Source organism: Hippoglossus hippoglossus, chromosome 4 (assembly GCF_009819705.1).
Source record: "Hippoglossus hippoglossus isolate fHipHip1 chromosome 4, fHipHip1.pri, whole genome shotgun sequence".
Lineage (NCBI taxonomy): Eukaryota > Metazoa > Chordata > Actinopteri > Pleuronectiformes > Pleuronectidae > Hippoglossus > Hippoglossus hippoglossus.
This window is the reverse complement of record NC_047154.1, coordinates 19,435,266-19,698,686: the sequence shown is the minus strand read 5'-3', so window position 1 is coordinate 19,698,686 and position 263,421 is coordinate 19,435,266. Positions and strand designations below refer to the sequence as shown.

Genomic DNA, 263,421 nt, shown 5'->3' with positions numbered 1-263,421 from the left:
CTCCTGCTCTGCTTCAGTGGTCAACACCTCTGAGGTCTGACTCACCGATAATGGTGTCAAGTAAAGTGTCTTGGAGGCACTATGTTTATTTTTTCTCAAAAAAACTATACTTCTTTTCTTTGAAGACTGCTCATCTTCTTATTTATGAAAACAATATGTGTAACTGGGAGTACATTTTGACCAGTACACGATGTTCAGTTCATCTTACCTAGAATTCCAGTAGATTCTGGATTTCCATTTAAAGGATGGCATTACCACATGATGCCCACAATGAGAAGATGAGTCAACTTCTCCCTCTCTGTTATATGATTTTTTTTCCATTGTAGCTTTGAAACCCCCATTTCTGAATATGTTAATTAGAAGATAAAATCATCATCCTGTAAAATGAAATAAAATTGGGAAAGCTGTAAAAAACATATATAGGGGAGAAACATCTAAGAAAACGTTGTGAGGACGACGACCAGAGGGCAGGATAACCTTCAGAATTTAATTAAATTCAACATTAAGTCTTTGCCAAAGCAACTGAATTCCCCCGAAGGTTTATTTTAATGGCACTGACATGAAACACGGAGATGGTTTGAACGTGGGGAATATTTTTTCCCCTCCCAGAATGAATGCATGCATAAAATCCAAGATGGCATTTGTGAGGGAGGGAAATAACACTATTTTCCACTCCCTGTGAAGTCAGTGCTCAAAGAGCGTGCTAAATCATATCATCTCATTGCGAGGCTGAATTGTTGACCGTGCTAACAGGCTTGGACTTTGTGTGTGTGTGTGTGTGTGTGTGTGTGTGTGTGTGTGTGTGTGTGTCTGCCTGAATGCTTGTGCAGAGGGTGTTGGGGCTCATCTCAGTTCTAGGTTATTGAGTCCTCCTCCTCTTCTTTTCCGCCTACACATTTCTACCTCACACACACACACACACTGCGCTCGCCAGCCAATCGCTACCTCTTTTCCTTTCTATTGCCTTCACCTGCGTCACTCTGCTTGTGTTGCCATGGTGATCACAGATGCTCCCCCCACACTTTGTCTCCCCCCAGCTCTTCCAGTATGAGGATGATGCTGACTTGTGGCTGGTGATGCAGGCAGGCTGCAGACGTCATCACTTCCCTTGGGAGGGAGGCCTATTTTTACCACTGGGCACAAAGCAGACCGAGCTGCCCAACATATTTATGGAACCTCATCTAATCCCAGCCTGCCAGGAAAACATTTCTCCCGACTCGTTGCATCCCTGTCTCTTCCTCTCCAGTCATCTCAGGGACATGCAGTTCTTTTTCAGGGACATTTTGACCTGAGATGACAGGTTTCAGATCATCTGGTTTTAGTATCTGTTGCGCGGTTTCACTTGTGATATTGTGAAACTGAAAGGGGATTCCTCACTCTTACTCACCCTACACAGGGAGGTCAGAGGTCAGTGGTCACAGTCACCATGGGAACAGCTTTGAGGGCCACTCAGTGTGTAATACCACGTTATCTGTTGTGCCAGGGGAAAAAATAACAGTGAAGGAAGTATGCATTAAATCGCCTACAGGTTTCTGACTGGTCATTTTGAAACTGGCCAATGGAACGTCCTGTTGATGCGATGTCATAATTGTGGAAGCATGTGTGTTTATATGTACACATACACACGTCTATATATATATACATAGACACTCCTTGTTTTTGTGGGGCTAAAAAGAATAAAGTTAAGTTAGACATAATACAGTAACAGACTTGAGGCAGAAAAAGGACAGAATGAGAATTAAGCAAATAAAGACAGTAAAATACAGATGATACATCGAAATGCAGTAACGCTGGAACGTTTTCAGACCCTAAGTTTAGTATTTTGTTGTAACTGTACATCTTTAATAACAAATTGGAGAGTCACAACAGTCTGGATACTTTTGTGAATTAGAGATAAAAGTGTTAATTTCTAATTAGTTAGCAAAAGTTTCCGGAAAGCAAAAAATGGTTTTCACTTTGTCACGATGATTCAAGAGATCTATATTTTCACTGTACAAGTACAATGACATTTTGTGTAGAACAAGCCTGTAGATGCCTAAATGGTAACACAAAAAGAGATATAGAGAAGCGGTCTGAATACTTTCCGAGGCCACACTCTTGGCTTGAAATGAGCAATAATGAATGTTCAAATGCGGGGAAGCGTTCAGGTTTGATGTTGCTCTTTCCAGAAATACATGCGCTAATGTAACAGTATCCTGGTCCGGAAAAAAATATATAAATCAAATGCTTTTGTATGTTTTTCTCCACCAGCTGATGTGTTACGATGAAAAGGTGTGGGCCCGGTTTTAAATTGTCTGAATGTGTTTGTGTGGGAGCAAGTGTGATTTATACAAATCAATATTACACAAAGACACACACACACAAAGACACACAGAATCTGGGCATTCATATTTGTCCTTGATTATTGTGGAACTTCACCTACACTGTGAAACTGTTGGGCTGACACAAATATATGTGAGTGTCCATTAAACATAAATACAAATCCAGTGACCTTTACATTAATCTAGTTGTAAGAAATGATGAGTATTATTGCATATTCCATACACACACACACACACACACACACACACACACACACACACACACACACACACACACACACACACACACACACACACACACACACACACACACACACTAACAGAACCCTTTTGGTTCATCAATTAAGGTGTTTCATGACCTTTATTTTAATCAAAGGCAAAGGTTTTCTACAGCCATTCCGAACAGCACACACTGTCAGTCTTTCCCCGAAAAGGCATTTCTAGTGTAGCACTGGTGTGTAAACAACAAGTAACAACAGGTAACAGAAATAGCTTTGTAAAGAATGACAAGCTACGGAGTGACAGGATCACATCCTTCACATCCAAAGGCCCGGCCAGGGTTGGTTTCAGAAAGTCACGGAGCTGTCAGATAAATGAGACAAAAATATATTCCTGAGAAGCCAGAGTCTTCATCGGTTGGATGAATCAGCGCTAAAGAAAGGAGATGAAAACTAGGGGAACGTTTTGTTTGGTATCTGTTTTTGAGCACACGTGCCCACACAAAGTCACATTCCTGCCATTCAGATACTTTATCACTGAAAACCCGACATTAGTAAACTACTAGGAGAATCGTTACTATTTAAAGGTGCAGTGTGTAAGATATAGGTGAAAGGGATCTATTGGCAGAAATTTAATATAAAATAATCCTAGATGTTTTCACTAGTGTGTTTCATCTAAATTCTTGTTTTCTTTATCCAAGAATAGGCTGTTTATATTTATATACTTTATACTTACATCAGGAGCGGGTCGTCTTCACAGAGGCCGCCATGTTTTTTTTACAGTAGCCCAGACTGGACAAACTAAACACCTTTTGAGTTTTTATGACAACTGAAGGTTTCCACAGGTTCTTTGTCATGTTTGGAAGGGGAGGGTGAGGTGAGGGGTATTCAGCTGCAACATCCAACTTCACCACTAGATGTCACTCAATTCTACACACTGAACCTTTAATAATCACAGCCATGTTCACTTGTCAAACCGTTTGCCAGCAAACATATCACCTAATGTCTTTGTCGGGCTTTAATTAGAATGAAGTTATACTTGGGTATTTACCTTGATATTAATAGAAATGAAGGTGGAAGTCAGCCGACCTTTATGTGTCTGCCAACAGAAGACAGATGCTCATCGTCATTAATAACCTTCAAAGGGCCTTTGTTTTCTTTACTCAGCTCCATCAATCAGTCGTGGTGGTTTCCAGCAACTGCATCAATCACATAAGTTACTCAATACAGTACAGATTGTTGCTAAACTCTCTTATTCCTGACAGCTCATCACTTTGTGCATCATTCCTGGAGGCCAGTGTTTACGCATCAACCGTGTGTAAATCATGTAAAGAATTTAGACCTGTCATAGGATGCACTGTAAAAAGGGCTATGAGCCAAGTGCCTTTATCCAGAACACTTTACAATGTAAATCCTCATTCAAACAACACCTCCGAGCTAAATGACCACAAGGGTCAAACATGTTGGACATTTGTCTCGACCCTTAGATACCAGTGTCAGGTATAACATTGGTGTTCTTTGGTTAGATTTAGGTACAAAACCTTCTTGCTCAGGTTTTATATTGATAATAAACAAGCAGTTAATGTGAAATGGTCAAGATTCAAGACACAAAGCTGACGATTGCTTTTTAATGAGGAAACAAACAGTGACCTCTTGTGTGAGTGTCCTGCATGTTTTGTTGACCCATCCATCTATCCATCCATCCATCCATCCATCCCTCCATCCACCCATCCACCTATCCATCCATCCATCCATCCATCCATCCATCAGTCCATCCATCCATCCATCCATCCATCCATCCATCCCAGCCTCCTCCTAACACATAGTTTGCCACTCTTGATAGAACAGTAGCCTGACTTCCTTCTTTGGTCTCAGCATAATTACTATGGCAACTGGAGGTCACCTAACAATAACATGACTATACCTGTATTTCTTCTATTAATGTTTTAGCCCTTTTACTGATGGTGATAAGATACAAAACTATACAACATGATACGATAAAAAACGAAGGGCTCATGAAGGGCTCATTCTGAAGCAACAAAAAAAGAACAAATTAATCAACCTTTATGGACATTATCATGAGAGTGGGCAAAACGTCAGTGTCCGAAAACTATGATAACTTTTTGTCATGTTAAAGTCTTTGCAAATGTATATTGCTCACGGTTTATGTTTTTTTCTTCTTTTAAATAGATTAAAGGGAAAAGGAAATGAAAGTGAGCATGTGAGAGCGTGAGAGAGTGGTACATCCTTTACCAGTTACTAGAAAAACCTTTGTTTCTCCACTGCAGGCTCAGAACCCCCACTCTCTCTCCGACGATACTCAGCTTTTAGACTAAAATATCTCTCCTCTGTTGGTTTACCACCACCCACTTCCATTTCCGTAACAGCGTAAGGAGATCTGACATCACAGGGTCCATCATGTGATCCACCCGCAGAATGCTTTGCTGTGATGGAGAGGGCCTACCTTTGACGCACTTACCTCCTCTCTGTAACCCTTTACTAGCCAGACGACTGGAAGTAAAGGAAACAAGGGACATTAACACATGGCACAGTGATTCATTATCAGGTTTTTAGGTAAATTAATTGATCGCTGGTTTATTGACTGCTCCGTGCATCTGTGTATTAATGGACGAAACATAAACAACAACAGATGAAGTGGGAGGAAAGAAAACACAGGCTTCACTACTCTGTAATTCACTACAGCTTTATAAAACTGATAGAACATGACTAAAAGATTTCTAAAATAATTTTCTTTGGCTTGAAGTATGCGGGGCATAAAAGTGTGTTGTATTGATTTGAGCTCAAATCAGAGATAGTCTGCTCAATTCACCAACTAACAAACAGAGCTGCCATTCTCTGAAGAGCTCATTAAACTTACAAGGAGGATTTCCTCCTAATTCATCCCTCAGAGACGTGGGGGAACAAATCCACTTAGAAAGAAACCCACTAGAAGGAGATGGTGGCGATATATCATTTCAAAACACTTCCACTTAATCAGCCTGATATAATATCAAAATGGAAAATTTAAATATTGACATTTGATTTTAAAATGAAAAAGTGGCATTGGAAAATCTGCAAAAGAAAATGGAAACTCTCACGTGGAAAAACCCACATTGCATCTATCACATGTTGTGTTGGGTAAAAAACAGATTCAACTCCAGACTGGTAACTGACCACAGGAAGTGTAGAAATCACATCAGTTTCAGATTCAACTTCCTCATATTTCGATGTGTATGAATTAGAGGGACAATATCCTCAGCTGAGGATAAAAAACAGAAAGGAGCTCATCGCCTGCTGAGAAGACATCAGCTCTTGAGCACACAAATGTAAAATAAAAACCACATCAAACCTCAATATACCACCTCACTCTTTGTGGTGTATAATCCCCATGGCAACAGAACTGGCACCAAAGATCTGAAATGCAGTCAAAGAAATCAGCAGTCGACGTGAACATGTCGAGGATCAGAGATTTGTCTCTTGCCTGATGAATTGTTGTAATTTGGACATTTTTCAGTTTTCTCTAAGAAGTTAGTTAAACACAACCTGTTGATCAAGGTCCTTACAAAGAGCATTTTACACCAGTTCTCTGATCACTACACTGGTTGTCAGTGTCAGAGACAATTCTGTACATGGTTCCTAAGTTACTTTCAGCCTCTGTGCTGCTCCCATCTGGAAAAAACTCCATGAAAATATCAGATTCAAGATGATGGGGTTTACGTTTAAACACAAATTGAAGTGTGTTGAATGTGTTTGTCATGAATTTTGATAACATTTGCTGTTCCATTACCTCTGATTGCTTCTTTTAATTCTGTTTAAAGAATTGATAGTCATTACTCCTGTCTGCTCTCATCTGCTTTTACTCATATATATTTTGCAAAGCTGGTTTGTATTTGAATTTGTTTTCATGTCCTTGCTAGTGTTTGTGCGTTGTTTGTTTTGCTTGGATCAAATTGTAAATCGCTTTGTCTTCTGCTTACGCATTTCTACATTTAGCTTTTACTTAATTGATATTTGTTATCTGTTTTAAACATGTAACATGTTATTTGTTCTTATTTGATTTTAGGCTGCCAACTTTACGATTATCCAGGAACCACAGATGGAAAATGACCCTTGATATGTGTTGTTATTAATATGAATAAGAATATCTTATATCTTGGAAATAAAAAGAATATCATCATATTCCTATTATTGATTTATCTCCATCCCATAACTTACTTTGAATGTGACTGTATAAATACATGTACCTTTCCAAAGAAACTGAGAAAACTCATGTAAATACAGACACACGCCATCAGACAACATCCCTCGGACGTGATAGTGTGCCTGCAGAATGAGGCTCAGAGTGAGACCTCCCTCCTGCCTCCTCCTCCTCTCTGATCGCTTTATTCATATAAAAATCTGCAAAACGTAATTTCTGCCCAATGCGCGCGCTCGAACGTGACATAATGGAACGTGCGTGCCTAGAAAAGCTGGAGGCTGTGCGCGCGGCCGAGCACTAGGTTCAGATCCAGCTCCGGAGACTGTCACCGCTTCGTGATATTTAATAATACCTGAGTTCAACAGGAGGTGTTTGACATTTGTTATGGGCAGGACTCCGCTGTGAGAACCACCTCACCCTCATCCCCATCACCCGGAGACAATGATGAAGAAGGACATGGGCCTGAGACTGGCGGAGGACGCGGACCTCAAGCCGCATCTCCGCGACGCCGAGAGCATCCTCAGCTCCCCGGACCTGGGGCTCCTGAAGCTGGCCTCGCCGGAGCTGGAGCGGCTGATCATCCAGTCCAACGGGATGGTCACCACGACGCCCACCAGCCCCCAGTTCCTCTTCCCGAAGACGGTGTCGGACGAGCAGGAGTTCGCCGAGGGCTTCGTGAAGGCGCTGGAGGATCTGCACAAGCAGAACCAGCTGAGCGGCGACGGGCAGAGCCAGAGCAGCAGTCTGGACCTGGGAGCCAACCTGGTCCCGGTCTCCCTCCAGCCGGACCTGCCGGTGTACACGAACCTCAACAGCTACGGCACCGGGCCGCTGGGAACCACCGTCAACTACACCACGGACACGGTCCCCTTCCCGCCGCCTCCGGCACATCACCTGGGGGCAGCGCCGCCGCAGCAGCAGCCGGAGCTGTCGCGGGTCCCGCCGCTGAAGGAGGAGCCTCAGACGGTCCCCGACGTCCAGAGCTTCGGGGAGAGTCCGCCGCTCTCCCCCATCGACATGGACTCACAGGACCACGGTAAAGCCGAGAGGAAGAGGCTCAGGAACCGGATCGCGGCCACCAAGTGCCGGCGGCGCAAACTGGAGCGGATCTCCAGGCTGGAGGACAAGGTGAAGTCTCTGAGGAACCACAACACCGACCTGGCGTCCACGGCGGACCTGCTCCGGGAGCAAGTGGCCCAGCTGAGGCACAAGGTCCTGAGCCACGTGAACAGCGGCTGTCAGCTGCTGCCACACGAGGTTCAGGTTCACTAGTCCGGGGGACGGAGCTGCCAGCGACCAGCACATAAGCTCCATGGACTCTTTGGTCCTCTACGTAGCCCTGATGTGAGCCCCTCAGGTGGGACACGAGCGCCAGGCCACGTAGGCGAACTGTACATTAATAACCGGCTGCTTTAAAACGCACTTAACCGGCTTTAAAACGCGCTAAACACCGGGGGAACATGTGGTAAAACACAATTAAAAGATAATCACAATAACAATGAGACTGTCCTGTTGTATTCGTCTCATTTGGACAAGTTGTATTATCTAAATGAATAACCAGAATCCACATGTTTTATCTGACGCGTCCGCCTGGTGGCGTAAAAGAGTCAACATTGAGCATTGGTTTATTAAATAAAAAATAATATATTGGTTTATTGTACTCAATGCCGAAATAACGAACATGTGCTGTTGACATGTGTTATGTACAAATTGCTGTTTTACCTAATATCTTTTTTTTACTGGGGAAGAAAGCAGCTTTAAATTGAGAGTTTTTTCAATGGAGTATGGCCATGGGGTTAACAGATGGGGGTGGGAAAGAGGCACTTAATGGGGGCTATGTGCTCAACTACAGTAACAGACATTTTTTTTTTCTTGTAAACATTTGTACAGACTGTCTTTTAAAGTCTTTGGACCAAGTAGAGTCACAATATTTCTATGAGAAGAATATGCATTGAGGCCCTTGAGACCTTCATGTGTGAGGAACTGGCTGCGAGAAAGATGCATATGCAAACCCACACTTGTTATATAAGGGATAAATCCTCATATGTGACTTACTTTTTTTCCGAAGGGAAACATTTTTGCATGTCGTTGACAAACTCGAATGTTGCCCACAGCCGGGTGTCGCCGGGCACAGCAAATCAGTGTTTATCATCTTCAACCTTTGCAGACACTTGTAATTATCTATTTTTACTCTTCTGTGTCCTACTTCAGTGTGTTTTCACTTCAGTAACCTTTTTGTTGCACTGACTGTGTCTAGCTCCAACCTACAGTCATTCGACTTCGTGCCCCCTGTGTTCTGAATTCAATGCTGCTCGGCAATAAATATTGTTTCCATGTACTTTGGTGAATCTCTTGTGTTTGTATTCACATTGTTGAAGTATCTGTGTGCAGGAGTAAACCTGATATTAGTTATGCTAGTTAGGGATATGCCCTAATTTGAGCATTATATATTATTATTGTTATTGTTAATATATAAATACTATGTATTAATCAAAATGAGTGGAGTGAAGAATTGGTTTGGTCTGTAATAAGCCTCAAGGATAACATTAGAAATCCGTTTTTCTTTTAAAGTTACAGTATATTAATGTCAAGACAGTAATAAATAATTTAGTGGGTTCATGCTGCGTTTTGCTCATTGAATGGAGCCTGAATGAGGGAAGTCAGTGTTGTGTAATAACAAGGTTTGAGCTGCAGAGTTTCTACAGCGTAGCATCACCCTGGTGTCTCTCTCCCTCTGCTGGTTCATTGAGAAACTTGCAGAAGATTTGAACTCACCAGTGGTTTCAAGGCCATTGTTTTGTGAGAAAAGTGCAGTTTTATGATTTAGCTCCTCTGAAAGTTCTTGGAAATGAAGAATAGTCGCATTCCACGTGATGCATAGAATCCAGCTGAATGAATAAGTGCCACCAATGTAGTTTTATGGATTCTGCAAACAATATAATCGAATGTACTTCCACTACTTATTGAGTCTAATATCTACACGTCTCTGTAGGGATGCTGAAGATCAGGGTTTGATGAGCATATTGATGATTGACCTTTCATTGATATTAGCCAGTGTCATCCACCAATGATGAGCCAGACGTTCATACCAGCAAAATCTAATTTTCATATTAACACATTTTTTGATAATAGTAATGTAGGTATATGTGAGACAGGAGTGTATTTATTTTAATACTCTATCGTTTTCCACCTAAGTAGATCTTTTAAGAGTATTATTTTTCACTTATTGTATTCTATAAGAATGAAAACACTGGAATAGTGATCCCCGATGTATTAAAGAACAATATTGCAGGAAGAAGGCCTCAGTCACAGATCAGAGTACAATTTCAAAAGTGAGAATTTTGTATATTTTTGTCTCGTGATCATTCCCATCATCCTCCTGACACCGGCTGACTATAGGAACTACATTTAATTTGCCTTTTAACACATTTATTATTTAGTACATGTGTTCACAACATATGAGATTTTCTTTAATTTTTCACTTACTCCTCCTGTGAAGAGTGAAACATCTTGAGGTGGTTTGGACGAGAAGCATCTAAACATTTCCCTAAAAAATAAGATGTTTGGCTGCTATACCTTGATGACCCCGATCTTTCATAACTCCACAACAGTTTGTGTTTAAGGTCACTTCAGGATATTAGAAGTGAATGTAACACTGTGGATTCTTATTTCAACAGGAACAAAATCTTGAAAATCCAGAGTCCACTGATTGTTAGCAACTTTTTTTTTTATTGTTTTACCACAAAGTACAGATAAAAACATCCACAGCAGATTCTCTCATCTTAACGGCCCAAACCGAGGAGGATTTGAAGAGGCAGTGATACCAGACCAAATAAAGTTCTATGTTTCTGCGTGCTAGTAGAAGATCTAACGTCGGCAACCTCTACCAAGCTGGGTGGCATTTCTTTTAGTGCAGACACTGTAGAGTGTGTGTATTGCTTCGTAACTGAGTGACACATTCATTCACAAGCAGGCCTATAGAAATGAATGCAGATACAGTACAACATGGCTCTTTTGGGGGCTTCGAGGTTTTTTACTGACTTTTTTTTTACTCTGCTTTTTTTTTGTAGATGTTGCAAGCCTGAGTTGATACAACACAATCCACACATATGACTCAAAGGTACAATATTTACAGATCTGGTGTATATAGAGAGGAAGACATATTAGATAGGAGAAGAGTTGAAAAGTTTGGATTTTACCGGGAAAGAAACAGTCACAACCAGTAAGAAGAAAAATATAAGCAGGGGAAAAAAATTAAAATCTGAAAAATAATTTCCCAGGTTTGTAAATTTCCAAACAATCACATTTGACTATCGAATCATTACTTTGTCTGGGGCCTCATTTCTCACACTTTAATATCCTTCTGTGGTTCCAGGTTTATTTTATGCTCCACTTGACAATTGCACCTCACATCAGTTAGACTTTTCTGATTCAGATTTAAGCTTGACCATAATTATGACTTCCAGAGTATCAGTCCATTGGTATTAATGCCTCATTTATCATCGTTGTTACTGCAAAAAAAAAAAAATTCTAATTCAAAATTGCACTGCACACCAGCAAGCCGCGAGTAACAATAACAGAAAATGATTTCTAAACGAGTTCTTGTATTTCCACCAAACAGCACTTTTGTTGTTTTATTACCATCTAAACGTTTAAACCCGGATCCCGCATCTCATTCTGGTATTCTACTGCAACAACGGTGAGCTGCTTCGACAGGGATCTTTGGTGAAAGGGGAATGCAGGAATACCCTGGGAATCCAGTTTGAACTGTTGGAAACTGTAATAAAACAAGTGTGCAAATTCCTCCTGTTAATTTCTGAGGGCAAGGAGGGAAATCTGCATCCAGAGTGTCGACAGAATATTTTACTCCTGTGAGGACTCAGAACAAAGTGGTAGAAACTCAGCAGCTGTCTGGTCTGTGAACCTGCAGCCTCCAGTGGCGTCCATCATTCGCCTGGAGATAACATTACACACAAACAGACGAGTAAACGCAGGTCCACACAAAGAGGCCGCCAGTATCTAATGTAGCTGCTCTGTAATACTGATCCTGGAGACGTCTGACTATCATTTAGTTTGACAAATTTCTCTAATGTCCAGAGATAATATGATGTCTCTCAATTGCCCTCAAGAACATGTAAGTGAACATGAGCGATACCTGAACTGCACACGTACAACAGGCCTGAATCCATTCGGTGCAAATTAAGATTCAAAATCCAAACAGGTGCCGTGTATGTGAAATCCCGCCTGTCATTCTGGATCTAGACTGATGTTTGTAATTTATGCGACAGTAAGTTTGTGCCGTCAGTTTAATTTTTGCTCTCCGAGATCTTGAGGTCTCAGCATCAGGGGGACAAGTTAACTGCAGTTGTTCATAAAAGTGATTTTGATCTGGTTCTGGTACATTTAGAAAGAAACTGCCATCGTTGTGGCAGATGCAGTGATGTTGACACCAAGCCTGCACATCCCAGTGGCTGAATGGGCTAATATTTGTGGAACAGCCAACTCAGTTCTGGTGACTTTGTTTATCACGTGCCAGCTTATTCTCTCTGGGTGTTTTCTTTCGCTCCCTGGGATCAAACTGTTACATAAAAGGCAAAATACCCTAAATATTACCCAATATAACAACATTGTTTATATCCTCCAAACCCATTTCAGTACGTTTTAGAAAACATTAAAATGTCTGATAATCGTCCCCCTTGCTCCGTTCAAGTGTGAATAATTACTTCCACCAAGAAGGTTATATTTTCATTGGTGTCTGTTTGATTTATTTATTTAGCAGCATTACACAAAATTACAGAACAGATTTCCACGGAACTTAAAGGAAGGATGCAATATGGGTCAGGGAAGAACCCATTTCATTTTTGGTGCTGCTCCGGATCAGATCCAGGATATTTTCTTTCACATATGTAGCAGCATGTAGCATTGTTAGCAAGCACAAGTGAGCTGTGTCCCAGTGAAGGGTGAGGCCCTTAAATCTTTATATTATCTGTGACATCAGGAACAGTCAAATCAAAACATTTGCAACAACACTTGCCTTTGCCAGTTTTTAGGAGACTCACGACTCCTGATGTCACCTTCACCAAGTCTGGCCCATAAATACATTAATGATTGCAACAAAACGTTTCTCCACACGGCTCCCTCCTCTAATATTAGAGCCTTGCTAAGATGTTACTCTTCCTCAGCAGCAGGGCTGAAAATCCCACTGAAGTGGATTTGGAGGATGATAAACATGTTAGTTAATGTGTGACTTGTAATTCACACTCAAAGCGCTGCTCCACTACATTTTGCTCAGAAGGAAGTTTGAATTTCTGACTTTGCAACCTCCCTGGGGAGCAGCATGAGATCAAACCGACAGGGAAAGGACACAATCCACACACATCTTTCAAACAAACCCTACAACATATACCTTTTTTATATTTGATACTATCCTCATTGAAGTTCATTCCTTTTAAAATTCATTTTCAGAAATGCATACCTGTAGATATTATATATTTATATATATATATTGCACAACATTAATATGTACATTTGAAATAAATATAATTAAATAAAATGTGTCTTCATGTTTTACTATTTTGACCTAGCTATATCTTGTTCATATTTTAAAATAATAAACGGGGCATCAGAATACAAAAAAAGTTTGCTGAAGAAATGTAAAAAATAAAATAAAATAAAAGGCCAGATGGAGCTAAACACTACTCTTCCTAATACCTGCAGCATCCATGTTGAGATACAAGGTGAGGAAAAAAGTAACACAGATCCATGTATATATGATTCCATATGCATTCAGAATCATATAAGAAATATAACACGTTGGTATGGAGCAGCTTTCAGCTGAATCATCCCTCTAACATATAGGTAACTCGACTGTGACCTCATTGGTCCCCAAGGCTGACATTTCTCAAAACATTTGACTGACGTGAAACGAAGTACTGTAAACATGGGAAGGATTTAAATGGCACTCTGAGGACGGACGCCGTCAAATCCTTCTTGTTAAACCACACTGAGGAGCAGAGGGACAACGGAAAACAGGTCTGGAAACTGAAAGAACACAGGTTGCAAAGAGTCTGAAACACTTTGGTTTAACTGAACTTGCTTTGGCATCAGCCTGGTTCAGCACTGATCCAAAATAAGCCCCAACACCTTTTAGCTCCTGTATGCGGAGGAACCAGAAGCAAACACACCTCAAGCACTGGTCCACGAGAACCTCAGAGCGTTTCAGACATTTTTCAACCTGATTCTTGTGACTAGGAGCCAACGATCCTTACTGACATACAGAGAGAAGCAGGAAAGTAAGTGAAAAGGGTGATGGAGAATAGACCCGGGGCCTGGGATCCAGTTGAGGGAGAAGTAGAAGAAGGAGGAAGAGGAGGAGGAGGGAGGAGGGAGTAGTCAGCTTTAACATGCACAGTCCTGGTGAGGTGGAGCGGGCTGCTCTGTCAGCTGGGGCCCCTGTTTGGCCCCTGTGACAGCGGGATCTCCGGCGTCCAGGCTCTCAGACATCTTTTCACAGATGATGTCGACCAGGCGCTCGAAGGTCTGCTTCACATTGATGTTGTCCTTGGCACTGGCCTCGAAGAACTCAAAACCTGGAGGGGAAGGAGGGTAGGGGGGGAGGGTCAGAGAGGTTTAAATAGTGTTAGATGGATACACCTGAATCTAATGATCAGATTCCTGTCAGCTGTATTTTGAGATTAAACTCACAGAAACTAATTTCCCTTTATCCTATGTGAGTTCAAGGCTTGAAATGGGCATGAGTGTGAATGTCAAAATACTCTGAGACTTTCCTAAACTTTCCATTCTGACATGGTATGAATACAGCATAACGATAAACAATAGCCCATTTATTAGTTTAATATTTTTTGGGAAATACACGATTCAAGGTTCAAGAAATCAAGATTTGGACAAGAATGTAACTCCTTGTAGCACCACACATTGTCATTCAAAGAATCATGACAACATGAGACGTTCATTCCCTGTTAAGTTTTGAGTCCTTCAGTAAACTCTGGCCAGTGTACACAACTGTGAGTCATGTATTTGTACAGTGTGTGTGTGTGTGTGTGTGTGTGTGTGTGCACTATAAACTCACCGAGGTGTTCCGACAGCTGCCGGCCTCTATCTCCGCCCACCACTCGTTCGTCCTCCATGTCACATTTGTTTCCTACCAGCAACACCTGAGCGTTGTCCCACGAGTACGTCTTAATCTGAGTGGACCTGGGAACCAACACACACACACACACACTCAGAGAGGAAACTCAGAGGCTGTGTCATCTCACTGCAGCTACTTCAAATAACTCTTTAAAAGGCCCAAACAAGTTCTCGTACAATAGGAGAGATTAGAGAAAAATTAAAAGAGATTTACATATAAGAATATTCTCTCCTACTCATCATCTCATGACCCAACAGAATTTATCTTGCAACCCTTTGGGGGGTTACTTTGAGACGGAGAAATTACACTATGATGATCCTTTCCTTTTCTAAGATACAGAAAACAGAAGGTCGACTTGAGCTGAGCCAAAGTCCCGTCAGGAGCCAAAAAGGATAAAAGATAGTGATCACTGCAGCATCCGGTTCTCCGACAGACACAGAGCACTCGGACGCAGCGGACCATCAAAACAATATGTACTGAAACCTGAACTGGATCCTCTTCACTGTTCATCAGTCAGGAGTATCATCTATTTCAAGCCTGGTGCTGATTATCTAGATATAAGTTGATATGCATGCACGTGCACAAACACACAGGTAAATCTCCATGTTATCATTTGTCATGTGACCAAACCCCCCCCACCAAGCCAGTTACGCACCAGTCCTGGACGGCGTTGAAGGACTCCTCGTTGGTGATGTCGTACATGAGGATGAAGCCCATGGCTCCTCGGTAGTAAGCCGTGGTGATGGTGCGGTAACGCTCCTGACCCGCCGTGTCCTGGAAAAGATGCAAGCAGCAGATTGAGGGACAGTTTCATAAACTCTGGTGTCATGTCACAGGATGAACTTTTAGATGTTGAGAGTCTTAAAAAGAGGTGAAGAGTTTCGGATGTATCAATTACAAACACAGAACCATTTAGAGTGACAGTTAAAGTCTAGATAACAATTGCTTCTCTACAATTGATGTCCGACATTGAAATATAAACTGCGATTCAACAGCACTTTCTGTAAGATGATGAAAACAATTAAGCCTGCACTGCCGCTGGAGAGCTGTAGGACCATTGCAGGGTAGAAAGTGATAGAAAACTGCTGGATCAGCAAATGTGTTTGATGAAAACACTGTAAAATCAAAATCCAGCTTGTGTCAAATAAAACAAAAAAAATGTCTGTGCTATGAGTTTCTTTCTGAGGTTTCAGATATACCAGCTAGTGGGACGAATGGCACACCAGTGATTCCCTGTTTTGGTTTGTAAAATGATAAAACACTGCATCTGCAGGGTAGAAAAACTAATGCCAAACCAAAACTGATTGGATGATTTCATTTTATTATTTTTATCACTTTGTTTTGGGGTTTACAGCGCACCCTTAATTCTTAAAACGACTACCCTGAATTAATGTTTATTTTCAGAGTTGTGAAACTAAACAGTAAGTGGACAGTTTAAAGGATATGATCTGAGGTGTTATCAGACCACATAGTTTGCGCATTACTTTGTTGTTCTGATTTATCTATAAGTGCTTTTTCTAGTTATTTAAAGTCTACAAATGTCCCAAGAGACAGGAGTTAGAACAACTTAGTGTCCAGCCATCATTTCAGAAATGTTGAGCCTGTCGATGAGTCATAGACAAACACACACTCTGAGGAACAGACATTATATTCAACATGTCAGACTGACACATTGTGCCCACGTGTTCCAGTAAAGCCACTGTATAAAAACGGTCTCTGTTGGTTGTAAAATCTGCCAGTAGGTGACACTTCATCCGCCCCTGCTCTTGTCTTTATCTCTGTGGTGAGCTTTGCCAAAAGAGCCTCTTCCTCCCTCTCTCCCTCTCTCCCTCTCTCCCTCTCCTTGGCTACAGGCTCTGGTGAGGTTGAATTTCAGCGCTAAACCCTAATGAACGCTCAGGGAATTAAAGCTCAGTGCTTCTGATACCCAACACCCTGCATCTCCCTCCGAGCCGAGCAGCCTCAGGTTAAACAGCATCACTCCTCTGCTGTCAGGCTGGAGATCAGCAGAGGGAAAGAGACTGACACGCACACAAAGAATCTTTTCTTGGACCAATCGATGCATCTATTGACTCAAACACACATGATCGCTCACATCCTTCAGGTCACATATATAGCGTGTGGCATGTATTTTTAGCGTGTTGTAGCTCCGAACTTCACAGTCCATACTGTTGGTTGTAATGTTCTTTTTGACTGTAAGTAGCACCGAGTGGCATTACATAATGAACACATAAGAGCTCGAAAAAGAGTTGAGACCAAAATCTTGGCAGATGTTTAAATGTTTATCTCCCAGCAGGCAATCATTTAAAGTAGTTGTTTTGGGCTATTTTGGGGGAATTTGATGGACTTTTAAACCTCAACCAAGGCCCCTGAGTCCCCTTAAATTCAATCAAGCCACAATAAATTGAATAGATATTAATCCACTAAATAGGCCTGATCTTTTTCATTAAGATCCATGAATTATTTCCTGGGAAATCAGTAGAAATATCCTAATATTAAAGAAGGTAAATTATCCTATAAAAATAACTCAAGATTCATGCCCAAATTTGATGGGTCCTGTCTTGACCCATGTTCCATCCTCCAACCAAGTTTCATGGAAATCTGTTCAGTTGTTTTCACGTAATCCTGCTTACAATCCAAATAAGTCAACAATGGACACGGATGAAAACCTAAAGTAAAAAAATGAATCAGCACATTCATTGATAATGAAAACAAGCGAGAATCTCTCAGATATGAACAACAGCCATCTTGTGCATTTGGAGTCTGCAGTAGTGATCAGGGGATGGTGCCACTGTTTCGCAGTGCCACTAATATTTACGCCCTACCAATCGTGAGTCAGTCTCAACTGTCAATCATAGGAAAAATGAGCAACGACCCAAAATGAGGTGGGATTTATAACCTATACTGCAGCCAGCCACCAGGGGGCAATTGAGATGGTTTGGCTTCACTTTTGTTGTCCATCTTTTGTCCTGTCATGTCGTCCATCTTTATACACACCATATGATCTCCACAGTAGTTCAATTTAAAACAAACACTGTCCGACCTTCAGTATTAGCTGTATGACAAACGGAGTGGGATTCACTATTGGACAAATTACATACACTTATTACATACACACACAAACACCACAGTGTCAAGTGTACATCACACAAATCTACATGAATGAGATTAACTACACATTGTAAGATAAATACACAGTGTATGTTGATTTCTGAGCCCATGACTCAAACCATTTTCATTTTTACTCCAATGGAGTCTCAGCTGAGATGTTGCGAGGTGGGGGATGGGGAATTTGTGTGTGTGTGTGTGTGTTTGTATGAATGTGTGTGTTGGGACTGTGTGTGTGTGTGAGTGTGTACAGGGAGGGGAGGAGAACTCTACTCTGGGAGATGTGTAGTAATGGGGGAGGGGGAGTGCAGCACCCAGCCGTTTGGTTTCCCATGTCCTGATTGGCTGATTGTGTCTTCTGTACCAGAGGCAAGACCTGACGAAGGCTGACAACAGAGGCAGCTGAGCACGCGCACACACACACACACACACACACACACACACACACACACACACACACACACACACACACACACACACACACACACACACACACACACACACACACACACACACACACACACACACACACACACACACACACACACACAGCCCAGCTCGCCATCGCAGCCCGGCCTGCTGCGGAACATGTGGTGAAGGTGGAAATGATGTCACGGACTACGACATGACATGAGTGAAACACGAGGCTCACTTCACTGAGGGGAGCCTCAGCGCACTCGTCTCTACTCTTTGCTCTATGATTGTGTTTACTGTGAAGCCCTCAGGAGCCAAGCCTGGTGTTTACCTCCTGAGGGCAAGTCACTGGAACTATGTTGTGCATCGTGCTCTTGTCATTTCTCATATTCTACTCTGTCAGCTGGAAAAGCAGTTTGTTCACTGGGATCTGAGGACAGGACAGGGGATACCTCTCTCTGGATATTGTATTCGCCAGTATTATGAGAACCCATTCAAATGATTATGCTTATCCATATTGTCAATCGAAAAATAAGGTTTTGTTTTAGAGATTCAAGTAATAATGATAATTAACTTGATTTGTATAGAACCTTTCATACAACATTTACATAGAAACACGAGAATATCTTTACTCAGAGGTGTGGAGCTAACCCTGAAATCATGTTTTTCTATGTTGACACTCCCCTCGGATGAAGAGCTGGTTTGTACAAGTCATCTGACCACACAACATTGGTTGGTTTTTACAACAACAACCATGTATGTGCTCTCTATTATCTGAGAAACACCCAGAGGAAAGAAAAGACAAATGCAGTTGGAAAATGGCAGAAGCTCAGGAAAAAAAAATCAAATGCATAAACCAAATTATGCTATAACGCGGCAGCCGACCAGCTGCAGATTAGAAACACAAGAATGTTTGTCTAACAAGCAGCTTGCAAACAACAGTGCAGTGAACCAGTGGGACAAGTTGCTTCTACAATGGCTCTAAAGCCACAGTATGAAATTTATTTACATTATTTTGTGTCTTACTGCAAACAGACATTGTCAACAGTTGAGGTGACTGGGATGTTATGTGTTGATTTAAGTTAATGTGAGTTAACTGTAGTGAAATCGGAGGTGAAGCTGATTCAATCGTCATATTCATAAAAATGAGTAAAAGGTAATTAAAAGGTTTTTAGTTCACGGCTCAGTTGCAGCACTGTCGAACCTCACAGCCGACCAGGACCTTCTGCACAGAGATCTCATGTTGTCCCTGTGAGTGGTATTGGTTGTTTGTCTCTACACGTCAGCCCTGTGACTGGATGGATGGATATTTAATTAAATACCAAAAATCCAGACGTCTTACCCAGATCTGTAATTTGATCCTCTTGTCGTTCCTGTAGATGGTCTTCACCTTGAAGTCGATGCCCACGGTGCTGACAAAGGCCGGTGTGAAGGAATCATCGGCGTAGCGGAACAAGAAGGATGTTTTGCCCACGCTGCTGTTTCCGATGATGAGGATCTTGAACATATAGTCGAAGTTTTGGTCCGAAGACTCCTTCTGCCCGTAGGTTGCTGTTGCCGAGGCCATCTACAGAGGAAGATTAAAACGTTACTCAAATAACTGCTGTGACCTCTAGATGTGGCAGAGCTCTGTATGGTTAATGATGACCTATCCTGGAAATACCAAATTTGAATTTCCTGTTTGATCCCCTCCCGACACACTCTTTAGAACAAGGTTTCATGGTAATACGATCGGTTTGATATTTGATTAATTATTTCAGTTGATGTGATGCTTTCACCTTTCACCATAGGGTAGTAAACTGAATATCACTGGACTCTGAACTGTTGGTCAATAAAAAGCTATTTGACTGCATCTCATTGGTCGATAGGAAACCACACCAGATGTTTTTCACAACATCTTACAATCAGAATTATTAATTGAGCACATAATCAATGAATAAGGCGTGTAAAGTGGCATGGATGTTGTTATTGGTGGTGAATGGAGCCACAAACTGAGGTCATAGCTCGCAGGACGCAAGGACAGTGAGGACATGAGGACGTAGGGACACATGTAGGCTATACATGCGAAGTGCTGTGAGTGTCTTCACATAAAAAATAATTAATAATACTGAATATAGACAGAAAACGAATGTCTTTCTGTGAACATTTAGCTGATTCCCTCAGTATCACCATATAAAAAATTAACATTTCATCTTTACATGAAATCTGTTTGCATTTATGTTTCTCACAAATTAGTTGTATATAAACATTGTTTCCAGGAGACAGGGTTTCCTGGACGGGTTGCTAGCAAAGGCAGCGCTCGGAATTAATGAGCAAACAACACACGCATTAGTCAAATTAAACCCTGTCTCACACAGGGTTTTTTTTTTTTTTTTTTTTGTCATTCAAGACAAAAAAAAGATGAGATTCTATCAACATCTGTTAAACAAAAGGATAACAAATGACGAGTCAGGCTTGAGCATTGCACATTTGCTTTATGGTAATTAATCAATGCGACGTATTGCGATGTCAGGGGAAAAGCAGAGAACCCATCTGAGTTTCCTCCATTTGGTGAAACGTTGGAGGCAAATGGCTCAATCTGTCACAATCAGCTGGGGATGGGAATAATGTGCAGAGGAGAGCAAGCAGCTGCAGGACAAGCACCAAGCTGAGGCTAGTTTGATCAATTGAAGGAGTTAGATATTCACCAGCTGGACGTGTTTTAAAAGTAAATATCTCTGTGAAGATAACATCAGTTACTGTCTTAACAGGGTTACTGTGTCCAGCTATGTTCTGCTCTGCCAGTGCATCATCTCAGATGTTTCTTTTCCCCATGTTTCTGATCAACAATAGTCAAACTGGTGTTGCCGTTCAGTGGAGGCAGACCAGTCAGTCCACGTCCGGAGTGACGTGGCACCTGGAGTGCTGAGACTCAGGTAGAGCTGCAGGTACTCGATCTCTTGTTCTGCAATCACCTGGTTTAACGTTGTTGGTATATGAATCCCAAGCTAACAGCTAAAGTTACAGCTCAGAGAAGAATGGAGAGAAAGACGTATCCTGACATCTACACCACACTGACACCACTAAGAAGTAAGAATGTGACTCTGGTAACCTACACACTCATGAACAACTGTGTCAGGTGGTTTAATCTAGGTTATAACCAGGACAAGTATCTGTTATTCTCTGCAGTTAGTTTCAATACCATAAACATGGATTAACAGGGGATTAACGATCTGTGTTTACTCTCAGACTCAAACACAAATGTTGTCCATAAAGGATTTTTTTTCATTTTGCTCTGAGTCAATGTTAGCAGGGCTTCCAACACACACAGCATGGAAAGCAGGCCAGTGTGCGCTCCATTGCAAGTCTATCAAGAATTAAACACTCTGCAGAACCCTTCTCCAACACTACCCTGCTCTCCTGATGACTCTCCTTCACCGGGGCAGTGAGATAAAGGGCCAGAAAATGATCACCATCCTCGTGTGTAGGCCAGGTAGCTTTAAACATTTGAGGAATAAGGTGTATGTGGCGTATTGAAAAATAATCTTTTTCCCTTTAAATGTCTGTGTGTGAAAAATAGACTGAAGTGTCTTTCTGAGAGAGACTTCAGTTTCATTGACCTTGTACATTGTGTTAACTCGCACAGGGACAAAATGTACGACTTTCGTTGGATTAACCGACCTGTTGTGTCCTGGATGCTCACACTGAATGTAAACACTAAACTCCAGTCACCTTTGTGCATTGATAATTCCAATACAGTTTATGCAAACAAAATAACTGCATCCTCATCCATGTTGACCACAGGAGAAAAGCAGCTATACTTTGTGCACCTTTATGAACAGAAACAACAACTGCAGATAGATGGGAAAAGGACAATATGGTTTCTGTTTTGCAGTAAAGAGAATCTGAGCTACAGTCAGTTAGTGTCAAATAGTTCATATAATATAATAATAGTAACACCAGCCTGCTACAGTTTGTAAGGGACATGTAGAAAGTCGGAAAAAAGTGTGCACATCCAAACTTGATAAGTGCAAAGTGCAACGAAAACCAAAAGACCAGATGTGTCTGCAGTGAGGTTCCCAGGTAACATTTCAGGCACAGACCCTTCTTCAAACTTAGAACATGCCCAATTTCTGACAATCACTCTGATCATCCAACAGCCACATTGTTAATCATTTGATTCAACCTAATTCTAAAATAAATTGGGTTCATTTAATTTGTGACAAACCATAAGCTGCTTGACTCAAACTCCCAACACTTGCGGTTCTGTAGCCGTACAAGTCATCACTGAGGATACGAGACCTAAAATAATTCAGGAGACCTTGTTGACTCTTAAGAGCAATGACTTGAGCCCACTAGACTTTGACTCCATACACCCTGCTCTATATTTAGACTATTATCTCCACTCGGCAGCGGTGGAACACTAGAACTCTCGGGGAATAAAGCACAAACAAAACAAGCGCACCCTCCTCCTCACAGCTCCGGCCTATCGGTTTACATGAAGAAACGGAGAGATGCTCGCTAAATAATGAAGAAGCTCCGACCCTTCCTCAACACATTCATGCTTTGCTACGGAACGATGCTGAGAAGACTTAAAGCTTCCACAACATGTGTGACAGTTTACAGAACAGCAAAAAACTGTTTGTAAGAAAGCCGGGGAGAGGAAAAATCATGGAGCCAGAAATGACTGAGAATATTGTTTTTATAATTTCTGGTCTAATTTGTGCAACTAGGATTTTTGTTTTCATCTTTTTAATCTTAGAACATCAGAATATGCTGCAGCAGCATGGTTGTCAATCTCCATTTAGTTGATGGTAACTTCAGCTCTGCCTGTGACGTCAAGAATAATCTGCAGCCTGGAGCTGCTGTGTTTACTTCAAGAGACGACATGATTTACAGAGAAGATTTTACACCATTAAATAATTAAATTCCTAAAGAAGAAATACATATCGTCAAAGATGGATGTAAAATGAAATGTTAGATTGGATTCACTGATCATTTTTTACTTTTTATATATTGTGTTTGAAGAAGTTTTTTACATATAGACTATGGATATTTAATGCTATTTATTTTTTAAATGAACACAGACCTCCAGCTTTAAGAGTGTACAGTGATACTGAACAGACTTGTAGCCAAATTTAAGCAGAAACAAGCAGGAAGTGAAGCTGGCTGGAGAACAGGGCTCACAGGACATTATCAGTGTCTGTTGATAAGTTGTATATCGAAGCAGAACAGAGATTTGAAAGGATATAAATGCATTGTTAGTCTTTCATCACCAAAAATTCGAGGACAAGGATCCACAGATGTAAACTAACTCCTATTAAAGCAGGGGATCAGCATTTTAAGGCCAAATTTCATATTCTGTGTTAAACATGACCAATTCGGACACAAGTGCCTTTGTTAATTTCAAGTCGGCACAGTTGTCATTTTCCAATTCAGCATCCATGTTGTCTTGAACAGCAAATACACTTGCCCCTGTGTGAGCGCAGTGTTCTTAAAATGAGTAGAGGTCATTTTTAGCACATTGCTATCTTGAATCAGTGTCGAGCGATGGCTCCATTGACCAAACAACAACCTGGTCTGAAGTCAGTGGTGTCTGCGTACAACAAGTACACAATGTGCAATCACTCTGTCACACACACTGCGAAGCAGTATTGATAAATGAAAGCGGTGGATTATTTGATCAATCGTGGCAGTACACTGCAGCGCTGTTTCCTCTGCTGGGATGTGTGTTCCTTACTACCTGGCAAATCCATTATAACTGAAATACCAATCCACCAAGGTGCAAATGTACGTGGCTTTAAAAGTAACGGGAGCTGGCACTTTGATTGGTTTATGGAACATTACTCCCAAAACCCACCAATGATTAAATAGAAGCGTATACAACCTTTTTAACCGGGCTACTGCTGAAGCAATGCTTTTTTCCCCCCCATTTCCAGCATTTCTGCTCTGGTTTTATGTACAAATTGAAAATGCCCATACTCATTCATCTCCCAGGGTGCTGAGCTGCAGCCGTAATCATGTAGAAACAGTCACACAGTAGGATGCCTCAACGCTCTTCACTTATTATTTATAATTTCATTCATGTCTGATCCAACATTTGATCAAAATGCTATAAAATGCTACATATATATATAATCAGTGTCATGGAAAGATTTAAAAATAACTTAAAAAGAAACAATGACACAAATTACTAATGATATCCATCTATATGTAACCTATATGTAAATTCTTTATTTAGCAGCACGAACCACAACAAATCTAAAAATGCAACACGGACTGTTTCTCTGGCTCTGACTCCAGCAAAAGCCACTGGAAGCGAGATCACACTGATCACAGCCAGTGTCTGGTGTTCGATTTCCACTCTGGCCAGCTTTATTAAAATGTATCTACTTGTGTTACCGCTGCACCAAATTGCCTACTCAGCTCGGCAGCGACTTCTGGCCCGTCGATGATTTTCTTTGGGCTGAGGTCAGCGGTGTTACAGTGAGTCAGACCTGGCTTTAGACTTAGAAACAGTTAAAGCCTTATGGTCTAGATTGTACTCTTCCTGTAAACCCTTTTGATAACATTTGCTTTCTACGTCAGTGCAAATTTAACCTATAACTTTCCTTGAGCTGATTCTGGACCAAAAGTTAGTTTTACCACCTACAAAAAAAGGAAAGCATGCAACAGTTATTTATAGCAGCGATTAGAGGACATGGACAAATTAGCAGCCACTGTTTGGAAGTCTGGATCTTGTCAAACACTTCCACAGGCCTTTGGTTGGCATTCAGAAGAGGGTGTTCAGTGTCGGCTGTACGCGGCGAGATTACTGCCAGCCTTTCCTCTGCGGTCTCAGCGATTAGCTGAGGAGAACAGAGTTGGCTTAACCTTCACTAAACACTAATTTGATACAGAAGCTTACGAACCGAGGCCCCTGTGCTTAATCTCAAAGTAATTAACAAATTCTCATTATGCACATGTCCTCCAGGCCGCAGGATGCTACTGCTGCTGCTTTCATTTGTCCATCCTTCCTTTTTGTTGCTGAATGTGCAGACTCATGATCGTGCTCCTCCGCAGGGATCAATGCAGCCTCATCTTCATCATCATTATGAAGTCAAGATTTACATCCATCTATTATCTAGGGTTATGGGGGGTGGGCTGCTGCCGATCCCAGGTGACATTAGGGGAGGAGGGGTGCAGCTTCAACAAGTCACCAGGGTAAGCATGCACAGACATACAATCATTCGCTCACATTCACACCTACAGTCAATTTACATTGTCCCATTATCCTAACCCCCAATCTGCAGGTCTTTGGACTGTGGGAGGACGCCTGAGTTTGGGGGGAGAAAACCAGGAACCATCATTGTTTACAGTAATCCGTCCAGTAGTTTTTGTGTAATCCTGCCAACTAACAGACAAATGCAAATGAAAACATAATCTCCTTGGTGGAGGTAAATATCTCTAAATATATCTCTAAAATGTAATTTCAGCTAACAGTTTGACACTAAATTACACCGGATTGCCATTCAGGTCATGTCATAATTCCAGTCTATTATTATTTTTGTCTTATGGCCTGAATCCCAGTGTGTTTTACATGTGCCAACGGGATTCTGAAAAAATATCTCAAATATTTAAATCATTTTACTGTCAGTACTTCTCCTGCATTCAAGGAACCATCGAATAAAGACTAAAACACTCGCAAATGGTTTGACAAGCAGTATCAGGGCAGTGAGACGAGGCTGAATGTCAGGTGGGACAAACTGCACAATGGGCACTGCCAGTAGCTGCTGAGGAACATTCATCTCCTCTGTCATGGAGGGGGAAGGGGAGATGGAGGAAGAGGAGGAGGGGCGTTGCCTTTATCAGGACTGGTATATTTGGGGCTTTGAGTTTTACAGTGAAATCCACGTCCCTCATCCAGGTTACTGCTGTTGATTTTAGTTCTGCGTGATGGGACTTGACTCGGTTGTCCAAACGTCTAAGGTCACATTAAGCTGAGTGTTCGTTCGAGCCTTTGTTCTCATGCTGGGGGGATTCTGATGGTGAGATTTCAATACAAGACCAGAAAAACGTGCATTAATACAAATATTTTTACATATAATGATTTCATTAGCAACACTATGGTAGAAAACCTTTGGGGATTCTGCTCTGTTTACAATAATCTTAATCAGTAACATGCAGCTCAGCATCTTTCTGCTTCACTCTGGATCTTCACGAATCATTCTTAGTCCTTCACTTCACTGTCTGGATTTTCAAACCAATCAACAAGAGGGAGAATCTGAATTTCTTAAATCCTGATTTAATCATGACTAAGGGCTGAGACTTTCAGTGCTGGACAATGACATCATCAAGCTCCTCTAAACCTGTCACCTAAAGGAGATTGACGAGCTACAGGAGGCTGAATTGATCCCGAGCTAAGTGCTGCTGCGATCTGCGAGTCGGGCCCATTTAATCAGTGTTGGCTGGCTTCCTGCAGACTCACAGCTAATCTCCAGCTGATCCCAGATCTCCCCAAACACCTTCCCAGCTCAGAGACGGTTACTGAGACACCTGCTGAGGTGACTGACAGAGGCACAACAACAAGCAACACCACCTGATCCCATCGTAGAGAAAAGGGCATATTCAAGTTTCACTTCATGCTGGGACACTGCTTTGGACCTGAGTGCTGGAACACCTGGAATTATCACCCTGTTGCCACAAGAAGATCCAGGGGTTTGAACCAGGCCCAGCGCTCTGGTGTAAAGCTTCACTTCACGTCCAGTTGGAGCATTTTTGTCCGGAATTTGAAAGTCTGTTCGATCTCATTTCAGCTTTTCCTACATTTACTGATGAGTCTTACCAAGCGGACAGTCGGAGACAACAATTACCTGTTATTGGCCATGTGTCTCTCAGAAAACCTCCAAGAAATTCTCTCTCCTCTCTACATATAAAAAAGTGATCTGACCTAAACTGGTAAAACACATTGCAGGGGGAAAGCTACAAGAATGAAATTCAGCATTAGTTTTAAATGAAAATGATAAATCTTCACAATCAAACACTTGTTTCTACAATCTGCTGTACATCTTTGCAGTGTAAGTCAAGTGATAGTGGAGTTTTGGGAAGTGATACCGATACCAATATAAGGGTGTAAACATTTCTGATACCGCTATATAAGCCCCCCCAAAAAAATATGTAAAATAATTGGGTTAGGGTTAGACAAGAAATGGAAATGATCCTTTATTATTACAGTTTTAACCATAATTGTCATGACTATTAGTAAAAACAAACACAAATTAAGCCAAATATAAAGAACTCTAATTAAGAAACTAATTTTAATGTAAAATATAAACATGAATGCATGTTTCTGCATTTTTTTTGTTCTGTAAAATAAAATTCATATCAATGAATATTGGCAAACATAAATGCAGATGCCAATATATCGTTATATTAATTATCAGCCAACCGATAAATCCCTCAGGCTCGAATGTACAGCTATTTTATGATATAGTTTTAAATGTCATGTCCTGCACCAGCGAAGAGGCTGATAAAAGTAAATCAATTTAGTCCTGGAGGGATATCGCTGTTGTTTCCCAGAGTGAAGTCAGCAGGCAGTTGACCTCTGAACCTCACTGACAAACTGCTGCCCTTTGCAGCTTTCCATCTCTGCCAGCTGGCTTGATCTCTTTCTAGGAAAACTAAAGTAGAAGCCTATTCACTGTTTTTGATGCTAAATGTAAAAACAAGTATCGAGTATTATAGACTGGTTCCATTTTTATAAATCTAGACACTTAAACTGGACCACTGAAACCTGGTCAAATGAATTAACAAAAATCTAAAAAATAAACTAAACAACAGAGGAGATGTAGATTGATGTCACTAACACGGCGGGTGATGTTACGCTGCTTCCAGGTTGCCTGAGACGGCAATTTCCCCCCTTTTTGCTCCAATCACGTGTCTCCGTTTCTTGGAAGCGTGGGGATGCAGATGAGGAGGGTACGCTAAAAATAGCATCTCTTCATCTTTCTTTCCTCCAAAGCAAATAGAGAGCAGAGAGGGGAGCAGCCAGGATGAGGAGATGTGTTTAGCGCTGGAGTCTGCAGGTGAATTCAGGACCTTTGTCTGTTCGTAAAGCAGTTTAACATATTTGTCTGCTATTTGATCATTTATATACCAGCTGTATGTGTACGTGTTTCTTCTTAAGAGCCTGCTTCAATTATTAATGCAGTTTTTTCCCAAAAGCTGCTGACAGATAATGTGCTTATAATATCTATTCTTTGAATTTCTCCGGTGAAATCTCTCGATAAACAGTCTGTAATGTAACAAAGGCTTCGACCCATATAGTCTCGGTTGGATCCTGGTTGATACTGTGGCAGTTCGTCACAGGCGACGTGGACATCCACGTGTTTTTTTTAAAGAGAAACAGCAGTTGCGTCACTCCTGCCCTCGGGTCTGACTACCAGTACCTTTCCTGACAGCAGAGGAAGAGCAGATGTGCCCTGCAGACTGTGAGCTCATCACATTCGGACTGTTTGAATACGATGAAACATCTTCACGGACGTGGACAGATTATGGGGAAATTGGCCCCTGGGCACAGACCAATCAAAGGGCCCTCAAATCTTCCCAAACAGGATCCCCTGGTGCACAGTTGCAAAGTGGGGTGTTTCATTTTGTTTTATCTTGCATCTTTTTGTTGTAATTTGGAGTCTCTTTGTAGTTCTCTTGAATCTCTTGAGTTTCTTTGTAATAGTTGTTTGTCTATAAACTGAACCCTGTGGCATTCAAACAATAAATATAGTCACTGCACATAGAGGTTTTTGCCCAGGCCCCCACCCCCACTGGACCCCTTGGGCTCCTGAGCTTTCGCCCAACAAGCCTGTTTTGGACATTTTTGTATATTTTGCAGGTTCAAAGGAAATTAACTGAAGCACCAGAACCTCCACCTCCCACCTATAGCTTAAATATTGGTGATTGAAAGCACACACACACACACACACACACACACACACACACACACACACACACACACACACACACACACACACACACACACACACACCACACACACACACACACACACACACACACACACACACACACACACACACACGTTTCATAATGCACAAATTCGGCACAAAAACAACATCCACTAATGAAGCTAACATTTAATTCAGCAGGAGGTTTAATATGATGAATATGTTTTCCCTTTCAGCTCATCTCTGCGGTATAAATATGTATTTTGGCCACTCCCAACACAAAGGGCGTCAATTTACAGCCGTTTCTCGGGGTTTTTCTTCCCCTGCTCTGAACTGTGCTGTTGCGGTAAAGCGAGCACACACACTCAAGGCAATTCAGTTGAGAGCACAAAGCAAGATTATTTTTTTACCACAGGAAGACCACATATCCTGCATGTGGTGCAAAATAACATGCTACACTGACACAATATTCCTATGATCATCCTAATATTCAGACTGATGGTAAAGCTACAGTATTCAGTGGTGAACTGAGGGTATTTCATTATAATAATCATGAATGAACATTATTAGAAAACGTCTGATAATTTAAGAAATTTATGACAAAAAAAATAACACGATTACTCTCCTCTGGTTTTCTTTATGAATGGATAACAGGGTTTGAATGGTTTTCTGCTGTTCCACGTCCAAACCCGGTTTATTTGTTCCTGGTTTAATTTCAACCATCGGACGGTGTGAAACGCCTTTTCCTGCAGGACAGGCCCCGAGTCCACCCAGAGACTCCACTAAACCAGCAGCAGCCTGCACATGCATCCACACGGAGAACACGATCAAACGTGCACCTTACACATCTGGGACGGTTTCACGGTTTTCACGATGAAAACTGCTGCTCTCAAGCAGAATATTAGAGGTTCTTCCAATCGGAAATCCTTCATTTTGATATTCAGTATCAAGTAAAAGATAATATACAGGATACAATTGACTGTATATATGTAGACGTGTGGTTTTATATCTCTGTGCAATAATGCAATAAATGAATAAGACGAAATTCTCACCTTTATAGATTCTACTGACTGCTATCCACCGCGTCCAGCACCCGCACAAACACCACACAGTCAAGTTAGAAAGCGTTTTAAACTGCGTCCGGATAGGAGTTCCAAAATAAAAGCCGTTTAAAGGAACTGGGGCTACATAACAAATTAAATGTGTCAATATTGTTGTTTTCTTTTGAAAAGGAGATGCATATTTCAAAGTGTCATTGTTAATACGCAGTGTTGTTTTGTAGGTCTTTGTTGGCATTCCCCAAGATTTCTTTAACATCCAGCGGTTAAACCCAATATATCACAGAGATTTACGCTTCATTCACGGACAACTAATTCTGCACAAATCATCGTTCTCTGCATCACTCTCGGTTGGATGGAATTCATTTCAAACGAGAAGAGATAGTCATATCATGTTATTCATCTATAGAACTCTGTTGCTAAAACTTTCCAATTACCTAAGCTCTCTTCTCTCATTTCAAAACCAATACATTACAACACAAGATCCAGTAAATACTTAACTTGAGACATCCCTCATGTTTACGCATTAATATTGGCAGACTGGATTCAGATACTATGCACATGCTAAATGAATGATTTACAAACTTTACAAAATTTAACATAGAATAATCTGAGTCATGTTACACTAGTGTGTTTCATCTAATTGTAAGAATTGTAGTTGTCTTTACCCTAGAATGGGCCCTTTGTATAAAATACTTTATATTTACATTAGGAAGGGTCCTCTCTACGGAGGCTTGCCATGTTTTTTACAGTAGCCCAGACTGGACAAAACTAAACACCTTTTGGTTTTTATGACAACTGAAGGTTTCCACAGGTTCTTATTCATGTTTTGAAGGGGAGGTGAGCTGCAACATGCAACTTCACCACTAGATGTCACTAAATTCCACACAGTGAACCTTTAACTTCCAGTCAAATTCCAAGAAATGCACTTAATATTGTTTAGTGAAATAAGACATTTCATCCAACGATGATGATTTAACAATGAGAAAATAGAACCAGTCGGATAATAATATCTCTACATTCATGGCAACGTGTTTTTTGTAAAACTCTCTGCAATGCTTCAAACTGTATTCAAAACGGATATACAATAAAGTTTGATTGACAGAGTGAAAATTATAAATCAACAACCGTGTCTTCGCTTTTATATTTAGCATTGCACACGTGTACCACTGACTGACATGTATCACTGTAGGAAAAAAAACACTGACCAATGATGCAAAAACTCTTGCTTGTCAAAATGTGCTGCATACATTACCCACAATGCAACACCACCTCCATAAGTGGGTTTCTATCACCACATGTCCATCTTTTTTTCCTCAAACATGGATCTGACCCTGAGATCGGGTCTTGTAGTTTTCTGTTAAGCAACAAAACGCTTTTACACAACTTCTTCAGCACCAGCTAGTAAAACGTAAACCCTGTAAACAGACTGTGGTGAGTAAAATGAGTGAATACCTCTTCAGCTGGTTCCAATTTGACTGGAAGCCACTCGGCAGTTTTATTTTGAAAGGGAGGTCGCCTCCAGTCCTGCGCATGTCCGCCATTTTTACGCAGGTCGACATATAGTGAATGGCAGGTGGGCGGGATCTTTGAAGGGGCCGTTTGGCAGATTGACAGCGCGTCTGACGAATCCGGAGCTTCGGCCCGAGCGATTGTCCTGAAACGCTCCTCCTCAAATAGTCAACCCGTCATGTGTTATTGATGAGCAACTGAATTATTGATCAAGAGGTCAGCGGTAACCACTGCTGACATTTCCCATCCAATAACTGTAAAATATCGCTGCATTAACTTTTCAGTAGTCCTGCATTCATATGGGTATTTAGGTATTTAGCCTGTATAAATATTTCCTTTCTTTAGAACAGATACATTTAGTTTTTAGTTTTTATTATTTATTAACTTTGCATCCTTAGGTATGGATGAACCAGGCTGTGGTAAATGTTTTTTTGTTTGTTTATTTCTTTATTTGTTTGCTTGCAATGGATGAATAATCTTTCCAGAAAATGTCAAACCTGGTTTGGACAAGAAACATCTTCAGCTCCACGACCCCACTGTGCATCAGTGACTGTTTGATTTAAACAGATTTTGAACAGCCACGGATACAACACTTGGTTAAAAAGTAAATCAAAAAGTCACTATATAAACTACATATTGTCTATTAGATCTGCACTAGCTCACTATGAACAATACAAAATTAGCTTTACGGCAGGGATATTTGGTTGGGGGGGTGCACAGTGAATTAGAAGACCTTCATTTAGACAATTGAATAGAACAATAAACATTTACAGAGGTTGGATAACTGGGAGGAGCTGCTCCTATACAAACACACATTTATCAATCAGCAGTGTTCTGTCAGCAAAAACAAACAGGACACGAGAAAACACATGATGTGTATTCTTTCATTAATGTCAGCGTGTCATTAATAAAGAGTCTCTGCTTCTGATGAGCCATCAGCAAAAGTCCAGCCAGGTCTTCACGTGTGAATGTAAATAAGCTGTTTATGAATGGATTTTAGTTCATGTGACCTGCAGCCCTTTTCTCCAAAGAGAAATAAAGTAGAGACAAACTGGGAACAAAGTTAAGACAAGCAAACCCACCTATTGGAGGATTTTACACAACCTGGAAACCCAAAGTTATTATTATTAAGCTTTACAGCTGATCTGTGAAGTAAGATATTTAATAGCCATTATAGATCATTACAACTCAAACTCTTTATGAATGGTGCCTTGTCAGGTGGGATAGGGAAACCACAGACATGAATAAATGTTAATGTTAATGATATGTTAGTCAAAGTTGACTATTTGTTTTTTGTTGTTCAAATCAATCTTTGATAAAAAACAATATTGATCTTCATTGAGGTTCTTCCACTGCGACCTCTGCTCTGACCACTGTTCCTCCACGCCACCAGATGGCGCTCAGATATGTATCATCCTCTCCAAATCGGTTTGGTGTGAAGTTTGTTTCACCTTCAGTCGCTGTTTACCTCGTGAAAACTGTGGTTAGAGTAAACTTCAGATTAGTGGTAATAGAGGTAACTGGTTATGGTTGGGATTAAGGTTGTAATCTAGTTAATCCCTGGTTGAAACGACTGGTTGTTGTTAAGGACAAAGTTAGCCTCATCTTGAAGTGTTTGTTAAACTGACTTCTACCCAGCACCGGTACCCGGAAGTCTCATGGTTGACACTGATCATCGAACAGTTGAATGAGTAAATTTTAAAGTAGAAACCAGTATGAATGGTTGTGTCCGGTAGAAAAACGTGTCATTAACCAGGTAGTTTCCGGCTCCACAGTCTGAGCAGGGCAGCGTTTAAACCCGGGCTCAGTTATCCTGAAGGCTAACTAGCGGCTAACGTTAGCACCGGGAGCAGAAGCTGGTCAGTGAACTCGAGTATTTAATCATTTAAGAGTTGAATGAATGTGAAGTGTGAAATAACGCGTGACGTTTCATTCACGCAGATACATGACGAGAGAGAAATGTTCTAATCAGAATTTAGCTCATAAAAATGAAATTTATTTTTGTTATAACACATAATATTCACTGTGGGTTCGAGTGTTTAAACATTACCAATGACCAGGTTAAACTGTAATGGACATCTTGTACTGATTGTTTGAATTTTAAAGACCTATGGAGTGAATTAAATAAACCATCTAACAAAATAAGCCAAAGTTTGACTGAAGGAAGTTTGAACTCAACAGTGACGTTATTATCTCAAATCAATAAACTGTAACTTTACTAGAAACTTACATCAGACTAATATTCATTGATTGTTTTCTTTCATTGGTGTTGATTAGTTTAATGTGGAACCCAGAGATGGTTCATCTTATTATTCCCATGAATACGGAGACTTCCTGGGTGATGGATCTTAAACCTCGACTCCAGGGTTTGTGAATAAGTCCTTGCACTGATTTCTTTTTTGTGTCGGTGACTGGGTTCTTTAATTTTGAAACCTCTGAACGTGTAGTATCCTTTGGAAGCTGATCATCCATGAATGTCTGTATGAGTCACTGAGTAACTCTTACAGATACAGCCTCCTTGTCGAGTGTGTACTCACCAAACATTTTATTAGGAACACCAGACCAATACTGTTTTTTTCTTTGCAGATGACCGGACTCTCTCCACGGCCCAAACATCATGCTTCCCCGGGCGGGTAAAGAGTTTTTGGTGCGGATACAGTTCTTCTGGCGGCCGTTGTTCCAGGGCCGGTACCTGCTGCTCACCAACACCGTGAGTGGAGGAACCATGCTGGCACTGGGAGACAGTCTGCAGCAGAGCCGGGAGATCCGCAGAGAGCCAAAAACAATCAGAGACTGGAAGAGGACAGGTGATATTTCTCTTTGTGCATGAAATACCTATTTATACCCAACACACACGTGGTGGATCATGCAAATTGCTCTCAGACCAGAGATTGATTCACTCAAGAGTAAAAGAACAGGAAGTCAGTCCTAACACAGAGGAACTCACATCTTATTTGGCCCTTGCTCTTCATCAAATTTGTGAAAATACTTGACACAAGTAAACATGGGCTGTTATTGGTGTTTTGTGTTGGTTCCATCAGTCACTTTCAGCTGCCAAGCAACCAAGAATTCTGCTTTTACAAATCAAATTGAGGGGGAAAGGGTGATTTAGATGAAAGTAAATTTCATTTTTAAAACATATTTATAAGCCCATTCTGAATAACCTGTCTTTGACGAACAGCCTTGCTGCATTGATGCACAGGTCTACGTCAGGACCTTGTGACATCACCTTGTGATGTGGTTAGAGGTACGCCCACCCTGCAGTAATGACACTCACTACAGGGCAGTGAAACACTGCTTTGCACAACCTGCTATTACTCTTTAAATCTGACATTTCTATTTGAAATCTTTAATGCTTAATCTTAATGTATACGTTTTCCTGTGCAAAAAATACAATTAACTAAGATAAAAACTAGATTTACAGCAAAATGTAAACCTTGATATATAAAAGATAGCGTATATAATATATATATTAAAAACCTTATTGTGCAATATCCCTACAATACAACACCCTCGCCATTTGCTCAGTAAACAGTCTAAACTTACTTGTCCTATTTTTACTCAAATACTGTTATATAGAATGAAACATAGTAGTTTGATCATTTTGCTTGACCGACTTGTTGCTATTAATCTATTCCTTGTTATTTCTTTTCTTCCTGAAGGTTCCATGTTTGTGGTGGGCTGCTCATGGGTCCACTGCTGCACTACTGGTACTCCTGGTTGGACAGATTCTATGTGGGCAGAGCCATGCACACGGTTGGCAAGAAGGTTCTAGTGGACCAGCTGATCGCCTCACCAACAATCGGGTTGTGGTATTTCTTAGGTGGGAAGATTTTCAGAGTTTATTGGCACCAAGCAGCTTGTCTATTTTCTCCATTAATGCACATACACACAGCTCAGCATTCAACCGGCAAGCACATGATCAGTTTGTCTATGACACACATACAGACGTAAGACAGAGTGTACAGAGTCAAAGGTTGTTCTTTAAGATGTGGGTGCAGTAAAACAAAAGACAACGTAGGTCAATATCAGAGGTGGAGTTCAAAGGTCGCCGGTGATAACCAGCGTGAATGTGATCGAGGTTTTCTTTCTCTCCTTATCTAAAGTTGGTTTTGATGAAACGTGGCGCTGACGCACATCTGACAGATTACTGTGTTTACTGCAGGTATGGGCCTCACGGAGGGACACACTTTATCCGAAGGATGGGAGGAGTTCAGAGAGAAGTTCTGGGAATTTTATAAGGTAAATATACACCTGTCGGGGCAGACCTGCAGATCGGTGCACATACACTCCTTGTCACTCACAGTGTTCTTTGTTCTTAGAGATGAGACGTTAAATTTGCAATCCGTTGTGTAGTTCATGTAAAAAATAATAAGAAAAAAGCTGAAAGCGAGCATCAGTCCATATTCTGCTCAGCTTCTTCTGCTTGTTCTGCTCAAACATGAGAAACAAATCCCTTTTGTTTTAGGGTCACATCAGTTTGGTTACTTGCCATGACACTGGTGGCATTATCTTTCTAACTTAAATATTCAGAGATCAACAGAAAATCCACAGTAGCAACTCTCTAAAACATAATCTAGGAGGTTTAGGGTTATGTATTTATTATAAAGCAATGTACGAGTAATGATTTAACTGACACCTCACCGCCTCTATTTTCCTCATGTCTCAAAATTGTCACCTCTTGATGCCCTGTTGCCAAGGTCGAATCAGGTCTTTTTAGCCACACTAGCAGCATTAGCTCTAGTGCCACCAGCAGGCTGACACTTGCGGTTATAAGAGAACTTTCTCAATGACTTCTTACATTTTACAGACACTTATATCTCCCTTTCGGGTAAATTGAATGATCTTTAAAGCTCAGAATTTCTGCATTTGTCATCATGTTGAGGAAAATAATTTGTTGAAGGAATCTTACCGATGGTTTTCTCTTAATCAGCCGTTTCTCCTCAGTCAGATTTGTAAAAGCAGAATTCTTGGTTTCTTGGCAGCTGAAAGTGACTGATGGAACAAACACAACCCAATAAGCATTAACAGCCTGTGTTTACCAGTGGTAACGCCCGTGCCTGAGAGAACAGGCTTCTCTCTTCTTCTCACGGTTGTGTGTGCTGGGTGATCTGTTTGTCTTTTTTGCTAATTGTTGCTAATTCCTATTGTTCTGGCTGCCAGATGGACTGGTGTGTTTGGCCTGCCGCTCAGATGATCAACTTCTATTTCCTCTCGCCCAAATACCGTGTCCTGTACATCAACGTGATCACGTTAGGGTGGGACACCTACCTCTCCTACCTCAAACACAGAGTAAGTCAACCACACAGCAGATCAACATGTCATTCTGCTCAGTAACTCCTGGATAGTTTCTGCAAAGTTTCTCGAAAATTAAAACATGAAGGGAAATATAAATGCCTGTAAATGTCTATAAATATGTTGTTAATCAGTTTTAAAATAGAGGTGATATTGGTTATATTGATGTGTCTATTGGTTTCTGTTGTGCTGACAGGATGACAGTCAACACACTCACCTGACATCAGACAGCGGCGCTGTGGATTTACAGCAGGAAGCGTCCAAACCTCTGGAGGAGAAAACTTAGAAACGGCGTTCATGCTCCACTCTAAGGTCGTTCGTTCAAGGCAAAAGAAGGTTTTGGCTGTTTTTGTCCGTTAAAATTTATTTTCCTCCTTTGCAAAATGCTGTGAGCGTTGTGTGCATCACAGTTTGGGAGACTCTGATGGCCTTTTTCCTCCGACACGCCACTTCTCTCTTTAAACCGACCGTGTGTTTGTCTGGATTCAGCGGAGATGTGGATGCTGAAGAGTTTGAACACTTGAACTTGCTGAAGTATTAATGTGTCTCTGCTCAGTTTGTGTGTTTGTGTCCTAATGATGTGCACTCCTATAGGAGCATTCAGGGATGAAATGGCTCTTTCACTGCCCTAAACCATTGCAGTCAAATCTAACTCCCAATTGTTGAGAGTGGTTGTAGTGGGAAGCTCATAAATCCAGCAGATGCTTCCAAAACCAGTATCATCTTTGTTGTGTTGTTACACACAAAGCTTCAAAGTGCCCGAAATCAATTCAAAGCAACTCCTTTTATTATATATTTTTTATTATTATGCTGTTTTTAAGTTTCTGGTTTGACATGAAATAATAATCATTATTTATGTGGAGCAGCTAATGACCAATGACTTTAATTTTAACATGATGTGCTTTACTGTGTATCTCCAACAGCTAATTTATACATGAAGAGTTTTTAGTTTTGGCAGGTCAGATGATAAATCAGTCTGTGTGATGAAATGATGTCGTGGAAGTTTGAGTCTGTGAAGCACTTGTCATACACTCACCCAGAACTTTGATAGGACGACTAGCTCCAGGTTGAGCCTCTCTCTCTCACACAAGCCTCCGTTCAAGCCTCTGTCCTTTGTGCGATTGTTGACATGAATGCCATACGCACATTTGTTTGTTGTACGTTCATGCTGGGAATCTTAAGCATTCTCCCACACCCTGAATGTGTGTACAGGATTCAGATGAGGTGACTGGAGAGGCCTGCACTGAAATACACTTTTCATTAAACCAGTTTGAGCAGCTTAATAAACCTGTTCACTTAGAGAGAGAGGGAGAGAGAGAGAGAGAGTTGAAGACTGGAAAATACAAACCTTGTTTTTTGTTTTCCAGTCTTTAACTCTCCGTGTTGCTGAGCCACTGCTCCCTCAGAATTATTTTCTGAACCCACCATGGTCTTCTGATGCTGTTGCACATCCACCTCAAGGTTTGTGTTTTCTGAGATCTTTTTCTGCTCGTCACAGTAGAACAGAGTTGTTATTGGAGGGACTGTAGCTCTTCAGTCAGCTCCAACCAGTCCGTCCATTCTTTGTGATTTAAGTTCTTTGTCGCTGTGACGAAATTCTATTGGTTAGATCCTATAGAGGTTTTCTATGAGATCAGTGTCGATAAAATATTATTTTAACTTCAGAGAACAAAACCCAGAACTGTCTTGCTACCATGTAATCCATCTCTTTGTTGTAAGCTTATTCGTCTCATATCATATCCTGTCGTACCCGTGTTATGTCAGTGGGCGGCTATAATTAGCTCTAAATTCACTAGAAACTGTAGATGGTGGTTCTGGTCCAGTTTTGACTCGTATCATCTTAGAAGATGGTGTATAATTATAAACTGGAACACAAAACTTACAGAAGAACATTGTAAAGCTGTGTCACTGGTTTCATTGCGTCAGTTTGTTAAATGATGTTAAAGGAAATCTAACACTAACGCCGCTGTTAAATGGGTCTGGTGTATGTGCTGGACCTTTTAGCCAGGAGGCCACTGACACTGGCCAATGTTTTTTTGTATGTAAAGTAAGATTCATACATATTTGAAACATTTATTTGAAATGCTTTGACTTATTGGGTTACATCAACCCAGTGTCAGAGCTTCAAAGTGTCAACAACCATTGCATTCATGCAAAGCACAGAACCCCCCCCCCCCCCCCCCCCCCCCCCCCCCCCCCCCCCCCCCCCCCCCCCCCCCCCCCCCCCCCCCCCCCCCCCACACATATTAATATGGCTTATGATTTTCACTATTTGGAAATAAAGCAGCTGCTGGAAATCTGTGAAATTACTGAGGGGAATTTGTATTGTTGTATTGTTAATCTTTTTTTAATCATACTCGATCTTTGATGGACGGCTCTGGCAGCACATATTCCTGTGAGCAACGGCAGCTAGAAGCAGTAATGATGCTGCACAAGAATTATTATGATGAAGTGTACTCCAAAGGAAGAGAGAAATACAGTGACAGCACAGGTTAAACTTAAAACACACAGAAGATTAACATTATGCCGTGAAGAAAACTGATGAGCTCACTGTGGTTCATGTTTTCGGCACATAATGCATCAGTCTCTTCCTCATCCGTCACCGATTCTCAAACTGAAACACTCAACACGTTGTCAAACACAGAATAGTCATTAAACACACAGAAGCAGTCGAGCTGTCTAAGCTGAAAACTGCAGGTTCAGAGTAAAACCTTCCACAGACTTCTGAATATACTCAGAAACACTCTTGTGCTTGAAAATCCCAGGAGACCAAACAGATCCTTAAACCAGCCCGACTGAGATCATGTTGTTTTTTCCCTCGTGATATTTGATGTGAACATTAACTAAGGTCTCGACTGGCAGCTGCATGGTTTCATGCATCGCGCTGCTGTCACGTGATTGGCTTGTTGCGTGGATGTTCCTGGTAAAGTGCTTGGTGGGTGTATGTTTAATTTTGTTGACATTTATAATGCTGCTACTGTTTTCACGGATTTGCTGTAAATTTGACCTGTTATTCGCCTCCTGTGTCTTTAGCGTACGAATTAAGAATTGTTTGAAAAAATATTTGAGGTGACTTGAAATTGACCAAATCATAATATAAAAGAAATTCAAAAGAAATTCTGTTTTCAAAGTATGTGATGACTTTCTTGTTGCACCTTGTGTCTAACACTACACAGCAGTACTTACAGAGTAGCCTCCAGAATGTGGATGAACATTAAATACATTGTTATGTCCTCTTCATCTTTATGAAAATTACATGAATGTGCTCACATGTAATACAATCTGAGGGGAACAAGGTTAGACCCAAGAACTTCAGGATTTTTTCGTATCATTCCCTTTAATCTGTTAAGTATTTCTGTGACTAAATAAAAAACGAGGGCACAAATTGTAACAGTAGACAAAGCTTGTTTATTTTTCAAATGCAATTCTCTTTGGGTTTCACCTTTGAAGAACATGGGAATTCAATTTTATTGGAATGTACCGGTTGTCTTATACACTGTGAACATACAGCACAAGCAGACATTTAGGATTTCTTCAAAAAGCAAAAATAAGTTGCATGCTAGTTTGTTTCCTAAGGCATTAAACATAGTAAAATACAAAAGAAAGACATAAGAGACAATCGTAAGTAACAGGATGACAGTGCAGTACAAGACTTTTAGTAGCTTTCTATTTTAGTTAATAATATAGAATATATTTTGTTGCTGAAATATTGTTTCCCTTCTCAGACAACCACCCATTAAGCCTCTTTAATCTTAAATGGCTGTATGTCTATGACCTTGTGTTTATATTTTCATCAGACTTTTTTTATTTAAACAGATAGAATAATTAAATTATATTCTTGCCGTTCAGAAACTAAGACATCACAGTAAAACAGTCACGAGTTTTAAGAACCACCAAAGAAAAGGTTTTTACCCTGAAATAACCTGGATCATCGCAGCTGAGCTCACTCGGCAGCAGGAGAGAAAAGTGAAATGTCATACGTCTGAATAATAAGAGCAACAGTGACGGAGCTTTATTCAAACACTGAGTCATCAGCCTGAAGCACTCTGATACGTGCCAGCCTGCGCTCAGGGCACTCCGCCTCAGGCGTTCAGCAACATCCTATGGTCAAGGATGTAGTGTGTGAGTGTGTTTGTTTAAATGTTGTCGTTATGATCGGCAGCCCTTTCTTCTCAACATGCCTGCAGCGATGCACCTCACTGTACTGCTGGTCCTGTTTGCCGTGACCGTCGATGTAGGTAAGTCAATATTTCACATTTTAAACTCTTAAACTGACTAAGCTGATGTGGTGGTTGGTACATTAGCCTGAGCAGAATGCTGAGGTGCTGTAAAGATGCAAAGTTATGCAAACGTGGAGCAGGGAGAGGACATTCAGCAGGTTCTCCTGGGGTTGAGTCATTGTTGGCAGGTTTTTATTCTCAATATGCAGGAAAACTTTATATTTCAGATTATTCAACAGGATTTGAGGACAGAATTCGATCCAAACATTAGTAACTTAACTTAAATATATGTTATATGATAAAAAATGTGTTGATGTTAAATACAAGTCAAAATTTGTTTCTACATTTTGTTCATTACGAATTATTCCAGTGAAATAGTGTATGAGCTGCTATCAGTAAATCATGAGAGAAAGTTAAAGTAAATGGGAAGGTCAGTCTGGGTGGAAACCTGCAAATATTTGATCAGCGAGTGTTTGTTACACTCCCATACACACACACACACACACACACACACACACACACACACACACACACACAATGCAAGCTGACTACTCTCTCTCTCTGCGTCATCAGTCAACCTAAATTGTTTCCTGACAGACTGTTGATTCTGCTTTATTAAACTCTGCAGAGTCAACAGTGTCATGTGAACCTGAACTGTGACTCTGTGGCAGGAGCTTCATTAGCTGATCAAACAAGCTCATCTCCTGGTGCATCTTTAGAGACAGTGATGGAGCTTTAGACCGAACCACACGCTCTCCTGCAGCAGATGGAGCTCGTTTGGTTTTGTCATGGTTTATTTCTTTTCTCTGCAAACTCTTAAGGATTTCTCAGCCCTTTCAGCTTAAAAGATAGAAATGAGACTGGCAATTTCATTATTGACCTGGACAGCTGACATAATCTCACCCCAAGGTCCAGTAAGTACAGTAGCGGTTCTGGAGCTTGATCATATCTCTTTGTAATAGTATATGTGTAAATCTAATGATATTGATACGATTCAAGGCCCCAGCAGCTGCTCTGGGGCCTTGAATCGTATCAATATCATGATACATCACAATAAATGCTAGTAAACTTGATTTGTCAACTGCTGCTTCCAAGTCAAAGAAATTCAAAGTTTCATTAGAGTTTAAAGTCTCAGAGATAGATGCTGTTTCTGAGGCCTCCACCCTGGCAGATAAAACCCTTCTTCAGCTCGAACACTGAATATTTGTGTATTAAGTTGTTGTGGAGATTAGTTTTAAATGTAAATACTGAAATAGAATATCTATAGTGATAAAAAACTAAATCCCAGACGATGACATCTCTCTTCCTCAAGGTCACACACACATCATCAGTTTGAGTTACATCAGACATACAGGTGGCATTCTGCTCAACAGCTGTGGCCTATACTGCCCATGGGGGGCGCTAGAGCACAAGCAATGCTCTGCTACATGCCAAAAGAAGTGAACCACAGTGTGAAGTTTTGTTCTTGAAATAAAGAACAACAATGCAACGCAACAGAAATATATACTTTACATGTAGTTATAACATAGAAATGAAAATGCCGAAACCAATAAATACTTTTTTGACAATACACAATAAAGTATTTAGAGTAATATTAGGATTATCAGAAGATGAAAGACAGAATATTTAACTCCATTTACCTGTCTGCCGTTGCCTTTAAAGTGAGTTAAACGATCTATCAGGTGATCAGGACATTAACAGACAGTGTTGAAAGCAAAACAAACATGCTGGTTCATAAATGAAGTATGTGTTCAGTCACTGGATGGGAGCTAGTGTTGAATTAGCCTGGATGACAAAATACCAAAGTATGTCATCCGGCATATCTTAATTTGACATAAAGTTAAAATAGCACAAAACAAATGAATCATTTCAAAGGTTTAATGATAGCTTATTACGCTTACTGGCTCCTTGTGGCCTGCGTGACGCGGATGTGCAGCCTCTATTTATCCACCCTTGCTGCCTCTGGGTTTTTTCAAAGATTGCCCACTCCAAGAATATTTTTAGGAAAATGCAAGCATCGTGTATTTTTAGGAGGCTTGAACATGGTACATGAGTGGGAAAACCCGGTGTGAATCCAAGTGTATTATTTTGTATCTGGATACTGTGTCATCAACTGAAGCTAATCTGAAGTGGAGGTGGACCGTCAGTCACCTCCTGCACATACGCACATGCAGTAAACCTCTGCACCTCTGCTTTTAGTTCTTTACAAAGCCCACGAACACACGCCACTGGACTTAGCTCCAACAGGTCTGAATGTTGTGTGTCCTCGCTAAATTTTTCATTTTGTGCTTTTGCAGACTCAACCACTTCCCCTACAGAATTTCTGGTACCACCGTTAACCAAAAGTCCTGCAGCCCTCACAAGTTCGACTGTGGGAAAAACACCAAATGTCGTTTCATCACCCACCAACAAACCATCACAGCAGGTCCCCACAAACACGTCATCGTCATCGTCATCCTCAACTTCGACACAAACACCCAGTACGGCTGAGGAAACCACCATCAGAAGTCCTACTGAGAGGCCAATAACCAACCAGATGTCCACCGAGATACCAATAACCAACCAGACGTCCACCGAGATACCAGTAGCCAACCAGATGTCCACCGAGATACCAGTAGCCAACCAGACGTCCACAGGGATACCAATAACCAACCAGACGTCCACCGGGATACCAGTAACAAACCAGACAGTTACCAATGGGTCGACAATCCCACCAACATCAGGATCACCATACGTCACTGCAAACACCACTGTTAACACAACCAGCTCAGGTCAGAGGGCATCAGAGATGAGGGTTTATTATATATATTAATAATATTATTATATATACACGTCTAACACATGACAAAATCAATGACATTTTCCTTAATGTAAGTCAAAATATGAACCAACTTACAGTACAACATAAAGTTCACGTAGCTTTTTTTATTCGCTGTTGTTAACTCTTCTACACGGTCAAATGTAGATTTCTTGTCGTTTCTTGTGCACTTGAAGACAGCAGTTGGCCTTAAACTGTTTTTCGAAAGCTATTGTGAAACCATAAACGCCGTTTTAGATAACTATTGACTATTGACCTGCAGCTGCACTCACCTCTGCCACGTAGCCAGCACCATTAGCATTCCAGCTAATGTGGCAGCATTTAGAACAGGGAGTTTCACAGTGACATGTGATCCCGCACCAACCAAAGTGGAATGTGCAGCACAAGACCCTTGTTTTTCCCTTTATGCTGGGGTAGCAACACATTAACTTTGGCCTGTGAGTTTAGTGGTTCATTTATCAACAAGTCCCCCAATCGGAACGACCACAGTTTGTCTTCATAGGAGTGTGTCTCCGGTAAAAAACTGCTGTTCAGTGGAGGTCTAACCAACCGTCTCTCATGATAAAGCAATAAACGCACGGTTAAGTTTATGGAAATGTCGCAGCAGAAGGTAAACTGTTGTCTGTCTCTCCCTCAGCTCTTTCACACGAGAAGGAAGATGGCTTTGCATCAAACCCCGGCCTCGTCGCCATCATCTGCATCTTCTGTATCGTCCTGGTCCTCGCGCTGGTGGTTGCCGCCGTGAAATGCTCCTCGCGATCAAGAAACAATTTTGAGAGGCTTGAAGATGTGCCCATGGTGAGTTGGAAAATAGGACCTTATATTTTAACAGATTTTTAAATAAAAATGTAAAAACTTTGAAAAACTGACTTTTAACCATTTGAATTTGTATACAATCTACTTTCCTTTCATTCTTTGGATAGTGGGAGATGCGTCGTCCATCTTTATATACAGTCTAGGATCATGACACTCCAATCAGCCACAGTACTTGCTATAGTGTTAATGTTCGCATGCTAACACAGTAATAAAGTTACAAACATGGCAAAAAATGATACCGCTAAACATCAGCGTGTTAACATGGTGAACATTTTAACCACCACCACTGTGCATATGTAAAAAAGTTGCTAGCATGGTGACTTTAAAACTATCAACACTTCCCATGACATTAACCAACTCAGCCGACCACATGGAGATGAAGCATGCACAAATCAACCTCGAATGACGCAGTAAGCTAACAAACAAATTGCATTAAACCAAGTACCGAAAAGAAACCACAGGAAAACAATGATATGACAAAAAATATAGCGAGTTCCTGTGCTACTATCTCTGCATCTATCAGCAGGAGGCGACAGCAGGGTGCTTGAATAAAGGCCGTGTAGCTCCTGCTGCAGCAAAGTGTCTCCACAGGGCTTTGAACTGTGAACCCGAGTCGTGTGTAAGCTTTAACGTTCAACATGTTTCCTCCTGCCATGTGTCATGTCTTCCTTTTCCCCTCAGCAGTGAACACGGTGGTTTGCTCTCTATTCATTTTTTTTTTATTACGCAAACAGGAAGGCTGACGAGAAGTGACACAAACAGGACAGTGCCTGGTGATGCACTTCCTTGAGAAATGAAAGCTTATCATTACCCCTCCATCAGCGTGTCAGCAGGACTTCAGACGCTGCATCCTGTAGTGGGCACGTGTTTTAAGTTAAAGTGTTATTGAGACTGTGTGAAAAACCCCATATCTGATTTTGGAGTACAATGAAAACACTCAATAGAATATGATTACTGTGACCAACTGCCTATAAATCTTTATTACAGTAAGAATCTTTAAAGACGTCGTGTTGGATGAGATCAGAGTAAACAGCGTTCTGACGTACGCTGCAGCTTATTCGTGCAAAATGTGGGTCCAAGCACAAAAACAACTGATTTTGCAAAGTGAACTGGTGATGATAAAAAGATAACTTTCAGGTTTAATGAGTGACAGAGGTGGTGATTTACAAGATGAGAAGGGATTTGGAGCACGGTCTTGACCTGAGTAGAACAGGACTTTTAGGTGGTTGGTTAAAAGAGGGTTGACGCGGGACAACTGCCTGGAATCGTCTTTCTGTCTTTGTGAGCTATTTTAGTAAGAGCAGACTCAATTTAATACATTTTCTACTTTGTATTGTTCCAACAGCATTGCTTTGTTATGATACTGTCATTTTTTTGTTTTCTCTGAGGAAGTAGAAGGATGAAAATACATAGATCCATTTCAGAGGAAAAACAAATATACAAAATAAAGAGTTGTGTCCTAAGAGCTCAAATTTGGGGTTTTAGAGCAATATTTCATTTTGCCTGTGGAGCTCTTGACAAAAGCAAACTCATCCCCACATTTTAATATTCATCCAATTAACATTTGAAAGCCGTCGACACTTAATTTTTAGAGGTGACAGCAGCTTCTCTCAGTCCCTGATATTAATTCATTTTGATTTTGTGTGAAGACTGACAGCCGCGAATTAAACTGTTACACTGAGCTGGAGCAAGATGATACAGATAAAAAAAACAAACATCTTCAAGCTTCACTGAGCCACATTTAAGTTTAGGTCAGTTAATAAGATTATAATGTTACTGCACGTTGGTTGCAGGTTGTATGAATTCTTTGTTTCTTTCTCTCAAACCCATTTGCTGTTTGTTTCATCCCTCCAGGGCAAAGTCAACGAAGGGTCTCCGTTTGCCCACTACTCAAAATGACAGAAGAGACTTCGGACACGATGTCCAGGAGGAGAGTGGTCCGCTGTAGGAGTCTGATGCTACTGAACACAAAGAAACATCCACTCCAGCAGTGACTTTAACTTTAGGCACAAAAGAAAAAGACAGCTTGTGTGGTTTTCGCTCTCAGGCCCTTTTATTTCTTTACAAAGCACTTTTGTCTGTGCTTCTGCCAAAGAGTTCTGACCTCTGACCTGATTGTCTTGCTGCTCATATTTCTGCTGATTCAAGCTTCTGAAGCTTTATCAGCCCTTCTTCAGCCTCAATGGTAAAAGCTTTTGATATATGTCCCTCTAAGCACTTCCAATTCATTATTGCACTCTTACATGTAACAAAGGATGTTATGCTGCAAGTATATGTAGGTTTCACAATGATTTTGGAAACCAAAAGCTTGGTATGCTCACTCTGCAAATTCAAATAACTTTGTTTGTTTAACCGTGACTCATCTGTTAATGTGTAATTCTGGCCATTTATATTATTTCTACCTTTATGTAATAAAGCTTTACGGACTCTAGATAGAACCATTTTCTTCACATACACTGGTAACGTAGATGATCTTCTACCAAATCATATCCAGGTGGCAAAGCTGCTCTTGTTCATTAAATTCAATTTATTTAACCAATACAGTTTGTTCTGTTGACACACAGACTTCCACTAGTCACGAATAAAATGTTCTAATAACTATGTTTATGCTCGGAGACTGCACTAAATCCACTTTTTTTCCTTTTGCCCCAGCATCCTTTGTGTGCATTTATCACTCAGATGTAATGTACATAACTATGATGTTTTCAATGAAACTAAATAAATATTTCCAGAACACAAAGGGGTTGTTTCTTCCCCCAAAATTGTTGTTTTCTGATATAGTGGTTGTTGTGATCTCATGACACATTGAGGTCACTAAGCTCAAGAGAACAACCCAGTAACCGCCCACAAACCTGTTGTCCTCTGTCTCATCGGCTGCACTGTGTCCTAATGTGTCGAGTTTCCCCAGAAAGTTGACCCAGACTCCAGAGATGAAGCCTGTTGACCAGAAAAGGTCAGAGCCACTAAGACGACTGAGTCTCTGGATGTGTCTGAGTTTGATGCTGGACACATAATGGCCACATTAGGAAATATTGTGAACTGCCAAATCCCCAAAATTTGATCAGTGATAAATCAGATTTCAGCACAAAGGCTTGCAGTGTGAACGTGGCCTCACAGACAGACAGACAGACACAGACGAAAACAGATCCATCTCAGCAGAGGTAATAAAAGTACAAGTAAACACAATGTACAACAATATCGATCAGAGGGAACAAGAGTGAAAGCCTGAGGAGCTGATGTGTTTCTGCGATGAAACAGCAGAGGTCAGAGGTCAAATTAGATAATACGACAAACTTATCGCTTTGATTAGAAAGAGCTGAACTGATAACCTTATGGACACACACGCACAGAAGTCTTTTGTGGTCTTATGAGAGACGTGACGTGAGGCGGCAGTTCATTTAAAGATTAATGGCTGAGAGAGACATAAAGACATAAAGACATAAAGAGCGACTTCTACCTGGGCATCAGGGTCTATTCAGAGCAGAGTGTGTGTGTGTGTGCGTTGCCTTCACATGCAAAAGAAAGACAATCATCAGTGACGTGAAGATGGAAAACAAATTGTTTAACTTTTTTGCATCTTGGATGGCTGCAACCATTATTTGCTCACATCACGTGAATACTGACACGGGCTGACTGGATTTTTTTTAAGATTATGAAAAGCCAAGCGTGACTACTTACTTGGTTTTACTGTTGTGTAATCTGTTGATTGGAAAATCAAACAAAATAATATTGTACAAACATATGTTAGTCAATGCTTACATAAGTAAATCCTTGACTTCTTCCCTTGTATTATCACTTCTTCACACTTCACGCTGACGACGACTCCACCTCAATGCAAATGACAACTCACATTCATCTCTGAGTCATGTGTGAACTCTTACACGCACAAAATTACACTGAAATGATTCATCGGTTTCCCAATAAACATTTAGTTTACACTAAGTGTGTCATTGCATATTAACCCTTGCAGTTTGGGCAATATGTGTTATAAGCCTGATATCTCCTGATAAATTCTTTCTACATTGATGTAAAGTAAGTGAAATTCACGGAAGTGTTTTACATTACATTACATTACATTCCAATCTGCTTCCTAAATTAAGATTATTATCTCTGATTACTAATAAAATATTCAAGAGAAAAAAAATCTTCTGTTTCCCAAAATTAACGAGATATCCCACCTAAAAAGAGAAGCTCAATTTTAGCCTAAACTTTGAGACACTTGTAGATGATTGTGTCTTTAAGTAATATAGATGGCATTGTTATTAGTGTGTTGGCTTTACGCAGGCACCTCAGGACTAAGCCTCCTCTTCCAAACATGAACGAGAACCTGTGGTAACCTTCAGTTGTCATAAAAAAAATAAAGGTGTTTAGTTTGTACAGTCTGGGCTACTGTAAAAACATGGCAGCCTCCGTAGAGAGGAGCCGCTCCTGATGTAAATATAAAGTATTAAAATATAAAGGGCCCATTCTCGGGTAAAGAAAACAACAGTTTGTACAGTTTAGATGACGCACACTAGTGGAAACATCACTAGGATTATTTGAAATTCAGGTTCTGCCAACAGGTGCCTTTCACCTAAATCTTACACAATGGACCTTTAAGTCACTGAGTGGGTAAATGGTGGACAAGAAAGATGAGTAATGGTGAAGAACAGGTATGAGTATGAATGGTTTCCATTCATCTCAATGACCTGAATAAAGATAAGCAGCCTGTGTGAGGTGTCAAGTCATTTTCTGGCAGTTGAAGGAGTAAAAAAAACCAAATCAGCTGTTTCAGCAAAACCTCGTGGTTTCTGTTGTGAACAACTCTTTCTGTCACGTGACGCGGCTGCTCGACGTCACGGTGACGCAGGGGGCACGTCGCCGGGCCGCTGCAGAGTTTGAACTCACAAACTCGGAGAAAAGTTGCAGCAATAAAACATGGAGCAGATCGACAGGTGCAGCGGCGGCAGGAGCAGCAGCGTCACCCGGCACCGTGTCCCCCCCTCAGAGGAAGACGTAAGACCCGCGGAGCAGACCCCCGGTCACTGAGGTGAGTGAGACGTGAACCAACACGGGTCCGAAGTGTGGTCACAGATGCTGCTGGTGTTTTTAAACAAGTGCTTCCCTCTGAGGAGTGAGTGAGAAAAGCAGAGAGGCTGAAAGTGTTTAAAAATGTCTTTAGCCTTTAGTTTTCATTTAGGGACGCGACTATAATCTGTGATACACCTCATTCCTTGTGATAAAACCTTTAATACATGTATTTCACCAATCACTATTGAGCACTAACTGTATTTAAGTGTGTCTGTATGTTTTTCTTTAATGTTCCCACAGCCTGCCTGTAAAAACAAGATTAATCTCCTTGGAAGTATTTACACATTGTGTAATACTCCCACAGGGACTTGTCCTCCTGTGATAATTGTGTGATCCTCTATAGGGTTTATGATAAGATCAGTGCAGAGCGTATACTTTCCAGTCGTGGTTGCATTCTATGATATTTACTGTAATATAAGCAGCAGTGTGCTCTCTGTTGCACATAATAATTCAGCTTCATGAGGAAACCGGCGTGGAATGTGATTCCCCAAAATATTTATGCGTTCCCTCCTCCTGTCCCGTCTTTATCTCCTTCCTTCCTCCATATCTGCTTCCTTCACTCCGTCCCTGTAACCCCCACACAGCTGCTCAGAGACCAGTGTCTTCGCAGTCTGACGTATCCGTTTCGTTCTCTTCTGAAAAAACCCGAGCTAAAACTTAATTTCATTTAATCTGTCATCTATTTCTTTTGCTTGGGTTGTGTCATCTTTGTCAGACCAGCCCATATCCATCCAGTCAGTGGGAGTTTACAAGGTTTCTCCAGTGAGATGTATGTAAGAGTGACTCAGTGCTCGGTACCAGTAATAATGTTTTATTTATTTATATAGCACTTTTCAGAAAAAAACTTTTAACAATGTTATTCACTGACAGACAAGACATGCAGGTTAATTGCAAATTAACAGAGCTCCTAGAAGTCTCCTCAGGGTTAAACCTGTTCTGTCAGACCGGTTTCTCTGTCATGGGAAATTGGGAATCCTCCAGTGTCATCCGCTTGACAAGAAACTGAAAAGAAAACATGGCTTCTCCTGTGTGTGTACATTAGATCGCGTCCTGCCGCAGCTCTGAGCCTCCAGCACCTCCTCTGGTTTCTTATCCTCCATCACCATCTGACTCTGTTTGATCTGCAAACATTTGCTGAGCCAATGGCTAAATCTGCCTTTGTCTGTCTGCATGACTAACAGAAAAACAGCATTTGTCTTGTCACCACCTCCTCAGAAATCAGTGGTCGGAAGAAGAGGATGTTTTTGAAAAGAAAGAAAGAAAGAAAGAAAGAAAGAAAGAAAGAAAGAAATACTTTTATTGAAATGTGACTGTGTTTTTCAAGTTTGTCACAGCAGCAGTATTTTTTCTGTTTTGTTAATATTGTTGACTGAGGCTTAATGTTGTCCACTCAACATAAATTATTGAATTCATTATGGCTTTTGCATTTTTTTTTAAGTTTCGGATTGCATGGGGCTGCGTGTCTTTGTGTTGTGAGTGTTTGGAGGCGATGAGGTAACAACAGGACGGACTGGAAGTTTGAGATTTTTACTTGAAAATGCAGAGTGACAGGTCAGAGACTCAAAAGGAGAAGAATGTTCAGACAGAGACGAATCTGTAGTGATGCACTTGAAGAAAGAAGACGACGGCAGAGAGCGACGTAGAACAGAAAACCTAGAATGAGAGTAGAACCACAGCTACATCTAGATCTAGATCAACTTGGACTATTACATTTTACATCAAGTGAACCAAGCAGCCTGCAGATTCTCTAGCAGGGGACAACACGGTCTCATAGGGCGGCTATGGCTCAGGATGTAGAGCGGTCGGTCTCTGCCATTCATGGTGTGATAGAGAAAGGGCTGCACGTGGATGCACTGTAGGAATGTGTGTGTGAATGGGAGTGGTATTACAATGAGAAAAGTAAACAGACCGTTTATATGTTTGATTTGGGGAAATCCTACGCTGTCAGAGTTTACACACTCGGTTAGTGAGTATACTCGTTACACAGTTTACTACATGTGAGTGCGTCTCACTGTTTTCCCTCAGTGACTTGAGCAAGGCACGCCATCCTCTGTTTGCCTGAGTCTGACTTCTCAATGAGTAACACTAAGTGTGTCCTGCAAACCCACATGCAGGTTTATCTAATCTACTTCTTGTAGAATGAGGAATGTAAAATACAGATATTTAATATCAATAAGATATTTGGCCCCAGTGAGGGTGAATCATCTCTCTCTCTGTGGTCTGCTGTAACTAATATGTGCAACACAGCAGGGGAAAAATGTTTTTTTAATTTAAATTGAATGTAGAAAAAAGATTGTTAAGCTAAGAATTTAAGTCAAGAATAAAAGAGATCTGGAAGCCCTGAAATGAGATGATGTGAAATCAGATAAAGTAAAATTTGAACTCAATTAACTAGTTTTGTGTGTGTGTGTTCATATGTGTGTGTCTGTGTGTGTTTTTTAGGGTTATATTGAGACTGTGGGTGTCTGCCACTGCACACCTGTTGTTGTCTGCATTCTCCTTCCTCTCCACTTTTGAAAAACACCCTTTTATTATAGAAAACAACCACCACCTGCTGAGAAATGTTTTGACAGAGATATGGATTCGAGAAATGACTTGGTGATGTTTTCTTTGAGTGGAATTAGTCATTTAAATGGCAGAGCTCACCTCCCCCTGTGCAATGGTTGTGTCACCCTCCCTTTAGCACCTCCACAGACAATTGTGATTGGTTAAACAAGCCAGAGCGTTTAGCAGAACGATAACAGTAGCAGCCAGTCCATTCTCCAGTGCTGACACAGCACTGTGGTCTGGTTATGTGAGTGTAGGGTTACGTGGGGTGTGTCACAGCAGTGAATTATGTCAGTGAATGTGTGTATGTGGAATGTGTGTGTGTGTGTGTGTGTGGCATGTGTAGGGTGTGAATAACGCTTTTCCTCATTTCCCAGTGAATCTCTTGAACGTTGCTCAGACTCGGGCCTTATCAGCTTGGGTTTCAACAAGTCTATCTTCTATCTGCTGTGCGTCACAAACATCACAGGACGCCTTGGGTGTTCACTTTATGATGGCTGATTGTTGAGTGTAAGACAAGAACACCACTGCTGAGATAGTTAATCATTACTGACTCGTGGGTGCCAGGGTGGAGAGGAGGGCTCAGCTCACGCCGCTCACTCACACAGCGTGAGGGGGTTGCACCAGGAAATATAACACGGTGCTGATCACAGCTTTGAAAAGGGTCAAATTAGGAGCATTGTCATTGAAAGTGTATAACTGTAAGAGAGCACTCGGTGTTGATTTGTCTTATGATTGGTGGGAGCTCTGTTTGTGTGTTTTCTGATGAAAGGTTAAGTGGACGACCTTCCCAACCCGATGGTCTGCCTTTAATGAAGCACTCATTAGCATTAGCCGGATAATTAGGCCTCTAAATGATCATCCACACAACAGACAATAATTGTTGTTGCAGAGAAAAGCACATATTTGACTAATAACATTAACAATGGCCTCATTTCATTTAGGCTTGTCCTGGTGCAACTAATTAGAAAGAAATTAATCACACGAGATAAGGCCACATGTTATGGAAGGGCCAGACATAAACAAATGATAATTTTTCATTTCCAAAATAGAGTCGAAATGTCAAAAAAAGGTCGAAATAAATCAGATTTTTTTTTTATTTTGCATGTTGAGAAAGTGAAAATGTCCAGAATAAACTTGACATTTTAGGATTAACGTTGTACTTTTAAGGATACATCAAACTGCTAAGATTAGCGTACATGACTTCCTAGTCACAAGGAAGTAATTTCTCTTTTACCTCAAACACTGTGTGGTGATCAGAGTTAGGACTTCAGAAGGAGAAACGACACAAGCTAGGAAGAGGGGATCACATTTGTACAGACTGAAATAGTTGCTAATGGCCAAATGCAAGGATATGAAGATTACACCTTTACACTCCCAGGATGCAAACCGCCACAGCGTCAGCTGCTCCTCCAACTGGATATGATGGACAAGAGAAGTTGATTTTATTCTCAACAACTCAACTTTATCCTTGACATTTTGGATTCATTCTCGAACTACAAAATGAAAAATTTTAATCTGCCTCCTCTCTTTTATGCCCACCACGAATACTCTTCAGTAGAATATCTTCTTTCATAAATCTTCAGCCAGAAAGATTTCTTCCTTTGGTTGAACACGAGGAAGTCGGCAGTAACACCCTAAACGTCAGCTCTCTACAGAGAGAAAAGAAAGGCTGTCATTATTGTGAGAAGTGCTGGATTGCCTTTAAAAAGAAATTCACCCAAATACAAGAGTATCGTTGCTGCGCCGACACTGTCAAAAAGCATCTTTCAAGCCCGGAAGAGCTGGGATCAAAACTCAAAAGTCTGGCAGCCTGTGGTGAAGCTTGTCAGGAGGCAGGGAGCTCCCAGACACAAAGAAAAACCTGAAAGACCAATGTCTTTTCTTTGAGGCAAAAGACATGAAGAATGCAGGGAGATTTAATGGAGGATTCATACTGTGTAGAAAGTTATTCTTCTGCCAAGGCTGCACAATCCTCTAACTGTGATACGTCAGTAATGGGCCTTTTACAGAGGAGATAGTTTGTCATAAGTAGGAGGAGGTTTTTATGAGTGGGTCTGGATGTAAAAGTCACATTTTTCATTTCTCTCACGAAGTTACATGACTCAGAGTTTGAGCATTTTAACTCAGATCTGCATGAAACTCACCTTTTGTGAGTTGCAGTCAGGGGAGAGAAGCTCGCTGCCTCTCCTCAAGTGGCCATGCACAGAAGATCCTATCACAGAGACTGACATTCTTTCACCGGTGGACACTGAGGATTAAGATTTTGAGAAAACAATGTGCCGCTGCCGCTGTGTGTTGTTCACAAAATGAACAATGAACCAGTGTGAATTCAATGCGACAAGGGTATAATGTCATTTTTACCATCTGCCTCGCTAAAACAATGGGCGAAACATGATTTCTAAAAAAAGAAATAATTAAAACCGGTGTTGATAACCCAAAACTACAGGTTATCTCTTCTTAGTTATCCCTCAAAAACATCCTCTTTTAATTACACAATGATATTCAAATCCCTCTTTAAACTAAGCAGTGCCTATATATTCAAATACTTCACTTACAAGCTACTTCTGTTCCGCAGAGACTTAATGTTGAATACATTTTGTCTGCAATGAGAAAACAGAAAGTGAAAAAGCTTTTCCAGAACCAGTGGATACTTCCAACAGGGACAGCACTGGTAATCGCATTTATAATGGTTCTGTTCTTAAAGGTTCAGTGTGTAGGATTCAGTGATATCTATTGGTGAAGTTGCATGTTGCAGCTCCTCCAAACATGACAGAGAACCTGTGGTAACCTTCAGTTGTCATAAAAACTCAAAAGGTGTTTAGTTTGTCCAGTCTGGGCTACTGTAAAAAACACATATAAAGGGTAAAGAAAACTAAAATTTGTACAATTTAGATGAAACACACTAGTAAAAACATCATAGGATTATTTTATATTCAATATCTACCAATAAATCCCTTTCACCTAAATCTTACACACTGGACCTTTTAAGTGTCCCATGAGATCAACATGAACAATACCACTCTTAAAAAAACTGGAAGCAGCTGAATGGAAGTGAACCACAATATTTTCGTTGTGATAATAAAACGAGTTGTTTGCATTAAACTGCAGTTCCTCGAAGGCAAATAGAAAATACAATATTCTGTAGAACTACTTGAAGAATACCTGGAATCTGCTCCTTTTGCTTCTTTGTTCTTTCAGCACAGAACACACAACACAGCATTTCTTTGGCCTGTAAAGCCCTGAAGCAAAGTGTGTGTTCACCCTTCTTAAATACACATCAAACTATGGATCTTTTCAAGTGACTGTCACGCTCGCATTGGAGAGAACACCAAACTGTGTTACTGTTGTTAATTGGAGTTTCCTGTTTAGATTTATAGAGTATTGTGTATTGTGTGCACTTTCCTTTTGTGAAACCGTCTGTGTTAACACCACATCCCCCGAACATTTAATGTGTCATGTAATCTTCTATATTGTCTCACATGAGGAACCTCAGACGAGCTGTGTAGGATCTGCCCACCCGCATGTGAGCAGCAGCTTCTGTTTACAGTCGGTTCAGTGAGCACAGGCTGCTCCTCCATGGAGACGTACATGTTGAGTTACAGGAGCAGCAGGAGAGTGAGGAGCAGCATGTGTGACGTACAGGACTGCAGGACATGGAAAGAACAGTGGTGATGTTAGACTGTTTTTAATGAAACTGATAAACGTGGGAATATAGTGCCTGGAGACTGAGGTCGTAGCAGCTGGTAGAGACACACGGATTTATCAGTTGACTGGTGAAAATGATTTAATATGAAAACTAATCATAAACAATGCGAAAAAGATTTATCTTTAATATTTTCCCAATTGAGGCTATATATTTATGTTTTCTTTTTATTTATAGTAATAATAATAAGTCATTATAATAATAACGTTTATGGTTAAAAATATCAAGCCTCAATTATACATTTCTTTATCATATGAGTTTGATAACAACTTATTACGAAGCATTTATATTTCAAATAATATATTTTAACACAAATCTTTTCCTCCCTAATATCAGTAGTAGCATCGGCTTCCAGAAATCATTATCTGTCGAGCTGTAGAAGTAAATTCACTGAATGACAAAAGGAAACATGATACATTTTCATTTCAGTTTTTATCTTTCGGTGATCAGACTCCTCAAAACAGAGAGACTGCTATTTTAATAAGCTTCTATTTTATAAAATGTATTAATTAACTTTTTATAGTTCTGTTGCGCTGAAATGTCTCATGTGATGCTTTATGTGAAATGCTTTTCATTTTTATGTAGCTACATAAAAATCGACAATAAGCGTCACACACAGCTTAAGTTATTTATGAGTCCTACTACATGTAAATCATCAGCAGTGATAAATGTTATCAGACATAATAACGCTGACCCAGATCTTCACTCTAGATTTTCACTCTTCATTTTCACTCTTCATGTCATAAACTGAAAAACATGAAAACATCTACAGATGCTCACTGGTTTCCTGTTGGGACTCAATTTCAGAATGCCTTTGAATTCAGTTCCAGTGGAATCAGCGAGTTTAAAGAGTTTAAACTGAAGAAACTGCACATTATAGCTGTCGTTAATGTGGGAGTTATTACAGGACAGTTGGATTTGACTGCGTTGTACTGAGTGTGGTCTTAAACAGTTCATTTGCCATATTATCGCTCATAGGAATCGTTAAAGAACGTCCACGTCTCCTCTTTTTCACTTTGTATTTATTTCCAACATGTAAATAAAAACAAAATAGAAATTATACAAACAAGTGAAAAAGAAACACTTAATGATTTATAACACATGTAATAATATTTATTTCTCTGTATTACACTTTTATTTAGTTTTGCCGCTGCTTCGCTACAGCCTGTGTGAGCTGAGCTCTCTGCATGCGTGACTTGAAAATGAAACAAATCTGTTCATCAAAAGTAATAAAAGTGCTTCATCATGTCCTGGAGAAAAAGGCTTGCTGAGTCTTTTTGGTGCCTCTGGCTCACTCGAACATTCATCCACCATCACTCAGCACATGGCAGCGCCTGGTGGTGTTGATGAGTCACATGAACACTTCAGAGACGAGTCCTAGTCATTAATTTTTTTAGTTTTTATCCACCTATTACACAATTTTTCTTCTTTATACGTTTTTGGGATGAATATTCTAATATTCTGCTTATGATGTATTTTTTCCTCATATTTAATGTGATGCACAAGTTCGAACCCTCAGCTCGTCAAAGTAAAGGTTTGAAGTGATTCTGGTTTCGAGCAGGAACATTTGTTTTTAATGGCAGCGGTGGAAGATTCATTTGAGTTAAAACAGAACATTTCTCTTCATCTCTAGTTGTCTTTCCTCTTCACAAGTTTACAGCTGATGCTTCGAGTATGTTCGTATGTGTGCTGCACTACGACCTTAATTCTGTCATCATGATTGTTAGAACCAGGGATGATCAGAGGCTGAAATCATCCCTGTTTAAAATGTAGTGAACAAAGTAAGATATTTGAGTTACATAATGTGTGTTTAACAACTTGGGATTTGTAAAAGGGTGATGATTATTTTTGTTGTTGTTATTTTCATTTATTTAGTGATTAATGTCATTTTAAAGCCGTCTCATTTTGTCGTTTCATCTTTCTTTCAGTTGGCGCAACAACAAACCTCATCAATGTCTTGGCTTGAGGTAAATAAGATTCATGGCTTCTACTCTCACACACACACACACACACACACACACACACACACACACACACACACACACACACACACACACACACACACACACCCTCTACCTGCCTTATCAAGTCTGTAGTTTACTTTGGTGATAAGTCGGACGTAAGATCCAAACCTCAGTGTGATTCTGCCGCTGTGCGTCAGATGATGACTTGGTTTTGAACTTGGATCACCTCACGGCCGTAAAAGTTTTATCTTTACTTCAGGGCTTTGTTCTCAGTGAATAAGGACACAAGGACACATCACATCAGTTGTAAGTTTGTTGAGAAGATAAACGTGTTTTAAAATGATGTCTCAGGCTGAGCTGGCTTCATTGCTGTTTTGGTAAATTTGTCAGCGAGGTTAGGCAACAAGGACACAATTGAATTTCCTCAGGTTTATTGGATATGAATATGAATCAAACACATTCAGCCTCAGGCAAGTCACCAACTGGGCTCCTGACAAGCTCAGATAATAACATTCCTTTATTAAGCTTGGTTTACATTAGGTTTGCTCTAAAATACTTGATATACTATTAATATTAGATTTTTGTTAGTTTTAGTTGGAAGATAAAGACTGTGCCTAAATAACTAATATATAACTTTAATAACTAGCTATTAAAAACTATATTGCACATGGAGGTTCTTGCACTTTGTTTCAAACTATGAGGGGTAAACTCAAGCTGCTTCCATCATGAACGCCAGATACTCTCCTGAAATTATTCAGAGGGGCTGTTTGTGAGGAGGCAAATGTCTGAGGCAGTTGCTGTGGACTTGCTTCGCAGTTTTCCTTTGCAGCCCCCTAGTGAAAATTCCAGAGAATGTCCGAGTGAGTCCATGTGAGAATAGAGCAGGAAAATGTCTGGGGAATTCTCTGCGAGCGAGTGGATGTGTTGATGAGGTTTTTAACACGAGATGTAAAAGACTAAAACAAAATGCAAATATCAAAAACAAAAGAGGTGCCACACATGTAGAAGAAGACCAAGCCGATGTCAAATCGGAGAGACGATGAGATTCGAGAGGTTGTGGTGGTGTTGGACAATCTCCTGTAACGTTCGTTATATGTGAAAAGAGAAACTTCCTGGACATAACCTGGACTTTATATTTGAAAACAGCTCTACAAGCAATTATCACCTACACCTGCAGCTCCCCCATGGAACTTTTGTCTTTGCTGTTCGACCTGTAACTGTTATAGTTACTCTCACTGCTCAACTTGTTTTCAACCACAGCTGTTTTTAGTGAAAAAGCCTCGTGCTCAGGACCAACACCACGCGGACACAGTCAGAGAGTCAAGGTGAACGAGGTGAAACAATCTAGAGCAGGGGTCTTCAACGTTTTTCAGGCCAAGGACCCCAAACTGACGGAGAGATGGAGCAGGGACCCCCTACTATATATATTGTATAAAATAGTGGGGTTTATATTAAACTGGGCGTAGTGCCATGTATAAACATAGCTACCCTGTTATTGTGCATTCAATACTAAGCTATTCAAATAATACACAGGTTCATATATTCATGTTTTTATTATTGTGTGTCGCTGAATGTGTGCATTGCTGACTGAAAGATAACGTCTTCTGCCTCCATTTATCCGTTCGCTACAATATGTCGGATTCATGTTAAAGTGTATTTAAAGACATTTAAATTTGTGGGGAAAAAATTGGTTGGAAAAAAATATTAAAAATAAAAAAAATATTAAAAATTGTCTAATCAACCAAATATATATAAACCCGACAGACGACTGAAGGTTGTTTTACTCTTGACTGCTGATGGTGTTTTCTGCTTCTCACCATCATATTTATCACCACAGACAGAAGCTGTGCGGAGGAACGTGACCACAACCCCCCCCACAGCTTCTCTCCCCGGCTGCTTTTTCAAAAAGGAGTGCTCCTTTTTGAAAAAGTCCAGTGTTCATGAAATCCTCCAGCCTCTGTGTGCCTGCAGAGGCAATCAGGGCACCGACAGAGAGGCAGGGTGGGGTGAGAGCCACGGGGCTGATTGGAGACTGGTTGTATTTATGGACTGACGCTAATCATACACTCCCGGGCGTCATTATACTGATCATACAGGTGAATGTTACAGCTTTGCTTCCTCTGCCTGTCTGCTGATCACACTCACACACAGCGCAGACACAGCGGGGAGCTTCATCTAGCTTCTCTCTCTCTCTCTCTCTCTCTCTCTCTCTCTCTCTCCCTCTCCCTCTCCCTCAGTTCTGATTAATTCATGTTAATTTTCCCAATTAAGAAAACAGCAGCGGCTTTGATTGCACTCATGGGTTCATGGAGGATCGACGTGTCCTGATTAAAATGCTTTCGTCTTCTATTAGTACATCATCGACTGTTTACGGCCAGAGCTTGTGTGTGCGTGCGTGCGTGCGTGCGTGCGTGCGTGTGCGACTTAACGGGATAGTTCAGAGAAAAATGAAAATTCACTCATTATCTACACACCACTATGCCAACAGAGGGGTGGGTGGACTGTTTACCCCTGAAACTCCTAAAGTGTTTTGTGGACTCAAACACCTCCATCGGCATAGTGGTGAGTAGATAATGGGTGAATTTTCATTTTTCAGTGAACTATCCCTTTAAGGTTAGAATTAGATTTAGATTAGGGTTAGGCATGTGGTAATGATTGAGGTGTGTGTGTGTGTGTGTATTAATTTTTTACTTCAGGGTCAGGGTTAGACATTCATTGGTTAAGGTTAGGGATTTCAGTTAGGGTGTCCACAACGAATGGGAGTCAGTGCAAAGTCCTAATAAGGATAGCTGCGCAAACGTGTGTGTGTATGTGTGTGTGTACATGCTGTGTGAAGCAGACGGAAGCCCAGTGGATTGTGGAATACCTGCTGTGTTATACATGTTGGGCTATGGGCAATATGTCTAGGCTGCTACTGTTGACACACACACACACACACACACACACACACACACACACACACACACACACACACACACACACACACACACACACACACACACACACACACACACACACACACACACACACACTTATTATCGGGTACCGCATCCTCGAATCACAGGAAGCCTTCACAGTCAGATTATCTCTCACTGGTCTTTCACTCTGTATTTTCACCAGAATGTGTCAGAGAAAACTGCAGTGAGTGCTGCAGGCGGGCTTCAGCTACTAATCCAATCACTAACAGACGACACACAGGCCATGAATGTTAATCAGCTCGCTCGTCTGTGCAGGTGAAAACGCCCTCTGACACCATCAAATAGTTTTTTGCATCTGAGCTCAAATGTCAGAATTCCAAAGGCAATGTGTTTATCTGTCGGACAGTGACGGGGATCAGTGGAAGGTTTCTAGACTCGGATTGCAAGCATCTGTCTAATTACATAAGAGCTTTGATTGACTGCGGTAGAGAGCGACTGCTGCACTTACACAACAGAGTAATCAGCTAATTTGCAAAAGTGAGCAGAGAGAGACAGAGAGAAAATTAATCGTCAAGTCATAAACTCAAGATGACAAATAAATATGGAAATCTAATAAAAACAAAATTAAGAACATGACTTGCATGAGATGCTACAATTAAACTAAATCTGTATTTACTGCAACAGATGACACACAGCACAATACATCAGTAAACAATCAGACCTGCTCTGACTGATAATGTTACACAAGCTGTTTTCAGATGATGCTATGAACACTATGAACAATTGCGTTGGGACATTTTTTTTTATAGTTTGTCTTTCACATATGAAGAAAGCAACAGGAGACGGTCTGGATCAACGTGTCCACAAAAACAGGAACATTTCTGGATCATCCTCGTAAAAGGGTGGCGTCTGGGTAGTGCGTGACATGATGTATACATATATATATATATACAGACCTAAATCTCTTTCCGTCCCTGCAACGTGTTTGAGTATTTCGGCGTCTGCACTTATCGCCATATCTCTCGAACCTCATTGGCTTTCCAAGTTAACATCTTCCTTAGCGTCTTCGACACGTATGACTGTTTTTCATCCTGACTTCTTTGTATTCTTCCCGTTTTTTTCGAACAGGCTGTGAATTTTCCTGCTGTATTCTCACATGGGGTGACTCATCCATTTTAGATGAAGTCTAAAGGTGGCGGCTTGAATTTTGCACAGGCTGCAATAAGAACTCGCAGCTCTTGATTTTAACAGTTTTGCTCGTGGCAGAATTTTCTTATTATTTTTCCCTGCAATATAGAATTCCTCCCAGCTATTTAAAATAGACAACGCACAACTGCAAAGCTCGGGAAAGGTCCAAAGTATTTTAATTATAGCAGCACTCAATACTTTCTGTGGCACACTATGCAGTTCAAAGAAAATGTTAGTGATTGAGATCATTTCCAATTATATCTAGGTCATTTAGAAAATTGCTCATTTCTTAAACCCCCTCTTTATTTATTGTGTCACATTTAGTGGATTTATAGTCAGTGTAGCCTACTTGTTTTGAAAATTGAGTATTCAGTCCTTGAAACTCCATTAAATCCTCATGGTGGATATTTGCCCCATTGCCCACATTTCATTCACCTCTTCATCACTGTCGGCTCCTCTTATGCAGCCAGGCAGTCTGAACCAGTTAGAAGTGTCAATTTTGAATTCTTTCTCATGCTCTTGCTGTTCAACATCTGGGCAGATGTGCGGCTCAGAGACTCAGACTGACAGGAAAATAATCAAAGTAATCATACTGGAATAAATCAGACATAAAACAGGAATTGAGATATTTATCCACAAACAGAAAACACACCAGAATGAAATGCTGCTACTGGATAGTTTAGTGTTTATGTAATGACTGTGTTGTATTGATGTCACGGTGACATTACACATGCTTGTGTCTTGCACTGAGCTCAGATGAGCCTCAACCTCAGTGACTTGAGCACTGACACAGTTGAGGTTTTGACAACACGACAGGAGCTTGGGGGGGGGGGGGGAGTGTGAGTCATAAGAATTAATGCAGGGCAGTGCTTGATTAATGGAGAAACGTGTGACGAGGATGCGAGGCGGCGGCCTGCTGAGAATCTGCCGTCCCATCTGATCACACGCCAGCCTCACTGCCTCCATCTCATTCTCACTTCCTGCGTGCAGCATGGCGGGAGACCAGCCAGGTGATTTCACAGCCAGCTGCTTCCTCTCTGCTGCTATATAGGCTGGAGGAACATGTGTTGTTCAGCGAAAAAAAAAAACTCAAACCAAGCAGCTGTTTCTGTAAATGAAGTTTAATTTGCTGTTATAGATGAAATGTTCTCGCTCCAAAATGCATAAGGACGGTAGCAGACCAGCGCAAGATCAACAGCTACTGGAAATACAGAAGAAACTATAGTGATATTACTGGCTGTTGCATTTAGTTTTATTACAAATCCAGTGTTGATGACTTTAAAAAAATTAAATGAAAGATTTTCTGTGCCACAGTTAGCAGGATAAATGGTATTTAATTGCACTTTATGAGTTACTTTACAATTTGCCATTTGCCATTCACCTATTTAAAATGTAAGTGTGCTTTTATAGCATCAAATAACTAAATTAAACAAACACAGAACTAACATCAGCGTGATTAGAACTGTATTAAATAACCATCTTTGAGAACTTTAATTTGGCATGTACTTTTTAATTTGGTCCCTGTCCCATCCACTAACATAGAGGAGGCAGGGTTTATGACCAATCTGAGATGGTGGTTGAGCTACCATTAGAGGGAGCTAATTGGGGTCTCTCAAGGACACTGACACATGGAGAAGTAGAGCTGGGGTGTGAACTGCCAACCCTGCAGTTAGTGGATGACAAACACTATCCACCGAGCCACAGCTGCCACAGTATGAAAGAATAACTTAGTTACCTCCTCCTCGTATATGGTATGTGTCGACCCAAATGACGTTAGATAACCAGGTTACAGTTGGTTGTCTCTAGAAAGCTGTTTTTTCATAGAAGCTCAGTTCATGAAATCAGGGCAGAGGTTCAGAGAAACCACATTTTCTAGGTTTCAGTAGCTCTCTTCTCCTGTAACAGGACGTCTCCTCATCATACAGATGTGTACATGTAAAAAGTCAAAGACTTCTGATGGGCAGAACAGCTGATTGTCTGATTGACTCTGTGTCTTTAAAATAATTTCATCCAAATCCAGACTGAAGCTGAAACTAACACGTCTAAGATTCCACTTCTGAGCACTTGACAATTTCAGCCACCTTCTTTTTGTGAGGAAAAAGGTGTGATCTCACTACAGAGTTTGTCCTTTCTAACACACACACACACACACACACACACACACACACACACACACACACACACACACACACACACACACACACACACACACACAGTGTAAATAATGCTTCCAAAATCAAGTTGGTTGGAAGAGGAGAAATGTGAGTACTGACCGGTTGCATGTAAATCCAAGTTTGCATAACCTGATTTCTCTGAGCAGTCTGGTTTCCTGAGTGCATGTGAACATGCTGCAGTACAGCAAGTGAATTCTCTCTGACTGTGAGCAAACTCATCAACATCGCTCATCAGCACATGTCACATCACAATAAGGTTCGATGGATCACTGTGTGAGTCCAGCAGATAGAAAGTGCAGAAAACAAGGGTCCTTTTCACAACGTTTCCCAGTACAAAGAGTTGCTCCGGGAGGAATTTAGATGGCTGATTATAGGACTGCCTGACCAGTAATAACAGAGACTGGTAAAAGTGGAGCCATATCTCCTCTGTTGATATCCATCCATTATCTGTACCTCTTGTACCTTTTGCGGGGGGGCTGGAGCCAATCAGCTGACACTGGACGAGAAGCGGGATACAACCTGAACCGGGTCCCCAGTGTCTCGCTGGGCCAACATACAGACAAACAACCATTCACACTCACATTCATGTTAATATTAAATGAAGATGAATGAAACTTAAAACCCAAATTTCCAAAATAAAAGTAAGCTAATTGATAAAACTCTGAACAGGCAACAAGTATATGATTAACAATTTACTCACATTTTCACTGTATAAAATAGGTCATTGATTTCACTGTCCATTCTATGTCTTTAAAGATATTTCCATCTTATGTGATCAACCGATCAAACTTATTAAAAATGTGACATATATCAACAATGTCACTTACACCTCCTCACTAAGGTAAAGGTTTCATTCGTTCACTTTCAGTCTCATCTCTCGGTTTCTGAGACTGTTCTCGGGATCTTTGTGAAAATGGCCCCTGGTGTTCCTGAGAACGAGTCTTGAGCTTTTCTCCAACTGGCTGGATGTCGTCAGTTCTTTCTTGGCCACAACTCAAGGTCCATTTGTTCTGCTGAGCTGAGGCCAGATACACGGGGGATTTGAACACTCAATTCTTGGAGAGTGCAGTTTCATCAGAGAGAGCTGGAGATGCAGCAGCAGGTCTGCCCGTATGACTGTGTGTTTTATCAGAGCTGGTTTCATAGATTTGATTTGTATCAGGGGAGAGAGTCTGTAAAGGTCTGTTTTTGAATCAGGTATAAATAAAAAACACATTTTACAAAGTGCTTATGTTGGGTCAACGATTCCAAGTTAACATTTTTATATATATATATATATATATATATATATATATGAAATGCATGGGTGAAAGTCCTCTGTTTGTACCGAGTGGGAGAAAACAATCAAAAGTGCAATGGATGAAAGAAAACCAATCTTTCAGAATCTGTAGATCCACAGGAAGAAAAAGTCGATATTCAATAGCAGCGGAGACAAAGACTGTCTGAGATAACAGATGTGGTGACGGTATAGGCCTGCCAGGCATGTTTGCTTTTTGACGCTTGGCAGCACCAGTCGGGGAGATGAGAGTTGCTGTTGCAGCTTCTCGGACGTGCAGATCAATATCCATCAGCTGTCACTGAAGCACGAGGTGTCCGGCTGCTCCTTCAACTCTGCTGAAGCCCAAATTACAAAGAGACGCAGGTGTTGTCACCTGGCTCAGAAGCCTCGGCCACCACGGACATGGATTTTAGATTCTTGTTCTCTTGGCTGCTTCAATGTTTTTGACACTTTTTAAATGGAAAAAGTCGCCTTAGTTATGTTGTTGACACACAAGCTCACACAAGTGCGAGGTGGATGTGGCTCAGGAGAGGGTTGTCTACTAACTAGCAGCTCGGTGGTTTGATCCCTGGCATTCTGATGTGTCCTTGGGCAAGAAACTGAACCCCAAACTGCCCTTGACGTAGAAAGGTGCTTTATAAATACAGACTGTTAAGCATTTACACATGTTTGTCTTTCTACAGTTGTGAGGACTCTGATTACCTCTGCCAGGGATGTTATGTTTTCAGATAAAATCCACATCTAGTGACTTTAGATGTGGTTTCATAAGGGACCTGTTGGGCATTAGGAGAAGTATGAACTCTACTGAATGTAGTTGACGAAGTGCATTCCCTAGCACCTTATTCTAATCTTAACTAAACTCCTAATTCCGACCTCATTGCTAATCCTGAGCTAAATCTAATTCTAACCCTGACCATTAACACAAGTGTGTTCTCACAACGTCACAATTATGTTTTTAAATCCAAATTGGTCCTCACAACCATAGAAAAACACTTACACACACACACACACACACACACACACACACACACACACACACACACACACACACACACACACACACACACACACACTCGGTTGTTTGTCAACCACACAAAGCTGCTGTCTGTCCACCTGTTGTCTCTCGGAGCTGCTCCATTAGAAAGCATCAGTGGGTAATAGATGGATTTGCAAGGAGAACATGTAAAAAAAAAAGCTAATTTATTGCTCAGGGAAGGAGACAAACAAACTACTTACTTAGTGTCAGATGTGAAAAGTGTTTGTGCTGCGCCTACAATACCCACAGGGCAGATCGGGCAGATGCCACATGTCCCCGGACTAATACACATTGATTCATTTTCAAACTATTCTCTATTTGCCACAGCAAAATTATTTTTTTACATTCTGTTTGCTATGGCGGGAAAAATATATCATTGAGCTATTCGTAATATATTCATGCTTCAGCAGTGATGTGGTAATTGTAAGCGATTAGATGATATTTCATTATTTCTGCACATTAAAATCTCGTCTCTGATGTTTTATTTATGGATCTTTGAGTAATTTGTGTTGTTATTTACTTTAATTGTCATATGAATCAAATTTATAATGATCAACAGTATGCTGTAAGATTTACAATTCATATACAGGACATTGTGTAAGGTTGGTTACAATACAATCAAAAAACACGACAATAAAGCTAAATCTTTTCCAAATAGTTTTAATAAAAACTGAATATTATAATCTTCAGTATTTTGATACATTGCAGAACGGCTGCATTAAACTAATGGGAGTATTTATAACGTGTACAGAGCACTTGCTTATTTCAAATTGTTGTGTCTATTCTCATACTCTTTGTTTTAAAGGCTGCAGGCCGCCAATAAAATGTCTTGATGTCTCATACGTTGTTAACACTGAAGTTCTGGACACTCATGTTCTTCCCCCACGTCTCTTGTTCTGCAGCCTCGGCGGGAATCTCTCCCCGTGGTCAACCAGGCAGTGCGGCGGCGTTTCTCTGGCCCCCTGCTGCTGCCTCCATTGCACCGACGACATTCCAGCCAGGAGCACCCGTGTGACACCCGGCGGCTGTCTGCAGCCCATGTGCTGCCGCTGGAGCGACTGGAGGTGTTGTACAGCAGAGCGTTGGCCAGCCGTGATGAACACCGGTCAGTGTCACATATACACACTTCTTCTTTTTGCTTTTTTCTGTCTTTCTCCTACTTTCTTTATTTCCTCCTTAGCTCTATGCATAGGAGCTCAGGAGGTGCAGAGTGTTTCATGGGGTCCTGTGTGTGTGACTCCGTGTGTATGTGCTCTATTGAGTGGTGACAGGAAGCACCCATTATATTTTGAAGCGGCTCTAGAAAAAAATAGGTGGATCCAGGATTTTTTCTCCTCATTCTTTAAATGTTCAGGTGTTCAGGTGAAAAGGATCTAAAATAATCCTAGTGATGTTTTCACTAGTGGGTTTCATCTAAATTGTTAGAATTGATGTTTCGTTTTTCCCGAGAATGGGTCTTTTATATTTAAATACTTTATATTTACATCTGGAGCAGGTCCTCTCAACGGAGGCCGCCATGTTTTTTACATTCGTCTAAACTGGACAAACTAAACACCCTTTGAGTTTTTATGACAACTGAAGGTTTCCACAGGTTCTCTTTCATGTTTGGAAGAGGAGGGTGAGGTGAGGGGGTTTTCAACATGCAACTTTACCACTAGATGTCACTAAATTCTACACACTGAACCTTTAACACGGCGGCGTTAGCCTTTGACGGAGGTAGAGTCATATGCTTTAAATTCTGCCCGTTGAAGTTGATGCAGCATTTCATTAAAAAAAAAAGTGGGAACCTCCCTTTGTTTTTGTTGTTGCAATTCATCTGGTTGTTGTTATTCTGGTGTGTGTCTCTGGTGCAGTCAGCAGGATATTTGGTTGATCAATCAAGTGAAAATCCAATTTGGTCTTGTTTGTGGCAACAGAATCCCTCATTCTTTCTTTCTATCTTAATTGTCTTTCTTTCTTCATTTTCTTTCTCTCTCTCTCTCTCTCTCTCTCTCTCTCTCTCTCTCTCTCTCTCTCTCTCTCTTAGCGCATTTCACACACACACAAAGAAGGGGGGGTTTGGTGGTTCCAGGTGATAATGAAAACTGACTTCCGTTTAAAAAATACCTGGTAATTGCAGCAACAGGACCTGTCACTGTCAGGTCAAAGGTGTGTGTGTGTGTGTGTGTGTGTGTGTGTGTGTGTGTGTGTGTGTGTGTGTGTGTGTGTGTGTGTGTGTGTGTGTGTGTGTGTGTGTGTGTGTGTGTGTGTGTGTGTGTGTGTGTGTGTGTGTGTGTGTGTATATCTCTTTGTTGTATACATGACTGCATCTCTTATTCCTCTTTAACACATGTCTATATGCTTTAGAAACATTGTGTGTGTGTGTTGACCAGACAATAATGATCGAGGGGGTGAATTCTAACAATAATGATATATATTTTTTGGGGGGGATACATCTTGTTAGCTAATGATATGGCCCAGATTTTTCTGTCAGGCTGATAAACACAAGCAGGTTTGGTGACGCACAGTAACTTGTAGGAGGCTATGTTGCTTTCCTGTCATGCTAATGAAGCACAACTTCATGAATGTGACTTTTGAGAGGTGGAATCCACATCATCACGTGCAACATGTGTGTCCCACTGATGCACCAGCTTGTTCATCAGTTATGCAAAGCAAGAGAACAAACGTACGAACAGGCTTTCAAATATATAATGAGATCTATCTCGTCAAACTGTGTAGGCTAATATTTGATATGTTTAGTGTTTGTCTTCGGTTCACTCATGGATGAGAAACTCATGGATCATAGTGTCTGTTTGAAGTGAATCAGTTCTTAGTGGAAAACCAAATTAAAGAACTATAAAAAGTCGCAAACTGATGAAAGAGACTCAAAACAATCACAGGGAGACTGAAAATGACCACAAAATACTTCAACTGACTACGAAGAAGCTCACAGTTCACATTTCAGATGCCTGAAGCTGCAGGGAATGTGGTATTTTGACCAGATAGTAGATGACATAAAAGTTAAGTAAAGCCATGGTATGATGCCAGAGTAAAGAGTTAAAACAGCCATCCATTAGCTCCAGGATATCGCTTATCCTTTCTGGGTCATGGGGGGGAGCTGGAGCCCATCCCTGCTGACACTGGGCGAGAGGCGGGGTACACGCTGAACAAACCCTCAGTGTATCGCAGGACAAACCACCAATCACATCCAGAAGTGCTCGAAGGGACTTTGGGGCCCAAAGCAAAAGGGACCACAGACCACATCACACATGATATAGACATTCTAGTCTTCAACCAAGCCTTATGTAGCTTTTGGCAGAGAGCTAGTGCCATGTGGTCTCGTTAGGGGGTTTTCAACCATGTTGTTGCAGACTCCTGTACAGGTGATCATAGAATTTGAGTGGGTTCTCACAAAATTTTGGTGACAGGGGATTAGCCGTTTTCATCGGCCCCCTCTCAGCTCGGGGGCCCCTGTTGCTACGCCCCTGTTCACACCTGTATACAGGAAATTTTGACATTTTGACATGAGGAGAACATGCAAAAACATGCAAAAACAACAGCCAAGTGAAAAACATTATTATTATTATTATTTTTTTTTTTTTACTGGTGTGGTTGTCAGTTTGGCATCAGACAGAGACAGATGGAGGAAGCAGGGGAACAGTCAAGGGTGAAGACGGAGAGAGAGAGAGGGATGAGACAGAGAGCAGTTAGAGGAAGGATGAGAAGAGGAGGGATGAGAGAGGGAGGGAGGTGTGACTGAGAGAGGGATGAGACCGAGAGAGGGGGGTGTGAGAGAGGCAGACAGGGGCTTCAGCACTCCGGCTCGTGGACAGCAGCGCAGCACCATGCCGCTCTCTGTGCGCCGTTACGCAGCGTGAAGCGCACGGTTTCCTCCTCTCGTCGCTGTCCACGCGTCTCTCCCGCGTCTTCCTTTTAACCGCTTCGATTCCACAAAAAAAAACCCAAGAAAAGACAAAGAAAGTAGAAAATGGAGTGTACCACGCTGAGCAGAGAAGGAGCGGGACTCGCGAAGCCGCCCAAACATCTGTGGCGACAGCCCCGGACTCACATACGGATCAAACAGCGCTTCAACTCGGACAACGAGCGCTACCTGTGCCGCAACCGGACCCTGGAGAAGCTGCGACCCGGGCTGAAGAAACCCCGCATGTCCTGGCCCTTCTCTCTGAAACGGTAACACCTCCCCCGGCTCAGGAGTCTGAACTGACCACAGGGTCAATCGGATTCATCGTTCACATTTCAGTGTGGAGGAAAAAGTCCAAAACCTGTATTTTTTTTATAACAGACTCATCTGATATTAATTGATATCAGCTAATTAATTGATGACTTTATTATGTACAAGACTTTATATGTACAAGGCTATTTTCACAATTTATTATTAGTTAATTACACGTTATAAATAGACATTTGTATAATTAAGTTAGACTGGTATGAACATTTATATATGTCAAAGTCTGACAAGGCAGTAAAGATAGAACAGTATAAATTAATAAGTCTGTGTAATTAAAATTAATAAACATACAGTAACATAATAAACACCACAGCAGTACTTTTATTTAGGGATTTTAAAAAGTGGTTTTAAAACTATAATTGACTACAAACTCTGCAAACTCCTTCCAACTTGACCATCGAAATAGACGACACTAACTTTCATGTCGCTATAAACTGCCAACTCCGCCCTGTTTTTCCTGAAATGGATCCCTGGACATGCAGCAGATTGTGTACAGTCATTGTTTTTTAATGAAACTTAATGAAGAATACATTAAATGACAGATAGGACCCAGAAGCTTCTGATGAATCTGTTTTTCAAGGCATATTTAGAAAAGGTGTCGATTACTGTAACCCCCTACTCAGAGAATTCCCCTTAAACGTTGCTTTAAGAAGCATCCAAGTCAGATCAAATATATTCACATCATCACATAGACTACACTGTGTTTTCAGTTGTTGGATAGCTGTGGATGCTTTGTTCACAATTTCAAGAACGTTTGTCTATCGTGCGTCTGCAGAAACATGTTTGTGTGTTTACAAACTGAGCTCGGTGTGTTTGAGGAGGGCTCGTCGTGCGTCGCAGAGTCTCCGCGGAGCTCGTTGGTGTCGATCAGCCCCAGATTCCCAGTGAGCCGCTTGGCGTCTGTCATCCTCGCCAGTTTGCCCCTGCTCCAATTAGCCCTCAGTGCACTCTGAGAAGCACTGAGACAATGGCTGCTGGTGAAAATGTCTGTAACTTGCACCCATGAACCTGTATCCTAGGGAACATTCTCATCACGTGTTGTGTCAACATGGCAGAAGGCTCTGGTTCACTTTACATTTTCATGCTGTTGTTGACCTGCTCTGTGTTCCTCAGTGAGCAACTTGTGTTTGGTTTGCTTTCTTGGAAAATGAGAAAATGCTCTCTTGGAAAATGAGTCCCGTTTCATGCAGGTTATTGCAAGTTCAGAAAACATGCACTTACTGAGTTTTCTATCAATTGTTGCAATGAATCAGATTCCCACAAGTATCATAATGAAAGAGGGCTGTTGATTTAATCACAGTGCTGCGCTGGGAGGTTGTTTTGGATTAAAAAGCCTGTGAAATAACATTGATTGAGTAAAACACAGGGATTGAGTGGGTGTCTCCTGCTGAGGCTGCCTGTTCCTGGGTCATATGCTGGTGAGGGATGATGATGATGGAGGAGGTGGGAGCGATGTTTAGCTTACAATGAAACACCCTGAACACCTCATCCATCAGGCTGATGAAGAGCTCTGGCCTCCCTCTGTTTCACTGTGTCATCTCCTACTCTTTTCTCTACCTCAATGAATCGGGGTTTGTGTCTCACCTCTTTTGTTTGTTATTTGTCGAAACAGCCGTGGTCCGAGATTGTGGATGCGTTTAACATTTGGAAGAGAGCGGTAGGGAAATAACATAAAGAGAGAGAACAGGAGAGAGATGAGTCATGAACCTTAAATTTATCATTTTTAATGAAAACTCATTTTATGGGACATTATCATCCAGGGTTTGTGTGTAGAGATTCAGTGTTTTGATCATTTCAACTCTTTCCATCTTAACACGAATCGAGGGAAACGCTGCTCATCCTAATATCGCATCATTATTTTCCAATACAACGTGTTGGCGACAAACTCTGAGCGTCCACATTTGGTGGACGGTCTAGAAAGACGGAGGAAAATCTCCAATTTAAAACACAATAACCCATATTTGTGATGGGCTGCATTCGGGTTTAAACAAGCATTAAAATGTCATTTCAACCCGGCGCCGCAAACGACGCTCGCTGTCAACAAGCATCGCCACAAATCGACTGCACTTCAGCAGCTCTTGAGACTCTAAGAAATCAATAAAAAAAGAAAGCACCACGGCTCATCTCACCTCACAGGGTTGAAATAAGAAGACGGGGACAGAAAAATGTACTTTAAAGTTAAAGATAAATTGCTTTAGGGCTGATGTCACTACCAGCGATAAAGAATTCCAGATATGAGCAAAATGTCAGGGCTCATTCATCATCAATGTTGGATTAGTATACGTACTCTTGGTTCATTGTGTCCGTATTTGTGCAGGTCTTCTGAAAGCTCACGGATAAAACAGACGAACTGGAGCAGTACCACTGAAAAACATACGTCATTTAACGGTTACATCATTTAAAACAGACAGTTCTCTTTTCATATGTAGAGGCAGCATGAATGAGCCTTAAATGGAGCAGTAAGGTCTGAAATGTAAAGAATAACACAGAATAAACCCAGTTCATTCATCATGGGGGCGGCTGTAGCTCAGGTAGGAGATGTCATCCTCAGAAGGTTGTTGGTTCGAACCCAGTCTTCCCAGTCTTCGAACCCCAAGTTGCCCCGGACAGCTGTGCCATTCACATATATGCACTGTATGAATGTGTGTGAATGGATGAAAGACAAAACTGTAAGTTAAAATAGAGAATAAAGATCCACTATTGAGCTGTTTAGAGTTAAATTACAGTTTAAATATATGCAGGTTATCATAATTGGGACAGAGATATTCCTTTGTGTCAGTTTCACCATGAAAAATTGGAAATCCATAATCTGATTACTGTAGACGTCACATTTCATGAATAAATGCATGAAACTCATAATATAAGAGAAGCATGAACATGGACTGACAGTAGAGAATCTGGCAGCGTGTGTGTGTGCGTGTGTGTGCGTGCGTGTGTGTGTGTGTGTGTGTGTGTGTGTGTGTGTGTGTGTGTGTGTGTGTGTGTGTGTGTGTGTGTGTGTGTGTGTGTGTGTGTGTGTGTGTGTGTGTGTGTGTGTGTGTGTGTGTGTGTGTGTGTGTGTGAACAAATTATGGATAGACAAACAAATAAAAATGGACGGCCCGGGTTCTCTGACATCAGCCTCTTCCGAGTGGCATGGGCCTGACAATAACTCCACCGAGGTTTTCCTTCCCTCTCAATGTCATCTTCCTACAATGGACCACATCCCTCAGTCCTCTCCTGACGCAGTATCTGCCAGCGTGAGGGACGTCTACAGCGACGACTCGGCTTCAAATGATGATGACTGCATAGGAAATGAAAAGGGGTTGAGCTGTAGGTAGGAGTAAGAGCAGTGATTCATTCGGCCTCATGGCCACCGACAGCAACACCACCGTGTTTATTCTCCTCCTGCATACGGCTCAAATTTTTTTTTTTTGTCTGATTTGTGTTTGCGATTGCTCACAGTTCTGTAGATCTCCCTCAATACAGGTGGGCTGAACATTTACAGAACCCAGACTAAATCAGAAATGGCCATGATTTATCCCATTGCCTCTTAAGTTTCACAGTAAAATGATAGTTTAAAAATAGATTTTGTTGAAATGAGTCAGTACATCACAGTATTTTCAATTCATTTTTTAAAAAATGATGATACTGTTTGTTACTAACATTTCTGTCTTTAAGCCTAGTTGATGATTTGCTCGATGAAACTCGTCCAGAGTCTCGTCTTAACAATTATGAGGAGTTACCACTTTTCTTTATTTTCTTTTAAGGCAAAATATGTTCCCTTGCTGTTTGGATCTGTAGTGTTCGTACGTTCCAAGTGGATGCTGCTGCTGCTGCTGCTGCTGAGAAAGGACCAGTGGTCAACTTGAAACAGAACGGCCCGCTTCGAATAGCACTTGTTACTCCGAGGTCGGTGAAAGATTACCCCTGTTGCTATGGAGCCCATCTGTTTTTCAGCGATAATGGCATAAAGGGATCCCTCCTGGGTTATTGGAGGAGGAGGAGGAGGAGGAGGAGGAGAAGGCATTCAAGACAGAAAAATGAACGTAATCAAACATGAAGAAAAGAAACAAAACAAGTCTGGACGAGCAGTTGGCTGAAGGATGATCAGTGGAAGCTAATGTAGTGGTTTTTAATACATAGAGCTGCATGAGCTGACCTGCAGGTGTGTGGCTGCTGCTTTGATCAAGTTTCACCCGTCGATTTAACGCCGCTGCAGAGGAGACGATCTCACAGCAAAATTAAAGGCTCCTGATGTTTTCTGCCTGTTTTAGTTCCCGCGGGTTTCACGCTCAGACAAAAGCTTTTGTGTTGAGGATCTTTTATTCTTCTATTCTTCAAAGGGAATAAGAATGGTTGTATAAAAATTACACAAAACTAGCAAAATGGAATGATGTGGAATGATGTGATATGGATCAGGGGAGAACGCGTCAAATTTTGGTGCAGATCTGGACCAGGGGGCAGATCCAGGATGTTTTTCCCCCCCTTTCTTTATCTTTGCAAGATAGGGCGTTATTCAACATTTTCCCTACAAATAATTGATGGATCATGATGAAAAAAACATGGCACGTTTAGGGAACTCATAACTATGAGCGTGTGATTGACTTTAGGGACTGTTGGGCGAGGAGTGCGCTCTAGGCTGCCCTTACAGTTTCTATAATGTTTTTTAGTGGTTCTTCAGTAAATAATTTGCATGTAAAAATTAAAATATTCTACCAAAAGACTATAACTAGACAAAAACCTAGAACCATTAAAAAGCTAATTATTGCTCTTTTAACTCATGTATTTAGTTAATTTCTGGTTTCAATTATACAGAACCTCATTAGACTTTATATGTCTGTATTCAAATGGCTGGTTAAGAAACTAGTACAGTGACTTTTAAAGAATTAAAAGTATAAGCAAGTGCATTGGAGCTGCATGTGGCCTTCCCCTTCTTTCATATCTACCTTGTTGGATCAGTTGTATATTTCTCCTCAGTAGAGCCAGTGCTTTTACACACATCACACTCAATCATGGCCTGATCAATGGTTTTTATAGTCAATCCGTAGAGTCTACTCTGTCAGGTACTCCCTTGGAGAGGACTGGAGAATTGTAAAAGGTGAGGATGAGCATTCACTCTGGTGGCGGCATTGATTTATTATCATCGCAGTTTATTGAAAAGCTGACGGTGGAAACACGAAGCAGCTTGTACTCTCCTCCGCGCTGTCAGCCGCACACGATCACAGCGGTCCAGGGAGACACCTTCGCTCTCTGAGTTTGTTTTTCATCGGGGCTGGAGGCCGCTAACAGCTAGTCGTTCACTGGGGACTGTTCAGACACATGACAGGTCGGAACCGAGATAAACAAAACTCTGAGCACACTCGCTGTAGTAGCAGTTAGCTTCATCCATCCATCCATCCATCCATCCATCCATCCATCCATCCATCCATCCATCCATCCACCTATCCAAATACATAACATATCCACACAGTACATATATGCACAATTCTCTCAGTTATATTGGGAGAATCAAAACCAATGAGCTGCTGCATTGGAAAAATAACACTGAAGGATTTCTCATCTTCATGTAGCAATGAAGTGTGATTGATGACACAAATATGACTCATCTTAAAAGGATTTTTGATGTAGGACCAACAAGATGCACCACTCGCTGTTTTGAGTCGTGAAAATGTAATCGTCCATTCAGCTTCTTCAAACAGGCTGCATCTGTCTTTGCCGACAACCGAGCAACACAATCAAAATTTAAATCAGATGTGGTTTATTTATTTTACAACTGAGAAGCTCAACTTACTGAAAAGCACTGTAGTGCGAAAGTTTAAAATCTCCTTCTTCCTTTCTTCCTCAATATATTCATGTTCTTCCAACTTCGTATTTTAACCCACAAACAAAGGTTTTCACAAGAGCAACAAGTTTCCCTTTTCTACCATCAGAATTATGGGTGTTTGGGTCGTGGTCACGCTGAAACACACGTCTAAACAAATGTGTGCACACATTAGGAGAAGCAATTGCATACGGCTTCGAGTGTTGTGTCTCAATTCGCAGACTTAGATACTCACGCCTGCTATTTTCAATAGATAACTGTGTTCAACAACTGACAGAAACTGCGGACCAGTGACTCTAAAGTGAACGAGTTTTCATGATGTATCTTTATTACTTCATCTTTATCTTTGCACTGATGTAAAAACAACACTTTCAAGTCTTTTAGGGTAGTTGTATGGCGTAATTGTTTCTTGGAACCAGCAGCAGGTGCAGGTCAGGCTGCTCAGAGGTACCGAGCAGTTATGGGATGAATGTGACATCATATTTCAATACTTGAAAAAAAAAAAACATCAGTTGCAAGGTTAATATAATAAAATACACTGGGAGGATAAACCCTGAACTCGATGTCAAGCATTTTTCAATTTGGAAATATGATACTTGACATAATGTCATGACAATTGCGGATAAATCAACTATGGTCAAGAAAGAGTTCAACTGTTATCGACTTTTTTTTACTTTTAAAATAAGCATATTTCCCTAAATCTAGAGCTTTTTCTCTAAAAATGTCCCTTGAGTTTGTTTAATTCACAGAGTTCAGTCTTTTTGGGGGCATTTTTCAACCCTGTTACCATGATTTCATAACAAATGTGATGCGACCAATGGTGAATATGCAGCCATTTGCTTCTCTATAATTTATTATAGGTTGGTTGGTTTGTTGGTTGATTAATTGGTTGGTTGGTTTGTTGGGTGGTTGATTGGTTGGTTGTTTGGTCTCTTGGTTGGTTGATTTGATGGTTGGTTGGTTAACGTTGGACAATTAAATCCTCTATGTTCCTTTTTCTTAACAAATTTACCATAAGAACTAGACAATCATGTGTAGGACTGCTCGGCCTTGTCGGAGGTTTGTGCCTTTCTAATTTAATTTAATGTAGAAGAAGTGTGAGTCGGACACAAACTACATTTTAAAACAGTTTGCTTGAAACTCCAAACTTAGCTGTGTTATAAAGACACATCCATCTAAAATAGATGTTTGTTGCCTTCTTGCTCTCTGTGCATTTGCCTACAGCTGGTAGTCAGACACATGTAGGATTGACAGTGTTTACTCATTTCCCCGGCAAACCCGACGGCTGTGGCAAAAAAACCAGAGTCAGGCCTTTCTGCTGTTGCTGCTCGCTTGATGAATTTGTTTGTTGATTTTACTCAGGATGTGATGCTTAATGGTGCTCTGGTGACCTGTCTTTTTTTTTCACAGCCTCTCCTGCTGTGAAAGAACAATGAATGACTCTCTCTCTCTCTCTCTCTCTCTCTCTCTCTCTCTCTCTCTCTCTCTCTCTCTCTCTATCTCTCTCTCAAAAGCTCAGCGTGATTGATATGAATCATGAAAAACTTCAAATTATTATCTGTAGACGAGTCGTATTATTGTTCCGCAGATGCTGCTCACTCTGACTCCAGGCTTTCGATAATTACTTCTGAAGCAAAGAAAAGAAAACATATCTTTAAACTTCTTCGTTAAAATGTCTAAAAACAACTAGTGTTATGTTATGTGTTTTGTTGACTTGTGAAACGATATTATCCAAAACATTTCCAACAATGTTCTAACACGGAGAAATCCCCAATTTTATCCAATGTGATGGGACGTTTCATTTCGGTCACCTTTTAATTACATCGTAAATTCCGGGGCAAACGACCCACGACGTAAGAAAAACACACTACTAGCTAGTTAGCCAGTTATTCAGTCTTTTCCTTCATCTGCTTGTATTGGTTACTCGTAATGGATCGAAATTATTAATTTCCGTTTGCTGCGTAGCATGAATAACTTACTTAAGTACATTACCTCCTCCGCCATAGTCGCGTCAGCTAGATTTACATCGTCAATTGTGGTGGAGACAACAACTCCCATGATCCCATGCTGCTTCTCACGGTCACCCCTAGTGGCCAAAAATATACAATGTATATTTAATTTGCGTACCATGAAACAAAAGTAATATAGTAAAATAACTACTTTTGCAGATAGTTTTGTATTAATTCAATACAAAATATCAGTGTCTGGAGCTTTAAAAACACATTCAAATTAAAATTCACTCTTGACCTTGTAAGAATACTCAAAAGTGCACTTACTTTTCTTTTTTTGTATTTCACACTGAAAAGTGTCCTCATTAATAGTTTGAAAATGATTGTTCCCCTCCGATGGGACATTTTGCATAATTCAGGGATAATAGCTCTATAATAGCCTGACCGGACAGACAGGGGCTCTTAGGAATGAAAATGAGCACCGTGTTATACTGTGTAGTCACGATGGAAGACAACTGCAGAAAGAGTGTGAGGATTTTTTTGCCTTTTTAAATTTTGCTGTGTATCTCAACGTTAACGCAGTTTATTAATCTGTGACAGGAATCAAACTCTGTTCTTTTATTTTCCAGCACATAGACTGACCCATCACCCTCACTTATCCTACACAGCTACTTATGAGCCCCCGGTCGAATGCTTCCCAGCCTATAACAGTTTATTAGCAACACCATGAATGCCAGAAAAACAGGAAATGAAAAATAATAATGAGTCACCAGACTGAGATGAGACATCGTCTCTTTGTGTTATCTCTCCTGTGGCGTCCCACTCACGACAAGCAATCTGTATCTAGAACCAGTTCATTGTTATCATCAGCCAGCACGGTCTCTCCAGTGTGAGGGTCACTGTGAGCTTTTTATACACCAGAGGACGCACGTGTTCATTATTATGAATTCTCCTGTCTTTGTCTGGCATTGTCTTCAAAATGAAGTTGCTCCCCGTGTTCTGCACTGCGCCGTCTACTGTGTCTAAACTTAAAAGTTTAATTCAAAGGATTTGAGGTTATTTAAAAGTATTTAAAAGTGCCTTTTCAGACATGAACTGTCCAAAAATTTGGTCTATTCATTTTCCAGAGTTTGCCTTTTATTATATATATTATATGTCATGAACGCAGCATGAGATTTTCCAAGTCAGACACGTTTCCAACAGTAGGTAAATGTGTAGAACATTAAGGAGAAGGGGGGGTTGAGCATTCAGGAGGCAGGATATGATGTGTAAATCCTTTTTTTTTTATTACAGCATATTGTGACCAGCGTCGACTCTTATCACCAAAAGCTCTCAAATCTTGTTTTCATCTGCGTCTTTTATGTGTCACCTCTTCTTCATCCTAAGATATTTCTTTGCGTCCGTCTTGTGTTGGAAATGTTATCAACACATCCACTCGCTCACACGGACATTTTCCTGCTGTATTGTCACTTTTTTCCGAACATTTTACAAGGGGACAAGGGAAAGTTCCCGGGAAATGTCTGTGGCAGCTTACTCTGACAATTCATTTTCAAGAAAAATTTCGGAAACCTGAGTGCATGTCTGAAAGCAGCTTGAGTCTAAAGGGGACACATTTGTGAGTCTTTCTGGAACCTTCAGTGACAGAGAGCCACTGGGAGGCTGTCGGAAGGCGATGCCTCTCAACCTCAACCTAGCTCTTTGTTGTTGTACGGTCAAATCTAAAGACTGTTCAGCCCCTTTCTTCTACAGTAGTGTGTGTTGTGGGGTGACGGACCGTGTGTGTCTGAGCAGCAAGCAATCACAAAAACAAATAGGGTTTCTGATCCATCTGGCAGCAGTGCAGCAGCAGCGCCGTGATTGAGCACTACAGGAGATGAGTAAAGCACTTCTCATCCATGTGAGTACACTGCCCACTGACTCAGTCCAGATACAAAGGATCAGAGAAATGAATGTGGTTCCTCGTGATGAACAATATCAAAAACAATACACACGGAAGAGAATAGAGACGTGAATCCCTGCCCTTGCGTCGACCTGATCCTAATCCTGTTTGAGTGTGATTTCATATGTTTGGCTGCTGCTTTAAGTGGAACAATAGAGAGGAAATTATTCTTTGCCCTTTTCCATATTTTTTATCGTTACAGACTGCAGAGAACTCTCACCTGAGCCAAAACACAGCAGCTTCAACACTCGACAGTTTCCATACTCATCACTACCAATCAGATTTCAGGATGAACTTGATCTTATTTTAAAACAATGATCCCTGAAGATCAGATCTGTTATCTGCTCCCTGACAATCCCATAAATACACAAAAGCAGCAGAAAAAAATGCATCAGTATAATATGTTCCTTTGACCATAGAATGAAAGTGACTCTATAATTAAGAAATAAATAGTTAATAATTGTTATGCAGTCTACATATAGAGAAAATTTGCACAAAAAGAAACAAAAGACTAAAAGCTACCTGTGCGCTGACACATCTGGTATCGTGACACACACCAGCGCTGCATTGAAATGGAGCTAGTTCAGAGACGCTGTGCCCCCCCCCCCCCCCCCCGTCCTCGACACTTCCTCACACATAAACTGTAGACCTGTAATATCTGTAATTGCTTTAGTTTGACCGTTAATATTAGAGGCAGGGGCAACAGATCCATTCCTGGAGCAAACAGGGGGGCGGGAGGCATAATGACTCCGATTAATCACGGCCGTGCACATCTGTCGCTGTGTTGAGTCAAGAGGAATCTCCATGCTAATTACTCAGACAAGCAGCGAGAGGGATTTATCTTCCTGCTTAAGGAGGGAGGCTCGGACATCTCGCAGGGCAGCAGCGGCCGTCTCCCTGTCGCTGCTGTGAACCTGACAGTGTCGCAGCATGTTAATTATCCATCATTCACACAACCACATTAACTGGGATGCGGCGGTTTAATCGTCAAACACAAATTAAATCACGGTGGAGATGAGATGTTGTCTTGGTTTTGTTGTTGTCGTGCAAAAAATGTGGCTAAAGGTCATGAGCTGTTACCTTGTTAATAATAAGTAGCTACATGTTGTGACCGACGCTGCAATACAAAATGGGCGCTGCTCCCTGATCTTATTTGAGGTTTATTTCTGCACGTATCATGTGACGATCGCTCAAAGTGTTGAAATGATATGAGGCCGCTCCGTGCTCCTTTATACTAATAAACCTCAAAAGAGTCAGTAATTAATTGATTTCCAAATGCTTTATGTAGAGCAACTAACAGCTCTGTCACTGTGTTCACATTCACAAATCCATTTCACAGTCGTCCTGCGATGTTTGCTTTGCTCCAACAGTAATCAAAGTGACACCCTTTGCCTCCGGAGGTTGTTATAATCTGATGAAAGTAATAATTTGTGTTTTCATTTGTTCCTAACAACATTAAAGCTGCATTAGGGACATTTGTATGTAAAAATACACTGAACAGCTTGTATCATAAAGTGAGGACAGAAGCTTGGGCCTTGTCCCCTGGCTGAGAGGCTGTGGATCAGATGTAATTCAATTCTATTCTGACATATGGAGACCACAGACAAACCTCCCATATACACAAAGAGGCTTAGAAACTTCAGAGCAAACTGCAGGTTCAGATTTTAGTAACTTGAAGTACAAAAAAACTTAACTGTATATACTATCAGCAACATTAAAACAAGTTGTATGTTTTATTATGTTGCTGAGCCATGTGTGATCCTTGTGGGATTTATAGACTGTATTCAACAACAAACCACTCATCCTCCCACTGTTCAAACATGAAGCCCAAATATTCCGGATGCATATGCCAACATCTTATGCTTTTGACGTGAGTTGGAGCCAGAGTCTGCTCAGTGGTAATCCTGGAGTGTAGCCACAGTATCAAGGTCCCATTGAAACACATGCTCAGCTAATTAAAACCAAACTTACTGAAAAAATAAACCAATTAGTGTGATATGATTTACCTAAAATGCCAGAATCCTAATTTGAAACAAAACAATAATAATATACCCATGATACATGTCCCATCCACTAACATGGAGGAGGCAGGATCTCTTCCTGGGTTCATCAATATGAAACTATAGAACTTTTCTTGAGGTTGGAAAAGGAGATAAATAACTTTCTGACCTATCTTCACGATGTCTCCAATACCTCTGTGATGCTCTGAATATGTAGTACAAACCTCAAATAAATGAGTTTATGCCAATTAACAAACGAGATTAATGGAGAAACCTTTTCCCGTTAATGTTACTGATGTCAAAAGAAGGAAAATATCACCTCGCGCCTCCAAATGTCACACTGTTTCTTTACTTTCATGCAGAAGGAACCGCTGATGGAATAAAGATTGTTCTCCCAAAAGGATGAGAGCCCACTAATGTTCTGACCTTTTGGTGACAGTCTGTCTCGCAGGCTCGTCCACGAGCTTCATCCAGCAGGCAAACAAAAATGTGACCTTCTGTTTGAAACATTATCAATGAAGCTCCACCCTTGGGGCCGTCAAAGGGTTTGCTCATCTATGTGTCCCCCTTCATTTATGATTAGCCATTCCTTGGTGGCTTATGAATAGATGCTTAACCTTTTACTGCAGTTTGTTTGGCATGAATAATACGCAGAGCTTTCAATATAACGCTGTTCTCCTCAGGGAGCTTTGGGTCAGATAATATGACAAATGGTGAAATTCAATATGACCGAGTCAGAGGGTTGAGTCCTCGCATCAACGTAAATAAATATGAGGAGAATTTTGAAGCGTTGTTGACATTGATACGTTTAAGCCAATACATTGTAAGGATACAAAGAATCATGAACAAAAGAGGGAATCTACATCAAGTTACAATAATCTGGTCCTTTTCCTCGAAAAAGGACGAAATACCTGAGTACAACCAATGTTGATGGAGAGAGCGAAACTCGCCAAGCCCTTTTTCCGGATGTCCATTGGAAGAACTGCTGCAACAGCTGGCACCGAGTTCATGGGGTTTTCTTGAGTATTTAATTTGATGAAGGTCCTGTTTGTTTGTAAAAAGTCCCAGCATGGTCCCAACCGGGTTATTAATTTTCTTCCAGTTCAAGTCATGGACATCATTTAAAAAAATGACAGGGAGCAATGGCTAAAGGCAAATATATTGAAGGAATAAAATTTGTATCAGACAGGCATTCTGATTGGTTAGATGTGTACATGTTGGAAGCGAAATAAAAGCTGCTGAGTGAACTTCTATTGCAGATGTGAAAAACCTCCATTGACTGAATACAGGTTAGAAAATATCATAAATGTGAGAATAATTGTATGAAAAAACGTGTGTCTCGTGTGCAAAGGCCTTTAACCAAACAAGATACTAGCAGAACGCATTAAAGGTTGATGTTAGTCATATTTTATAAACAATAATTTGATTATTATTTTGATATTAATATAAAAATGTGTATTTCATAATTTAGTGGTACGTACTGTTCCTTGCTTTCTTGTTCATTTTTCCACTCACATTTTCTTCCTGTTTCCTTGTTGTCACCTTTCCTGCCAAGTAACGATCAGAGAACCTCAGATAAACTGTACATTTTTTTTATATTTACGCCTGTCGACTGTAAAATTATACGACATGATCCCCGACTCAATACCCTTAAAAACTCTCCCCAGATAACTGGAAGGTTATCGGCCAACTGTCGACCCGGCTGCTGTCCCAGTGCTGCTGATGAGTTAATATGTTGTGTGAATGAAGCAGTGGACTGAAGCCGTGTAAACCAACACTCCTCAGCTTTAGTAACACATTGTGGTGCTACTCTCCTCACTATGCAGTGTTCAAACGGTCCACCTCCCAGCAGTGAGGATATGAAGTTTCCAAATAAAGCCAGTAGTAGAACTGGTAAAACAGATCTAACAATTCCAGTCTTCTGAATTCAAGAAGGCAGAAATAATAACTGCATGTGTTACTTTTAAGCACTCATTTTAATCACTCCGTCTATGGTTAAATGATGTTCCTCCAACATTACTCAAGCATATATACCTATAAGAATGATGCCAAAACATCCCATGTACGAGAGCCACCACCACCTTGCACCTTTAACCTGGTCCTGGTGAAGTCAGTCTCTGTTGTCAATCATGACAGTTCCACAGCATCAAGTCACTAATTAATTGACTTTTGACCTTGGTCCATATCCCATCCACCAACATGGATGAGGTGGGGAGTCTATGACCGACATTGCAGCCAGCCACCAGGGGGCGATCAAGAGAATTTAGCTTCACTTTTAGGAGCTGTCATGTCATCCATCTTGATATATAGTCTAGATGGTGACGACCTATAGAAGCTAAACCCACCTCTTCAGACTTGTCTTCCTCAGTTAAACCCCCCCCACCCCATGTTTTTAGATTGTTTTTATTTTCTGAGTAAACCTCATTCTTATAATTACATTTTTTATTTGTATTAAAGAGTGTATTGATTGTTTCCTATTTTTATCCTCCACTATGTAAAGCGTCTTTGAGAGCTATATAAATGCAATGTATTATTATCACTGTGCACCGGACCTTTGTTTTCATGATGACAACAACATGAATGAGTCATTGTTTTGTTTTGTTTAAGGCACAAAAACCACTTTGTTTGGTTTAAGAAAAGATAAAGAAAAATAAAGATGAAAACAGATGATCAGGTTTAAATCCTGAAGCTCCGTTGGAGTCGGTTCTGTGTCTTCTCCCTGACCATGGTCCCTCTCGTCCAATTCCTCAGATCCACCATCTCCACCAATGAAGTGTCCTGGAGTTCACAAACTTTTTCTACCTCACAGTTATTGAGGCCGCTGGGTGGACTCTGAGCTTTTGAAATCATTTAATACAATTTCTAACCGCTGTTAAAATGGCACAGGAAGTGAAATAATCGCAGATGTATCGCTTCTCACGTCCTGTGTTTGTTTCGCACCACATCCCCCAGCCTCTGTGTCTGTTGCCTGTTTCACATGGATCGTGTTTGCTGATAACACCGAAGCAGTGACAGTGTTTTTGCTGCCTTTACAAATGAAAAGAGATGTGTCCATTTCAAACGATCTGTCACCTCACATCCTTCCATGTGTCCTTTACATGGGTAAACCTGCTACAAAAGGCGATTGACTTATTTCCCCATTGCCAGTAAAGGGGTTTGCCTTTCTGTTTTATTTACCCCTAGTGAGTCATGTTAGATGACGGAAACTTTTCTGTCTTGCCAATGTTACATCTTGCACAATATGAAAGCATTCTCTCCTTCATCATCCATGTTTCTACCCAGGCTTTTTTAAAATTTCACCCAGACTATTATCCAACTCCATAGCGGAGGTGTTTAAGTACAGCACCTCTGTGGCTGCAGCCTCAGGTGTGTGCAAGGTCACTAAGCAGAGTCTCAACAGACGACTTGTTTGAATCACACCACTCACTTTGTCGTCGAGGAGATCCCAGTTGCCTAGGAGATGCCGACGACACTGACAGAGAGCTCTGATGTTGGGTAATGAAGGATGTGATGTCTCAGTCTGTTTGAAGCCCACAGTCTCGACCTGGTCTTCATCATCAGAGTCGCTTCTCCTCACCCTGAAGGTGAAGTCGGAGAAAACACAGCTGAGATACATTTACACTCCTTCCTCTGCTGAAGCTCGTTCCCTCATAGACAAAAATAGAAGTATACGATAGCATGATGGCCGTATGTGTCAGAACATCATCACCGATTCATTGTAACTGAACATTTTAATGATACATTACAATTTCCCCTTTGTTAAAATTTAATATAATTAGTTACGTCTCCTTTCACACGCTCTCAGACATGTATTTTGCTGTTTTGCTCAGTGCCGTCAGACTTTTCATGAACTGATGGTATTTTGTTGAAGATGTGAGACATATACAAAAGTATAAATTGTATATTGTTAGGAGGAAAGTTTGTATAAGGTTGACTGTTGAACCCTTGTGTCGCCTTTTCAAAGATTTAAGCTTGAAGAAATGAAATTGAAATCACTGACTGAGTAACTAAGCTACCGGTTGATGTACTTTGCAGTTCTAGTTAAGTTTCAGTGAGGCAGCTGCATTTTAAGAGGCAGCTGAACTCGTAGGTTACAACACATTTCACTGGAAAACTAGAAAGTGTTCCAAGAGCATATCAATTTAGATTTGAGTTCCGTGCTTTACTCACACTAAACATCCAGCGTTGAGTGTTCTTGTTGGTGTTAAATCATCCGTGGCATCATAATCTCAATTTCAACATCAGCGGCAAAATACGACAAATGAGTCATTTTGAATAAACAGCCGCATTAAACGGCGAATAAATAAATCGATGACTAATCCTGGATTTTAAATCTTTATCACACAATCTGTGTGCTGAACAAACACGGGTATTAAATATGTTATTTCCAGTCTCACACAGATACACAGACAATCAGTAACAGACCAAAACAAGGCTTCGTCTGTGCCAACCGTTAAAGGTGTGACATTTGAACACAGACATAGTACCTGCTGGAATGTGATGAAAGCCTGCGGAGAGTCCACAACATGCGACGCTGGCTCTGATCCCGGCTCTTGGCCTTTTCCAGAGGAAGTTGTCCAGAATGAGCCGCTTCATGTTCCTGGCTCCTCTTCCCCCCCGGAGCTGCCATCTGGACAAGTTTACCACCGCGCGGCTCTGTGCATCCTCTCCTCACACTGTGACCGCCTCTGATCTGGTTTTAACCTTTTACACTTTTAATTTCACTTTAGGAATTGAACTGGTCGATGTGACTTCATCTGCAGACCAAGCTCCAACTCTAAGAACGTTATGGAGGAAGTTGCAGTACAAAGTAGATTGTTCACGATTTTTGCTTTGTCATGATTCGATCATTTTGCGATATTATATATTCATCTGCCCGAAATCACATGAAAACACCAAGCCTGCTACTAATAATTATTTTAATTGTTGCTGATTATTTTCTGCATTAATTGCCTGCTCTAAAAAACACCAAAAATATCCAGTAGCCTGAATTCAATGTAGAAAATCTCACATTTGAAGAGCCACTGTTATGCTTTTATGAAAATAGCCAACTCATTTTATTTTGATCGACCATTCAATTAACTGTCTAATCGCTGCAGCTCTAGAAAAGACCGTGTGTGTGTGTGTGTGTGTGTGTGTGTGTGTGTGTGTGTGTGTGTGTGTGTGTGTGTGTGTGTGTGTGTGTGTGTGTGTGTGTGTGTGTGGGGGTGTGTGCTACTTTTTCATATTTATATATATTATATTCACATAAGTAGTGTTGCACTTTGTTTCTTTTTTAGGAAACACACTCATGAACAAAAGCCCATATGTTCAGATTCTTTTTTTAAATACACCATCAATAGATATTCACACATTCAGTCTGGCTGAATTTAATGGTTGAACTGAAAAATGACACTAAACTACAAGATTCTGAAGTCGACTTGTTCTCCTGTACAAGATACATCATAAACGTTCTCTCCTTCGTTTGTCAAGTTCTCACTGCGGCGCTTGTCACCAGTCGTGTGGCTGACTACACACACAGACTGTTCTTAGCTGCAATTATTGCTCAACTACCCGCGGGTTGTGGGTTGATGTATCTATAAGTGCTGCAGAGTTTTGCCTTCAGAGCTGTAACGTCAGAGTGCCACAGTCTTCTAACACCACTCACTCCTAATATTCCTGATATGATTCAGGTCAGGAAACCTTTCTGCATGCTGCACCCTTATCTGTCTTGCATGTATTAATATCTTCAACTCCATCAAGCACGTTATATTTCCACCAGTTGCTGAGTTGTTTGTTTGCAGGATTACCTAAAATCTACTAAAATCACATTTTAGTGCAGATACAGATTCTTAACTCTGTTCAATGACAAAAATGTAGGTGTTCAGACCTGTTATTTATTTCAACTATAAGAACTAGAGGTATGAGCTCGACTGAGTGCCATTCAAGTTATAAATATAATATTAGTGAAAAAATAGGCGTTTATGGAGGTGTTTGGAACGTTTTTTTCCCCAAACACCTCCGTAACCACTGCTAACAATGCTTGTTTACATCCTGGAATCACTTTCGTTATTTTTCTTATGATTGCATTTCATTTTTAGAATCATTTTCAGGTATGCAATCTTTTCTGTGTTGAACCGCTTCCTACTTGTACATCCACTTCCATATTTCCTGTCACCGCTGCTCCTGCACCACCACAAAGCTCCCGAAGGGTCATTCATTATGCAAGTATAACGGCTGGAAATGCACACCCTTCAATAGGAAATCTATTTTTATTAAAAAACAAAGCCTCGAGAAAGAGCGAGAGAAGAGCTTTCGGTGGGAGCCGCTGCTGCCTGTCGATTTACATTAAAGCAGTATTTATGATTTATGTGGTTTGTTTGTTTCCATCACTTTTTTAATGAAAAGTCCTTGGTTGAGTATGTGAGAGGTACACCTACAGATACTGGAGACTGATGGAGACAGGAGACCGTGCAATGGTTTCTCTGGTCTCTAATGCAAGGTCTGTGTGTGTGTGTGTGTTTGAAAATTAATTTGTGCGTCTGTGTGTGTGTGTGTATTAGCGGTGGGAGGGTATGTGACTCAGTCAAATAAATATACCGGCATTAGTCACCTAAAGAAAAGACATGGCATTCAGCTACTGGTCTTTTCTCCCCATTGACTCATAATGGCAAGGGTTTGATTTACCGGGCCCACGCAGTCTACAGTTTTTCTTAATGTTTTGAATTATTTTCTCCCACGCCGCCAACCCCCTGATTCCCTCACATGCGTAACTGCGATGACAGATGATGTGGACCGATTCCAGGGTCCGAGGGTCAGAACGCACTGGGGACTCTGATGTCGAGGATTCACTTTGATCTCTGAAATGTGCCTTCAGACAAAGATTTGGTCCTAATACCGTAAAACTGATGCTCTGAGGTTTTATTTCTTTAAGTCGAACCCCCACCGGATGGTTTGACATTCTGCTGAGTTCACTTTGTGTTGTTCATCTTCATATTCACAGGTTTGTCTGCGTCAGTCTGTCTGTAGCACGGGCACCATCTGCTGGTCACATTGGGCAGCACTCGACACGACAGCTGTGTTTTTGTTAGTGAGCTCATTGCAGTGACCCCTCGTGACCCCTCCGGAGTTAAATCAGTACTTTGGCAGTCGGCCCCTCAGGCTCAAGAGCCCCTCTACCTCTCGCTGACAAAGAGACAAAGCGAAGCAGAAATGCTCCGCTTGTTTTTCCGATGTGGACGCTGTTCGTAGCCTTTAAAGAAATGATAAATACAATAACAAGCTTTATTTTCAAAACATGGTTATGAAGTGCTTTGTCTAGTTCAAACAGGATTAAAGCAATTCAGGACGAAGGCAAATAGATCAGAAGATAAACTGAAACAGAAACAATAAGAGTATGGGTAATAAAAAAGGATTCAATAATGTATTATTTTCATGAAAAGAAAGATATGTTGTAAGAGGTGATTTTAAAAGATGTCACTGATTCTGCAGCCTCAGATCCTCGGGCAGTGAATTCCAGAGCTGAGGAGCCTTAACTGAACAATCCTCATCGTAAACAATCATATTATTTTATCACCTGCCCCAAAGAGGTTATGTTTTCACCCCTGTCCTTTTGGTTGTTGGTTGGTTTTTCGGAAAAGAACTTCTGATGGATTTCCACAAAACTTGGTGGAAGGATGTGATATGGGTCAGGGCAGTAGGTTCGTGTAGTGTTTAAAGAAAGATTTCCAACCGACATGACAGCATCTGAAACTTTGTATTTTTATAGGTCCTGTGCTGCATGATTACCTTCGCCTTAGAGATTATGTCTGTGTTTGTTTGTTTGTTAGTCTGAAGGATGACGCAAACACGACGCTCTAACGATTTCCAAGGAATTTTGTGGAAGGGTGGGACCCAAAGAAGAACCCATTTAAATACAAAAAATAAAATCACTCATGAGAGGCTGTTTTTTTTAACATTTTCCATGATTTCTGCCACAATAATTCACCGATCGTGAACCATAATAAAAATCCAGATCCAGTGAAGTTAAATGTGGCTTCATGCTGGGACTGTTGGGCCTTGGCAGAGGTATGTGTTTTTGTTCTAATGATGTATTTTAACTTTATCTCTGTAATATTTCATTTCCTGATCTTGTTTGCCTCAGCCCTGAAATGTCGTAATCCAGTTTCAACACTTTGTGACATAACTAAAAGGCAAAAACTCTAGTTCATATTAATCACACTGCTCTGCCCTCACGACTATTGGGATTGAACCTGAAGGTTAACAAGAGCTTCAACATTTGCTCCTCCGAACACTTGGTGAGCAGCTCTCATGCTGTTTTGATTGAATCGACGAAGGACAAAGAACAACCCACAGAAACTCAGCCTTCGTGAACATAAAACCTCGACACAAAGACACTGTAGTCGCACAGTTTGACAGATCGATGATGATTGCAGAGCAGAAGCCGAAGAAGATAAAAAGAGAGAAGATTTTGTTGGATTTAACAATTAAAACTCATTACGTATATATTTGAGATTCAGTGTACGATTGTCAGCTCAGTTTTCTTGGTTGATTTTCTGACGTCGAGGTTTTAACAAAGAGAAAAGTGCCGGAGACGTGTTCTCAGATCACAGTCAAGATAATTCGGGTCATATTTGCTTGTGTCTGCTGCCGTCGTAAGCGCCTCAGCGATAAGCATCAGGGCAGATGTTCCTGTCAGCCATATTTATGCAGCTGAAACCTCACACACAGCCAACCACAGGAAACCTTTATGGTCTCCCCTGAAAGTAGAGATGGAGTGAACCTGTCTATTGTAGTTTATATCTGAGGTGTTCTGACTCAGTGACCCATGTCAGGAGCAACATGTGTTTACAGTACGCTGCTTATCCAGAGAAATGTTTCGGCACAAGCAGATTTATGACTTAACTTTGTGTATTTTGGCTGAACTCTCCGGGTTGTGTTTTGTGTCAGGGAGGTTTTGAATCTGTGGGTCAAAGATGGAGCTTGATCTCTTGTTTGGGGTTTTTTTTCATCGCCCCTCAGCTCCGTTGGGAAAGCTCTGTTCTCTTGAGACTCAAGTCAAAGTTTCAGTGACGTTTCCAGGGCTCCTGTTATCTTTTATCTGGCTCTGTTTTTAGACCGAGCGAGGCCTCCCGCTGATGAGCACAACGGAAATCTCAACCCTGGCCGCAGCCTCTCAACGCTGCACAGCTCTGGCATGTGTCTGCACACACAGAGCTGTAATCGCTGGTTAATATTTGCACACTGATGGCCTGAGGAAGAAAAAAAAAGAGAAAGGGATGTAAACTGTTGTGCTTAGTCGTTGCCAGTTTACTCCTGCTGGAAGGGAGTGCTGGACGCCGCTAGTTCACCCGTGATATGAGCTAACAACACTATAATTCAGGCCTGGCCATATTTAGGCAGAGCTCAGTGCTATGTAAACAGAGCTTACTGCTGAGGGGAGGGCTCTGTCCTGCACTCATGTCCGTGTCCATCAACAGTGCCTGCAGATCGCTCTGCATGTAGGTAATGAAGATTCTCGAGCTGCGGATGTGAAGAGTTTCCTCCAAGTGAACGTACAGAGCATCGTTAGACCTGTGAGATATCTGGTGAACGGATGGACGGCCTGGACAACCTGAGATCGGCGTAAAAAAACAAGAGACCTTTATTTTCTTGAACCCTCGGACGCCAGCATCATGTGCGAGGCCCTCTGCGAAGTCTCTGGTGAGGCCGCTTCCTTCCCGTACAGCAGCACTCAGCCCATCAGGCTGAAACCCCAGTCTACGTCTGGCTCGCCCTGCGGATCCCCGAAGATGTCCCCCTGCAACTCCCCTCGAAACTCCCCCCGACACTCTCCCCTGCTGTTCCGCAAACTCCTGATGAACCGCAGCATCGCCCTGCAGAGGCGCTTCACCTTGGCACACACACCCAGGTAGTGTGGTTTCAAACGTGGATATTACATGTACCTGTGCGGCAATTGCATGATCTCTTTTTCTAGAAAAGCAAGTTAAAATGTGAAAGTTAAGATTCAGAAGTTGTCTTTATTATCTAATACCATGACCCCTCTGAACTAGAGTAAACTTGTTTGTTCCAGGGGCTGATAGGTAATGGGTCACTGTCTCTGCATCACACTAGCTGCTTTTCCACATTATCAACATGTGTCATGGGTTCGCTGTGGAAAAAAAGCGCCATTGTCTGATGAGAAGGTAACTGTGGGAAATCATGATTTTGTTGACGTCGGGACTCGGTGTGGTCTCAATGGAACTCGTTGTTCCTGCAATGAAAGAGAGGGCCTTGTTTTGTGCCTAAGGTGCTCGTCGCTGGCACAGCAGGCGCAGGTCAAGTAGTGAGGAGAGAGGATCCTGTGGCAGCAGATGCAGCCGAACACAAACCCTGAGTCAGAGCCGAGTGTACGGACACCTCGGTGCAGTGAATACAGAGCGAACCCTGCACCGTCTCGTTGGTCACGACAGCAGCATGTGGCTCTTTTAACAGATCAAACATGTTAAGAGTCTCTTCTCTCCCTAAATGTATTGATTTCTATAACCATGTGGATGGGGGTTATTTGTCATCTCAGTAGTGAAAGAGTCCTTTTCTGACATTTAAAATAGAAACTGTCCGTATCAGTGTGAGAGATAGAAGCGCTGCCAGGTTGTGACGCAGGACGTAGATTTTCCATCATGGCCTGCAGGTCAGCTGAGGAGACCGGAGAGAAAGCTGCAGGAAGGAAAATCTAAAGCCGCCGTTTATCTCTGTGATATGTAAACACACAGTAAAAAGTATTTTTATGGCCGACCGGTGCAGACTGATGTTTGAAAGCAACTGTTCGACTTTAATATTTGCAGAAAAGTTGTTAATGAGCTTTAGCGACGTACAGTACAGACGCTCACACTGTTGCATTATGGTCCGGGTGAGTGCTGCTCTCACAGACAGCTGTTTCATCTGAGCCGGACTTGAATGCCGAGAGATAAGAGCGTTTCCCACAGCGATCACAAAAAAACCTCACTGGATATTTACCATATGTTGGCACCATACGGCTCAGGAGGTTTCTTTTCATGCGTCTGCGAGCTGCTGGAACAGTGGAGCTGTTTGTTGTGCTGGTGCTCATGCATACGTTTTTGTTATATGTGCGCCGGCTTACAGCTAAAAGGGGAAATAACTGGGCCTTTATGACTCATCGAAAAACCTCGGAGGAACATTGATCTTATGATGTGATGTTATTTTGGTGACAAACGCCATCTCATTACTGGTTTTACACGTTTATTAGAAAAGCTTCTCTGCCAACTCAACTCACACCCAGTTCTCGGAGGAAAGTCATTAGAGTTACCCGACAGGCAGCAGCAGTGTCAGATAATACAAAATCCCACAGTTATTTAATCGCTGGAAATCTCCCAGATAGTGGAGTTAACTGAGCAGAACAGATTTACAGTATTTTACTGCACTATAATAAATACAGTATGTGATCAAAGCTAAGTCGTCACAGTTAAAAACCAAAGAGCAAGCAGCCACCAGTGACGGTACCGAGCACATTTAACAAACTATAATCACACCCTTAATAAATTCATATTTCTCACAGTCACGACAGACTGGAAAACACTTAAACATTGTTATAGTTGATCACTAGTTCATTAAGTACAGCATTAAAACATCCTTCCTCAGGTAAACAAGAAACAGGGATGCCTCTGCCTCCCTCTGCCACACACTGTCTGTCTGTGCATGTGACTCTGGAGGGAAAGCAGCTTGTGTTTATTTACGTCATCCACTGTTACATGTCAGTGTGCAAAACATAAACAGTTGAAAGACAACTTCAAATTTTAAACAAAGTTTTCCCTCGTTGACCTATTTCGTGGTGTATTTGATGTTATGATAGAAGAGAGTGAAATAAACAGATTCAAACATCCAGGTTTTCATACGTCCCCCCAACTTGTGGCTGTTTCACCACAGCACACCTCAGATACCCCTCCTCATTTTACCAGCTGAGTTAGTGGGAGCTGGTGCACGTCAACATCAACATCAGCAGCACATTATTATCTGTTTGATAAAGTAGCCAAGGCAGCCTGAAGGCTTATGTCACCTTTCTAATCTGATCTGATTTGTAGTCGACCCTGTGCCTGTGATCTCCTCCTGGCTGCGGATTCAATATTCATGCATGTTTTCATTTATTTCAACCTTTGAGAGCAGCTCTCTCTCTAAAAGTTAAATCAAAAATGCAGATAAGGGAAGAGGAATAAATCTGAGAATGGGAAACACTAACAGAAAATGTTAATGAAATATAAAGCAAAACAATATGGATAAAATGAAATAATATTTAAAATCAAGATACAACTCAAGGATAAGGACTAAAATACGTATTAAATCTGTGGTTGTGTTTTTTTATATTTAACATATTGTTTTGTTAATATCCTAAATTAATTGCATAACTTTTTATCCAGAGCAAACTGCTGCCAGGCAAACTTTTTAAATTTTTAAAAAAACAGACTCAAATCAGGAACATTGTGATGACACGGTCTTTAACCCAGAAGCCTCCAGGACACCAAGGAATTTTAATTTGTATTGGTGGAGCAACTTCACTTCACTTCAGGGTCACACTTTATAATAAAATCACCTATTTGTTATTTTATAATCAGTTTACAGACATTTAATTAACATCTAATAATGAAGTTGGAAGCAGATAAATGGACATTAGGGGTGATGTACAATATTTGTTAACAATATAACTTCCCCTTGTATATTATTTATTGATGTCTACTAGAAGAATTATAGTGACATATACATTAAAACTTACATCTACTCACAGCTGCATGAGTCCGTTTACCGATTCTAATAGTAATTTATTTATTAGTTGTTTTAATGAGGTATTTCACATAGAAAGCACATAAAAATGTATATGATGTAAAAACACCTTAAGATGTCATCATGGAAAATAATACCAACAAACACAGCAGCAGCTTCACTTCCAGCACCATGATTTTAACAGCTCTGTATTGGTGAGATCTCGCTGGCGTCTCGTTGAGGTTATGATGTTGTCAGTGGATGTGTGTGTTTCTCACGCCTGAGCCAGTCGTCTATTGGCTGAATCATCAACCTGGTTTTTTGTTTTGGTCGTCGTCGGACTTATTAGTCATTTAACGTGTGAAACGTTAATTAGCGAGGAGGAGTTGTGAAATTTGTCTTCACACTCCTCGTCTACCTTTCTCGCTCTGACGGGTTATTTTCTGTTTCTGTCTTTCATCCGTTATTGTGGCAAAGTTTAGTCCAGTGAGATAAGTTATTGACAGAGAAACAATTGGCAACTGTTTTTATGATGATGATTGATTGTTTTGACTATTTTTCAAACAATACTTTTCATCATTATGTGACGCTTGTGAAACTACAGAAGGTTTTTTGGGTGGTACCTTTGTGTACCCGTTTTTTGCGGTGCATCCTTACGTGCCCTTCATCATCACCCCCCACCCCCCCCCCCCCCCCCCCCACCCCCACCCCCACCCCCACCCCACCCCCCCCCCCACCCCCCACCCCACCCCAACACACACACACACACACATGCACAACCCGCTTGCCACCCTGCCCAGCAGCAACTCTAACAATATCCCCTGTAATTATGTCGCTGCGGGGCGGCAGGAGGAGGGTGTCGGGCTCGGCGGCCTGCTGATCTCACGTGTCAACGGAGGCTGAGCCGTACCAGCCCTGGCAGACACAAAAACACCGGGCAGCCACGCTGCAGAGTCAGAACTCCCTTTGACAAGTTGGAACGAGTGTGTTCACAAAAGCCAGAAAGGGTCAATAGATATATGAAAGTGTGGCTTAAATAAGGATCAGCCTGTAGAATGAAGCAAGAATTTACATATTTGTCCACGGATTGGATGTTCTGTACAAAACAGACTCCTCAGGACTTGGTGGGCTGTCTTCAGCTCCCACAGCGACCTCAGGGGACTCTCACAACTCTCACAGTAGAGAAGGAGGTCAACCCTCGCTGACACTGCTCTGCTGTATCAGCAGCCACTCCACCGTTCCTCTTTCTGCAAACAGAGCGAGCGACTGACTGACGGAGGAGAAGAGAAACAAAGCCTCTGTAAAAGCTTCTCCCGACTGTTCTTCCCTGGACAATTTGGAGCTGCGCCGCTAAAGAGTGCTTCAGGAATGTGGTGGATGTCCCGTCTGGGATTAGTTTGGGTATTTACAACAACGACAAACCAGTGAGAGAGGAGAGACAGCTGTGGAGAATCCTTCAGCGCAGCGAGTCTTCGCTTCACACCAGCTCCCCTTCTACTTTCTGCTCCTTCCCTCTGCGGAGCCTAATTGAATCTCACACTGCTCTCCGTCTTGTTGAGGCTTGTCCGGGTCCTCAGAGGAAGAACTCTGCAACATTCCTCAATGATTTCTCCTGCATCCTGAGGCTCCGAGCTTTTAATCAGATCCCTCTGACTGTATCTGCCTGGTTTTGCTGTCTCACCTGGACTCCACCTTTGTCCTGGTTTGCCTCAGTCCAAACGCTCATGGAGGCAGAGCAGAACCAGCAGGTGGTTCGCGGGAGGAAAAAATAACGTTCAGGAAACCTCATAGGATGTGTAGGTTGTTTTATTTACAGTCCAGTCACGTGAGTCAGGAGCTCAAGGGACAATGAACAGAGACCCTCGAGTGGCGAGGAAGGGCGCGCCGACTGGTTTCGGACACGGTCGGAGACACTCGTGCTTGGGGTATGTTCCTAAATCTATGCATCCTGCAGCTTTTCGGCATATTATCATATTCATGAGAGGGAGTGTTCACACAGGTTGCAGAGGGCATGTGTCAAAGTGATAGTTCCACTCTCAGGGCTACGGTTACTGCATAAAAGACATAAAAAAAATATTTGAAACAGAACACAATGCACATTGTGTAACAGTGATTTTACTTTTATTTTTTAGTTTACTTTCTGGTCAAAATTGAATAGAGACTAAGAGAAGAGGCATATTTTTCTTATTGAACTGACACTGATACTTGGCTTATATATTATATTGTGAGCAAGAGAGGAAAATAAAGTGAGAAAATTTGAAAGATGGATAATCGGAAAGATAGATAACACCTCAGCTGTGACATGTGTACAGACTACAAGTCTCTGAAAAGAAAGTTTGGTCTCTTAAATGATTCAGAAATTTAAAAAAAAAGATCAACTGTGGATCATCCCACAGGAACAGAGAGTCAAGGGTTTTGTTTGTCTAAAGCTGCACCAGTGTCCACAAAGAAAATCCACTGAGGAACCAAAACCAATTTCCCCACACTCAACCTTAGAAATGCACCAGAATACAGAGGAGCCAGAGAACAGCTTGAGTGGAGGTTATGAGACTCTCTGCACTGCATTCTGGGAAGTTTACGTGATCATTGATGCCGCGTTCATGATGCATGGGATGGATGGTGGAGAGGGGATTTTTAAATTTGGGTTTACTTATTGAGAATGATAGACTTGAAGGATCCTCAACTTTCCCTCTAATACTGACATGAAAGATTTTGGAAACTTATAACTACGTTCACTTTGTTTTGGGTTTGGATCTGATTGAGAAATATCTGACATGAAAACTTGTGCCGTATTGATTCTAACAAATTGAGCTGCACTGTCTTCCTCTTTGTTGGCATTTTACCCAACCGCCTCCGAGAGGAAGTACGTTTTGTTTGTGGCAGGTTTCGTTCAACAGACTTCCTGTTTTTGCGGAAAGTCTCCGAGACACAGTTCTCAGACTGAACAAGGGACTGAGAGAAATGAGGGTTGGAGCAGCAGGAGTTTGAAAACAGATGCACAACTTTATTTTTTTATATAAATGCACAGGCCTTAGTTTGTAATGTATATGTGTGTATTATGGTGTGTGTGGATAGATAACCCCCGCCTGTTGTTACTAAGTCACAGTGAGGGACGGACTCGTGTCACACTGACAAACACATACTGTCCTCTGTGTCTGTGCACTGCTCATCAAGCCATAACCACACATGGGTGTGCATGTTTTCTTTACGTGTTTCCCCTGTGTGCGTGTTTAAATGTGTGTTTACACATTCCAGCATGTAGTTTCTTGCTCGTGTGCTCGTGCCTGTTCCTGTCCTCGTGCTGGGACTGGACATGGACCAGTGGGCGCCACCCAGCTCTCCTTTGACTCAGCCTCCCATACCACATCCCAGCGTGACCACAAAACACACGTCACACCCACTGTGCCGTCACCAGCAGCTAGAATCAGCACAGGAGCAGGAAAGGTAACCAACGCGTTTCCTCATGAAGTTTTCTTCAGTGAAACAGGCTGAAGAGTTTCAGGACATCTGAAGCTGCACTGGTCCCAATCTGTAATCCAGTCAGATCCCAGTCAGAGACGTGTTTGTGACCCACTGCAGCCACAGCTGAGTCCATACAGAGCAGGAGAGATAGAGGAGGAGTCAGGGGGAGGGGACAATAACACAACAGACCCCCAAAAATAAAACCCCAGAGCCTGGAATAGTTCTCCAGCCCCGCCAGCCTGGCTGCACCCGTGAATGTGAAGTGTGTGACTCGTTCCTCATGTACACACTCTTTCTCTCTCTCTCTGAGTGTGTGTGTGTGTGTGTGTGTGTGTGTGTGTGTGTGTGTGTGTGTGTGTGTGTGTGTCACACAAAATCCATATTGATCGCTCCACCAGAGTTTTAGGTTCTTTGAGGTCATGATGTTGTCAGTTGAGGTGTCGTGTTTTACCAGCTGTGGAAAAACTGTTTTCAGGTCTGAGTCTGTTTTCTGCTTCTAGTTGAGAAGTGATGAGGAAGATATTTACCTCCAGCAAGGAGCTGATGTTCTCACCCCTGTTTGTTGGTTTGTTTGTTGATTTCCATGAAACTTGGTGGAATGAGGGCAGGGAAGAACCCATTCAATTCTGATACAGGTAGACGCTCTACTGGGGACCATACTGGTAATTTATGGTTATAGGAGAAGGTGTTTCCTGCTGTTAAAGGAGCGAGCTGTTGGCTACAGGTTTGGTTTATTCCAAATTAAATATTTCAGCTTACACCACCTCCCCTTTACCATTTTTCATGATTGTGATTTTAAAAATACACAAGGAAATAGTAAAAATCATGATTCGGTTTCTGTAGTTGCCTGTGGTAATAAATGATTTTGTGTTTATAGTTGTGTGTGTTTGTATGCATGACTCCCTGTTTGTAAAGATAGTGTCAAGGCACAGGGCGACCTCTGCTGGGCAGTCTCTTCCCCTTCAACTCACACTCATTCACTGTGTGATGTTGGATCGAGTTGTTGAAAAAGCTCGGATAACTTATCTTTAACAAATATAAGAGCCAAAGCCCCAGAAACAACATCAAACCACAGACACTGCCCTGCTGTGACGTGACTGCTGACACTGTGCTCGGGCTGTGACTCCAGCGAGTGTGTGTGTGTGTGTGTGTGTGTGTGTGTGTGTGTGTGTGTGTGTGTGTGTGTGTGTGTGTGTTTTGTGGGAGTCACAGGACGTCAGAGCTGCAGGAGGAAGCAGCAGCACGGCCGCCTGAAGCCAAGATGTAATCGTTCCTCATGTCGACACTGTACACGCTGACAGGGACAGACGTTAAAGCTACAATAACACTGAGCCCTGAGACACATACAAACACGAGGACTGTCTGGGAAACTGATCCACATCCAGATTAGAAGAGTCACTTTCACTCCGGTCTGAATGTTTCACGGTTGGTTTGTAAGATTACACAAAAACTATTGTACTGATCACCACCAAACTTAGTGGAAGGATGCAGTGTGGGTCAGGAAGGAGCCCATTAAATTTTGGCAGTGGGCGGATGCAGGAATTCTTTTTCTCCTTCTTTAATGTTGTGAGATTGTTTTTCAACATATTCGTATGGATTCATGGATCTTGATGAAAACAATCAGGCACATTTAGGTGAGGGATCTCTATGAGTTAGTGCAATTTGGTGCAGACTCATAGAATTTAAGTGGACTTTTGGGCCTTGGCGGAGGAACCTGCTCCCTGATGGCGCTTCTAGCTATAATTAGTGACCTCAGAGAGGTTGTGACCATGTTGCTGTACAACCACCACTGCAGCTCTCAGACCACTCCTCCCTCTCTGGTTAAAGTTGCATATTAACCATTGATATCACAACCAGTAACAACTTAAACAAAAACCTGCATGGTTAGATGTCACTGCTCTGAGCTCAGTGTGTCACTGCACAAGCTTCTCCACAAGGTGGTGCTAAAGACCCTCTCTGCTGTGTTGAAGAGCCAGTGCAGAAAGTGTTGCCAGCTCTCCCACACTCTCACCACATGTGTCCAGTGGAAGAGAAACTCAGAGGTTTTTAAAATGAGGAAATTAAAAACTGCAAACAAATTATGTGATGACTGAAATGTCGTTTCCCCTCATTTTATAATTAGTTTGGCTGAATTTCACAAGTCAAAACCTTTTTGTTTGTCCTGACGTAAGCGGCGTCGTTTTGCCGAGTTGCACTTACAGGATCTGTTTTTGTTTATCAAAAGTGAAGGAAAGTCCCTGTACAGTCAGACACAGCTTTATTATGTAGAGAAAGGGTCAAGTTTCATTGCAGATGAGTGTGTTTCTAATGTGGATGTTCAGTCCCCGGAGGAAAAACAGTCATTCAGTCCTGACAGAAAGCTTAGTCGGCCTGTGAGAAGAACACTTAACTTGTCTGATGATACTATGAGCTTTCTGTTTGTCAGAGGGAAGATTTGTTTTGCTGTGTGAAGCCCACAGCCTGAAGCCCTGTTGCTTTATTGGACTGTTTATGCTCAGTGAGAAGCTGCAGCACAGAGTTTAGCAGGAGCTGGAGGAATCAGCATGTGATGATGTTCAATGCAGGATTCTGAAGCATCGAGAAAACAACACTCGGCTAAAAAGTCATGAATGAATCTATCAAATGAATCCCCCTCCCCATAAAATATGATGTTTGAGTATAATCATGGTACAGACACACAGACTGCATGTGTACTGTGTTAGACACTCAAACACACACACACACACACACACACACACACACACACACACACACACACACACACACACACACACACACACACACACACACAGAGACGTGTCTCCATGACTTCTGAAGACATTACATTGATTAACATTGATTTCCTGTTGACTAACTCAAACCTTAACCATCATGGCTACTTACCAGACCTTAACTTAAACCTAAACCTTAACCACAGTTACTACGCACCTAACCCTAACCCTAACTCTAACCTAAACCCAAAGTCAAACCATAACCAGTTACTACTTGCCTCACCCTTATCTTAACCATATATATTACTTGCCTAACCTTGACCCTAACCTCTACTTAATCCTAAATGTAAACTATAGTTGCCTTGAACCCTAGCCTTAACTTAAACCTAAACTTGAACCATAGTAACCCCTTGCTTAACCCTAAATTTAACCTAAACTTAACCTAACCTTAAAACTTGTCTTCACCCAAAAATGTAATGATTTATGGACTCGCTTTTTGTCCCTATAAGGAAGGCAAGTCCCCATAAGGTGACCGTGTAAACCTATTAAGGTCCCCATAAGATTAGTAATACACACACACTCACACAAACACGACACTCCTCCCTCGCAGCTTATTCTCATTAGCAGATGTAATGCTGTCATCGGAGCCGGCAGCCAGCTGGGCTGCAGAAGTCATTTGGCCGGTGGATTCGGTTACACAGCGGGCCTCACAAACACCTCATTCTCAGCAAACGTCCACACCGGCATCTGTTTCCAGGTCCAACGGGTTTCACAAGTGTGTTGCAGAAGGAAGGAGGGAGGTAGGGGAGCACTGGTGGGCAGGGTGAGGGGGTTTACCACATGCAGGACAAAACTCAAAATATCTAAATACGACACGGGAAATCCCAGCAAGATAAACCCAACATTTGTTTCTTCCTAAATGGCCACAAGGAAAGGGATGGCGATAGTGTGACAGGCATGTGTTTTGACGCAGTTTTATTCTTTATTCCCATGGTTTGAAACTTGGACCGACGCTCGTGTGTAGATAATTAACTTCCAGGAAAATGAACAGAGAGCAGTTTTTTGTGAGGCTGTTTGTGACCTTGCAGTGAAAGGCCAATGCGTGCTGCGTTGTGAAGGCTGTAGGAGTCTCCTGAGGGGAAGTCATCCCACACAAGAACTGAATGAAGAACATTTGTGAATCAGTGTCATCGGAAAAGAGTCACTTTGTGGAGAATAAGGGGGAAATTGCCTCCTCCTTGTTAACAGATGGGACATGGAACAAACTGAAGGGGTCAAAGTACACATCAAATAAATGTTTCTCAAAGATGGTTTTGGTCAATTTAGGTAGTTCTTAACCCAATGTTTACTTTTCCTGTACATATGGTTTTAATGAGTGATTTAATGTTTTCAAAATGCGGTGAAATGTCACGATTGACTGACTCACGGTTGGTCGAGCGCATGTATCAGTGGGACTTCGATGCTGCGGCTTCTTTCCCCTTATCGCTACAGACTCTGAGTACAAATGTGAAAGATGGCAGCGCTCGTGTCCGGGGGAATTTTTGGTTCATTTCTGGATAGTGGGAGGAAGAGGAGAAACGGTGTCCTTCTTTCTATACAGCCAATTGGTATAATTATGCCTTTAACGTAAAGAAAAAGCTGAGAATCCACAAACAATGCAGTCGCTGCACACTCAGCTGGACAAACTACATAATGACACAATTTCCAAATAGCTTCTCTGCATTGTTCTATGAAATACAAGTTTTTATATCGGTGCCTATCGGTAAATATAAACACTGATAGCCATATGTCTATGAACAGTTCATATCAGACCATTACATCGGCCAATCAATAAATCAGTCAGGCTTTCCTGTAAAGAAACCCCTGACTCTGATATTCTGCAGGAGCCGTGTTGTCTCGGTCCTGGTGGTGAGACAGACACAGGAAGGGAATGGGAGCTTCCCCATCCAGTCCAAACGTGTCTCGTTGGGCCTCTGTGGGAAAATATGGTGCTGGCGACATTGAGAGCTGTGTCTGCATTCTAGGAAAGCGAGTCAAGTGCATTCTTGGTTGGTGTTTGATTACAGCAGTTCAAGCACTCGGCCACAAAACTGTGCTTTGACACCTTTGGGTTGGTGGCAAGTTAAGCTGTTGAAGTGTCTCAGAATGAAGGACATTATACAGGACTGTTGTGGTGAACATGGAAAACATGGTTCGAGTCTGACCCAGTGTCACTGCAGGCCAGACAGGAGTCTGTCACACAGAATACAGAGCGGCTCAGGATAATGAACGGCTGATTCTACTAGAGACAGAAAGAAGCTTCTTTTCTCCTCAAATGTAGAAGAATCTTTCAGCCTTCAATCTTTATATATTTCTGAACACCTGAGACTGAAGTGTAGGTCCGAGCACTGAGTCCCTTTCACTGTACTGAGTGAATAATAGGAGTCCACAGCTCATACTAACTGATGTTGCCCAGTTGGTGTAAAAATCAGCTAGTAACAGGTTACAGTTGTTATTGGGGGTAAAGGCTTAATGCTTAAACGTAAATTTATTCAAATAAAAATCAATAAATTCTAAAAATATATACATAAATATACACATGTTTTCTGAGGGTAAATCAGGACTTAGGGGCAGCAGGTTGAAGACCAGCTGAGGACCAGGCTCAAACATCTAACTCCGCCTTCATCATCTCATCATGTCTCCACTCATGCTTGGTTTTTAGCCAACTCAGTTTTTAAACGTCTGACATTTTAAAGCCCCCCGCTCTCCGCCTCCACTTCCCTGTGCCTGCCAACACGTCTGACTCGTCCGCCTGCCCTGTGTCTCAGAAGACAAATATTTGTCTGTGATGTCGACAGCAGCAGGCCGCTCAGTTGGTGAGATCATCGGGTCCAATAAGTCCATCGAGAGACGGATGCTCCTCCGCTGCAGGAGTTGATGCAGGTTTGAACTCGGACTGGATATAGGTGAATATAACATGCACACTCAGCAGTTTAAAAAAGTTCTCGGCCTTAGATTCTTTGGATTTACACAGATGAAAATAGTTTGTAATATGGATATATCCATACAGATTAAATGGACAAAATTAATAGATCTTTGAGGAAAAAAGTAAACAAATTTCTGCTAAAAGCAAAAGACATAAATAGGAAAATAAAGTTAAACGGTACAACTAAATGCATGCACCTTTTCTATCACACACCAGTCATACACCATCAGTACAGCTGTCAGGAGCAATTAGGTGCTCAGTATCTTGATCAAGGACACTTTGGAATGCAAACTGGAGAAACCAGGGATTAAACCACCGACATACTGGTTAGTGGACGACCCGCTACCTCCTGAGCCACAATTAGTTCATGTAAAACACTCCTGAAGGTATGAGACTGTGATGTTTGAGTTTTGAAAAAGTTTCTTTGTCGTAAAGTTAATTCATATAAATTAATTTTGTATGGTGTATGTGTGTGTGTATGTGTGTGCGTGTGTCTGCTGAGCATGTGAACAGTTTAAATATTCTCAGCGCTGCCTCAGGGAGTTTCTCTGTCCATGAGCTGGTCTCTCTCTTACACACTGCACATACTGTATGTCCAACACGCTGTACTGTGCATATGCATCGGTGCAAGCACACGCACACACACACACACACACACACACACACACACACACACACACACACACACACACACACACACACACACACACACACACCACACACACACACACACAATCTTGCCCTTCTATCTTACCCTAATTCTAACCATCACAACTAAATTCATAACCCTAAAAGTAAGTGGTACTCACAGAGATATAAGTACCAGTGTACACACACACATTTATGTTCATACATACACACACACACACACATGCACAGATATCCTTGTTAGGACTTTGCATTAATTTCCATTCACTGTACCCTTATGTTAACCCTGACCTTACTACAATTTGTTCACGTACATGCACATGGCACAAACTCTCTGTATGCAGTATGCACATGTCATCCATCTACCATGGCCCTTAGCCCACCATATGTCACACACACACACACACACACACACACAGCTGTGTCTCCATTACTTCAGAAGACATTGCATTGACTTATGTTGATTTCCTGGAGACGTACTCTAACCCCAACCACACCTAAACCAAACCTTAGCCTAAACCTTAATCTTAGCTTTAACCTTAAAATGTGTCTTCACCTTAAAATTAAAATGAGACCGTGTAAACAGATTTCGGTCCCCACAACAGTAGTAATACCTGGACCACACATACATGCACTCCATAGTTGTGAGGACACTCATTGGCATAATGCATTCCCCAGTCCCTTACCCTAACCGTACCCTAACCGTACCCTGACCTTACCGTAACCGTGCCCTAACCGTGCCCGGACCCTGACCCTAAAACCAAGTCTTAACCCTGGAAAGGCACTTTGAATTGTGAGGACCAGCCAAAGTGTCCTCATAAAGATGGTAATAAACAAAGAAGCCCCCATAACTATAGATAGACATGCGCGCGCACACACACACACACACGCACGCACACACGTGGTGCATGTCTGCTTTAAAGACCCAGAAATCCATGTGCTGGAAGGAGGGGACAGCCAGAGAGAAGGAGTGAGCAGGGTGAGGAGGAGTGAGGAGGGTGAGGAGGGAGGAGTGTGTCTCCACAGCAGAGGGACAGTTCAGCTCCCGGCTCCTCAACGTGGATTTGAACCAAACCGTCCCGCGGAACTTCAGCTTATCCAAAACCAACGCGCACGGAACCCAGAGGGAAACAAGTGTCCGAACCCCGCTGTGCCCGGATCCCTCTGCCCCGCCCCCCCCCCCCCCCTGGTCCCGGGTCATGCGGCTGAAGCTCACCGAGGAGGGCTCTCCTCCGTCGGTCCGCGCGTCGATGGAAACCCGGAGCGGCGTGGAGGGAGAGGAGCGCGCGCACCGGACCCGAGGAGCGGAGGAGCGCACGGAGGAAGAGGAGGATTAGTGAAGATTTTTTTTTTTTTTTTTAAAAGAAAGAAGGGAAACGAGAAAACAACAAACAACCACAGACATGAGTTTACCGACGAACTGTGTGTATCCGCCCCCCTCGGTCCAGGATCGCTTCTTCACGGTGCGGAACGGGAGTATCTGCGGGTCACCGTGCGCCGTCAACCGGCCCATCGACATCGTGCAGAAACGCAGGCGGTAGGCCAGATGTGCTTTCAATCCAGATGTTGCTGTTGCACAATTCGAAACACTCTCCTGTGTCTGTCCTAGTTTTTACAACAAAGTTTCATAAACTCTTCTCTAACAAACACTTATTAAAATAATAAGTCTTACAATTAATACTTTCTTTACCATATTGTTAATTAAAACCCAAGTGTCTGACATTCAACTGCCCTTTGTGTAAACCGTGATGTTCCTTATGAGTTTCATAGTGACCTTGTGTCTATCTCCTCGTGAACTCACAGTACATTTCATGATATTTCATTTAATCTCCTCTAATATCATAACCTGCAGTCATGTGCCTCTACTACTCAGTAGTGAGTTTACATGGAGCTTATTTGATATTATGGTAGTAATATTTCATCAGACAATTTTAAACTCCTGAATCTGGTTGTGAGGTCAGAGAAGAACTTTAAGACACTTTACACACACAGCAGGTGAAATATGGTCGAGAATCCAAGACTGTAACTTTCGAGTTTTACAGATTGAATCTTATCAGGGTTGAATCATTGTAATCCAGGGTGTCAGCCTGGTGTCCACAGTCAGTGTCGTCTATGTGCCAGGTTCCTGCCCAGAGCTGCTGCTGGCAGACAGACGAGCTGAGCTCAGACTGGAGTAATGACTCAGTTTAGTGTCTAAGTGCTGTTTTATTAGTTTAATGGTGATTCAGACAAACTGATGTTGTTCTAGAGGAAGATCTGAAGCGTGTGTGTGTGTGTGTGTGTGTGTGTGTGTGTGTGTGTGTGTGTGTGTGTGTGTGTGTGTGTGTGTGTGTGTGTGTGTGTGTGTGTGTGTGTGTGTGTGTGTGTGTGTGTGTGTGTGTGTGTGTGTGCGTGCGTACACCCGATTTGGTGACCTCTTGAGGACCTTTTCCAGCATAAACACTGACCTGTCAGGACCAGTACTCCTCTTCAGGGGGTCCCCATTGTTAAGATTATGGAGTTCGACATGAATTAGTTCATGGTTAAGATGTGTGTGTTTTATTGTGTTTTTATACCATAAAGTATAGTACAATTTGTAGGAAAATACATTCAAATACTGTATTTATTCTCCTAATACTATAATAAATAATAATAAACTCTATTTCTATAGCCCCTTTCAAGAGCGTTCAAAGTTACAAGGTCCTTCACAAAATAAGATGTAAGAGCAAACCATAGAAAAGCCAAATCCTACTCTGCAATGCAAGAAATCAAAACAGGTGAAAGAACAACATTAAATCCATTAAATTAACATTAAAAAACAATAAAAGAATGAATATTTTCTTTACTGAGAATACTCACACACCAGACTAAATTTATCAGGTTTATATCGAGGTTTTCTCCACTGACGTTATGAATTCACGCTCAAATCTTTTTTGAATGGATTGCTGCTAGTTCTTTGTGGCATTAACAATCTAATCTCCTTTTTTAATCTTGAGCTGATTGTGTTGCGCCTCAGTGCCAAGTGAGGACTCCTGTGATAGAATAACAGGAGACGGGATGATCCGCCACTTCTTACACAAAGCAGACGCTGAGGGTCAGGGCTGGAGACGTTTTGTGTGACACCAGAAAAAGAGGATAATTGTTAAATTAAAGTTGTAAAAGTAGAAATATTATTTTTCGAAATGGGGAAAACATCGGCTCTGTTTTGTAATCAAAATATTAAAAAAAAATATATCATTATTATTTTTCTTATAAATTTTAGAACAACCTGGAACTGATACAGCACACACAAACACACACACACACACGCGCACACACAAATCATTCTTAGCAGATGAGTGCACCTCAACGTTTACCGCTGCCCTTGGAGTCACAGACGACTACGAATGAGTAATTCTTGAGGCCTTTCAGAGAGTCACGGAGACGTCAGCCTCACCGGGAGGGGGCGGGGGAGATCAAAGTGTCTCTGTAATGTCAAACCACCAATAAAGAGCCTTCAAAGGGAGATTGCTTAATGAACGCAGAGTCGGTCGTATTTATAGGCCCGATGTCTCAACCACATGTGTGTAATAACGCCGTCCCCAAAAAGCAGCGGAGAAAAAAGAAGAGTGCACACTGTAATCGTCCAAATCCCTTTAACCCCACTAACTGTGCAGCTCCCATTAATTCCTGGATGGAAACATGGTACCACTCCCATCGTCATCGATTCTCCTCATAAAGTTTCAAGGTTTTACAGTTAGTTTTGGCTCTAACAGCCTCTCGTGCGCATCTGTGCAGATATTTAGCTCCTGCTTTTAGGTTTGCAGCGAGGCAGGAGTGGTCATATCGGGGACCCCTGCACCCGTCTGTTCTGTCAGTAGGGTTGTGCCATGACAAGATATAGTTCATGAGACAACTTTAACTTTAACTGGCCAAAGCTCCAAAGACATTTAGTTTCTGATGATATCAAACTGTGAAAAGGAGCAAATCCCCGCAGTTGAAAAGATGGAACAAGAGCTGCAATGAATAGTCAATTAATTATCCAGTCATTTATTTATAGTTAGTTGGTTATTTATAGTTGATTATTTGAGTTGAGTCAGTGACAGTCTTGTTGAAATGTCTAGCGTATCGGCAGCCTTGTGCTATTTGCTGCTTTTGAAACAACACACTTAGAATATGGTTGGCTTTCTGATTTCTTTGTCTTAAAGCTGTGGATGACATAACATATTATACGCATTTGCCATTTTTGGTCAAATGTGTCTCAAATTTGTCTTTTCGTATATCTTGTCAAATTTTTTCCTGGATTTTCCAGGATTTGAGTGATCCAGAAAAAAATGTGTTTAAAGTGTTTTTGTTGAAAAGTCCCTGAAAGAGAATATGATACCTGATACACGTTTTCTCTTTGTATTAACTCCAGGCTGAGTTTTTCTGCTTTTGATCTGATCCACTGTCAAAGCTGCAGCGAAATTCACTTCTGGTGAAAACTTAAAATTGAACTAACCTAAACACAACTATCAACACACAGCTGCTTCATAATATAAGTCTATTAATGTTTCTTCACCAATAGGTTTTTAACTGTGAAGAAAACATGGTCATGTTAAAATAAATAGTTTCAGCTGTACGTGAGAACTAGGGTCAGTTGCTGTTGCTCTTAAGCGGCTCGTTCTCTGTCTGCTGCTTTGTGCTCATTGGTTTAGATTTTGAAGAAAAACTCTCTCGTCAGGACACAAACACAACCACAAAAACGCCAAAACGGGGGCTCGCAGCTCATTAAAACTTTCCATGACTGGTTTAAAAGGACTCTCAGCGACTATAAAAGAAATAAAACTGTGGGATAAATTTCTTTCTTTTAAACGAAATATTACTTTAATCAAAACATGGCGAGCGAATGAAGTAAATAAGAAAAGAGTGTTTAGTCAACATTCGCTGTCTGTTTTTTCTGTGGCTCTGCTCAGAAACAAACCTCCATCACTTCAGACCAGTAGCGGAGTTTAGCTGAAGTCTGAGCCACAGATCAGCAGAGTTCTCACGCAGGTGTCCTCTCGCACGCAGCCCGTCCCTCTCGACGGCTCAGAAACCACACCTGACCTTTGGCGGTGTCAGAGCACGTCGGCCAGCCCCGACGGGCCTCAGCCCATGTCAACACACCGCGACATGACGCACAGCTCACTCCACACAAGGTCAAAGGTCACTGCAGGCCGCCAGCATGTTGCCACACAGTGTAAATGAAGGGTCATGTTAGCTGCGACACTGAAGTCGTGTTCACCGTGAAGTGAGTGCTACGAGGATCTGAGTGTGGCCCTCACTGCTGGTGGGATTTTACTCACTCGTACTGATGGAGCCGATGGAGTTTTTTCTCTCTCTCTCTGCTTTACACGGAGCTTTATCTCAGTCATTTGTACCTGTTGGGTTTCGATCAGTGTGGTTGTGCAACTTCATTGATTCAGTGCAGGGACCAGTGTGAAGAGCAGTGCCATAGAAACGGTTAATTCAATAAAGCGGGTTCTTTTCCTCATGTAGTGAAGAGGCTGAGCGATGGAGGGGAGTAGAAATGGAGAATTTCTGACTGAACTTCTCATGCTACAAGATTCTCTGATTGAGTGTGATGGCAGGGAATATCTTTTCTTTATCTCTTTTTATTCCACATTGGTCTTTTCTTTCTTTATTTCCACACCGTTGAATAAAAAATCTGTTTGATCCTGTTAGGCACAGTAGTATGAGGTCATAAGTGTGGCGCTGCAGCAGATGCCCTATGTATATAACATCTGTTGAATTATCCCAATGTTTGATAAATGATAAATCAATTGGAGCTGCAAAAATAACTGAATTAACCGACTATTTGATTGATAGAATATTAACTTGTCTCCAAAAGTCAAATATCTACCAGGAATGATATTTATCGACCAATTTAATTATTACATATTTAGAAAATGTATATTCATAACCTTCAACCACATCTCACAGGTGATTCTTTAGTTGCCATTTTATGAACGAATCAGAACTGTGGTCATGTGATAACAGGTGATCGTATATATACAGTATAGGGAATTGGCTGGGGGATCGTAATCCCTGTCTCTGTTAACAGATCGTCTCTGGAGTCAGATGTGAACATTCCCACTCTTTCTTTTCCGTGTCGATGACTTTCACCGCTCCCAGGCGAGGCGACGCTGGGATCGGTTTGTTCCCAGACATGATGATGATGTTTCCAGTGCTCGTCCAGTCTCTTGTCCAGGGTCACAGATGTAATGTTCCCCACAGCTGTTGCATGTAACGTCTTAGATCGGACTAGTTTTCCTCCCTTCTCTGCCCATTCAGGATGCTTTGCAACATCTGACACACCCAGCTTTTCTAATTGAGCCAGTAAGCATCATTAAGTGATTCTCAACAGATCTGGACTTTCATGAGAAAGAGCTTTTTGAATCTAGTTGAGGACCAAAACAAGATATTGACGTGATAGTGGCTGTTCGCTGGACTCGATCCCAAATCGCTGCCAAATCACAGTTAACGCCTTAACCCACCGGACCGCAGGACGCCTCCGCTCCGAGTCTCTGGAGCCGCTTTGCTCTGTTCCTACAACAAACACGTCTCAAAAGAAATCCCACTGTGTCCGCAAGCCGAGCCAGCTGGTTTTGGGCTCGTATCTTTTTAGCGTGTTTTATAGCATCCTTTGCATTCTAGTCTCTTATTTTGTGGAAAAGCAAGAGCTGCAGCAAGAGCGGGAGTGTTGGGCCGGGAGTAATTGCAGGCCTGCGCGCTGGTCGATCAGCATTTCGGTGACAGCCATAAAACCACAACTGACGTCAGCAGACAAGTGGGACTGTGTTTGTGGGACTGTGTGTGTAGCTGTGTTGAATATCCCTGCTAGAATAGGGGACTGAATGTTATCCTGACATCTATGTGAATCCAGGAATGATGTTCAGCTCAGCGACAGATGAACTCTCAACAAAGCAGCTCTGTGCCGGTGTCTTCCTGCAGGATTAGACAATAGCACGGTTGACGGTGTTTTCCTGCAGGATTAGACAATAGCACGGTTGACGGTGTTTTCCTGCAGGATTAGACAATAGCACGGTTGACGGACTTATCTGAGCGAGTGAAGACACAAGGCGTCTCCATGCAGCCTGGACGTGCACAGTCGGTCACAGGTGTTCACCTACGTAGACTTCAGGGCTCCGCCCACGCAGCGGGATGCCAGGTAGGGGAACGCTGGGAGCTGGAGAGGACTTTCAACCACTTTGGTTTGTTTTAGAGATTCCAGAGACATGACAGGATGGTGTGTCTGTGCGTCAGAGCCTCAAAGATACTGTTAGTTTATGCAGAGACATCATTGACTATATAAATATATATATACATATACAAATATATACAATATTGATGTAGATAAAAACTCTGACTCAGGTTCATGTTAAACTAAGTTTTAATAGAATAAACAAAACAATTTCAAGTATTTGCAGTTCTTATCTCTGATTACCCAGAATACCTGATATTGTCTAGTTTGTTCTACTCATAAAACTATGTCTATTATAATGGTTTTATTCATGCTTAAACAATATGTTTGCATAAAAAATTATATATGTAAACTGATCCAGCTTTTCTCCTCTGCTACATACTCAGACATCTCACCTCAGTCTCAGGGTACTGATCCAACACAAGCACTTGTTTTTTTCCCATTTGTGCAAATGTATTTGTGTGCATCACTGTGTGAAACTGGAAACAGAACTGGTGGAAGGATGAGGTGTGGCTCAGGGAGGAACTTGTTAAAGTTTGGTGTGGATCTGGATCTGGGGTTGGTTCCAGATTTTATTTTAAACTTTCTTAAAGAATTGTGAGATATAATGTTTTTTGACATTTTTTACAGTTTTCCCCCAAAATAGTTCCATGGACCTTGAAGAAAAAACCAGGCACATTCAGGGAACTGATATTTATGATTGTTGGGGATTTGGTGCAGCTTGAATGAATTTAAAGGGAATGTTGAGCCTTAGGAGAGATAGTTTATAAAAAGTAGCTTGAACTAACTAACTCAACTAAACCACAGTAACTTGTAATATTACTTGTTCACTACTGTTTATTCTTTTCAATAATCCAACTCTTATTATTGTTCATGATGAGAATCATCCAGGGCTTAACATGACGTCAGTGAAAAGACTCAATGAAAACACTCATCCCTGTTGTCTTGTCTTGTCTTGTCGTGTCCCGCTGATGGCTGATGTGATTGGCCGCTCCCGGGTTGCCCTCTCCTAATTAAAGGAGGAAGTGGCACACTCTTGCCTCGCCACTGGACTCAATCACTGTATACCGAAAGGCGCCAATTAGTGCCATATGAACATGATTAGAGGAACACTCGGCATGGCTTGTTGCTGGGCAAAGACGGTGTGTTTGTGTGTGTGTGTGTGTGTGTGTGTGTGTCCTGAACCAGCCTGTCCAGTTGTGCATCAGTGTGATGTAGGTTTGTTCGATTTTCAGGTCGATGCTGGAGCCAAATCTAGATCTCTACCGCTGAGGCTGTAATCATACATTGCCGGTGTGTGTGTACTTGTACTAATACCTTTGTGAGGACCAGTTAAAGCATACACTTTACAGAGTGGGGACATTTTTGGAAAGTGAGGACATTTATGGAAAGCGATGACGTTTTGACCGGTCTTCACTTCTTCAATGGGCTGTTTAAGGGTTAAGACTGGTTGAGGTTAGGGTAAGGGGCTAGGGGATGCATTATGTCAACGAGTGTCGTTACTAAGATAGAAGTACAAACGTGTGTGTGTGTGTGTGTGTGTGTGTGTGTGTGTGTGTGTGTGTGTGTGTGTGTGTGTGTGTGTGTGTGTGTGTGTGTGTGTGTGTGTGTGTGTGTGTGTGTGTGTGGTTCTGGTGGTTCTGCCCCGGTGTGTTACCCCCTCTAAACAGCTTTTAATGATGTTAATGCCGATCAGCCACAGTATGGATTTCTTCCCCGGCTGGTCGGAGAGAGCTAATCACTGCTTATAGACTCCGCGATCAATACCCGTCCAGAGAGGGAATCAACCTCTGAGCCGCCCTGGACTCCAACAAATTTAACCACTTCACCACTGCTCCGGTCACATTCATATTTAAAGGGCCAGTCGGCTATAAAAGCCGCTGTTGTGTTGCAGAGGCCGGCCTTTCTTTAACTGTAGCTCCACGGTTCAAACACCAGAGACGACTGTCCTGCCAAAATATCTGTCACCAGACAATGATTCACTGCCAGTTCTGGACAATATCCAAACTCACAAGACAAGAGAAAGATCATTTTCTAAGTAGAGACCACACCGGCAGTAACGTCCATCAACACGCTGATGCTCTGACCCATGAGTACATTATTATACGAGTACCTCTAGTACTCATGGGTCAGATCACACCCATTGTAGAACTCACCCTTCATTTTGATCCCAGGTATCTGTAAAGGTCCATTACTGTATTTTGCACAAAGGTATGAGTGAAACTATAACCTCCTATAGTTGGAGGTAATCATGCAGCAGAAGAACAATGAAAATACATAGTTTCAAATACTACAATGCACAAGGTTGCCACTATATTGTGACACTATTGTTGAGACAAAATCTTTCCATAAATACCAAACTACTGAAAAACCACAGGCATCAACCCAAAACTATGGCAACATAAAAATATAATAATGTGTAAAAACATAGTATATCGTTAAGCAATAGGTTTTGAATGAAATACTTAATTTTGGGCTCCTGATCAAACAACACACCAATGACCAAAATATTATAATATCGATCATCAGAGTTGCACATCTGCAGTTCTTGTACTTCTCTTTCTTTTCTTTTCTCTCTACTGTCAGCAGTCAGCGCGGAGACCTGCTGCTTTCAAAGGCCAGAGTCTCTTCCTGTGCCTGTAGGTCAAAGGTCACACCGAAAAATAATAAACACGGCAGCTGGTTCGACTCGTTGCAACCTTCTCCTCCCCTTGGTTATATTTAGAGAGACATGAGCTGCTCTGAGATCAGATGTTGATGTTGGACGTGGAGCGTTTGCTGTTTGGACAGAGATCCTCAGTGGCTGCAGGTCAGGTGAATGGAAAGAGCAACTGTGTCTCCATGGAGGCGTGGCCTTCGGGGTTTCTGCTGTATAGTGTGGAAATGGTTTTCTGTTTAGGTGATACACGTCAGTGATTCGATCAAATGCAAACAATGTGTAAAGGGATTTTTAACAATGTTTGCACATTTAGAAATGTCCGACTTGTTTCCGTTTTGTACAATGACATAAAACTGCAAATTAACTAGTGCTGCTTCAAGAGTGATGCGCCAATTTACCCGACAGAGATATTAGATGAAATGTATCTCCCACATGATTCTGCAATGAGTTCTGTGAAGGAAGTGAGGGGGAGAAAACTTTTACCAATGCAAGTGAAGTCGGTAATTTAGTGCAAATGAAACATATTTCCTTGTTGTGTTGGGACGGAGACTCTTTGTGGTTTTCATGACAAACAATCAGCTTTTATCTTGTCGTGACCCTGGTGCACATTTCTCTTGGGAACTCTCATCTGTAATGGATCGTCAGTAACATTATCTAAAGAATGGTGCGTCTTGGAGCTGCTTGGTGATGCACTTGTTTTGCGTCGTCATCTCAAAGCAAAAGAGTTGAGGGTGCAAACCCATCGGGCGGCTGGGGCCATTATCTGTGGTTTGCATGTTGTCGTTGTGCATGTGTGGCCTTTTAACCACAGTCCAAGTACATGCATACATGCAACCATAGAAAGACACACACACACACAGTCACACACAGTGAAAGGAAAGGGAGTGGGGGTGTTTTTCTGGAGCTTTCAGATCAAATGTACAATAGAGTTGAGGTGTAAAACAAACAAACTCTCTTTACTCCCTGAAGTCTCTCAGTCAAACACACACACACACACACATTTTCGCAAAGCGTCCCCTGGCCTGTTTTGTCCTCTCCTCCTCACCTCTCGCCTCCTTCCTGGTGTGATGTTTGAGGCCCCTCGGCTAATTCCCACGCTACGAGGAAAGAAAACAGGAGGGAGCATGCGTGTATATGTGTGTGGGTTGACCTCTGACCCCCGGGCCAGTGTCATCCCCCATCAAATAACATCTGGCCTTGATGATTGTTTTCTGTATCACTCTCACATACGTAACAAAAAAATCCTCAAATCCCTCGGCCCTGGTTCCCATGAGCACATCGCAAACATGCACCCACGAACAGCAACTGGGAAATGGTCGTATTGGCATTTCCCAGTCCGAGGCCTTTTACTACTTGTGCAGAAATGGCTTTAAAACGATGATATGAGGTCCTGTACATATTGTTCTTACTTCAATGAAGAGCATTTGCGCTGTAACACAGTTTCTGTAGCTGAAAACCTTCGATGCTGTGTCTGTTCATCTCTTAGTAGCATTTTAACATGACGTGAAGAGTCTGATAAAAACAGATAAGTATTCAAATGCTGGTGAAAACAATCACGTCAGCAGTGATTGTGATACATTTGCTTATTTTTACTGACCGACTTGATTAGATATCAAATTTACTTTGAAGGATCTTTTAGCCTTTTGCTTGAAAAATATATGGTTATTAATGTTGACTATTGATTTTCTATCAGTTTACTGATCAAGTAATCGTCTAATTCTCCGTAAACTGTAAAAACCAGTTCACCGATCTTCCTGCAAATTGAGATCCACAAACACTGATCCTGAGCGATGATGAAATGGACACTTTGCTAATCACCACTTTGAAATCGCTCTTAGCTTTTTTTTTGGACTCAAGAGGAAAAGGATTCCTCCTCCTCCTCAGTTTGGTTTTCGAGGCGCAAACCAAACATCCTGCGAACAAAAGCTGGAGGTTGGGACGTGGGTGTTAAGGGATGTGTGTGTGAGAAAAGTTTAGTAAAGCGGTTAAAGAGAGAAAAGGGAGCCGTCATTTACGTCAGAGAAGCAGAGAACAATGCTGCAGGCGGGAGACAGACCAAGGTCGACTTGTTATGTACGCTGCAACTGAACAAGATGTCAGCCTGTCTGTCTGAAGGCAGAACGCCTGTCTTACCAATGCAGTGGAGGAACATGGAGAGCCAGGTCTAGAGGCCGGATACTGTTTGTATTACTTACAGAAAGAATCGTGTAGTATTTGATGTTGTAGATTAGTTGTAAAAGTCCGATCTCCTGCAGTTTTTAATGTCTCTTAATGTTTCATAGGAATTTTCTAACCTGATGAGGTTAAACACAGAAAACCTGAAAATACTCAGACGTATTTCGAGTTTTCCATGAAAATTTGATCTTCAATCTGGAAATTCCTCGTCTTGTGTCGCTTCCACAGACAGCAGACGTATATGTGCTACAGCCTCAGGAGGTGTAAATGTGGACGGTGAAATGTTGTACTTATCATCTTAATCTCCTCTGACATTTTTAAATATCCTTCACATGTGTTTTACAGCATGAGTTCTCGCTCCTTCCTGCAGCAGAAACCTAATATCCCCTGAAGGAGCCGTGTTGCTAACCCCCGTCCACTGTGAAGTACAATATCCCTGCAATATACCAGCAATGAAAGGAAACATAAACCACAGAATGCTGGAAGTTTTTCCAAAAACGCTTCTTTGAAAACGTTTAGTTTGCAGATTATTTCACATATTCATCGTATCAGGTGCTTTACAGCCCGAATAAGGCATAAACAAAAATTAGAAGCAACTAATCAGAAAGGATAAATCATACAGGGTGACTCAGAAATATGAGGGGGGGGGGGATTGTAATTTAAACAGAATTTATATTATTATAATTAGCATAAAAACAAACTTTCAGACGACATCTTGGTTATGAAATTCACACATTACTTTAATTACCGCGCTGCAGAACAGACACACTAAGTGACAGGTGATGCAGTACCATCTCTTCCTCAGTAGTGGGAGCTCTCCTCCTGTCTGAAGCCTGAGCAGCCACAAGCTTGAATGAATCGCAGCGGCTGAAAAGCTCAATGGTGAATTTGAGTTTGTGAATGTAACACTGTGTGAATCAGTAAAAAACTATAATAACCACAATAAGACTGCATGGTAGCCTCTGATGCAGTTCATGTCGATGTTTTAGCCGATTCTCTCACTCTTCTTTCTCTATTCATCCATTCACCTTCACTTCAGTGCAAATCTGATGTATCGAGTTGATTGAATATCGGTATCGTCCAGTCAGTGTTGTCCAGCTGTGACGTGACGCTGACATATAAATAAAGACTGTTAGTATTTTTGTAGATGTTCATATGTTTTTCATTTACATCTGGTAACGGATGACAGTGAACAGATCAACATTTATGTCACAGTTCTCACGAGTCTGTGTCCCATTATGGTCTAATTTTTTTTTTTTTACAGTATTTCCCCAATGGTGGGAAGAAAATCTGAGGGCAACTGAGAAAAGGGAGGTTACATTTTTCCAGGGGAATAAAAATTGACCAAGAAACTGCCTGACAAACTCCTGGTCTGTTAAATCTAAACCAGATCATATCCGCTGCTCCCACTGTGATACGCAACATGTGTTTTGCTCTAAGGCTGCGACTCAGTTCCAGCGGAGACCACCTGACCGTTACATCGTGGTCATGTTGAAGTGTCCTTGAACACCCTACCTGCTCGCCCAGAGTAAAGGATAACACGGAAATATAGAGCCATAAGAACAAAGGGAAAATCGTGCCGCCCTGTACTTCAACCTACCATATATATATTTATTTAAATTCATCATATATGTGAGATTCATGAGAAGGGGGGGGGGGGAGAAATCATCTGCATCCCACCAGGGATGGGGGGGGGCATCTGCGTAAGCTCTGTCATAAGTCTCCTAGTTCCCCCCTTAACTGGCATCAGGGTCTATTTTTAGCTTCTGACGTCACTGGTCTCCTCTGATGGAGCCTCGTCACGGCCGACTACACTGGGCCGAGGGAGGGGGGGGGGAGGACGGGGGTTGGGTGAGGTGTGGTGGTGGTGATGAGGAGTGGGGGGTGTCATCGCTGAGGTAAGCCCTGCCGCAGCCCCGCCCCTCTGCTGCCCCGTCACGCCAATCAGGTGCAGGGTGCAGAGGCACATCACGGTGCTGGATACAGCCTTCCTCATCACCCCCTCTCCTCCTCCTCCTCCTCCTCCTCCTCCTCCTCATCCTCCTCCTCCCCCGCCTCTGTCTCCCTCTCAGCTCCTGTGAATTGGGTCTGTTTCATTCAGCATCGATTGCATAATAGCCATCTTTCATTTATCAGGCGCTGCTATTGCTGGAGTGCCGGAGACAGGCCGGGCTAAAAATAGACACAGGGGCACAACCTTGCTCCGCTGCTGCTCTGGTTTCTGTTGTTATTGAGGAGAGTAGGGGGTTGGGGGGGTGGGACATGGCTGACAATAGACCTAATTGATAAAAATAGATATTCACATGAACAGTCACTTACTGTATAATGGAATGGTGCAGAAGGGCAACAAAGAGGTGAATGGTTGTCACGTGCAGGTTTGCTGGTGTTTTTACGCAGAAGTCTCGTCCTGTCTTGTCTTAGGGGAATAAACTGTTACTGGTTTCCAGGTATATTGTGGTAATACTCCTGATGGTTAGTTGTACAGTTTCATGAGCTAGATTATATTTTGGCCAGACTCTCAGACAGATAATGTGTCATTTCCAGGATTATTCTCTACTAGACTACTTTACCTCATCTTCAGTCAGGTGCAAGTAAAAGCATTTCTGGGACTTTGATTTTCCTTCGTATCTGTCATTCTCTACTAAAATCTTAAATTTCAGTATATATGATCCTGAGAAGGTCTTATAAAGTCTTAAATCGTACTTTTGGATTCTCTTATTGATGAGCTTTAACTCTCCGCTACGCTCAGCTGTGTGCTCGGCCCAAACTCAAAGCCCAGTTCATCTTTCTCTGTTTTGGCTCTTTTGCTTTTTCAGGGTGTCAAGACATATGGCAAAAAAAAACACTTGGGTTCAAAGGAAATTTGGGGTAAAAAGTGGAATTTGTTGAATGAATGTTGGCAACGCTGAACCCTGCAATTCAGAGGCTGCAGACTGACCTCATCCTGGCTGGAAGCATTTCAACAGGATAAAACCGGAGCCAAGTCTGACTGCGATACTGTTCGACTGCATCCAGCTGGAGACCAGGCAGGGTTTAAAAAAAAAAAAGCAGGGGCTTTTATTTTGATCATGACGTTGGATTCAAACGCTGAAGCTTCCTGTGATTTACATGGAGGGAAGTTGTTCAGTAGCAAATGGAGCCTTTCACTGTGTGATGTAGTGGTGGGTGGGGATGGGGGGGGGGGGGGGGGGGGGGGGGGGGCGGAAGCAGCTCCACTGACGTAACATGCATGAGGTCAGCGTTGCCGTCATACCAAAGATAGTTGGTGTTAGGTTTGTGAAAAGTGAGTAATCATTAGTTCATGTGTTTAAAAAGGTTCATGTGTTCGAAGAGATGCTCAAAGTGGAACATTTGAATCACACCTTTCCAACTTGTTACCAAATAGAAGTTACCTTTTATAATTCTTGATGTTACTTTGAATACTTTCATTCATGTTTCCCTTCATCATATTTGTTTTCTTGAGACTGTTGTTGAAGTACTTTGGGATATTCAGACTGTTGACATAGAGACTTATACATTTAAATTTGTACTAGCGATTAGTGTCCTCAACTAAGTCATTAATGAAAAGGTATCTAATACTACTTGTTTTTCCTGTGCTGTCCTTTTAATTTGTGAAATATGGCTTATTTTATCCATCTTATACACTGAAACAGTGACAGTAGTATTTATGTATGTCTTCTTCTCTCTGTCTGTAGTTTTGACGTGGAGAATGGCCTCTCGGTGGGTCGCAGTCCTCTGGACTCTCAGACGAGCCCGAGTTCTGGTCTGGTACTTCAGGCCAACTTCCCCCACAGTCAGCGTCGCGAGTCCTTCCTCTACCGCTCCGACTCCGACTTCGACCTTTCGCCCAAAAATATGTCCCGCAACTCATCCACCGCCAGCGACCTGTGAGTATTTCAGAGACACTGACTTTTTCATTTCATAACAACATTTTATAACAACAACACCAACCAGGCTGGAGCATCGACTTGTAAAATGCTGCATTTTATACTCTGAGGTTTCTGGATGGGATTTATAGGTAAATGTGTTGGTTTCCTTCTCACCACAAAACACACACAAACTTAGTGTTAACAGCAGATGATGATAACCTGATTATTGAATGTGTTTCTATAACTCTGTATTTTAACTTCTTGTTTTAAACTGGTAAAGCACTTCGTAACTTTCCAAATAAAGTGCTTTCCTAATAAAATTATATTTTTATATATTATATACTATATATTTATAACTGTCTGTTGTAATATTCAAAATTACTATTAAACTATTGTCACAGTTGCTGTAGAAAATATATATTATCACGATTATTATTATTACTATACTATATTATTATTCGTAATCTTTTTTTTTCCAGTTCGAAATTTAATATCTTTCGTTTACAATAGATTTTATATGTAATCGATTCTTATAAGTAAGTTTTTTTTGTCTTTGTATTTATGTAACCTCCCCCCCCCCAGGTCATGTTTACACTTTCTCATGACATCTGGCTTTAAAGAGGCTTTTGGTAGCAGAGCTGCTTTGTCAGCGTAAACAACGTAGCATTCAAAATTAGCTGGGACGCCCAACGAAAGCCGAAACTACATCCTCAGCTCAGAGCGGGTTTTTCTCTCCGGTCCGTGTGTGACGACGTGCAGCTAAAGATTTCTCTGTGCAGCTAGCAGCCTCTTTGAAGCCAGAGTGTAGATGGGGCCTCCGCCACCAATAGCTGTTGCTCCTTTGTTTTGAAGGGAGGAGGGATTGAAGCATTGGGAAGTCAATTGGCTACCTCGGTGAGACAAAGTGTGGAGACTGCTGTGATGCTCCGTCTTTCTCTTTGCACGGTGCCATGTTGTTACGAGTCAAACCCACCACTTCACCCACAACCCCCCCCCCCCCCACCTTTTCCTGAACGCACCCTTGAGAACATAACTTGGGACGCTCGACTCCAGAGCCAGCACCCCTGCAAACAGTCCCAGCAACAGTCATAAATCTAGTCAGTCGATGTTATAGTTATTGGACCCTGTACTTTTCACTGGCAGCATGGATTTACCCTGAAGTCTGAATTGTTATGAGGTGCATGTCGTGACCCTAAATCTTCCAGAGAGCTGTACCTCTCCAGCAGTTTCCCAGCACCCCATGCATGAACGCTGCCCCCCCTCCCCCCACACCCCCACCTGTACACAGTTAAAGTTATAACAATTTATTTCTTGGAGGCTTCATGCAAGAGCAAAATTAGGGGATTTTTGACACTCGCAGAAAATATTGGTCTGACATTGGGTTGTTAAGTTGTCATACTTAACTTAATAGCAAATATTTGCTACGTCTGGTTACTCTGCCAACTTCTACATCATTAAACTATATATCATCTGCTGCATTTACTCCAGTTTTCTGTAAACTATTCCCAGTGGTTTTATTTGGCGACTTGAGAACCAAAACCAAAACTCTGAGCTAAATTATATTTTCATATGTTAAGTTAATACAACTTTTTTACCTTTTATCTAATCTACTAGACTTTAGTCGTATTTAAATTTGAAATGTGGCAGTAGATCTATGGCTCTTCCCCTCTGAGGTGTAACTCTAACCTGCATCTCTGCCTCCAAGAAATAGTTGTGTGACTAAAGTTATCTCCTTTCCCTATATCCACTGTATTTGAGACCAACCAATCTAATATTCCCATACAGTCCTCATTGAGATCCTGATGACAACAGGTATTTGTTGTCATTATTTGTGTGTTTGTGTTTTGATGTTCTGGAATCACATGGTATCTTCTGAACTCTGTCACATGACTTTTTCACTAGATCTCTGTCTGTGTGTGTCTGTGGCTCTTACAGGCACGGAGAAGACATGATAGTGACTCCATTTGCTCAGGTCAGTAGTATTTACACATGTACCTCAACACAATGCTGGTTCTGTGAGACCAGGAGTTATGTGAGATGTTGTAGCCTCGGGCAGCATCAAACACTCGTGGTTTCTAGGGACATTATAATGTTCCATTCTAACTAATAATGTCTAATTGTTGGTGTGGGTCTGTCCAGACAATCCACACGACTCCTCACTGGCCCTTACTCACCGGTTTGAAACATAAGAAGTGGTTCATTTTTCACAGAAAACACCCACGCACACTCTCTTTGTACTGAACAGCTTGTACTGACTCTTTACTCGTCACTAATGTTGGCCCATGACGAAAATCATTGTGCATTTTGTATTTCCAATCTGATCCAGCCTGTACTTTACCATGTTTCATTTACCTCCCTGCAGTTTGATATTTAACTAATTTACCTAAACATTCGTGTTTTTGGGAAGCGCAAATAGTTTGGTACACAGCAGCAAGATTTGGTGTAGTTGGTCATATGATCAGGCTAATTATGGGATGTTGTGGGTTTTCTGTGAATCTTTATCATAAACCGATCTTTCAATTACCCCAACTTATTTTATTTTATTACGTTACATTACATTACATTAAAAAAGCCTTAAAAAGTCTTTAAAAGTTCCAATAATAACCCAACCGAAGTGTTGTATATTGTGTATTTACATGCACGTCTCAGGAAAGCTACACTTCATTATTTACTGACTGATTCCAGCCAAGTGTTGGTGCCTCTTGTCAAAGCAAATCTCAAAATGAGCTTGATAGAAACTCGGTTGTGTTTCTAAAGGTGGGGGGGGAATATATCTTATATCTCGACGGACCATGTCTCATGTGTCTCTAAACCCAGACTGCGTCTTACAACCGACTGTTTTTCTCCTCTAGGTTCTCGCCAGTCTGCGAACAGTGCGAAGTAACTTTGCGGCTCTGACACATCTGCAAGATCGTGTGGCAAACAAGTAAGAGCCAGTAAACAGAGTGGATGACTAACTGGTTGTTTTCTTGTTATTTTGCTAAAGCCTCATCTGTTCCCTGTTCCAGGCGGCCATCAAGCAGCAACCAGCCGTCCATGTGTAAACCATGTCTCGCAGGTCAGTGTTTACAGTACTATATGGGGGGGGGGTCTGCATCTGCTCAAAGCTTTTACAACCAGTCTCAGTGTGTAGCTGTACAGTGGCACGTCTTTTATGGAAGACTAGTTACCATTTAATTAGGCATTAGATATTTTACATGCGGGTCCGACTGGGCGGATATTAGACTGAAATAAAAAATCTGAGCTTTAGTTTATCAAGTATAAACAATGTGATGCAGTTTGTTTTATTATAGTCTTCAAAAAATGTGTGTAACATGACTAGATTACACAAATCGGTATATTTTAGTGTTTTCATCAGCAAAGTGTTTTATTAAAAAAAAGGTTCTCCAGTCCTAAGATCGAACCGAACACTTGACATCGCAAAAAAGTCCAAATATATTAAATTTAACGCCTCACTGAAAAAGTCCAATTTAGAGTTCATTTTTAATGTTCTCCCTCATTATGTGAAGCTGCAAAATGGAGCGACGCCGGCGAGCTAGTTCTGGCAGGCAACTCGAGCTGCACTGTTTCAATCGTGTGACACTCATCATGTGACATACATCATGTGACACACTTCATGTGACATACATCATGTGACATACTTCACTCGCCACTACCATCTACAGTACTCATCCACCTCATTAGGCGGTCTATTTAAGCAGAGGGAATTCCCATCCCTCTCTCTGCTTCCTAACTACTACGCAGTATCACAGACAATTGTCTCAGCGTTCCAGCATACTTACTTATGAGATTGTTATCCTACCTCCTGGTTCTGTCGATCGCCATGTCTCTTGCCATCTCTGATTCTGAGTTTGAGGCTCAGTCCTCAGAGGAAGACGTCGGACTCATCCCTGAAACCCAGGTTCCCTCCGTCGAGGTTCAATCCGAGAACGATTCTGACACCCAACGTCAGCGCCGAAGCTTCCGCGTCACCCGCAAACGTCTCGCCGGGTGGCCCATTCACCGCATTTTGGAAGAATTGTATGTTCGTAAGATTTCAGTTCCAGCTGGCCTCAACCACGAGAAACTCTTTGATTACCTTTTGACTCAAGATAATCCGACCGATGACGCACACCGCAGCTCAAACGCCGAGAATCCAGTCAGCGCTCCTCCAAAAGGTAAAGGCAAAGCTCCAGCAAAGAAGCGCGGTGCTCCACCATCCTCTCTTAAAACCGCCGACAATATACCATCAAAAAAAGCAGAAGACACCAGAACACGGTCCATCCGCCGAAGCATCCATCCTGTCCACTCTACGAGAAATGAAATCGTCTCTAAACGTTATAAATACAAGAATTCAAACTTTAGAAGTAAACGTCGCCTTCCCCATGGGCAATGCAAATAATCCCGGACCATCCTCGGCTACTTCCTGGCCGGCGCAAGTGTGCGTACTTCCGACTGACGTCACACCTCAAAGGACATTGGGAACTGCAGTTCCAGCCCCAACCGTGGGCACCAAGTTCTTCCCTCCAGCAGCAGCAATTTCTGATTCCCTCAGGAACCACATTCTAACAGGTAATCTGTCACATCATTCTGCATACACTTATAAACAGGGAGGAGAGAAGAATTAAATAAACAAATAAATAAAAGGGGTACACTCAGTGAGTAAATGATGCCACTCCCATTTTGTTGTTTGTTTTGGCAGGCCATGATGTTAATCTTGTGAAGATAATATTATCTGGTTCGGAAACTGCTGATAAGAGATACGTGGATTGCGGGGAGTTTTCCGTTGTTTTAAAAGACAGCGACCCCAGACTGTCAAAAACACTAACCTTGGCTGAATTCAACGTTGCCTTCGGTGTCTTCAGAGACACTATATATGAGGTTTATCCACTACGCAGAGAGGAACTTGATACCTATTTAGCCATTATTTCAGAAAAACGTCTCATCATCGACCTCTCAGCTCCTCACAATTCTACAATTCCCAGTATAAACAGCCTAATTCCCAAAGAACCCTTTTCTTTATTCTACGCTTCCATCGACAACGCAATACAGATGATTAAGTTAGCAGGTGTCGGTGCATGGCTAGGAAAGGCCGACATTACCGATGCCTTCAAAGTCCTTCCACTTCACCCCTCTCAATGGCACCTTTTTTGTATTAAATGGAATTCAAAGTTTTATTATTCCGTCAAATTGACATTCGGTTGCCGCAGTAGCCCCTCCATTTTTAACACTCTCTCAGAAGCACTATGCTGGATTCTTTACAACTCGTACAAACTCCCGTTCGTCCTACATCTTTTGGACAATTTCCTAGTCATAGACTTTCCCTCATCACCACCAGCTCGCAACATCTCTGCAATTAGGAACCTTTTCAGCGAGTTAGGTGTTCCTCTCTCAGAAGAGAAAACAATAGGCCCGTCCACCCACCTGGATTTTCTCGGTATAACCCTTGACAGCTTACTCATGCAGGCATCTCTGCCACAAGAAAAAATTGTCTCGCATCAGAGCAGCTATTAAATTCCGGTCGACTAATGCCATTATCACTAAAAGAGATCTTTTATCTCTGTTAGGCCACCCGAATTTCGCGATGCGCATAATTCCACATGGTCGCTCGTTCATATCCCGCCTAATTGAATTGGCTTATTCCGTCCAAAATCTAAATGATCTGGTGGTTCTAGATGAAGGTTGTCAAGCAGATCTGCGCTTCTGGTCCTTGTTATGCGAAGAATGGAATGGTATTTCATTCTTTTATAATGACTTTGTGGAATCTTCAGATTCCATCCAGTTCTTTACCGATGCCGCCCCTTCTGTTGGTTTTGGGGGATTTTATAATAACGAATGGTTCGCAGATGTCTGGCCAACTGAAATCCATTGCCTCAATGACGAATCCAAATCCACAGCCCTTTATGAGCTCTACCTCATCGTCGTGGCTTGCACTCCATGGGGAAAAAAGTTGGGCTAGGAAACAAATTACCGTATTCTGTGACAATGCAGCAACGGTAGAAATCATCAATAAGGGCCGCTCAAAAACACTCAAACGGATAGATTTAGTCAAGGCACTCTAATTTACATTGCAAAAAATAATACTTCTTTCTGCCCCTTCTCTTCCATGACAAAATTTCTGCATCACCGCTTCCAAACCCATCGATTGGCACCTCTCTTCACCATCGATGGCCGCAAACCCATGACGAGATCCTGGTTTTCTACTATGCTTCATGATCTGGTCCGGAGCTGTGGCCTACCACCCAAACATTACTCTCCTCACTCATTAAGAATTGGTGCAGCGACGACTGCAGCTCTACATCTGCCTGCCGCCACTCTTAAATCCCTGGGCCGCTGGTCATCCTCTGCATACCAATGCTACGTCAGGTTCCAAAAGATCATGAGTTCCTGCCCCCTTGAGCCTGAATAATGTGTATATCTGTTCCGATGTAAAATCCTATTCATTGCAAATCTGGTGGTTGCTGGGTTTAGAACATTCGATCCGCTGGTTATTCACTGTTACATGCTTCCGAGGATCCACATTCACATGGTAGTACATTCCCCTCTAACCTTATGCAGTGTCACTAAGTAGTATATTCTCCCGCAGGCCAATGCGCCAAAGGAGAATGGCCACGCCGCGGCGGCGAATGGCGCACATAACAGTCTCACTAGGTAGTATATTCTCCCGCAGGCCAATGCGCCTACGGAGAATGGCCACACCGCGGCGGTGAATGGCGCACATAACAGTTTTCACTAGGTAGTATATTCTCCCGCAGGCCAATGCGCCAACGGAGAATGGCCACGCCGCGGCGGCGAATGGCGCACATATCAGTCTCACTAGGTAGAATATTCTCCCACAGGGCAATGCGCCAACGGAGAATGGCCACACCGCGGCGGTGAATGGCGCACATAACAGTTTCACTAGGTAGTATATTCTCCCGCAGGCCAATGCGCCAACGGAGAATGGCCACACCGCGGCGGTGAATGGCGCACATAACAGTTTTCACTAGGTAGTATATTCTCCCGCAGGCCAATGCGCCTACGGAGAATGGCCACACCGCGGCGGTGAATGGCGCACATAACAGTTTTCACTAGGTAGTATATTCTCCCGCAGGCCAATGCGCCAACGGAGAATGGCCACGCCGCGGCGGCGAATGGCGCACATATCAGTCTCACTAGGTAGAATATTCTCCCACAGGGCAATGCGCCAACGGAGAATGGCCACACCGCGGCGGTGAATGGCGCACATAACAGTTTCACTAGGTAGTATATTCTCCCGCAGGCCAATGCGCCAACGGAGAATGGCCACACCGCGGCGGTGAATGGCGCACATAACAGTTTTCACTAGGTAGTATATTCTCCCGCAGGCCAATGCGCCTACGGAGAATGGCCACACCGCGGCGGTGAATGGCGCACATAACAGTTTTCACTAGGTAGTATATTCTCCCGCAGGCCAATGCGCCAACGGAGAATGGCCACACCGCGGCGGTGAATGGCGCACATAACAGTTTCCACTAGGTAGTATATTCTCCCGCAGGCCAATGCGCCAACGGAGAATGGCCACACCGCGGCGGTGAATGGCGCACATAACAGTTTTCACTAGGTAGTATATTCTCCCGCAGGCCAATGCGCCAACGGAGAATGGCCACGCCGCGGCGGCGAATGGCACACACATAGCAGATACCAATCCAACCGTCAGGCTCCGAATTTGCACAGTTTTGGGGGGTTACAGTATTAGCTCATCACTCCCATCATTCCTGTGTATCATATGGGGGAGTGATTAAGTCGGAGCCTAGACGCCAAACACTAAACCTGTTCTACTGTTGAATAAACAAACATTCAAACGTGAGTTGTCTGACTGAAATGGAGCGACGCCGGCGAGCTAGTTCTGGCAGGCAACTCGAGCTGCACTGTTTCAATCGTGTGACACTCATCATGTGACATACATCATGTGACACACTTCATGTGACATACATCATGTGACATACTTCACTCGCCACTACCATCTACAGTACTCATCCACCTCATTAGGCGGTCTATTTAAGCAGAGGGAATTCCCATCCCTCTCTCTGCTTCCTAACTACTACGCAGTATCACAGACAATTGTCTCAGCCCCTCCACCACCCCAGCATCCACCTGTAGGCTCCGACGGGGGGTTACAGTATTAGCTCATCACTCCCATCATTCCTGTGTATCATATGGGGGAGTGATTAAGTCGGAGCCTAGACGCCAAACACTAAACCTGTTCTACTGTTGAATAAACAAACATTCAAACGTGAGTTGTCTGACTGAAATGTATTTTGAGTCGTGTTCAAGGTTATAAGTTGAGGGTTATGAAGGCTTGTGTTAGCCCCTGAACTGTGTTTGTGTGACCCCTGACCTTTCAGAGGAGCCTTACCAGAAGCTGGCAGTGGAGACACTGGAGGAGCTGGACTGGTGTTTGGACCAACTGGAGACGCTGCAGACGAGAGACTCTGTCAGCGAGATGGCCTCCAACAAGGTGAGGATTCATTTCGTACACACTCTGGAGTCCGCAGCAGGAACATAAGTGCCACCTGTTGTTAATCTCCACGTTACTGGGTCCTCACCAGTTAAAGCACATTAATTGTGTGTGTTTACTGAGAGTTTCAGCCGGTCGATGTGAGTTTCAGGGCAGCAGGGGAGCATGAATGTGCTCATGCCCTCAAAGTATGTAAGATATGCAGACGACATTCTACTACTACTGTCCCTGCTGCCAGATGACCCCTATGGACAGTTTGAGATGCCCATGTGGATGATGGAAATCTATTTTCAACTAAACTTCTCTAAGACTGAACTCCTATCCCGGAGCCATTAGTCGTCCCCGCCCGTAAATCTCTTCATCCGGGTATCAACTTAAAAATGGTCTCTTGATCTCTCCTGGGGGCCATGTTTGATCACTCGTTATTAGCTGTGTCTCAATTCACGGGCTGCATCCATCGGGGGACCTGGTCTACGCGGCTGCATCCTTCTTCGTAGACGGCGTCGGCCGAGCCAAACTGAGACGGTGTGGTCTTAGTACTGCATCACCAGCTTGTCCCGCCCTTACAGTCGTCGCCTAGCAACAGAGCTTCGAATGAGAAAGTTCTTCAGTTGATAAAAACCATTGAAAGGATGTTTTTTTCAACATGCTAGCTGTTTGGTTGAGTACTTACATTTAAAAAAAATATGTGCCACCAACAGTACCTCTATGAAAAATAGTTTGTTACAGAAATGCAATGAATCATGGGATATGTTGCGCAGGGAAGGATCCACCTGGTGGAGCCTCGGTTTGCTCGCTGGTGAAAAGATGCATTTGTAGAACGCAACGTCTTACCTGACTCAGTGTTCTTCCCAACTCGTGACACAGACCATTATTTTAATAGCCATGTACTGCATAACCCTTCTGGCAGACCTCCCTTCAAGCCCAGTAAAACCCTTACAGGTCTGCAATCAGCCTAAAACTGACCATGGCTGCCCAAATCAAACTCAAATCACTCAGTCTCATCCACAGAGCGACTTCTGGGTCTGCACCCATCTTCTTTAATTCAATTCTATCAGCTTAAGCTCCATCTCGTCCACTCTGTTCCTCCAAGGAATGTTGTCTGGCATTGCCGTCACTGCACACAGTAAAATCTACATTTTCAAACTAAAACAATCTCCGTCCACATCAGCATTTTGGCTCCAGGGTCAGCGACGCTTGTAATCGATTATCCATCTTGCGTTCTACACTTGTAGCCCCGGCTAATGCCAGTTGTTTTCTTCTGGATGCGGGGGGGGGTCCTGTGGTAGCAGCCTACAATCCAATCTAAAAGAGACAAGCATCATTTCATACCACATCCAGCTGCAGTGTGATCATGGCCGTTAAGGTTTTTTTTTTTTATTCATGAATGGCGTCGCCCTCTGCTGAAAGAATTAATCAGCATCTCCTCCCCACTTCACTCCTTCCTGCCTCCCCTCGCCGTCGTCGGGCTGCTACTCTCAAACCTCCTCCATCTCGCGGTCAGCCAATCGGATCCCTCTCCTCCACCCAGCCCCTGGAGCCGGGCGAATCTGATTGGACAGAGAGAGCGGCAACAGTGTGTGGGGCGGTGGAGTAGGAGTAGGAGGAGGGGGGGGGGGGGGGGGGGGTTCCTTGCAGCCTCTCCCTCCCTCTTTATGTTTCTCACTGACAGCGTGTGACAGGAGCTGGACGAGCGTCTGCAGTCACACCCTCTCCTCCCCCGATGAGAGACCACATTCCCAGCCTCACCCTGCCCCCCCACCCCCATCCCTCCAACCCCCCCACCCTGCAGCCCCCCCTGTCACCTACAGGACAGCACAGGGGAACTGTGGGAACTTTTTCTATTTCCAAGAGGTCTTCTGCTCCTGTTCAGACCGTCCCTGCCGAGTGTGGAGCAGGACTGAATGAGCAGATTTCAGCCTGACACTGAGCCAGCCAACTGGTCCGCTTGAGGGTTTTTAATTTATTTTTGGGGGAGATTCTACCGACCTCTAACATCAACATGCGGGGGTTGACATGCCTGCATCATCGGCGCTCTGGGTTCGCCTGTGCTGGAGACTCAGACAGGTGAGCGACATGGAGCTCCGCTGGCTTGCCTTGTTTACACTGGGATCTATTGATCGGCGGTGCAGTCTTTGCAGGGGGCTGAATGCTGAGTGAGCCCGCCTGTTGGATCTGACTCAGGACTCAGAGCGGAACGCTGGAAATGTGTGTGTTTGTGTCTGCACGTGAATGAGTGAGTGTGTGTGTGTGTGCGTGTATGAGAAAGGGAAAGTCATGCATGTTAATAGTGTTTATTGGCTGTGTTTATAGAAGCAGTAATATGTCGTGTGTCTTTTGTAAACATGCGTGTGTGTGTGTGTGTGTGTGTGTGTGTGTGTGTGTGTGTGTGTGTGTGTGTGTGTGTGTGTGTGTGTGTGTGTGTGTGTGTGTGTGTGTGTGTGTTCAGGTATTGCTCATGTTGTGGGGACCTAAATGTTTTTACACAGTCACATTATAGGGACGGGAACAAATACAAAGTGTAATGTCCCCTGACGACTTAGCCACACAAGACACATTGTGTGTGTGTGTGTGTGTGTGTGTGTGAATTGAAGGGGCAGAAAAGGGAAAGCATGGCAGTGCACAGTTGTGGCAAGAATCTACAGGAGCAGAAAATCTGAGAATTTTAGTTATAGCTATACAGGATTATATTTCATGTGTGTGTGTGTGTGTGTGTGTGTCTATGAGGAACTACTGCAGCATCACTCTCTCTCCCCCAAATCCCCCCCCCCCTCCTCCGTCATCCACCACGTGCCAGAGCTGTTACATAATCAGTGTGGAAGCTGCCGCTGTGATAAAACTCAGGAGGGAAACACTGAACACTTTTGTTTTGTTTTAAGTTTTTTTTTTGGACATGAATGTTACGCTGGTGTTTTTAGCAGCAACAGTGCAAATGAACCGAAACAACACAGTTACTAGAGCTTTTCTTCTCGTATATTAGAAATCAAAACACGTAAAGATGAAGAAAACAACACCTTGAATTGAAAGCGTTTCAGATTAGGTAAATGTGAATCCTAGGATATAAAGACAGAATTAAATGTGCTGTTAATTGAAATGACACCATATCTGTGAGCATAAGTCCATGATGGGCTCCCAATTTTGAAACCTCTGCAAAGACGATAAAGCATCTTGTGTCGTGTCTCTGTAAAAAAAAAAAAAAGATTAAGAATGTAAATTCAAAATAAAGAAAGTTATTCATGGGTGGATGTCGTCTTTTAGTTGAATGCAGAACCACAATGCACATCGTCTCCACCATTATCTTGTGTTTTCACAGGTATATCAAGGTATCACTATTCATTTCACTGCTACACATACACCTTGTCAATGTGTGTGTGTGTTAACATGTTTATTCACCTGTATTTGGTTTTGTGTCCACACAGTTTAAGAGGATGCTGAACCGCGAGCTGACGCAGCTTTCAGAGACAAGCCGCTCAGGGAATCAGGTGTCAGAGTTCATCGCGAGCACTTTCCTAGGTGAGTTTTAACACCCGACATAAACAGGTGAACGAATGTGAAAGGGAATAGGCTGTTGCTCATCATTTCATCATTTAAATGAAATATATTCGTAAACCCAACCCTCTGTCATCTGAGTTATGATATTTACTTTTTGATTAAATGGTTTTAAAATGATATTGAGCCAATTTTATGGTAATTTCAGTGGCTGTAGTTAGTTTATTGTGACGTTAAACTGTTATACTGAGAGATGCTTTTGATATTTAGTCTGTCATTGATATAAATTGAGGGGACTGCAAACATTGCATTGTGTAAATGACATGTTGTGTTATCACAGGCGTGTCAGTGAGCTTTGTGTCTGTGGTGCTGTCCCGCTCCTCCTGATTGCATCACCTGCGTTTATTGACTGTTCTGCTGACAGTTCTATTCTACAAGCATTACACCAAACTGACCTTCAACACATGTGAACGTTAGCAGGTCAGCCAGCATCGCGTGTATGAGATGGTGGGAGAATAAGGAGCAGGGACAGTTAAGTGGTGTTTTATTAGAGCAATAATGACAATAATGTGTTTTTTATTAGCGGAGGAATGTTGAGAAGCGACAGGGAAGAGGGATGCAGAAAAGGAACTCGTAAAAGGAAATAGAGTTTCTCAGAGAAAAAAGGAGAAAAGAGATTCAAGGAAGTAAAAAAAAAAGAAAAGCATAAGTGCTTGTTTAGGAAAAGAGGAGAAAATAGATGGAAAATATGAAAGAACGGAAGTGGAAGGGAGAGAATTTTAATCTTAAAGACAGAAATTAAGAGGGAAAGTGGATTTTTTTAAGGGAAGGAAAGATAGAAGGAAGATTTTTTTTAATGTTTTTTAAAAAATTTAAAAAAAGATGGAAGAGAGGAGTGTTGTATTGATGTATGGAGAAGGTGAGGATTTGTCCTTCCTCTAAAAGAGAAGTGCGGAGACAGATAGCATTCCCGGACACACTGTGTGGCGTTGTCGTAGCAACAGGGTGCAATATTATTAGACAGCGTGTTGCATCAATAGGAGGCTCAGTCTTCAACAGCCCTGCCGGCAGGATGGAAGTCCAGCCGATCGACGATGGGGCTGTCAGTTGGACGCCGTTTTGACATGAGGGCCTCGGCGTCAAGCTCGGCTGCGTATGGAAATCACCACCAGGGTTTTGGGTGTGAGGAAGAGGAGGCACTGTGAGAGAGGTGAGAGAGGCCAGGCAGCGCCTTGTGTGACGCTGTCACTCAGGTCGCTCTGCGTCCTTGTGGTGGCTGGTGTTTGTATCTGGCCTGAGATCTGGATATTCTTTCTGTGCTTATAAATACACGTGAATGGAAAATACAGTGGAGGAGATGTGGACGCGAGGTGAAGCGGGCTGTCTGGGATGTCAGAAAGGGATCATCACTCTCTTGGTGTGTAGAAAAAAGAGATGAGTCATTTTCAACACTAGCGTTTGTGCTGGGACAGCACCTTCGTGTCAACACATCATATGGAGCTTATGTCGATTAAGGCGATACCGTCGGTGGAAACCTTGTTTTGGTGATTCCCACATTCTTGTTTAAGGGATTACTCGCTTCACAGTGGGTTAGAATAAAGAAACCAAGGCTACCTTTGAAAAACATGACACATGCTTCGTCATCAAGCTCACAACAATGCTGATCTCCTGAGAAGTTTTACCCATCATCCTTTGCTTTCTGCTGCTGGTATTGTGCACCCACTGCTCTGACAATACAGCTGTGTACTGCTGTTACTGCATAATTATACCTGTTTATGTTCCTGTTTGTTGATAAACCTTGTCTTCCTACATACGGATGAGATCTAATCATGATGCTATTTTAAAGATCTTATGTATCAGAAAGCTGCATATATAGTAAGCTACAAAAAAAATATGACTGAAAGATATTGAATAAGCTTATTTTATTACATCAGTTCCTATTTACAGCTCTTGAGAAGTTTTAATGCTTGTATGAAGAAGTTTGATGTTTTGGCTCCAGAGGGCGCTGTGCAAATCTGTTTGATTTCCTCATGTGATGTCACCTGAGTCAGCGTTGGTTGGGTCTGAAGAAAATTTGAGAATTAAACTAATCTGGTGGGAGTTGAGTTACAAATGATTCATCTTAGATTTACAGAGCTCAGCAGGCCAGTGGACTCAGCCTACGTTAGCTGCTGCTAGCGTAACACTCTGAGTCTGTATAGGTCGAGTGATGTAGGTGAGGCAGAAGAAAGCAGGAAGTAAAGTAGATAATACAGTTAAATCTGGATTTTGTGGCGATATAGTTTCATGCAAATAGATAGTAAATGGAACTGTAGTGTAATAGGTTAATAGTAGAATTGTTGGTAATAGCAGCAGGAAGAGTGGTAGCAGCCATAGTTAGTGGGACTAGACACACTTCACACTTCTACAGTTGCAGACGTCACACACTCTTTGGTCAGGTCCCTTCAAATGATTTCAGTCAAAGCTAAGATACTACTTCTGTTTAGTGTCCCAGGAGGCTGAGGACGTGCAGCATAGCTCATTGGTTGAGGTTGCGATCTGTGTTCCTTTAGCCTCACACGTAATGAGTCACTTATGAATCTGCCCTTAACGAAATGTGTCTGTGTTCACGTTCTAGAGAAACAACATGACGTGGAGATCCTGTCTCCACCTTCTAAGGAGAAAGAGAAGAAGAAGAGGCCGATGTCACAGATCAGCGGATTGAAAAAGCCCACACAGAGTCCCGGCTTAGCCCCCGCCTGCATCCCTCGCTTCGGAGTCAGTGCGCCGCACGAGAGTCTGCTGGCCAAGGTGGGTTCACGCACACACACACACACACACAGATAACTCTTTGTCTCATAAACGTCCTGTTTCATTTCTCCAGGAGATTGACGACGTTAATCGTTGGGGTCTGGATATTTTCAAGATAGCAGAATATTCCGGAAACCGGCCTTTGACGGTGATCATGCACTCCATCTTCCAGGTAGGAAGGAGTTTCAGCTCATTCATAAGATGTCTGCTCTGTATGTTTACTGTTGTTTTTCATAACATTGCAGCTGTTGAACGAGAAAAGATGTTAAAACCACTTTAATCTACCTGCTCGACACTGTAGTACACAAACTGGTGAAAGCATTTAGTAGCTAAAAAGCCAGATGTTTTCATCTGAACTTGGCAAAGGTCAAAACCAGAGCTAAAAGAAAGTGAAGCTGGACACAATCATGACTCCAAATGTGTTATGAAGTTGCTCTGTAATTGCTGGATGTGAAAATGAGCAAATGCTTTGCAACATATCAACTGGAGAGATGATGATAAAGTATGTTATACATGCCACGCTTGTTTCTGCTGCCCCCAGGTGGCCCAACAAATCAGCTATTGTTGGTTTGAGACATGATTTAAAAACTTAAATTGCTAAATGTTGATGTTTCTGTTACTATGAAGTCTGTCAGCGTCTGTAGTGCATTTTTGGGATTTGGGGAAAAACCTGTTAGAGGCAAACTTATTGCAACTTCCCGGGTAATGAGAACAAACAGGAGCCTCCCATGTTACAGTTAAAATGAATAATCTCTAATAGGTGTTCATGTGACTTCAATGTTCCCTCTCATCCTGTCAGGAGAGAGATCTTTTTAAAACCTTTAAGATCCCAGTCGACACCTTCATCACCTTCATGATGACCTTAGAGGACCACTACCACGCTGATGTAGCTTATCACAACAACATCCATGCAGCTGACGTGGTGCAGTCCACACATGTCCTCCTGTCCACCCCCGCTTTAGAGGTGAGATGAGAAACCTGCTGCTGCTGTAGCTTCTGGTTACTTTTATATGGATTTTAGAAAGTATCAAGACCCCCTCCATCCTGATTTTTGACAACCTAATTAACACGTTTGTTATTTCTCATTCGAAATAAGTCACAGTTTCAATATTGAATCAGCGCATCGTTTTGAATGTATCTGTTTCTTCTCCTTGGTCCATCCCAGGCCGTGTTCACAGACCTGGAGATCATGGCAGCTCTGTTTGCAAGTGCCATCCATGACGTCGACCACCCAGGAGTCACCAACCAGTTCCTAATAAACACCAGTAGGTTTCTCTCTTTGTCGACATCTGCCCAAACAGGCTTGGTCCAAACATGACTCCAAGATCGGAAACATTGTGATATATTTGACGAATTTTAATTTAATTTAATCTTCAAACAAAAGTTATATTAATGTGATAACCCTTAGATTATGTCAGAATATTTTTGAGATACTTAAATGATTAGGAATATTTGAACACTACATAACATACTTTCTTAAGCACTGTATAATATTCAAACATTTTATTAAACTTTCAAACACTACTTTACTACACTTTACTTCCAATAAAACAGTTTGATTTAAGGTTTATATAGTGATCAGATGATTGGCTGATATTATCAATGGTTGCCGGTACTGACACATTTAAGGTCGGCAGGGGGTCATGCTGTGGCCATTAGGTCTGGATCTGGATCTGGATCTGGAAGTTAGACAGGGATACCATGAGCACTGATTCAGAGTGATAAATGAACTGGAACTATATTTGAGGTTGTCCTGTTAACACGTTTCCGTCGTTATCTCTGCAGGTTCGGAGTTGGCGGTGATGTACAACGATGCGTCGGTGCTGGAGAACCACCACCTCGCTGTGGGCTTCAAACTGCTCCAAGAGGACAACTGTGACATGTTCCAAAACCTCAGCAAGAAACTGAAAGAGTCCCTCCGCAAGATGGTGATCGACATGGTGAGGCTGCTGCAGTTTCTACATGACGTTATCATGACTGTTTTGCTTTTCAGTCGCGCTGTACCTGAACGGGTCACCTCACATATTAAATTGTACTCAGGGTCGTGTAAAGTTTGCGTTCTGATACAGCAGCTCCATGTTTCTGGTAACAGACGACTTTGAAAAGGCTGCTGGCAAAACATCATGCAGCTGAGGACGCTGAACGACAGTTAGTTATTTACGACTTTTTTCATCTTCAGCTGGATGGGTCTAATAAAAGCGTAACGTCAAAGAGAGTTGGAAAAGAGGCACAAAAAACAAGAGAAAAGCTTAAAACACTGCAGTAGAGGAGAGAGTACATAGTGTTCATGTATAGGAGGATTTATCAATGAGATGCAAGAACAGGTAGAACAAACTTGACTCAAGGTTTTCATTGTTGCTGTTAAAGCTTAATCTGACTGAGGTGTCTTTGATTTATTGAAATCAGATTTAGTAACACAAACATAAAGACATCCAGTGTCTTCGGCTTATCAGGGCTCAGGTCGTGGAGGTACCCAGCCAAGTAGGGGATTCCAGACCTCCCTCACCTGAGCCACGCTTTCCAGCTCCTCCTGGGGTGTCCTGAGTCGTCCCCAGGCCAGAGACAAATATATAACCCCTCAGGCGAGTTCTGGTTCTACCCCTGGGTCTCTTCCTAGTTCCTAGGCATGTCCAGGAAGGAGCCTAGAAGGCCTCCTGATCTGATCCAGGACCACCTCAACTGTTCCCTTTCAATGTGAAGGAGCAGAGGTTCTATTCCGAGCTCCCTCCAGAACCCCTCCCCCTAACACATATAGACATGCAGAGACAAACAGTCACTAACCTCATACAATTTGAAAGACACACTGTGGGATGTAAAGTGCATTGTTTCATATACACACTTCATTAAATGTCTTCATTAAAAAGGATTAAAAGACCAGGAATTCCCCGCTGACTGTGGAAATACAGAGCTCAACAGTTCACACGTCACCTCATGGAAACATGTGACTGAAGCTGCGTCTCTGTTGGTGTGACTGTCGCCCCCTGCAGGTGCTGGCCACTGATATGTCCAAACACATGAACTTCTTGGCGGACATGAAGACGATGGTGGAAACCAAGAAGGTGACGAGTCTGGGAGTCCTGCTGCTCGACAACTACTCTGACCGCATTCAGGTGAGAGCGCCCCCTGCTGACCATGGACAAAGGAATACATATAGTCATAACTTAGGGATTTATAAATACATCTCTGGATAGTCGCTGTATGTAGTTTGATGAACTGAGGCTTAACTTCACTGTTTATTAGATTAAATCTTCACAGTGAGCACTAACTGAAACAAGCAGTTCTCACACACAACCTGTTTCCACTCTGACCTCTTCGCTCACAGACAGCAAACTGAACAGCTGTTCTACCAAGGAGTGGGCGTGATAGTGCTGCTGCCTGCTGGACACAGTGGTCACTGCGTTTGTACAGATCTGAAGTACAGAGCCATGTGGTTTTGTTGTGGTCCTGGCAGAATGAATATGAGATTAACCAAAATCATCCTTATCGTCCGTCCACCTCCTCCAGGTTCTGCAGAACATGGTCCACTGTGCCGACCTGAGCAACCCAACCAAACCGCTGGAGCTGTACCGGCAGTGGACGGACCGCATCATGGTGGAGTTCTTCACCCAGGGAGACCGGGAGCGGGACAAGGGCATGGAGATCAGTCCCATGTGTGACAAACACAACGCCTCCATAGAGAAGAGTCAGGTAAGAACCACTGAAACACACAGATGTGGAGGGAATAAATGTAGATTGTAAAACTGAAATTGAGACAGCGGCCATATTATTTTTAGAAAAACATGGGATTTGGGCGAACACAGGAAGACCTTTAAGCAACAAATGCAAAAATGTTGTGTTCATCATTATAATTATGCATTTTTACGACCAGGTGGGATTCATCGATTACATCGTCCACCCTCTGTGGGAGACCTGGGCTGACCTGGTGCACCCTGATGCCCAGGACATCCTGGACACTCTGGAGGACAACAGGGAATGGTACCAGAGCATGATCCCCCACAGCCCCTCGCCTTCCAGCCCAGAGGAGCACCACCTGGAGGCTGAGCCAGGAGGAGGACCACTGGGAGCAGGAGGATCTCTCCCTTCAGGAGGAGGAGGAGGTGGGGACAAGTTCCAGTTTGAACTCACTCTGGAGGAAGAGGAGGAGGATGATGTGGAGTCAGATCTGGATAGCCCCCTAGAGGACGAGTCCCAGTCGGGCGGGGAGCGCCACCTGGACTCCTCCCCTTCCCTTTCTCCAGACCCCCACAGCAGCAGCAGCAGCAGGTACCGCCCCCCGTCGCCTCACCCGCCCCGAACCCTGAGTCTGGCTACCTTGTCGGTGCGGAGCCCCCTTCCCCACAGACACCTGTCCTCCCCGGGGAGGGGGGGCACCGACAGGGACAAAGAACTGAGCCAGGAGGGCGACGGGGTGTCCTGCCTGCGTATCGGCACGTAACAACCAGCACAACCTGCCCGGCCTGAGAGACAGGAGATGTAGGGAGGAAGAGGCAGGGCAGGCCTTTACCAATAAAGTCTGTAAAATCACCACAGTCCCTTTACACTGGAGACACTCTCTCTGGAGAACAGAGGGACGTTCACCCTCTGTTTGATTTTATTTTTCATCAAAGAAGAATCGTTTTAGCCTCTCTTTGGATGCCTGATAGGCCTTTGTGTCCCGTCCTGCGTCGTTGTAGCTTCAGTTCAGAGCGTCCCAGACAAAGACTGCTGCAGTTTCACTGGGAAGAAGAACGGAGCTGGGGTGTGATACTCCAACAGCTACATAAATGAAAGGAAATGTCTTCCTCCAAAAGAACTGTTTGTGAACAGCAGCGAATGAGGATCACGGTGGATCGAACAGGGTCTTGGAAATTATTTTTGCACCATAGTTTTTAGTTTATGAAATTATTGAATCCGTTTGGAATAAGTGAGTATGATTTCTTTGTTGCGAGAATGATGTGAGCGATAAATAATTTTACCAAATACAGGATGAAGGTGAGCAGCGAGAAAATCGATGGACCTAAACCTCAGGGTATGAAGAGAAACTAAAAAATCTAATGTAGCACGGATGTAGTGAGTACTCCTGACCTGACCCCCGACCCAGAACTTCAGTTTGATTTACCTCCAAACTAGAGTCTTGGTTTAACCTTCTACATTTGTATTAAAACCCTTTAATAGTCAATTTGGCACATGAAGCAGTTAAACAACCAACTTGTAGCACCACAGAGATTGGACACTGAAGAGGACTGAACCGCAGTCTCACGGGTTCAACACGCAGAGGACACCACCTGTATAATTTGTTTTAAGCTATTTTTTTTTGTTTAGCCTGAGATGATGTTAAATGGTGTCATTGTTTAAGGTTCTGATTTCGGGACAGTTCTCTGTTGTACGTTTGCTGGTCTCGTCTGTGTTAATGTGCTTCAAAAGCATTTTTTAATCAGGGTGCCTCCGGTCCGCAGTAGCACTTTACCATCTCTGCTGTACAGCTCTTCTATTCAGTCACACAAAGGGCTTCACCCACTGTAGCCTCACGCGAACAGGACAGGAGGACGATCTGATGCTGGGTACCTGCAGGGCAGGGCAGGGAAGTAACTGAACCACTGTCTCAACAGAAAATCATCAAGCACAGGAAAAATATCCTTTCTGATATTAAGAAATATTTTTTACCTTACACTAACTGAATAAAGCCCCCTCCCCTAAAAATCTATATTTTCATTCACAAACTCCAAGTCATTATCCAGATCTGCACCAAATTTCATGTGATTATGGAGATCAGCGATGTACACATGCCTGATTATTTTCGGATGCAGCATCTTTGTTCAATGCAAATGCAGATGAAAACATAACCTGGGGGAGGAAATGAAAACCATGTGACGACAGCAGCACCCAGTGTCGGTTGATTTGGCCTCGTTGTGATTGGTTTATCACCCACAATTTAATAATATATGTGTATATAATCTACAGACTGGAACTCAGAGTCCTAAGCAGCAGTGTTCAGTTCAATTGAATACGATTCAGTTATTCCGGGAAGAAACTTTAAATTAAACTTAAACGAAGTATTTATTAAACCTTTGAAGTAAAGCTTAAGGGTTTCTATGATTTCATGTAACAATTTCACTCGCTGATATTTCAAACCTCACCCATGTGACAAAAACAGCTCTGGGGACGTGTTGGCCAGTTCCACTCCCGTCACAATGATCTTGTCGTTGGAATTATCCAGAAATTTAGTATTGTGCTGCGATCAAGTCGGAAGACTGATAACATAAACATGTTTTTTGTGGAGGCAGAGATTTTACTGACATTAAGTCACATAACAATGGATCCTACATTAACGACCAAGCAACTCAATAGTGCCTTTCATTAGATCTCCCCTCCGTCCTGATTTGTTTTATGTCAGTGCCGCAGGGTTTTTATTATCAATCTGTAATCTCAAACCCCTTCAGAGCCACGTTAGACGTTACACAACAGTTGCCACGGGTTGTACTCAAATAAGCTGACCTCCATATCTAAAATTAGTCGAGTGTCCTTTCAAATTAATGGCTTTCCTTTTTCCCCCTGAATCAGTACAGATCTTAAAACCCCCCAAATCACAGTGGTGTTACTTTCCTACCCTGCCGACGGGAACTGCTGCAGAGATCACAAGGAGCAGCACAGTTTCATAAGTTCCTGAGAGACACGAATCGCCTGTAGTTCAAAGTAGACCGACTGTGTTCCATCAGGCTTCCAGTGTATTTGGTCATTAGTGCTCGACTGGGATCAACTGTGTGCCATAAGTGTTGAAAACACACAAACACCTGCCAGCCTACGATTCTGTGCATTTTTACACTAGAGATTTTAACCTGATGATTGTATCGAAGTCATTGACTTTATAGTGTTAGTTTTTACCAATGATAGATGTCAACAGTATTTAAAGCAGAGAATTTACTAGATTTTGTGCAACCTAGGATCAGTCTGTTCAGCCCTTTCCTAATCACAAAGCTGGGACTTGAGAATGTGTGTAGTTTCAGGAGTTTCACAACTCTTTCTGTACCAAGTACATGTTTCAGTCTAGATGAACGGTCGACGCCGTCACTGAGGTAGAAAGACCAGGGAGTGAACAAGCACTACACAGGATATGATGCACTCCCTGGTCCGGCAGTAGTAAAAAAAACACTAGTCGAACAGTATTTCATTAATTCAGCAAGTAAGCTTCATTCATAAGCCTTACATGTGACAGGAGAGGATGGAACCTGGTGTTTAAAGACCATGCTGCTGTTTTTAACATGCTGAGCCTCAGAACGCCTTTTCACTCACTGTTCTTCTCTTTATGTTTCCTTCACGGTTCTGGAGACTGGAAAAAAACAGATGCTTTCTTATTTCTAGGCCTAAAAGAGTCAGAATACACGTATACATGATATGTATACACTTTGCATTTCTAAAATGACAAGCGTTCAGCATAGAATCTAACTTCAGAGCAATCATTTTGAGTTGATCCTAAGAGTTTTGTCATTTACCCATAAATTAGCCTGAAACTGGAAAAGTTTTCTCATATGTATTTACTCATATTTATTGTAATTTCATAGAATAAATATAATTTGCTACAAAAGCATTTAACTTTATTTGGCAAAAATGAACCATAGATGCCTGCGTGCTACGTGAATACCATGTAAACGTCAGCAGCTAGGTCATCGCTGACTTTATCTCTAGTGCCATCATCTGGACAAGGTTTATACTTGCACACCAGACATGTCCGAATGTTATGGCCATTAGAGATGTGGCCATTTCCTGTGCCTGATTGGAAACATTTTGTTTTTACCTGAACTACTGGTAATGCTCCAAAAACAACTTCAAATTGCATTGTGTAATATACATTGCAGCCTAGTAAACTTTTAATCTGTCTAAAAAAATCAAATCTATTTTTGACACACCAGCGATACCAAATGTGTTTTAATATTTCATTGTGTGTCCAGTGGAAACTTCTTGTACTTTTTGGCTATGTGTCAATATTTGACAAGATAAGAATCAGTAACTTGAAAAGTAAATTGAACTTAACAAAATATATGTATTACAGTCTCTGCACAATCAGCAACAGCATCTGTGGCTGACCAGAAAAGCCGTTTGAGGGAATCTGTTCGATATGAACAGACACTTTCCATCATGTGGGATGTTTGTGAACCTGAAACAGATTTTCATTTAGCTGAACGTGGAGTGTGCGGCTGATCTGAGGCGTTTCATCAGCGTGTTGAATTCCGCACCGTGGCTCTTTCCAGGAAGACGTCAGTGCCACACAGTGTTAAATGTGTTGATGAGCAGCAGAGTCGCTGCTCTTGCTTCATTTTCCCTGTCGCACTGATGCTGCCGGTGTTTATGTTCATGCTGTCTCGTTTTCTCAGCCTGTGTCGTGCAAACCTCTATAAATGATATTTATTCTTCAAAACATTTATGTCGAGACAAAGTACTGTAACATAAGACGTTTGATTTTATGTTCTGGAGCCTGATAATCAAGTATACTTTACAAGTATATATACACACATCTGCCACTCCAATGTTTTGTCAAAGGAAAAATGAATATATTTTTGTTTCTCATTTTTAGCCGAAAGAGTCTCGGGAGTTCAGGGTGTTTCAAGTGGAAAATGCCAATAAATTATATGGAAATTTATAACAGATCGATTGTTTATTATTTCTTTTGTTCTATGTAGTCATCCTAATGAACAATGTTTTTCAAATGTATATAGAAGAGCGACATGAAAGAAAAGTCAGATTTATTACACTTTCAAATCTGTTCCCATGAAAGTACAAGAGACACAAAATCCCACTGTATGATCCCAGATCTACATCATCAACTAAAACATTCTTTAACAAAAACTAAACATTCCTTTATGAGTTTACTGCTTTATTTAGTACATTATGCATGTTATGATATGTTTTTATGCAGGCAGCAATATTATAGTTGGTTTTGTTGGGTTTAGCAGAAGCTTCTGTTCAGTCTGACCTGGGCTCCAGTGCAGACTGGAGGCTTCACCCCCTGTAGACGGAATAGAGGAACAGTCACATCCCAGCAGAAACAAATCTTTGTAAATGTGAGGGTTGCAGTGATTGGAATTAGAGATAAGAGACAAAAATATACAGAATCAAAATTTACTTTTTAGACAAAAAATACTTTAAAACATAATTGTGGAAATGTCAAAAGGTCTTGGGCTGAATTTGAGATAATGACATGTTTTTATATTCTGTGCAGATATTTTAATTTCGAACTTGTCAGAAGATTTTACTAAACTTTTCACACATTTATACCAGAACCTGCACAAACAAAACAAGTCCTCACCTTGTAAAGTTGACAAACCAATTGGAAAAGGGACGACATGGCCCTGTCCTCGTTCTCCTCCGTGTATTCCTGCAATGCAACATTTATTTTGTTAGTAATTTTTACCACTGTTTATTATTTAGACTGTGAAATGTAAGATGTGCAGAGTGTCATCAGCAGCTCTACAGAGAAATCCAGATGCTGTTTCCCCTTCTTTGTACCAAAACACATTTCTTGGGACACATGTAGGTATGCACACTACACAAGTACAAATCATATAATTAAATACAAAGGAATGAATTCAAGACAAACATTTCCTCGATCATTTGCAACCGACAGAAACAAGATAATTAAATCAGCTTCCAGCATCATAAGTAGTTTCACGTGTTTCCTTGAATTCCTTCCTTTCGAAATCGACTGCTCCATTTTAGTATTGACCTGAACACTGAAGGACTGTTTAACTCACCAAAATAAGCTTATGCATGAGTCCAATTAATATTTAATCTGGGTTTCATACAATGTGAGCTACAAAATAATGTCCTTTCGACATTAGATGACAACTGAATACTTCTGCTTCTACAGCCAACAAATCTAAAACAGAACTTTTTTGTACCACTGTAAGTAGTCAAGAGTGTGACTTGTGTATTACCCCGTTAAAGGTGACCCAGGGGACGTGAGTGTGAGGTGGGTTCAGCGCTCTGGTCATGACGGCGTTGGCGTGCATCAGCCGGTACCCCAGTCCAGTTTTCACGCAGGAGTCGACGCTCGACCAGGAGACAGAGGGAGCGTAGAGCTGCAGGCACTGAGACAACAGACGACACGAAGTCTGCATCACTGACGAGACTCCGTTTATTACAGCAAGTCTTCAGGAAGGTTTTAATCAATTTTTACATCAATAGTAAAAATCCCAATGGTCACTGTTTGTTTGCTGTAGAGCGTGAAGAGAAAAAAAATAACGTGCCAACGCTGACACATCAACAAACTCTTCCTTTGAATATGTTCAGTTAGTTCTTTTTAACCACTTGTAAATAATTTTGTTTTAGTTGCTGCAACAATTTGTCACTTCACTCAAAATCAATCTGCAGCTCTTTTGACCTTTAATTTGAGTTCTTGCTGTTTTTCCCCTCATATTCTACGACTGATTAATAAATATCTCTGGATTTTGAAAATATTTTGATTATTAAGAACATTCAAGACATTTTTTTTACAATTCTGCCATTTTGAATTGAGAAAAATCAATGGTAGTTGCAGCTGTAGATTTTTAAAACAGCTGACGTGTCTGATCATCTGAACCTGAACCCTTACAGCGTTTTTTAAAGATGCGACCGGATTATGAAAAAAATGTGTTCAGTGTAGTGAGTTGTACTCTGGTTCCACTTCATGCAGTCATGACCCAAACGATGCAAATACTATAAGACCCCTGTCTGTAGATACTCACAGGCTGTGCAGCATTGAGAACATTTGCAGCTGACTCCATGCAGCTGATGATCTGAAGTGCTGAGTGTCTTGTTAAGTGGATGATACAGGCCTGAGGAGCACATCAGTTCATCCAAAGTCATTCTGCTTCTATAGAAACCACACCTGACACGAGGTAGAGGTGAGGAAACATGCAAACCTCAATAAGGTTTCCTCTGCATTCGGGCTCGCCATGCTGACAGGTGAAGGGGGAATTTCCTGACGAAACCTCCTACAAGAGAAATACACAAGTCTTTTCAAGAATTCACAGTAAGAATTTGTGGGATGACGTAAAATCTTCTCTCTGCTTTAAGTGCCGCTGTGTGTGTGTTAAGATCTGAGTGCCTTAGCGTTCCCGTAGGGCACCAGAGTGACGGCCATGATGTCCTGCAGCATCGTCCAGGTGGGGAACAGCTGCTGGGTGATGAAGATTCTGCAGGCCGGACACAAGCTCTCATAGTACAGAGAGACAGATACTGGAGGTACAGCCCGGTTTGGTCTGGTGGCATTCAACTCCATACACTGCTTCTGAACCTACACAGAAGAAGGGGGTGGGGGGGAAACAAGATTGTATGTTCTCAAAAAGGCTGATCTACCCTTTAAGTTGTTATTATTATCCAGGAAGTAAATGAATTGGTTAAGACACATAAAATCTTTCTGTGTGTTGCAACAATAAGCATGATTTTATGACATTTTGACCATTTAACATTATCATAGGATAAAGGAAAAGATCCCACCAATAGATATAAAGTGGACCAGATACTAAATGAGTAAAAGGGGGAAAACCGTCAACAATTTAGTTTTGAAAAGAGTAAAAATATAATACAAATTAAATTTAGATTTAAAGCTTTGGTAATTGTAATGACTGTCATGCTTTTGTTTATCTTAATATCTTTGGATTTCAAACTATTGGTCAAACAAGCATTTTTACTCGTGATTTACAGCATTTTAAAGCAATGTTTACCTAATAAAGCACAATGGTAAAGCTTGTAGCTTACAATGTTCACATCGTGACAAACTGCACACCCTGGTTTTTTGCTTGCAGCCTTCAGCTCCATCTCTGAACTAATGATCAGCTTGTGTTGTTTGACCCAGAGCTGCTCTGCCAGTCACATGAAAAACCTCTGGTGTTCAATTTCTGAAGCATGACTCCAATTTAGACGCAGACGTAAGCTTTGAACTCGGCTGAATTCAATTTCCCATGTTATGAGACAATGCTGGTCAATGGTAATGTTAATATTATGGGGCTCAGTATAATCCCATCTTCCAAAAACAGAGTGATTAAGTAATTTGTAGAATTTCATGAATTAAGAAAGAAGAAACCGTGTTTGATAATGATTCTCACATGAATAAACTTCAGAAAGTCTGGAACCTGAACAAAATATAGAGCAGGTCAGGTCTAACATAAATATACTTTAGGTAATTGGCTGAACTTTCTACCTTTACAGTAGGAGGCCTACAAACACTTTAACAATCTAGTAAAAGAAACTGCTCTACTTTATTCCATCTTTTTATGATCCACGGCAATATTTTAAACATTAAAAATATAGTATTTTTTCTTTGAAATTAAACATTTTTAGTTGAAACACTCACTGTTGATATACTCAAGGAGTTAATACAAAAATAAATAGTTTTTTAAAAAAGTCTAAGTTGTGTATTTCTTTACTCACCTTGCACTCGATTGCAATCTCCAGTGATCGACACCACTGAGATGGAGGATAACGACAGGCCGGTTTGGGATGAGACGCCTCAGAACCTCTGCTCTCAGAGCAGAGCAGTAAGAACACAGGCAGCAGAGCAGGCAGCTTCATGTTGGAAATCAGAAGTCCACACAGCTTAGAGGACACTGCGTTACAGATAGGACACAGGGGACAGACAGAGAACAGATTGGACACTGAGGACTGGAGCTGCTCCTCTTCCTTCAGAGCCCCATTATCAGTCTCATCAGCAGTTTATTAACCCCAGGCTGGATTGACCAGTGCTGCCTTCAAGGACCCTGGGTCACTCCTGCTTCTGGCTCCATGGACAAGAGAATAAATTATAAAAACTAATATGTGCCCGTTAAAATCTGGGATTAATCAGATGCTTTTAATCATGAAGGATGTAATAGTGATATAAAAGTAAAAAATAAAATTCACAAATGCAACGGCAACTTTCAATGGCGATAAGCCTCCATCTACAATTTCATGGTGGTTGTGCTCCCTCTAGTGGCTCCACATGAGCAGATCAGTTATTAAATACAGTAAATTCAGGGAAATGCAACATTTGCAGAAGGATGATATTTAACACTAAACTGTGCAGACCCACAAAGTGAAGATGGACTATAAAGCAAAGCCTTATGGGAGCTGTAGTTGTTGAACACTAGCAAGATTTTTTTGTGTGGTTAAATTAAATAGGAGCTTATGGTTTACAGGCAAAAGAGATTATTATATATGTTATATTACTATAATATTACTATAATATAATTCAAGCACAAAAACAGCTTAGAAAGAGATGACTGAGAGAAATGAGAAGAAGAAGCAGGAAGTTCTGGCGCCATCTTGGGGTCAGTTTGAGGAAACACGCCTGCAGCGGTTTGTTTTAATGGCGATATTTACGCAGTTTTAAAACTTTAGTGACGCAGAAGCCATTATCGTCGTTCCTCCGGGGACTCGACGTGTTTCCTCTGGGAAATGACGGCGGGGAAGCTGAAGTAAAGGCGGGAAATCATCTGGCGTCGTCACGCAGGAAGCACAGGTGGATTCAGAAAACAATGGAGGCTGATCCAACACCATCAACACCATGGATTATCTCCTTTGGATAAACTGACTCTAACTACATTGGGGTCAGATTAATGCTGACGATCCATAACCAATAATAATGATAACTTCGACCTGGTGAGTTCCAGGTTCCCTAAGGACATAATTATTCAGCAGTTTGCATCCAAACGACCCAGAAGAGTCTCTTCTGAAGGTAAGACCAGTTTTCTTATAATGAAATGCTGCACAGTTTGGAGATTGGATGCAGGTTTATGTCCAGGTACGTGCTGGTCTTGTCTCAAAATCATTTGGAGATAGTTAAATTAGATTCTAAAACTCTTAAAGGATTTGAGGATCCCTGGAGAAACCCTGAATGTTACATATGTCATCTCACTTTTATATCTACGCCAGTCATGGTATACACCAATGTTTAGAAGGTTCTACTATATTTCTTATATTCTGGTGCCCAGTGTATTTGTATACATGGATCTGTGGTGGGGGATGAACCATAATAGGCCACCTAATGCTCATTGTACACAGTCAGCCTCTGGGGTTTCTACAGAGGTTTTACTTGAATAACCAATTGATTAGTTTCAGCCTTTCCAATCCAAAATTCAAAATGTTTTCTTCCAGCTTCTCAAACATGAGAATTTGCTGCTTTTTTTTATTGCCACATATGATAATGAAATGAATATCTTTGGGTTTTGAACCTGCAGTTTGTGACAGTTTCTGGGAAACTATAATGACCGTATTTCACAATTTAGTCAATAAATAAATATATGGATAAATATATGATGAAAATAATAGTTAGTTTCTGCCTTTTATAAATGAATGGTATGAAGTGATAAATCTACAGGTAAGAAATAATACGCGTCTCTTTAAACCATCATTTCAACTTTATTTGGGGATTTGAAAGTGCATACACGAACAATATTGTCCTGAAGTAGGTAAAGTCAAGTTTTACACCAACAAAATGTTTTGAAAACAATTTTTTTTCAGATGCGACTCCTAATTGAAATACAAGCTATTTTAATACCTGATAAAACACAAAAAATGAAATTTCTTGCATAATCATTACAGTAAATAAACATTTATAATCACATTATTTTCTCACAGCAACAGGCTATTAACTAAGGGTAATTAGATGCTTGAAATCAGAAAGACCAATCCATACAGTCACATTTAAAAGAATAAAAGTTACAGAAACATTTTTACAGATACTATGCTGAATTAGATGCATGAGACAGTTAGAGGTATTTCATCATATATGCACAGCTCAAAAACAAACCATTCTGAACATATCAAGTCCCTGGATTTCAAACAATTATAAAAGATGATAACTAATGTTTCATCTAACTCAACGTGAAATGGAGAACTAACAGGTTATTATGGCTGTTCTATTTGACAAACGTTACAGCTAGATCCCACCGTGTTATGATATGGAAATGGAAGAAAGTTAATGGGGGTTGACAAGCCATTAAATGGCAGCTGAGCATAGTTTCATTGCAAAAATCTGTTTCTACCTAACCTCCTTCTTCTTAAAGTGCCCGTGTTATTCTTTACCATAACTGTATCGTGTAGCTCTCTTGTAAAAGGTCAGCTAAGTTCTAAAGGCCAAAGTCTGCAGCAAAGGGGAGTTCATGTTAACTCCACCCATTTCTAAACCATTCCCAAAGTAACCATTCTTACACTTACAAAACCTCCATCATAAATCTCCAGCATATGGAGAAAACATACCACCTGCACCCACATAACCATACCTGTATAACAACCTGTTCACCACATAGACCAGTGATCTACACCATTTCTGCAAAACGCTTTAAAGTGATTGCCTTCTAATTTTGAACGCAATCATATCTCCTATTTGGAGTACAAATGGTTCTGAACATTCAGTTCAAGTATGTTCTTTAGCTAATCTTACAATATCTGTGCCAGGCAGTTACAGTAAGATTAAGGTTAGCCAAGTAAAACCACTTTATTAAGGTTTTGGAAAGATGATGTCATTCAAAACAACCTGCCCCTTACCCTTTTCTTCTCTATCTGGATAACATACTACTTTCTGCATTGTCACTGAGTATTAGCATTGTTGCTAACTGTGTCCTGCAGAATCATTCCTACAGAGGAGGAACTATGTAAAAATACATTTCTTTTCTTGGAATTCAAAGCAGCAACACGACAATCTTCTTATTAAACACAACATCACTCTGTCATTCCTACATCTCCCATCTCCTACATGCCCTTCAAACAATCTAACAACGTCCTTCTCCAAGTCACCCCACTGGGCCTTACTTGTCTCATAATGCCAAACCAAGGCTGATAGCGACCATACAGTTAAACTGATTAATCTTCCATGCCACACATCTATGGTATCCTTTACAAAACATACATTTAACGTCTCGCCTCCCTCAGAAGAATTTCTATTTTCTTGGTTTTAGTTAAATCGTTAATTTAACTAAAATCTAAATGGCATTTAAATTTAAGATATTTACTGGAGGTGCACATCTCGATAACCTGCTTTAAAATACTAGATTATGAAGAATTGCTTTAGACAAGAACCTCTTCACATGATCTCTTAAAAATAAGAGACTAACTCTGAAACAAAATTTCAAACCAAAGAGTAAGGATTTCTTGCCAAAACACACCCTCCAGTATTTAAACAACTTGAAGTACATTATGACACACATTGTATGATATGAGACACCAATTATTTTTCAATGAAACAGTAATAATTTGTTAACGAATAGTTTTTGTCTTGTTTGTTCAATGTCGTTTGCACAGTGATAAAACATTTAAGTTACAAAAACTGACAATTACAAAAGAGAAAAAAGACCAGATTGTGCACTAACAATCAAAATATACAAAGATGTCATGACTTCACAGAACTACGGAGAGTTTATCTCACAACAGATGCCACGGAGAAAAAAAATGACTTGAACACTTGTATCAGTGCCTTAACAGTGCTACAACATTTCAATCTCATAAGCAACCTGTCCATATTTAGCACCACCACATGTCCACCTGCTTCAGTAGGAGGGTGGATGTACATGAAGACAGTCGTATTATCTCCACTTCATAGGAGATACTAATGTGCAAATACAATGCTTTAAAATCTAAACTTCACAAAGCAGTGGTGTAATCTGTTTGTGCATCTATAAGCTCTACGTGTTCTCTGTATCCATGCTACAAAATGAACTGGGAAATGTAATGTTTGTTTTAAAATCACAATATTAAATATAGGTATGTTTCCAATGATGCACTTTATTTAACACTCTATTAATTGTGCAAAAAGTTGAAAAATAAAACACCTACACTTTGATTTCACATGCCAGATGTGGCAGAATAACTAGGGGATTAAAGAAACAGTTTAGTAAACATCCTGTGAGGATAATCTGGCTAAAATATGAAAGGCCAACAGTGTGATGTCAGCGGGTAATGTCTAAGTCATATGTTGCTAAAATTGTCCGTGTGCTAAGTAGACTACACCACTGCTACACAGTCTAAATATCTATTTATTTTTGTCCATGAACACAGGGTCTTACAAAACAGTGTGAACAGAAGTCCAACATTTCAAACTTAGACTCTAGCTTTAAAGAGTAACAACATCTAGGTTAAATGTCCTGCTTCCACTGCCATCTAGTGGTTGTGGCACACTCCTGTACAATGTAGAATTCGATATTTTACTGTTGTGCAAAACTATATCACAAATGATTGTGGTCACAAGCATAGCAGACAACACCCAATGGGAAAGCTTTTCTATTTGCTTTAAAGAGAAGATGTCACTGTGCGGCTCACACTCTGTGACTGACTTCTGATCTCAGGGGAAATGCATTTAAAGGAAACTAGAGCAAAGATCGCCTTACAGCAATCATGGAGACTAAGAAAAACTTTCCTAGAACATGGCCAACCCATCAAAGAGAGGTCTTTTATAGCTGGTGATAATCTTGGTACCAGAACCAGTATCCAACCAGTACCAAAGCAGAACCCTATTTATAATTAGTTAAAGATATAATATCTAGGTACCTATCTTGTACACAATGATAGCGTGCAGAATCAAACATTTACACATTTTCTACTGCCACAAAGTTAAGAATAGGACACATTTTTCCAACTCCATGGCAATAAACAGTCAGAAATAATTGATAACTTCAAGTGTACGTACACAACACGCATCAAGCACATATTAGACTGAGGACCACTAAAGATATAAGTGCATCTAAAGTGACTCATTTGACAGGACAAAAACATGAAACAGATAAATGAAAATATTCTGATCAAACCAATGTCAGAATGTAAAATCAATTTTCATGACTATAATGGGCAACGAAAGTGACAATGCTCAATTAAACGACTACTCTATTATAGACTATACTATTTTCCCCCTATAAAAATAGTTTTAATGATTCATTGTAACCCACAAGCACCACTTCATCTCCACTCAGAAAGTGCACAATCAAGTCCCGGTCTCCTAACCCGGGCTGGAGGGATCTGGATAGTCTTGAAAAGGTAAACGATTTAGCTTTAAAGTGATATTTATTATACTAGACATACTTTTCTACATGACCAATTTGAACATACCTCACACTAATGAAGTAAAGAAAAGGTATGTCCTGCTTCTATGTACCAACATTTATCAAACGAGTGAATTTCAATATCATAATTTTCTCACATTTTATAGTAATATACGCTATTTGGTCCACCATAGCTGGAAGCATACCTTGTTCACTAGTAGCTAACATGGCTGCATTAGTCTGGTATACATTTTATTCTCCGAGTCTTCCAGTTTGCACCTGTCCACATAAGGTGAAGGTTAAATTCGGACAATTATTCAAGATCAAATCTACCAGAAATTAGCTTTTGTATTTTGTATGATTTATATAAAAAATGTTCCATGAGTAAATTTGAACATCTTGTTTATTAGTCTATAGCCGAGTCAAGTGCCACACAGTTTTCTGTATGACAATTATTTGCTGAATCTGTATCTACATTTATCTTTTGATTTAATTCTACTGTTAAATGTCTTTTAAGCATTAGACCTTTTCCTGAGATATTTCCAAATGTTTTAATGTATTTGTTATTTCCACTCATTAACTCGTCTCACAGTATCTTGTTTATACAAAGTGATGTAAATTCAGTGTGGCGGCCCACAGGGGAATAAAATCTATTTGACCTATATAATTTTATATAAATATATACCTCCTCTAATATGACACTACTTAATGACACTGCAGTATTATAACTTGGTATCGTAGACTCAGTGTTTGGCTCAAACTTGTCGACAGTGATGATGGCTGAAATAGAAGCACTGAAAGGCACTTTTCGATAATTCCCTACAGAACTGGAAATGTATAAGTCTTGTACAGTATATTATCACTTCACATCAGGCTCCAGACCAGTTATCAAAGCTGTCAAACCACTGACTCTGTAAAAAACCTATACACAGCTCACTTGTTTGCCTGTGCTTCACGTCTGCTGCTTCACACTAAGCACCCCCCATATATCAAAATACTTTTGAGTGTTAATGAGTGAGCTTAAAACAACACAAAGAATGCAATTGATTGTCACATTTTTCTTAAAACCCAAAATATATAAATGAATTCCTATCTATTTTTTTCTTTAGTATGTCCTGGAACATGTACACAATTAAGAAATGGCATGGGTTTGATTGCCATTGATTGCCTAAGCTTCTGTGGAAACCACAATGTCAAAATGGGAAAAAATGTGTCACAGCCAGCAAGAATATAACTTTTATATTTCTAAAGTTAAAGCTATCAACCAGCAATCAATAAGTGGAATTAATGTTACAGTGGATTCTCACAAGTCTGCAGTTGTGGCCTCTGTGCCTGTGGTTAGACTGGTTGTCTTGTTTTAGATGTGAGAGTTCTGTATGTCGCCTCCGTTTCTGAATTACTTACAGTGCACATGGGCTATTACTACACATTACTACTTGTGCATTGTTAGACAACATAGAAACGTTTGAGGTGCAGTTTAAGGTAAGAGGAGCCAAATCTAAAGACGTCTGCATGAAACATAATGTTAATAAATATTTCCGACTTCTTGTGCTTGCCTTTCAGGAATATCTTGTTGTGCTGAGATATTTTGTCTTTGTATTAATAGATAACTTTCATTAATATCTCTTCACAAAAGTAATATACTGTAGATATTAAAAACGAGCAAACCAAATCATATCTCAGATTGTGCTTATTAGTTTGGAATCAGTTTTGTAATCATTATTTTAAAATTTGGATCTCTTCATCAATCTCTACATTGATAAAAATATACAGGTTTGGGAAACTTTGGGAAAGCTGACTCTGTATTACAACATTTCAGTACTACTGGATACTGCGGGAAAAGATTAAATTAACGGTTATATTCTGTAAATGCTTAGTATTTAATCCCAGTTGTGTTTGCAAATGGGATTTTTAACTTGAGGAATACAGTGCGTGTTGTTCAGTGATGAGTTTTGTAATATCATACAGAATTATTAAGTATCCAAATCTGAGCACTGACACTGTGAAAATTCTGATTTGGGGACAACACTAACCGGTAAAGAAGTCTTAGAGCCTGGTGGCTACAATGTCAATCCTGGTGCATCTAGAACAGTGAAGCTTTGGGAAACCGCCATCCGAGTGGCGTGCTGGTGTGTCTCAGCTGGGCTGCTGGCTGAGAGCGGGCCAGGCCAGGGTTACATTCAGCTGCTGGTTGTGTTGGATCAGGGACGTGTGTCGGTAGTGGAGGACCAGCTCTCTCAGAGATGAGTACAGGTTGTAGGGCTCAGCGAAGCCAAAGCCTGTAGACGTCCTGTAGATCACACAGTGCTTCACCTCTCCGTCCGCACTGCATGAAGATATTTAAGTATATTTCATTATATAAATAAATCTCAGCCTTGTTATGTCCGGCTTGATTACATTAATATGTTGAATCAAGTGGTCAGTTGGGGATTAAGAGCTGTAAAACAAGGTGGCTGGAAGTGTTGCTGACATTTGTTCTGGCCTGAGATGCTGGTGCTGCAGTGACCTCTAGTGGCTGTGAATATTGTGTGTGTGCAAAGGTTATAAATACCTACAATATGTAAATGTAAAGGTACTTACACAACCGAGCATGCAAAGGAGCCTCTCTGTGTCTGGCTGTCTCTGATGAGGAAGGTCCCATCCCTCCTCCCCTTCAGCAGCTCCTCTGCCTCCTTTCGTCTCATACCACCGACATACCAGCTCCTTTCCTCCTGATGTGCATCATCTGCCAGGGTGTACAGGCTAAAGATGGGAAGGAAGGAGGGTTAGATTAGTTGGAAAATATTATTTTAAAGAATACAGTTCCCCCTCAGATAACAGCTGAACCTACGTTCTTTGCGACTTTTACATTTATGTTAACTGAACATTCTAAAAACGGTTATATAATCTGGCACAGTGAGATGTATATACGCACTGCTGCCAAATGTAGGTCATGAAGAAATGATGTAGCCAATGTTTCCATTGATCAAATTCAGAATAGAATTTATTGGCCTAGTATGTGAACACACACGGAATTTGACTCCGGTTTAGCCTTGGCCTCATTGTACTTACACAAATAGATATACAGCTATGGGACGAGAACAACAAAATCTGAAAAATAAATATGCTTCTGTCGGATGGACAGATATGCACATTGTATGCTATACATATCTACATATATAATGTTATTTACAGCATGCAGGATTTATATTGACAATTATGTACAGCAAGCAATGTTCGTTTTGGAAGAAACTGTTTTGTGTCCTGGCAGACAGTGCTCAGTAGCGCCTCCCAGAGGGGACAGGGTGGAACAGGTTGTGTCCACGCTTTGATGGATCTGCAGTGATGTTTTTCTGACTCTGGACTCTGTCATGTAATGTTAAGATAATAGAACTTGTGGCTGCCATACTTCCTGTTTGCATATGTGCTAGTGCTTGAAGCCAAAAGACACAGTAGAGCTTTGCTTCAGGCTTTAGCGAGAGATAAAATACAAACGATAAACTAGCAAGAGATTCCTGTACGTTCTGTTGCCGTGACATTGCAGTGAGATAAATTGCATGAATGATGATACTCACTCTTCTTCTTCAGTCCTGATACCCAACCAGTCGTTGATCTGGCTCTGCCTGGTGCCGTGCTGGGTGAGCCATCTGAAACACAGACCCAACAGTTAGCAGACAGCGATGTTTGGAAGTTAGCTGGTTCATCGGTATGTAACCGTTTAACTAAACTAATCTCATGTCCACTTGTTAGCTTAAAAGTGCAAGAGCGCTTCTCGCCACTAATCAGTCATCTAGAACGTAAGGTCATAGATTTTTACACTTACAGGAGATATTGATCTCTGATTTTCCTGAGCTGAACAAGGTCGGGCTTCAGACTGTTTATTTTCCTGTCCACCTCCATGTGAGCCAGTGCCTTTCTTCTCAGCTCGTCCTCCAGCTTTTTCTTGCTGTTGTGAATCTCCTCTACCCTTGACTGCAGCTCTTCAGAGTTGTTTTGAATCCTGGGAGTAAAAGAAGGAGCAACTTGGGTAACAATTCAGAGTCTGTTCATTTGCTGTGTGCTTGCTGAAAGGGGCATGACTAGCAAAGAGCATTTTCATGCCTCTGCGCTGGTAACTGCTGTGGCTCGAGGCTTTATGATTTTAGTTTGTCCATCCCACTCTTTTGAATGTGATATTGTACCAACGCCTTGAGGAAAACTTTGTCAAATTTGGTACAAACGTCTACCTGGACTAAGAGATTATCAGGTAAATTTTGGTGGTCAAAGGTCACTGGGACCTCACTAAACACTTTTTTGGGAATAACTTGTGTTTTTGTACACCAATTATGTCAACATATACTTCAAGTCTTCATTACATTTATTAGGCAGAGGCATACAATGATGAGACTTTTTCTAGTTAATTTAATATCTGCTTCAAATTCAGTAAAAGTAAGTAATTTGGAATATATTGAAAGTGAGTGAAGAGCATGATGATATTTAGAGGCATACTTGTCCGTTTCTGTGCTGCTGTGTAAAGTGAGGAACATGTTGATGTATTCCTTGCTGTAGCGTTCTTGAGTTTCACACTCCTCCTCGAAGATCCGAATGATTTCACTGAAAGCCTCGATGGCTGTCCGCTTGCTCTGCAGGTCCTCGGATGATAAAGAAACAAATCTGTAATATTCTGTATGTGTGCAGAGCCTTTGCAATCAAAGGCATGTTGCTCTTATCCAATAACATCACACATTTACATATTTACAGTTAAAATATGCCTCATTGATTAGGCTGTTGTTTTACCTGGGAGGTTTTGTTGAACTCCTCAAACAGATGGTCATACTCTTTGCTTTTTTCTTTGTATCGATCCTGAAATATCCTCAGCTGTTCCCCAACTGCATCAATGTCAACTTCCATCACATCCTGCTGCTGTACAGACAAGACATTTAAGACAAAATCCAGTTTAAAGATCTGGTCTTATCGAAACTAACATGACACAAGGTTTGGGACTCCGACTTTGTTATTTTCACATTTGCGTAAATCTTAGATGGTTAAAAGCATCCGTGAACTGAACCTGAAATTAGCTTTCTTGTTCTTTATTCTTGTTACTAGTCTAATAAAGTCAAAGCCATCTGCTAATGGAACAAGCAAAACTGGGATCACTTTGAAGCAGAAAGGGGCATTGTGGCCATTTTTCCTTTTACTTGACTGATTAGTAAAGTCCCCACATTGAAAAATATTAATTTGTAAGATAAGAGAGCTCACTACCCACCTGTTGGTATCTGGATATGGGGTAGAGTAGCCGTATGTCCAGTTTGGAATTGTACTGTGCTAGTGATTTGTTCTGGTAATACTGGATCAGGTGCACCACAGAGGAAAAGGCCAGTGGTTCAGAGAAGCCATATTTGCCCCCATGATGGAAAATCTTTATCAGTCTGTTGGAACCGTCTTTTCTGTTGAAGAGAAAAATATGCTGCAAAAATCCTCGCAAAAAATAAAGAAACCATGTCGAACAAAAACATGCATACTTGCCTATTAAAGTAGCTCAAGTTGAATCAAGAAGAAAACCTAATTCTTTCCTCTCCTCTTGTCATATCTTGTACGATTGGTCAAATCAACATTTCTACAGTTTTTACTGTGATTTATGAAGACTCATTCAATCAGGAATGTACAGAAAATATAATGGTACATACTCTTATTTTTGTCAAATGTTCTCATTAAACATTGTGGCTAGTGAAATTCCAAGTGATCTACAACCTTAACTAGTGTCTAGCAACAACCAACGGGTATGATTCAATAGGTCCAGCAGGGCTGTTGTGGGTGTGGGATATATTTAGTCTAATGTGGGCAGAAAAAGTCAGCATCATATCTACAGGGTGAAATTACATTTATGTAAATAAAATATCTTTATTACATGGTTTGACTGGTATACTGTTTAAACACCTAACCAAAGTTCTGCACAGAGCTACACCATGATGCTATCATCCGACCAAAACTGTATCATGTCTCAGTCCACATCAACACCTCGTCTACATGAGCTGCGAAGTGAAAGTAGCCAGTCAGCAGCTTTAGTCCTCAGTTACACTCTACACTGGATCAGTTCATCCACAGAACTGTTAGTAAGAGTTTCAACTACCAAAACAACGTTCGTACTTGTGCTTGCAAATGGGAAGAATGTACATTTAAGAACTAATAATAGCTTTGGGTCATAGAAGCAAGAGCTGCGTGTTTGGTGAGAGAGACGCTGTATAGACAGAATTGAATAAAGTTGGAGTTGGAGTGTGTCCTTTCCTTCAGACAGACGAAAGACGGATGACTGGAAAAATTTGACTGCAGACGGTGTAATGTTGCTTACTGCTGGAGTCTGCGCCAAATTCTAATCAACAAAGCTTTATATCTGAAACCTCAGGACATGTCTGTCTTCATTCAGCTAAAATTAGACAGAAATCAGGAAATGTATTAAGTTACACTTTAAAGCCAGTAAAACTAAATTTAAATTCTGAAACCAGTAAACTAAAGTGAGACTTTGAAACCAGTAAATAACAAACACTACTGTACAGAATGCTAATAAACTTGGTGGATAGACAGAACATGAGTCAAGAACAACTCATTACATTTTGGGGCAGATCCGGGAATTGTTTAAATTTTCTTATTTCCTTGCAAGATAGGACATTTTCGACATTTTCACCGATGTATTTTGTTTGTTCAATTTGGTTTGACTTGATTGAATTTAAGGGGACTGTTGGGTTTTGGCAGAGGTATGCCATCAACTGACTGCTTCATGCCACCCTTAACTAGTTGTACTTAATAAAATGTACCCATTGGCTAACCTTTTGATGTGATGGACACATGACAACAGTGTATATTGTGCGTGTGCGCTTGTCACAAAATCCTGATGGAGGATTTGTGATTTTCATCAGCAATAAGACTAAGTATTTACCTTAGTGTGAGAGTATATTCCCCCTTCACCCGACTGGAAGCATCTCGTACCAGGAATGTGCCCTCGGGCGTGTTTCTCATCATCTCATTTACTTCCTCTCTAGACAATACACAAATGACTTGGAAAGTTAAAAACACTTCAAGTTTGAGGTTGAAGAACGGAACTTATAAAGGTACAAAAGCTTCAAAAAGTAATATTTGAAAAATTTGTGACGGAAAATCAGCTAAAAGGGTTTTACAGGGAAAACATCAAATCATCAGCACACCTTATGAAAACATGCAATACCTTGAGATGTTGCCCCAGTACCAGTCTGCATGGGACAGCTGGTTGTCATCGACACTGCAGTTGCACGCTGCCATCGCTTTGGTTATGTTGTTCTTGGGTTGAAGTTCTGAGCACAGAGGTCATAAAAAAATATAAGTCACAGAAACAGATGAATTAAAAAGGAGTGATTTTATGGCTGCAGACGAGTCATATTTATAATCAATATAAGGTAACCATGTGTCCAGTTTTCAACTGAGCAGGATTGTCTATCTTAACCTACATCTCCCTTTGTCCCCTTTTCACACATGATATAACAATGTTTGTGTTGATCAGCAGACTTCAACTGGAAGGATTCAAAGCACTGTCTGTGTGTTGGGTAATAGTCCCCCAGGCATATAACCTACAAGGCTAAAGTTTTGATTTAAAAAAGACAAAGTTACAAAATAGGAGAAGCAGTAAATAGGTTAGAAATATGAAGGATGCTAAAATAAGGGACAGTAGTAGGTGCTAATGGTCAACACAGAGCATACATTATAAATGTTTTCTTGATTAAATATGTTACAAAAGATATACTGCAGTTCTAAGCTAAGCAGGGTTAGTGATGTCGGAGCATACCTCCTTCCTTGGCTAAGTTGTTTTTCAGGGCAGGATACACATCCTCATGATCAACGAGCGAAGAAAGATCCTGCAGAGAGGCTGTCAGGGCACGGGACTGAGCCTCGCTGTCATTTTGACCCAACTCTGGCTCCGAAAACTCTGAAACATCAAGCATACGACGTCCCAGTGTTACCCCTGATGTCAGTTCAGGCCAGTCTGCATGTGGCTATCTGCACTTTGTGGCTGGCTGTTCAGCACACACTGCTGGCCCACTGACAAGGCCTCAAGAGGGAGATACCGTTGTGTTGCTCAGCCTTGCACCATGTTGGGAGACTCTGTCCAGACTAGTCTGCTGACAGGTGACACTGTCTGACTGCCTAAAATACCAGAACTGGCACTCCTCAACACTCGGGCACAGTCAGCCAGAGTCATTGCTGCTTAGTGCCCGACCTCGCCTTGCCTCGCCTTGCTTAACAAACAACAGCTGTCTGCAGAGAGATGCCATGTGGGCCTGAAGGACCGGAGCTGATACGGCACCATTTCTGTTTGTGTTTATTGTCCATATGTGAGTCAATGTGGCTTTAGGGAAGTTTGGAAAGGCGATAACCTGTCAGTCAAGCATTTTCTGAAAGCATTGCATTTCTGTGTGAATTGTTTGTGTTTCCCGGTATGTGTCTTTGCATACAAGCGCTGGTGCACATGTGTATCAAGAGGCATGTTGTTGGCGATGAATGTAATTCATCCCTTCAGCATTTGTTATGGCATGCCTGGAGATGCATTAAATTGCTGCTGGGTGCGCAGTTTTATGTTGGAGGAATCATATGAATGCTGTCATAAGATTAGAAAGGGTTGACACTCATTAACATAGGCCCTTGAAACTGTCAAATCTCACTTGGTATAGAAACCTGAGAACAGCTCTACACCATCAGCCAAACCCTACAGGAAATACTGCCTCATATTTGCTGATTTGATTGAAAATTCACAAAGTAAATTAAAAAAGGGAAGTCATTCATACTTCTAGAATACTAACTGGGTTTTAAGTTCTTTGTATTGATTAGATATTTCTTACTGCAATGGTTTAGTTATTTTAATTTTAAGTTCAATTCTTTTGTTTTTGTTGTAAAGACAAAGGGATTTGGGTAAAAAGGCAAAGAGAGATATTTTTCAAATTCTATTCAAATGAGTAAAACTATTGTAACGTGGGTTTCTTGTTGCCTAGATGTCGCCCATTCTCTTGACTGTTGAAAGATTACATTTCTCTGTTATTAAAAAGTATAAACCAACATGAGGACCAGCGAGAATGGGATAAAAGTGAGCTTTTTGAAGCAAGCAAAGAGGGAAAATCAATCAGACACTGGGCATAGCAAATTCAACAATTTACGAATGCTCTGAAAGAAAAAGAAACTACTGTTTAAACTGAGCAACAGACCTCACACAGGTCAGCCGAGGACAACAACAGCGAGTGATGACCGAAACATTGTGAGAGGTGTGAAGAAAAACCCCAAAGCAACAGTCATTACCACCCATCTCAATGGAGCAGGGGTGAAGAAAAACCCCAAAGCAACAGTCATTACCACCCATCTCAATGGAGCAGGGGTGAAGGGTTTTCATTTAACCCTTTGAGACTTTGAGAGCAGAAATATAGAGGCCATGCAAAAAGATGCAAACAACTTGTCAGCAATAAGAATCAGAAGGTCAGATTTGCAAAGAAGCAAAAAGATTATCTGCAAGTTTCATGGACTGATGAAACCTATTCCACGGTAATGGAAAGAGCAAAGAGTCGAGCAAGACAGGATCTGCTCATGGTCCAAAACACACAAGCTCCTCTGTGACGCACGGTGGAGTTGGTGTCATGGCTGCTCAGGAACAGGCTCGATGATATTTATTGATGATATAATCCCGTGTTCGGATTCTGATGGTAGCAACAGAATGTCTACAGAAACATTTTGTCTGCCTACGTACAGAGAAAAAGAGATCCAAACTTATTAATAGCAACCAAAACACACAGCTAACACGGCAATGAACAAAAAAGGTTTAGACTGACTGACTGATTCTGAAGGAAGAATGCAACAGTTTTGAAACATTAGTGAGTAGCAGGCTTGATGCACAAATTGCAAGCAAAGGTTATTAAACCTGTATGGAATGGAATTAATGTCTATCTGTCCCTTTACTCTTGCTCACCAAAAATGGGGTGTTCTGATACAAAAGGTTCTATGTCCTAATTTGTCAAACATAGATGTAAATAAAATATATTCATCTTTTGATCTTATACTCAAATCTCCTCAGTGTACAAAAAAGCAAAGGAGTATCATCACAGCAAATTAACATAGAAAAAAATATCAATTTATTTTGTGCATACAGACAAGAAATTTGAAAATCTGCTTTCTTGCACAAATATATAGGTAAAATATAAGAGATCCAAAACCCTTTCACAGTTATTGTTTTTTGATAAAGCACATTTAATGTTACCTTGATCTGCTGGTGAATGCTCAGGCCTAGCAGCCATGGACATGTCTGTTGGCTGCTGGGATTGGTTAAGGGGTGATGACATCATCACAGGAAATACAGATGGGCGCTGAGGATTATCTCCCATATGGACGTTGCTCTCCTTGATGACCACAGTCTTGTCCCTGAGGTGGAGGGATGCTAGCGATGGTATTGGGAAATCAGCTGATTGGAGCTTGTCCTCCTCTGTGCAGTCGTTGCTGTCGACTGGTCTGAGCTGGAAATCCTCTTCTGCCATTTGTACAAAACAGACTGAATAGTCCAGCTGGGCTTTATTGGGGTGGTGAAGCAGCAGGAGGCAAAATGCTGCAGTGCTGTTGATCACATACTATCAGCTAACAGTTACATTCATGGCGGAGGATAAGGAAGGTGACGGTGCAGAATTCATGGCTGCCCTGTGTTGTGGTGGTAAAGCACGTTCCTCAGCCTAAACTCCTGGTTTAACCACATCACGCAACAGAGTGATGACATTGCCACTAGATTTGATATTTTCCTTAATATTCTGGGGGAGTTTTCTGTATTCAAGCACCTCTTTGCTTCAGAGTCAGTGGCTTTAACGGGTTCACACCCTGGAGCTGATGGTGCTAGTTATTGAGCTGTAAACCCACGAGAGAGCGATGGACTGAAGCAGGACTCATTCCTCGTCAAGGACATCACCTCAATGTCAGAGGACCTGAAACAGAAAAGCCACAAACTTATCAACATAGTAGAATGTGAAGATTATTGAATCCATGCCCTGCAGGTTACAAGGTCTGTATGATCACCCCTATCAGCCCCCCACCCCCCCCCCCCCCCCGACACTACTGATATACAGTGTCGTCATAGTTATTTAGGGGCAGTGAACCCCTTGTTTTGAACCATTCCATGCTTAACTTCCTGCCCAGTGAAATAACGATAAATAAAAACCTTTAACATTGTCAATCTAAGCAGCTGTAGGGCTTCCTGCAAAACAGACTGAAATTAATGCTGAGTTTTTAAGGTAATGAGTTACACAACTACGCTGCTGCACTGTTATGCAATTGATTACAAAAAAAATCATGTGGAAAACAAAAACTCATTTTGTAAATATAGAATTACAATTTGCTTGCTTTGCTTTTACTGCAACCGATAACTAATGAATTCAGCAATCAATCTATTTATTATTTCCTTGACTTATCAGTTTATCAGTAACACTATAAAATGTAATGTATAAAATTATCCTGCGCAATTTTCAGTATTTCCTCTCAAGTGTCACCAACATGCTTGTTTTCCCTAAACAATACTTTATAGTCTCAAATATCCTGAACACAACAAAACCTGTGATACTGAGTTATGATATGATAAACAGATCATGAAGGATGATGAGTCAACATACTGGAATTCCTTTAAAATGCTCAATGGTACACTTTTCTGAGTGAGATAAATAGAATATTGTCATTATCATTGTGAAGAACTAAGCTTCTTTTTCGATACAGCTGGTGAGAAACTCCCCGTTCCTGTTAAATCTTTTGAAACCAGAAGTCATCTTCAGAAAAAGGTGCATTCTGGTCTTAGCACATATAAAACACAAAAGAGGTTAATCTGGTAATAAAACATCTGCTATTTTTAACAGACATAATGTGTTTTACCAGGATAACTGCAAACACATTTAAGCACATTATTGGTGACAATGAAAATCATGTTACTGAAGCTCTCTGAACTGTGCTCGTCCTTATCCAAAACATATTGATTTTTACACTTTGAATGAAAGTGAAAGATAAAAATGGAGCGTATAAGATATTAGCTTTGGGAATTCTGGGATTTCCTAGGATTTTGCTTTTTGGGATTTCAGGGTCAGCTGTTTTTTACAAAATTACTGACCATGTTATATCACGTAACCTATTACATGGTTAATAATTCAGGAGGACTGCAGTTAAATCCTCTTCCTAGCATCTGGGATTAGTCAGCGGTTTATTATCCTTCTATACTCTTTGCAATGTGACGTCCCATTGAAGCGATGTGAGTTGCTCTGTGAGTGGAAACTGACTTAGATTATGTCTTTGATTATTATTTATCATAGATCAGTTTGGTTTTTTGTTAACATGATTCCGCCTAATCCTGTTGTCATTGATGGTTTTAACAGAAAATAGAGAAGTCTTAATTTCTGTTACTGTAAAGCGCAAAAAAAATCTGACCTTTGATTCTGCGTTATTAATATATTTTAGAATATATTTTTAAGTATTGACTTAAAATGTTAAAATGTTGTACAAATTGATTGACAATTACAATAAATTTAATCTGAATGGAGGTTGTTCTGCACAGAATAATATTTCGGTTCATTTTAGTAAAGCAGCATAAGGTTGCATCTAAATTCATTGAGCGACGCAACGTTATAGATCAAAAGTCAAAGCGCTGGAAATGGCGTCGGCATTAAAGTACTTCCAATGGTACGCAGCCATGAAGTGGTCATGGCTCGATGTTCACGGTACATTGTGTCCAGTTCTTGTTGAAATTATGTCATGTTCTCAAACGATGTCATTTTCTCAAACAAAGTCTTGCGATCTTTATTACATAAGCCAGATTTTTATTTTTTAATACTTGTGGTTTAGCGGGAAAAAAATTGCGCTACGCATGCACTTGGGACGACGCACAGTTTCGACGACATTAATACATTTTTGGGGTATTAATATATATGTTTTAAATTTTTTGCAAGTCAGAAGATTGTTCTGTTTTAAACTAGGTTAGTTAATGATGACCTAATCAAAACAAAGTGAATGACGTTTACTGTATTATTGGATTGGAGGATCCATTAGCAATGGTTGGAGTTGGTTGGAGACCTAAAAATCTCTTTTCGTACGTTGCACTTCACGGCAGCGCTCAACTGAAATGTCACACATTTTTGGTGTCAGCCAAATTGAAAATGTCAACCCACCATCTAACAGATGATGCAGAAGGTATTAATTGTGCCGACGATGACTGTCCTCCGAGCGTGTTTTTGTTTTTGTTGAATATTTAGTCATGGTGTCTTTTTGATCAGCGTTGCATCCCAAAAGCGAGACAGCTGACCTACGCCATATTTCCCCACCACCTTCAAGCCTTCCATCGTCCTATGCCTAAGCTTGAAATGACGAAGCGGCTGCACGGAACTTTCAACGCAGTAACTTCTGCTGGAGATAACATCCAGACGGCTTTAAAGAAATGAAACATCACAAAACTCAGTACAGGACAATACGCACCTACCTGGGTTAAGACAGAAGGGACCGAGCGGCAGGATAAGCCAACGTTCCATCGACATGCGTGAAGCGGCGAAGAGATGTGGCTGGACGCACACGTGGCTCAGATCAAACCAACCACCGGCCTCGGTCCTCACGCCATCCTATGTCGTCCCCCCCCCCCCCACACTCCTCCTATCCCGTGCCGCCTCTCCTCCCATGTCCTCCATCTTTTAAAGATCCTCTCCACTTGGTTGTTGTCCATCTCGTCTGAGTGGCACCTTTTCCCACGATGCCATTCCTCTGGGTATTTTCTCTCTCGTCTTCAGCGGTACATCTCATGTCTTCATGAAAAACCAAGCCTTTTCCAAGATATTCTCCACTTTGTCTCTTTTTTACTTTTACCTGATCTTGCAAATGAAAAAAATTCCACTGACCTTTCAGGTACTTTATAAAATCAAATAAAAAAACATACACTAACCTGAAAAAATCTATAAATAGCCTCTGTAAGATGTAGAGCTTATGCAGGCAAAAAGAAAAGCAAAAGTAAAAGTTAAAGCACTACTCTTAACACTATTGGTCTTTTTCACAGTTTGAGAGCACAGTGTGGATGCACACTGGGGGGACACGAGCCTGAAAATGAGTCTGTGGGAAAAAAAACCTCCTATATAAATAAATAATGGAAGGATGCCACTGTTGCTATACAGAGCGAGGGGCTTAGTGATTTCCTGAAATCCTATTGGCCGGTCTGTTGCCATGTGCTCAGGAGTCAGCAGAGATGCTACTAACAAATCAAGGAAATGTTCTAATATTAGACTGTATGTATCCAGGCAGCGGGAGCCCCTGACCTCTCAACTCCGCCAGCGCTGCGTTCCACTTCACAGATCAGCATAATGAAAGAAGTGGTGTGGAAGTAACTGGTTAAAAAAATGTAGACCAAACAGCAGATACGGACCCCCCCCCCCCCCCCCACACACACACACACCACCACCACCACCCCTCATGATATCCCAGTGCAGTAACACAGCAAGACATGTTCATTATTTGTCCAAATTCATACATGTTGTGATTTTATTGGAATTTTGTTTGTGAAATATTTTTGTCATTTTGGGGATATTTAATAAATAAAAAACAGCCTATTTCTATCAGTCTTATACTGAGAGAATCTGCTGTCATGAATTAGGTCTATGTATTTAAAATGACAAAAAACAAATTGTGACTGATGCATGTTTGCTATTTTATCTTAATATGGAATCTGCACATTATAAATCTAATTCAGCTTCAATTCAAATGTATCTTCTGCAGTCGACAAACCTGAAATCAGATCTTGTTGGAACAATATTTGCATAAACTGTGATGCAGCGGAAAGAAGAGACCGACTGAATAATGAATGAATTCATTTCATATTTAACGTTACTAAGCTCACAATATTCTTATATGTTTTCAATATTCAGTTCCCATAGATCATGTGCAATTCAAATCATCATGCTTCTTCTGTAAGTCATCTTTTCCCTGTTAGACTGTTTTTTTCTACATTTACAACAGATTATGTCATTGTTGATCTCATAATGACTCTTTCTATGCGCAGATGATTTGGTCACACTGTCTTACTGCACCGCCGGTCTGCACCAGCTGTTGAGTAAATGCATCCAACACAGTGCTGACTCGCTTTTAATGACAAGAAGATTTTAAGAAGTTGGACATTTTACGTGAATAACACTTCTTACCTCTGGTGTATAAAGATCCATAAACACTTAAACTTAGAGTTTCTTAACAATGAGGTCATGATGTAAATGTGTGTCTATCATGTAGTTTATCGTACAAGGTATATATTTTAAAATATATAAATATAGAATAAATTACTTTGTTTTAGGCAGGGATAATGAACTTAAAAATAGCAAATAATTCATACATTAGAAAACGAAATGACGTATGATCATTTCTTGTGTTGTGTGATTCGTCAGATAATGGTTTCTGTCATTGTATGGGTGTAGGCGTTGTCATTTTAAACCACACAGATTCACAGATGTAAATACAAATACAATGTTTATTTTCACTGTACATTTGTATTGGACATACTTGAAGCTCAATGCTGTCATTACAGTAATAGATTTCACATTCCAGTGTATATTTGTTTCTATTTAAACAGGATAAATACATAAAAAAACATCAGGTTGAGAAAGTTCACCCCCAACACCATGAAGACAGTAATTCACTGAATGTAAATCTGTCTGAGGTTCACACATGAACAGGTGAAATCATTTCCTCTGTTGAACGGTTGTGCCCTTCACTTCCTCATTGTAAGGGCAAGAAACTCCTTCCTGGTCTTGAAATCGTCATGGAATTTTCCCAGCATGACACTTGTCACAGTGCTGGCGTTCATCTTCTGCACACCTCTCATCACCATGCACATGTGACTGTGAAGCACACAAGAGATTATTAATTCCACAAAATCCATTCAATATCCGACCTTTGAGTTAGGTCGTAAATCTAGATGATCTCAAAACTTGTATCTTTGTGTATCACTTTTTCTTTTTAGGTCTAGCATAAAGGCAAAAAGACGTTGTCAATAATTAAGTACAATATGGATGATAAAAGGGTTAAATACTCACACAGCCTCAATCACCACTGCTACTCCCGCAGGCTCCAACGCCTCCGAGATGGCTGAAGCGATCTGCTTGGTCAGACGCTCCTGGACTGTGGAGAAAGATACATATTCAAATTAATGTGGATACTTAAAAAATTGATATTAATAAAATGCAAAGAGGAGTACAGCTGCAACAGTTGCTTGATTCAATTATTAGTCAATAGCAAGAAAAATGATAAAAGGTAATATTTTGATTTTAAGCAATTGACCTAAAATATTTTATTTTCAGCCTCACAAATATGAAGATCCTAGAAAATCAATTGTTACCTTGAAGCCTCCTGCTGTAGATTTCAACAATTCTGAAAGCAAATAAAAACAAAGAAAATTAGTGTGTGCTTGCGTGCTTGCGTGTGTGTGTGTGTGTGTATTGTCGTCACCTACCTTGCAAGTTTGCTAAGACCAACCACTTTCTTGTTAGGGAGGTATGCTATGTGAGCCTGAAACATTAAACACAACATCATACTTTAAATATCATTAACAATCCATATTATGCATGATTAGGCAGAATCCATCCATATTACAAATCCGTTCTGCTTTTATCCCCCAATTCACTCTTATTACAGATATGTTAGTGTTGGTGTGGATGTGAGCACATAAGAAATTGCAATGTATTAATCCCAAAGATCAGTTTGAGTATATTTAACTAAAATCACAAAAAATGTTTCCTTGTATTATAAAAAAATTATGTTTTTAATCAAATTTCTTTATTAATCTATTTAAAAATATACAAAATGAAAATCAAGCATTCAGATTTGTGCAAGATTTCACAGAAACCTAAATTACCTTGCCGAAGAAGGGCACCAGGTGATGTTCACAGAGAGAGAACAGCTCGATGTCCTTGACAATCACCATCTCCTCGTGGTTTTCATCAAAGATTGCGTCGTTCAAGATATCTGTGTGAAGATTGAAAATCAGCTTCATATAATAAACAGTAGTGGATCAGAGGATGAAATCAATATGACAGTCACAGATTTGTCTATTTGTTAAGACCTGGCATTTAGAAAACTATAGTAGTCTATGAACCTATTAACGTTTCACAGGAGGAAATGAAACCAGGACAATAAGCCTTTGACATACGGTGGGGTTGAAAGCAAAAAATAAACTATAGTTACATGATTGTATCAAAATGTACTTTTGATCTTATTCAAATGTTTTATGAAACCATGAAATGTTTCAAATCATTTTGCCAAACTTTAGCACTATTTAAAGTTTTGTAATCAGTCACATAAATAACAGTTGTATCCTCACCCTGGGTGGTTTCTTTGTAGCCTTTGGTGAGGAACTGCATGGCCTTGGCTGCACGCAGCGGTGTCCGTAGGAGTCCCTCTCGGCCCACGTCTTCTCCAAGCTCACTCAGTATGGTGCTGTAAGATTTCTCGATCAGGGACCGCTTCTTTGACTCTTCAGCTTCCTTGGATTCTTTCTCTTTGCACAAGTCGTTATGTGTGGATTCGATGCGCATATTCAGATAATCTGACACGACTCCGTTCATCTCTGAAGATTGGTGATACTCCATTCTCAAATGTAGCTCTACTGCAAACTCAAGACACTGCGGGATTAAAAGGAAACAAGCCCAGTGGTTCGCTGTCGGCTGAGTGGTGTCGGAGAGGATGTCGCCGTGGTTTTTAAAGTCTGATGTGGTGCCCAGAGGCAACAGCATCAAAGAAGCCTCAAGACACCCATGCAGGAGAAAAAAATGTCTCCATTAGAACTTGTGAGTATAGGCTTCAACTTTCCACATGGACAAGGTGCCTTATTAGCACCCAAATCAATTTCCAGTCACTTGCACGAAATGCCATGGAGCATCATTTTACTGATCCTGTGATTCTGTATGACTTTAAATGCCTAGAAGTCCCATGCTCAGTTGTGAGGTCACAGAGGCTTGTCTCGAGTGTGTAGAACAATCACCACTCACATGCAGGACTTACCATGGCGCTGCAGCCTCGATTGGGCATTGAAATTAATTTTATTGAGATTAAGGGAGAAATCTGAAATACAACCCTTGACTGTCTCACATGGTTGGACTGTTCAGTTTTCCCACGTGTTTTTTTCTCAATGTTTTGCATACTCTCTTTTTCCAATACCTCTGTCTTTGTGCATCCTGTGGACAAGCCCTTTTGAGTCTTTTAAAATATTCTTTGTGTTTATATGGATTGAAGGAGATAGTTTTAGGTTCTTTTCATTTCCCACTGACCTGTAAAACTATTGACCTCTAAAAAATACATTTAATTGTCTTCTTTGTCACGGTATTGTTCTTTAAAGCAACATTCTTGGAAGCCAATGAATGTTACTCATCAACAATTTCATCTTGTAATCAATCATTCACCCTTTTGCACAGTTGTGAATGGCTGTGACCTCACGTTGAGAAGGTCGTGAGCTTAAGATTGAACTTGCCTGTGCGATTTTATGTTAAGCCAAAGCAAATTGATTGCTCCCTGGTGACTGACTGCAATATAGTTCATATACGTCCGCGTCCTCCATTTTAATGGATGGCACATGGACCAAGGTAAAATGAAAAAGTACACGTCAAATACATTTTCTCACAGGTGGTCTCTGTACTTTTTCGGTAGTTCCTATCTCCCTGAAGTGGGTTCAAGTGTTTTTAATTTTGTTATTTGATGCTATAAAAAGGAGGTAAGACGTCATGATTGACAGCTGTGACGGCTCAATGTCCTGCACAGAAATGGGCTCCAAATGACGTCATCAGTGCAAGATGGCAGCGTTTGTATCTGGAATATTTTATTTCTGGATATTGGGAGGAAGTGGAAACGCTCTACCCATCTTTATATACAGTCTGTGGTCAATCTACAAACTGCTTCAACAAGCAGCGATAGAAGATCGATAGATTTTCTGTCAGACTTGTTTCCAATTTAATGTCAATGCAGAAGAAATTTATAGTTGTCCTGTCAGTTGTATTTTTACTTGAGAGGTATGTGCTCAACAGATTACAGAAAAGAGTCAGCAGTTAGAACTGTGCACAATAACACGTTCTACAGCGAAACATTCAATGTGCAACAATTGAAAATCTCTGACGCAGACCAGCAAATGGACTTTTGATTTTCTGCCTGTCGTGTACAGTGATTCACAGATTCCACTGTCCACATGATATCTTTCGGAGCAAATGCTCAGTCTGCTCAGTTCTATATTGTGTGTTTTTTTCTGTGCGTTGTGACTGAAAACATTATCGATTTTTGCACTGATTATTCACTCATTAGGAGCAACATATTAAAGAGACAAATATCTTTTAATGTGTTTAATTTGTCACACTTTGTTCTCAAAAGATTCTAAAACAATCAGTTACTATACAACACGATTGTTAAGCTCTGTGGTGATAACTATACAGAACGACAGCCTCAGCAACTCAGACAAACTTTAATACTGAACCTACACTATTAAATTCGGGTTGCAGCTTTTAATGTGACGGTGCAATTTGCGTTAGCTTGGAACATTTAATTTCCAACTCAGGCAGTGTGAGGAAATTTCGAGGTAGAAGTCAGTTGATGTACATCCCGAACATTGACTTTGACTCTTAAAGTGAGTGCACGCTCTGTGTCTTGAGCATCTCAACACGAGGCTGGCCCTTTGTGCTGCTGACGGTCTTGTGCTTTGGAAGAATCCTGTTATCTACCCACATCTTACAATACTTCATCGTGAACCCAGCACATCCGTCAGAGCCTTGACCACATATATTAACGGTTAATGCACCGAGAGGTTATTTGGTTTTATGGTTTATATAACTTAATACCACTACGTTTTATTATGAAGTCAATTTTTTTAAATATTTTTTTTGAAAAGATGTCAGCTAATACCACTGATACATTAATAATATGGATCATTTAAACTCTCAAAAACTGCCAGTATAGTAAAACGTGTGACCCTTTGGGTTTAACTCAGGTTTAATAATAATGGGAGTGTTTTACAATTTAAGTCGTTACAAAAGTGACAAAAAATATCTGCACAATAGGGAGTATGGAGGTCCAAAAATGTCATGTAAATTGTGATACAACTAATTATTGATACATTTTTCAGCATTAATAAATCAATCAATTTACAAATTAAATATTCATCAATCATAAAATTGTTCATATTAAAGAGGGATTTTCAAAAATAACATAAAACAGTAAATAAGTACACATTTGAATATAAATATTAGAATTTATGGATTAATAATGGAAATAAAAATCAACTTGAGTATTCAGTTTAAAAAGAAATAAATATTTGGATTCACAAACTGAATACAGAATTTAAACAGGTATTTAAATGGTTGACTTCCTTTCCTCTTCTCTGTAGTTAATCATGTTGCTTTTTTTAATGTCAAAGGTTTGATAAGTTACAAAGGTCAATGTCTGCAGCAAAGAGAGTCGTCTCTCAAAGAAAACATTGATCCTCAAGTGCCTGAAACGACCTTTTGCATTCCTGACTTTTTACGGTAATGCTTCTTCATCACCAAGTAACATGTAATATGCCAGCCTTCCAGCTAATGTGGAAAGCAGAACCAATGCCATTGATATAGTGGCTACACCAGTGTTAACAGCTGATCCGGATGCCACTGGGTAAGTACATGACATATCTGACACATTCTCAAAGGCCTGGGCTTTTTGGGACAAGAGCCAAAATGGAGCATTTCAGATGGATCCTTAAAGAGCTGCTGCAGCAATGTATGTTATAAGACAAATAATGCGTATTTTGAACTTTATTCTTTTTTTTTACATTATACATTAGACTCCCAGATAGAATTATGAACCAAAATATGGGCATTTTAATTTAAAACAATAAGTTAAACCTGAGAAGTCTTTAATAGATAAGAATGTTAAAATATTATATAAATATCAATCAATCAAATTTGATTGGTATAGCCCATATTCACAAATCACAATTTGTGGACAATAGGACATCCCCTGTCCTTAACTCTCAACAAGAGTATATTGAGATACAGTATGAGATTGGATGGAGTTATTTTCCAACAATGAATAAATCATTTCCTATAATGAGAAGGGTAGAACTTGATTTTAGATATGTTACATATTTATTAACTATTATAAAAGTGTCAAAACATATTCCAGTAACATAATGAGGGTATATTGTCAATTTACATGGATAGTTGCTCTAAATTGAGACTGATACTGACCAGTAAATTGTATTTATCTTCCTTCAGCATGTCTAATCTTAGAGTAATAGTGAAAACTCAGTGAACAGTCAGTTGTTTCATAAAATCATAATTTCTCAGAGACAGGATTGCAGCCTGCAATCTTCAGATATGACTGTGTTAAAAGTTTATTTCAACCCAAACTATTGTTAATACTGGCTTCTAGATTCTTAATGATGTAATAAAGGTACGGAGGCAAATCCCTATGCATTTCATTGGCCCACGTGTCTTAATGGTGGTGTCATATAAAGTGCATGCAAACTATTAAATTATGTTTATCTTGGTCTTAAAGAGAGAAACACACAAGTTGCATCCAGGTAGTGGGTTAAACATTTCTTTTATTGCATTTTCACATTTATAGTTATTGGCTGTAAATGTAGGACTGTTACAAAAAATGACAAATGTTTAGATAAATAAAGATAAGAATACTCATACTGTATTTGTGTGGGATATTTGCATTTCTTGCATCTGATATTTGTTATCACTTACAAAGCTGAAAAAATACAATATCATTTTAAGTAAACTAGCCAATAACACTAGCAGTTTACAGACCGACACAAAAACACTGTACAATTCCCTCTGTTTAACCGTGTGTTGAGGTAAAAACGTGTTACTTCCTCATTGTGAGGGCGAGAAACTCCTTCCTGGTCTTGAAATCGTCATGGAATCTTCCCAGCATGACACTCGTAACAGTGCTGGCGTTCATCTTCTGCACACCTCTCATCACCATGCACATGTGACTGTGATGCACAAAAGAGATTATTAATGACCTCCACAAATATAACAGTTGATTAAGCTTAAAAATGTCTACACCGGCCTCTCAATGTTCTCCATCGATCCTCCACACGTACAATTGAGAAGTCAGGACCATGATAGAAACGAGCTGAATACTCACACAGCCTCAATCACCACTGCTACTCCCGCAGGCTCCAGAGCCTCAGAGATGGCTGAAGCGATCTGCTTGGTCAGACGCTCCTGGACTGTGGAGACATTTTCACAATAAATGATACGCAAGAACAAAAAGGACAAAGATGATAAATGAAGAATTGAATCTTAGTCAACTGTTTTACCTTGAAGCCTCCTGCTGTAGATCTCAACAATTCTGGAAGAAAGTAAAAATAGAGAATTATATACATGGGTTTGTGTGTGTGTGTGCTTGCCTGTCTATTGTGTGTTTATCTCTTGTCGTCACCTACCTTGCAAGTTTGCTGAGACCAACCACCTTCTTGTTTGGGAGGTATGCTATGTGAGCCTGAAACATTACAATGCACTCTGTCAGGGTACCGGCTCACTAAATCTGATGCAGAATATTAGAATCTGCTCGTATCATTATAACATTTGTAAATGTAAAGTAAGTGTTTTTTTAGAAATGTTTACTGGCTTTGTTATTAAGTTACCTTGCCGAAGAAGGGCACCAGGTGATGTTCACAGAGAGAGAACAGCTCGATGTCCTTGACAATCACCATCTCTTCATGGTTCTCATCAAAGATCGCATCATTCAAGATATCTGTGTGGAGATGAAATGTTACTTGGACATTTTGCAATAATACTGGAGCAAATCAGAAGACAGAGAATGACTGACACTGTGTCCATTATTCAAAAGCCAGCATTTAGCGTAGAGAAGGATTTTTATGACACCAGGACATAGCAACTTCAACATATTTCTATTTCAACAGTCATTATGGGATAATTGTTTTTGCCATATTGAAAGGACTTTTGCATTTCATCAGTAAAATCAACAGAAATCTATCCTCACCCTGGGTGGTTTCTTTGTAGCCTTTGGTGAGGAACTGCATGGCCTTGGCTGCACGCAGCGGTGTCCGTAGGAGTCCCTCTCGGCCCACGTCTTCTCCAAGCTCACTAAGTATGGTGCTGTAAGATTTCTCAATCAGGGACCGCTTCTTTGACTCTTCAGCTTCCTTGGATTCTTTCTCTTTGCACAAGTCGTTATGTGTGGATTCGATGCGCATATTCAGATAATCTGACACGACTCCGTTCATCTCTGAAGCATGGTGATACTCCATTCTGACTTGTAGTTCTACTTTAAAGCAAGACACTGCAGGATACAATGAAACAGGCCCGGTGGTTCACTGTCGGCTGAGTTGTGTCGGAGAGGATGTCGCCGTGGTTTTTTAAAGTCTGATGTGGTGCCCAGAGGCAACAGCATCACAGGAGCGTCAAGACCATGCAGGAGTAATCGATTTCAAAGTCTGTTGCATCGAAAACCGTGAAGCAGCATTTGACCGATCCTGTGATTTTATTTTAAATACCTCGTATTTGCATGCTCTGAGTTGAAGAAGCTTACTCGGATTGTTTTGAGCATTTCCACATTATGTTGGACAATTGTCATTACAATATTTATAAAGCCACAACACAAGTTGTTGTTTTTCAAAGTACCCGAAAGAGCACTGATGTAAGTGATTGCCATATCCTGAAGTAATCAGTAATTTTTGTGAGTAGTAGTAAAAAATCTGTTCAGAGGGACCGAAGGGTGACACAGTGGCGCATCGGTTAGCCTCGTAGAAAGAAGGTTCCTGGTTTGATCTCTGGTTTGGCCACGGTTTTCCTGGGTGAAGTTTGCATTAGGGCTGCATGATATTAGTAAATCATGTGTACATGAATAGTAGCACATTTACAGTTTGGTAATATGTGACTTTTGTCAAGTGCCCCTACATGACCATGGTGATTTCCCAAATAGTACCTCTAACATCTAGTACCTTTAATCAGTTAAATAACAGTCTTGTAATTTCAATTTAATGGCATGTGACTGGTTAGGCACAGTCGTCATTTCTCCATTACCAATGCCATTCCCAAATTTAATAATATAAATGAAATAAGTCCACTAACATTATTTTGACTGCAAAAAGGGCAAACTCATCAGGATTTAGACTTTACTAATAGCAAATACAGACCATCATGAAGTTCTGTGGAGTCTATTATTCATCACAATTTATATATTCAACTTATCATAACAGATTTACAAAACTTTTTCAAATGTCAATATGAACAAAATGGGGCCTGGCCTATATTGTATATTTGAATTAATGTGTGAAATCCTCATTGAACTCCAATCAGAGTCTTATTATTTGAGGTATTTGAAGTGAAATCACAGGATCAGTCAACTGCTGCTTTGTGGTGTTTGATGAAAAAGAATTTGAAATCAATTTCTTCTGCATGATTAGACTCCGGTGTCGAAGCTACTGTGATGCTGTGGCCCAAGGGCTCCACACATTGGCATCATAGCTTGACGCAGTCAGAGTAACACATTTTTTTTGTCGGATTGTTTTGCAATCTCACTTTTTGTCTTATTAAAAACAAGTTATGATAAAAACTTTTAATCAAACAAAAAGGTATCAATCATGATGTCCTCTTTTTATAGCATCAAATAAACCTAAAACCAGAGGGGTGTACACTGGTATGAATTTGCCCTAGTATATGGATGCTGACTGATAAGATCCTTACAGATAATGCAGTAAGCTATGCTCAGTTTGCCTGAAAGAAGAAGACATTTTTCAGCAGGCTTTTTCTTCATTGCAAAAAGTAGGCTAGTATTTAGTGTTATTTTTCTACTGGACATAACTGCAATGCAATAAAATGACAGTTATAAAGGCAGCTAAATTAGGGAGTGGCATGGGGATGTTTGGAAAAGTTATGTTTAAAGTTATTGGATATAATAGGAATAGTAAAGAACTGTGTGAATTTGCACTGTTCACTGTTAGACACTCAATACTCAAAAAATACTTTTATTACATGATACATGAATATGTTATACATCATTTGAATGTATTATAATGCAGTAACTGCTATGGACTGCTACCATTTGTTTTCATTATTATTTTATGTTGTTGTAGAGTTTTTGATAGAATCCCTTTGGCTGCATAAGGCTTGATTAAAGATTCAGTGTTTACAATTTAGTGACATCTAGTGGTAAAGTTGCATGTTGCAGCTAAATACCCCTCACCTCACCCTCCTCTTCCAAACACGATAGAGAACCTGTGGTAGCCTTCAGTTCTCATAAATAAAAATAAAAAGGTGTTTGTCTAGTTTGGACTACTGTAAAAAACATGGCGGCCTTCGTAGAGAGGACCCACTCCTGAGTAAATATAAAGGATTTAAATATAAAGGGCTCATTCTAGAGTAAAGAGAACAACAAGTTAGATGAAACACACTAGTGAAAACATCACTAAGATTATTTTATATACAATTTTAGCTGTTATATCCCTTTCACGTAAATCTTACACACTGGACCTTTTAACTTATGTCCCTTTGTTTGCTTCAATTAAAAAAAGGCAGTGCTGTAGTGCCTTTGAGCTTATGTCACTCATTTAGTCAGTCTGGTGGACGTCACATTATCACATCAAAGAGGCTGCGTTGTGTCTTGATATTGCAGCTGAATAGCAATCAATTTTTCATACTTCTTCACAGTCTTCAACGCATGTTCCTTTGCAGCACTTGTACTTCCAAGAACTACATCATGAGTCCCTCTGTCCCATTACTTTCACGTCACATAACCTTCTTTGAAGACAATGTTTGATGTTTTCAATATTAGCCATGGCCATGATCTTAAGATCGGCATTAATTGTTTATCATTAACTTTGCAGTGTTCAAAAATGTAAGTGTTATAGATCTGCAAACATCACTTCCTACTTCAAAATCATAAAACAAAATATTGCCATAACCAATAATGTCTTGAATGATGCAGCAAGTGATTTGCCTCAAGCAGATATTGTAGTAGTTGGTTATATCTGAAAGGTTTCTGTTTTGAAATAATCAACAGATCAATCCATTCGGCACATGATCACACCTCACCCAGCTGACTGTCTTGTGCTTTAGAAGAATACTGGTGTCTACTACTTTGTCTGCTCTCACTTTGAATGTATCATAAACAAACCAGCACATCAGTCAGAACAATAACCACATTTGCTAATGATCAATACACTCAATGGTTTATTATTTTGCTTATTCTACAGCAGTGGTGGGAAATCTTCTCTCTCTCTCTCTCAATTTTTATAACATCCTTTGTGGGCCACACTGTTACTGAACACATTAATCACATTAACCTTGTGATGGAAAACAACTTTACTCAGACCTGCACAATGTTCAGGAGGAATTTTTCGTTCATTCTTCCAACAGAACTGTTTCAGCTCAACCATATTCTCATTATGTCTGGTGTTAAAAGGCACATTTTGTTTATTTCTATTGTCATAGATTTACTTTTGTACAGTGTCACTGTCCTGCTGCATCACCCATTTTTTACTGAGCTGTATCTGGTGGACAGCCTCCCTGATATTGTCCACTGAGATACTTGATAAACTTAGGAGTTGTACTTCATCGTTGGTATGATGTTTTCATTCTGGAACTTACTCAGAGAAATCCACCTTCACTTAGTTTCAAGAAGTTAATTCTTAAAGAAACGTTTGTAATTCAGAAAAACACAAATCGTCTTTTATGTAAATACGTATGTTTATTTGATATATATATACTGTATTTATATGAACATACAATACATGAACAATTAGTGCAGACTATGAAGGAGAACAGGTTCACATATCAGTCATCCAAGGCAGGGCAGAGAGTGTAGACACACAGCATATATGTTGTAAAGTATAAAATTAGTTATGTTAAAGAAACCAATTCAGGAAGTCACTACATACATTTTCTGAAGCATCAACACTGGGCTTCACTATTAGATAGTGACGTATTGTGATGCATATTGTGTCAGTGTGGGGGCTTGCATGGAAAAGGACAGTTGCTGTTTTTTCTTGCCATCACTGTGTGTGTTGCCCTCAACTGTAAAACACTTGTGAAGTGCAAATAATAAACATAAGGCCTCAGCTCCTGTCACAGATAAAAGAGACGTCATTTAGACATGCTAGGAGCTCATATTAGTCAAGTATATAATATAACCATTCACAACGTTTATGGAAAAATAGTTTTCTCATATTAACAATACTTATAAATGCAGGGCATATGGCAAAAATATAAATACATATATATTTAAGTAAATTCCAGTGGAGCTTTTCTCAGCTCATATCCAGTTTTGTTTGCTCTTGCGTCCGCCTCAGCCAGAGGCTGTGATCAGGTCAGTATGCAGGCCAGGGCTTTTGAGGAGTGGTGGGGCTGCGTTGTTGGGCCTTTGGACTCCCCTGAAACACACAATGAGAGGGACAGGGTCGGTTTTATTATTATTCAGCAAGTGAATTCACACTGAAATCTGCTCTTTCTAAGGAACACCTGTATAATCCTAGACAGTCCAGTGTAGGGTTCAGCGACCACACATGTGCGCGTGGATATATCGTCAATCAGCAGTTGTGTGGCTGATGGTGTCTGATGCAAAGATTTTAGCATATTGCCCAACACTAGTCCAGCACAAGGACTCAATCATAACATCCATCTTTACAAAGCTCATAATGTTCAGGCTTTGGTCACATTATTTGAGACATAAAACCAGGGTTTTCAAGTCCTGTTTTATTAAAGGTATCTTTGTCACTTCCATTTGATAGGTGTACCTAATAAAGTGGCCATGTATAGTTAAGTTGTTTGACCACTCATCAGAATTAAGAGTTATGCAGGAAATGCAAATATTAAACATTAGGTAGAGATAACATATTTCATATCCAGTAAATATGAATACCACTTTATTGTCAATTGTAATCCCATTTAAATTTTTAGAATAACTAAAGAAATGTTATGGTTATATAAGTATGTATATAAGTTAAAATCAAAAGCAATAGTTTGGGAATCTGGCTCTCCCCACAATCTACAGGAGCTTGGTGTCACCTAAAGGGGGCAGCAGTGCACCTTCCGTCAATGCTGCCCACACCCAAACTAAAGCTGTGAGAGCTTCCATGGAACTGAGCCACTTCTCATACAAGAGACTTTGCTCACTGTTCAGTTATGTTGTGAGTGTGGCCTGCACCAACTAAAGGTGACCACCCCTTAGTATGTTTTCTTTACATGTCTCCTTTTGTGCATCATTGTGTGTGACATAAAGTGTCCTGTGACTGCTCCATTTTCATCAACTCAATCAATCCACCACAGTCTCTACTCCCTGTTTTCCTAAATTAAATTCTTGTGTCTTCTGTGGGCACATCTTCACAGAGGAGGGGGTCGGTGGGAGGGTGGACTCACCACAGCAGGCTGGGTCTTGGCATAGTTCAAATGGGCGTAGAGCAGCACGGCTGTGTCATTGTGAGATGCCTCCAGTGCGATGGACAGAGCGTTGCTGCCATCCTGTAGTCAGAGGAGGAAAGAGAGAGGAAGGGCAGAAAGTGAGTTAAATCGATTTGGGGTCATGGTTTAATTTTCATCACACAACCTGCAGAATTCACCAGTTTTAGTTTTCCTCTGTACGAATACAATTTTTTCGTGCAGTAAATGTCTTGGTCAAAAAGAACCTTACAAAAATGATGATGTGTTTATTTTTCTATGGGCCAATATATCTTCATCAGATTTTTTAAATCTCACGATTGATCCCACAGGAAGAAAAAAATGGATTAAAGTAATGACATCACCCAGTAAGTTACCAGGTTCCAACTGTTCCACCCTTTGACCAGTGCAGCTGCAAGTTCGAACTGGGAAATCACAATGCTTCCAAATGAATCTCATCTGCACATGTTTTTTGCTGCCACAGCTGGACAAGTGGAGCGCTCCCCCTCTCACTGAGCATTTAGGTTCCTGACATGTTTATCTCTAGTCCTCATCCGACAGTGCTGCATTAATTAAAATATTAATAATTTCTTTCATAGGACATTGAAACAAATAAACTGCGTGTGCCTTCACAGATCAGGTTTAAAAAATCCATTATAAAGATGCAGGATTGGAACTGCTTCTTTCTTCTAACACTTAGACAGTTTGTTAGGTACGCTGAGCTAACAATTACTTTTTTTTTGACTGTTCTGGAGAGGTGTTTATTCTACTTTGTGGGCATCATTAACCACATCTGGACTGAAGTTTTATGTGTTTTTTCCTGGCCCAGGCCCCATCGCTCTGCCAAGTGGGATGCAAATAGGTTTAGTAATTTTTTTTTTTGTGTAATCCTGATGGAAACAAACAGAAGTGGGTCAAGACGTAACCTCCACTGTGGCGGTAATGAACTTTATGACCTCCACAAACATACGATTTAATGCAGGGATTGTGTGAGACTGTAATAATAATAAACGTGCAGCTGAGTGCACGTCTCCACTCTGCTTTACAGTCACGGTTTGTCATGCTGTTCTTTGTTTCAGGAGGACGGGAGGTGGGGGCTTTTCCAAATATTTTCCCACCCGCCCCCCCCTCTCTTGGGTCCACTGCTCAGTCCAGCTGTGTTGCACTGAAACACAATCCAGGAGCTGCCTGCGTCGAATGGCCAACTCATTCTGGGACAGATGTGAACACTCAACAAACATGTCTGTCCGTCTGTCTGCTCCTTCTTCGAGCATTCAGACCAATCCACCGTGAAATCACTTTCAAATACTCAGCTGTGCAGATTAGCCATCAAATACAGGAAAAATGTCACAATGAGGCGAGTTGTGTTCCAGGGTAAGATCTTTTCTTTTTGTTTGCAAATGACAAACTGCATTTTTTATACTGCAGTTTGTGGTGCATCATACAAAAAGTTGTTTAACCTACCCTCACTGATTTAAATGGGCTGGATATAGTGTTTAAAATAATGTCGAATATTATAACGCTCTTGTATTTATTGTAGGACTTTTGTATGCGACTTCACTAGTCTTAGCTATGTGTGTCTAATTAACTGAATGTGTGAGTGTTGGTTCTACACAACACAAATGATAAATCTCCTGCAGCCTTGATCTTCTAAAGTCTAAAAGTCTGTTTGTTTCACTTTATCCAAAACATTTTTAGAAAATGAACAATTGCTGCTGATGTATGGATGCACCGTGTGGTAAGGTATGTTGGTGCATTAGCTTGCAGGGCATTGTGGTTCGAGTCTATGGCTGTGAACAGTGGAGCTGCGGCTTTGTAATTCACCCCCCGGGGGCTTGTAAGTAGACCAGTGACTGTGTTTCCTGTAAACAGCAGTGATTTGAGCAGAAGGCAGATGAAACTAATCTGATGGTGGCTCTTTAACTTATCTAGCTTACTGGGGGAAAAACTTAAAATAAGAAAGAGAGAAAGAAACGACAAGGAGAGAAAAGTGCATGGACCGCTTTCCCATGAGGAGCCGTTTCCTGAGCACAGATTAAGCTGAATCCCAGACGAGAATACGTTCCGATGTTTTCAGCAGAGGTCGAGCATCGTCAAACTCAGAGTAGCTCACTCAAAGTTGCAAGGACTGCACAAGCCAAAAGACTAAAACGTAAACATCTTACATTATCCACGATGGATATGTCACAGCCAGGCTGTTCCAGGAGCAGTTTGACGATCTCGGCTCGGCCATGTTCGCTGGCACACATCAGGGCCGTGGACCCCTCGTCGTCCTGCACGTTGACGTCGGCTCCACACGCGAGCAGTGCCCGCACCATCTCCTGACGTCCATGGCTAACGGCTAGCATCAATGCTGTCTGGCCCGCCTGCAAAGGGATAGAAGTAAAGTTAATAATTTCCAAATGCTGGAAAAAGTCATGTATATCTTAAGAGATATTACCAACAAAACAAAAATGTTGTCAGAGGTTCTACGGTTTTACTATGTACTCAGGAAAGCGCTGACGAACTGGGAAATGTAAAGCGGTTTTCTTTTTTTTTTTACTTTTCCTTCGTTTGCTAAGCACCTGTCTTTTCTCTTTTTCAGCACTGCCCTGATTTATATTTTTGCAAATCCCTTTCACCATAGAGCATTCAGTCCTCTACTTGGCTCTCAGTATTTTTTGCAAATGCCATAACTCAGCAGAAAATAGTACATTTTAAATTCCTGTCTCTAAAATTACATTGCATGTCTTGGGGTTTGTTCCACACAGCAACAATAACTAGTGCCAATAATTTGATTTATAGCCGGTGATGCTATAAATTTAGTCATAGAGTCCTATGACTTGGCAGCGTGCGGGTGTGTCAGGCGGCCATGTCCAAACACATACACTACACAGCCAGATTAGATCAACCAGAGATACAACAGAAAAGTCAACAGATTCTCAGGAATGACTTCTGCGTCATGTCAGGCTTTCTACTTCTCGAATCAAATTTGACATATAATCAATTATTTCTCAAGTCGCTGGCTTTGAATGCAACATTCATTAATTACGTATCAGGAAATGCTTGTAACACCTACTCACTAAAATAAACATGGAAACAAACCGGGACATTATTCTCTTTTTTTCCCCTTCTCTCAAAACAGCTCAATCATTGAAACAACAAAAGGGGGAAAACCAAGTTTATATTCAGCAAAGGAATGAAACAAAAAAATATTGAAACAATTGTATGCTAGTAAAAGATAAATAATAAGCTTGAATTGGCAGATTTTCCATTTTGGCTATAACGTGTAGATCTTATGTTTGGTTTAATGAAAGACATTGTGTCCAAATAGGACTTAACTGATTTAAAAAGCTGTGTGAGGACTGACTCCATGCCTCTGGCTGATGGAGGTGACTACAGATCCACAAAGGCTCTTTGTGCACTTTTTGGACACAATTTATTCACAGTTCTCAGGGGTTACTCACAAAATAAATAATTTTATAATTTCAGAACATGAAAGGAAAAAAACCTGTTTACATCAGCGTGTGCCTCCTAATATTAAGCTACATCCATACTTCTATGTTTTAGTTTTAAAATGCATCCCTGTGGCTACATTTAGCTGCTGTCCACAGAGTTTAGAGCTCCTAAAAACTAGTACAAATCTGCATTGTAGTACAGAAATGACTTTTGGAAACAATGACTCACATTCGCTTCCTAATTGGTTCTCATCGTGACTTGACTACCAAGCGGTAAAGACAAAACGTTGTAAAGTAGACAAAATACCTGCTCTTACTTTTCACCATTGTTGTTAATTGTTTGAAGTATTTCTTGAATGAAAGCAACCAACTGCAGAGTAGACAATCTGCTTTCTGTGTGAATCAGCAATGGCCACAAGCTATGGATTTTTAGATGTATTAGTATGGATTGAGATTATCACTGATACGGAGCTAAAAACTTGTGTGAACGGAGCTTATTTTCACTTTGAAACGAAAACATAGTAAAGACACGTGTTTGAAAGGAATGACTGCAGTAAAATAACTGTGACACGAGTGCTGTGTCCAGGTAAAGGGCTCTCTGAACTGCGATGGAGTGATGGTGACTTGCCTGGCTGGCCTTGGCGTTGACGTTGCCCTGACTGAAGAGCTTCTTGACCACAGCCATATCGTCCTCTTCCTTCACAGTAGAGAGAGCAGCCAGCATGATGGCCGTGTAGCCCGCCTTGTTCTGCTTATCCACGCAGCACACACCTGTGGGAAAGTCACTTTACTACTCTGTGTTTAGGCATATAAATGGACCAGCTTAGCTAGAAGACTACATGAAGGCTAGAGAAGTTAGCTGTAGCTCCTTAAACTAGCATCTTCTCCTATTTCATTAAGTGATAAACACACAGAAATACACATAACAACAACCTCAAGTAAACTAAGGGCTCCTCTTGTCCATCAGCATACAAGTAGCACAATCATCGAGTCTGTAAGGCGTCACTCTTTGTAATCGCTAACCTGTGTCCAGCAGCAGTCCAACCACGCCAAAGTTGGAGTGGGACACACTGTAGTGAAGAGCTGTGTTGCCGTTGCCGTCAGTCATGTTGACTACGTGTTGCAGCAGAGCCGACGACACTTCAGAGAACGCCATCAGGTAGTCGGAGACCCGCGAATGCTGAGCCATCTTGGCACTAGAGATGCGGAACCACTCGAGCTGCACAGTGTGGGTGCTGGAGAGCTGAGGGTCCAAAGTCAGGTTATTATTAAGAATTCATTGAATCTGGAAAAACTGAATCTGAGGCATTCTGAAAGGAAATGCTATTCTGAGGATTTCTATTGTAGCTTATTTATGCTGATTTCTTATTCAGATTTTATCATTTGTAGATACAAAATAAAATAATTTGAGTTAGTACACTGACTTACTTTTTGCTGACTTTTTTGTTTTTGTTTATTTGTTCATTATTTATGTTTGATTGGACTAAACAATATCCTCAAACAATACAATCACGCAGCCTTCATCAAATATTAAATTCCTGTCATTTGCATTATTACAGTGGTGAAGTTAAAAGTTGAACTCTGTGATAAAATGATTTGAAGAAGCATGCAGGGACGCACCACTTCCTTACTCTTCAGTGTTTTAATGTCATCGTTCAGGTGATTCTTTAAAATGAGGCAAGCTTCACGCATTTTTGAGCTCAGCTCAAACCTGCAACAAAACAACAAATGAATGAAGTCTAAAAACAAAAAACTCACCGCTTTCTGCACATATATTCTTTTTCTATTTCTATTTCTCCAAACTTACAGGAAACTAACTAAATATATTATTTTTCCCAGAATAACAACCTACTTCTCTTTCACAGCATCAGATGAATAACTTTCAGCTCTCAGAGTTTCCTCATCGGTGTCGCTCTCGTCCAGGTTGACATTCCTCTCCTCCTCGGACGTTTCTTCCTCAAGAGCAGCCTCGTCCTCCTCTGTGCTGCACTCCCCTTCCCCACTTTCTCCAGAAGAACTTCCATCTTCCTCCTCGTCCTCTTCTTCCTCCCCCTCTTCCTCTTCACTGGATGTTGACTCATACCTGGGAGGCACAAATATTTGCTGTAACAAAGAGCATCGATTCCTAACTAATGTCCTTCACATTTTTGGACCTGGTTGTCTCTCTCTTCAAAAGCAGCACTGCAGTTGGTGAGTTTTTTGTTTCTCATTTCTAAAACCTGTGACCTGATGTGTGTGCAGTGTTATTTTAAAACCTTTAGACCTTCTGCTGTGGTAAAAATAAAAATTAGGTTTCATGTTACCCACCCTCCATTTAGAATACCAACAAACTGCAGGCTCTTCTTGCCAGTGGTGCGATTTTCACCCGAGTTACTCCCATCCTTCCTTTTCATGATGGATTTCAGCAAACCTATTGTCAAGTAGAACAAACACAATGGTCAAACAATAGTTCAAACAAAGTACACCAGAGAGACACATACCTCACACAAAAGCAAGACTGCCGATAGAACAGAGACTACACAATATTTCTACTTCTCGATTTAAATCTGACGGGTACATTGGCATTTAATTTAGTACCTCGTTTAGTAATCTTTAATTTTACTTCATAAGATTTTCCAGGGTTCCTTATAATTATTTGGACATAGATATTGTGTTTAGTCTCTCCATTATTCTCCACTTGTTACAAAACATGAAATAGTTCTTTCATTTTAGTTAGTAAGTGCATTCATGAATGCTGTTACTTATGATGCATTGTTGTGTTTTTATCATGATCAACCTTTGACTTATACTGTGGAAAGCTACATATTTGAAGCAGCCTCTTATGATGTGCTAAACCTTAACCTAGAAAAAAAACCTACAATATCCTAAAGTCTTAACCTGTCTTGGTGTCGCCAGCTTCCGTTTTCTGTCCTTGGTCGTCCTCTTGCTTCTCGGCTGTGCTGACAACCTCTTCCTCTGGACAAACCTTGTACTCAGCGATGGTCAACTGTCTCCTCTTTGGTGCTGTAACTTTTTGCTCCACAGTCTTTTCCTCAAACAAGTTCTCCCATTGACACCCAGTGCTGACCAGTGCAACAGGAGCTGGCTCTGCTGGTTCCTGTAAAGCATCCGTCTGGGTGCCCTGTTCAGTCTGATCTGCTGTCAGAATCTCCCCTACACATGCATCAGTCACCTCTGGACGGCATAAAACTGCAACATCTTTAAACTCAGAAGTCACTGTCTCTGTCTGGACATGCATCGTGTCTGGTTTTGCAAGAACCCCTTTCTCAAACATGACCTTAGTGGTTTTCTCTTCCATCTTGGCTCTAAGCATCCCTAGGTCGTTGTCAACCACACTCAACTGGTCCTCTAGAGCCACAATGGTCTCCTGCTGAAATTTAATGGTGTCTTGTAAGGTGTCAATCTCCCGCTGCGCCTCGCTGGTCACTCCAAGTAGTGACTCCATGACCCAAACCTCAGCCTCTTCTGTCTCTACGCTGGCCTGTACCCCCTCCTCGTGAACCAGAGGGGCCTCTGTTTCTGTACATTTCTCACAGACATTCACCTTGGTGTCTACGGAGGCATCTTTCACACCCTGGCGGTGGTAGAAAACAACAGAGTCCATTGGCATGTCGTCCCCAGCAGCCACTGATTTCTTCTCAACAGCTGCAACTTTCTGTGGAACTTTTACTAAAACTTTTGATGAGGGTTCTGGAGTTTTCTCTTCCTTCCCCTCAAACTTCTCTGTCAACCTTTTCAGCTCGCCAGATTTTCCAAGGCCGGAGTGACCAGGTGAGGTTGGTGCAGTTTGTTTAGCATGGATATGGTGGTCACTTTGGCTTTGAAGGGTCTCTGTTGTTTGGGTAGAAGACTCTTTGGACTGTTGCTTCTGCTGAGCCACCTCCATGGCTACTTTCTTATCTTCCAGGGCTAACAGGAGCATGTCTTTCTCTGCACGAAGCTTGGCTACCTCTCGCTCAAGTGCAGGAACACCCTTTACCCTTTCTTCCATCTCCTTTAGCTGCTTCAAGGCCGTAGCCATCTGCTCTCTAACTGTCTGCAGCTGGCTGGGAGGGATAGGAGTCATTGCGGTGCCAGTAGCAGGGGTACTGCGCCCTGAGGTCTGAGGACTGGGTTTAACCCAGTTACTCTGCAGAGTGGATAAGGAGGGTAAGAGCTGTTTGGGAGGATCTGCAAGCTGGAATCGGCCGCCATTCTGATGCTGGTGGGTTTGTTCCTGCTGTAGCCGCCGGCTGGTTTCAAGGAGAGTCCGCTCAACTCTAGGGTTTCGCTGCGGTGGAGGGGGTGGCACTTTGGCTCCAGCAGACAGTGGAGGGACTGTGAGGAGGGTCACTGGGGAAAGAGAGAATCCCTCACAGGGTGCTGACCCAAGGCGGTTGCGTGGTGGTGGCGGTGGAGGAGCTCTGCCATCTTCACTGGCAGGGGAAGCTAGAGACTCTGTGGAGGTCCAGCCACTGGTACGCCCGCCCACGCTCGTGCTCCTCTGGGAGAGTTTGACCCCTCTGCCCAAGCGGCGGGAGCTGATAGGTCCCCGACGGAGATTGTGCCCACTCTCTATTTCTTCTACATATTTGAGGAAATCCAGATCCAGCTGGAAACCATATGGAGTCTGAACGGAGTAGGAACCTGTCTGGTCAGCCTCCTCCTGATTGGAGTAGATGAATGGAGAGCGCAGATCTGGAAGGCAACAGACGAGTATCTTAGAAACATGCCCCGTTTCCTCGTAAATAAACAAAGAACTATCTTGTTTATTTCTGTGTTTCCTAGCTTCTAATCATCCACTTTTTTTGGCACATTGCATATTTTCTTATTATCGTCACCAACTGTCATTCAGTGGAATATCACATACATATTTACATGTGCATGTTTACAAAACAATCGAACAAAGAGTGGAAATACAAAAACAACAACATCTTTAGGCAGTTTCTTACCAGGCAGCTTCGGGTTAACTTGCACCGACTGAGTCATTTTTCAGGACTGGGACCTTTCAGCACACACAGCTTCAAATCAACACCTGGCTGAATGAAACACAGGAATTATTTTTTCGTGAAGCTACTTGAACCAAAAAGGAAGCAAAGTGACGTCATTTCTAAAACATTACACATTAATATCATTTTTCTCCTTAAAGTCAAGAGGTGCGTGTTTGGATTCTCTATCGTAGATTTCTCAGCAAGCATCGACCTCATGTGCTCCACATCAACATATTTTGTTAATGGGAGACAGCTGTACACAACAAATAACAAATACAGCCCATCTTCTAACGTGGCAGATGCATCTTTATAGAAGTAGTAAACGTACAACAAAGTGCAGAAAAGGCCTGAAGAGGTTTATGTGTTTTCTTGTTGGCACTCGCAACAACCTGCTACTCAATTCAAAGGAAGGTGAATTCCCTTCTTTCAGAGATAAAGAGGTTTTGTTAAATGGATGGCTTGTTTGCTTTTCCTCTTTAGAGGTGTTGAAGGACGTTGAGGCTGACATCATTCATACCTCAGAGAGAGAGAGAGAGAGAGAGAGAGAGAGAGAGAGAGAGAGAGAGAGAGAGAGAGAGAGAGAACTAGCCTTCCAAGTGGTTGCTGGAGCATTCAGAGGATCGTCGTTATGGAAGTCAAAAATCTGATTTCCCTTAAGAGTCTTTACATATGCCAGTAAGACCTAAAATACCTGTCTGAGTGTATGCGTGTGTGTGTAGAGTCTGTCGAGTGAAGATAGCAGTCATGGGAAATACCTCAGAACAAAGTCAACAACAAAGCTGAACATTGTCCAAAAACCTTCAAACGGTTGCTGCTCCATTAACAAGAGCGTTACACCGTCCAGCTCTACTGAGAAACCACAGGATTCTCCTCACCACAAGGCCACTGACATTAATACTGCTTCCCTGGGAAATCAATTATTCCCCCCAGACATAATGTCCATTTATCCAGACACGTGAAAAATGCAGGAAAATAAAACTGGGTGCACGTGGCAGAAGTTATGAACTGCTTTTTTCTAACACAGAAAACGCTGCACATTAACAAATGAAATTAAGATTTACACCAAGGAATCAATTGTAAACAAATAATCTGCCTGAGGCAGGAACTGAAGTTCACCATTTACTCATTCACCATATCATGCCAAGTATAAAGCACCTTTTTAAAACACAGATACAAGGTGATTTACAAGTACAAAATTAATTGAAGACAAACCATTACAGTTTGGAGATCAGACAATGGAGTAAAGAGTAAACATGTTCCAGATGCTAAAGATTACTGCACCTGTGATGTTTTAAAGCAAAGCAGTGTGTTGTGGTGTGTTGAAGGAAGCGCACCTCTCAGCCGCTCAGTGAATGATTCATGCAGCTGGAGTTCAGGCTGGTTCCCTCCTCACTGCTCCACACAGCCCTGGAAGAGAGAGAGAGAGAGAGGGAGACACTCAGGCCATTGTACCAGAGCAAATATCACAGCAACACACAAACTAATAAATGCAAATGTTTGAATAAAAAGGTTTGAGGATGAGACTGATGTAAATCACGTTACGCCGCTCAGTCACCAGATCCCAGAAGTTAACACCTTTGGGAGCAACAGACAGATCTCCTCCACCAGCGTCACCAAATCTGCAGTCACCCGAAGCTGATGCCGTAAGAAACTGAAATCTTCTCACCAATTAAACCATTGTTACTTTGCAGGAACAGAAATAACTTACAGCTCATCGTGAAATAACTACGACCACTGCAGTGCAAGAGCTGAAGTCGCCGACGCTCGATTTAGTCTCAACAGTTCATTCCTCAAATTATTCTGTTCTGTCCTATTATTATTTTCATTATTATCATTATCAGCATTACTATTATTATTGGCACCATGATCATTGCTGCTATTATTATTAATATTATATGTATTAATAACATCATTACATCTACAAGAATCCCTATTATTGTCGTCACAATAACAACCAGTGTGCCAGAGCTTAAATACAACAGTTGCACAACTGTTCCTGCTCTCTCTCTCTCTCTCTCTCTCTCTCTCTCTCTCTCTCTCTCTCTCTCTCTCTCTCTCTCTCTCTCTCGCTCTCTCTCTCGCTCTCTCTCTCGCTCTCGCCCTCTCTTCTCACCTTTCCACCCACCTCTCCCCTCTCCCCCTTTTCTCTCCTCTCACCCCTAGACAGTTGGTCGCCCACAACAAGCCTGGTTCTGATTCATCCTGTTAACAGGGATTTTTTTTTTTACTCACTTTTGCTTTCTCATTGTAGGAACTATTGGGTTTCTCTTTAAGTCTTGACCTTAGTATGTAAAGTGAGATCATGTTAGTTGTGATTTTGAATTAAAACTTGATGTTATCACAAACGTGTCTGATTGAACTACGACCCCTCGGTGTGCTCACGGGGCTGAACTCTTCAATCCAGTCGTGTCATTGGATAAACAGTGACATTAGATTGTTTTTCAAAAACACAGCATTTATTTAAACCTATGAAGCACTGCAGATTACTCACTGACATTGGGATTCTGAATGTTTGCACGCCAGCTCTCTATAGTAGAAAGGATATGCTAGTTGAATGACTAATGGTAAATATGCTGTATTTATACATATATTTATGTCACATTCATAAAGCACTTCTGTACGAATCATCCATTCACAGGGGGATTTGGGGGATTTACTAAATTCTTTTCAACTTGCTGACTGGAGGAGCCGTGGATAAGACCACCGACCTTCCGCCACCCACTGGAGGAGCAAGTTTAGACCCCCCCGACGCACGACTTGTGTAAACTGTGACAAGGTAAAGCTCAAACTTCAATGTCACAGGTGTGTAAGGTTACAAAGAGTGTCAGAGGTTGCTGTGTCACAAAAAGACACAGATCTCAGTTTCTTACATGTAACTCAAAACCACTGAACACAGTCTCAGATAAACTAACCTGTACCCTGCCCCTGCCCCCCCCCCGCCCACACGCACGCACATAACCTGGGATACACGCAGTCGTTCATTTAGTCTCAAACACACACATACACACGCACAGATGTGTTTTCCGGCAGCCACAGGCACATTCCTTCACTGACACATGCTGCTGCAACACGCTGGTCCCCCTTATGACTGACTACTGATAACCTGTGAACACACACACACACACACACACACACATTCATCACATGCACAGTTCATCTGCTGGTTCAGACTGAGGCTGACAGACAGTTTATTGTCAAAGAATAAACCACAAACATTCAGTCAGACAGACGACCAATTAGCACAAATTACATTATGGGCCATTATGGACGGAAAAACCGGGTCTTCTCCACCTGAAAACAGTGTTTCTGGTCTGTATCTTATCAGTCGCTGCTCTGTTTCTCCTCAGTGTCTCTGTCAGCTGCTTGTCTCAGGTCAGACCACAGCCAACATGATGCTGCAGCGTCCCGACCAATCAGACGCAAGGTTTTCAGGGCTGTGACCTCAGTGCTTCACTTTGGTCCAAATCAGAGACAGGAGTTCAGTTTGAAACCAAACTAACCAGAGTTTATAAACAAGCCACATGATTCACTGCTAGTTTGTTTATTGATCAGTTTTAGTAACGTGTAATCCAGCTTGGTTGGATAATTTGAAGACATTTTTATAAAATTTATAAATTAAAATAACTCTTCTCCAACCATATCTCCTTTTCTGTGCTTAGACAATAGGTTAGATGACTTTTTTTCACTTTAAATTTGTGTATAAACTTCATAATCTCCATTTAATTTTTGTTTATTTTGTTCTTTCTCAAAGTTATTATATTCAGATTATCCTAAGTAAACAGTGGACAGTGACACCAGATTAAACATTACAGAGAATGCCAAGCACATGTGATGGAGACAGTTTTACCCAGATACACTCCAGAATGAGATTAGATCAGCAGATTTGGGAACAATCACACTCAGGGACTTTCAGATGTCTCACCAGAGTTCAGATGGCATCATTTAAACTTCAGGCACAAGTCGAGGGTCTTTCTTCTTTAACAAATCAACTAAAGTGAGAGGAAAATGTGGACTAATTAGAAATAAAAAAGCCAGTTTAAGTTTTAGGCCTTTTCCAGGATGGGACTTGACAACCTATAATGTTGTCTCCATACAAGTGCCCATATGAGAATATGAAACAGATTTGTTTGCTGTAGACGACCATACATTGGTGTAATAATGTTTCTGAAGCTTAGATGAGGTTTCAGTCGTCAAGTTGATTGAGTATCTTCCACAGTTATAACCTTTTTAGTGCAGATGTCACTATTCTCACAGCCAAGCAGGTTAGATTTAAATTCAACAATCCATCCATTCTATACTGCCTATCATTTAGTGTTGCACGAGAGCTGGAGTTCCTGTGTGCACCCTGGAAAGCTCACAGAGAAACAACATTTCACTCTCACATTCACACCTACGGACACTTTAGAGTCTCCAAGTGACCGTACCCCAGTCTGCATGTCTTTTGACTGTGGGAGGAGGTGGCATTAAATCTAAATACCACCTTTGATAAGACAGGACGTGGGTTTTAGACAAAAAAAAACAAACAAGGCAGACACTTACAGGCTGTTGGAAGTTAATGTTGAGGCAAGTATGCAGATTGTATTTTCAGTGATGGATTTCTGCTTTAACTGATCTAGACTGATTGTATCTGCAGAATCGTTTTCAATAAAACGGCATCAAATAATCCACCTGACTTTATCTGTGGTGCAGCAGCATTGAGACGCCATGAAAAGCTCATTAAAAACAAGAGGAGCAGCAGAGAGAACTGCAGCTTCTAACCCTAACCCAAGACAGGTATTATATTGTGTAGAGCATTATTTATAATTAAAAGCACAACCTGAGCACTCTCCTCACTCTGCTCCTCTTCTCCACAAACCTCATCCTCCCCTCTGTTTTCATTCTTTACTTTCTTCACCTCCTCACTTCTTTTCCCTTCATCAGATCCTCTCCATGTTTCCTCGTCTCCTCTCATCACAAGACTGTCATTTCTCCTCACATGACTCTCATCTCTCCTCTCACCCTCCACGCACACACAAACCCCTCAGCTCAAGTGTTGCTGTTTTTCTCTCTGATTTGATGACAGGCAGCAAATTACAGACTGCAGTGAGAAGCTGCATTCCTTCTCTGCTCTACACCAAGAGTCCTGACCAGCTGAGTCGCTCGCTCGCGCACACACACACACACACACACACACACACACACACACACACACACACACACACACACACACACACACACACACACACACACACACACACACACACACACACACACACACACACACACACGAGTGCCAAGAGTCATTATGACACTCACACAAGCCCCCCCAAAAATTACCTTTAAATGCATGTGCACGCACGCACACACAATCCCATATTTATACAAAGACAATATGCTGCTTCATTTTGGGCGTACCACTTTAATTCAGTGAACTCTAACTGGTTCTATTGTGAACAGATGGCCTGCGTTGTTCTTTAGAATCTATGACGACAAACTGAGTTCATGTTACATTGTGATTAAGTTTGAATGCAGTACGACAATCACGAGGTTTCTGAGCTTTGTGAAACAATGTCAATAATAATAATGTAACTGTGACGACCACTTGAATGAAAAAACTAACCAGTGGACGACAACATAACTTAATCTGACCCTAATACCAATAGTAGCTGCATCCAATGCTTCTTTATCTTATGAATTAAGTGGTACAGTCACTGAAGTATCCAGAGTTTCTGCGTTTGACCAATTAGTCCCATTCTGCCTAACAAACACTGCCACTTAGGTTTGGAGAAGTGGAGCTCCACACAAGGACCTAATTCAGTCCCTGGTTTCCTGTTGAAACGCAGCTTTAGAGCCTTGAAGAGGTTCTTGGTTCCCTGGGATAGTTTCTGTGGCCGAAACACCCTGTTGGTGAGAGCACCATTATAATTATCAACAGATATGACAAAACCATGACCCACATCATCAATGTAAACGGACTCAAACTGTGGTCAGAGCGGCAAACCATGTGAGCAGCTCACTTTACATTCAAACCACAACACTGTGTGTTTTCTTTGTCATGTAAGATTTAATTCACTTGACCTCGACCTGTTGACTTCCAGCAGACTCAGGACATTTATTTCTATAACAATCTCCGATGGATCAGCGTTTCAGTGACCATAAGTGTTTCCCCTAAAAATAGAATTTGTTATTCATTCGGTTTTTCCTCGGGTTCGATGGGAACATGTGACGAGCACCCGGACTCAATTGTGAGCTTTTACTGTAGAAGAGGACACTGAGTCGTCCTGCAGTCAGTTCAGTTCATGGCAGAGGAAATGTTGTGCTGGCTTGAGGCTCGGGGCCATGTTTTGAAACCGTGACCTCATCCCCAACGCCACCCTTTTCACGAGAGGGGAAGCCAGAGAGGCAGGGGGGGGGACAGGGAGGAGAGTGAGTGAAAGCCGACATCCTCCCTCACTGACAGCAACTTTCTGACCACTTTACATGAGAAAAAGGCCCATTCAGAAATCTGGACCCACACACAAAGAGACAGATACAAACCACCAATACTGGCCTCCAGTCTGATGCATACCATGCTCACATACACACTTTGTTTATTATACTTCCTCAGACATATTTCTTATTTTAATACTACAATTAGTTTTAGGCCGTCGGCTGATTAGACGATGTCTGGATTATTGTGGATAAACATAAAAATCTTCTTAGAAACCACAGAACAAAGACGCTCCTTGTAACCGCAAAAAACGTGCCTGAGAACACTCACGTTTTTCATTTTCATCTCTACCAAAGAAACCCAGTCTTGTTACAGTCTAAACTAACTTTTTGTTGTTAGTCTAAACAAAAAAAAGTTAGATACAGCCCTAGACGAGCTACTGATTATTACACAAGATTCAATATTGGTACGATTTAATTTGCTTCTTATGAAATATGCTTACTTCAAGGTCCATTTAGTAGCCATTAGTGCTTTCAATCATGACTTCAGCAGAAGAACCGCTACTGAATTAACCTGAAGCCTTTTCATAAACAACTCAGATGACGACAACTGATGTGAAGAGGTCGGAATCTGCTTTCGAGACAGTAAACAAGTGAACAAGCAACCGCACGTTGTGGATATCTTTATGGATATATTTCTATCGCTGTGCGCTACATCTCATGTTGCCTTGCTCTGATTGGGTGTCTTATTGTTCTGTGATAATCGACGATAACGCCCACTGATAATTGGAAATGTACTGGAGAGGTCTGACTCAGAGGCCAGATCCCGTGGGGAGGCTACAACTGCACGTTTTCTCTTGTTGTGGTTACTTGTCGTAAATAGTTGTCAAGGGTGCATGATGTGTTCAATGTCTGCTCTGTGTAAAATTGCCGCATGCACAGGAGGTTATTGAAAAAGTGAAAGGAACAGACTGAACTGAGCAGTCGCTTAGAGTTGATATTATCTCTGGCTGTGAGATATGACTCCCTGGAATCTAAAGCGAGCTAACAGCTAACCAGGACATGTGTTTACAATTAAGCGGATTAGTTGCACTAAATATAATTTAATCAAAGAAACAACAGTGTTGAAAAGGAAGTTGTAAAAGAAATCAAATCTGCAGCATTAATCATATGAAGTGCTTTCTGTAACATTTGTATTCATCTGATGTAACTGAGCGGACAGTGGTTAGCACTGTCCCCTCACAGCAGGTTCCGGGTTGCATGTTCTCCCCTCGTCTGTGTGGGTTCTCTCCCAGTACTCCCACTTTCCTCCACAGTCCAACCACATGCAGATTGGGGTAAAGTTAATTGGACGTGAATGGTTGTTGTTCTCTTTGTGTTGGCCCTGAGATACGTTGGTGAAGATCTAACCCGCCTCTCGCCCGATGTCAGCTGGGATTGGCTCTCGCTCCCCTCAGAGGATAAGCAGTATAGATAATGGACGGATGATGTAACTGAATTGAGAATCAAACTGAAAATAAAAGAAAACGATTCCAGACTCAGAATCAAACTACAAGATAAGAGTCAAGATCCTCGCCTCAAGTTGAGATTGTTTTTACGATGCCAATGTCAAGATTTAACCTGAACTTATCAGTTGCTTTCTACAACAGGATCTCAAAGCAATTGTCCTTTTTCCAAAACTTTTGACTCTCATCCCAGTTAATCTAAAACATGAACCCAATTTATAATCCAGGACTCAATCTGTTGTGGAGGGAAGATGAAGATTTCTTTCATGCCTTCATCCTCATGAGGCCATTCAGGCCTGGAACACGGGCCTCTCTGCTGCCGGGATAAATCTACAGTTTCCTGAAGGGAAGCCCTCTACCCCCCAATAAATCCCCCTCACACATATATATACACACACACACATCCCTACATGCCCTGTGTGAGACCTCCCATTGTCTCCCAGTAGGAACTTGGTAGGGGAGGGGGCGGGGGTCCTGCCAGGAAACCCATCGGACTGTCCTGAAAGCTGCTTCCTGGAGGCAGCAGGAAAACACACACACACACACACACACACACACACACACACACACACACACACACACACACACACACACACACACACACACACACACACACACACACACACACACACACACACACACACACACACACACACACACACACACACACACACACACACACACACACACAGAGACAGAGAGAGAGCACATCCTGCAGCCGACATCACATGATGCATCACACTGACGTTAGATAACACGTTATCACTTTTGGTGAGAACTCGGGTGTGTGTGTGTGTGTGTGTGTGTACACTGAAGCTCACACACACAGCAGCGCTCTGTCACCTCCATACACACGACTCTGCCACCACATGCCATCTTTCCCCGATCTCTGCATCATATCTACATCATACTTCACATCGTCAACATCGAGTGAGTCCCACTGTTCAGACACAAAAAATATTCCTTAATCAAAATCAGGTTGACTTCAAACATCACGTGTCCTTCCTCTCCTCCCTCTTCCTTCCAGATTCTCCAACACAATCACGCACATTCAGCCTCCACAATGACGCATTGTGCCTCTTTGTGGCGACGCTGTTTTCGAACAGTTTAGTGAGGCCTCCCAGCCCGCCCCCCCTCGTGTCACAAAATGTCACAGTGAATTGAATAAAGTTGCTGGGGAACTCCAACAGTTGGACAGTTTCAAGATGAAGAGGCAGTGTCTGGTGGTGGAGCGCTGGAGGCTCAAACTTCTAATGAAGACGCACCACTGTCCAGGACTGTTGACTTCCAGTGACATCTATCCACTGCTTCATTCTGAAATATTTTGGATGAAAAAAGTTTGCCTTCAAGTGCATTACTTTTACAATGATTTAATTACTTTCCATTACTTAATGAATTATGTTAAACTCTGTTATTTATCCTCCTGTACACATGATCATAACAATATTAGGGGTTTATTTGATTTCCTGCAACTGACTCTTATCGCAACACTTGAGTCTTGTGACACTTTAGCTTCTGGTTCTCTGAACTCTGCGGAGGTGGGATGTTTACCATTAACCGTTTCATCGTTAGCGTCTATCGTTAGCGCCTGAGAGGTTATTCTCCGCCAGAGTAAACAGTCTGTCCCCAGTCTGACCCGACAGTATGTGGACATGCTGTTTCTCAATAAAACCCAGTAGACAAGCTGCCCACTATGCTGAGGACTGACATAGACCTGGCCTCTTAATAAATGTGGATCACGGTGATTTTCCACTGAAAATGCTCAGTTAGATCTCATGTGAACTGGAGCGACTGCATGCCCATCGTGGAAACTTGTGACGGGGTCGGATGACCAAAGACGGTCACAACTTTATGGATGTTTTCACAGTTCACCAGGCCATCAAAGCAGGATTTTTCAGGATATATACATTTCCAGGATGTCCAAGTGCAGAAGTCATTTAGCTAATATTCCAAAAACCCGATGAAAATCAGGATAATAATGTGAGTGTAAATACACACAGTGACTGGTTTCCAATTTGTTTGAGTCCAAAGAAATCTGTGGTCTTATTTTGTCTCTTTTAGAATAGAATTGTATTAGTTAATTTCAGTAAATTAGACTCTCATATAGGATGGTTAATCCAGCATCAACGCAGCTCACGCAGATCCCAGTGTACGTTACCTAAAGTTCTTGTGCACATTCCATCTTATTCTCACTAATAAACAAGACCCCAATGTACTTAAAATTAAGCACTTGAGGCAGAAACGTGTTCCCAACCAGAAGCTGTCAAACCACCATTTTCTGGCAGAGCACCATAGACTCAAGAGTTAGAGATGATGACCCTCATTACAGCTGCTTCACACGGAAAATCACCCAACGGCACACTGCTGGTCATGGTCCAATATGAACAACAGAACTTTAGGACTGTGCACCAGTTGTAGGCACTTTAGATGTTTGGATTCTTATCCATCGCGTAAAACCATCTGTTCAGTCCCAGTTCATTCTGGAGCATGACGACAACCCCAGACATTCAGCGAGAGTCACACAGAACTGCAGCGTCAAGAGGAATAAGAAGTCCTGCAGCAGACGGTACGACCCCCACAGACCCTGAACATCACGGAGTCACATGAACAGACAGAAGACACTGAGACGGATTAAACAAGAGGAGGAACTGTGGTTAATTCTCCAAAGTAAAGCCAAAAGGCCAAGTAGACCTTGAAAAAGTCCTTCAGCAACTCAACATGCTCATTCATTCATCGAGCTGAATGTTCATACATTTCATTTAGAGTCTAACCTTCTTTTTTTTTGCATGTTCTCTCCAGAGATGAAGGAATACAGAAACAATTTGCATTTGTTGGGGAAAACTGCACTGTGGTTTTACATCCAGTAAACATGGAAAACCACAGGACCATAGACCTGACTGTAAAGGCAACATTGTGCGTTTCTTTCTGGAAACAATGACGTTGGCGTCATTTTACAGCCTGAAAAGCTGCAAACAGCACGCACTTCATATCTTAACAACAACAGCAGCAGCAGCAGCATCCAGTCAGCTGAGGCTGAGGCAGACCTATGCCTGCCGGCTGGCCGTCCCTCCCTGGAACAAAGCAGTGCTCACAAATCGAGTTTTCCCCAATTAGCCAGTTTCCAGCCCTGATGTCACGTTGCACTTCGGACCAAACACACCTTGTTTTCCAGATTTGTTTCCCCAACATGACAATCGAACCATAGAAGTTTCTTTATTCGGCTCAAATATCAGCAGCATTTGACCAAATTTGTCATCAACTTTCTCTCCTTTCTCCTGTTTTCTCTACTAACAAAAGCTTTTTGTGTTTTCCAGACAGACAAATAAAGAGGTGAGCCAGCTCAGAGCGTCTTAAAGTTTGTCTAAGTTGACCTAGATTTGTGTTTAGGAGACTGTGACCCATTTGTCTCTGTTACAACAGTAGCCACAGGAGCCTCCAGATGTTTGATTTGCATAAATACGGAACAAGACCAGATGTCCGCCTCTGCTGTTTTCTGCCAAGAAACATCTTAAATGTGTGTCTGTTATCGTGTTATTTCCTTCACTGCAGGAAATTATACCAGTTCAGCATCTCTTTGATGAAGAGGGTCGTGGTAATGACAAGGCAGAGGATGTGTGCAGGTCTTTGAAATGTCTGCCGGAGCTCCTGAGAACACACCTTCATCATCGCTGAGTTGCTCCTGTGGAAAATACATGTTTGTGGGCTCTAATTCAGTTTCCCCGATGTAGGGAATCACCGAGCCTCTCAGATTCAGGCTGCTCATTATTCCTGTACTCCCAGTGAGATGCAGTTCGATGTCTGCCAGAGATTGCGAAACTTAATTAAGCATTTGGTTGATGCCCTGCAGTCGACTCTGAGACAATGATTTCACCCAAATGGCAAAAGACCGTTAACATTTACTTTGGCTTTTATTCAAATCAGTGTTGCTGCCTTAGATTATTTATTGATTTTCTTTTCTCCTTGTTTTTGCAGTTTCAGTTTCATGTTCAGTATAAAAGGCAGAAGAAGTTGTGACTTGGCTTCATCACTGGTTACTTCATGAGGAATTACAGCTTTACATGTCAGTTATAAGACATTAATAAGAACTACTAGATTGTAAAATCCTTCTGTTTGGGTTTTCCTCATTATAGCATCACATGTTTTACCGATACTATCAAGTGTTTTTTTTAAAAAGCAGCAGATCATATGGACTACGGTTAATTTTAGAGCTGCAACAAGTGATTATCTTCATGATCAATCTGCAGATTAGGCTGATGATTTCCACTAATACCTGCAGGTGACTCACCTGAAGTGCAAAAATCACAAAGGGCAAATAAGAAAACGGATTTTGTCAGCATTTCCTTTTTGTTAAAAAAACAGCCAGTTCATCCGCGCCTCCATGTTTTGTGATTTGTCATCGTGTTTTGGGAATTGCTGTTGTGTGTTGTGATTTGCACGTCATGGCTACTGTTATTAATTACTCAACAATAATAATAATATAATAAAATTATATTTGCTCTTATTAATGGTTTGAAACTGATCTTTAAAAAGAGGCGGGCTTAAGTTATTCGCCATAATAAAACCACTCGATATCACCTTTAATCCCAAACAGAAAGTAGCACCAGCATTATCATGCTACATAATATTTTAACGCTACTCCTCAAAGATAAAATAAACAAAACAAGACATGGAAGTTAGAGAAATAAATAATATTATATAAAAGACTGTTTTCATTTGCAACTGTTTCATTTCAGCACTTAAAGCTGGTGTTGGGACCTTGTTCTGTCGTCCTCTATGACTTCATAGGGCAGTGGAGCTTTTCCACAGGCTTCTCTGTGCTAAACACAACATTTGCTCCATTATGAGCCGGTGAACAGAGGTGATCTCTGTGCTGCAAGGGTTTTGGGAAACCAGGCCCATGTTTCAGAGTGTGAGACTGAAGTTCAAGGCCTCACAGAGTCGTTCCTCTGGCATCAGATTCAAAAGCAGAAACAGTGCGGACGTTTTCAAGACGGCGACAGAGAAAGTCTGAATACAACCACAGAACTTTCATTGTTTGAGCCAATGAAGGGAAAGTTGGGTTAAAAGGTTTCTGGCATCACAGTGACTTGCAGTCAGCGTTTCCAAAAGCTGTCGTGGTTTGGTGCTTTCTGGGCGAAGCCGACGGTTTAGGCAGAGCAGGAATCTGATGAGTTTGGTGCTAACGCCACAAGAGTCTAAACTTTTTCAGCATTTTCACTTTTTACCAGTCAAAAGAACATTTTAAGATTGATTATTACTACCTATAAATAAAACTTGTTTCTTGCCTGGTAAAGTAAATAAATTCCCCCAGATGCTGCAAAACTCCTGCAGTGTCTGGTTATTTTGGTGTTTTCCCAAACTGATCTCAGTGCACCGAGTTTGATTAGTGTCTCTTTCCCAAGCCCTGACACTACTTGAGTTAACGTTGGTATTTTTAGCCCCCTGCTTTTCATTTGGTGTTTCTCAGGCAGGGGGGGAGATAGCACAGGGAGGAGCGCGTGATTGGACCACAGGGGTAGACCTCAGTGACAGTCACGTTTAAATCCATACTGTGGTCAGCAGTTTGTTTTCCTGGGCATTTTACATTCTTGAGCATCAACTGCTCGTAGGCAAATGTGACCTCAAGTGTGAACCTGCCACAACATAAGAGACAGTTAGTGTAAAATTAGGTTGTACTGGTTCTGGTTGTATTGAGTTTTCTCTCAGCTGATTAAAAGATAAAAACTACTGAAACAGTTAATTTCAGTGTTGCACTGGCTGTTTCTTCATTATGATTTCATTGTAGTTCATCTTATGTCTCACATGCACCATCCTGCTGCCATAAATCCCTCCTACACCACCAGATTAGTTTTAATCCACTGCTCAAAACAGAGGTAGTGAGTGAGTAGCAGCAGCTAATATCCACAGTATGCTGAGATTTAAAAAAAAATATGTAATTGTATATTTGAGAACTAAATATATATATTTTATAGCACGGACTGAGCGTCACAGACATGGTGAGTAAGTCAAAAAGAATGAATGCACAAACTGCATTATTGGATTAGGCCTTTTATGCAAGATACAGTATGTGAAGTGTATGCACAGCTCCTTATTCAGTAAGGTCTTTCTTTATTTTACGTTGGCTCTGTAGCTTTAACCAAAGAAAAATCTGTGAATTCATTTTTCCATAGAAATAGATAATAAAAGCTTTTGTTGCAGATTAAACTGTGCTACATTGAAAACATAATATATACACTTTTCAAATATCTAATACATAAAATGCTGAAGTCCCACGGTTTATGAAATTTACTTATTTGTTTAGAATCAAACGACTTGCGACGAGACAGGGGTCAATCAGACTTCAGCTGGGACCAGGGCCCCCTTTGGCCCGACCCCTGGATCCGCCCTTGTTGAGACCACAAAATAACATTTTATTCTCCATCTCTAAATGTGCCTCCTAATTTTCTGATCACCCTAAATGCTTTATCTTGAGATTTATTGCTTTTATTCTGAGATACAAAGATGTCGTTATTACAAGCTCTCCCAAACTATTAAACTATTTTTTGGAAAGGAAAGAATGTAATTGATTGAATTCATTGAAAAGCAGAGAGGGATGACCTGACGATAAGATCAAGTGAGGACAGTCTGCAAAAACATGAATCTGTCATGAGACGATTTTTTCCTAACAAAACACACTCAAATCTCTGGAAAATTTAGTAAATAACTCGTGATCCTGAGACTGTCGGGGTAAATACAATTATGCTGCACAAAACTCCTGTAAATGTCACAGTACCACCCAACTTCAGCCAGAAAAGACACAGTTTAACGTACAGTACGACCTGTGGTTAACAGTAATTGTACAGGGTCTCTGTTAACAACAAACTAAAGCTGCTCTCAGACACTGAATTCAGTTTGTTTTCTTGACATTTTCCAGAGGGGCTGTATGTGAGAATGCAAGCAGCCGAGTTAGTTGCTCCGGACATTTTCCAGAGCATGTTGATGAAAACTGAACTGAAAAAAATATTCTAATTATACAAATACTTCAGGATGAAAAGAGGAGCCACACATGAAGAAGACGCGGACGAAGAGGTCAACTTGGAAGGAGATGGAGATTTGAGAGTTTCTGGTGATAACAGCAGATGTTGGTGTCAAAGTGCTGTAAACAAAAACACGTGGTTTCTGCATGTGAATGCTCTACCAGGCTCCGCCCCTTGCCTTAGCGCTCTGGACACGTTTCTGTTGTTGTGGACGCGCCTGAGCCGGAGACTCTCCAGCTGCGCTCCTCACATGTGAAAGGGAAACTCCAGACCCGTGTCCGGACCCCAAAACGCCTTCAGGCAAATCAAATGTTTTTCTACTTTGTGAAAACTAGGACTGCGTAGAAAACTCTGCCGCGTCTCTCAAACACCCCAAGCTGAACCTCTGCAGAGCTTCTCCTGCTTTCAGTGTGTGGAGCTACTCCATCAGGGAATCGGCCATGAAGCAGAAAGAGGCAATTTCCATTTTCAAAGCCTGGATGCCTGCTAATTAAGATGAAAGCCTCCTGCTATCAGGTTTCACACGGGCTCCACACTTCAAACTAATTGTTGCCTCAGAGAAAGAGGCTTGAAGTTTAAAAAGGTAAACAAACCTCTGCGAACTTCCAGGAAGAAGAGAACATGTTTAAACATTAGAAGAAGAAAAAAAACGTCCTTCAGTTAATGTTGTGATTGTAAAACAGCGGACATCAACTAAAAGCTTTAATCATTGATCAAATACAGTTTGGCCTCAAACTGATAAACACACAGCTCTGATTTTAGGTGGAAGAGTTGTTGCTGCACACAGAAAATGTAACTCCTCTGATTCAGCTTTGGACTCCTACAACACAGTCAGAACCACAAACTGCAGTTTTTTACAGAATTATAGAACCAGAGATATTGTCAGTTATAATCCACACATTGTTCTTCCTTGTCAAAACCTGGTGCCTACGTTACCCACAATGCAACTTGACACATGACAGTTTATGTGTTATGTGTTGTGAGTTGTTCTATAGCATGTGAAACAGGACATAAACACATCAAATTAGTTGACTCCGTTCTATTAGTGGTGGATTTTATTTCAATGTATTTGTATTGTATACGTTTTTCTTTTTTGTCGTCAGTGTCAGAAATTCCCTGTATCTCACACTGAGGATTATGAGTCGTCGTCGTTTTTCCCCATAGGGCTGCTCCTAATTACTCTTCGACTGATATGACATGATCTCTGGAATCTCTGGAGTTCCCCTTCAACTTAATCAATGCTACTTCAAAACTGCTTTCAATTCAATTTCACATTCAGGATAAATAAGAACCGAGTGAGGCGATGCCAGTAAAACGTTCACAAGACGCTCAGATTTACAAACCAGACGACGATCTTCAGAGACATGGTGAGGGAGACAAAAAGAAACAAGCTGCAGCTGGACTCATGCTGCGTTCACATCACATGGGATGTGGAATTGTACGTTCGCATCATTGGAAAACTCTTTGATTGAATCTTTTAAGTTTGTCATGTGATAGTAGAGCTGTGTGAGGATAAAAAAAAAAGTATTGTTTCATAACAGCCTCTGTTGTTTATTTCACTGTGCCACAAATCACACTTTGTAGGAATTATTTTTCATACTTTGGGTGACGCTTTACTTTTTACTTCCCAAACAGGAAATTTGCAATAATGCAAAACAGAAAAAACATGGATGGGAATCAATGCAACACTGAACAGAGTCATTCAGAACAGTCACAACAGAACGAGGAGCTGGAACCAGATAGAGGTTCAACTTCTGTAACACAGCTTGGGTGTGAAAAGTCCCACATAGACCAAAAAACTATTTCTATGTAGTCAAAACACCACAAATCTCTTTTACCACCTTCACAATAATCATGTCTAGAGATGAAAACTACTAACGTACGGTCGAGTGCTCAAAACTGACTCAAGACTTCTCAGAAGGCTTTTGCCTGCGACACAACAAAGGGCAAAGAATCACAAACATGGAAGGAGATAACGGCTGCGAAGACATGACCGAGATAAACACGTGTGAAAAGGTAGAAGTAACGAACAACGTTATCTGTATCGTTATCGAGAGGTAAAAATCAGGACATGAGATTGTGGTCGTATTGCAAATCCCAAAGTGATGATTGACATAAATATTAGATTCATAGAAGAAAGACTGAAACTGAAGCAGAGTTTTGCAAACCCACTATACTGCCTATTGAACCAGCCAGTTTTGCTGTTTACTCTTGAGCCCTGACTTGAGCACTAGCGTGTCCGTGTTGTCTTCTTTTCTCGCTGCATCATGTCTCTGCAGCACGTCGAGTGACTCTCAGTGTCGAGGTTCTAAAATTAAAAGCACTGGTAATAGCTCTAAAAATATGGCAGCATGTAGTTTATTAAGCAGCGGGACCCACGAGCAGGAGGAAATCGAATTTAGCGGTGATTTAATAAACTGTGCTCAGTCTGTTCTAAGTTGTAAACAAGGTGAGAATGTATGAATTGAAAAGTGTGTGTGTGTGACAGGAAAAAAAATAAACTAACAGCACTAACACTCGTGTCAGACAGAGCAGAGAGTAAATGTCCAGAGTATCAGACACTGACCCCCCCCCCCCCACACACACACAGACACTCAGCCACCTCCAACTAAACTTACAGAGCATCTATTTTTGAGGCGACTGCAGTAAGTCAAACCCCAGGCTCCTGTTGCAGAAGCACTTTCTCCAGAGGGAGCTCCAGAAAACTCTCAAGAGCTGAACACCGACTCAAAAGGACGATTTTATCTCTGCTCCAGCAACAGAACAAAGGAGCTGCCATCGTTTTACCTCAGAGGTCTCGACTTAAGATCCTGATTTCCTGCATTTCTCAGAATCTCATTCCACAACCCATCAGATTTAAATTCCTCCTCCTCTATTCATCCCGTCATTAATTGTTTTTGGGACTTGCACCAAAGCCTGGATGGTGTTTTTTTTTTTTTACCTTTTACGTCATTGTCAGGTATTAACCTCAACCGCAGCTTCTGGAAACAGCTGGACGTGACCTCCTCTGCAGGTTGTGGTTAATCAGACTTAACATGATATTGTGTCTGCGTCACTATCGGCCGAGCCAACGTCAGAACATCCACAGCTTTCAAAACTCTGCTCTGGAAAACCGAGGAGGGCGAGAGGACGCACGTCGTAATAACAGACACTTCTGACAATAGAGGGGGGGAAGGAGGGGAGGGGGCTTTCCTTCCAATGTACAGCCTCACCCACAACAGTGTCTGAGAGAAAAACACTTCATTAACAAGGCACTTTTCGAAGAAGGAGCTAAAAACAAATATGGGCTCTAAAGGAAAAGAGGGAGAGACAGAATAAGGTGAATTCAGTAAAACTAAAAGTATCAAATCAATAAGAAGCCAAAGGTTAAATCTGTTTGAAGATATATATATATATATTTTTTTTTTAAATGAACAGATGTGTCTTTAATGAGAAGTTAGGGAAGTCCCCCCCCCCCCCCACAGTTGTGCAGCAACAACCACAAAAGAACAATATTTAATTTCTCCAGAGAAAACTGTAATCTGAAATTATAGATAAGGACACGTTTCATCTCAGACTGTCGCAATGAAAACACCAGTTTCCTTTTGTCGTGCTGTGTCGTAGAAATGACTTTTTTAGGTGAAGCACTGTTTTCAAAGAGATGTCAAATAAGTTCGAGAAAATCCTAAAATAATTAATTAAAAAACTAATATTAGCCGTAAGTGACAGAGTTAAAGTCAAAATACTGAAGGAAAACACTTGTAAGAAGAACTTTAAAAATAAAAGTGGACATTACAACACTATAAAACCAAATAAACCATAAACTCGTTGCTGTGAGACACTAGATATCCTGCACACGTTCCTGCAGCCAAACATAACTTACATTAAGTTTGTATTCCACCTTGTATAAAGTTATTTAAAAGTCTATAAAGTTGTTACAGTCACTAAGGAGACAATAACATTGGCTGTGATCGATAAATCAGCAGAACTCAGTGAGGAGGTTTCGAACCAAAAACCCACGGAGCGTGAATCGGTTTTAAAGTTTCCTGAGAGAGTCGATCAGTCAGGAACTAATGAGATAATCAATCAGCATCATGTGTGGTAATCGATCCCTCGGGCTGTTGGCTCTTACCTTCTGGCTTCTGCTCGTCCGGTCACACTGAGTCTGCTCATGACTTTCAGATGAAGGTAGGGAAAGTTTGGGAGGAGAAGAAAATCACACACACACACACCCACACACACACAGTCACACACAGACTCACACACACACACCACTGTCAAGTTAAATACACGTGTCCGGTGTGGGATTTCAAAATAAAACTTTGACTTCAACTTTGACATTTAAAAAAAATAAATTTCAATTTCTCTACCACCTTTCTAACAGTCATTGTGTGTGTGATAATGAATGAAGACCTTTCTGTTGGATTTCTTCTAGAACTTGTGCTGTAGTTTACGGTGGCCGAGAGAGCTCAACACATGCAAATAGAAAATAACACGAGAAAATGTCCGTCCCATTCCCCTACTATTCCTACAAAAGAGCAGACACCACTTTGTAGGATTTTAGTTTTTCTCGTGTTTTGTCTCCTGTTGTGTCTTTGTAGTAGTTTGCATTTGTTTTGGGGTGTTTTTGTTTTGCAGATTCCATGTCTCTTGATATAATAATTTTCCATCTATCTTCACTCAATTTGTATTTTGTGGTCATTTAGAATCTATTTGTACTCATGTTACATATCCTTGTAGTCAGTTTGTGTCTGTTTGTGGTTGCTTAGCATCTGTTTATTATTTTGTGTCTATTTCAGTCTGTTTGTTTCTCTTTGAATTTGTTTATTTAACTTTCCAACAAGAAGTATATAAACTGTCTCTTCCTACATTCCCGTGGCCTCATTTTACCTTGTGCCCCACAGGCCTGTTCAACAATTCATTCATAATACTCCCAATGACACTGATGTTATTACAAATAAGGTAATAATGTTTCCAATCTTTCAGTACCATTTAGTTTTTAATATTTGTTTCAGTAAAATATGAATGTCATATTTTGCTAAATACCAACCTGCTTGTGCTGTTTCCTCCTGTGGGCGTGTGTCCATGTAGCACACGTGTGTCCATGTAGCACACATAATGTTTCAGTGTCAGCGGACATGAGAATGTGACCAAAATAAAGGAGGAGAATGATTGAAACATTTTTCTGTCGTTGGCTTCTGTGTGCTTTTATTGTGAAAGCAGAATCATGCCTGTTCCGGTAACTTCCTGTCTAACTTTGTTGTTTGACTCAATGACAGACAGCTGGATCCTCCAATGAAAAACAACATCTGGAGCCTGTGGGCGGTGACGACAGAGGGGCGGGGCTTTCACCAGTTTAGTCAAATGGCGCCAAAGTGACGAGAAGCCTCATTAGATTTATATATAACCTTTATATAATCCATTTGGACCCACATTTACATTATGAAGTTTAGGATAGACAAGTAAAATTATTAATATAGTATTGAATAGATATAGTATCATATCGTATAGATATACTATAGTATAGATTAAGTATATTATGTATATAGAACACTAGTATGTATACATTGTATCATATAGATATTGTATAATACAGGTGTAATATAGTACAGTATAGACATAGTATAGTATCTATACTTTACACCAAAGATTTACTTACGTCAGCCTCATAAATCTACATGTTTGGTAGTTTGTGTTCAGGTTTTTGACGGATGGTCAAACAAAAAAGAAAAATGTGAACTTGTTAACTTGAGCTTCAAGAAATAAAGACATTCTTCCCTATTTTCTGACATTTTATAAACTGAACAATGAATTGATTATCAAAAAAACAAACATTGTGAGGTATTGATGATGAAAGTAATAATACAGTAATTTGATCAAACACATCATAACAAATGAGGTTAATATAAGTTTCCCAATTTTGCCTGGTTGCTTATCCAGTTGAAAACAGAAAACGTGTTAATATAGAAATAAACATCTGGGGGTTACCCTAACCCTACACCGAACACTGATAAGAAGTATACATGTACTGCAATATCCGCCATCCAGCACCTGGGGGCGCTGTTGTATTATATGTTTGAAACTATCAGAGGATCGTGGCACTTGACACCAACCACACAAGCTGCTCTATTACACTGGAGTTTTCTACTGAGAGACTGTAAACAAGTCTGGGAACCAGCACAAGATAAACAGTCTGAATCCTCACACAGGGGAGGACGTTAGGTTGGATTAATTAAACTAAACTAAATCGTCACAGTGAAGTTGAGATGGTTCAATTAAAAAATACTTCATTTTAATCAGTCACATTATAAACAGAGTGTGAGCTCATCTACACCTGTTACAGAATGTCACAAAATGTCCTGTTGTCGGTGTAATGACGGTGACATGAGTGAAGGTGAAACTACAGACGTGACATAAGAAGATTTATGTTATTTCTGGGCCTCATCATGTGGACTCACTGTCTAAATGCAGCACAACACATAATGTTTAATTCTGTGTGTGTGTGTGTGTGTGTGTGTGTGTGTGTGTGTTGCTCTGGGAAACACAGACATTTTTATTTCCTTTGCCAAGGAGATTTAGTTTTGTCTACGTTTGTGTGTTAGCTTTCAGGATTACACAAAAAGCACTGGACAGATTATCACAAAACTTTGTGGGAGGATGTGGGACGGATCAGAAAAGAAAACATTCAATTTTCTCGCAGCCCAGATCAGGAGGCAGATCCAGGATTCTTTTTCATTTTCTTTGACATTGTGAAATAGGGTCTTTTCCATCATTTTCATTGATTTCTCAGAGACTAATTTGTGGGTCTTCAAGAAAATAAATCTGGCGTCTGATATTTACTAGTGCAAATAAAAAACTGGATCTAGTAAAATGACATGTGGTTTCATGAGAGGACTGTTGGTCCTTGGCGGAGATGTGCCTTCTACTGGCTGCCAGGTTTAGTTTAACTTTCCACTGCCTGCAGCTGAAATGGTTTCGTTTTGACTGTTAAAGCTATTTAACAAGGCCCATATTCAGATGATGTCATCGAGATCATAACATAAACAGTCTTCATCTTTCACATTTTGTTTTGACAGTGGGGTGAGTCCGGAAGAGCAGGATTTCAAAAAAGGTCAGATCTAGATTTTGTTCAACTCTGAGAAAACATTTAGATTATACTGTTTCATTCGGTGCATTAAAGATAATGTAGCAAACATCAAATTCAGTCTTGATTTTTGAAGACAGTGATTTGACAATGAAATCTAACTCATGGTAAATGTAATGCTTTTTTAGAAAAGCAAATAGAAGAAGAAAAGCAAAGGTAACTATGGGTCTCAGGAGAGTGTTTACCTCTGCCAAGGCCCAACTGTCTCATTAAATATAAAGCTGCACCAAAGTTTACACATTCTTAGATATCAGTTCCCTAAATGTGTCAAGACTCGTGAATTATTCTCTGGGAAAACAAGGGAAAATGTTGAACATCTTGCAAATCCTGGATCCGTCCCCTGATCTGAATCTGCACCAACATTTAATGGGTTCTTCTTCTGACCCAAACCACATCTTTCCACCAAGTGTTGTGGTAACCCGGTCATTTGGTTTTCTGTAATCTTAATCCTAAACTCATAAACACACACTCAAACCAACCAACAACTAACTGAATTGTCAAATTAAGTATTTTATTGTGTTAAAGGTATCGAATCTGGTTTGATTTTTCCACTGTTACAAAAATGAAGTCACGCTCATGGATTTGACAGATTACACCACATAAAATATGAAAGATAGAAACCCTACAGCTAACTTCAGTCTTAAAAAGTAAATATTACGAACCAAACTGTCAACCACATCTTTTTCTTTAACAGAAGTGTTGTGACTAAAACACAGCGACGCTCAGTGTGTTTAATGTGTGCAGGCTTTCACTCCACAGCTTTGTTGGACAGGAAGTCCTGGCTTTCCTGAGACCACAGGGAACAATGCAGGGATTGGCGTGTGTCCGTGACCCAGCAGGAACAAAAGAACATCCATGCATAAACGATTTAATGATCAACCTGACACTGTCAAAACACTGCGCACTGACACAGAGCCAGGAAAAGAGCTGTGAACCGCCCCACCCTGGAGAAGCTGATTCTGATCAATACTGAATCCAAGGAAATCTGTGCACTTAAAAAAAAATGCATGACAACACTGAGATTTCCATGGCAACGAGACGCAAACTCCATCTGTCAACGGTTGAATGTTGTTTGTCATCTGTTGCCTCCAAATCAGTCTCTTTGTTTTTAAGCCTCTGCACCCTCACCAGCTGTGTCTCTGTCCATCCGTCCCATTCTCGTCAACACAATATCCTAGTGTCTCATTTGTGTAAACATTCACTTGGACTCAAGCATGATCTCAACTTGTTCTCAGGTCAAAAGTCAAGTTCACAGCAGAAAACACATTTGTCATGTCGTAACTAAAAGATGTACACACTGTGATATATATTGGGAAAAAAATTGAAAATAAAAAAAACTAAAATAAGGATGGAGCATGCATCTTCACCTCCTTTTCACCAATCATGAGTCGGTCTCAGATGTCAATCATGACATGTCACTCCATTTTTTATTGCATCAACGAAAAGAAACTTCCTGGAAAACTTATGTAACATCAGAAACATCAGTGTGATAACAATGACCCTAAAATGACAGATATCATCTTTTAGAAAAATGCATTTGATAGATACTCTGACTTTTTCGAGCAAGGCACTGAAAGAGAACGAGTATTGGACTTGTATCTATCAAGTGGGAAGAGATTCGACTCCAGATGAATGATAGTGTTGCTCTGTGACTGCTGGACGTTTGTCATGTCCCTGAGGTTGTTTGTCATAATGACTTAAAAAGGTGATAAGATATCAGTGTTGTGTTTTCAGCTCTCTCAGCTTTAGACAAACTGCAAATGTGATGAAGATGTGATTTTAATAACAAAAACTAAGAACTGGTTAATGTTTAAGGGTTTTAAAATTAGAACAACACTAGCGTGCAGAGCACCAGAGTCCAGTGTCCTCTGGCCGATCTCCTGGTTTGGCTGCTGTTATCGGGAGATGGCGATAACCCTTGACTTTAAGGTCAGGTTGTTTTCCTCCCTCTGACATCCTGCAACGACCCTGACGAACATGCAGCAGTTTGCATGAGGGGAGTTTTTTCTGATGGAGCGTGCAGATGGAGGAAGCCGGAGCGTTGGAGGCACTGAGACGTTAAACAACCTCTTTTTTTTTCTCCTGGTCTGCCTGACCTCGAATCAGACCCAAGAGACATGAGCACTTTACAGCTGTCTGCCAATTCTCACTGGAACCAAAACAAAACAAAACAATCTCTACTTCAATTCAATACTGGATTCAACTTAATTTATACTCGTCTTATACCAAGGTTTCTGTACTTTCTGTTCCGATACTTGTTCTATTATTAATTCCATTCATATTCCTCTTTACATGTTACAGAGCAAAGTCTGATTATGACTTTACACCATACATCCACTTCGTCATACATCCAATATTCCCCACATCTTTTTTGAAAATATTACATTACAGACTTAATGGGGTTAATATCAGAATGTTATTCTAGTAGTTTATAGTTACCATGGAAGACGGCATTTTTCACCATAAATGAAAATTATGAATATTGTTGAACTGATGGGTAATATAAGACCTATAATACCCCATAGTAAACCCTGTACTGAAAAACAAAAGTGCAAGTCTTTGTTTGTTCCAGAGTAAACTGTTTTATAGCAACAAAGCCCAATGCACCATGGGAGCTGAACAGCTTGTTTATCTCTGCAGAGAAAAGGAAAAGCTGACGTTGTTGCTGTGTGAGTCACTATTACCATGAGTGAGATATTATTCAAACCGAAACAGTGACAAAGCCAGGAAATTATTCTGGCTGCCATGTTCAGCCAGAGTCATGTATTCACTGCTTTTCCATTGCTGAGTATCACTCTCTGATAAATGTCCTTTTTAACGAGGCAACATATTCAAGTTGTAACAGTTGTGACATTTATTATTGTCTAGTAAATTGTTTTCTAATGCTTTACCTCCCAACCCTGATAGAAACTAATTTTGGGTTGCCAGGTTGTGGAGAACTGAGTGAAACACCTGAATTCTATGACTAAGAGGTTTGTCCCAATACTTTTGTCCATAAAGTGTATGTTGTATATTGCATACTTTTACTTTACATACTTAAACCCTATTGTACTACAAATATTTCTGTACATTTATTTAAGAATGCAAGACTTTTAATTTGAAGTTTTTGAATACCTGTGTTCTCTGCTGCTGTATGCTCTTCTTCTTCATCTTCTTTGCTCGGTTTAATGGTGAGTGGCAACTAATGTCAAGGCGCATTACCGCCCCCTACTGTGTTGGAGTGTGAATCAGAGTTCTCTACCTCATATTAAATTCTTATGTCCAATCCTGTCTCTTTCAGATAATGGAGACGACCTCCTATTCCAACTGTAAATACTATTTCCAAGCTCAGTTCCTTCACTCCATTCTTTGCAATTTCCCTCTCTCTCTCTTTTCTCGTTCTCTAACACCTTTTGTTTGTTAAACCTTTTATTAGAGTGTGTTCAACCTCTCACCTCTATCATCCCTCATCAGTTACTTGCTGTGTGCAGTGTATGAACAAAAGCATCAGCTGAACAGTTTGCGCTGGAGAGACATTTATCTTCCCTTTGTAGAAACCTTTGTACACAGTGAGCGACGGGAAGGAACAACAGAGTTGGAGGCCAAACACGAGCAGCTCCTTATCACAACAATAACCCATAAAGTAATTTCCCTGCGGAGCAGCGAGTGGCACTGACAGGATGGAGGGAGGAGGACACCTGTCCATCAGCTCCGAGCACACTTCAAAGTCCAGAGACGCTGGCAGCAAAACATGTTTTCTTCAAGGAGAGTCCACGAGGGGCCAATCAGGAGGAAGTCGTGAACACGTTTTCATTGTTTTCAAGACCTCGGAGGAGGGAAACAAGCTTAACAAGTTTATTAATCTTTTGATACATTTTTATACTAATCTATAATTGTACGTTAATGAAAATTTTGACATAAAGAGGGACCATGTCCATCCAGCTGTTTTATCTGATCTACTATCCAGAACTAGATATCTCAGACTGTAGACAGTGATAGCATGCTGACATCAGCATTTAGCTTAAAGCACTGGTTTGCCCCCAGTGGTGGAATAAATATACAGATCCTTTACATCTCAAACATTAGCATGGTAGCTATCAACTAATTTCTATGTAAATGTAATGACACCTCGAGCAGTGCAGTGATCCAAGCTGGATTTCAGCGCGGGTGTGAGTTCATGTTTGGGCATCTGAAACCACCTCTTAAACCATTGTCCTTCCCAATGTTTATGAAGCCAAATAGCTCGAGCTCCGATTGGCCGTGATGTGAACTGAACACCTGGTTACACACTGTGATGTCTTTCAGAGCATCACTGTAAACACACTGTCACCTGCCTCCTCTCATTTTTACACATGTGTATCGTCCATCTTTAAATACAGTGTGAGGTTACAGAGGGTTGTCTTTAGGTCCATGTGTGTGGAATGTGTGTCTTTTGCCGTCTTACACAGCTCGGGTTTTCCTCCTGGTTTCTGGGTAAAAGGTGAACTGCGTTGGAGCGTGATGGGACCTGTCTCACAGCAGAGGTCATGGTCACGCAGAGCATTAAGTAATGGAATGAAGGGAGCAGTGAACCAGTGAAGCCCCATGTGAGTAAATAGACGTCTGGACTGAAGCAAAGAGGGGGTCAACTGGGGCTCCATGTTCAGAAATGGAGCAGAGGTTGGTGGGATATCTACGTTTCACGAAGCAGCATACAGAGAAATAAACAGGTTGTCAGATGGACTTCGATGGTTTCAGTCTTGTTATGTTGAAACTAAGTGGGAGTACAAATTCTGAAAAGGTAGAAATGTTTTAAAATTTAGTGATGCTTTTTATGTTAAGTTTAGGTGAATCTGAATCTTTTCACTTCATCATGGATTTATAAAGCCTAGAGGATAATGAGTCCTGCTTCCATACTTTCATGCACCGTCTTTTCGGAACTGGATGTCCGAAATATACATCCAACAGGAAGGAGTCTTGTATATTTGGTCAACTTCTTGGCACAAACACAATCTCTGGTCAAAAACAGATTTCGGTTGTTTGAATGTGGAACAGAAACACAACAACTTGTTAACTATTAAGCAGACAGACTGAGCTTTACACTGACAACAGTAGAAAGAGGCTGAATGTATCAGTAATCTTCAACTGAGATACCTCTTAGGGGAACATTTACATATCTGACATCAACAATATACACTATTCAATTCCCTGGTCAGCTACACACAACTATTTCCATCTCCACATCTAAGTGATTATTTAGTTAGTAATCCATTCTGTGACGGTTCTTCGTCTAGTTCTTGCAGGGGCAGCACAGTGGCGTAGATTGCACTGTCGCCTCTCAGCAGGCAGGTTTCTGCTTCGACTCCCGGTTCAGCCGAGGTCTTTCAGGGTGGAGTTTTGCATTCTCTAACTTCTCCTGCTTCCCTCCACAGTCCAAAGACTTGCAGATTGGGTTTAGGTGGATTGTATACTCCAAATAGATCGTATATATGAGTGTTGATGGTTGTCTGTCAAGCCTGCGATACTCCGCCTCTCGCCCCAATGTCGCAAGTTCTCCTGCTAACTGAGGTTTCAGATTCTTGGCTTGATAGCTGTACAACGGGTAAAAATTCAGGTTGAAAGTATTTTGTCACTAGCAGGTGTAGTTAAATAAATTAAAAAGTTGCCATTTGGTCACAAAGGATTTCATAAATTAAAACTGTGATGCTGCTCGAGGAAAAGTCCAGAGATATCTAACTCTGTCAAAACGCAATGTAAAATGTCACGAGATCAACAAAAACATAAAGATAAATTGGTAACCTTGAATATTTAGTTTTTTTGCCAAACCATCAAGATGAAAATAAAAAACAACTTCACCGGACAAGTAAAATGTTTAAACTGTTGATGGCGCTACAGGAAAAATCAGAGGATTTACAAAGTTTTATCCACTGGAAAACACAAAGGTCTAAATAAAGCTAAAAACAACCTCATTAACCTCGGATGAAAACAGGGAAATAGCTGCCATCTTCTTCTTCTTTCACGTCTCCGCCATCTCTCTCTCTCTCTCTCTCTTTGATCAGCGTGTTGATGCTGCAGAACAATAAATGCTGCTTTCTGGGTTAAAGGGCAAGACGAAGAATCAGATTGTTAAAAAACAGCAACACATCCCAAGGCGGGCGGGACCCCAAGCATACAGATACTGCGTGAGTGTGGAATCTGGGTAAAAGGTCGGTGTAGTGGAAGTGAGTGAATGGAGTATCAGCCTTTGGATTGTAAATAACAGCTGTTTTTAATGTAACCCCCGCTGACACAACACGAGAGGCTAAAGAAGCTCTACCTTTGACACACTTCTCTGTTCTGCCAAATGTACTGAGGTGGTAAAAAAAAGACCAGGAGTCAAACCAGGACGGAGGATTGTTTACATCCACAGTTTGAAACATATGAATGAATCAACAGAGTAAAGAAAAGGGGAGAACAAAAAGATAAAATCCTTGTATTTCCGCTTCTGTTCTTTGGTTTAATATAGATTTATAAACATATTGATACTACTTACACCGACTTGAATTACATGTAACTTACTTAACCTGTCGTCTCAGTTGGATAATATGATACATTTAGCTGGGACAGTATCCCCAGTCTCTGACGTCGAGTATGAAGCATTTTTAAATCACAGTCTTTGCTTGTTGTCTTTCATATTATATAATAATCTGGCAAAGGTATTTATTTTGGTGCAAAGTAAATATAAGGTGCAACCTGATGGACGAATGGTTTAAGACAAAAGAGATTTAACGTGCTAAAGAAATTTGTTGCCTTTGAATGAAGCCAGTCTCCAAGCTAAGCTAGCTCGCTAGAAAAATGAACTAATTCTGTGATCTTCATGACCTGAATATACTAAAACAGGTAAACTGAGTAAAAAAGGGTAAAAAATGATGTATTCAATCAATCAAAAACCTCACAGTCAGCATATAAATCAATCAAATTGACTCACTGATCCAGTTTCATACTCTGTTTTAATCTTAGGAAAACTGGTGGATGCCACGTAACAACTGTAAATAACACTGGATTATATCTGTAAGAATATGAATAATCCTCAACAAAAGAAGAACAAATCCTCTAAAATGAAAAAGGGATTAAAAGACACAAAACTTGAATATACAAAAAAAGAAAAAAATCCTTATCCTCAATCAATACTTCTGATGGAGTCGATCTAATAATCAAACCAAACAAAGGTTTTCTTTATTTCTAATCTGAGGGTTTCTGTACATTCCATACATACAGCTTCTGATCTAGCTGCAGAACTTCTGGATGTTTTGTTACTGTGGATTCAGTCCTGACATGTTGGGGGGGGGGGGGGGGGGGGTTTTTTTTCCCCCTTAGAGGCTGATGCAACATTCCAGACATGTGACAGAAGCTTCACCTTTCACACACTAACCCACTGGTGCCTAGAAACACAGTCTCCCCACCCCACCCCGCCCTGTGGTGGAAGCTCATGTACTGTACAAGTGCAGATTCGATGGGACGTGTTGTCATAATCTGCACAGTGGCCAATGTGAGTTAAGACAAAGACTGTCTTAAAACCTGCTGATAGCCCCACTGAATTATATTTGAATTTGAATTAAAATATATATGTAAAATAAAATGATGTGAATGTAAAGGTTTTAACTCAAGTATCCATATAGTATGTGTTTTAATTGGTGCAGTGTAGTGTTTATTGTATTATTATTATTATTTAAAACGACTATTTAACAGTGCAAACAAAGCTACAAGCCTTTTGTAACCACGTTTTAAGTCCACAGATGGTGAGCATTTCATAATCCAAATGGTTGTTTTGGTGGAGCATTACTTTAAATCCAAATTATTTGGGGGTATTTTTTGTCCTTTTGTGGGAAGCTGGAAAACACAATATGGGCCTTATTTTCATTGGGATTGTTTTATTGTTTTTTTTCACACATTGAGGAAAGAAAGAAAGAAAAATTCATGTTTCTGGACATCAGCTAAATGTCAATCCAACATTCACTTTCCCTTTAGCTTTGTTTTTGGTCTCTTTAGCTGAAATAAACTGAAAAATGCGATCAATATAGATATAACGTTTCTAATATATATATATATATGTCATTACCCAAACAATGTTTCACTGGACCAAGTTTTTTGTATTGAAGTATTTTGAGGACTAGCATTCTCTGTAGAACCAAGTGTTAACAAGAAACAATTGACTTGATAGATTGTAATTTACATATTGACCAAAGTTTCAGTTTCAGTTTGGGATGACTTCTATCACAAGATAATATTAACAACATTTTTTACACGCACACTCATCTCCTCCAGTGTGAACCCCTCGGTTCTGTGATTTTTGACCAGCTTGGACGCACAACTTCATTTATAAATGAAACATTGTGTTCTGATGCCGGCGATCCTGGACGGAGCTGATGACACATTGCTCCACCTCACGTCAGCTCAGAGGATACGTGCAGAAAAGCAGACTGCAGCACAGATATTTGCACAGGATCACTGGCTGACAGGAAGTCTGTTCCCTCTGCAGTCACATGATGGGAAATTGATTCCCCCAACCTAGAATAGAAAACATCTGAACGTGGAAAGGTCCCTCGGCTATATTTAGAACAAAAACCTATATCATCAGGTTCATTTCAACAGTTTGTCAATGTTTATTTTTGTAGTATTTCAATGTACTTTGTAACTAGGTGTCATACAAATAAAGTTCCTCTTTGGCTGTTTCATTTTGAGTCATCGCATTCCTCTTCCTCCTAAAAGTTAATGTCTGAACGTCTGAGTCTGAAAGCAAAAGAATTTGACTTCAGAACAGCTGAGACATTAAGATTAATCTCTCAGCCTCCAAGTCAAATAATCTTTCCCTCAGAGTCAGCGGTTGAGAAAAAAATAATTTTAGATTTCTTTCAGTTTTATTTTCTAAAAGTTGAATTATGATCTGGTTTTCCACCACAACAACAGAATGTTACTAAGTAACTACACTCAAACATGAACTATGATGACCTTGCCAGCTCTATGGATGTTAACGTCAGTAAGTCATCTCTTAATGAAGTATAAGATTAACTGTAATGACTCGTTGAAGGGACATTTGATTTGATTCATGGTCCCCAGCTGATGAATCCTAAATGACAATCCTGTCTTTTTCTTCACGTGAGGTCGACTTTTATGGTTTTGAGTGAATTATCTAAACCACAATCTGATGAACTGTCCTAAAATTTAAATAAAACATTCATGTTCCCATCAGGATGAATTGTGATAATTTTGGCGAAACCCTGAACTCTTCATCTTGACCAAATTGACCAATAATTATGAGATGCTAGCATGCTAAACATTACAACTGCCAAATATTAGCATGCCTATGTTAGCATTGTCACTTGTAGCGTGCTAATGCTAGTGTTACCTCAGAACACTGCTCATGTTTTATGTATTCGATGTCCACCGTGACTTTTTTATTTTGTCCATGTCCCATCCACTAACATGGAGGAGGTGTTATTTATGACCTGTACTGCAGCCATTTCCTTTTTCTTTTTTGTATCTTCTGACTATTACCGAGATGAATGAATTGATCTTTTGGCCCTTAAATAGTGTTAAAGGGACCAAACAGCCAAAAGAGTTATTTTGAAATCCAAAAACAAATTGAGATATTCAGATGCAGAAAACATTTTTAAAAATGGAGAATATTTAGCAGCAGATCAGCTGCAGATTATTATCCCCACGTCTCTGAACTCAGAATAAGGATTAAACGTAAAGGCTCCTGTTTTTTATTTTACCAATCAAATGTGGTGTTTTCTCTGTTTTCGCTAAATTAGGAGAAATGCCCTTTTTGGAAAGATTCTTGCAGAAACCACAGGCTGCTGACATTTGCTGGATATGTGTGTGTGTTGCAGTATTTGTCATCTGTGCCTCATCAGTACACCACGTGCCTTGTGTCTGGTTGTGTGTGTGTGATTGTTGGACTTTGCTGTCAGGAATGAGTGTGTTAAAAGCCCCGAGGGTTGAACTTTCCCCTACTTCTCACAGTGACTCCTCCATCTTTGAACATTCTCCAGCTTTCCTCATTCAACCTGAAGACCCACAGAGACTGATCCACTGACTGAGATGAACTATGATAGAAGAAGCTTTGAGCTTGTGGATTATTCTGTCACACAACATTTGATCTGCAACATTCAGTCAAGTAATTGCAAAAAGATTTATCAGCAACTATTTTGTAAATCAGTTCAAACATTTTAAACGCATATATGACAAATATATGATAATTGCACCCTCTCAAATGTAGGAGCTTCTTTTCTTGCTCTTAAGTGACAGTAAATTAAATATTTCATGACGTCAGCTTGTGATCTTTGATATTGTTTCCACCCATTTTAAAGACTAAAAAACTCATCAACTGAGATAATAGATAATCTTCAGGTTGGGACAGTTGTTAGTTGAAGCCCCACAGAGAATATCAACAGTATTTTAAAAAGAGCTTCAAGAAACACAGCTGCAGAGAAAAGGTCTAGTGTAAAAACATTTCTATGACAGTTTCAACATTTTACCAACAAACTGTGAATCACTGGGATAAAAATCTGATGTTTGAGCTGTGAAAATAAAACTGAATGTAAATCATCACGTCAGTCACGTCCCTGTATCAGTGGGTGTTCCACCAGTATTTCAGACCTTTCATTGCATCATTATCCTCACCATGAGTCCTCAGGAGCGTTACCACTGCCAAAAACTCTCCACGCCTCCAACATCCCCCCCCATCCCCTCCTCCAAGCTCTGGCAGCCAATCACTGGAGACCTCTGCTGCAGCACTGAGCTATAAAAACCTCACAATGCCTTTCAGCAGCACACAACAGACAGGGAGCGACACTAGCATTTCCTGACACACACGCTCAGCAGACACAAAGATGACGCTGGCACAACTCCTCATCCTCCTCCTCACCATCCTGGTGCACGCAGCATCTGCTTTCCCAAATGACAGGAGAGCTCAGCCCGGCCGGGACAAACACGCCTCCTGGGACGATGTGAACGTGGTGGCTCACGGCCTCCTGCAGCTGGGCCAGGGCCTGAAGGAGCATGTGGACAAGACCAAGGCCCAGATGAGGGACGTCAACGCCAAACTCAAGGCCTTCAACGGCACGGTGGCCGAGCTGCAGAAGAGGCAGCAGGAGCAAGATGAAGCTCTCAAGAATACCAGGGGTGCAGAGGTGGCTGAAGAGGTGAGGCTGAAGATGGAGGGGGTGAAGCAGCAGAGCGAGGACATCAACTCCAGGATGGACAGACTGGAGGAGAAGGTGGACCAGGTGCTCGTGGGGCCGAAACTAGACAGCAACTACAGCGATCACTCAGGAGTCCCATTCATGCAGGTGAGTGGAAAATACTGGTTTGTGTTATTATTCAGATCAGAGGGAAACACTAGAGGCTCCTGCAATCAAGCAAACTGCTAAATGCTTTATAACAATCATCAGGGAAACCACATCCATCCCTGAGGGATCACTACGAGTTTAAAATACACTTTGAAGCCAAATTAGATTTAAAAATCAACGCTTCATAAAAGATAGAAATAAACCACCAGTCCCAAGTTAAAACACAGGGATGCTGTGAAGCTGATGTTTGTTTCTCCTGCTGTTTCCAGAGGCTGCTGGCTGCTCAGAACAGACGGATCGACGAGCTGGTGGAGAAAATCAAGCAGCAGCAAAGCAAACTGGAGAAGCAGAGTCTGTACCTGCAAGCGCTGCAGGACAAGGTGAGTCCCACTGGACCAACCTTTATGTGCAACACTGACGCGTCGACTGGTCTGATAAGAAATGACAAACTGGAGATGATGTCATTTTCTGATTGCTGTTTTGATTTCCTCAGTTTGCACATAAAAGAGTAAAATCGCACCGACGCAGAGATGAGGAGACGGCGCTGAGAGGAAAGGCCGAGCAAAACAAAGACACATCAGGTGAGGAGACAAACGTTTTTTTTTAAACGGTTTCAAACTGATGGGAGCATGTTAACTGTGCCCTAATTTCCTCTGGGACTTCAACCATTAGCTTCAAAGTGCACAAACAGCTACACGCCCTGTACCAACACGGATCAATGTTAACACAAACTGCAAAACTAAAACCCAAACACAAGACGATCGATGGGTCACTTTCTGTAAAACCTGAGCAAATCACATTCAGTTTGCATCAGCCTGCGACACAAAGCATTTACAGCCAGTGTCGGTGACATAAGAACGAGACAGTTCATCTTTGCACCTGGTTTTTAAATACCTGACTCGCTGGCAGAGCAGAGTGAACAGTCCAAAGTTCAGGGAAACAAGGGCCGCGGCTGTAAAAACACACCTACTGTACTGTACTGTATCTATCTACTGTATCACTGAGAGCTTTGTTCTGAGCACGTTTCAATTCAAGTAAACAAAACCAGCATGACATGAAACTTCTGACAGGGTTTTCCCGCTGCACCACCGCCAGGGCCCAACGGTCCCTTTAAGAAAACACATTTAAATTCCACTAAATTCAGATTTTTATTCAGATCTGCACCAAATTTTACACTCTCGTAAATATCTGTCCCCTCGATCCATAAATCATTCGCTGAAAACGTGATAAAACGTCCTAACTCGCAATGTTAAAGAAAATGGAAAAAAGAAAAATCCTGGATCCGCCCCCTGATCTGGATCCACACCAAAATTGAACGGGTTCTTCCCTGACCCATAATACATCCCTCCACCAAGTTTCATGGTAATCCATCCAGTAGTTTTTTTACCTTATCTTGGTCACAAACAAACAAGCGCTGATGAACACTCGACATCCTTGGTGAAGGTCACCACAGTTTAGATTGAGCATCGACAAAGATGCAAACCTGCGACTGGACTGAGATTCTGCGGCTGCAACGTGAACGCACACCTCAGTGCATCTGATTTGCTGAATTGTTTGATTTTCATTCCTCAGACCTGCCCAGAGACTGTCACGACCTGTTTGTACGAGGGCAGCGAGCCAGCGGCATCTACTCGATCCAGCCCAAGAGCTCGGAGCCGTTCAACGTCCTCTGTGAAATGACTTCAGGTGAGTCAACAGGACAAATGCCTCCAGTCGTCTGGTTTTAATTATCTGACATTGCTGCACTGCTGAAAGGAAAATTAGCATCATAGAAGTGGAGCACAGAGCAGAGTCTGACCCTGAGGGAGCTGGATCAGCGTGAAGGAAATTCTAATGTTGGGCACATGTGATGAGATCAATTACAATATGGAATCTAAATACACAAGTTTCAGAGAAGGTCCTGCTTTTCTAGGTCAAACATGTTTTGTGTTGTCCTTGGCTCAACCTTCCCTCTGCCCTCTGCAGATGCAGGATGGACCGTCATCCAGAAACGCCAAGACGGATCCCAGAAGTTCAACCAGCTGTGGGAAAGCTACAAGAAAGGCTTCGGCAGTCTGAATGGTGATTAGAGTTCACCCACCATTTTCAGAAAAAGAAAAGCATCAGCATTTCTTGGTCACAAAAATTAATGTCATCCTCTCTCGTCTCCCTCAGGTGAGTTCTGGCTCGGCCTGGAGAACATCCGCTCCCTGTCCACACAAGGCCAGTACGTCCTGCAGGTGGAGCTGTCTGATCGGGCAGGTGAGCAGCAGACCACGCGGTACCAGTTCAACCTGGACGGAGAAGAGAAGAAGTACGCTGTGCACCTGGAGCAGGAGGCTTCAGCCGGAGTTCAGGAGGACATCTTCACCACCGGAGCCTCCGGTGTTTCCTTCTCAACGGCCGACAGAGACAACGACCTCGCTGCAGACGCCAACTGTGCCGAGCTGCTCTCAGGTAAAACTCTTTTATCCTCAGCACAAGAAAGCAAATGTCTGTCCAAGGAAATTTTAAAACAGCAGCGGCTTTAACAAGGATGCTCTTCTGTTGCAGGAGGTTGGTGGTTCAGCCGCTGTGGAGAATCAAACCTCAACGGCAGATATCCCAGAAGGCCGAGCGAGCTGAGGAAACGGCGGCACGGGAGACAAGAGATGTTTTGGACCAGGAAGGGACAAGATAGCTCTCTGAAGACAACGCTGCTGAAGATCACCCCCGCCACGAGAAAACAATAAACTGTCTCAGTGTCTCAAAAACAAACAGGAAGAGACCCAAGAAGAAGACAAGAGTTTAACTTTAAATGTTGAAATCATCCCACTCTGCTGAGCACGTTAATAATCTCTCCTGTCTCTATGATATTTCTATGCTATGCTATATGATATCTATCGTCTGTCATATTGACGTTCTTTATTCCCTTTGTAAGGGTTTTATGTCTTGATCTTATTTCATGATTATTTGCTGTTTGTGTTTTAATGACTTTTTACTTCAACAGTGTCGTTTCTTACTGTTCACATTCATACACTTCAATGTTTTATATTTCATTTGAGAGAAGGGGATGGAAATAAAAGTTTTTAAAAGTTTTTAAATAAAATGCAGTTCGTCACTCACGCCTGAAAACAACCTGGTGTAAACCACACACACACACAGTCTCTCAAACATCTGGGTGACACTCACTGACATGTCACTTTACATATAAACTTTACTTCAATTATTATTTTTGACGTATGAAATTAGCTTATCATTGACGATATGTCTCCACTTGTACGAACACTGCCATCTTGTGCCGTTAGACCCCGAGTGATCAGTCGTGTTTGGTTGATGTATCTACGATAGTGAGGTCCTGTCGATGTGCTCGACCAATCACAAGTCAGTCTCAGCTGTCAATCATGAAGTTTTCATGTCCTATCCACTGACAAGAGGCGGGATTTAGGACACATATGCTGCGGCCAGCTACCAGGTGGCGATCAAGATGCTTTGGCTTCACTTTTGGGAGCTGTCAGTCTAATGATTCAATGTAAATGAGGGATAAAGTTTCTAATAAGAAATCAATAAGAAATATTCGCTGGGGTTTGAATTTTACATAAAACTTCTGGAAATCAATAATAAACTCAACAAGACTGATTGAAATAACCAAAATAAAAGTCACAGAACTATTTTCTCTATAATTTGAGCCAAACCAGGTGGAGAAAACAGCTGTAAAATAAAACCAATATGTCCAATTACAATTAAAATGTCTCTTCAAAAAGGATCTGATGGAACAATTCAGTGAAACATTCCATGATCCTGCGTCGTCAGTTGAAATTATCTGAACAAAGAGCAGTTTTATCTTTTATCAGGCAAATTAAATTAAAGACCATGTGGACTCCAACACTTTTCATTCTCAGTAGTTTAGTTTTAGGTTTTATATTTATTAGCACTACTGCCCCCTGCTGGGGAAAATATAAAAAACACTATCTCTGCTGAAAGAAAACAGAGCCAAATTTCTGAGCAGAATTTTGTAATTATTTATACTTCAGCAAAGGAAGTTATGTTTTCACGGTCAACAGAATTCCTCAAACTACTGAAGTGTGGAGGGGTGGGGCATGACTCAAGGAAGAACACAACACATTTTGGGGGTGTGATCGGGCGTTAGCTTTGGCCGAGGTATGACTCAAAGGTCGTCTTCAGTGATGCATCTGTGTTTTTCTTCTTGTTGAATAAAAAACACAAAAGAACAAGTTGTCAGTTATTCTCCTGCTTTGGTCTGAAACTCTACATGTATTTTGACCTCTTCTGAACTGAGAGGATCTAGAAGAACCAGTAAAACCAGCTCAACTATATATCATTTCTGGGTTATTTAAGTCAACATGACTAGTTTTTCTAGAGGTTGTTTTACTCCCTCAGACAAACTATCAACATTGTTGCTGGATCTAGTTAATATTCATGGAGGTTCTCAGTTTAATTGCATCACTATAATTCTACTTTACATCTGTGCTTTCAACTCAAACTTGTGTAAAAAGGGATAAAACCTTTAACTGTATAATTTGTCAGCTTTATTTCTCACTAAATTACCTCTGAAATTGTTTATTGGAAAAACAATAAATCTCATTTGGTGACAAGACTTTGAAAAAGATTGTTCACTTCTGTTTATTTCTTCACGTTCTGAGAATACAGATGATCATCAGACACACGCATATAAAAGGCATTATATTTCCATAGGTCCTCACACACACATTCCCTGATATAAACTATATGAGCAGGCTCTCTTCAGCTCTTAAAAGGCCCCTCACACTGAGGAGCTGAGTCAAACATCATCTCATTGTTCAGTCCGTTGGCACAGAGGCAAATATGTAACGTGCAAATATTTGTCAGTAGCAGCAGAAGAAGAAGAAAAAGGCGCTCCGGCGAAAGCAAAGCAAGCGACTGAGTGAAACAGTGAGAGGTCACGACACGGTTGCACCAGTTATGGGTGCATTATAATGCATTAACTGTTTGGGGAAATTCCACTATAGAAACTTGATGTGTAACTTATTCTCTTGTGAACCTGACAAAAGTGTCCCGGAAAAAGTGTCAAAGCAAAAAGAAAAAGAGGAAGCGGTTTCTTATCGAGGTTATTTTTTTTCTAACTTCACTCCAGTGTCTGTTCTTGGAAACATGAAAACAATATGAGAATTGGTCAAATAGAATCACGCAAAAGAGAAAAGGTCTGAAACTGCTCGAAGCTGCTTCCACGAACCGGCTGCAGCAGGTCCACGTCTCTAGTTTTTGCGAGGCTGAAAAGTTTGTTTAGTTAAAGTTTATAACGTCGGTATCGTCACTCTCACATTTCAATTCAGTGTTTTTTTTTTTTCTTGCTTCATCGTCCACCATCACTAGAATCTCAGAAAAGCTTCGGTCCTGTTTGTTCCTGTCCAACAGCGCCCCCTGCTCCTTTTGAAGATTTTTTTCAAACCTTCCACTGCAAAAAGGAGCTTCCTGGCTACAAAATGCTTTGTTTGGTAATTAAACATCTGAATACAAGTCATGTATTGATTTATCGATGCTGAAAAGCTCCAGCACCGTTGAGACTGACGAGCGACTCTTGAGGTGTGACGAGGTTTGGCAGAGCCTGCATTCAGCAAATACATAATAAGATGAATTGAAAGAGAACATGATGCAGCTTTAAATAAATGGAGGAGATGAAGGGAGGAGGGGGAGGATGCAGGGAAGGACAAGGCAAGAAAAGGTCCATGTGTTGAGGATTATCAGAGGTTCTGCTGGAGGAAGTGCAGCATCGTGATCTCGTAATGTTCTCCGGACTCGGGACATCGGATACTGTGTCGCTCATTGGGATAGACCTAAAGAAAGAAGAAAATTCAAGGTCATTGTGGGATTTGCTGGATAGTTCATCACACCACCTTACTTTTTCATTTCAAACTGTATTTTACTCTCAAGAAAGATGATGCACAATGGTAGCGACTGGTGAAAAAGACCATTATATTTTTGTTTTTTTAACAGTTTGTAGATAACAACAATCTCCAGGTTCGTAAATGTACTTCCCTTGAATAATAGGAAAACTAAAAATAATTTCCAAACTTTTCTAAAGTCTATGTTGTGTGGAAATAATAAGAAAACTGCTGAAGCTTTGATTTGAAGCTTTGCACTGAACCTCTCGGTGGAGGAGACGTCACTAAACTGACCGAAAACAAACAAGACCATGATTTCAATCTTCTTTGTAATGTGTTGTTTAAATGATGAAGGCCACAAGCTCACATCAGTCTAACACTAAAATCAGTATGTGAGTGAACCCTCCTACCTGCAGGTTGTACGGTTTCCCTGCTCGGATGAGTTGAGACACCAGGAAGTTGGTGTGAAAAAAGTGTACGTTCTCATCTAGAAACCCATGAAGGATCAGCAACCTGTTGGGTCTGAGTTTCACAGGAACAGTTGTTCATATATAAATACATAGAAGTGAATGTTACAGCAAACATGAAAAAATTAGAACCAAATTATCCACTTAAATAATAATAATAATAATAATAATAATAATAATAATAAACTACATAAGAGCTGGTACGTGAAATGAGCTATATTGTAACCAGACTTGTTATAAGGGAGAAAACTAACCTAAGTTACAGTGAAATACTGCTTTGATTTATTTAATATGTGGACATCCTGTAGTATCTGAATAAACTTAAACCATTAAGATGAAAATCTGAAGTTCTCACTCATTTGGGAGTTTATCGACGTGCAGAGCGACGGAACAGGCCTCGTATCCCTGCTTGTTTTTTTCCGGCGTGTCCAGATATCGCTCCGTGTAGCCGGTGTCGTAGGCCATCCACAAAGTCACTGGAGCTCCTGCAATGGCAATCTACAAAAAAAATACATACACCGTTATACAATGCTTTAAATGGTGTCTTTAGAAATGCAGCCTGAAGAAGAACTCAAACGGTTCCAATGCCAGACATTTTTTAAGTTGATCCATCTGCTGTTGAAGGATCTGTGACTATATTTTTAATCCGTATTTAAAGTCTCCACTAACTGTAAATGAAAAACAGAGTTCATTCGTTTTGACCTTGAAGATGTCGGGCTTATGGATGAGGCCCATGAGAGACAGGAAGCCTCCGTACGACCAGCCGTGGATGGCAACACGACTCATGTCCACACACTTGTACTTGTCGGCTACGTAGTGCAAAGCCTCCACCTGGTCCTCAATCTCCACCTGCCCCTGGGCGGAGGACAGAAAGAGCTCGTTCACTTTTCATAACTTCAATATGCACACAGAACCTTTTTCGACAAACAATGTTTACAAAGTGCAATAAAACAAAGATGTCAGGCTGAAAGTAAAGAAAAGTCTTATCACATTCACTTTCCATTGATCATGCAGTGGTGATAAATACCATTTTGTCCTTCACAGCTCCTTCAAACTTGAGTCCTCGCTGACAGGATCCTCGTCCATCGATCACTAGCACAGCGTAGCCCAGAGACGCCAGAGTGTTCAACCGCAGGTATTTCACTCCTTTATACGAGTTATTCACTAACTGCACCTGGAAGAGGAAGAAATATACATGAAGTTACGATGGAGGATTTGATGACTCCGTTCTGATCTCTGATTTTACAAAAGGGAGTTACAGATTTATCAGTTTTCACCAATTAATTTTATGCCTTCATTTGGAAAGACGGTTTAAAGGCAGCAGCTCGAACAAGTGGTGATTTAAGAATTAGATTGTTGTACAGTTGTAAAGGTCAAACACAAGTGGTCCACATTTTAAAACCTATTCCAAATAATATAATAAAATCCCCAAAGTTCACAAGAAGGTAAATCCCTCGTTGTTCTGCATCTTGTAAGTCTACACAGCATGAATCTAACATTAAAGTGGAAGAGATCAAACCTGTGGACCGCCATAAACAAAGACGACAGTGGGATGCCTCCTGCCGGGGACCAGGTTCTGGGGTTTGTACAACATGCCGTACAGCTTGAAGCCCGACTTCCCTGTGAAGCTGAAGATCTCTGGAGTAGTGTAGTCCAATGGGAAGCCTGGAAACAAACAAAAAGATTTTGTTTTTCTAATAGCTCTCCAATAAGAGACAATATTTCATCCGTCATAAACAAACAGTCTGGTACCAGAGGGCTCCATCATGCTCGCCCAGAACTGCGGCTCTTTGTGGAGCGGGTCAGTGTCGGAGCCAACCAGCTTGAAGATGTGCACACAGGGCGACGAGGTCAAGCTGCTGTAATGGCTGATAAACATGTCGAAGGTCTGTGAGCAAGAGAAGAAAAAGACAAGTTTAACACATCGACAACAGTTTCACTTATATATGTTTGTTTTAGTGAAGGCTGTATCCATGTGGAGCTTTAACTGCTGCTGCCAATACAAACATTTTTCTACAGAAGGTATCGACGCACATTTTATACAAGCAGAACAAATCTCCAGCATCTCCTCAGCAGCTTATTGTGTGAATATATTGAAGAAAAAGTTAATTCGTAATTGTGTGTGTTTCAATACCTGGCTCACGGAGCAGCTGTGGGAGAACCCAGGTTTGGTGAGTCGGACCATTTCGCCCGGCGAGTCGTAGCTCACCACGTAGAGATGATGCTCCAGAGGAGAGTCTTTGGTTCCCTGGAAATAAACCAGCTTTGTCGCCTCGTCCACCCAAATCTGAGGACTGGAGGAGCGCTACAACAAACAGAACAAGAAACACTGTTGAAATGTTTTGTTAAAACAAAGAAGACAACGAGCCTCTTGTCAGAATATTTTTTGTATTCTTGTCCTGAAAGGTTTGCCACAGTTTTGCCACAGTACAATATTTTACCTTTGCTCCGTGATTGGCCAGCACCTCCCACTTCCCACTGGTTATCGTCAGCTCCTCTTTAACTGGACACTTGAAATCATCTGATGGCCGAGAAGCAAACGTGTCATGCAAGTGGCCACACTGAGAGCAGTGGGTTTTGGTAACTTGATTCTACATTCATACGCAGTATTTGTACATGCTGAGGTGAGAAATAGTGGGTTTTATATTTAATTTCATCTCTTTCATTTGTTCTATACAACTCAACAATCAACCTGAGCTCATTCTTCTCCACACAGATTTACCTTCAGAGTGTGTGTAGCCTTTAGCCCAGTGATAGTTGCCGCGCTGTAACACTGACGTGATCTTATACAAGTGGCAGAAGCCTGTTTTAGACTCGTTTACAGTGAGGAAGGTGATTTCATCATCACTGGTTTGGATGAAAGGATGGAAGATGTCATGGACCTGTAGGACGAAAAGAAAGAGTAATAATGTTTTCGTTATGAGGGGAAAACTGAACTGGGAAACCGTTCTGTTTTAGTGTTAGCAGATGTAGAGATGTTTAGTGGTGCTGAGCCTCACGTTGATCCAGATGTCGCTGGTCTCCTCGTAGACGATGAAGGGCTGCACTGAGTCTCCCAGGGCCTCCAGGCTCTGCTGTTTGCTGGCCTCATCCTGATTTGCAGGGATGAAGAGCGCTGGAGGCAAAAAGACCAACTGGAGACGCTGCTGTCGTCGGTCCATCATGACCGCCCACGCACTGACACACACACACACACACAGAGGGACAGTTGTGATGAGTGGGGGTGTGTGTGTGTGCACAGACAAACCAGGGATGAGCTAATAATAACAAACGGCTTTTCAACCTCTTAAAGAAGAAACTTACTATCGACCATCTTTTGTCCATCCAACTCTGGAGATGTACTCAGTCCCTGGAAAGAGGGAGGTGAAGGAAACAGGCAGCTCTTTTTCCTGTGTGCTGACAATCTGAGGGAGACAAAACACCAAGCTGAACACAGCACAGAGCACTTCAGTGTTTTGTTCACAGTGGGGGGGGATAAAATAGATGAGTTGAGGACGAGCGCTCACTTTGCCGAGGTGATCTGTTCGGATTTCTGCCATTTTCAGAGTAATATCTGGATTCTTGCTGCCTGGAAAGAAATAAAACCGTCACAAAAGGAAATATGCAGAACTGTGAAACATTGTTATTGTTGTAAATGTAACAAAAAGCATCGTGAAACCTGCAAAAATCTGATTTTTAAAAAGGTTTTAAAATTAATTTCTCAATGAATCGATTATGTTTTCGAAAATGGTAATAAAAAAAACTGAGATCCCAAAGTCACACCTTCAGATGTCTAATTCTGTCCAATCAATAACACAGAATCCAGACATATTCAGTTCAATATCATGTATGACAACGAAAAACATAATATCACATATTTTAAGAGGATGGATCCAACAAATGTTTGGAATATTTGCTTAAGAAAATGACTAGATTAGATTATCAAGATTATTGATGATCCATTTTCTGTCTATCAACTAGTCAATTAATTGACTGATTGTTGCAGGTATATGTATAACATGTATAAAACATTACTGCTCTTTGTCAAATGAAACAAAAACACTTGAAACCCTCTGGAAAAAAAAAAGATAACTTGAAGTGCATCACATAAATTCTGAGGTTCAGTGCGTGTGTACCTGCACGTGGATATCTGTAGACATCCGTCTTACGCTCCTCCAGAGCTGGAGACGGAACGTGGATGATCTCAACCTCAGACTCGTCCACCTCCTCGTATAAAATCTGTAAAGTCTTACCACCGTCTGATTCTGAGCCACAGAGACGACCAGTAAAACAGGAAGGTATTATTTCATCAGGTAAACTAAAGACTTCATCTGTAATCAAGCATTGTGTATCCTTAGTGTTATTGTTCTAACACGATTGTCTTTCAAGTGTATCACCCACTCACCTTCTCGAGCAGCGGGTGACCACCAGTATCCAGTGAAGCGATCAAACTCTTCCTGTGTGACAAACGTGGCAACACCAGCAGACTTGGGGTCCTCCTTTATATTTTCACTTCCTTAAAATCAAAAACACACATGTAGACACTGTGGAAAAGATGCTGAGGAACTGTGGTGGGGCGGAGTCTGAACATGCTTCATTCCCGACCTTTGTGGCAGAAGGTGAGCCTCCTCTCTTCGCCCGTCTGGATGCTGGTCACCCAGATGTCGTTGTTATTGATGAAGCCGATGAAGTTGGGGTCACCGGGGCAGAGCTTGGGGTCCATGCGTGTCCCTGAACACTGGCTCTTGATCTCTACAGGATTCACTGGAGAAGTCTGCAACAAACACAGAAGGAGAACAGAAGAGAAACTTAAGATCCATCTGTTTATTTTCTAACACAACGTTGCTTTGTGCGTTTTTCATTGACACTGATTGACTGTGTTCCCTCATAGGTTGAAAAAAGTCTCCCACGTTATAGCAAAACAAATGTTTTTCTCTACTCTGAAGTTTATGATTTGAAAATATATGATTGTAAATAGGACAGCAAATAAACACGTAATTTACAACTTGTTTTAATTTCCTTAGATTTGGATTCAAAGAAAACTTACAAGCAACAACTTTGATGATCAGTTTATCATTTAAGTAATTTGAAACCTATAATTGTAAAGCATACTATGTCACATTTTACTTTTCTCTGACTTTTCAGAAAAAAAAGAGTATATAATTGTGAGATTAATAAATAATGAAAGTAATTATTAGTCGGGAAAGGTAACAGATAAAAAAAACAGCGCTGTCTAGTGGACAAACTATGTTGTAATAAATCGTTTTAAAACGTAAAAATAGTTTCTAAATTACCTCTGGCATTTCTGCAACTACTTGTAAAATATCAGTCGCTATATAAGACTGACTAATACTAAAACTGATCGATCTGCATTGATGGATAATAAACAGGTATAAATGGAGCTTGACTGTTTGTGAAGATTCTCAGTCACAAGGTTCATGTTTACAAAGGCAACTCGACACACAAGCATTTCCTGTTGTCTCTGTAAACATGTACAACGTCTGGAGGACCTCAAGTGCTCCGTTCCATTTTAAATGTAACTATTCATATTTTTTCCGAGGAGCACAAAGGGACTTTAAAAGCAGAAATCTGCTCCTCTTTGTAGGAACTATTGACGCATGGGTCTAATCAGCAACTGCATCATCAACACAGCCTCTCTGTGCTGTGTTACTTAACTGTCCCCAAACTCACAATGAGGCTGTTGTTTCCACCATCGTGGCAGTAGTACAGACTGCTGTTGGCCTGGAACAGGAAGAGGCCGCTGGGGCGGTGGTATTCATAGGAGGTGATGCCAGACACCCCCAAACGCTTCCTCTCACGCAGCAGCTCCTCCTCCCGAGAGAAGCCCCCGTGGTGCGGGCTGGCCTGAGGTCAGGGACGACAGGAGGAGAAACAGCGTCACAATGAGGGCCGAGCAAGGTGGAGGTCGAAGACGGTTTGTTCAGGGCATGAAAAACCAACAAACACCAAGTTAATTGAAGAGAGAAAAGCCAGGTAATAATAAAAAAGAACCACATATCTCCTCTACTCAATGATAGGATATTGTGTTCATCAAATCAATACAAAACAGTATAGCTGTTAATATTGAAACATCACCTCAGTGGTCTCAGTTACTTTAAAGGGAGATTTACAACTGTAGCTTTAAATCTTCACAATTATTCTCTAAACAATTAAACATCTGGTGGGAGAGGATCAGAGAGGAGGAAGAGGACGAAGGCTCCTCGTCACCTGAAAGTGATCCAGCATCTGTTTCCAGGACAAAACCAGCAGGGCGTCTTTGCGGATCTTCTTAGGAATGTCAGAGTAAAGTAATGCGTTCTCCCTGCTGGCGTAAGGCATTCCTGTAAGAACAAAAAGAGAGCGAGTGTGAGTCCAGGTAAAGTCAATCTGTTTGACTTTCAGGACATGTACAACCTCTGAAGTCAGCAGCTGTTGATATGTGCAAACTTAGGAGAGATATAACACAAGAGTTTACTATGCATCACTAATTTACAACACAAACTAGGTCTTACCAAGAGATTAGCTTTGTCATATTTGAGAATAAATTAATCTGTACATGACAATGACTGGTAACAGCAACTCGGTGCTTCAGCATGAATTAAACCACCGTGACATCACCCAGTGGTGTTTGAGCTGCTATTTTTTCTAGCGCCATCTTGGTATTTTGAAACCAGAAGTATCCATATTTGTAGGAGTCGGGGGTGGAGCCTGACTGAGAGCTGGAGGACACTGCACACCCCCCTACAACAGCGACCTCACGCAGTATCCACACCCCAATGCATACAGTGCTTCGTCATCTATTGGAAGACTTGAAACTATAGATTGAGATCATAAACTAAATATGAAAATGTTTACTGTTGGTTTAAGTTAAGTGAGAAGCAAAGTCCTTTTCTCATAGACTAGAAGAAACTGAAACCATTTTGCAAAAATGTCTGTTTGCTACAGCTGCAACAGAAATATGTCCACAAAGCAAAATGGTGCTCCTGCTTGACATTCATTTTTCTTTCTCCAGCAGACAGACAGTGAAGGGATTCAATGCAGATCTTTGGATATTTAATGAGCTTGAAAATTGTTCCAGGCTGGTAACTCTGACTCACCAGCTGGATCCACGGATTATTCACAGAGGCATGCGACTTCTCAAAGAGGCTGAAAGGAAGGGATGTGACTCTGTAGCTCCACAGGTCACTGTACGCTGACAGCACCATTTCTCTGACATTTATTGTAGAATATTAATCCATGTCAGACCCCAGGGTTGATTCCCCCCTGCTCACCGAGGTAGTAGATGCGGTGAGAGTGCGGGCTGGCCTCGTCCTTCTGGATGAACTGGAAGTCATGTGGCGCCTTGCTGATGACCATGCCCGTGTTCTTGCGGCTGTTGTGGATGATCTTCCTCAGGCCGTCCCACGTGTGCTTCTCCACCTGGAACTGGGTGGGATTCACATCCTCCATCTCCACCACCTCCGTGCTGTCCGACAGTTCGTCCACCCCCGTCATACCTGCCGCTGCTTCTCTGAATCTGTGGGCCGACACAGACTGATCAGTGAATCTGAATGGGGACGCTCTGTGAACTCATTCAGTGTTCCTCATCAAAAATGCACTGTATCCTTGAGGTTTAATACATGTTTAAAATACTGTATACATTTATTTCTCATACGACATTTGCAAAACTAATTTCAATAATTTGAACCCAAGATTAATTCATAAACATGTTTTGTCACTGGCAGTTTTATTCTTTTTGCCTTTGTATATATTACCACCATAAATCATACAACATTAAAACGTTTATCGATGTCAATCTATTAGAAAAGTAAATAAATAAACCACACACATTTTACATTTTCTCATCACTACAATTGAAAACATTGTCAGGGCTTGACTCAACAGACGGAAATTATATTTTTAGGCAGCAGAATTGGAAAACCCATGTTTTAGCTAAAAGATTTTCATTTATCGAAAATAATGGAAAGGAAATTGGATGAACAATTGAGTAAAAACGTTTGCATACCTCTTTACAGCGTCCTCTGTTTTGTCTTCGATTTTCAGCCTCTTTTCTCTGTGCATTAACCGTTCAACCACCCTGGACCAGACCTGACACCCTGTAGAGAACCAGGTTAACACACACAGAGAGATTTGCTTCAAGATAACAAGAGAGTCCAGATGTTTACACAGCAGCACCTGCTCTAACTGACAACCTAACTTAAACAAACTAAAAAGACATAAATTAATTCAAAACACTTGCTCTACACTAAGCCTACACGCTATCAACAGTGAAGCGGTTACTGAGGCGACGGCCATATTCAGTGCAGACGTCTCTCTGCTGCTTCATCGCGGAGCTGCTGTTCTTCAGCCGACAGGTTCAGCTGTGTTCTCGATACGAACTCTCACTGTGTGTGTGTGTGACTCAGCTGCATGACTCTGACACTGTATCATGAACATGACAAATGTTGCACTGTTACTCCACATTTTAACCACAGACTGTAAACTGTGGGCAGCACAGGAGGCTGTTTTGTTTCCTAGAGCAACAGAACCAACTGCAAATTCTTCATTCCAAGAATATACTCATAACAAGTGTTATCAGGTCTGTCGAAGGTGCAGATGTCATAGTTGCATAATTTGAGTTAAATAGTAGTGACAAACATTCATTCTCCTCCATGTATGATCGTCAATAATCATGTGACTGACAATGATGGGAGGATAAAAGTCACCTTTTATCTTTAGGATATATGTGGTTCGTGGTAAAGTGATTTAAAAAAGAAACTAGAAAATATACTTCCTTGAATTGGGTTACAGGGTAAAGTTGAAACTGTGTATTCTCACAATGTCTGGACCCAACTCCTGTGAAACCATGTTTATCTATTTTCTGTCTCGGCAGCAACCGCGACTCAAGTAGACACAGCTGGTTTCGGTATTGAGTTGACATCGGTGTTTGTTCCTGTTCATGTGAGACTTCAATAATATTCTATCGACTAAAAAAGGGAATTTCCAAATGAGCTCATTAAATATGACAGCCCATATACTGCTAAATTAGAAGAGCAGTAGTGGTAGAGAAAGTACTCAGATCCTCTACAAATAAAAGTCCAATTGAAGTTATACTTCAGTATAAGCAGGAGAATGTACTCGCATGTTAAAAGTACTACATCCAGAAAAAGGTCCCCTGAGTCTGATTATTATTACTACTATTACTACTAAGTATATATAAGATTATTATTACATATACATTATAAGAAGAATCCTATTGTCGTAGTTGGTTGCACCACTTTAACTAATGTGTGAATAACTCAAACTAATATTTATTTTTAATAACAAATCATTATAATCAAATAATTTTCATTCTGCAAATAGAAAAGTGAGAGAATTACCCAGAGCTGCAGGTGTCCCTGATCATTATGTTTCTTTTGTTCAACCATTCGTCCAAAGCGAGAAAATCAATAAAAATAATTTCACATTTTGTAAATATAAGCATGAATTAATATCTTAATAATTTGATATTGTAATGTTTTGTATTATATTAGAAGCCTTTTGTATGTTTTGCTTTTAAACGAATAGTCATTCAATCCGCAGCTTCAGTAAAGAAGAAGAAAGAAGCTGAGCAGCTCATTTGGACATTTTCATCCCTGATCAGAATCGCATGGAAGTCGATCATCTGTCGGTTTGATCCACGTTCTGAGGACCAGGTTTGTGAGAGCAACACTTTGTTTTGACGGATCAGCTGATGAAGTGTTTACAGGCCGACATCTGTCTGCTCTTTAAACCCGACATGATGCAAACTGCCTCAGTGCGCCGGGGTGCTAGCAGTTAGCCGCCCGTTAACTCGTTAGCAAACTTAACCATGGACATTAATGATTAAACACAGCGATACCGACATGAGAACAGAGGAACAGCCATTGGTGTTAAAACTCACACGTTGTGCCCTCGGACCTCTGGAGTCTCCCTCAGCGGGGAGAAGACACGTGAAAACACCGCAGCTCCTGTCAAACAGAGCAGGGAGCTAGCTTCATGCTAACGTGCTAACAGCGAGGAAGCTGTCCAAGAATCAAAGATGATGACCTTTAACCCGGATGTTATCCCCCCAACTTCAGTGTTTTGTTTGTTTGTACTTATTTTTATCTTCCGTTTTCACCCTTTGATCGTGAACGATGTGGGCGTTGTTGAGAGGAAATTCTGAAATATTATGTTCATTTCATTTCATTTCAAGTTCTTAAAAATACCTAAAAAGCGATGGGAGTTCTGTTTCATCCCACTAAAGGAAACCAGTGATTCCTCTGCTTGAATTAAAGCTGCAATTAATGATCATTATCAATTCATTGGAAGATTATTTTCTCAATCAATGACTTTTTCATTTATCATCAAATAGTAAAATAAACTATTGAACATTGCTATTCTTGAGAACCCAGTGTGATACTTACAAATGTCTCCAAAATCCATATATTCACAATGGAAATGCTATGACCATTGACTTCTTTCCATTATCAATTAATCAGATTTTTGTTCTAGAGTGATATTCAAGCATATGAAATGTCAGAAAATAGAAAACTTTAACCAATGTTAACCAAGCTTAAAGTCTGAAAGCCAAATATATTATTTAAAAAGATATACAACAGGAAAAGCAGTACAAATTATATCTGGAAGACATTCTTTTGGAATTCTTTCTTTAAAATTGTCAAAATTATTGCAGACAATCAACTCATGAATCAGTTGACAGATTGTTGCAGCTCTACTCTGCAGGACTGAAATACCAGAAGCAAACGACTCAACATACACAACAGTCATTGTATCGATAAAACATTTATTTTTGTAATAATTTGTCCTTTTTTCTTTTTGCATAAGTGCAAAAAATGCACCCAAAACAGCCACCTGAGGGAAGTCTACATCTTTAAATAAAAAAACAAGCAAAGTGTACATTTATCGTACAAAATTCTCTTTTTAAAAAATTGCACAGTTCGTGTATAATATATATATATAATTATAATCTCCATTTTAAACAAACTTTAAAGGCTCAGAAAGTAAACAAAATTCACCAAATGAAAAATAAAAACATTTTTTCCCTAGAATTTAAAGCTGAGGAAACTTGAGACCCTGTTTTCATTTGTGTCCACCATAAATATACATATTTATATGCAAGTCTCTTTACATATAGTCTCTGTGCTAGTGTTTGAACAGACAATCAAAATTATTGCAAAGTAGTTTAGTTCTACTATAAAACATGGGGAAGGACGTGGGGAAAAAGCTTCTTTCTGCTGAATCTTCCTTAACTTAGGCAAAACAAACCTGGGTTTCAATACACCCCTTTAGAATTAACTGGAATCCCTGCTTTCGTAAAAGGTTCCTGTTTCACAAACTGTGTGCATTCATCCCATAGAAGGATCCAGGACTCCAGTTTTGCTTTTTAGCGAAAACAAACATTTCCCTGACTTCTTTTTTTTGTTGTTTTTGTTTTTCATCTTTACACAGCGCCAATTGCCAGAGGTGGCCGTCAGCGTCGATACGGGTGGAAGCCCTGTACGTTGTGGTTCTGCCCTCGGCCAAACGCATTGACGGCAGTCTGGGCGTTGGCGGGCTGCACTGTCGGTGCCCCGTACGCAGCCGTTGGCTGGCTGGGGTCTGCGAAGCTGTGGCCGAAGGCTGTCAGGTCCTGGCCGTACCCTGAGGTGGAAAACAAAAAGGAGAGGGGAGCAGGGAGAAGAGGGTTTTAATGTCAGAGTCACCAGACATCGTTACAGAAAACACTTAGTCCTTTAAAAGTACTGATAAAGTGGCCTGTGTAAAATACTCATAAGTTTGATGATGAGGCAAAAACCGCCATTTACCCTCACACCGTTATATTTACTGGTACATGTCTGATGTTTGTAAGTGAAGCATTTTCATTCTTGATGATTATTGTGCTGTGGCTACTGAAAATACTGGGATGTGACATTACATCATAAATTATTGTATAGTATCGGGAAATTTGATTTAAATTTGTAATTAAGTTGAGGAAAATGATGTGGAGAACACACACAGCGTTCTTCGGTTTTAACACTAGATGGCGCAAACGGACAAGGGCCATCCAGGGAAAGAAACTAAACTGCCTGTAAAAGCTGCAGCAGCAACTGTCCAGACCAAAGGGACATCATGGTTAAAATATGGCTGATTTGTTAACTACCAGATGACTGGATGGATTAAAAACACAGTTGCAGCCAAATCTTTCCAGCATCTTGCTGATAATCGGTTATTTTCCTGCCCTGGTAACATTCTCTTAGAACTAGACTCTTGTGATTTGTAAATGTCACCAATAAATACTGGAGTACAGAGAGTTATAAATAACTGGAGTGGAAAGAGAAGAGGCAGAAAAAGTGAAAGAAAAGACAATTTGAAAAAGCATTGGTTTTGAGGTGCTCAAACAGGGAGCAGTCCCGACAGGAGCATCAGACACAAGAATCTGAGAGAGATTGAAAATTGACTGGCATCGTGTCCTTCTTTAAATCTTCTTTCCTTTCTCACCCCTTGAGCTACAATGTGGAGTACATGGGGTAAAAACAACGGGTGAATGGACTGCGCTGATGCACAGAGACAACTGAACCATGAACAGATTTTCTGACAATTAGATCATCCTTTTATAATCAGCAAAGCAATGCGGACAGTGAGGAAACAAAGAAAGGAGGACATGGTCTGTCTTGGTATAGTAAAACCACAGCCCCTAAGGGAGATGGCATGCTCAAGCTCAAAATGCCAAATTTCTCTGGCTGCGTTTTACTATACAAGAGTACACACAGTAATTTGTATGTACATGCAAAATGTACATGCAAAATACTAAACACAGAGCAAAAAATAAAAGAGGCAGGGCCGGGTTGCAGCTCTATAAACTCTACAGGACTTAAAAAATGCTTCTTTGGAGAAGACGATGCTGGCACCTACCTGCACTATATCCTCCCTGCTCATCCTGACCATAACTGTGAGAAGGACGCGTTGGTCCGTAGGCAGAGGGGTCCTGAGGGTAGTTACCCAAGCCTATCAATGAGATGAGGAGACCAGGTTGACTGAACCCAGATACTGTTGGCCGACTACTTTACATAGTTCCCCCCTTAATGAGCTTTAAGAGCTTTACACTCAGTTACTGGGTCTGCACTACAGCACTGCTCAGCTTCATCTGGAAGTCAAAACAAAATGGAGTGTGAGTTTGTGAGCTATCTGCTAGCACGCCTGACTTTGAATATAATCATGCCAGCCTCGTCTCAGGAAATCTTGTAAAATGCGCATGATATGCTGGTAGATGCCAAAAACATGAGAAATGTTTTCACACAAAGAAAATATTATGAGAAGAGGGCAAATAAAAGCAGGGACTAGCGCAACCACACCAGCAGTTTTGCATGTCGTACTGAATAAAATATGTCTTGTATACACGCCACAGAAATTTTCCAAAGCAGACCATCAATTTCTAGATTAATTTCCCATCTTCCAAGGTTTGCATTCATTTCAGTACACTGTAAAAATCTACATGAATTGTCTTGAAACTTGTTTCTAATTGGCAGCATGTCAGGTATCTTTCTGTCAAATAACATGACTGTTGTGTGCTTAGTAAGGCCAAAAATTATATCAAAATAAAATTTGAGGTAGATAAACTATGTGTTATATCTCCTCGCTGTGTTATATTGGTATATATTATGCATATTATATATATATATATTTAAACTTAGCAATAAAGGACTCCACTGGTGAGATTTTAAGATTTAAAAGATTTAAAATTAAACAACAAACATGAAGTTTTGCAGTCATCTCTCAATATTTACAAAAGAGGTTTGACAAGAAAAGTCAACAATACACTGTGATGAATAACCAACCAAGTTTCAAGTTTCACGTTGTACTGTAATGAAAGTGAAGTCAGGAGGAAGGGAATTATTGAGAAAATAATTTGTCATTAATAAATTTACATGCAAAACCACAGGTTAGATCCTTACTCTAATGACAACCAATATATTTAGACTGTTTAACTCCACAGAAGCCAAACTTAACTTTAACCTTAACAAACTTACTTTATTTTCCTAACCTCACGTGAAAGCATCATATCCAGTGGCTACAGTTGTCAGAAACGTTCATGTTAGGGGTGTGTGATTTCTCTGCACAACACCGACATCATCTGGGATTTTCTGCCCATTTCCCAAAACCATAGTGACTCTGTGCTGCCATCACTGGACTAAACGCCAGACGACACTAAATGCAGAAAGCTGGATGGAAGAGAAGCACAAGCAGGAAAACACTGAACAAGATGGACACCTGTCGTGACTGACAGCGACCACATGACTGCTTCAGATGTAGATCCGGCAGTGTGAAGCAGCTGTAAGCCAAATCAGAGGTTTCTGAATTCAAATCTGACTCTTATCTGTAATTATGTTGTCTAAAGGGCGAATGTTCGATGAAGACAAAGCTTGTTCCTTTTCCCTGGATGCTGGTTAGTTTTCACATTATTTCAGTCTTTCGTTTGGTTTAGGGCTGAAAACCTTTATTCTACACAATCAGAAAAAGGTGCCCCTCCATTTGTTTTCAATATAGAAATGAATAAAGCACATCATCATCTACATTCAGTGAAGTGGCGTGATGAAACGTGTAATTTTCAAGTCCCTGCATGCTAAGTGAAATTTGGCAGAGTTAATCAGCTCAGGGGAGATTCAGGAGGAACAATAATCAGGGCCTAACCCAGTCCAAAGGTAATATTTGACCAGACTAACAGTCCAGTTCAGAGACCACAAAGACTGAAAGGAAATCTTACAGACATATTGGTAAAAAAAATGACTTCGCCAGGACTTTAATATCTTTACATATCTACAGGGCACAGGAGGGAAATTCACAAATTGAACACAAGCATGCAAAGCTCTAGACTCTAGAGTTATAAACTGATGGACAAGTTGAAAATCTTTGATAGGTAACTTGGCAGGTTGGACATGCCTTTTTCCAGAAATAACACGGGCCTAATATTGTCATGCTGGTGCTCTTTTATGGCAATCGTGCCAAGTCCAGGAAAAGAAACCAGCAAAGTCACAGACAGGGAGGAAGAGAAAGAGGAGGTGGAGGCGAGAGAAATGAAAAGAGGAGTATTTGATTCAAGTAAAATAAATAAAAACAGTCAGGAGACGGATGCACTCCCTTAAAAATAAACATAAAATAAAAATGCAAAACAAAAACAAAAAAAACATTGCAAGACAGGATGATCTAATTCAAACCCACCAAGACCTACCAATCTTTTTTACCAATCCACAGCCAGGCTGGAAAAACCTGACAGAAATGCCTGCTGAAGACTCCGGGATGTGGTGAAGCTTCAGCAGCATCTTTACAGTAGAGGCAGAGGGGTTCATGTATGCAGGAAGCATGTATGCATGTGTAGCTGTTCAAGCTAAATGGAACCAAGAGCGAGCTCCTGCTTGTTTTACAATCCAAAATATGAACTTAAATGAGCTGTAGTTGCACCCTTTAAATACTGAGGGAGATGGGCAGGGCAGAGGGGTCGATTCAAATTAAATGGGAGAGAAAGGGGCAGCAAACTGTTCTGTGCACAAGGTTTTTCTTACCATACTGGCTATAAGGGAAGTCGGGCTGCCCGGTGGGAGCTTTGCTCAAGTCCTGAGTTGGTGTGGTGGCAGGGGCAAAGCCCAGAGGTGCAGCTCCTGGAGTTGTGGGCGGAGGAGGAACTTGTGGAGCATACTGGTCTGCTTGGGGTGTACCGAAACTGTAACCTGTTCGATAGGAACAAGATTATAATGATGATTCTTCATTTCATTAATGTTGTACATTATAACAGGAGAATACTACACAAAGTCATTGACTTGAGCAAAATATACTTCAGTTGCATTTTGAATATTTAAATAATCCAGTTGACCATACGATCACCTGAAATCTGTAAATAGTGTAAATATTTATCAATTAATCCACCAAATCTAATCTCATTATAGGCTGTAAAAATACAAGTTGTGCAACCACGTCTTTTTATAGGACAGCTGCCAATTGAATTGTCCCTACTCTGTCAACACACTTGAAACAAATAAGTCTGGATTTCTTTTCCACTTTTTGTTGGTCTATGATTTACATAACTCAGCTTGGTCTGCTAACAGGTTGAACTGGATCAAGGTAATAATCCACCACGCAGGCTTCTTTTTAAGCAGCAGTTCATGAAACACAGCAATCTGTCCCTGTCTGATAAGATGGAGGTTCCTCCCTGACCACAGCAACAGCAAAGCTGCTAAGAAAACCTGTCATGGATTCATTTTACACATTTTACATGCCCCCCCCCTTTCTAATAAAAATATATGAATATCAGATTTAAGAAACTCCTCCTACTAATTCGCAGTGTTATCCTTACATATGCCATATTATCTGTTTGCACGTTGTAGTGATGTCAAAGCAGCAGCAAAGTGTAATGAGCGAGTGCTACTGACCAAACTGAGGTGCTGTGCTGTAGCCCTGTTGAGGGTAGCCCTGAGGTGCAGCAAAGCCACCCGCTGGGGATGTGACCAGGAATGCGTTGAAAGGTGATGGAGGCTGTGTGGGTGTCCCCCGGCCTGCAGTCAATGGAGGTGCATACCCGCCTTCTCCAACAGAGAACAGAACTAGGTAATATGTATGATTTATATAAATATCTGTTTATATACACACATGATTAAACAGACAGGCAATAACAGGAAGAATGACAAGTTCCAGGACAGATGTATGCAAACAACATTAGTTTCAATTTGTTATGGTTTTAATAAACAGCTGAATTAAAGACAAAAGGTTTAAAAAACTGCATTTGAAGGTTGCTATCTGAAGCTGAGTGACAGTGAGGTATCCTTTGAGTGAGCACAGGGCCGACACTGCAGTGAGTCCTGCAGGTTGACCCGGAGGTGGTGATATGAAACCGAGCCTGACCAATAGCAGAGGGAGGCCGGAATACATTCAAGGCTGCCATCTGTCTCAAATAGAAAAATATCAGCAGCCTCAGCCATTATGAATCAGTGATAACACGCGCTGCTAACTGTCACCAGCCCATTGGCCTCCCTCAATGCAGGCTCTCTCCTTTAGAGATAAGAGCAGATCACATGACACACACACACACACACACACACACACACACACACACACACACACACACACACACACACACACACACACACACACACACACACACACACACACACACACACACACACACACACACACACACACACACACACTGCAGTTTGATCAATTCACTGTTGTGCAACATGAAAAAAAAACGAATTCTTTAGACTGGAAAGACAAGATATTTTCTGTGTGGTAGAATAGAGGTACAACACCTACCTATGGGCTGGCCAGTGGTCGACACCCACACTCCTTCAAAAAGAGAGAAAGAAAATTTAGACTGAGGACAACACTGATGCCTGAGATATGCAATGTTCACATAATTCAGTTCAGTTCAAACATTCAAACAGAGCGAACAACCAGTGACCACCCTGCACAAGGTTAATGTTAGAGGAGAGGATTAAACACATTAAAACAGTTACTACTGGGTTTTCCTCTGAACAAAGAGTCTCACTCGCTCTGCTCTGGGACGTGTTCCCACTCACCCTGTGGCCCGTATGGCTGTTGCCAGCCCTGGGCAGGCTGTGCTGTCCAACCATTAGCTGCACTCAAGATGCCCCTGGGCGCCCACTGGCCAGGGCCAAGCTGGCCAGGAGCTTTGCTGTCACGAGGTTCAGCCTTCTTTACTTCCACCTGGACAAAGGACAAGGAGGGCACGTTTGGCAACACCAGTGTAAGATCTAGACGACCCTCACCTAGACAGACCTCTCCTAGCCCTGATAGTCAATCTCAACATTTTGGGCCAGGTTGAAAACGTTTCACTCTATGTTTATCAGAATAATGTGGGGCAGCTATGTTAATTAATATTACTGTGTAGCCTGGAGAGATGCACAGCTATGTGTCTCAGGTACTAATTATCAAGCAGGAATTTCAGAGTGCCCAAAAATCAGATTACAAAGACAGTACACGTGAATTACAGTTTTTTTAAATTGTGGCTTTTTATAATGTACCTGAGAAACATAGATTTCTTTTTTTGTTCCTCAAATTAATTGCCCTTTATATATGATAAAGACGTCTAATGGAAGGTCATGACTTACCTTTCTCCAACTAATGCTTACAAAGAATATCTCATTTTTATTTTATCAGAATAAGTTTTTTGGAGGGGGAGGGGTGTAGAGAGAAATCTGTATCTCAGTTCTAACAGAATATAAAGTAAACATGCAGATAGTACAAATGAACAGTCTTTTCAATCTAAAACTGAATCTTCATACTGTGTCAAAGGTGAGAAAATAGTGACTGATACAGTTTGACACCAATATAATGTCAAATTATACTGTCAACTAAATCAAAAGTATCCTAATGTTAGAATTAAGACTAGTTTATGTTTATGTTGAAATGTTACTTGGCTTATTCAGGGGTCGTTGTCTTACACTGTTATTTTATTAATGCTCAGAAACTGGCTTTATTTATCCACTTCTTTACTTTCATTTCAGTTTTATATATTGTCCGATGTCAACGTTTGATGCCTTGAGTCAATTTAAAATGAATTGCCCCAATAAGAAAACTTTCTTGACTGTAACTAGGCAAAGCTACCAGCCGTTAACCAGAGCAAAGAAACAGGCTGAGACTAAGGGGGAGCCAACCAGAAATAGACTGAGAGGTTGAGTTATTGGGGTCACCTTGCGGGAGGAAAACGAATCACAAATTCCTCCCCGCTTTAAGGTGGTGCCACCTTCCCCAGCCTCCTCTTCCTTCTCTGTCGACCTAATTACATGCACATGTTTCCGGCAGTGGCCTCGCCGCCGCCGGCAGCTACCTGAGCGCTTTCTCCCGTGGGCATCACAGCTACGAGTGATGGATACCATGACTTCTGCACAGTCCCCAACAGCAGAACTGGGATTTGTCCCACAGTTTGATGTGCTCCAATTTCTAATTTCGTAACTCATATCTCCCAGGCTCCCACAAGTCCCAGCGTAAGGTAATGTCAAGTCAAGAACAATGGATTAAGTCGAGCCTTGATTCATGCTGAAAAACCAGGGCAAAGTCAAGGGGGGCGAGTACACACTGGAGAGTACACAGGTTGGGCTGAAGCTGTTACCAAGGAAATGGGATTGAGATCATCACTGTAATAATCTGGGACATTTAAATAAAAATAAATCTTGTTTTGTCTGAGGTGAGTTCTGACATATTTTCTTATTATCAAATTAAAGGGTGATTGGTAGATGATTTTTTGGCAACATTTTTTACTTGTAATATTAGTTTGTTAAACTGCTGTAGGAAATCACAACAGCCATGGTGTACATCTGCCTTGGGGACATTTGTTAGGTGTCATTCCCTAATTCAGACCTGACGCCCTTCTTTCCTCATCTTTCTACTGTCCACTCTCAAATAAAAGCACAGAAGACTCCAAATATACAACCAGCACTGTGCTTGCAAGTGCAGAAGCACCACAATAACTATCACTTTTCCCCAAAAAGGGAGAATACTTTAATATTGTCAATAAGAAATTAAAAATAACTGCTGAAATATACACAGAGGATTTCAGTGCTTGGAGACAAATATTTAAGATACTTAACGCAGCCATTTTAAGATCAAGGACAGACGCAGGAGACATATGATGATATGACTGAGAGAATATAACTACACTGTGAAATTTCTTATGCCCACAAATCAATGAGACTGTCTCTCTGCTGGTTTCTCTGTATTTATTATTAAAGCTGCTAATTAAAATTTTTAATTTGGGAAAATTGGGGGTTTATAATGAATGAGCACTTAATACTACTTTAAACCGAAGTGGTGGACCAATCCTTGTAGGATGCATGAAAACACGCAGCATGGTTTTGTTTTGTTTTCTGCTGAGGTTCCCAGCAGGTGTGTGGTGTTTGCCAGGAGGTTATTAAGTGAGTTTAAATCCTGCACCATAGTGAAGTTATTGTCTTTTCCCAGATGGACAGATTACCTGACACTGTCTGAATTGTCTTTGAGCTGAAAAACCTCATCCATCTGGTGCAGCCGCTGAGTTAAAGTCAACACTAAGTGAACTGCATATATTACTGTGCCTGATCCTAAACCGCACTTTAGATACTTCTGATTCTTTTAAAAAACCTGAAATTTAAAATGGTCAAAACTGGGGGACACAGTATGGAGATTCTTTAACTGAGGTCACTGGGTTGAGCTTTTTCTTTAAAATTTTCAAAAAATGAAATAGATAAATAAAACAAAACATGTTGACGTGTAAGTGACCTGCCAACAAAAATATCAGAAAACAAAAGAAACAGAACAGAATTGGACCAATCCTTTAGGTGATTCTGTGAAATTCAGCCTTAACTTTTATTATTATTTTTCATTTTAATGGCAAATCAAAAGCCAGAAAACAGTTTGATTTAGAAGTTTTTAGTACAATTTAAGAAACCTAAGACATCCTAAAGGAGTGGTCAGTATAAACAAAGCCTTGGGTGACAGCTCAAACTGTAATATAACAGCATTTGTCAAGCATTAGTGGCTTTAGAAACTGAGATCAATAGAGTGAGCAAGATTGGATGAGACATGTCAGCAGCCTGATTATTCTGTGATTTAAAATGCTAAATTTGTGCCGTATAATGTTACAGTCACTGATGGAAAGCCACTGGAAATTTTACTTGAACAAAATACATCAGCATCGTGGTCAAATTCTTACTGTGTCACCCAAGCCTCCGTTTGATCTTAAGGGTAAAATAAAACTACAACTACACACTTTTTTGCCCATGATGTCGTGAAAATGCATGTTGACAGCCTGGTCCACTGATTGTTCGGCCTCGAAAGTAATAAATCCAAAACCTAGCCAACGACCAAGAGTGAATCAAGGTAGCAGGGGGGTTGTGACAACACAAGATGAAGAACAGTATTGGGCTCCAGCAGAGTGAGGATCCGTCAAGACTGAGCAAGAGGCTCCTGGGGTTCGGATGATGTCGCAGACTTGCAGAACAACACAAATCCAAGACTAAGGCCTGGAGGGATTGAGGGGAAACTTCTCTTTACTGTGCAGAGAAATATTTTGTGAATACAGAATACAGGAGGGTTTAACTGCTCAACATGCAGAATGACAGGTGCAGTGTTTGATTTCACGTGAAATGTCAGAGAACAATGAGGTCACTCTTTCGCCCTCTAACATTGATAAATGCCAATTGAACCAATACCACGTTGTGTTACTTCATGCTGTTTCATCCAAACCCCACCTTGATCTGTCCCTTGGTATATTGCTTTGGAGCACACTCTCGCAGCAGCCATTGTTAATGCATCACAAAAATATGGAGAAACACAAACTGTAGAATGCCTAAAGCTTTCTCCAAGCTTTCCCAATTTCAGTATTTTTACTTTTGAGTCAGCCAGGATAAGCCTAAAATGGACAATTAAAATATTGTTCACAACAATAACACAAAGATATAGGCCATGACTGGTTTCCCAAAGTGACAAGTTGTTGATTTTGCTCAAGAGTTTTCATGGGGGGTACACAACGTTCATCAACAAGAAGCCCAAAGTTTACAGATTTCTTGTTGCAGCAGCACCGACCGCTCAGTAAACTACTCAATCTGTAACAGAACTTTTTCAGTGTTAGCAGGCCGCCTCGCGCTGCAGTGATCTACTTTCAACTTGATTAACTTTCCGCCGTGGCAGAATTGGGTTGTGTGCAGATCTCTACTTGGGGACTTAACCTCAATCCAACGGAACCTCCTGTGAGACAACTGAAATTTGGAGACCTATAGTAACATGCCAAGCGTTTCCCCAGCCTCACGATCCATCGCTATTAATAACATCTGTCATTGACCCGTCCTTCAACTAAATATAAAACCAAGTTGACACATTAAATTTTGACATATCTTGGTTACACTGACTCGGCGACACTGGAATTGATAATTGACTCTAATCAGATATCAGCTACAGATGAAACTCATGGGTTATAAATAATTTGACATGAATGAAACTTGACGTGGACCAGCCGTCATTCAGACGACTACTCACGGAACAGGAACATAATTTAATAATAATATATGAAAAGATTCAACGACTTTTCAAGTAATAGCTCAATCGACCTAATTTTTTGGCAAAAAGTGTGACAGTCAAATCATTATTTTAGTATCTTTTTACTGAAAAAATGTTATGTGAATATTTTCATGATTTCTTACTTTTCTACAGTAAACTAACTATATTTGCCTTGTGGACTGTTTGTCAGACAAATCTGACACTTGGAGATTTCTCACTTCATTTATTGACCAAACAATTAATTGATTTACAATCTATTGTTTGGCCATATCCCCTAATAACTAAAAATCTTAAATTCAGAGGATGCAAGTGAACATCGGCTGTGAGTCAATACACACAGATTTAAAATGAAGACTTCAATGGCTCAAATAACATCTCTCTGTAATTACTGGCAACATTTAAGCTTTAGCCCAGTTAACAGTTTGATGCAACTTTGTGTACGCCCCATTGTGACCAAGTGAAAAATCTGAGTGCTTTTACATTTGGCCTGTACCTCTGTGCTACCAGTCAATGCACAGTAACCTAAAGGAGAAAAGACAAATCTTAAAGAGACACAGTTAATCACATTCAAACCATTCACAAGGAGAAGGGGGACAGAAGAAAGGAAAATAGAAAAGGGCTTACTTACAAAAATACTTAACTCTCTACATACGGGAAAACACACACTAGGTCGTTTAAGATAAATGTATCAAGTACGTCTAAATCAGGGTAAAGAAAACTTACGCCAATATTCAAAGACTAATGGTTTTAGTAAAAGAAATTATTTACACTATCAAAGATTATGTAATGGTTGTTACAGATGCAATACATCATGTTAAATTCCAATGACAAACTATTCTGGGTTTCTCCCAACAGAGAATGTATGGTGTTTTAAAGGAAGAGCAGTGATACATGTTGTGGGTCAGTGGCTACTACATCATGGCTATGTAGGACAAATGCAGATGAGACAGCTGTGACTGTAACTCAGCAAGCAGAGACTGACACCAACACTGCCGGTGGCACGGGTCTGATTCCCAGTGAGGCCATCCATGCTTAAAGTGTCGGCACATGTCAGACACTCAGGATACATTTAGGATTTATCTGGACAAACCTTTCTGAGATATTAATGTCCGTCACCGCTACTTTCAGGAATCATGTTGAAAAGATTTCTGGAGTATGAAAGGACACGTAAAACATTTTAATTATTCCATTTGTTGATAAGAGATAAGAGTTTTTAATTATAATCACCTTCAGCGACCGCGATGGAACCGGTCTCTGCGAAGGACAAATATTCCCGTTCTCAATATACCAGATGCATGTTGTGAGCACCTTCTTTTTGTTCTTCAGTTAGTGAGTCTCGTTGCGTCCAAAAACTCATTTTTACAACTTTCAAATTAAACTTCTTCCATTTCATAGGTTTTAGTGAAGATTTTCTAGCATTGAAAAATCTACATACATCTACAAAATCCAGCAAACTGTCTGTCTGTATATTAAGCGTATATCTCAAAAAGTTCATCTTATCGGCTTCACACTTGGCATGTGTATTCTTAATGGACCAAGGACCAAGGATCTGCAGCTTTATTGTAATCTGCTCTATTGTGTGGCATCCCTTATTGTTAAAAGGTTTAATTCTGGAATTGAAACTGTTAATTCAATAATCAATTATGCGCCAGAAAATTATTCACAATTATTAAAAATTATCCAACAACATAATTGAGAAATTTATAAGCAAATGTGCAAAAATGTGTCTGGGTGTGGTCTGTCAATATGAGTATGTTAATATGGGTTTGAGAAAAAATGTGACTTGAGAATGATTTATTTCCAGAAAAAAACATAACCAAGTAGATAAGTGTGTTAGAAACAGACTGGAATTGTCCCACAAGGTCAGGTGGGACACGGCAAGATACCATCTGTTCATGTTGGACTGAGTGTACGGCCATCAAGGCTGCTAAAGAATTTAATGTTCTTGACCTGGGAGTGATTTATTTGTCACTGCAGTTATTGTCCACGGTAATGACTTTGTACGGGTTTCATTTAGCACGCTTCTATTGCATTTTGTGTTTTATTGTGTGCCTTTACCATACATAAATTGCTGTTAAGGGTTACAGTGTTTTAATTGAATTGAACATCTGGGGCTGAAGGGGCTTTTTTTTCTCTTTGGGCCAGAATAGTTTGTCATGAGATTTAAGATGGTACGGTATGGGGAGGGGAGAGAAAAAAAAAACGGGATCAGCTTTTACCTCGGGGCCTCTGCTTCTCCGCATCATAGATCATTACCACCTCTGTGACCTTGAAAGGGACAAAGGGAAACAGTGGCTCCATTTAGCAAACCAGGCAGGGTGCTTTCTTATTCCAATTAAAATATTCAGCCTCAATTTGGTCAAATAAATACTTGTAATATTACAATCCCACAATATTTATATACTGTAGTATTGACCCTGTTCAATGTCACATCCATTCAAGCAGTCTTTAATGATGATGTGAACTGACTTGCATTGTGTGCTTGGCAATACTCACCACTCCAAATCTATTGAAATAGTCCCTGAGTTCAGGCTCGCCGCAGTTATGGGGGATTCCACCTACAAATATCTTCTTTGATTTATTGCTATCGGCTTTGCTGCCCTTCTGAAAGAAAACAGGGAGTGTATGCATTTCAGTGTCTGTTGAAGGATCACTCTGAGAGGGGGCCAGTTAGCCATCATCTATTCAGACAGTGCAGAAGAAATTAGGTTCTCCTCTTGCCCTGGGGTATAATTCTTAACATGTCATGTCAATGCAAACACTGGTCTCCACAGATCAGAGAACACGGCTTCCTCCACTTACTCTCTACCACTGAGCATTGCTGTGCACTGCACAGGCTAGATGCTGCTTACAACGATTTTTACCAGTTACGTCTTCTGCTTTGTTAGTAAAACATTCAGCACCAACTACATGACTTAAACTCAGTGAAAGGAGTTCCAGTAGGAGGGAGAGAGCCTTATTTATAAAAGCATCTGACATACAAAGCCTGTGCTTTCAGCCAAATTTGTGACTTAAAAAAAATGTTTTAATGGCAGCAGCGGCGGAATAATAAAACCCTTGGCTGCCCAAAGGGACAAAATGACTATAATAGAGCTGCAGGGGCTTGATAGCATTGTTGATCGACCCACAAATTGCCCAAGTTGGTGCAGAGATTTTTGCCTGACAAAACGTTCACTGCTGAAAGGCAATTTCTTGTATCATAATAGCTTGCTTTTCTTTTAATCTTTATGTGTTTTCACAGTTTTATTCAAAGAGAAGACACTTGCAAGGAAAAAATATTATATCTTAACTTCATCAAGAAAACTGCAGCATCAGAACGAAATAATGCAAAGATACAATTATAATTCCAATATTTAGCATGGGGACACAGGGCGATGACAACCTCATGAGTCATTTTATCATCATCTGGAAAAATTGTGACGTTATTATGGGTCAATACCAGGCTATTGTATGTTCTAACAGAGACCTGCTGAAATTGTTGCAGTCTCTTGGTCACAAATAGAGGTCGATACAAGACGTACGTTCTTTAACGCTTCTGTGATTTATCAAAGCCCCAAACCAATTCCAAGGACTCTCAAGGGTATAACGGCTGGTCATTGTGATCTTAACAATAAAAAAATCACAGTCTTTTACAAAAAAACTAAGTATCTGAAAATAAAATGAAGGTTAAAGTCAGAGCGATTTTATTAATGAAGCTCAAGATCTCCGAATTCAACCTCATGAGGAGGAGGGGTTGGTGAGACTGACGGCCTTTAGCCTTAGTCCAGCAGAAACACCTAGCCTTGCCTTCGCCATAAGAAATCAGATTCCTCTTACCCAGCCCTCTTTGGTTCGAGTCTTTTCAGGCTGCATCCCCCTGGGAGTGCATGGCTTCGGGTCAATCTGACAGCAGAGAGAGAGAAAAACGTTTTCTCTAAGTAAAGGTACCTTAAAATGTGTATATTTAAGTACCTAACACAACAGGGTAAGGACATACACTCATAACAATATGTGGCCAAAGTTTATGCTTTTCTCTGCCTCAGTCAAAATATCCAATGGGGCAAGATGTAGTTCATGAGGGAGCTGCAAATGACACAATAAATCGAAAGGAGAAACTAGATTGACAACACTTTCTTTTCAGCCATCTATGACAATTCCAACCGTTGGTGCCAATATTGGTTATTATCTTTGAACAGGTAAGTCTTGTTGGGCAAGCAAATATCAGTCTTCATCATCTGTACTATTGGCTGCAGGCAAGTACAATCTAAAATTATCCATGAATAACTTCTAACTACTGAGGATGATGACATACAGTTACTAAGCGTTGGCAGATTACTCAGCTTGATTTGACTATCTGATACTTTGATTTTTTAAATACTCACATTTCTTCCATCAAGATTATGCGGCTTTGTCTCCAGCACTGTCCGTACACAATTGGGGTCTTTGAATTTGACAAAGCCGAAGCCTCGCGACTGATTTGTAGTTTTGTCCTTCATGATGACACAATCTACTACTTCCCCGTACTGTGAGAAGTAGTTTCTAAGTGTCTCTGAGAAGAGAAAGAAAGGACCACCAAAAATAAGCACAGATTTATACAGTAATATTGCAAATGTGTTAATTTAAAGATTGAACCTAGCCCACTTTGGCTCCTGAACACAAAGAAGTGATGATTTACAGCACTTGTACTATAATTACAATAAATTATACTATTAAAATATCGTCAGCAACCTGCACCACAACTGGAACTGCAACTAAAACTATGACACACTGGGAACCGTCATTCAGTGACCTTGATTTTGTCTTTTGACAGAATATTGTGGATTATATCAATGTTTTTATAGGGAAACAATTTCAACTCACATATTGACACTCCTACAGAGCAAATACAGCACTGACCCACTGTCATCTCACATAGCACCAAACGTACAACCAACTACAGTAATGCCTGCACACGCCCATGGAGATGAGCGTACAAGTTTGAACAAACGAGGAGTCACTTTGGAGAGGGTTATCGTAATTGCTTTTCTCATTGCTTAAAAGCCCCAGGGCATCGGCGGAGAAACAGGCTCGGTGTAACACAGCGTTGTGGTTCAGATCTCAATGTTAACGTGGACAAACCCTTGTGCAAAGTTACACAATGGCTAGTTGAGCATGAGCCAGTGGAAAGAAGCTTTAGACGGACAAAACCAACTCTGCACAGCTCTGAAAGAGAGATGTATACACAGGCACGTTGCACTAATAATGTAGACTCTACCAACGATGATCATCAGTAATTATGAAATGTGACAGGGAGAATATACTCTAAGGTCTTTTTGTGATTTTGATCACTTTAACTCGGGATATTGATAACATCAATACAGTAATTTGATGGGTTATTAACATTAATACACAACTTTTTTCTTCATACAATATTTGCTACTTTCTGTAATTATGGAGATGAAAAAGTTAAATGTTATCTTTTGCTTAGCGCGACACATTTATCATAACTGCACTGATATCAGTTTGGTACGGGACCAGACATTAGTAAATTTAAACATTGTATTCCACATAGCACAATTATGTTTCTACAAAATCAACCACTTGCAGCAAATACATCAGTGTTATTGTGTCAACGCAGCCGTATAAATATTCTTTCTCTGAATAAAACAACAATACTGAACCAGGACTTACGATAAGAATAACAAATAAAACAAATTACTATCTTCGTCCGCTTGACCATCGTCACCATTATATCCAGGTACCATGTCACACACACCCTTATTAATACTTATTTTAATATCACACCACAATTCACTTAAATACCGTTCACTGTTGATGTAAAGGCAGAAGCCAAAAATACTAATAGTATCCGAATGTACATGTACTGCGTATTTAAGTACTACCCACTTGTGACCTGACAATCTGCAGGGTTTATTCAAACTCAGCCACCAAACAAGACCATGAACACAACAGTGAAGATTACAACAGCCATCCAGACAAATTCCCAGGAATTAAAAATTACTCTGCACATGAAGTGGGCGAGCGTTCACAAGTTAAAACAGGTGCGACTTACCTTGTGTGGTGCTCCAGTCCAATCCACCCACAAAAAGTTTCCTGGGAAAAGTAGATAAATGATAAATCGAGTTAGTCACTGATCATCGCTTTGAGTTATTCATAAACTGCCAGACAAGCATTGCTGCACTGTCTCACACAAAACCATAGAAAACATACTGCCTGACCAGGGGGATGAACAAGACTCTCAGGTCTTTGTGGAGAAGATGGCAGTTTTCAGAACCATAACAAAGCTCCAGCTGACTAAACAGTGAACTACACACATATTACACAACACGAGGCGCCAGGCTGCTGCAGCATGAGGAGACCTCCACACACCCGTTCACTGTGACTCATATTCAGGTCCAGTCCTCCAACACCGGCTGAAATGGCCTCGACAATAAAAGGTATTTTTATGAACCTCCTGCCACGTAAGTTACTCCGGGACAGAGCCCATCACCGAGCCGCCTCCAGAAGCTGCAGCAGCCCCCCCTCCCCACACACACACACACACACACAGTCCTCCACCGGCTCCAGGCTCCAGCAGCCCGAGTGTGACCCTCTCCGAGCGGAGGAGAGGAGAGCGGCTGCCCGGCTCCCTGCATGCGCACCGGCGCACTCCGGAGCTGGAAGTTTAATGGCAGTTTAAAAGGCGCTAGTATCGCACAAGCTAACGAGTTAACACACGTTTCGTCGAGAGAACCGCTGGGACACATCCCCTGATGGACGCTGCGGCAGGAGCGGGGGGTCAGAGGCTCCATCCTCCGGCGGTGCCCGCTAAATGTCCTCGCTCGGGCGAAGCGGAGAAGAGGAGACTTTCGCTTCGCTCGCAAAGCGTCAGCTAAGCTAAGCGGCTCCGAGCTAACCACAAACAACACAGAAATAAGTAACCGCACTTCCACACCTCCCCCTGTCAAGGTGAGTGACAGCGCCGGAGACCAACGCGGCTCTTTCCTCCACAAACACCAACAACTGAGCGACTTCAACGATTTACTTTCACTTTTTCTTTTTTGCCCGTCTTTCCTCGGGCTAGCTAAGTTACTACGGCTAGCTTAGCCTGCTAGCTAGCGTTAGCTGTCAAATGACAGCTCGGAGCGGAGAGCGCACTGGCTGCGAGTTACGAGGAGGATTTACAGCGGGTCGCCTCCGCGGCAGGAGGCTTCAGCGAGCGGATCTTACCCGACTTCATCTCCGACTAAGTTGTTGTTCATTTCTGAGGCTAATGCGGCTGAGTGCTGGAGCTGCGACCGGCTTATTGCTTCAGTGCTGCGCCTCTCAGACTGAGAGCGGAGGAAGGTCACTCCGCTTTTTGGTTCAAACTGCTCTGCGCAGTGACGACGCTGCAGGGGGCATCAGCCTTTAAAGGGACATCACACCCATTCACTCCGCTTCCATCCCACAGGAGCCGCTCGGGTCCTTTTAGTGAACAAGTTAATGAGCGTCCGCGTCCGAGGAGACGACTTGGACCAAGACAACCTGCAGCGAACCGACTGAGTCACTTGTTAAAACATCCCTTGTTAAAACAGACTTTTATCATTCTTTAAGAGTTTCTTTTAGATGAATCCTGTCTTTTAATATTTGTGATTTTGTAAAGCACTTTGTAACGTAGATTTTGAAAAGTGCTCTATAAATAATTATTATTATTATTTTATTATTAAAAATATTTGATTAACAGCAAAGCAATTGAGAGCAGGTGAAGCTTCTTCCAACTTGACCTTTCCTTTCAGAATTGATGTTTATTGTTTATTAAGTACAACACAAGGAATTTGCTGTGGTGTGTTTGTCCAAGCATGAATGTAAAAACATAAAAATAGGAAACAATATGAAAAAATCCCACTAGAATAAGATATTAGATATTCACAATTTCAAGTATGTACGTTATGAACGTTTTCTGGCCACAGGAAGTTCAGGTTTCGCAGGCGAGGACATTCATGCAGTGCAGTGATTGGGTCCCGGGCCTGAACAAACAGACGTGGGAACTCATTTGTCCCTGTTGTCACTGGCCTGGGGAGCCAGGTCGCAGTCCATCACCTTCTCGGCGGAGCGAGTGATGCGCTGCAGTCTGGCCTTGTGCTCAGCCGTATAGCAGCGGCATTCCATACAGTGATGGACAAGATGTGATGTATTTGGCAAGACAAAGACATTTAACATGTGGCCAAGGTTACATTAACAACTGGGCAAAGCAGGCAACTGCCCAGGGGCCTGTACAGCTCCAGGTTTAGTCCATTCGATTTGGCTCCACATATTTTGATTAATTCAAAATTTGTTAGAAATTTTTTTCCGCTTCAAGTTCTTTCATATATCAACTCTCACTGGTCGTCTTTCCTCCACCTTGGGGCCAAATCTAGTTTTAAGACCTCAAGATTAGGCCCTGAGCCCTGAGCGGGGCAGGGACCCTGTATTTTTATTATTTGCAATCTTTCAACACATTTATTATGTTCTAAACAGGCTTAAAATACTCCGGAAACTTTGCACACATGTCCAGCCTGGTGAAAATTTACATTCGTTATGTGTCTCACACAATCGTGTGGTGAAAAGTCTTGATTTCACTCCAAAGCAGTTTTAAGAATCACACGAAATGCAATCCCTGAAGAAACCGTGGTGGGATTTCTTGCTTCTGCACAAATTGAGGTTACATTGCATTAGTGAGGATGATCAACCAACACCATGGATTTTACAAAGTCTGTGATCGTGGACCTTCTCTCAGACACACCATGCAAAAAATGGCAAAAGCGACCCCCCCCCCCACTCCATCTTAATCACCTGCCTTGTTTGGCTCAACTTTCTGGATGCCTCTTTCAATCATAATTATTTTAACTGATCACATATAGATACTCAGCAATTGCACAAAGATAACCTTTTTTTATTTTGCATAAGTTCCGACGGCATCAAATACAAAAAAACACATTCTTTCCTAAAACAGTTTCTGACTAAAAAGTGGTAAAAACTGTTTAAGTCCCAAAACTATTTTATCGCTGAACTATCACTTTAATCAAATCACACACATAAGGGATATTCTAAGTGATCCCAGTGTAAATAAAATGTACAGCATATAATGCACATATCTCTCCCCAGTCCACATATTTATCATTGACTTCATTGCACTACTTATTGCTTCTTTGCTCAACTCGTACTGTTTACAAACTACTGAAGCACTTGACTTGTACATACTCTCATAGTGTGTACTTTTATGGTGCTGCTCATTAGTGTTTCCAATATTCTGCATATCCTCCTACTTTACTTTCATGGGCTATTGTACAGAACAGTCTGGTCTATCCACCACTATAATTTAAGTAATTTGTAAAATTCTTTAACTTATTTGTTCAGTTTTCTGTCCTTGTTCATTGCTGTGTGTCTGAGACCAATGTAAAACCAGAGTTCAATTCCTTGTATGAGCCAACTCTCATCTTTCTGATCTTTTCTGATTCTGATCTTCTGATCTCCTTTTCAAAACTGATACAATATTTTTCACTTCCATCAACTTATCCTCTTGTGAAACTCTTTGCTGACCAGGCCCACCACCTCCCACTGTGAAAACCTGTGGCCATACAGCGGCTATCTGCCATAATAATCCATAAATAACACCTTCCCTCCACACCCCCTGCAGTCACACCCCCCGTACCCTGCCAATAGTCACTCTGATACTCCAGTAACCCGCCCTTCTAACTTTAAATATGGCTGACAAACAAACAATGATGGCGGCTTACAAGTTATTAACTACAACTTATTTATTTCTGCAAGGAAATATTTTTTGGAGGATCAGTGAAGTTTAATCACCAATCAACTTAACAGCTATAGTCTAACAAAAATGTGATTAGGACTGAAGGGGTTTCATTCTTCACTGTAAAACTGTGCTTTACAAAAGAGGAAAACTCATGTTGTGTTAGAAAAACTATTTTGGAGAGCAGTCCTCTGCTACATTTCTCTTTTTCTTATTGAATTAACCCCTCAACACTTCCTGAAGGTTTAACAATACCTGCTTTCAAGTTATGTGAGATTTAGTGACAAAATGTTCTGCCAGCTGGAAAGAAACATTGTGCTGGTGTTAAGAAGTAGGACATTTCTCACAGGCTCATACATCAGCAGCTAAGGCACAAAGTAAAGTTGGCTTTCTTTACTCACAAGTTCTTTGAGAAGATATTTATCTATAATATATATATATATTATCTATTTATAGAGGGGTTTAAGACCAATATGTAGCTCAACCCACAATGTTATCAAAGAACTAATTAACAATAGAAATAGAAATGCCGACTTTATAATTTAGGTCGTATTCCCCAGTCTTTCATTGAGCTCCCAGTGGGAATCATGAGTGTCAGAATGAATGTATCTTCTCATTCAGTGTAATGTTTGTCTGGTAGTGTTCTTGTTTGCAGTTATCTCTCTAATATCCTTTTTAAAGGACAAAATGAGGTCACACATCAATATGTCAAGATTTATAACAGATTCTCCACCGGGACCCAAGTCCATCAAAACACACATGTGTGTGAGGGGGGGGGAAACAGCTTGATCAGGTTTCTCAGAGGAAACTGTCAGGTCTCTATTTTGTACTCAAAATAGAGCAGGAGAAGGAGACTCCAATGTCATGATGGTGCGGTTATTATCCACTGGATCATCAGTAACTGTCCTCTACTCAAAGACTTTTAAATTTTGGTTATGTGAGAACGGCTGTTGGGTTGTAATCATCAATCGAGACTTTAGGTCTATTAGGACTATTCAACCTCAGTTTGAGTCACATGTTTTAATTCACATCTGATATAAGTTAATGCTACGATTCAAAACAGGTCCAAAGACATGAGACCTAGAGGTGAGGCTGTCATGAACGTCAGTCTTACCTCATCTATTTGAGACGATTGTCAAGACACCATAAAGCCACAGACTGCACTGAAAGAACAGCGCCCTCTTCCTATTGTGTGTAATACAGCAAGCCAGAGGACATCCTTCCTAATGTGAGCCAATGGTTTCACATCCACTGAGTAACATGGGAGCCAGTGAAATACATACTAACCCACATTGTTAATGGGTCAACATACGTTTCAGA

The 263,421-nt window shown here is 41.2% G+C and overlaps 13 protein-coding genes across 36 annotated transcripts; 5 read left to right on the top strand and 8 right to left on the bottom strand.

Moving 5' to 3' along the window:
- Nucleotides 1–6,915: 6,915 nt before the first annotated feature.
- Nucleotides 6,916–9,075, top strand: jund (JunD proto-oncogene, AP-1 transcription factor subunit). Its single transcript, XM_034583953.1, has one exon. The coding sequence runs from the start codon at nt 7,179–7,181 to the stop codon at nt 8,007–8,009; it is 831 nt and encodes a 276-aa protein (XP_034439844.1). The 5' UTR covers nt 6,916–7,178; the 3' UTR covers nt 8,010–9,075.
- A 3,101-nt stretch (nt 9,076–12,176) lies between these two features.
- On the bottom strand, nt 12,177–30,462 carry rab3ab (RAB3A, member RAS oncogene family, b). Its single transcript, XM_034583954.1, has 5 exons — nt 30,377–30,462; nt 19,751–19,975; nt 15,542–15,660; nt 14,827–14,951; nt 12,177–14,326 (listed from the first exon to the last, which is right to left on the bottom strand). The coding sequence occupies exons 2-5, from the start codon at nt 19,973–19,975 to the stop codon at nt 14,136–14,138; spliced, it is 660 nt and encodes a 219-aa protein (XP_034439845.1). The 5' UTR covers nt 30,377–30,462; the 3' UTR covers nt 12,177–14,135.
- Nucleotides 30,463–33,336: 2,874 nt separating this feature from the next.
- Nucleotides 33,337–37,504, top strand: mpv17l2 (MPV17 mitochondrial inner membrane protein like 2). The gene is given in 7 exon segments (XM_034583801.1): nt 33,337–33,753; nt 34,481–34,701; nt 35,557–35,577; nt 35,580–35,717; nt 36,060–36,136; nt 37,058–37,186; nt 37,386–37,504. Coding segments are annotated over 6 exon segments (645 nt in total). The 5' UTR covers nt 33,337–33,753; nt 34,481–34,511; the 3' UTR covers nt 37,476–37,504.
- LOC117760626 (uncharacterized protein PB18E9.04c-like) lies at nt 37,484–47,777 on the top strand. Its single transcript, XM_034583797.1, has 5 exons — nt 37,484–38,650; nt 41,352–41,427; nt 43,707–44,180; nt 44,865–45,025; nt 46,898–47,777. Exons 1-5 carry the CDS (start codon nt 38,627–38,629, stop codon nt 46,940–46,942), a joined length of 780 nt encoding a protein of 259 aa, XP_034439688.1. The 5' UTR covers nt 37,484–38,626; the 3' UTR covers nt 46,943–47,777.
- Nucleotides 47,778–49,930: 2,153 nt separating this feature from the next.
- On the top strand, nt 49,931–141,675 carry LOC117760623 (cAMP-specific 3',5'-cyclic phosphodiesterase 4D-like). Of its 9 annotated transcripts, XM_034583783.1 has the most exons (18): nt 49,931–50,072; nt 58,295–58,333; nt 67,828–68,030; nt 121,072–121,263; nt 122,098–122,139; nt 123,181–123,217; nt 124,098–124,171; nt 124,254–124,303; nt 129,591–129,703; nt 133,123–133,216; nt 135,810–135,982; nt 136,056–136,154; nt 136,782–136,946; nt 137,148–137,247; nt 137,768–137,922; nt 138,970–139,092; nt 139,487–139,669; nt 139,851–140,417. In XM_034583783.1, exons 2-18 carry the CDS (start codon nt 58,319–58,321, stop codon nt 140,415–140,417), a joined length of 2,385 nt encoding a protein of 794 aa, XP_034439674.1. In that variant the 5' UTR covers nt 49,931–50,072; nt 58,295–58,318. The 9 variants fall into 9 exon arrangements, with proteins under 9 accessions (XP_034439674.1, XP_034439675.1, XP_034439677.1 ...); XM_034583784.1 differs by lacking the exons at nt 49,931–50,072; nt 58,295–58,333; nt 67,828–68,030 and adding an exon at nt 70,658–71,095 and having other exon boundaries at nt 139,851–141,675; XM_034583789.1 differs by lacking the exons at nt 49,931–50,072; nt 58,295–58,333; nt 67,828–68,030 and adding an exon at nt 96,641–97,498 and having other exon boundaries at nt 139,851–141,675.
- Nucleotides 141,676–144,393: 2,718 nt separating this feature from the next.
- Nucleotides 144,394–148,634, bottom strand: LOC117760628 (gamma-interferon-inducible lysosomal thiol reductase-like). Its single transcript, XM_034583799.1, has 7 exons — nt 148,367–148,634; nt 147,042–147,230; nt 146,857–146,928; nt 146,680–146,769; nt 145,891–146,043; nt 145,263–145,331; nt 144,394–144,962 (listed from the first exon to the last, which is right to left on the bottom strand). The coding sequence occupies exons 1-7, from the start codon at nt 148,505–148,507 to the stop codon at nt 144,903–144,905; spliced, it is 774 nt and encodes a 257-aa protein (XP_034439690.1). The 5' UTR covers nt 148,508–148,634; the 3' UTR covers nt 144,394–144,902.
- Nucleotides 148,635–155,485: 6,851 nt separating this feature from the next.
- Nucleotides 155,486–168,011, bottom strand: LOC117760625 (phosphatidylinositol 3-kinase regulatory subunit gamma-like). 4 transcript variants are annotated; one of them, XM_034583794.1, is made up of 13 exons: nt 167,399–168,011; nt 164,165–164,873; nt 161,714–161,854; nt 161,120–161,225; nt 160,835–160,933; nt 159,167–159,347; nt 158,698–158,823; nt 158,410–158,552; nt 157,745–157,921; nt 157,497–157,568; nt 156,523–156,684; nt 156,032–156,268; nt 155,486–155,985 (listed from the first exon to the last, which is right to left on the bottom strand). In XM_034583794.1, the coding sequence occupies exons 2-12, from the start codon at nt 164,436–164,438 to the stop codon at nt 156,079–156,081; spliced, it is 1,671 nt and encodes a 556-aa protein (XP_034439685.1). In that variant the 5' UTR covers nt 164,439–164,873; nt 167,399–168,011; the 3' UTR covers nt 155,486–155,985; nt 156,032–156,078. The 4 variants fall into 4 exon arrangements, with proteins under 4 accessions (XP_034439685.1, XP_034439686.1, XP_034439683.1 ...); XM_034583795.1 differs by having other exon boundaries at nt 155,486–156,268; nt 167,395–168,011; XM_034583792.1 differs by having other exon boundaries at nt 155,486–156,268.
- Nucleotides 168,012–169,422: 1,411 nt separating this feature from the next.
- LOC117760627 (GTP cyclohydrolase 1 2-like) lies at nt 169,423–172,084 on the bottom strand. Its single transcript, XM_034583798.1, has 6 exons — nt 171,266–172,084; nt 170,801–170,910; nt 170,399–170,454; nt 170,285–170,316; nt 169,983–170,067; nt 169,423–169,787 (listed from the first exon to the last, which is right to left on the bottom strand). The coding sequence occupies exons 1-6, from the start codon at nt 171,675–171,677 to the stop codon at nt 169,658–169,660; spliced, it is 825 nt and encodes a 274-aa protein (XP_034439689.1). The 5' UTR covers nt 171,678–172,084; the 3' UTR covers nt 169,423–169,657.
- A 3,407-nt stretch (nt 172,085–175,491) lies between these two features.
- On the bottom strand, nt 175,492–177,295 carry LOC117760629 (GTP cyclohydrolase 1 2-like). Its single transcript, XM_034583800.1, has 6 exons — nt 176,920–177,295; nt 176,561–176,670; nt 176,360–176,415; nt 176,234–176,265; nt 176,059–176,143; nt 175,492–175,903 (listed from the first exon to the last, which is right to left on the bottom strand). The coding sequence occupies exons 1-6, from the start codon at nt 177,185–177,187 to the stop codon at nt 175,774–175,776; spliced, it is 681 nt and encodes a 226-aa protein (XP_034439691.1). The 5' UTR covers nt 177,188–177,295; the 3' UTR covers nt 175,492–175,773.
- A 3,314-nt stretch (nt 177,296–180,609) lies between these two features.
- kank3 (KN motif and ankyrin repeat domains 3) lies at nt 180,610–209,895 on the bottom strand. 3 transcript variants are annotated; one of them, XM_034583780.1, is made up of 12 exons: nt 209,760–209,895; nt 192,054–192,126; nt 190,681–190,767; nt 188,627–190,426; nt 188,057–188,159; nt 187,602–187,832; nt 187,370–187,460; nt 186,773–186,992; nt 186,378–186,520; nt 184,478–184,678; nt 182,295–182,396; nt 180,610–181,309 (listed from the first exon to the last, which is right to left on the bottom strand). In XM_034583780.1, the coding sequence occupies exons 3-12, from the start codon at nt 190,715–190,717 to the stop codon at nt 181,247–181,249; spliced, it is 2,991 nt and encodes a 996-aa protein (XP_034439671.1). In that variant the 5' UTR covers nt 190,718–190,767; nt 192,054–192,126; nt 209,760–209,895; the 3' UTR covers nt 180,610–181,246. The 3 variants fall into 3 exon arrangements, with proteins under 3 accessions (XP_034439671.1, XP_034439673.1, XP_034439672.1); XM_034583782.1 differs by having other exon boundaries at nt 190,681–190,763; XM_034583781.1 differs by lacking the exon at nt 209,760–209,895 and adding an exon at nt 193,732–193,782.
- Nucleotides 209,896–223,545: 13,650 nt separating this feature from the next.
- LOC117759722 (angiopoietin-related protein 4-like) lies at nt 223,546–227,114 on the top strand. Its single transcript, XM_034582020.1, has 7 exons — nt 223,546–224,062; nt 224,332–224,442; nt 224,556–224,643; nt 225,635–225,748; nt 226,028–226,123; nt 226,217–226,498; nt 226,595–227,114. Exons 1-7 carry the CDS (start codon nt 223,604–223,606, stop codon nt 226,771–226,773), a joined length of 1,329 nt encoding a protein of 442 aa, XP_034437911.1. The 5' UTR covers nt 223,546–223,603; the 3' UTR covers nt 226,774–227,114.
- Nucleotides 227,115–229,367: 2,253 nt separating this feature from the next.
- Nucleotides 229,368–240,394, bottom strand: LOC117759719 (dipeptidyl peptidase 9-like). The gene is made up of 21 exons (XM_034582007.1): nt 240,250–240,394; nt 238,354–238,444; nt 237,620–237,864; nt 236,577–236,689; nt 236,040–236,213; nt 234,954–235,122; nt 234,754–234,864; nt 234,485–234,613; nt 233,876–233,937; nt 233,673–233,773; nt 233,369–233,546; nt 233,092–233,251; nt 232,811–232,890; nt 232,504–232,674; nt 232,122–232,257; nt 231,889–232,034; nt 231,397–231,543; nt 231,072–231,224; nt 230,725–230,867; nt 230,313–230,424; nt 229,368–229,854 (listed from the first exon to the last, which is right to left on the bottom strand). Exons 2-21 carry the CDS (start codon nt 238,407–238,409, stop codon nt 229,762–229,764), a joined length of 2,679 nt encoding a protein of 892 aa, XP_034437898.1. The 5' UTR covers nt 238,410–238,444; nt 240,250–240,394; the 3' UTR covers nt 229,368–229,761.
- Nucleotides 240,395–241,117: 723 nt separating this feature from the next.
- On the bottom strand, nt 241,118–259,702 carry dazap1 (DAZ associated protein 1). 11 transcript variants are annotated; one of them, XM_034582010.1, is made up of 14 exons: nt 259,560–259,702; nt 258,403–258,443; nt 256,733–256,899; nt 256,188–256,253; nt 254,868–254,975; nt 254,591–254,639; nt 251,086–251,168; nt 247,898–248,045; nt 247,632–247,664; nt 247,156–247,260; nt 246,752–246,901; nt 245,888–246,052; nt 243,243–243,335; nt 241,118–241,991 (listed from the first exon to the last, which is right to left on the bottom strand). In XM_034582010.1, exons 1-14 carry the CDS (start codon nt 259,589–259,591, stop codon nt 241,822–241,824), a joined length of 1,410 nt encoding a protein of 469 aa, XP_034437901.1. In that variant the 5' UTR covers nt 259,592–259,702; the 3' UTR covers nt 241,118–241,821. The 11 variants fall into 11 exon arrangements, with proteins under 11 accessions (XP_034437901.1, XP_034437900.1, XP_034437899.1 ...); XM_034582009.1 differs by lacking the exon at nt 259,560–259,702 and adding an exon at nt 259,068–259,355 and having other exon boundaries at nt 254,868–254,972; XM_034582008.1 differs by lacking the exon at nt 259,560–259,702 and adding an exon at nt 259,068–259,354.
- Between the last annotated feature and the right edge of the window lie 3,719 nt (nt 259,703–263,421).

Coding starts and splice junctions, on each gene's coding strand:
- LOC117760627 (XM_034583798.1), bottom strand. CDS start 171,677: ATGCTGTTGCCTCTGGGCACCACATCAGACTTTAAAAACCACGGCGAC. Junction 170,317..170,398: donor GGTCTTAGCAAACTTGCAAG/GTAGGTGACGAC, acceptor ATTTGCTTTCAG/AATTGTTGAAATCTACAGCA. Junction 170,068..170,284: donor CTACAGCAGGAGGCTTCAAG/GTAACAATTGAT, acceptor CTTTCTCCACAG/TCCAGGAGCGTCTGACCAAG.
- LOC117760629 (XM_034583800.1), bottom strand. CDS start 177,187: ATGGAGTATCACCATGCTTCAGAGATGAACGGAGTCGTGTCAGATTAT. Junction 176,266..176,359: donor GGTCTCAGCAAACTTGCAAG/GTAGGTGACGAC, acceptor ACTTTCTTCCAG/AATTGTTGAGATCTACAGCA. Junction 176,144..176,233: donor CTACAGCAGGAGGCTTCAAG/GTAAAACAGTTG, acceptor ATGTCTCCACAG/TCCAGGAGCGTCTGACCAAG.
- LOC117759722 (XM_034582020.1), top strand. CDS start 223,604: ATGACGCTGGCACAACTCCTCATCCTCCTCCTCACCATCCTGGTGCAC. Junction 224,443..224,555: donor TGCAAGCGCTGCAGGACAAG/GTGAGTCCCACT, acceptor TGATTTCCTCAG/TTTGCACATAAAAGAGTAAA. Junction 226,499..226,594: donor CTGTGCCGAGCTGCTCTCAG/GTAAAACTCTTT, acceptor CTTCTGTTGCAG/GAGGTTGGTGGTTCAGCCGC.
- LOC117760626 (XM_034583797.1), top strand. CDS start 38,627: ATGCTGTTGCACATCCACCTCAAG. Junction 38,651..41,351: donor TGTTGCACATCCACCTCAAG/GTTTGTGTTTTC, acceptor TATGATCGGCAG/CCCTTTCTTCTCAACATGCC. Junction 45,026..46,897: donor GGCTTGAAGATGTGCCCATG/GTGAGTTGGAAA, acceptor TCATCCCTCCAG/GGCAAAGTCAACGAAGGGTC.
- LOC117760623 (XM_034583783.1), top strand. Junction 124,304..129,590: donor GTGTAAACCATGTCTCGCAG/GTCAGTGTTTAC, acceptor CTGACCTTTCAG/AGGAGCCTTACCAGAAGCTG. Junction 136,155..136,781: donor TCATGCACTCCATCTTCCAG/GTAGGAAGGAGT, acceptor TCATCCTGTCAG/GAGAGAGATCTTTTTAAAAC.
- LOC117760628 (XM_034583799.1), bottom strand. CDS start 148,507: ATGAAGCTGCCTGCTCTGCTGCCTGTGTTCTTACTGCTCTGCTCTGAG. Junction 146,770..146,856: donor GCAGAGGAAACCTTATTGAG/GTTTGCATGTTT, acceptor TGTGCTCCTCAG/GCCTGTATCATCCACTTAAC. Junction 146,044..146,679: donor TTCTCAATGCTGCACAGCCT/GTGAGTATCTAC, acceptor CTGTTGTCTCAG/TGCCTGCAGCTCTACGCTCC.
- jund (XM_034583953.1), top strand. CDS start 7,179: ATGATGAAGAAGGACATGGGCCTGAGACTGGCGGAGGACGCGGACCTC.
- LOC117759719 (XM_034582007.1), bottom strand. CDS start 238,409: ATGCACAGAGAAAAGAGGCTGAAAATCGAAGACAAAACAGAGGACGCT. Junction 233,252..233,368: donor CCAGCGACATCTGGATCAAC/GTGAGGCTCAGC, acceptor TTCGTCCTACAG/GTCCATGACATCTTCCATCC. Junction 230,868..231,071: donor ATAAGCCCGACATCTTCAAG/GTCAAAACGAAT, acceptor TTTTTTTTGTAG/ATTGCCATTGCAGGAGCTCC.
- rab3ab (XM_034583954.1), bottom strand. CDS start 19,975: ATGGCCTCGGCAACAGCAACCTACGGGCAGAAGGAGTCTTCGGACCAA. Junction 14,952..15,541: donor TTCAACGCCGTCCAGGACTG/GTGCGTAACTGG, acceptor GTTGGTTCCCAG/GTCCACTCAGATTAAGACGT. Junction 14,327..14,826: donor GCAGCTGTCGGAACACCTCG/GTGAGTTTATAG, acceptor CTTCCCCTCCAG/GTTTTGAGTTCTTCGAGGCC.
- kank3 (XM_034583780.1), bottom strand. CDS start 190,717: ATGACTCAGTCGGTGCAAGTTAACCCGAAGCTGCCTG. Junction 187,461..187,601: donor TCTGATGCTGTGAAAGAGAA/GTAGGTTGTTAT, acceptor GTTTTGTTGCAG/GTTTGAGCTGAGCTCAAAAA. Junction 184,679..186,377: donor TCAACGCCAAGGCCAGCCAG/GCAAGTCACCAT, acceptor ATCCCTTTGCAG/GCGGGCCAGACAGCATTGAT.
- LOC117760625 (XM_034583795.1), bottom strand. CDS start 164,438: ATGGCAGAAGAGGATTTCCAGCTCAGACCAGTCGACAGCAACGACTGC. Junction 158,553..158,697: donor AGTTCAACAAAACCTCCCAG/GTAAAACAACAG, acceptor TTATCATCCGAG/GACCTGCAGAGCAAGCGGAC. Junction 157,922..158,409: donor AGCAGCACAGAAACGGACAA/GTATGCCTCTAA, acceptor TTTTACTCCCAG/GATTCAAAACAACTCTGAAG.
- dazap1 (XM_034582008.1), bottom strand. CDS start 259,141: ATGGAGCCTCTGACCCCCCGCTCCTGCCGCAGCGTCCATCAGGGGATG. Junction 256,254..256,732: donor ATAATCTTGATGGAAGAAAT/GTGAGTATTTAA, acceptor CTCTGCTGTCAG/ATTGACCCGAAGCCATGCAC. Junction 243,336..245,887: donor CTTCCCTTATAGCCAGTATG/GTAAGAAAAACC, acceptor TCTCATTGATAG/GCTTGGGTAACTACCCTCAG.